The 243,793-nt window shown below is 43.5% G+C and overlaps 9 protein-coding genes, 1 non-coding gene and 1 pseudogene across 23 annotated transcripts; 8 read left to right on the top strand and 3 right to left on the bottom strand.

Moving 5' to 3' along the window:
* Positions 1-3,246: 3,246 nt before the first annotated feature.
* ABCC5 (ATP binding cassette subfamily C member 5) lies at positions 3,247-83,337 on the bottom strand. Of its 7 annotated transcripts, none has more exons than XM_043473574.1 (30): positions 83,186-83,337; positions 80,101-80,277; positions 62,658-62,815; positions 61,702-61,857; positions 60,922-61,069; positions 55,873-56,106; positions 55,549-55,722; positions 54,614-54,761; positions 51,317-51,465; positions 50,808-50,915; positions 46,288-46,644; positions 41,875-41,946; positions 39,640-39,764; positions 39,447-39,519; positions 37,636-37,839; positions 36,650-36,793; positions 35,767-35,869; positions 32,225-32,409; positions 31,682-31,828; positions 31,281-31,410; positions 29,645-29,798; positions 29,427-29,555; positions 27,517-27,703; positions 25,739-25,828; positions 23,383-23,572; positions 18,333-18,492; positions 8,725-8,803; positions 7,566-7,679; positions 5,778-5,942; positions 3,247-4,708 (listed from the first exon to the last, which is right to left on the bottom strand). In XM_043473574.1, the coding sequence occupies exons 2-30, from the start codon at positions 80,227-80,229 to the stop codon at positions 4,607-4,609; spliced, it is 4,314 nt and encodes a 1,437-aa protein (XP_043329509.1). In that variant the 5' UTR covers positions 80,230-80,277; positions 83,186-83,337; the 3' UTR covers positions 3,247-4,606. The 7 variants fall into 7 exon arrangements, with proteins under 7 accessions (XP_043329509.1, XP_043329511.1, XP_043329510.1 ...); XM_043473576.1 differs by lacking the exon at positions 83,186-83,337 and adding an exon at positions 82,668-82,687; XM_043473575.1 differs by lacking the exon at positions 83,186-83,337 and adding an exon at positions 81,161-81,306.
* Positions 83,338-95,577: 12,240 nt separating this feature from the next.
* Positions 95,578-100,894, top strand: LOC122444870 (5-hydroxytryptamine receptor 3C-like). The gene is made up of 9 exons (XM_043473571.1): positions 95,578-95,644; positions 97,016-97,182; positions 97,555-97,599; positions 98,066-98,175; positions 98,429-98,598; positions 98,782-98,939; positions 99,743-99,947; positions 100,130-100,333; positions 100,462-100,894. Exons 1-9 carry the CDS (start codon positions 95,578-95,580, stop codon positions 100,689-100,691), a joined length of 1,356 nt encoding a protein of 451 aa, XP_043329506.1. The 3' UTR covers positions 100,692-100,894.
* A 15,255-nt stretch (positions 100,895-116,149) lies between these two features.
* Positions 116,150-122,530, top strand: LOC122444746 (annotated as a pseudogene).
* Positions 122,531-127,586: 5,056 nt separating this feature from the next.
* LOC122445673 lies at positions 127,587-127,722 on the bottom strand. The gene has a single exon (XR_006270629.1). It is a non-coding gene; the product is annotated as a small nucleolar RNA SNORA22 (small nucleolar RNA).
* A 9,811-nt stretch (positions 127,723-137,533) lies between these two features.
* LOC122444867 (5-hydroxytryptamine receptor 3C-like) lies at positions 137,534-142,769 on the top strand. Its single transcript, XM_043473568.1, has 9 exons — positions 137,534-137,600; positions 138,919-139,085; positions 139,543-139,587; positions 140,309-140,418; positions 140,666-140,835; positions 141,159-141,319; positions 141,824-142,028; positions 142,235-142,450; positions 142,567-142,769. Exons 1-9 carry the CDS (start codon positions 137,534-137,536, stop codon positions 142,767-142,769), a joined length of 1,344 nt encoding a protein of 447 aa, XP_043329503.1.
* Positions 142,770-145,815: 3,046 nt separating this feature from the next.
* LOC122444871 (syntaxin-17) lies at positions 145,816-147,417 on the bottom strand. The gene has a single exon (XM_043473573.1). The coding sequence runs from the start codon at positions 147,334-147,336 to the stop codon at positions 146,428-146,430; it is 909 nt and encodes a 302-aa protein (XP_043329508.1). The 5' UTR covers positions 147,337-147,417; the 3' UTR covers positions 145,816-146,427.
* Positions 147,418-163,838: 16,421 nt separating this feature from the next.
* LOC122444869 (5-hydroxytryptamine receptor 3E-like) lies at positions 163,839-171,109 on the top strand. 2 transcript variants are annotated; one of them, XM_043473569.1, is made up of 9 exons: positions 163,839-163,902; positions 165,905-166,071; positions 166,615-166,659; positions 168,496-168,605; positions 168,760-168,929; positions 169,656-169,816; positions 170,166-170,370; positions 170,545-170,748; positions 170,880-171,109. In XM_043473569.1, the coding sequence occupies exons 1-9, from the start codon at positions 163,839-163,841 to the stop codon at positions 171,107-171,109; spliced, it is 1,356 nt and encodes a 451-aa protein (XP_043329504.1). The 2 variants fall into 2 exon arrangements, with proteins under 2 accessions (XP_043329504.1, XP_043329505.1); XM_043473570.1 differs by lacking the exon at positions 166,615-166,659.
* Positions 171,110-189,576: 18,467 nt separating this feature from the next.
* On the top strand, positions 189,577-198,783 carry EIF2B5 (eukaryotic translation initiation factor 2B subunit epsilon). The gene is made up of 16 exons (XM_043473567.1): positions 189,577-189,879; positions 191,355-191,479; positions 192,310-192,495; positions 192,585-192,762; positions 192,852-192,932; positions 193,212-193,289; positions 193,817-194,129; positions 195,039-195,184; positions 195,404-195,545; positions 195,666-195,767; positions 196,089-196,196; positions 196,333-196,423; positions 196,722-196,845; positions 197,523-197,648; positions 198,082-198,192; positions 198,359-198,783. Exons 1-16 carry the CDS (start codon positions 189,673-189,675, stop codon positions 198,416-198,418), a joined length of 2,178 nt encoding a protein of 725 aa, XP_043329502.1. The 5' UTR covers positions 189,577-189,672; the 3' UTR covers positions 198,419-198,783.
* Positions 198,784-204,476: 5,693 nt separating this feature from the next.
* On the top strand, positions 204,477-220,823 carry DVL3 (dishevelled segment polarity protein 3). Of its 4 annotated transcripts, none has more exons than XM_043473563.1 (16): positions 204,477-204,949; positions 210,331-210,400; positions 210,902-211,023; positions 211,142-211,251; positions 211,447-211,582; positions 211,729-211,852; positions 212,068-212,137; positions 212,755-212,894; positions 213,074-213,150; positions 213,259-213,326; positions 213,481-213,630; positions 214,227-214,358; positions 214,543-214,710; positions 217,536-217,751; positions 217,839-218,249; positions 219,096-220,823. In XM_043473563.1, the coding sequence occupies exons 1-16, from the start codon at positions 204,789-204,791 to the stop codon at positions 219,125-219,127; spliced, it is 2,187 nt and encodes a 728-aa protein (XP_043329498.1). In that variant the 5' UTR covers positions 204,477-204,788; the 3' UTR covers positions 219,128-220,823. The 4 variants fall into 4 exon arrangements, with proteins under 4 accessions (XP_043329498.1, XP_043329499.1, XP_043329500.1 ...); XM_043473565.1 differs by having other exon boundaries at positions 204,481-204,949; positions 211,759-211,852; XM_043473564.1 differs by having other exon boundaries at positions 204,478-204,949; positions 217,839-220,823.
* Positions 220,824-221,968: 1,145 nt separating this feature from the next.
* Positions 221,969-231,035, top strand: AP2M1 (adaptor related protein complex 2 subunit mu 1). 4 transcript variants are annotated; one of them, XM_043473558.1, is made up of 13 exons: positions 222,012-222,164; positions 224,146-224,262; positions 225,441-225,446; positions 226,068-226,333; positions 227,053-227,135; positions 227,549-227,554; positions 227,746-227,881; positions 227,972-228,113; positions 228,619-228,738; positions 228,843-228,978; positions 229,081-229,178; positions 229,661-229,772; positions 230,426-231,035. In XM_043473558.1, the coding sequence occupies exons 2-13, from the start codon at positions 224,189-224,191 to the stop codon at positions 230,558-230,560; spliced, it is 1,314 nt and encodes a 437-aa protein (XP_043329493.1). In that variant the 5' UTR covers positions 222,012-222,164; positions 224,146-224,188; the 3' UTR covers positions 230,561-231,035. The 4 variants fall into 4 exon arrangements, with proteins under 4 accessions (XP_043329495.1, XP_043329497.1, XP_043329493.1 ...); XM_043473560.1 differs by lacking the exon at positions 225,441-225,446 and having other exon boundaries at positions 221,969-222,164; XM_043473561.1 differs by lacking the exon at positions 227,549-227,554.
* Positions 231,036-232,986: 1,951 nt separating this feature from the next.
* Positions 232,987-240,990, top strand: ABCF3 (ATP binding cassette subfamily F member 3). Its single transcript, XM_043473557.1, has 21 exons — positions 232,987-233,164; positions 233,397-233,544; positions 233,679-233,758; positions 234,226-234,272; positions 234,439-234,536; positions 234,635-234,757; positions 234,927-235,193; positions 235,507-235,587; positions 235,676-235,735; positions 235,833-235,889; positions 236,002-236,024; positions 236,135-236,190; positions 236,304-236,504; positions 236,604-236,680; positions 238,758-238,802; positions 238,884-239,016; positions 239,619-239,707; positions 239,810-239,901; positions 240,078-240,210; positions 240,348-240,435; positions 240,524-240,990. Exons 1-21 carry the CDS (start codon positions 233,092-233,094, stop codon positions 240,680-240,682), a joined length of 2,130 nt encoding a protein of 709 aa, XP_043329492.1. The 5' UTR covers positions 232,987-233,091; the 3' UTR covers positions 240,683-240,990.
* Positions 240,991-243,793: the final 2,803 nt, after the last annotated feature.

The following is a 243,793-nucleotide window of genomic DNA, read 5'->3' as shown; positions in this document are numbered from 1 at the left end:
ATGCAGGAGACATGGGTTAGATCCCTGATCCCAGAAGATCCCACATGCCTTGAAGCAACCAAGCCTGTGAGCCACAACTACTTTTTTTTTTTTTTCGCCACAACTACTGAGCCTGCGCTGTTGAACCCAGGAGCTGCCCCCCACGTTCAGAAACTACTGAGGCTTGTGTGCCTAGAGCTGGTGCTCCAAAACAAGAGAAACCACCTCAGCGAGAAGCCTGTGCAGTGCAACTAGAGTAGCCCTCAATTGCTGCAACTAGAGAAAAGCCTTCACAGCAATGAAGACCCAACACAGCCAAAACTAAATAAAATTTAAAAAATAAAATATTGGCTTATTTTTAGGAATACTGAGTAGAAAAGGAGAGTTGGAGCCAGATAATGAATACCCTGACTGCCAAACTCAGGAATATAGGCCACTCTATAGGTAATTGTCTCCTGAAGACTTTTGGAAGGTAAAATATTTGATCAACTTGCATTTTGGTTTGTATTTTGGAAGTGGTATATACAGTGATTTGGAGAGGACAACTGAGGCAGGGAGACTAGCAATGAGGCTGTAACTACAAAATTAAAAAAAGAAAGGGAGGTGAGTCTAAATTATGGCAAAAGGAGAGAGAAGTGGGTGGTGATGGTGATGCATAGGACTGGAAGTGACTGGGTTTATTGGGAAGGAGGAGGAGAACTGATACAACTAAAGGCTTCTAGCCTGAAAGACTTAAGGAAGTCAGAGGAGCCACTAATTAAGACCAGGAACACTGATTTTCAAAAGGCTGTTTGAGGGGCTTGGGAGATGTTCAGTGGAGGCGCTCAGCAGGCAGCAGAGATTGGTCCTAAAGACAGGCCAAGCCCATAGTTGAAGGTCTGTCACTGGGCTGCTGGGAGTGAAAGAATCCAGGCAAGAAGAACAAAGGGAGAGGGGAGAAGGCAGGGCAATGCCTCCTCCTAAAGGAACAAAGCAGGTTACAGAGGTGGGAGGAGACCCAAGAGATAAAGAGAGAATAGAACTGAAGGAGGGGAAGTCAGTGTCACACGCAGCTGTGAGCTTTGCTAGGATGACCATGCAGGGCTCCTTCTGCCACCCTTGTTACCCTTCTTGGAGGGCAATTCCAGTGCATCCAAAAAAGTGGTTGCTTACCTCGATGCCATCCAAGAGAACTTTCCATAATGCTGAGAATGCTCTATTGAATATGTTTGTGTAGCCACAGGCCACAGATGGTGACAAAGCACTTGAAATGTGACAATTGAGGAACATTTTTAACTTAAGAGCTGAGCTCCTTAATCTTTAAGACACTGGTTTATAAAAAGGGCTGGGTTTAAGATACGATTTCTGATAGCTCAGCAGTTCAGTCACTCAGTCATGTCTGACTCTTTGCAACACGGAATTCATGATATCATGGAGGATATGTCTCTATGGTGTGGACACAAGCACAGAGATAACTAAAGAATGTGGTATGCTTGCAAAACATTTCTCAGTGGTTTTTTCTGGAAGATAAGATAGACATTATGCTCCCAATTTTTCTGAGGAAGAAGCTGAGATTCAGGCAGGAAGAGCAGCATGTCCAAGTTCCTATGGTCATCCATGGGAGGTGATGGATGGTCCTCCCAGTGCCTACAGTCAGTTATTCCTGTCACACCAAATGAAAGTCAGCGGACAAGAGCAATGGGAAAGGACATGCAGAAGGTGACTTAGATGGAGACAGTTGGATGGATGGAGACCCCAATAATGCCCATACAGTGGCTGTGAAGAGCCTGAAAGACCCAAATTGAACACAGATGAAGGAATTTGTATGCTTGAAACAGGGGAGCTGTGTGAAATTAGACTGAAAAGGTGAGCATGTGATTAACATCAGTGACAGACTGAGTCAGAGTACAAGTCAGGATGGATCAGGAAAATCCTGCAGGTAGTTAGATATTTGGGAGGTTCTTCCAATGTAATCCCAGCTTGAGGAGCTGAGGACCTGGGTTAGGGGCTGTTCAGTTCAGTTCAGTTGCTCAATCATGTCTGACTCTTTGTGACCCCATGGACCACAGCACACCAGACTTTCCTGTCCATCACCAATTCCCAGAGCTTGCTCAAACTCATGTCCATCAAGTCAGTGATGCCATCCAACCATCTCATCCTCTGTCATCCCCTTCTCCTCCTGCCTTCAATCTTTCCTAGCATCAGGGTCTTTTCCAATGAGTCAGTTCTTCACATCAGGTGGCCAAAGTATTGGAGCTTCAGCTTCAGCATCAGTCCTTCCAATGAGTATTCAGGACTGATTTCCTTTAGGACTGACTGGTTTGATCTCTTTGCAGTCCAAAGGACTCTCTCAAGAGTCTTCTCCAACACCACAGTTCAAAAGCATTAATTCTTCAGTGCTCAGCTTTCTTGTGGTCTAACTCTTACATCCATATGACTCCTGGAAAAACCATAGCTTTGACAAGATGGACCTTTGTTGGCAAAGTAATGTCTCTGCCTTTTATATGCTGTCTAGGTTTCTCAGATTTTTTTCCAAGGAGCAAGCATCTTTTAATTTCATGGCTGCACTCACCATCTGCAGTGATTTTGTAGCCCAAGAAAATAAAGTCTATCACTGTTTTCATCGTTTCCCCATCTATTTGCCATGAAGTGATGGGACCGAATGCCGTGATCTTCATTTTTTGAATGTTGAGTTTTAAGCCAGCTTTTTCACTCTCCTCTTTCACTTTCAAGAGGCTCTTTAATTCCTCTTTGCTTTTTGCCATAAGAGGTGGTGTTATCTGCATATCTGAGGTTATTGATGACTCAGCAGAACTGATACCAAAATAGTTTAAAAGCTTTCTGCATACAACATGACATATTGAGAAATGTTAGAATGAGTACCCTTCTGAATGGGCACTTAATTCTCAATAAATTAATCTGAATGAATTGGCTGAAAGAGCAATTACATTGTTTGGATTGCTGAGAACCCTCAAGAAACTGTTCATTTATAACATATTTCTCCACAACCATCGATCTCACTACAACCCTTCCCACTTCCAACTCTTATTAGCAGCACAGGAGCTTGATTTGGTGACCATGCCCAGGACACAGGCTGCAAGGACTTTGGCCCACCGTAGTGATTCAAGGCAAGGTGTACTCCATATCCCGTGCAACCAACCAGCTCCACTACTGGCCCCTCCCCTCTGTCACTTCACTGCTGGATATTCAGATCCAAGTTTCCGTGACTCCAAAGCCACTCAAAGACAGCTTATTCTCCTCCCAGAGAATTATTTTCCACACCAAGAGTTTTAGAAAATCCAAAATAATTTTATTCACTTTTTCAGATTTTTGCTTCCACAAGGTGTTCAGCAAACATGCTAAGGCGACAGAATGTCTAGTTGGTCACGACATGCAATGCTGACCATTCAACAGATGACAGCAGTGACCACGCCCACCTGAGCTACTGGCCCCACGGCACAATCAAGGTTGGCGGGAACACACCAAACCACACGGCAATCAGCAACCTGAGGTAGGTCTCTTTACAGTACAAAAACTTCTACACCAGTGTGAGACACTGATTAGCAAGAGCTGCTTAAAGTCGCGGACTTTGGAGAAAGGAAGAGACTCTGCGGCAACCGCAGGAAGAAAGGAAAACAGACCCACAAAATCCTGAACCCTGTCACTGAACTGTGGGGGTGTGGGGCCAGGCAAATAAAGAAGGACCATCGGGCCAAGCAGCAGTGGGCTCTGGGGCTTGGAACCAATGGTTTCAAGGAGCCAGAGAGCTCTGTGCATTGGCCAGCGTTGGGAACCTGAGGCAGTGGGACACTTGGAGCAGACTCAATGCTTGCTGAGAAGCAACAGCAGTAAAGAGGAAGGCAGGAGGGACACTCCCCCTTTGCCGAGGAAGGTTCTGTGATTCTCGTTCCCGGTGGAGGGAGAGGAGAGGGGTCTGGGACTTTGACCCACTGCTCTCCCAACAGAAACAGTGAGGTGACAACAGGACAGAAAGCAGGAGCCCTGAGAATTCACGGTGCTCTGCGCAGCTTCCGGTGGCCCCCGCTCTGCCCCACCCCAGGGTGGCTGCTGGGAAGGCAGCAGGGGGGCCGCTGGAGGGCCGGCTACTGCTACACTCCTTCCTTTCGGACACCCAGAAATCCTGGCACCGTGAAACAGCCAGCTGGGGAAGAACGCACGCTACCTTCCTATAGTCTAATAGCAAAACCAGACCTCTAGTGCAGCAGACTGTACAAAAATGATAGAAAGGAATCTGCACTGTTCTTAGCACAGTGCTTATTTTAATATAAAATAAACAGCTTACATTTTCACTGGAAATATAGGCTATGTACAGAATTATATATAGATATAGCTACACGTATAAAGCTTCATTATAGGCCTCTGATACATATATAATAACGGTTCCCTGAACCTTTTAGAGTGCAATTAAGAACAAAAACTAAATTTTGTTTACATGAATATGGAATAAATACAATAATCAAAATAGGACTCTCCCTAAAAGTGAAACACACAAGCCAATCCTGAACTGCTATGCGAAAGATAAAATCGGGAAAGGCAAGGTTTCGGCAGGAGGATGCGGTGAGGGGCCCGCCCCAGGCAGGGAATGGCAATGCTCCAAAGAAAAGAGACATGGGCAGTACTGGGGGAGTTAGCCCTTGACGGCGATCTTGTTCTCTGCAGCAGCAAACATGGCGTAGAACCGGGAGCTGTCGTTGGAAAGAAGGACTGATGGGGTGTCGAATTCCACCACCTACAGAGGAAGAAGACAGCATCGGAAGGTGACTCGGGGACACTCGGGGTGTCTTACAGGATCCACTGCTCAGGAAGAGGGGCAAAGTTCCAAACCCCCTGAGGATGGAATCAAGGTGGCAATCTGGCTAGCTCTGCCACGCCCACCTGGGTTCTCTCTCTTCAACTCAGTCAATTATCCATTCCCATGATGGACTACTAGGCAGTCACCAGAAATCACACTGCAGTAGAAAACTGAACAGTGTGCTGGCAGAACCTGTCTCCCAGACAGAGGCCACATACTCACTCCCCCAGGCTCCCTTGCTGCAGGGCAAAGGTATGTGATTGGACTCTGGCCAAGGAGCGATAAGAGGACATCTCCTGGGATGCTCCTAGGAAAGGCTATCCTGTCCAACAGAGACAGGCATAGGACAAAGTGTCTTCCTGGAGGCTGGCCATGTGATGGTATGAGGTTGGGTGCCAGAGCAGACACCCTGTACAGTAAGGAGGGAGGCAGACACTGGCTCTCTTATGGGATAGGCAGGGTTTAAGCAGGTCCACATGGAAGAGCAAGCAGAGGAAAGGGCATTTTAGGTAGATGGAACTGTATGAGTAAACACAAAGGTGGAAATGCTTAGGGGATCCAAGGTGGTTTATATCCAACAGCACTGCAAGGAAATAGCAGGAAATGAAAAAGCCTGGGGGCCAGTATGTGGGAAAGCTGAGAACAGCAAGAAGTTTGGCACCACTACATGACTGCAAAAAGCAGACGTGTGGTGGCTGGTCTCAACAGCTTTGGAAAACCCATGACTGAACTACAAGGTACACGTGCTCTCTGACCTAAGTCAAAGTGTTACTGTTCACAAGCAACAAAAGAACGGGTAGCGAAGCATAATGAGAACCCAACAGGCATGCTCCAGACTCAATCTCTTGATTGGGAGGACTGCATCCCATGCAAAAGGAACCAGGCTGGAGTCACTATGGCTGCTTATCTGAATGCTACCAGGGCCATTAGCCCAATCCTGCCAGGGGCCAGTTCTCCTCCCAGACAAGGCCACATGCCAAACCAAGGTCCCTTGGGGGCTCAGTACCTGCCCCTGGGCCAGCACCATAATCCTATCAGAGCCTAGGACTGTGTGTAGGCGATGGGCAATTGTCAGCATGGTGCAGTCAGCGAACGCTTCTCGGATGGTCTCTTGGATCAGTAAGTCTGTCTCGGTGTCCATGGCAGCTGTGGCTTCATCTAGAATCAGAATCTGCCGGGGAAGAGAGGAGAAAGAGGGATCCAACCAATTCCTTAAGCATTCTAGTTAATCTAGGTTTCACCAAAATGTGTTTTAGGATTTGAGTTTTTTTTGTTTTCTTTTTTTTAGGATTTGAGTTTTATATCATACATTGTTTTTTTCTAAATAGGTACACACAAATGTAAAAATACTGTTTTGTTTAGAACTGATATAACTTCAAATTTATATGTTTGCCTTGATTTCCACAAATACAAGAAATACTGATCTAATAAACTACTCGCCTCACTTGCTCTGTGACTCTGAACAGTGATTTTTCTGGACTTCCCTTTTCCAGTTTTATCATGAGGGGACTGTATCTGATGATCTGGACATGTCTTACAGTTTTAAAATCTTTTAAGTCTATGGCTTCCAATACTACAACTACTCACAGGACAGAAACAAGGTGCCCCTGGAAACTGAAGGCTCGAGGCCATTAAAAATAAAAACAAAAAAGCAAACGAAATATCCATATACCCAAATTGTGTCAGGGTTAAACATCTCTCGGCATTCTCTTAAAAAAAGTGCCACTGAGTGACTTCCCTGGTGGCTCAGTTGTAAAGAATCCACCTGCCAACACAGGAGACATGGGTTCAATCCCTGGTCCAGGAAGATGCCACACAGCAACTAAGCCCAAGTGCCACAACTACTGAGCCTGTACTCTAGAGCCCAGGAGCTGCAACTACTGAAGCCTGTGATCCCTAGAGTCCAAGCTCAACAGGGTTGTTGTTCAATCGCTCAGTTGTGTCCTTCTCTATGCAATTCCATGGACTGCAGCACGCCAGGCTTCCCTGTCCATCACCAACTCTCAGAGCTTGCTCAAACTCATGTCCATTGAGTCAGTGATGCCATCCAACCATCTCATCCTCTGTTGTCCCCTTCTCCTCCTGCCTTCAATCTTTCCCAGCATCAGGGTCTTTTTCAATGAGTCAGTTCTTCACATCAGGTGGCCAAAGTATTGGAGCTTCAGCTTCAGCATCCGTCCTCCCAATGAATATTCAGGACTGATTTCCTTTAGGATGGACTGGTTAGATCTCCTTGCGGCCCAAGGGACTCTCAAGAGTCTTCTCCAACACCACAGTTCAAAAGCATCAATTCTTCAGTGCCCAGCCTTCTTTATGGTCCAACTCTCACATCCATACATGACTACTAGAAAAACCATAGCTTTGACTAGATGGACCTTTGTCGGCAAAGTGATGTCTCTGCTTTTTAATATGCTGTCTAGGTTTGTCATAGCTTTTTTTCCAAGGAGCAGGCGTCTTTTAACTTCATGGCTGCAGTCACCATCTGCAGTGATTTTGTAGCCCAAGAAAATAAAAGTCTGTCACTCTTTCCATCATTTCCCCATCTATTTTCCATGAAGTGATGGGGCCAGATGCCACGATCTTAGTTTTTTGAATGTTGAGTTTTAAGCCACCACAGTGAGAAGCCCACACCCAAGCCCAGCAACAAAGATTCAGTGCAACCAAAAAAAAAAAAAGTGCCACTTGGCTCAGAGACAAGAATGCCTTTGGACCTTATGCCACATGCAATGGCTATTCCTCCATCTTCCTGTGCTTCTGCTGACCCCCTCCTCGGCCACCCACCAGACTGCCTTACCTTACAGTGACGGAGTAAGGCTCTAGCTATGCACATGAGCTGCCGTTCCCCCACTGAGAAGTTATCCCCATTCTCCATCACTTCAGATTCAAGTTTCAGAGGTAGCTGAGCAATCTAGGGAGAAAGCAAATAGAGATTAGAAGGGTTAAAGAAAAAAAAAAAAAACAACCCTAAATTTTGAAAGAAAGAAAACAAAGCTAAATTTTGTTAAAAACCCAGTGGCAAAAATAAATTATTCTTAAACAGATGAAAGAATTATTAGCCAAGAATCTGGCTGACCTAGAAAGAACATACAGGTGCGATGATCATGTAGCAGGACCACATTTTCTAGGCCATTCCATATTTCAACTAAACTATTTATTAGTTTCATGTCATCAAAATGTCCCAGAAATTCCAATATTTTTATGTCCTGAAATTCTGTCATTTTTGGTCCTGAAAATATGGTCATGCAATGAGAGATGGGGTAAATAAAACTACGCTCTTTCTGAAGGCCAAAGCTGTAGACCCACGGCTGTCAAACTTTTCTTCCTATAAACTATAGAACCTGTTCTTCAAATGAAATTGTTTGAAGAAGCCCAATAGAGAGGTCATGAAGGCAGAGCTGACTTAGTTGAATTTGGGCAGGAGATCCTGGGCTGGTATGCAGGAGCACAAGAGACCCCACTCCAGGCCAGGGCTAATCTTAGTTCGGGGCCCCTGGAGGAGGCCTGCTGAGTTACTCTGAGAGGTTCATATGCATATTGCATGCTTTCTGTGGACTCAAAAAGTGATAAATCTTTTGCACATATATACATGCTTCAAAAGGATGTTGTACTGTTATGATTAATAAAATAGAACTTGATTTAAAAGCATTACTGAACTCTGAGTGGTTGTCATTATTAATATCTTCTCAATCAGTGGATGATACAATACAAAGGGAAATATGACCATGGGAGGGAATAAGAGAGGGGAAGTGAGGATAGGGAAATACCGACTTTTATACCCATTGTGAAATGTCTGGGAAGCCCTGCTCTGAAGTGCTCCCCCACAGACATCCTGGAGGTGGTGGGAAAGGCCCGGCTGGACCGAGGCAGCCAGAGCTCGCTGGGAAATGACCATGGCATCACCAAGTTTCCACCCTTTAAATTCTAGCAAAGTTCTCCCTCAGTTCTTTACTTACACATTCTTTCATGTGTGTCCTTTCTAGGGCATCCCAGATCTGGTCTTCAGTGTACTGGTTGAAGGGATCCAAATTTGACCTAATGAGAAACATAATAGGAATTTCTCAGGGATCCAAAACATAAGCAACCACCCTGCACAGGCTGACTGTGGTAAAGGTTTAAACAGTGGGGCTCAGACCCTGACAGCCACAGGTGGAGGCTGAGATGGGAGTGCTGCCACCCGCCTGTCACAGGAATGAGCCTCCCTTTCTTCTTTACAAAACTGCATTATTATTATTATGTAAATGATACAAGTTATTTATAGAAAAATTAAGAAATAGACATAAAAAGTAAAAAAACAACAACCCATATATATATATGTATATGTATGTGTGTGTGTATATATATATAGGATCTTAGCATGTGGGATCTTAATCCCCTGACCAGGGATCAAACCCATGTCCCCTGCACCGAAAGTGCAGAGCATTAACCACTGGACCACCTGAGAATTCCCTAAAATCAATATATGTTCAATCACTTATCAGACCCTTTAAACAAACACTGTTAGCATTTTGGCATATATCTTTCTAGATTTCTTTCTATGCATACGCATATTAAAATACATCTTTTATATGTATAAACTCAGAGAAATGCCCTCTCTCTTCTTGCTGCACCAGGGTGAGAGCCCTGTCACTGGGCGGGGGTCTCAACAGCTAGCTGACCAGGAAAGGAGCCGATCCTGCAGGAGAACGAGGGACAAAGCTGAGCAGAAAGGGGCTCAAGAGGAAGGATTTCACTGGCACCAAAAACCAGTTTGGGAACTGTTCTTGCTTAATGTACCAACAGTATCCACTTCAAGGACATTAAGACTGACACCAAAACAACAGGACTAGATAGCTCTTAAAGTGTTAAAGACAGGAGAAGAAGCTCTTTGTCGTGGAGGATGAGGTGAACAGGTGGGAGGAAACAGATATTGGGTGGAAGGTGGGCTGTAGAATTAATTTTGGGTGTCTGGTCTCAATCTAAACATCACACTTGTGGGTCCAGTAATCTTAAAGATATTAAGTATAATTTGTTTTGCTCATAAATTACACTCGAGGTGTGGGAAATAGAAAAACCTTTGGGACAACTGTAGCTCTGATCCACACTCGTCTCCATGTCTGGGGTGACTAATCCCGGGCATGCAAACACAAGCAGGTCATTACTGAAGAATTCTACCCGAGAGGAGAGTGTGGGCTGGTACATGCCATCTCTGGACTCCTGGGAGACTCACTACACAGTCCCACTCTCTCGTGTCCCGTCACACATGTGCTTCCCATCACTTAGAACATGAGATCACTCCCCACCTTCTGATGTGAGAGGCACTGGTAAAAAGCAAGGGCTCTGGAGCCAAACTGCTTGATTCCTTCACAGCTTCTATCAATGACAACTGTGTGACACTGGCCAAGTTAGCCTAACTTCTCTATACCTCAGTTTCCTTAAGTGTAAGACAGGGATAAAAGAGCAGCTCTTTGGACTTCCCTGGTGGCACAGTAGATAAGAATCTGTCTGCCAATACAAGGGACATGGGTTCGATCCCTGGTCTGGGAAGATTCCACATTCCTCAGAGCAACTAACCCTATACGCAACAACCACCGAGTCCGAGTGCTGCAACTACTGTAACCCGTGCACCTACAGCCTGTGCTCTGCAACAAGAGAAGCCACTGCAATGAGAAGCCTGCACACCTAAACAAAGACTAGCCCCCACTCTCTGCAACTAGAGAAAGCCCATGTGCAGCAACGAAGACCTAGTGCAACCAAAAAAAGAAAAGAGCACCTCCTCAAAACGCAGTTGTGGGAACTACAATTCATGTATGTAAAGCACTTACAGAAGCACCTGCTGCAGCCTTGGCAGTGTGTATGTGAGAGCTACTATTACTGCATTATTATTACATTGTTCCTGTTCCTGGCCTATGATTCCTTCTCAACCTTCAGCTCTCAACTTAGCTGGTGTCTTCAGGACGTGTCTTCTGGCCCTTCAGGCCTGGATTGGGGGTTCCCCCTGCTCACCCTTATGATGGCACACGTCACTGTTTCATTTGTCTCGCTCCTCCATTGGATTAGAATCCCTGTCTGGATCTTATTCACTGTTGTAGCTCAGGTACACTGTCTAATATTTTTTGTAAGAGTAACAGCCAACTGGGCTTGATCTGTACTCTGCCTCTTACCATCTGCATGACCTTGGACAAGTCACTCCTCAGTCTCCTCACCTATCAAATGGGGAGAAAGTGACGTGACATGACCTGGTAGATTGCTGTGAATATTAGAGATGTGTAGATACAGCGCCTGGAACATGATAGACATTTGATAGCTGGTAGCTGTTAAACTGACCAGGGACGTGGTCACTTTAAATGCCTGGTTACACTGTTTGGTGGTTTTGACTCTTACATTCAGCACATTTTCCAAGTGGACACAATAATCCCATGATCCTAAACACCAGGATCTGAAATAGTTCCAATGAAGTCCTACCCATGGAAAGTCTAGATGGGGAAGGCTAATCTCTGCAGGCATGTCATCCAGGAAGAACCCCCTCAGTTAAAGAAGGTGGTCCGATTTGTTGATAACCTAAAACTGAAATGGCAGACCACAGGCTAAGTCAAAGTAGAATCTCACCCATTTCTAATAAAAAAGACAAAACTGAAAGATGCTGAAAGCACCTGATTGTCCCTGTCCCTCTAACACTCTGGAGTCTGCACATGCATTGGGGTTGATGAAATCTGTGTCTATGGCTCTCCTTTCCAGTCACCTTTTTAGGGGAACTTTGTACTGATATACCACAGATCAGGGAGAGACTCAAACACGTGTTCTCCATCCCAAGACTGGGGGGATAAAAGGTTAATCATTTTCCCCTGATTCAAAACAGACTGGTGGAAATTCCCATGGGGCAAGATTAGCAAGACAATGCTCTGAGAGACATTTATCCAGATAGCAATGCAAGTTTTCATAATAAAATATTCTCTCTCCCATTTGTGTGGTCTAATATGGACTTCCTCATACTTTTATAGCAGAATTCTTGACCCTGGGGATCATAGTAGGGTTCTTAGTTTTGAACCAAAATGCTCAGAGCTCTTTTTTAAAACAAGAGACACTTCCCTGGTGGTCCAGTGGTTAACATTTTGCCTTCCAATGCAGAGGGCATAGATCCCGCATGCCTCATAGCCAAACAAACAAACATAAAACAGAAGCAATATGGTAACAAATTCAATAAAGACTTAAAAAAAAAAACCCACAAAACAAAGTTCCAGGACTTTTGTGGTGGTCCAGAAGTCCTCATCATCCTAGAAGGGGTACCTACTCCCATGGGAACTCATGATTGGATTTAAACAGGGGTTATGTTTAAAGCACCTGATCAAACACCATGCTTTGCCTGGTCTCCTGCTCCTCACCCTGCACTGTGTTCTCTATACACCCGCCCCACAGGACTGCATGCTGAAGAGTGGCCTATGCCCATTACAGAAAGTCAACTCTTCCTCAGGCAATAGGGTCTGTGGTTTAGCACCCGGCTGCTTTGGATCTGGCTCCTGCTCTGACTGTAGTTCCCATTTAGAGCCAGCAGAACCTCTTCTTGAGTTAGAATCTACCTGTTAGCCAGCTCTGCTAGGTCAATTCCTATTGTGTCTCCATGTACCCAGGTCTAGCCTGACAGCCTGCTCAGGCTCCTAAGGTTTGAGGCCCCACCTTGCCCTGGTTTTATCTCCAAGCTCCCTGATTATGAATATCTGCCTTTTGGGTCTCAGAACACTGCCCAGTCTCTACCACTGTGATCTGTTTGCCTGTAGAAAATTTGTATTTTCCTAAGGCTGGAATTACCAGCACCAATAACTTGATAAACTGCCACCTATGGTTTCACACCTCACTTTTTGGATTTCTGGTTTGGCCCGTCACCTACTGCTCAAATCTTCCCTTTCTCTATATCTTCCTGGAAGGACTGCATAATTTTAGGCTTTAGATTTTACCACTTGTTTAGATTCTTCCCAATTCTGCTGAGTCGAGTCCTTTGAGTTAAGACCTCAATAAATATATGTTCAAGATTGAAGGTCCATAATATTGGTTTGCAGGAAAGGAATGTGCAGATAGTTTCTCTAGAATTAGTCTAGGAAGTATTCTCTCTCTCTTTTGGCTGTGAGGCTTGTGGGGTTTCCCAAGCCAGGGATCGAACTGGGGCCCTCGGCACAGACAGTGAGGAGTCCTAACCACAGGACTGCCAGGGAAGTCCCAAAGAAATGTTAATACTGTACATTGATGCCTAGCATCATGGGTTGAAGAGTATCCCCCAAAAAGATATGCTGAAATTTAATCCTCAGTACCTAAGAATGTGACTTTATCTGGAAATAAATCAGTGTAGATGGTATTAGGTGAGATGAGGTTAGCCTGGAGTAGTAAAGTAGGGGAGACTCTCAATCTAGGACTGGCGTCCTTAGAAGAGAGAGGGCTACATAAAGACAGAGACAGGGAGAGGACCCATGTGACAAGAAAGGCAAAGACTGGAATGATGAATCTACAAGCCAAGCACACCAGAGATTGTTGGCAAACCACTGAAATGTAGTGGAGGCAAGGAAGGACCCTACAGGCTTCAGAGTACGGCCCTGATGACACTTGATGTCATCCTTCTAGCCCCAGAACTGTGAGAGTCAAGTTCTGTGGTTTTAAACTACCCAGTTTGTGGTACACTGTTGCAGCATCCCTAGCACACAAACACATCCAGTAAATTCATCAGATATGTCTACCAGACAAGCAGGAAGCAAACCAGAGTGCGGACCCTGCTCACTGAGCAGCTGCCCCATCAGACTCAGCAGACACCTGGACGGGCTTGACCTTCAACCTCGCCCAGGCCCATCACACCAGCTGAAGGAGCCCCCAAGACTAAGCCACGGGTTCCAGATATATAGGGAATATTTATGTGCACCAGCAGGTGTTGTTGTTTAGTCTCTCAGTCATTTCTGACTCTCTGCCACCCCATGGACTATGGCCCGCCAGGCTCCTCTGTCCATGGAATTCTCCAGGTAAGAATACTGGAATGGGTTGCCATTTCCTTCTCCAGGGGATCTTTCCTACCCAGGGATTGAACCTTTGTCTCCTGCATTGCAGGCAGATTCTTTACTGCTTGAGCCGTTGGGGAAGCCCCAGCAGGTGGTATACCTACACATTAAGGCAGACCAGACTGATCTCAACAGGGAACTCAACCAAGAATGAAAAAAACAAAAACACATCCTCATTACAGTGGCCAGATGGTCCCGGTCTGACCCACAAAAATGAAAGCAAGCAAAGTTATGTATCCACTGCATCAAGTACTTAGCTGGGTGAATGGACAGAAAGAAAATCTGATAATGAAGGTTATTTTTAACAGTCAGAAGTCCTGGAGTCCTATGTTGCCCAAAGTGTATTTTCATCTTTGTTTTTTTATATTTTATTTTTAGCAATATTCTAAGCTCACCTATTGACAACTACCGAATAAGGTCAAGAGTATCTCCCTAGGGGAATGAGGATACAGCAATTCCTTCCAGACACACAGACTGAGGACTGTCCTCTGTCCATGCGGGCGCCTCCCTGAAGCCTTGGGATTTCAGGGTAGGACTATGGGACCCTCAGACCTTCTGACAGGAAGCTAAAGGAAAGCTCAAAATAGTCATTCAGAAATATGGACTGATTTTGGCTTTTAGTTAAGAGTAGAGCGTGTGAAAAAGACTAAAGAGAAGAGCAAAGTTTGTGTGACAATTTTTCTCAAGAAAAGGGACAGAGACCTACTGCAAATCTGAAAGCAGGTAAGGGGATTTTAAAGATACTAGAAAAAGAAAGGTAACTAACAGTCAGGACGCCTGAGGAAGCAGGCCCAACCTTGGTGCTTGGAGAGACAGAGTACCTCTCAAGGTTATGACTGAGGAGTGTGTGGTGGGAACTTTAGGAGACAACACACCAAGTAGGGTGAGGAAGAGTCCAGGCTCTGAGCCAAATAGCCCAGATTCAAATTCTTATCTTTGGGCAAGTTATTTAACCACTTTGGGCTTTAGCTTTTTCACCTATAAATAGGCATAATAATAGTACCTACCTCATCGAATTTTGAGTACTTTAATTTTGATAAATTAATACAATTTAAATGCTCAGGACAGTAGGCCACGTTAGTCCTTAATAAGCTTAGCTAATACTATTGTTGTTCTTTAGAGTAGCAGTGTCTGGCACAGCGTGACTTTTTTTTTTTTTTTTTTTGGCCATGCCACAGCTTGCAGAATCTCAGTTCCCCGACCAGGGACTGAACCTGGGCCCAGGAGTGAAAGCCTAGAATCCTAACCACTAGGCAACCAGAGAACTCCCCAGAATGACCTTTTCCTTTTTTTAGGACAATTTTAAAAGACCAGTTTCAGGTTCACAGCAAAATTGAGACAAAGATACAGAGATTTCACACATACTCCCAGCCAGAAAGACTTCAACAAAACTTAGATAACATCTAGTGTTCTTCATAGTTATCCTAGATTTACCAATACTTGCTGACATTAAGACTAGAAGCTTTTGGGGATTCCTTTGTTCCACAGAGACTCAGATGTCAAAAAAAAAGTAAAATGGAGTCCCTTAAACAACAGAATAATTCAAAGACAAATGAAAAACTTTGAGATTCTAAGAACTGCTTCAAATTTGGAGCAACTTCCATTTCTTTTAGAGTGCTAAGTGCTTCTGTCTGAAGGTGTTTTGGCCAGGAATGAACCAAAGCAGAAGTGGATCAGTTGTGGGCTCAGGTGTCTTTCTTGTGATTTTGAGTTGAAAGCTTAAGATATTCCTCAAAAGTGGAAAAAAAATAAATTGGGCAAGTAGAAAAGGAGAGAAAGCATCTGAACAGGAAGAAGTGAGAACACTGCTTCCTGATAACGGATGGACACTAGGTAGAGATGCTGCCGGTGATGAGACGTGCTCATCCCCAGTGAGGAGACTGAGACGCAGAGACACACCAAAGTGACAGCTGAGGACAACTAGGCCCAATGAGGGGCAGACTAACCACCAGCCAAGCCAGACTGCAGACAGTCCACAAGGATGGAAAGCGAGGGTGGAGGCAAAGAGATAGGCTTCCTGAGACCAGAAAGCATAGGTCCTCTGGGAAAAGAAAAGTATTGCCAGGACCATGAAGAGGGAAGGTCAGCCAAAGTGTTTAGGTCTGGGTGAAAACGGACCTCTCTCCTTGGAGATAATCATCTCAGCAAAAGGCAGAGGAAAGCACTGGCTGGCCACAGACACACAGGAGCCCTATAGCTCAAATCCAGACAGCTGGATGAGGCAGGCCTGGATGAGCTATTGGAATGGACTGGATTAGGACGAGCTATTGGACTGGGCTAATCCAGGGAGGGGTATGCCCCTAAATGATCTGGTCTATAATTTATCTGTATTTATACACAGAACAATTCAGACATTTTTATCTTTCGAGATTCTGAGGTTTGTTTGATTTTGGTTTTACCTTGAATTCCCTTCTGATACACTTTAACTGCAAACTGGAATCTCCAGGAGATGTACCCACCCCCAATGCTGGTTAATGGCGGTGGAGATACAGTTCCCAAATTTGGAGTCTCTAGGAGGTAGCTGAGGGAGCAGATGATCTAGTCTGCTCTTGCCTTGGGAAACTCATTACAGGTCTTCTAATTTTCTAAGAACAGCAAAAGAATACCAAACGCTGGATATTCTTTGGGATCTATGAGAAACTTGAGAGGATAAAGGAAAGGTAGAAGGTCTGGGATTGAATTTGTCCTCAGTGTCTACCACTGACTTAAAGTCAAAATTCCAGCGAGCAGAAAATGAAACTTATATGATTTCCTAGGTTTGCACAGCTGACTGACTAAACAGTGCTCCAAGCTCAATGACTAAAAACGTAGGCAGCTGCACCCCAGCCACTGAGCCTGTCCATCAGGCGGCAACACATCTCTGGAGCTGATAACAAACGCCCCCGACTCCAACAAAGGCTGTGCTTCCACAATGTTCCACAAATAGCAGCCAGCAGGTCAGTTCTTAACCGTTAACTCCAGAAGCTGAGTCACAGACCTAAATGAAGTGCTGTAAAAATGTGAAACGAGCACTGATACTTCTTGGTAGCAGCATATTCATGGGAAGTCTATAACATGTCTTACTTTCTAGTTCTCTTCTAAATGGTGATTTTAAAAAAATAAGAAAAATACGTTTTTTTTGTCCTGAGCCAAAAATCATTAGGCCAATTTTATTCTCAAAGGCATTCCCGTGGCACCTAAAAATAGAGAGATTTACAGGAAGGAAGAGCAGATTTGGTAATATCTCTCAATTTCTTTAGACTTAAGTCTTCAATAAATTCTAATTCTCTTTGATGCTGTTTGTTTGACCTTGTTATTTACTTACCCAAAGGAAATGACTTATCATCATCAAAACTACCTGCAATTTGGGAGACCAGGGTTCAATCCCTGGGTGGGAAAGATCCCCTGGAGAAGGGAATGGCAACCCAATTCAGTATCCTTGCCTGAAGAAGTCCATGGGGTTGCAAAGAGTCAGACATGACTGAGTGACTAACATTTTCACTTATCATCATCAACAGAGCCAGTCCGTACTATACAAATTCACTAGTGTTTTAGAGAAATGTCCAAATAAACACATCCAAGAATACTGACCCCACATAAATGTAGGTAAGAATTCAGTTTATCTACCAAACCTCCTCAAATCAGTGAGTTCAAATGCCATTTCTAAAAGTGGTAGGGGATGGGGGGGACAAGTCTGTTTCAAAGACAATTCTGAACACTGTGGTTATTTGAAATTGAAATTAAATTGGTACCCTTTCTTGGAAGCTGCTAAAAAGTAAAGAGGAAATGGCAATATCACTTTTACAGTGATTTTAAAAAAAGAAATGCTATCTAGGTCAACTATATGGTTGAAGCTATTTTTATTTAGAGAGTCACCTTAAATAGAAATGGACACTGTTTTTAGGAGGCAAAAGCTTCAGGCTAGCCTGATAAAGTGCAGGAAAAGACACTGGGGTTAAACGTATTTCCTTCTTAGTTACTGTTATAACAGGTCAAGAGAAGAAATGTTTTCTTTGGCAATCTGGCAGATTTCAGAGAGGGGCATCATTCCAGAGCAAGAACCAAAAGTCTGCGGAAGATACTAGAAAATGAGAAACCATGAGTAGTAATAATGCCTGAAAACCATCGAGAGAACTGCAGCTCTTGAGTGTCCCTAGGAGAGAGGACAGCGAGGCATGATGGTAGCTGCTTCCATGCACAGAATGCTCACCCTCTGCCAGCCTCCACACTTCTATAAAATCTGTACAAATTCATTCAATCATCACAACAACAGATCTTAGTAACATCCCCATTTCATGGAGGAGGAAACAAGCTTAGGAGTGGCTAAGTAACTTGTCTGAAGACAGAGAGTCCAGATCTCTCTGACTTCTTACCATCCCGCTGCAGGGCCCTGGGGTCCTGCTCAACTAATGAGGTGACTCGTACTGTGGAACTGCTCTTCCTGCAACAGGGAGTGCATGGTGTTGGGAAAGTGCCGCACCAGAGGCCACTAGATCTCAGTCCCCGGTGGGGCTCTATCCCGCTCACCTGGCCTGCAACACGGCACGAAGCACACGGTGCTGAGGTCTCACCTGACAGTACCGCTGAACAGCACCGGCTCCTGGGGAATGATGGAGAGCTTGCTCCGGAGGTCAGCAAGGCCAATGTCACTGATTCTCACTCCATCAATCTTGATGCAGCCTCCACACAACTCCACCAGGCGGAAAAGGGCCATGCCCAGAGAGGACTTCCCTGATGAGTCAGAAGACAGGCAAGAGTCATTCAATTGGCAAATTCTGGGAAGACAAAACTGGCTTCTTCTCAGGGCAACATCATCTATTTTTCTATCTGTTCAATCATTATTTCGATGGATAATGTAGATAACTCAGATAATGTAGAAAGTGATAGCCAGAAAAACAAAAACAAAAAACCAGGAACTCTCTGGAGCTACCAAGCATATACACTTATACAACATACTGCAGCCTGAGAAGGAGTGGGAGGGACACTATCCTGAGAGTAAAATGGAAAAACTTCTCCTTTTCACCTTAGGCACAGGTACACAGGGTTTAATGCTTCTTAGGCAAAAACCAAGAGCTAGGAGCTTGAGGCAAGTCAGAGGACAAGCTGTTGTCCCTCTTCTGTCCCCTTACCTCAGCAGAGAAAAACAGGACAAGGCCTTTCACTGCCACGAAGCTAGGGAAGGGAGAAGTTCTAGGCTAAACACACAAGGAAAGGAGTTTTGGATTTGAGAAAATGAGTGACTGTAGATTCTCTACCATGATAGGAAAATGTAGAAAAGCAGGTTTGGGAGATAAAATAGCAAGTTCAGGATCACAGTGATAGGCATAATAGCCTTTCATAATTGACTCGTCATTTAAAAAACGATATAAATAATTCAAGCAGATAATATCAATTTCCCATAATCTCACTAGTGCTTTAAAAAAAATTATGTATGTACATATCTATTTATTTATTTGGCTACAGTGGGTCTTAGTTGTGCGATCTTTTTTTTTAAGTTGCTGCATGTGGAGTCTAGTTCCTTGACTAGGGATTAGACCCAGGACCCCTGCCTGCACTAGGAGCACAGAGTAGCAGCCACTGCACCACCAGGAAAGTCCTGCTTTTTTGGGGGGGGCACATTTCCTTTTAGCTTGTTTCCTTAAGAGTTGAGATGATACCAGAGAAATATTGTAATTATCTTTTCCACTTAACATTACATAGCAAGCACTCAATTATATTACTACCTTTTTGAGATAAAATTTTGGTGGCTGCAATAATTTCCACTATGTGGCTGTATTCTTATTTAACCAGTCCTCTAATGTTGCACATGTGGTTTAATTAAAACTTACTAGAATAATGCTATAGGGCTTCCTAGGTGGCTCAGTGGTAAAGAATCTGCCTGCCAAGTTTGATCCCTGGGTCAGGAAAATCCCCTGGAGAATGAAATGACAACCCACTCCAGTATTCTTGCTGGGAAAATCCTATGGACAGAGGAACCTGGCAGGCTACAGACCATGGGGTTGCAGAGAGTCGGACATGACTTAGTGACCAAACAGCAGCAGCAGAATAATGCTATGGTAAACTTGTCATCACTCAGACTGCTCCTACCTCAGAAAATTTCCTTGAAACAGATTCTGAGAACTGAAACTACTTTGTTAAATATTTACACATATATTTAAAAAGCTCAGTGCTCTTCCCCCATCAAAAAAAAAAAAAGTTCGACATACTCCTGTCTATCTTTCTGCAAGTCAGACCCACAATTTAGATGCAGAACTATGGGTTTTTAGCTGTTTGAGCAGTTTTCCTGGTTGTCTTTACTAAAAAAAAAAAAAAAAAAACACAAAAAAAACCTTTTTTAAACTAGTTTATTTATCTATTTATTTACTTAAAAAAATTTTTTTTTTAATTTTTTGGCCATACCCTGAGGCATACAGGATCTTAGCTCCCCGATCAGGGATCAAACCTATACCCCCTGCATCGGAAGCCAGAGTCTTAACCACTGGACTGCCAGTGAAGTCCTAGTTTTCTGGTTCTAGACCCTCCTTCCCTGCTCTGCCTCCATGTTCTGAAAGACTTCTCATGGCAGCCTCCTGACTGTCTACTGAGAGGTCAGTGAGGATACAAATATCTGTTTTGCCCCAGTGTCTGTAGCCCCAGACCTGATGTCTAGATTAGACCCCTGTCAAACAATCTCTGGGAACCCTGACTGTCCATCTCCCTATGGCAGGGGTCTTCATGTCCATCTGCAAGTTGGGAAACCTGAGTCCATGTAGCAGAACAGTTCTCAAGGAGCCTTTCCTTCTGGGAGTAGCTTTTTCAGGACTGGGGGATCTGGCTAGTGGTCTTTTACCCAGGTAGAATGGAGGAGATGAAGGGCCCCCTTCAGTGCCAAGGCAGTGGTTCAAGATTTAAGATGCTCAAATAAATGGTGCTCAAAGGAAGGAACGGTGCTCAAATAAATAGGTTAAGTTGTTCTGTTTTAACAAAAGATCTGAGTCTAGACTACCTTTGCGCAGATGGAATGTGCTGGTAAAAAAAGCAATGATGTCCTCACAGTGGTTATAACCACGGCAGAGATTCAGGACCTATGTCACAGTCTTGAAAGAACCTCATTAGGATTACAGTTTAGACTTTGTAAGTCAGGCTATTTAGAATTATTTTATTTTTGTTTATTTCTCATCTGCTTATACTTTATTAAAGTCTTGGTGAAAATGCTGATCTGTCTTACTGTATTAAAAGGACATCACAAGAAGGGAGGCCAGAGGTTTCAGGGGAGCAGTGCACCCCTAGGGGGCCAATGCAGCAGAGGGAATCTATGGGAGAGGGCGAAGTAAGAGCCATGGGTACAGTCATCCTCATGGCTGGACATTCTCTCTCCAGTGTAAAAACCTAGAGGCCGTATCTTGTTTTGACATGAAATAATGCCTTCAATGAGGCAGCAGGAAATAGCTTTTTCTTTTCTGCTTACCACATTCTTTAAAGTAAATTGGCTAGAAAAGACTTTTTTTTAACTTTTTAGAAAAAAAAAGCTAAAGGAGTTTTGATGCCAAGGGAGCAGAGCCCAGAAAGCTCAAGAGAAGTGACTCAGAGAAAACTCTTACACAAGGGTGAACAGGTTAGTGAAAGAAGACAAGACTCAATCTTGAAATGTTATTCAGGAAAGAAAGAGGGAAAGAAACACACTTCTAAGAATAGTAGGGGAAAAAAAAAAAAAAAAGAATAGTAGGGAACTAAAATGCCTAAAATGATGGCCTATTCTCTATTTATTTACAACTGATGTCAGATCAAGAAAATAATTTGTCTTTTTTTTTTTAATTTCTGTCTTCAAAGGAACATAGATTCCTTATTTAGAGCTATGTTGCCTTCTAATAAATATGAGACTATACTTGTAACACATCACAAAGACCTTAAGCTTTTTGTATATTTTGACTTCATAGAAATAAGGATGTTACTGTGGTGCTATTCTTAAAAGCAAAAAATTGACAACAACTCACTGCCCTTCAATTGGATCTGGGTTAATATAAATTATGGTACATCCATAAAACAGAATTTTATATCATATTACATAGAAAGCATGTCATAGAATATTAATTGACATGGAAAATATGTAGTAATTTTATAAATAGGCCATGAAACAGTGTGTGTAAAAGTACCACATTTTTGTAAAATACATTTGTTGATAGCCTAATAAGATATCCACCAAAATACTAGTAGTTAATTATCTCTGGGTAGTGGAGTAATGGGTACCTTTCACCTTTTGTACTTTGCTATACGTTTCCAGAAATATATCTACTTCTGCTTTATTGACTATGCCAAAGCCTTTAACTGTGTGGATCACAACAAAATGTGGAAAATTCTTCAAGAGATGGAAATACCAGACCACCTGACCTGCCTCCTGAGAAATCTGTATGCAGGTCAAGAAGCAACAGTTAGAATTGGACATGGAACAACCGACTGGTTCCAAATTAGGAAAGAGTACGTCAAGGCTGTATACTGTCACTCTGCTTATTTAACTTACATGCAGAGTACATAATGCAAAATGCTGGGTTGGATGAAGCACAAACTGGAATCAAGATTGCCAGGAGAAATATCAGTAACCTCAGATATGCAGATGACACCACCCTTATGGCAGAAAGTGAAGAGGAACTGAAGAGCCTCTTGATGAAAGTGAGAGAGGAGAGTGAAAAAGCTGGTTTAAAACTCAACATTCAAAAAATTATGATCATGGCATCTGGGCCCATAGCTTCATGGCACATAGACGGGGAAAGAATGGAAGCAGTAACAGACTTTATTTTCTTGGGCTCCAAAATCTCTGCAGATGGTGACTGCAGACATGAAATTAAGACGCTTGCTCCTTGGAAGAAAATCTATGAGAAACCTCGACAGCATATTGAAAAGCAAAGACATTACTTTGCCAACAAAGGTCCGTCTTGTCAAAGCTATGGTTTTTCTAGTAGTCATGGATGGATATGAGATATGAGATATGAGAGTTGGACCACAAGAAAGCTGAGCACCAAAGAATTGATGCTTTTGAACTGTGGTATTGGAGAAGACTCTTGAGAGTCCCTTGGACTGCAAAGAGATCAAACAGTCAATCCTAAAGGAAATCAGTCCTGAATATTCATTGGAAGGACTGATGTTGAAGCTGAAGCTCCAATACTTTGACCACCTGAGGTGAAGAACTGACTCACTGGAGAAGACCCTGATGCTAGGAAAGATTGAAGGCAGGAGGAGAAGGGGATGACAGAGAATGAGATCGTTGGATGGCATCACTGACTCGATGGACATGAGTTTGAATAAGCTCCGGGACCTGGCGATGGACAAGGAGGCCTGGCGTGATGCAGTCCATGGGGTTGCAAAATGTCGAACATGACTGAGCAACTGAACTGAACTGAACTGACACGTTTCAAGTGCTCTGCATTGAGAATGTATACTTTGATGATTAGAAAAAAATATTAAATGTTTTGAAGCAGTGTTGAAAATAAACCTCAAAAAGTGGTTTCAGAGACCCGAGACACTAATTACACATCTAACAGGAATCTGGTTTGAAGAGATGAGAGTGATACTCAATAAACAGCAAATCATGGGCCTTAACCTTGACTCTGGTTGATTTAAACGTTTCCTCAGAGAGGTGATCCTTACCTGATCCTGTTCGACCCACGATGCCAATCTTCTCCTTGGGTTTGATGGTGAAGGACACTTTCTTCAAGACCAGAGGGAGATTTTCTTGGTACCTCATCTCTGCATTCTCAAAGGTGATCTCTCCTTCCTGGGGCCAGTCAGGGGAGGGAGCCTTATTCTTAATTCTGGCAGGTGCTTCCAAAGATAGAGTCTGGGGAGACAGAAAAGGCCAGTTCAGACTGACCACAGATTCTAGGGTAGCTGCAAGGCTGTCACAGAAGTAAGACCAGGATACCCACAGCAACAACAGAGACAGCTGCTGCCCTGTTCCCTTGCTGTGAAAGAGTCCCTGGCAGTAAACACTCATCACCAACAAACTAGAGAGAGACAGAGAACGACTGCCTCTACCCTTGGCAGTTTACAATGGCCTTCTATCCCTCTTCAGCCACAGCAGATTTTAGTGGAATTCTTTGAAAACATTTCCCTTGAAACAGGGTTCCATCATTTGAAAACCAATGGCCTAAACCCAAAGGAGCAAAACTAGCATTCATGGAACATTTAATGAGAGCCCAGCATCCTGAGCCATCTCAGTTAAACCAGGAGACTCAGACACTAATCCCAACTCTACCACTAACAGCTGTGTGAACTGGATATACCAATTCTTCAATCTTTGTCTTAGTTTCTCATCTGTAAACTCTAGGGACTGGATTAGATGATTTTAGAAATCCATTCCAGCTTAAAAATACTGTGTTTAATAATAATTATTGGGTAATTTTGGTCATCTATAGTCACACCTCCCCATGTTTTTAAAACTCTCTGGTGTTAGTCATGGAGCCTATAGCCTCACAGGGAAGTAAAGGTCAAAGACTGCAGTGCTCTGGTGGGTTGGGGTAGGGACTCAAGTCTAAAATTTTGTGTTGGGACAGGGTTCCACGTTGTGGATGGGCAGCAGGGAACCAGTTCTCAGGAATGTATTGATTTGTGCAAAGTACACTCTGTACCATGGCTGACCATCACCCTGACCTTTCTAGCAAGAGACCCACACCAATAGTGATACTAAATCAAACACAACATGTAACACACACAAACTGCCCACAGACCAGAGCACCCAGTCAAGAGGCTCATGTATAAACATAAACGGCTATTAGCAGGTTTATCAGATAGCTGAAACTCCAATACTTTGGCCACCTCATGAGAAGTGTTGACTCATTGGAAAAGACCCTGATGCTGGGAGGGATTGGGGGCAGGAGGAGAAGGGGACGACAGAGGATGAGATAGCTGGATGGCATCACCGACTCGATGGACATGAGTTTGAGTAAACTCTAGGAGTTGGTGATGGACAGGGAGGCCTGGCGCGCTGTGATTCACGGGGTCACAGAGTCAGACACGACTGAGCGACTGAACTGAACTGAACTGATCAGTTAGCTATCTGCCTTTCTTTCTGATAATAATCATTTATAAGTTTAAGAAATATCCTACAACTGATCAGTTTCATTGCCAAAACAAATCAGTGGGACATGTCTCTGCTAGAAAAGGCAGTTACATAACATACTAGTTCTCAGTGAAAAGGCAGTTCTTCAAAACAGTGTTTCTAAGTCAACATTATAGTTGGAAGTTGAAATGTATTCTGCCCATGTAAATAATGATATAAATGAAGATAAAGTCTCTGGGCAGTTTGCAAAATAGGTAACTCCTGAGAAATGAGTTCAACGTGAGAATGTTAACTACTCAGGACTCTGCTTCTCTCTACAGAAAATTGCTTTCAGAGTTTGAACTAGGAGGAAAACACTCTCCCACTGCAGGATTGCAGGGGTTCCTGGGGGAAGGTGGGAAGAGCTGGATCATCTCAGTACCAATACAGTTAACTGGTTTCTGAACTGTGAACACAGTATGGAATTAGGCATGGAGCCTTTGAAACTCCAGAAGTCTGGGTCCTATCCCAAACCTATTGTATCAGAATCTTTAGAGATGAGGCCCATGTTAGTCTTTGCCTCAAGTTCCGTATGAGATTCTGATGGCCATCCCTGGTTAAGAACCAAATGAACTAGACTAAGACTTGAAATAACAGCTGGTTTTAAATAGTATAAGGAAAATATTACATTAGTCTGCTTAACTGAATTAATGAGGTTAGGAACACTTTGGAAATTAGCTGATGAATGTGAGCTCTCAATCAGACACAATTCACAAATATACTTAGAAAATCTTATGATATTCTCTTTTGCATTCCATGCATACTGGAGAGATTGCTGCCTCTCCTGTGGGACAAGATGAGGCAGAGAAAACAAGCATCTTCCTGGGACATTCATTCCAGGCAGTAAAAGGGTAAAACTGCTGCATGAAAAATCAGATTGCAGCAGAAGGCCTGTAGGAGCCTGACCTTGATATAGTGGTTGATCCTCTCCACTGAGGTGAAGCGAGCTTCTGTCTCCGATGCCAGTCTGACAGTAAACTGGAACAGCCCTGTCAACTGATCATGGAAAACAACAATCCAAGAGAGAATTTATTATTAATATACACCAAGGGAACGCCAGCAAACCTCCTTCATCTAAGGGACCACAACTCAATTGTGAGAACTAACTGTGGATAGACAGCAGCTGGCTTTAGGGACCAGATCATTCTTTAAGTGTTTAAGACAATGCCTAATAGTCCCCAGTCAACTGCAACTCTCAGTGAATCCAGGTGGCACTGTAGTACTGGCACTAACTTTTCTATACCTAAAGGCTTTCTGTCTGTTTTTACATTTCCAGAAATTCCGCTGTAGCTGAATAACTTCTGGGCTTCATAATTGTACCTATACCTGGATATAGCAGCCACAATAAATGGAGACTGTATCAACCTGTGAGCAGCAGTGAAAATGCTTCCAGGAAGGTCAACAGAAACGAGGCTGGGCCAAAACTGAATGCAGAGCCCCAGTCTGTGTACCCCAGACTCAGTACTCTGAAACAGAGTATATATAACACAGATTTCTCCCACCCCTCACCCCCAGCCCTTCAAGAATCAAGTTAAGTCTGCAAGATATGGACAAATACCTTTGAGTATCTGTAAAGATATAGATCTCTTCTTAGGTTTCCTCTGGCCACTTATTTTTATCTTTCCAATATAGAAAAATGTCAAACATATACAAGAATAGACAGCACAGTATAACGGGCTCCTACGTATCAGACATTCACCTTAAAAAAATTACCAACTTACAACCAGCATTGTTTCATCTGTACCACCCCATCCTTTCATATATCTGGAATCCAATCTCATATAGCCTAAGTCTTATCCACAAATACTTCAGCTTCTATCTCTCTAAAATATAAAGTCTCCTTGAAAACCATTGCCACATCTGGAAAAAGTTAGTAACAATTCTTTATCATCTTTAACTATCTAGTCAGTGCTAAGTTCCCAGTTGTTCTTTGAGCTATTTGAAGATCTTCAACCATCCCTAAGAACTAAAAATGTTTATGTATGTAACAGTATTGGGAAAATTTGGGGCCTGAAAATAAAACACACAGAAGTAGTATATTGAGGATATGTATTTCTTAGAAGACTAGGAAGAGGCCAGAGAAGAAAGAGTAGTGAAGACACAAATCTACAATTAAAAAACAATTTTCAAAATCTGTTTATTTAAGAAAAAACAGCACCTACTTCATAAGCACATGCAACAGAGTTAAATCCCTTTATTCCCATAAAGTCAACCTTTAGCATTCGTGGGGAATTGGTTTCAGGATTCTGTCAAAAATCCAAGGATGCTCAAGTTCCTTATATAAAATAGCCTAGTAATTGCCTACAACCTACAGACATCCTCCTGTATCCTTTAAGTCATCTCTAGATTACTTATAATACCTAATGCAATGTAAAGACTTGGTAAATAGCTATAAATACAAAGTGCTACATAAATAGTTGTACATCTATAGTAAATTCAGTTTTCGGAATTGTCTGGAATTTCCCCTCCCAAATATCTTTGATCTGCAGTTGGTTGACTCTATGGATGCAGAACTCAGGGATGCGGAGGGCTGACTGTGTTCCAGTCCACAGTGCTACTGCCAAAGCAGATGGGGAGAAGCTCTAGGAGCCAAAGGTAAAACAATAGCTTAGGGTAGAGCCACCTGCCAGGCCTCTCCTAGGCCAACGTATGAGAAAGACAATGTCCTCATCCCAAAGACTAACCTGCACAGCATAGGAGATGGCAAGCCCTGCGTAGGCTGGGGGAATCTGCCCGTGCATGAGAACAATCATCAGCCCAGTGGTGCTGATCAGGGCAATGCTGATGAGGTCCAGCCGCACCGCCAGCCACCGCATCGCACAAGTGAACAGGAAGAAAGGACTCTGGTTGTTATCCAGTAGCTCCTGGTACCTGTGAGGAAGACAGAACACCTAATAAAGTAAATAAAGTGCCACACAACCCTGGTCATGGAGGATGCGAAAGCACTGGTGAGTTCTGGGTAGAGGGCTAATACTAAAGTATAACACCACTACTGCTTGTAACCAGGAGAGTGATACGGAAACTTAAGGAGTGCAGAGTATTCCAGGCTCCACACACAGGAAGACATGGGGGGTTTCTAGTTTTACCCTTTGAAAGAAACATATTCAAGATACTAGGAAAAACATATCTACTTCAACAGCACAGGGAAAGCAGAAGGGAAGAAGACCAAATAAAGAGGCTGTTTAAGCTTTAGAGAATTGTTTTAGGTCAGTGGTCATTTTCTTGAGGAAAGAGAAGTTACAAATGCAAACTGGAGAATTGGCACAAGAGCAGGAAAAAGACTCTTGGACTGAATACAAGAACGTGGAAATGGTCTGCTGACAAACTGGTTTCCTAAGGCCATGGAGCAAAGCACCAGAGGCAGTGAGTGAGTTACACCAGAACAGAAAGACCGAGACAGCCTTTGTCACTGCAGGAGGGAGACCCTCTGTCATCAGGGGTCCTAGAGAGCAGCTCTCACCCCACCTGAGGGTCTGGGGTCACACAAAACTCGAACTCCAGAGTGGGAGGCCTGGGTAGGCAAAGATACTTTGTCTTAAAGAAAATCTCTTTCCTCCTTATAAGAAGATATGTGCACTTTAGAGAAAATTTAGGAAACACAATAAAAAAAGGGAAATGTAAAATTCCAGTACTCTCACCACTCAGCTAAAACCAGAATCCATATTCTGCTGCATTTCCTCCCAGTATTTTTTCCAATGCCCTCCTGTTTATGTGGGTACATACCTACACATGTACACAGTCAACATATTCTCCTTTTTTCTTGCTTGAAGTTAGGATACATTTTTCAGAATTATTTAACCAAACCTTCCTATGCTAGAGTTACTTTATAATGTTAATTACTTAATTTTTGGAATGAACTACATACTCTGTAAGACAGAACATTCACAAGGTACAAAAGGTTTTACCATGAAAAGTCAGTCTTTCTCCTGCCCTCCTCCAGCTACGCACTTCTACTGTCCAGTGACAGCTATTAGTTTCCTGTGTGTTCTTTCAGATATTTTAAATGTTACAGACACATATTTAAAGGGAGCAAACTATACATGCACATCTGTATCTTGCTCTTTCACCTAATTTAACTTGGAAATCATTCCACATCAGTATGTAGGAAGCAGTCTCATTCTTTTTAGGGGTCACATAATATTCCATTATACGGGGACACCACAGCCTATTTAACCAGTCCTCTACTGAAGAAAATTTAGTCTAGTTCAACCTCTAGTTAACATAAATCTCCACAATGACTATATAAGTACAGAAATTTCTCACACAAACATTATTAACAGCTAAATAAAATGTCAATCTATTGTCTATGAATATCTTACTTTTCCAAGAAAAAAAAAGGAGCAAACTCTATCAAATATAGCCATTCAGAACCGAAAGCTAATAAAGACTCCAAATCTGTTTTTGTCTTCCCATTTGCTCAGAAGGGAGTTCCACCAAGCAAGTGAATCTTAATCAGCAGAGATCATTAAATCACTAATACTCTTAGTAATGAGCTTTATAATCCCCAATTCTGACTTTGAAAGGCTTCTTAAACTCTCATTAAATGCTGAGATGTTGGCTCCCTAATGAGCCCTCTGGCCCCCACGGAACTAACCTGTGTAGAAATTCCTGCCCTTTGTTGTAGGCGTGGATGGTGGCAAGGCCCTGTATGCTGGATGTGATGTGGGAAAGGAAAGGTGACTGCGTGATATTATCCAGACGCTTTAGTTCTCGGATCAGGACCCTGGAGATAGAGAGTTCTGTGTCAGAGGGGTGGACTGGCAACTCTGGCTTCACCCTTTGCACTGAAAGACACAAAGACTTCCTGTTTACCTGGAGACAATGTGCAGAATTGAAAAGAGGATGACAAGGGGCCCCACTGCCACGAGGAACCACGGGAAAACTCCCGCAATCATTCCAACACAGAAGAACACCAAGATGACGTTCTGAATGAACATCTCGGCCTGGAACGGCAGGCGCACGTCGACTGGGGAAACGGTAAAGGAACATGTGTCAGATGCTGGGATCCACAAACAGCCAGAATTTTTAAAAAACAAAAAGAGGCTCCCAAAAAGCCATATCTGAAATTTGTGATTTTTTTGTCTTTTAAACAGTCTGATCAAAGAAAAATCTGGTAATGTAGTTGCTCTAATTTTTCTTGTCCCAAGAGCATTTAAGCGATCTTTCTCACCTGTGCCCTCTTTTTGGATCACTGTGCTGCCCAACCCCCTTAAACATTTCTTCCATTTTGCAAAGTAATATATGTTTGCTATAAAATATTTGGAAAATAAATATGCAAAAAATTAAATAAACATAGTCTTATCCTTACCAATATAAATGAACTGCTGCTAACATTTAAGAAACTTTTCATGGAAAATTTTAAACATACACAAAAATTTTAAACATACACAAAAACTGGAAGAGTATAGAACCTCTAAGAGTTAACATTTTCTTCGCCCATTTAGGACATCTCCCCCCACCTATTTTCATACAAATCTGAGACAAGGTGATACCACTGATTTTCTTCAGTCTCTTTTCTATTCATCTGTGCATATGTGAGTTTAATACAAATGTGATCATGTCACACACATATGTATCATTGTTTTGTGTATCAGTGATGGTTTTGATCTCTTGTTACCTCTGGCCATAGCTATACATTGGCCTATCGACACCGGAAACAAACTCCTTCTATGGAGGCAGCATAGTAAGTAGTTAAAAACATTCATTCTGGGGTCAAAAAGATCTGAGCTCAATTCCCAGCTTGCTATTTAATAGTTGTGCAATCTTGAGCAAGTCAACCTTTCTAGACATCAGCTTTCCCATGCTCAGTGGGTAAAATGATACCCACACCTCACAGGGCTGCTATAATGGCTAGGATAGTGCATGTAAAACTGCTTGTAACACAGTAAGCCCTCAAAAAATGTCAGGTAGCATCACTATTATTATTGGCTATGGGAGTACAGCTGACCTTTGAATAACATAGGGGTTAGAGACACAGACCCCCATGCAGTCAAAAATCTGCATGTAATCTACAGTCAGCTCTCCATAGATGTGGTTCCTCATCCACAGTTTCATATCCTCAGACTCAACCAACCTGTTGTTCAAGGGTCAAGTGTATTTAAGTTCTGGTGCTGGCACAGCCTAAGAAGCAATCAGTATCTGACAAACTTGTCAAGAGATTATAGGTGTCCAGGAACCTACGCACCACCCACAGGTAAATATGTCTTTTGGACTCTCAGATACCCTGTCCAAAGCCTTTATGCTCAGCCCTCTGAACTGGTTTTAAGGTTAAATAAGATCAAATAAGAGCTCACATGAAAGATGAAAAATTAGATAGGTCCTTAGCCTAAAGAGAAACTGCAACATGGAGAAAATGCCCAAGCTAACATGTTCCTGATGCAAATCCTGCAGCCACTGTGCTGGGTGGTTCATGCTCTGGAGTACCACAGAGAGAAGCAGTGAGAAATACCTTCATCCATGTCTTTGGAAAACCTGTTGAGAATTCTTCCCGTGGGGGTAGTGTCAAAAAACTTCATAGGGCTTCGAAGGATTCTTCGGAAAAGCTCATCATGGAGCCGGGAGGAGGCTCGCAATGTGCCCTGAGGAGCAAAGTACAGAGCGATCAGAGACCCAGGACTCAGCAGGCTCAGTAACTATTCCACAGGTCCAAAGCCAGAGAAGGGCAAGTGGCTGTGCAGGAAGGAGGTGGCTAACTGGAAAGGGCTGAGGCTGACAGGATGCAGGTCACTTTGGCAAGAGGCATCCTGCTTCAGAGGAGCTCCCCAACTCAGAATAAATCCAAGAGGTGCCAGGCAGAAGCCTGACCACACAGCCACCGGTGAGAAGAGGAGCAGAGGCCCCAGTGCATACCTTGACAAAGACCACTCCTCGAATGGCTTTCAGGATCAGCATGACTGCCATGGAGAGGGCGTAGATACTGGCATAGTAGTGCATGAGAGGATTGTCCTTCATGCTGTTGCTCACAGACGTCCTGTTTTCTTGAGTCACTGTGGTGTTCTGTTTGGAAGCAAGGTTCTGTGAGGCAAGACCCTCAGGGACATCCAAGAAGCCCTTGTCAGGGCCACTCTTGGCTCAGGCAGGGTACAGGATACAAACTCTGGGAGCTGGTGGAGACAAATGCAAGGCAGGCTTTGCCTGTTCCCCCTCTCTTCTCTAATGACAACAGACAGCCTATAGGTGTGCACCTGGTAAGCGCTACTGCTCCGTGAGTTGGTCAGGGAGCAACTACCTGGTGAGGTTACATTAGGGACTCATCTCTTTAATCCTGGGTAATCTTTGTTAATTACCTCCTTTAACAGAAATCTAGAGCACTTTCCCTAAGAAGAGCCAGGAAATATGGAGAGATGGCCATATTATTAGACGTATAATTTTCCCATCAATGAGGAATCTTACCCCACTTCCTTGCTTGATCCAGTAACTCAACCACCAGTTGCTGAAAGCGGTGCTGCCCACATTCAGCATGAAAAGGGACAAAATGACCAGGAATGCCAAAGGGCCCCCAGCAGCCTGGATGTAGACACCGTACACTGACCAGGGCACAGAACCCTGCCCCTTCTCTTCCATTTGCACGAGCTGCCCTAGGTGAGGAAAAGAGAAACACGAATTCAGAAAGGAAAAGCTGCTTTTATAAAATGAAGTCACCTGTAGAAGAGTAGAGCCAAAGAGAGCCTACAGTTTCACAGAGCTCTAGGTTGGGATTATTTCCCCCTTTCAAGGAGCATTCATTTATCCATTTAATATCTATCTATTAGGCACCTACTATGAACCAGGCCCAGGAATAAGCCCTGGAGAGGCAAAGAGGATTAAGACCAGGTCCCTGCCAGGAGATCTGGCTCAGATCATCCACAAACAGGTAAATAAGTACAAAATTATAATAAAATGTGCTAACTCCAATGCTGGAATACTTGCAGGGCAGCATGGGAACATTCAGGAAGTGCACCTAACCTACTTGGGGGAGCTGTGAGGGGCTTAGCAGGGAGGTTCCAGGTGAGACTTTCTATGTAGTCCATATTATGTCTTTTTCTTTTTTTTTCTAGCTGCAAAGCATGACTCGGATTTTAGTTCCCTGATCAGGGACTGAACCTGCACCCTCTGCAATGAAAGCGTGGAGTCCTACCCACTGGACTGCCAGGGAAAATCCCCATATTGAAAGGTAAGCCAGAATCAGCCAGGTGGGGAAATGATGGGTGTAGGTATGAGGAAACAAGAAATCAGTATACACAGATATCCAATGTTCAGCATGGTTAGAACATTCTGTGTGCCTAAGGAGTGGCAAGAGATAAGGCTGATTAAGCAGGCTGTGGTCAGAGGATAAAGGCATTTCAACATTATCCTTCAGACAAGAACTTCTCAAGGGAATGGCTACTGGGGTGTAGAGATTTGACTCCCAGCCCTACTGTAGGAGATGGGCCTGGGATGGCCAGACCAGCCACCTCATGCAGTCTCTTTCATGTGTCCCAGCATCTCAGACAAAGAATGGATTTTCTATGTGTGCCACATCAGGAAAAAGATTTTTAAAATGCTGCTTTGAAACTGGGAAGCCACTGAAAGGACTTAGGCCCCAGGCAGTTGGCTGGTCTCCTGTTTTTAACTAGATCTCCTAGCTGTTCATGTGAAGGGCAGATTTAAAAGGAGGCAACTGTAACAGTCTCGGTGGGAGATGATAAAGGCCAGAACCAGGGCTGTTTTCTTGGGCTCCAAAATCACTGCAGACGGTGACTGCAGCCATGAAATTAAGATGCTTGCTCCTTGAAAGCAAAGCTCTGATCAACAGAGACAGCATATGAAAAAGCAGAGACATTACTCTGCTGACAAAGGTCTGTCTAGTCAAAGCTACAGTTTTTCTAGTAGTCATGTATGAACGTGACAGTTGGACCATAAAGAAAGCTGAGCGTCGAAGAATTGATGCTTTTGAACTGTGGTATTGGAGAAGACTCTTGAGAGTCCCCTGGACAGTAAGGAGATCAAACCACTCAATCCTAAAGGAAATCAGTCCTGAATACTCATTGGAAGGACTGATGCTAAAGCTGAAGCTCCAATACTTTGGCACCTGATGTGAAGAACGGACTCATTTGAAAAGACTCTGATGCTGGGAAAGACTGAAGGCAGGAGGAGAAGGAGATGACAGAGGATGAGATAGTTGGGTGGCATCACTGACTCGATGGACATGAGTTTGAGCAAGCTCCAGGAGTTGGTGATGGACAGGGAAGCCTGGCGTGCTGCAGTCCATGGGATCACAAAAAGTCGGACATGACTGAGCGACTGAAATGACTGACTGAAAACCAGAGTTGTGGCCATGCGGATGGAGTATTCAGGAAGTAAATTCAGATGGATGGGGTGATTGGCTGTGGGAGGAGAAAAAACATTTAAGGATATTTCCTAGGGACTCCCAGGAGATTGATGTTGACAAGAGAATACAGAGAAAGCCCCACGGGAAGCCTGTGCCTCTTTATCACACATGCTATGTAATTATCTTGGAACAAGCCACACAGGCCTCAGCACTTTACCTCAAGAGTCTCTAGGTCACATGTCCCCTAAAGACATTCTGTTTTTTCCTACTGCCTGTGGCAGGAATTGACAGATGTCTCAGCCTTCTGTGCTGTGTTTGCTTTGTGAGAGTAAGGTATCTCCAATCACACCTGAATTCAAGAGCTCATACAGGGCTTATTAAAAGAAAGAAAAGAATCAGTAAGGTCAACTCCTAACACCCAATGTTTGCTGCAGTTTTAAGACCAAGGAAATGAAAACAACACGGCAAACCAAAAAAAAAGTCCTGAATTCAACATGTCAGGTGAGAAGGTAAAAGAAATAACTTTAAAACAGGAATGCATTTCTATTTATTATTTACAAAAGTGAAAACGCCTAAGGTATTGCAAACAGCTTCTCTAACTCTCAAGATTTGTTTTGGTTGATAAGATGAAGAGTTTAAAAAACAGGACCAAGGAGTCTGGGTAGGAAAATCAAGTAGGAGAAATCTTGGCTGTAACTCTTCTCCATAGCTCTGCTGCTGCCTGCTTGGAACCAGCCAAGGAGTGATCGTTTTACCAGGGGAGGGGGCAGAGGGGGGTTAACTGAGGATGTGGGCATTCTTAGGGCTGGCATGCCTCTGCTTTGGTTGGCATGACTTTTAAAGAGCAGAGATGAATCACAGGAAAGAAAGGTATACCTCTACCCATGATTCAATTTTTCCTTAGTCAAGATGACTCAGCAATGACTACCTACACCTCACTCCACTCTGCATAGCAAAAAAAGGCATAGGAGTAAAGGTCATTTTTATTGCCTTGGTCTGTTTGAGCAAACAGAAGTTGCCTCATGGTCTCCCAATAATCATATAAGATTCTTGTTATTCTAGAAATATAAGGCCAGGTGTTCCACAACAGACAATGATTATCAGGCAGGATGAATTGCTACATAGCATAATTTCTGATAAACTTTAATGACACACTTTACATCATCTTTCTGCACTGCCATGCTGGCCCTCACGAACGCCCTGGCTGGCTGATGACCTCAAGAGCATCATCAAAGCCAAAAAGAGAGGCAAGCACCAGGTTCTTACTAGTCCATGTGCCACAGTCATCATCAGGGTTTTGACTTGATGGTGAAGTGTGATTATAATGGCAAATTTAACTGATGATCACAGGGCTGGGAAAATTGCTGTGAACCTCATGGGCAGGTTAAACAAGTGAGAAGGGATCAGCCCCAGATATGATGGGCAACTCAAATATGTGGAAAAACGGGAGCTCCATTCCATCATTTTCATTGTACTGACAATCTCATCTGGCATTACGGACCACGAAAAAGCAAGTGTGTGAAAACACACTAGAGGGAAAACCATGAGATCCTTTTTCTAGGGATGTAATACATATATGCAAATAAAATGCCAAAACAAAACAAAAGCAAAAACTTTAATGTCAATTCTCAAAAAGGTTCATTACCTTCCTCTGGCTTCACTGCTTTCTCCTTCTTTACTGATCCTGTTTTAGGACCCTTCTCTTGTGTTTTCTTCTGTGAACCACTGGTTTCCTTTTTTGAATTAATCTAATGAAAAAAAAAAAAGTGTCTCCAGTTATCATGATATGGCCATTCAGATAAATGTCCAAAGGACATGTTAGCAAATCATCCATGGAGTTGCTGCTCTTATTGAAAAGAGACACGTCCAACTTCTTAAAAGTTAACTTATGTACTTCCCCAAGTCCTGATATCTTTGAGGTCTGGGTTCTGACCATTCCATAGACCCTGCTCTCCCCAAAGTCACTAAAAACCTAAATTCCAAACACAGTAGACTTTATGCTATTCTTATCCACTCTAACTTGTGCAAAGTATCAGCTGGATGACATCTATAAAGTGCGTAAACCAGTAATTGGGACACAGTCAGTGCTAGTTAATGAGTGCCAAGTTGGCAGCCAAGACACCATGGATAATTTTCAAATGTATGCAGGATTTAATGTCTCTTCCCTGCCACGTTATTCATCTGATTATTAAGAAAGGGGCTTTTACAATACTCTGGTTAGGATTTAATGGAGTTTAAGAAATTAAGGTATGACTGAGCAATAGCACACAATGAGCCCACACCCTTCTTGTCATTGCCTTACTGGTGAATTCTCAGTGACAGAAGACCTTGGTTCTCTAGTTCCACAGTCCTGCCCTCCTAGAACAGAACCAGTGTGTGGACTAAAGCATAGTAGTCTGGTCATTGGAAAACAGAGCCCCTGCCAGCAAGACACAGACAATGAGTTCAGCAGAGATTTCTCCATCATTCACTATGGTAACAAGTGTCTCTCACTAGAAAGATACACACACACACCACGCGAATCTTACCTCAACTGGGGGTGTCTCTCCCAGCAACAGGTTATTAAAAATAGTAGCATAATCACCATTCAGATTCATTAATTCCTCATGAGTGCCTCTTTCTGTAATACAGCCCTCTTTCATGAAGATCACTTCATCACAGTCAGCCAGGTACTGGAGACAACGACAGGGACAATGCAGTGTGGCTGATTATTTGTGCAAATACATCCAAACGCCTACACCTTACTTCAGCAGGTCTCACCTGGAGATGTCCCCCTAGGGGACACTTGGCAATATCTGGAGACATTTTTGATTGTTACAATTTGAGGGGTGGGGGGAGAGGGGTACTACTGCCATCTGTTGGATAGATGCCAGGGATGCACAGGACAGGCCCCCACAACAGAGAGCTAAGACTGAGAACTCCTGCTTTAGTTTATCCTGTCTCATGATGTAGTTCAAAAAGCAGGTTCTCCAGTTTTTGATATAAATCTGCTGATGAAGCCATACAGTCTTATATTAAACTTTACATCCCTTTACTAAACGCAGAAGTACACATAATTCTGTGGCAGAATGGGGGGTTAGCCCCCTAAACTTGAAAACATATGCAAAGCAGATGGCAACCTCCTTGAGCTGCTCTCTGAAGTGGCTGCTTGTTATGGAATGGCAGAGGAAGAAGAGCTTGTTTTCCCTAAACAGTACCCACTCACATAAAGATGTTAACACAATGCTTTCCAAACTATCTCTTACCCAGACTCCATTTTTAGCCTATTCCTCTTAGCCCTTTTACTTACTGATTTATATGCAGAAGCTAACCTGCTCCAAGGATCTCTGATTCAGATGGCCATCTGGTACAACAAGCTTTATGGTACAATGAGCCAGGAGGCTATTTGCTGAGGAAGGGAACACCATGATTCCAGGGACTTCAAGGAGCCCCATGAAGGTACCTGGACCAAGCCCACCTCCCTGTTTCTGACTGCCCAAGTCAAGGTGGGTAGCCTGGGGAAGGAAGCACATACCTGTAACTGGTGGGTAATGAACAGAACCGTCTTGGACTTGAGATGCTTCTGGATAGCACTATTGAAGATGTGATTGCCCACATGGGCGTCTAAGGCACTGAGGGGGTCGTCCAGGATATAGATATCTCGGTCACTATACAAGGCCCGGGCAAGGCTGATCCTCTGGCGTTGCCCGCCACTCAGGTTGGCTCCTCGCTCACCAATCTACAGGAGCCCAGAAAGCACAAGGAAGTCTCCAGTTCAAGTCCAGAACAACACTCAGTGGTTGCCTCAGTCACTTCTCCCCTCTTCCACCCAAACCAGCTCCTTCTCTTCATTTCCCCACCTGGATGGAATGCCACTGTATCCTCTAGGGCCCACACCAGAACTGGGGGTATCAGCCCAAATTGCCTCCTCCTCTCCCACAACTATCTGGTTACTAACCAACCCTGTGTCTGAGCCTTACCACATCCTCTGGATGCCCCATTACAATCCATTCTCCATGGGCAGAATGACTTTTCCAAAACACAAAGCTGACCATCTTGCTTAGTCCTAAAGGACAGAATCTAAGCCCCCAGATATGGCAGACAAAGCAGGCCCTTTACCAACTGGCTTTCCAGCAACTCTTAGCCTCCACTGTCAATGCCCCTTCTGTACCCTGGGATCTGAGCAGGTGTGTCAGCTCAGTTAAACTGTGTGTCTATTATGAACACGCCTGACTACTGTCATGCCTTCTCCTGTACTTGTCTGCTCAGTTCTGGCATCCTCTCCTCTGTGAAGCCTACCCTCCCCTTCTCCACTAACACCCAAAAGAAAGGCAATTCTTTCATCACCTTATTTTGTGCCTATTTGTCAGTATGTCTTTCCCAATTGTAAGCTTGCTGAGGATACAGATTATTGTCCTTTTCTTTTATATTCCCAGTGCCCCCAGAAGTTTCTGCACAGGCAGCTGGCATATAACAAGCACTTAATAAATGTTACTAAGTGAAAAAAAATCGATTGTCAAACAGTAACTGGCTGTTTTTTCTTTTTTTTTTAAAATCTTGTCCTTAAAAAAATTTCAATTAATTCAGAGGTTTTCAAATAAGAGCATATATAAGAATTATCTGCAGGGCTTGTTAAAATGGACTGAGGGAGCCCCATCTCTCGAGTCATGATTCAGTAGGTCTCTGGTGGGGCTGAGAGGCTGCAGTGATGTTGCTGATGTGCTGCTAATCAGGGGACCGGGATCTGAGAGCCAATAAATTAATCAAACCACTCCAATCTGGTTTGAGGGCTTAAACAGAAGTCAACTGAATAAAAGTCAGCCCCAGAGACCTCAAGGGCAGGTCATGGAAGATGAGCATTAACACGGAGAGCCAGTTCTAAAGACAAGCCTCACGGGACTACTCAAGGGCAGAGAAGCAAAGAAAGGCAGCTTTATGTTAAGGCCTCTTTCTTTCTAGAGGGAGTCAGCTCTCTAGAGAGTTACATGAGTAAAAAGAGGTTGGCAGAAGAAAGTTCAAAGAATTTCAACAGGCATATGATTGAGTAATGGTTTTAAATATGAATAGTGCAGAAAATATGAACTGTGAACCAACAATGGGATTTTGTTTAAAATCCACAACACATGAAATTTATGTGCTTAAAACAGGCAATGTTGCTATCCCTGCCCTAAGGAACAAATGTGTCCCTAACATAAAGTCCCAATGAAAGCAAAACTCCTGTGAAAGTTCTTCTCCCACAATTTAAGTTGCATGCCTAGGAGGCAGTTCTGGTAGAGCTCTGCCCCCCCAAATACCAGAATCCTCTCCGCTAAACACCCTGGCCCACCAGGGGCAGAAGGCCTATACCTCTGTCAGGTCACTGTGGGGAAGGATGGCCAGGTCAGGCCTCAGGCAGCAGCAGTTCAGCACAGAGTTGTATCTGAGGGACACAAGAAGACCCAGAGTCAGGGGCATGGTTGGGGTAGAGCCTGCTGACGTGGGCTGCCTTGCGTCTCACATGGCCAAGAGGAAAGCATGACAGAAACCAAACATTCCTTGCCTTTCTTCATCAAATTCCTTCCCAAAGAGGATGTTGTCTCTCAGAGTGGCATTGAGGATCCAGGCCTGCTGGGCCACGTAAGCGAAGGTTCCATTGACTGCAATGCTGCCCTCTAGAAGTGTCATCTAGGGAAACAGACACCATCCAATGGCATCACAACACAAAGCCATCACCCTGAGTCAACAGAACCCCCCACGTTCCACAAGGGAGTTGAAAGTCTAGTCAGTTTCCTTGGATGCTTTTGGAACCCAAATCCAGCTCTCACCTTTGTTCCACAGCAGTCAAGAAAATCAAAGTTCTCCTTGCTTATGTGTGATGGGAGCCCAGCATAACCCATGACTTGAATGAATGAATATTTCATGCAGCAACTCATAAGCTACTTTATCATCATTTCTTCCTAACTGCAAACTGTTCTAATTAAAGGAACTCAAGCAGAAGGCCCTTACAGAATTCCCCTGGGGAGGATGCTGCAAAGATTTAGAGCTAGTCCCTGCCTCAAGATGAAACAGGCCAACTCATCTACAGAATTAATCCAGCCTGTTGGCTAGTTCAGCTGCTTTTGTAAAATGAGGACCAGAGGGGGAAAAAAATTCCAGTTAGACATCAATTAGCATTATAGAGTATTCACATAATGGTGACAGACCCTCCACTCCAATGTGAAGAGATTACACGATAAGCTGTGTGCTTTGAATTATGTTTTCAGTTGCAGAGATTGACATGAATCAATTTACTCATTTTACTCTTTCAGGTTTCCTTTCGAAGGGACTAACAGTAGATGCTTGTCTTGGATTACGAATGCTATAGCTTGAAACGGTTTCATTAACCAATCTGCACATACAAGCTTGTCCTCTCAAACACAGTAACGCACAGCGGACACACATAAGACTGCAACATACTGCCAACTGCCCACAAACAGGTAAGCACTCTCACAGATAATGCATTCAGAGTGTTCAGAAACCTGGAGGGTCTACTGTGGAAATCCAGCTCTTCCAGCTGCTACAGTACAAACACCCCACAATGCAGACCACCAATAAGGAGTTAAACTCTAAAGAAGCAGCGTTGACAAGTAGCCCCTGCCTCTCTGTCAGGATTTGATCCAGAAGCAAAGACCCACTCAGTTTTCAATTTAACTGCTGCCCACCAGCCCTCCCTTTCAGTCCACCTGTGTCTCTCATCACTGGCTCTGAAATCTGGCTGATGATCAGAAATTATGTAGGAGGTTTTTGGCTCTTAGCAAACACCAGTGGCTGAGCCCAACCACTGCACAGTCTCACAAGGCAGAAGGGGTAGGGGTGGGGAGCTGTCCCTCCCGATGATTTGGATGCAGCTTTCCTCAGACCACCCTGAACACCTTTGCTCCACCAACTGTGACAATGATGCCAAACAAGACAAAATAATCCATAGACTGGATGCTACATGAAAATCTTCCCCAATCCCTTCTCCTATTAATTTCCTCAACATGGATAAATGACTCAGAGGACCTTATCCATCAGCAGGAATAATCTTACATTTATCCTCATCTCAACCACCTAAGCCAAGCTCATTTAATCCAAGTTTAGAAGCATATGGGGTTTTGCTTTATTCTTCTGATTATTTGGTTTCTAAAACATAGTAGAAGATAATCTGTCTTAGCTGGATGATCCCCACTCGAAATGCTGACAGCCCTCTTCTGGGCCCTCTGAGCACTATTCACTCACTGCCTTGGGCTCTGCTAGTATGTCTAGAAGGCCTAGCACCCCAACCAAACCATGAACTTGAGGGCATAATTCTTTCAATGGTTAGCTTGAAAATGGACTAGGTCTTTGTTTCTAGATCAAATCCTGAAGGCCCTCTTTCTGACAGGGAGGTTGGTGAGGCTGGTCCATTTGTTGGCAGTCTGCAGTTTGTCAGTCTCTGACCTCTGACATTCCCCAACACACTGTCTGGCACACCTGTGGCACTCAATAAATACGTGCTGAATAAAAGAAGGCACAAGGAACAAGTGACTCCAGCTGGGTATCAATGGGTCCAGGCGCCCACTGAACCATATCCCAGATATAATGCTGTTGTTAAGGGGTAGGAGTGGGTGGGGGGTGGAGGCCGGGAGTGGCAGGAGCATGATAACAGACCAAGGGTCCTTTTGTTTCCACCTTTCCTGACTCTCTTCAGGAAATAAGCCTATTTTTCCTGAGACTCTTGTTAAGCAGAATCCAGAGAAAGAAGCAGAAAATGCCCAGGACAACAACAAAATCTTACCTGGCCTAAAATGGATGAAATGAGAGAAGTTTTTCCACTTCCCACACTGCCACAGATTCCAACCAGTTTACCCTGGACAAAGCACATGAGAGAGGAAGGTTATTAAAGGATACTGTCCATTCATGTCAAGGACTCTGGATTTCTTTGAGAACAAAAACATTAGTGACAGTCCATCACGATGGGGACTGTCATCCTGAGGATCTAGCAAGTCACTTACCTCTTTTCTCCCTCATCAGCCACCCACGTCATAGGGTTTCTGTGGGGATGCACTGAGGTAATAGATGTGTAAGTCTTTTAGAAAATTTAAATATGCCACAGGCATTAAGGTGTCCCACATAACTTTTAGAAAGGGCTAAACCTTTTCCACTTTGTTGGCAACCCATGCTTTTTGATAACTTGTTTGTTTTTATTGATGGTTTTGAAAGAGAGGACAGGACTCTTAAAAATCATTTTATTTTCATTTTATATGATTTTTTTCCTCAGGGTCTAAAATCATTTTGAATAAAAACTATGCGCAATGTGCACTGTTGTTTCCATTTTTCTTTTTTTAATAATTATTTTTATTTGGCCGCACTGGGTCTTAGTTGCAGTATGTGGGATCTAGTTCCCTGGCCAGGGATCGAACCTGGGCCCCCTGCATTGGGAGCACAGAGACTTAGCCACCAGACCACCAGAGAAGTCCCTGTTCCCATTTTTCTACAAACATTTCCAAGAATCTGAGGGCATATTTTTATCATCAATCCCACATGAAAGTAGAAAACCAAGCCTGTGATTAACTGAATATCCCCAGGCAAAATGATGAGTTCTCCATGGGCAGTATTAACTGTTTTCAAGAACAGACAGATGATTTTAACAGGGCCACTTGTTCAGCAACACTCTATCGCCTTAAGCCTGGCATGGAGGAAGGGGATGGAGAGTGGTGTTGTGGAAAGAACATGGATTCTGGAGGCAGACAGGTCTTATAAAAGTATTCTTGACAAAGTTTTTGACATGGTCCAGGGGGCTGAGAGATTACTAACCAGTGGTTATAAAGAGACCAAGTCACAGGCTTAGACTCTGCTCTGGTCAGTCAGGTTAACACAAAGAAAACTCTGTTCTGATGACTAAATGGTGGCTAAAGAAGATGTCAAAGTGAAGCAAGTGCCTGGGACACAGAAAACATCAGACAAATGTTAATTTCCCTCCTCTTCCCTAAAGAGAGGGGCTGGGGGAATAATAGCTAAAGGTCTGTCATGTGAACATGGACTGTGAAGGGCAGAAGGAGGGTCAACAGATAGAAAGGAAAAGAGTAAACTTTATCTGATTACAAGAAATAATCCTCTAATAGAGTTGATTAGCAATGTAATAGAGTTGCCTCAAGGTAACTGTTATTAAATAAGAAGCCTGCTGTTAAAAGTTAACTGAAGTCAAAAAAACTGACTTGCACGCCCTCCAATGATGAGCCATGCTAGTTGTTTCATGTGGTCTCATCCATCTCCCTCTTGTCTGTAACTTCCAACAGCTAGGAGCTTTTTGTTTCCCTTTAGTACAGCTCTGGATCTGTGTAACATGCCTCACTATACAGTCCAGCTCTCACAACCGTATGTGACCACTGGGACGACCATAGCCTTGACTATACCTTTATCGACAGCGTGATGTCTCAGCTTTTCAACACACTGTCTAGGTTTGTCATTGCTTTCCCGCCAAGAAGCAATTGTCTTCTGATTTGATGGCTGCAGTCACCTTCTACAATGATTCTGGAGCCCAAGAAGAGGAGATTGGTCACTACTTCCACCTTTTCCGCGTCTATTTGCCATGCGGTAATGGGGGTGGATGCCATGATCTTAGTTTTTTTAATATTTAGTCTTAAGCAGGCTCTTTAACTCTCCTCCTTTACCCTTATCAAGAGGTTCATTAGTTCCTCTTCGCTTTCTGCCATTAGAGTGGTATCATCTGCATATCTGAGGTTGTTGATGTTTCTCCTGCCTGTTTCGATTCCAGCTTGTAACTGTAAAGAAGGCAGAATGCCAAAGAACTGATGCCTTCGAACTGTGGTGCTGCAGAAGACTCCTGAAAGTCCCTTGGATAGCAAGGAGATCAAACCAGATCAGTCTTAAGGGAGATCAACCCTGAATATTCACTGGAAGGACTGAAGCTGAAACTCCAGTATTTTGGTCATCTGAAGCAAACAGATGACTCACTGGAAAAGTCCCTGATGCTGGGAAAGATTGCAGGCAGAAGAAGAGGGTGTCAGAGAATGAGATGGCTGGATGGCATCACCAATGCAATGAACATGAACTTGGGCAAACCCCGGGAGATGGTGAGAGACAGGAAGGCCTGGCGTGTTGCAGTCCACAGGGTCGCAAAGAGTCAGACACAACTGGGAGACTGGACAACAACAACATGCCTCACACCACATCAGAATCCCTGAAGACCACGCCCAGTGAGGCAGATGAACATTCTTTACCACCTCTGTCACCACCACCTTGGTCCAGAAAACTCTAATGCTTTTCCTTGGTTCTCCTGGCTTCACTCCCTGTTCTCCTACACTCTTCTGAATCCAGAAGCTAGAATGATTCTCTGCATCTGTAAGTCAGATCACATCACTCTTCTCCTCCAGTCCCTCTAGTGGCTTTTCTATCCATTCAGAGTAAAGCAGAAGTCATTACGAAGGCTCTGGCACACCAATCCTCTCTGCTTTCAGCACCCTCCCCTCTCTCCCACGCTCACTCTGCTCCTGTGAAAAGCACAATTAACACACTCGGGGATTTTGTGCTCTGTTCCCGCTGCCTGAATGCTCTTCTTCCCCCATGTATTCTCACGGCTCATTCCTTCAAGTCTTTGCTCAAACACAGGCATACCTTGCACATACTGCAGGTCTGGTTCCAGACTACTGCAGTAAAGCAAATACCGCAATAAAGTGATTCACACAAGTGTTTTGGTTTCCCAGTGTTTGTATTAGTTATGTTTACTTTATACTTTAGCCTATATAGTGTGCAATTACATTATGTCTAAGAAACAACATGGTATCTATTTTAATTTAAAAACACTTTATTGCTAAAAAATGCTAACCATCATCTGAGTCTTCAATGAGTCGTAATCTTCTCTGATGGAGGGTTTGAAATATTTCTAGAATTACCAAAACATAACAGAAATATGAAGTAAGCAAATGCTGTTGGAAAAAAACATCTACAGGCTTGCTTGATACAGGGTTGCCAGAAGCCTTCAATTTGTTTAAAAAAAAAAAAAAAAGCATCATGCCTGTTATTACTTTTTTTTTGGCTGTACCCTGAGGCATGCAGAATCTTAGTTTGAGGCCTTCCCTTAAGTTGTCTATTTAAACTGCAGTGACACCTGCTCTCTGTCCATCAAGCCCTTCATCCCCTTTTCTTCGTAGCCCCTTTACCTGTTTACCATCTGCCTTTGCTCAGAAGTAGGCAAAATCCAAGAGGGCAGGGATTTTGGTTTCTGCTGCTCTAAAACAGTGCCTGACAGACAGATGGCACTCAAAATGGCTACAGAGACTTAGAGAATGAATTTATGATCACCCCGGGGGAAGGGTGGGGGGAAAGGATAGTTAGGGAGTTTGGGATGGACATGTACACACTGCTGTACTTAAAATGGATAACCAACAAGGACCTACTGTATAGCACAAGGAACTCTGCTCAATGTTATGTGGCAGCCTGGATAGGAGGGGAGTTTGGGGGAGAATGGACACATGTGTTTGTATGGCTGAGTCCCTTTGCTGTTCACCTGAAACTATTACAACATTGTTAATTGGCTGTACCCCAATACAAAATAAAAAGTTTAAGGACAAATGGCTGTGGAGTGAGCAGATATATATACCCCTGGGATTTTCTGGATGCTGCAGCCCTCAACACGCTGCTGGCCCCCAGTCATATTCTGTAGGTTAAGCCTTGAAGCTGGAGTGTCTCGTAGTCACTCCCTATAGGGAGACTTCTGAGACACTCTAATCCTGGGCTGTAACATCATATACCATAATGGCCTTTACTTTCATTAAAAAATAAAGTTACAATAGAATTGCTGATGACAGCATCACTGGGAGTACCTATTATACGCCAGGTTCTGTGCTATGCATAGCCAGTACTAATGAGCAGCTCACACAGAGTTATAATCAGAAATCATTATTATAGCTCACATATAACTATAACAATCAAATCTCCTCAGGGCAAGACTGTGGAAAACCCGCCTGAATGCTTCATTTCCTTGTTTACAAAATGAGTATCTCATGAGAGCATTTCTATAATTTATTTCTATTGTTAAATTCCTAAGAATCCCTTCTAGAGTGGACCTGGCCAGGTTGGCTCTTTGGTGCAAAGAGCCACTCCCAGCCATCACTCCCAGACACGAAGCACTTTGCTGAGAGGACCGGCAGCAGCCCCCCTCCCCAGAGGACACCCGGGAGGTGGTTACCTCTTCGATCTCCAGGTCGATGTTGTAGAGCGTCCTCTGCAGGCGGAGGCTCCCCAGGTGGATGTGCTTGCCCTCGTCCTCCTCAGGGCTGGGCCGCTCGTCACTGTCCAGGAGGAGGTGGCCCTTCTGCTCTGCCAGCACCGCCTGGTGCTCAGTGCGCTGCAGCTGCCTCACCTTCTCTTTCTTGCCCCTGGCAGCCCTCTTGTCTTTTTTCGTTTTGGGGGTCAGCTTGGGTGAGTTCTGGATACTGGAGTGGGAGGAGTCCCATGCCAAGGTGGCATTTTTCATCTCTATCGTGAGGTGAGGGCTGGCTGGTTTTTTCTTTATCATGTGAACCTCTTCCATTAGAAACAAACTCTGATAGGAGTTGTGAGAGAGGTGCAAAGATGAGACACTGGATCAAGACCAGGGAGACAAGCCTAGGGCGTACACTCACGTAGCAAAACACATCAGGCTATACAGTGGAAGGAAGCTGAAGGGCAAAAGGTAGCTCATTAGTGTAGCCCAGCCTCAGGCCCATGGAGAGGTCACGGGAATGTGGGGACACCCTCGGGAGGGACAGGGGCCTCCTCAGTCGGCCCACACTCTATGCTACCAGTTACATGCTAAACTCTTCTTTCCTTTCCCACCACTCTCAAGAGGACCAGGGGATATTTAACTGACTGGTCTGCAGCCCTCTGTTCTCATTCAGGAGCTGCTGAGTAGTAGGTAGTAAAATGTAAGCAGGAAAACCAAAGGGCACACTGTTCTCCTGCCCTGACCCTCATCACTCTGCCATCCAGACCACTCCTGCAGGGCCCCCAAGCCTGGGCACTTTCCTCACGTACCACATGGCACATGGCATAGGGACAGGCTGAACTGAGCTGATGGCCAGGCCTAGCTCTCTCCAGTTAGAAAGGAGCACCTAAGGTTTGATCGACAGCAGAGTACATCTTCTCACCAACAAGTCCTACCTTGGAACTTGTGAGAATTCAAACAAAGGGCTTACGTGAAAGGGAAGGGTATCTCCCTCAGACACACCATCGAGAAGAAAGCAAGACTCTTCCCTCCCACCCATTCCCCAACCCCACTGAAGCATGTCAGGGGAAGAAAAGAGGAATGCTTGAAAAGCTAAATGTCTTGGAAATTACACTGGAAACACTGACCATAATAAACCTCTGCTCAGAACCAACATGTGCCCATGACTTTGAACCCACTTCTGACACCTCCCTTAACTAAGTGATCCTCTCTATAGGATGCTATACCAGTTGGACTCCCAATATGATTAAACAATTTTTTTTAAACATTAGAAAGTCTTTAGAAAAAAGATAACTTTTAGTGGCAGGACTCTTTCCTTAGTCACTTCGTTACCAAGAATCCCTAACTACTTTAAAAGCCCTTTAAAGTTTGCAGGTGCTATTAAGTGTACAACATAATCCCCTTGCCTGAGAGCAAGCCCCTTTTCCTAAATCCTAAACTCCTAAACTTGGTCTTTTCACTCCTAAACTGCCACATCCCCTACCCACTCCTAATCCTCCACCTTCCCAGAGTAACTATGCCACCTTCCCAGAAGTGTCATGTTTCTAAATCTGGATAATCTTCGCTCCTGGTCAACCTTTAAAAAAAAGTAGTTTAAAGTTTAGTTTTCTGAAAAGAGCCATTGGTTTCATTTGTTCAGAGCCTTCCTGAGAAGACTGCACTGAGAATAACATGCCAAATATTCTGTCCACCTTCACAGACTGAACCACATGCTGACAGAATTCCCGTCATTTCTCTCACCTCAAGAGTTACTAAAAGGATCTCTTAGGGCTCATGTACTATAAAAACTAGGCTAGTGCCTCTGACTTGCACAGATTGTGTGTGCAAGTTTTCCACATTTTCCCTTCCCACAGGCTCCCCACAGCCGCGTACTCCTCCCAGGAGGATTTCAGCCTCAGTCACTCTGCCCCGACACACTGAGGCACACAAGAGCCTCACGCACCTGAATTCATATCTACGTGGATTTGCACCTGCCAGCCAAGAATCTTAGAGGTACATAAACTATAAACCTTAGCTTCACCAGAGGACGACAACCATCCAAACACTATTCTCAGTCACTGAAACAATCAAATTGGAATGTATCTGTTGAGCAGAAGAGGGGACTACTCATAGAGTTCCCAGATAAAATACAGGACACCTAGCTAAATTCTGATTCAGGATAAACAATGACTAATCTTTTAGTCTAAGTACATCTCATGCAGTTATTAACTGGGTGTCTAGTGTTTTTATTGGCTAAACCTGGCAACACTGTAGTGGTGACTGTCTTACCAGAAAAGTTATAAGCTGGCTTCTCACTGCCTTTCTGTAAGTTATCATACTCCTAGAAGTAGAGGCGGGGGAGGAGGAGAAGATTGACAAAAGAAACTAGCCAGAATGCGACTCATTCTCACGGGGTATATAGCAGAGCTGTGGGTGGTTTTGCTTCTATTATTAACTCTGAAACTTCCTGTGTAAAGGAAGGATCCATAGCGTGAAAAGCCATCTGCTAATACAAGTTCTCACTAGTAAGTGAATAGAGAGCTCTCGAGAAACAATTGAAAGTGAAGTCGCTCAGTCGTGTCCGACTCTTTGCGACCCCGTGGACTATAGCCTACCAGGCTCCTCTGTCCATGGGATTCTCCAGGCAAGAATAAGGAGTGGGTTGCCATTTCCTTCTCCAATAGGAGTGAACAAATCTACACTATAAATTCCCATCCCTTCATCCAAAATGTCACCAAATCCATTCACTAATGAAGACTGAGAAACAAACAGGGGACTAATTAATAGTCAAAAACATCTGCCTTAGAGGTTAACACTCTGATTATTACAGATCATTTCAACTGATTTATCTTTAAGTTAAGGCCATTCAATATATTTTCAAATCTTGGTTAATATATTTTCTTAGTGTAAAAGTTTTTATTTGGTTAGTTTCTAGCTCTTCTATTTCCCTGCTGAGACTATCTTTTCATTTCTAAGGTCTTTTTCTGATAATTGCAACATTTGGGTCATCTCGGTGTTTTCAACTTTCTTGGTTCTTTGTATATAGAGAAATTTTGGATTGTATCCTGGGTATTTTGAGTATTACATTATGAGACTCTAGGTCCTGGTTTTGAATCCTATAAAAAATGCTGTGTTTTTGTTTTAGGAAGAAATTGATCCATTTAGGATCAATTCTGGTCTGCTTCCTATGGGCTGTTAAAAACAACAGGCCTCAAATAGAGTCACTTATGTTAAGCCCCAAACTAGGACTTAACTACAGTTTCAGCTCTTCCAGGAATGGAATATTAAACCAGTCAATCAGGAATCACCTGATCAGCACTAGCTAGGAAACCTGCCTGAGAGACCCCTATTATCCCCTAAAGAAAAGTAACCTTGCAATAACCAATGCAGTTTTCTGCCTAGGATAACATCCTTGTTCCTGGTCCCTTCTGCCTGTAAACCTTTTCATTCTGTATAGCTCCTCAGAGCTCTTTCTCTTTACTAGATTGCATGCTGCCCAATTCATGAATCACTGAATAAATCCAATTAAGATTTTTTCAATTAAAAAAAAAACTGCCTTCGTCAAAGCTAGATATTGTGGGTTCTGCAAAATAAAGCTCTGATTACGATTAAGTCATTTCTTTTCATGTGGCTCTGGAATTTGGCCTTCTAGCAACCACATTGGGGTGATGGACGGTTGGGCCTGGGGGGCACATTCTTGAGGACTACCTTTCTTGACCAACAAGGCTGAGAACCTTACTTCTGTATTGCTCTCAGCAACCAAGAAGAATTAGCAAAGCTACTCTCAGCAGTGGCTTTGTCAACAGCCACTTTGCCAACAGCCGGGAGTCCAGCCACACAGGTGCTGTTTCTTTTTGTTTTCGTTCTTTTAATTATTAACCACTTCCAAATATCTACCTCCCTCCACCCTCCCAAATATATCTACTTCTTGTATCATGTATTTGTGTTATTCTGAAAGCACAAAGAACACAGCCAAAGCATGATCAACTAATCCCTTGCAAGGAAAAAAAAATCCTTACTTCACTTCTCAGTATGGTCTAGCTTTATGCTATACCCATGTCATTGCGTTTCCTGTACCATGAATGACCAACATACAGGACAGAAAAAAGAATTAAAAAGAGTTTATGACCAGCAGCATTTTGGTAAAGGTAGATGGAGATCAAGGTGAGAAAAAGCTGACAGTCTCCTGATCATTCTAATTGCCTAGGTTTGAATCACTTAAAGGCCCAGTAAATTATAACAAATATCCATGTTAAGTCCAGGCAAAAGGGACTAGCTCTGAAGGGGAACACTGAAATTTTGGGAGCCGATTACTACATAGGCTGTCTATAAAAGGTAAAAAGTTGTATTTCTATGGACTGGCCCTCTGAGTTTTTCACTGACTTCTTTCTTACCAACTTGCCAAAAGGCTAAAGGTGAAAAACATTAAGTGTGGCCAGCCCATGTGGCCCACTGGAATAAAGGCAGCAGTTAGTTTTGTAATGGACAGCTCCTGACATGGAGGGGCGAAGGGAGCCACTTACCTTAAATCTGTCAACAGCCACAGATGCTTCTGAGAGGGACTTTACTGAAAACGGTGTAACTTTCAAAGCAAAAGTCATGGAATTGAAGACAGTTACTACTGTGAAAGCCTGAAAATAGGAAAAGAGGAGAAATTGAGCCTGATGAGGCTCTGTGGCTAAAGTAACACAACATCATCAATTTCCCCTCAGGTTTAAAGAGGGCTACAGCTTGACTGACAAATGTTGGTATGAGTCAGATATATTTCCAATATATTTTTTTAAAGATAGAAATTTTATGAGACCTCCAGTTAAAATTCTCAGTGAATCTAAATCAATTGATGATCTGTATTTCAGAATTAAACCCAAAGCTGAGTTGACTAAAAACAAGTCGTGCACTATCTGTGCACTGGGGCTAAATCTCCATTCTTCCACTTGGATTAACTGCATGAGTGAAAAATCCAAATCTAGCAATAAGAGGACCAGAGCATCTCTACATGTGGTGTTTCTAAAATGTCTCCAAGCTTACAGACCTGTGCTGCTGTTAGATCAAAGCCAAGGGTCATGTGAACAGAAAAGGTCACCACGCTGGCGATCACCATCACAATAGGAGCCACGCCGACAGTGATGCTCTGAAAGTACCCAGCTTTTTCCAACATCCGACGTTCATCCTCTCGGATTTCTAAGGAAAAAAAGCAAGCCAGTTTCTAAAAAGCAAGTCGAAAGAAACTATGGGATACTGCTTATCTGTCACCAAACATTACTTGGTAGGTCTTTGGCCACCATGGGTTTTAAAACGACCCTGTAACATTTATGATGCAAAAAACTAGGTCAATATGACCATCAATTATAATTTGATCATGAAAGCTGGTATGCAAGCCTGAGGTTTGAAATGGATCAAGTCATAGGAAAGAATCTAACAGAAAAATCATTACTTCTCAGTACAATAATCATTTTCTGCCTTAGTCTGATTCTTTTTGCAAATTTCTTATGTTTAAAAGGAATGAACACATTAATCATGTCTGTTATTGGCAGTTTTGTTTGCTTACCTAGTTGTTGATTATTTCTAGCTTAAGTACTTATAGGAAAGACTATACAACAATAATGGAGAATTAAAAAGGAACTAAGATTTACTAGGGTGCCTACTGTATATTGGGGTTAGGAAAGAGGCTTTCACACAAAAAAAGCAGTAAGGATGACTGAAAGAAGATGAATGAGATAAAATACAATTTTTGTAAGCAGAATGATTTTTCTTAAATATCTACAAAACTAACAACCTTATTAACAGAGTAACTATGCCAAAGCCTTTGACTGTGTGGATCACAATAAACTGTGGAAAATTCTGAAAGAGATGGGAATACCAGACCACCTGACCTGCCTCTTGAGAAACCTGTATGCAGGTCAGGAAACAACAGTTAGAACTGGACATGGAACAACCGACTGGTTCCAAATAGGAAAAGGAGTATGTCAAGGCTGTATATTGTCACCCTGCTTATTTAACATATGCAGAGTACATCATGAGACACGCTGGGCTGGAGGAAGCACAAGCTGGAATCAAGATTGCCGGGAGAAATATCAATAAACTCAGATATGCAGATGGCACCACCCTTATGGCAGAAAGTGAAGAAGAACTAAAGAGCCTCTTGATGAAAGTGAAAGAGGAGAGTGAAAAAGTTGGCTTAAAGCTCAACATTCAGAAAACTAAGATCACGGCATCTGGTCCCGTCACTTCATGGCAGATAGATGGGGAAACAGTGGAAACAGTGGCTGACTTTATTTTTCTGGGCTCCAAAATCACTGCAGATGGTGATTGCAGCCATGAAATTAAAAGACGCTTACTCTTTGGAAGGAAAGTTATGACCAACCTAGACAGCATATTAAAAAGCAGAGACATTACTTTGCCAACAAAGGTCCATCTGGTTAAGGCTATGGTTTTTCCAGTGGTCATGTATGGATGTGAGAGTTGGACTATAAAGAGGGCTGAGTGCCGAAGAATTGATGCTTTTGAACTACGGTGTTGGAGAAGACTCTTGAGAGTCCCTTGGACTGCAAGGAGATCCAACCAGTCCATCCTAAAGGAGATCAGTCCTGAGTGTTCATTGGAAGGACTGATGTTGAAGCGGAAACTCCAATACTTTGGCCACCTGATGCGAAGAGCTGATTCACTGGAAAAGACCCTGATACTGGGAAAGATTGAGCACAGGAGGAGAAGGGGACGACAGAGGATGAGATGGTTGGATGGCATCATAAACTCGATGGACATGGGTTTGGGTTGACTCTGGGAGCTGGTGATGGACAGGGAGGCCTGGCGTGCTGCGGTTCATGGGGTCACAAAGAGTTGGACACGACTGAGCGACTGAACTGAACTGAACCATGGAGTACAAAAGACCACATAGTAGGAAGTATGACAATAAAGCAGTGAAGTATTTTCAAAACATTTTCAAACACAAAAGCAATTCTTCTGAGAGGCTACACACTGACCTTAAAAGTACTACCACTGTCCCAAACACTGAGAAATGCATTAAGAGCCAGCTCTCAAGCCATACTTTTAAAGATTTCATTTCATTGCTTTAACATTGATCACATAACTTACCCAAGTCTGTAATGAGCAAGAATGCTCTTTTCAAGCTAATACACACAGGTAAAGATACCAAAGTCAGGAGCTGAAGGATGAGTGGAATCTCAGAAAGAAGATTAGAAAACTGAGAAAATCAGAATTTGAGAGCCAGAAGGGACCATCAGTGGTGACCCTGCCAACAACAGGCTTGGCAGACATCCTGTTAGCATCCAATTGTTACATTCTATTGCCAACAAACTCACTAAAGAAGGGGCCCGATCCATTGCTGGAACTTCTGAGTGGTCACTTCCTTCTGATGACCACTCATAATTAAAGTTTATGGAGTGTCCCTGAAGGTTCACTCAACAAATCAAGCACTTTAAACAGTTTCCTTAATCTGAATGCTGTATTTCTTCTATTCAACCCAAAATTGCACCAGCTTTTTAATTGGAACATATTCAGGTTAGCTCACCATGAGATTATGGTTGACAAACAGGCATTTCTATTATATTTAAATTAAGTTTAACTGTAACTATGTCTTCTCATTTGAACTCTAAAGTGCCTTTAAATATATTTTTTCTTAAATTTCACTTTTTAAGGCCCAAGATTTCAACTTTTGTTAAGATCTTTAGGAATGCCCAGCTAAGGTGTTACTTATTGCTCCACACTTTGTGGCATTTACATACAACATGCTTATGTCTGCACTGAATTTATGGATCAGGGTAGGGTCAGGCACTGAAAACCTTGTGACTCAACACAAATCAATTATTTGAAAAGAAACCAAACTTAAAAACTACTGTGAGTGAGTGGAAGAGTGAGGCCCAGAGTCCAGCTCTCCTGAAGCCCGGCCCAGCTCCTCTCCCAGCGCCACCCCCAGGTTCTTACACCTGCCTACTCGTATTGCACACATTCCCAGGGTAGGGGGGCGGTGGGTAGAAGTGGAGCTCTCAGCAGACACTTGCTATTGTTTTCTGTGACGGCCTCATGTCCAGACCAGAAAATCACAGGCCGAGTGACAGTATAGATAGGGGGCTTTGAAACTGAATCAAAAATTCATAACCAGATGAGTTGTCTTGGGACAAGTCAGGTCTCAGTTTCCTCATTTATGAGGCGAGATCATGAGTGCCAGTCTCTAAGATCCCTATCAACATAACGCTCATAGGATATTTTAAGAACATACGATACTTTGATCCTATGACATTAGAATTCCCAGTAGCTAATGTGCTCAGAAAGCAAAGAAGCCAATATACATATATCAAGTCTTTAAACTCACTTTGTACACTCTGAGAGAATGCTTTGACCCAGGCATACATTTTAATAAATTTAATGTAGGTGAGGACTTCATTCATCTTCTGGACACGGTCATCCGTGATGGTCACACATTTTCTCCTGAAATACGCAGTGATCCGTGATACAAACATCTGAAAGGAAAAGCAATGGTATGCCAAATCAGAGCTTATTCAGAATTAAGAACTGTCTACTCTTTCTGGGAAGTAAACCCACTTAAGATTATTATAAAAGTGAGCATCCTGTAGTTACACTGCCTTTTTAAAAAAACTTAATATTTTTACTGTTTATTTACTTATTTGGCTGCACTGAGTCTTACTTGTGGCATGTGGAATCCTTAGTTGTGGTATGTGGGATCAAGTTCCCGAGCCAGGAATTGAACCTAGGCCCCCTGCACTGGGAGCACAGAGTCTTAGCCACTGGGTCACCAGGGGAGTCCCTGTACTGCGTTTTAATAAAAATGGTCTCTTAAATGTTAATAGTACTTGACTCATCCCTTTGGAAGAAAGTTAAGGCAAATATTTGCTCTCAGAGCAATCACGGCTATCAATGAAACCAAAAGAAAGCAGGAGAGCTATATCAGTTAGCATCAGCTTGAAATGGAGTGACTCAACTATTCCTGTGTTACCTGGGGGCAGAGTTCACCTGCTGACCTTCTCCTCACTCACACTCTCTTTTTAAATCTCAGGTAGGAGCTACTGCCTTTATTCTAATAATGTCTGACTTCCTCTGAAGTAAAAATTCTGCCTGTATGGAGTGTACACTGTTTAACTCTTTCCAGACATTTCCAAACCAGGTACCTGCTTAAAGGAACTTTCCAATCAAAGATGTGATACCTCAGTGGTGTCAACTATATAAAGCCCAAAAGAAGTAATTCATCTGAGGAGAAGCTGCCAAAATACAGTAAAAAGGCTTACTCACCATTGCAGGATAAAAGAGGATAAAAACAGCTGATCCCAGGAAGCCTGTTGGTCCCAGAATAATTACATTATAAACCATGCCCAAGATGGCAATAACAGGTCCTCCAGCCAGCAAGCTGCCAACAGCAGCTGCCTCGAACATCCTCTGTCCGTCGTTTGAGCACAGGTTGATGAGCTACGAGATACAAACAGCAGTGAGTGGACACTGCAAGGACACAGATGCTGGCTCAGCAGGAAGGTAAAGGACAGAGCAGGGACTCAAGGGAAGGTAAAAGCCCAGGCTGCGAGCTCTCTCTCTGCCCTGAAGCCACCACCCCTCACTCACCTCACCCACAGACTTCTCCTTAATGTTCTTCAGCTTAAGGATCTTCTTAAACGCCATGGTTAGGATGGCTCCCCGCAAGCGTACCCCAGTTCGGTAATTCAATGCCCATGTCAGTGCAAGTGACCAAGAACGCACGGTTTCTGTCAGGAGGAGGCCCAGGACTAGCAGCAAGCTGTACTGGAGGTTAGACTCTGTGTCCTGGGTGTACTCCAGGAGGTGTTTCACCACGAAGGCCTACAGGGAGAAACACACACCGCCGTCAGCATCTCCACCGCACCCACACACCACAGCACAGTTTTATGTTAAGTTAGAAAGAGAAGGCATCTTCACTGTACAGTGACAAGTGCCTAAGCAGAGAAAGACCTTCTTGAAGGACCAATTACTACTGACAGCCCACCCTCGGCAATTTATGCAGGGCATTTTGCAGGAGGCAGGTCTAATTTGAAACTTTTCTTCCTTTAGGATACCATCAAAACTGATACTCTTTCTAATGTAACATAAACCTGTCCATGAGCTGAAATTCATTCTCAACACACTGGTCATTAAAAAGTATATAGTTGACCTTATTCCAGTATCTTCACACAATGATACATTTCTTTACATGAAATTAAGACCTTTCTTTTTTTTGGATCGTTTCAAACGTGCTTATTTGATAAAAAGGAACAGTGTACCTACAGTTGGACTGGGGAAGAGTGAGAAGTGCATTTGCAAAACATTCCTGAAAATAAACATCAGCAGTTTAATAGTACAGAAGAGAGCAAATAAAGCAGACTAGCCACAATCCAGAGCCCCTCCCACAGGCCCTCCCCCATGCCCCACTCCCTCCCAAAAACAAAAACATGTTACCTCAGGTAGCACATGTCTAACACCACCTGCAGGGAGGGAAGGCAGCAGCCCCCAGAACCACCGAGTGCCACCTCCAGCTCTGAGGTCCTGCAACGCCGGAGCACACACTCACACAAGGCACATTCAGCAACAGGATTAAATACCAGGAAGTGGGAGGTCATGTACTTTTATTGAAAATGAAAAAAAAAAGTACCATCTTCAAAGAGCATCTCACAGACACTGTACAACAGGAGGAGCATTGCGGTAACATACATGGGAACATACAGAGTTGAGTTATACAGGGCTAGCCAGCCAACAGGTCGTCTGGCCGCGACTGTTGTTTTTTAACTACACACAGTGGAAATACAGCATTGAACCGAGATCTGTTTCCAGAGTCCGGAGGAGCGCATCAAGCTGACAGCACTTAATCGGTTAGGGCTCCTGAAGTTGCAGTGAGTCTGCAATAGAGGAGATTCTCCAGGAATAAAGACCTCGATGCTAAGGAAAGAGAGTTAAAAAACAAAACAAAACTGAAAACTCCCCAAAGGGGACTCTTGCTTAAAATCACTGACGTATTGGGTCACTAGGCTGTGAGGAGTGACCTCTGCTCAGGACGGAATACAAAAATCTAGGCCTCAAGGAAAAACGGGTGGCATCCTTCAGAGTCTTTTCGAGTCCTTACAGCTAAAGTCGATCTTGCCAAAAATGAAACAAAACAAACCACAGCAAAAAGAAAGCCAAACCAATCCCCCTCCCTAAAGGAAGAAAACAAAATTAAGGAGAAACCCATCCACCATCTACCCCAATCCTTATAGCCTTTAAAGGGTACTGACGCTGGAAACCAGCGCTTGACTGACAGACCAAAATGGAGGCCAGACGCAATCGTCCTGAAGCAGCTAATGCTGAATTCCAGAACCCAGACTCTCTCTGGGTGAATCGGTATTTCTTGTTTTTTTTTCTAAGAGGAAACCAGATGTTGACTAGATCCTAAGAGATCCCCACCAATCAGATTTCCATCAAGTCTCAGTAAACAACCTGATCAAGTAAATAGGAGATTTCAGATGCCAAGAACTGTGTATCCCATCTCTCCCCTCCCTTGAATTTTTAGGTTTTATATCCACTGCTTGGGTCACCACTGCACACAGCTGGGTTGCTGGTTTACTAGCAAGAAGGTTGGCTTCTTTTTCCAGTATGCAATCCAAAATGTGGAACTGAGTCACTGAGTGGCAGGGTCAGAACCCCATTTTCCTCACGTGAAGCAACTCAGTAAGATGGCGGTGCGGTAAAGCATTTTCTCACACACCTCGGCACTGACGGAGCCGTCTCCAAAGGAAGGCGTGAAAGGACAGCAGGTTGTAGTTTGGGGTTCCTTCCTTCCCAAACCTTTATTGTGCCGCTTTTCAGCACCAGGCAATAGCATTAGGACCTCCCAGAGGGGAGGAGAAGGGGGAAGGTAAAAGACAAAATGAATGCTTACACTATATAAAACTTTCAAAGGGGAGGGAAAAGAGGAAACAGCAGATTAAAGAACTTTCAACACACACAGCGTTTTTAAAAAACAATTACATTTCAAACCATTTTGTATGGAACAAAGGAAATAAAAAGGTTCTCATGAAAAAACCAACCAAAATTTCATCTTAAAAGCTTACAAATTTATCATTTAAATTTAAACAAACTGGGAGAAAACTCGAGATTGTCAGCATAGCTATCTGGCTGTCCATTCCCAGTGAATAAACATTACCTTACCTGAACTCTTGGCGAGAGATTCTGCCCAGCTTGACTCTCTCATTCTGACCGCAGAATACAGCCATCCTGAAAATTCTAAAGAACAGCTTCTGTCACTGGTTCCACTACAGAGACACTCCCCCCAAATCCAGATCCTGACAGCACCAAGCAAGCTGCAGCTGGAGAGAGGCTGGAAGGGCGGGAAACTTACCTCTCTAGAGGCTTTTCACTGTCCTTTCCCGCAAAGGCCCGTGAGCAGAGTTAGCATTCACCAAGAGATTGCACTGCAGGAGGAAGCCGTCTCTTGCAGATCTACAGGGCGGATGCTAATTCTTTACATACAAATCATAAGTCAGGCCTGGTCTTTTAAAACTGTTTTAATCCAAGAAGGCCACAAATCATCTCTGCAAGTTTAGCAATTTGGCCGCTCATCGGAGGTCAGGATCATACCCTTATAGATTTTGGTTCTCCATTAACACTATGGTGACCCTTAGACGCCATGTGCAGAGTGCTGGTCCACTGGTGTGACTGAAACCCCTCTTGATCATTATTGTCCAGCCCTGGCCAGTCAGCAGTTAAAAAAATGAAACAACACACAGTCACTTGATTGTGTTTCATTAGCTCTGCATATGGCTACCAAGGTTTAGTGAGGCTGGAGGGGAGATTAAAAAAAAAAATATATATATATATATAGGGTATCTGGGGACTCAGTTCTTACATAGATTTCTGTAAGAACAGATGAAGACAGTTTGAAAGTCCTGCCATATTAGAAAATGTGCAAAAAATCTAAAATGGATATTCTTCCAGAGGATTTAAATCCACAGATGGAAGGTATGCTCACTGCTAATAGTAATCTCAAACCCAATTCTTCAATTTCCAATTAAAAAGAAATTTGTTAGAACTGGAGCTCTGAAAAACAGAAGTTTCCACTGCTTACAATCTGAAATCTTTTTTGTCAATGAGAGACTGTGGATGGAACCACTGCTTTCTTGATCATTCCAGGGGAAAAGTCTCCTGAAATAACACAGGCCTTAAGGGGCTCTTCTTAAAGAGAGTGAAGAAAAGGAAAAGCGTGCTGCTGTTTTCCTATTAAAGGAAGGCTCTCAGCTCTCCCTGGCATTGAGGACGCTTTACTAGAGATTAGTAATCCAGTGCACGGTGCCTTAAAAGAAGGTGAAAGAATACGCAGGTGCTCAAGGGAGTGACTGTAAGGCCACCAAGCTGAACAAGCGTAAGTAACTTTTTATCCCAAGTGAAAAATTAAAATCCCAACAATATGGAATTTTGGGGGGGAGGTGGGAGAGCCAATGAAATTCTAGCATTGACCAAACAGAATCAAGGAAGCCTGTATACCGTGCTACCCAGCTGAAAGAATTCTTCGAAAGATCAGAGCAGCCACCAGCCCTGTAGTGAAACAATGACAGAAGCTCTTCTTGGGGGAAGCTGGTCCTATGAAAACGTTTGCCATTTTGGTCAGTGACATGATATTCAGTTACATGGTCCCTCTTACTTAAAAACTTATACCAAAGTGTGTTAGTTTAAGGTCAATTAATAAGAAACCCAATACCAGAAAAGGAGTGTTCTCTGCTTCAGAAAAGAGATCAAAAACTTTTTAAAGGCATCAAACATTAAAAACAAAAACAAATGAACAAACAACAACAAAAAAAGAACATAACAGAAAAACTGCAAATTAGTTTTACCTAATTACCATGCATCTTAGGCCCATACTTACCAAAACCATGAACCTCCAGCTTACCCACACACGGAAAATGCACAGAATAAGGAGTACTACTGCTCCGATGCCTCAAGGCAAATATGTAGAAAATAGATTTAATCAAAGTCTCAAGTGTAAGGGCAGTACAGTGGGTGTAAGAAACAGGTGTCCAGAAAACAGTGTGATGGTCACTCTTCTCCCCTACTCTGCTTCAGCAACACTAGGAAAACCAGGGCTGCCACCCCGACACCTGCCACACAGTTTACACTATAAACCAAAACTGAAAATGGACTTCAGGTTAGACTCTAAAAATCTCAACAGTCCTCCAGCTTCTTGAGGGCTCCTTTGCCAAAGAACTGGCAAACATGTGACAACTCTGCCCCCAGATCTTCGCTGTGTCACCAGCACCAACTCAACAGCCTACACCACACAACGCCACTCACAGCACAGCAAGACACACTGCCCAAACCAGGACTGTTGTTTCATGTCAACACGCAGCACGGCAGCATGGTCCTGTGCAGAAATGGAATCACTCAGCTTCACCCCCACCCCAGGGAAGCAAGCCAGTTCCACTTCTTCTGTGGTAACACGGCCCCCTCATCCTTCCAGTTGTCACAAACCACTATTCACCCAATATCAGTCATTCCCTGGCAACAGACCTGGAGGCATCTCTAAGGTTGCTAACTAGCCCAAAGGTGAGCACAATCCCTGAAACAGAATAAGAATGTTAGAGCTGGCCATGGCCGGGCCCCTGGAGACTGTCAGAAAGGATGGTTAGGACTTACTGGTCCACTGAAGCCCGCCAGCTGCGTGATCATCAGGCACACGATGGAGAGGATGAGCCTGGTGCGGCAGAAGGTCCACACAACCCTCCGGAGGGAAGCAGCGTCGGGCCCAACTTCATTCAGCTCTTCTTGCCACAGTCTCTCTAGTCTTAACAAGGGCACATGTCCTCCGTTACACATCTTCCCAGGGAATACGCACAACCCAGCCTCCCTGCTGCCATCACTCACACTAGTCTCTCCTTTAAAGTTATGTACAGAGTCTTCACCTTCTGGGCAAAAAAGACCCTTCCTGATAACCACATATTTACCCTGTATAGGCAGCCTCTCAGGATTCAGAAAATGATGAGAACCAAAGTCTTTCCTTCCACCCACAAAAATTATCCCTGAATAGAATCTGTCTTTCTCAAGGGTCCCCAACCCTTGCTGAAGGATCCTCTGGTAAAGTGTAAAGTTGTAAACTAGATTTTAATCATGACAATCGGCTACCACAAAAATGTACTCTGTCACAAGGCAGCAACATAATCTCCCTGCAGACTCAGGAAGAGAAGCGGGGCTGAGAGAGAGAGAGAAAGCCCGTAGTTAAAACAGGATTCAAGGTAAAATAGGAGATAAAGCAGAAGAGCAAAGAGAAAGTCACCCCCAGGCTACCCCCCCTCTATAGCACGGCTCAAATCCTAAAAGGACTCAGAGTTCTGAACTTGGAACTGCCAGACCCACACTCCTAGCTCAGGCCCTACATATCCAGTCTGTGGGAGGCGAGGGTGGACCAGAGACGCCTACCTTCTGCAGTTCACCTCGGAAGACTCATACTTGGACAAAGACCACACATCCTCCATCAAGAGCTCCCCCTTCTTGTGGGCTTTGCGAGCCAGAGGAGAAAGCCAAGAAAAAGTCATACAGGAGAAGAGCCCAGCATTGTCCACTGGGTGCTGGTGTCTGAGGAGAGAAAACCCAAAGCACAAAATTGTTAACACACATGGAGAGGCTAGCCAACACTTAAAATATGCTGTTTAGTTAGTATACAGCACTCTTGACAATGGAAACAGTGAGAGATTTTATTTTTGGGGTTCCAAAATCACTGCAGTTGGTGACTGCAGCCATGAAATTAAAGGATGCTTGCTCCTTGGAAGAAAAGCTATGACCAATCTAGATAGCATATTAAAAAGCAGAGACATTACTTTGCCAACAAAGGTCCGTCTAGTCAAAGCTTTGGTTTTTCCAGTAGTCATGTATGGATGAGAGTTGGAATATAAAGAAAGCTGAGCACCGAAGAACTGATGCTTTTGAACTGTGGTGTTGGAGAAGACTCTTGAGAGTCCCTTGGACTGCAAGGAGATCCAACCACTCAATCCTAAAGGAAATTAATCCTCAATATTCATTAGAAGGACTGATGCTGAAGCTGAAGCTCCAATACTGTGGCCACCTGATGCGAAGAACTGACTCACTGGAAAAGATCCTGAGGCTGGGAAAGACTGAAGGTAGGAGGAGAAGGGGCAACAGATGATGAGACGGTTAGATAGCATCACTGACTCGATGGACATGAGTTTAAGTAAGCTCTGGGAGTTGGTGATGGACAGGGAAGCCTGGCGTGCTGCAGTCCATGGGGTCACAAAAGGTTGGACAGGACTGAGCGACTGAACTGATACTGATGACTAAACTCAAGTTTCCCCAAATAATCTTAGCCCAAATTTTTCCGGTGCTTCACAGACAAGCCATTAACTAGCAGAACCTCTTACTTGGAAGTGGTCCGGATGGGCTTCAGAACACTTAAGCTATGATGGTACTTTCCCTTGGGATATTCCTCATCCAGGATTCTGAGCTGAGAATGCATGGAGGGGTCCAGGGAAAGGCCCTCCGCTCGGGCTGCTGTTTCCAAGGCATCCTGGCAATCCAACTGTTTCAACAGAGAGGGAGAAAAAGCAAAGCACAGTTAATGAACATGAGAGAATCAGAGAGGACCAAATCTACTTGACACAACAGCTCAAACTGCAAACCTGATTCATCTCACCCAGGAAATCCCAAGGGTCAGGAGGTTAAACACTCACTTGTGTGATACAAACTCACTAAGGAACATTCAACTGGATACTTAAAACTTCTACACTAATAGACTTCATTTATTATTATTATTTTTTTTAGCACTTTCAGAAAAACAGAGCAGAAAGTATAGAGCTCCCGTAGACCTCCTCACCTACCTCCTTCTCCTCCATAATTAATATCTTGCATGAGTGCACTACATTTGTCACAAGTGATGGCCCAATACCAATACGTTATCACTAACTGAAATCCACAGTTTATATTAGGATTCACTCATTGTGTTGTATGTCTTAAAAGTTATATTTTTATCACCAAGATGTTTTATCTTTCATTTGCCAATATAGACTGAGAGTCAATTACTTCACTACTAACTGCAAATTCTATTGCCTATTTTCTATGACAGAAACTTAAAATCAACACCTCCTGCCATTAAACAGCTCTGTCAGGCAGAAAAAGCCAGAACGCACACATGCCTCCCCCTTCTCTCTCTTGTTAGCAACAAGGAGTGCAGAACTGGGGCTCTCACCCTGGCTGCCCAGCTAAAGAGCTCCTATCCAGACTTCCACAAGCAGAGGGTCTCATGGGTAGAAATACAAAGTTACACATATTTACTACAAAGTTTACAAATACCAATTAATCATATTAATAAAAATGCATGTAATTCAAAGTCTGACTATGGCAGAAGAGGGTGGGCCAAAAATCTTAATACTCCTATGCCCGTTTATTCTAAAAGTAACCCAAAATTACTTTTTAAAAAATTTTATTTTATTGAAGTGTAGTTGGTTTATAATATTGCATTAGTTTTTACACTAGAGCAAAATGATTCAGTTATGCATACACATTCTTTTTTAAAAACTTTAGTATTGGGGTATATAGCTGACTAACAAACAATGTTGTGATCATTTCAGGTGAGTAGAGAAGGGACTCAGACATATATATACATGTCTCCATTCTCCCCCAAGCACCTCTCCCACCCAGGCTGCTACATTAAACATTGAGCAGAGTTCCATGTGCTATACAGAAGGTCCCTGTTCATTATTCATTTAGCAGTGTGTACATGTCTATCTCAAACTCCCTAACTACTTCTTCCCCCACCAGCAACCATAAGCACATTCTGGAGGTCTGTGAGTCTGTTTCTGTTTCATAAGTTCATTTGTATCATTTCTTTTTAGATTCCACATATAAGGGACGTCATATGATATTTCTCCTTCTCAGTCTGACTTAATTCATTCAGTATGATAATCTCTAGGTCCATCCATGTTGCTGCAAATGGCACTATTTCATTCTTTTCAATGGCTAAGTAATATTTTATTGTATATATGTACCACATTTTCTTTATCCATTCCTCTGTCAATGGACATTTAGGTTGCTTTCACATCTTAGCTTTTGTAAACAGTGCTACAGTGAACACTGGGGTACATGTATCTTTTGCGATCATGTTGTTCCCCAGATATATGCCACAGATCATAGAGTCACAGATCCCCATACAGAGTGGGATCACAGGGTCACACACACATATTCTTCATCATATTCTTTTCCATTATGGTTTATCACAGGATATTGAATATAGTTCCCTGTCCTATACCATAGGACCTTGTTGTTTATCAACTCAAAGTGACTTCCGCAGTTACTGTTACAGAAACAGAACCATTCTTTTCCTCATGAAAGGATTATAAGAACCTTATCCTTTTCTGACATTCTCACAAATATTTCTAGCAATTATTGTGAACTAGCAAGAAAGAATAGACTCCCAGATCAAGAAAAAGTTAAGTGGTGTAGCACCTGACACACTGGGGCTTACACAAAGTGGAGTCTCTATTTTCACACACTACCTCTTTCACACACAGAAGAGAAGCAACTCAAATATTAAGAGGCAGCTATTTAGTAAGTCTTAAAATAGCACAGTGTGCAATCTCCAACTTTATTATTCTTCCTTTACAAAACTGGTTGAGCTGTTCTAGATCTTTTGTCTTTCTAGGAGAACCAAGTTCAAGAGTTAGGAGAGTTTTATAAACATTTTTGGATAGTATGGCATCAGAAAAGGAAAACTTGGGAGGAATTTCCTGGCTGTCCAGTGGTTAGGACGCTGAGCTTCCACTGCAGGGGGCACAGGTTTGGTCCCTGGTGGGGGAACTAAGATCCTGCATGCCACATGGCATGACCAAAAAATAAAGAAAGAAAGAAGTATCAAAGCTTATGTTTTCTTAAAAAAGGAAAACTTGGTATGCCATCCATTAGCATTCTTATGTAAGAGTGGCATAGTAGCATTAAGAGAAAACTAAAATCTTCACATCTTATTTCATTCATTCTTTCAACAAATAACTTACAGAGCACCTATATACAAAGCTGTCCCAGATACTGGGAATACAAGTATTCCAATTTCTATCTTTAGTGTATACTGATTTCATTTTATTCATTTCTAAAATGCCTAGTTTCATCAAAACCTACGAATAGAAAAGTGAATGGACTTAATGACAACAAGAAACAAAATCAATCTTAATGCATGAGTTTTGCTCCTTTGACTATATGCATGATGTAATGTTCTACCACCTTCTGGGTAGTTACTTCCCATAGTGGAGAATGTGAAATTCAAAGGTTCTCTAAAAGGACTCAGATGAGAGCAGGCAGGCAAGATTTCACTCCCCCAGGCATATCATGAGTACTACACCAGCATGAGAAAATGCCTGTGACATATCAGAGACTGAGGGCTCTCATACTGTTTTTGATTTTCGAACAAGGCATTCAGTATAATTTCATCCTGACAAAGAAAAACCCCCATAAAAGTAGTTGAAAAAGTGGCTGGATTAATTCTCATATTTTCATACAATAATAACCCATGGAGTAGGAAAGACCACCATAAGGGTATGGAAGTCTACATTGTTGATCTAAGACAATTAAAAGTTACCATTCTAAGCAACCCACGTAATAAGTAATAAGTCACATCATATTTTTGCTATTCTTTCCTAAACTGCTTCTCAAACTGTCAATCTTGTTGCCATATCCTACTCACTGCCTAAATGACAACAGTGAAATATTTGTTGGAGATAATAGGATCCATGCAGAATCCTGTTTTAAGTCCTGCTCCATACTTGCCCCCAGCTCCTTCAAAGACAGGACTCTCTAAAGCAGCAGGTGTTTAGCTCCTGGCAAGAACTCTTGAATGATAAAATAACACTATCAAGAAAATCAAGAGAAAACCCCCTTACTCCAATAAAGCTATACTCTCTATGATCTTAAAGTATTTATACTCCTTAGGCCACTGTGGAATTTTCCCATAGTTGGAGGCCTCTGTGAAGTATAGTGGTTTTGCATATGGATTTTATTATTTTTATACTTTAGTTTATACATTTATTTTTGGCTATGCTGGGTCTTCACTGCTGCATGCGGGGGCTATTCTAGTTGCTGTGAGCAAGGGCTACTCTCCATTGCAGTACGAGGGCTTCTCATTGCGGTGGCTTCTCCTGTTGCGGAGTAGAGGCTCTAGGGTGTGCAAGCTTCAGTAGTTGCAGCACACAGGCTCAGGAGTTGTGGCTTGAGGGGCCTAGAGCGCATGGGCTTAGTTGTTCCATGGCATGGGAATCTTCTTGAACCAGGGACTGAACCCATGTCCCCTGCATTGGCAGGTGGATTCTTATCCACTGTGCCACCAGGGTAGTCCCTGCACATGGATTTTAGAAGATAGGATATGGGCTCACAGGCAGATTCTGCCACCAACTTTCTGCATATTACCTAGTCACTTTAAGCTACAACTTACTCATTTTTACAATGGTACATGCACCTACCACAAAGTGTTGAGGAGAATGAATTAAAGTGAAAGACACTTAGTGTCTGACTCTTTGCAATCCCATGGACTATACAGTCCATGGAATTCTCCAGGCCAGAAAACTGGAGTGGGTAGACTTTCCCTTCTCCAGGGGATCTTCCCAACCCAATGACTGAACCCAGGTCTCCCACATTGCAACCAGCTGAGGCACCAGGGAAGACTACAAGATGATGAGAAGAATGAATGGGATAATGAAAAGTGTTTAGCAAAATACTGGGTGTAAGTATTAAACAAACATTTAATATATATTAATTACACACCAACCGATCCACCTGATAAATCTTACAGACTATCTCAACCATTGCTCTTTCCTTTAGCTTTCCCTAATTGTTTCAAGATTAGGGAATTCATTTCCTCCTTCTTATGTCTTCCCTGTACTGCACCACTGCAGTGGGATGCGTCTGGCAGGAGAAGAGCTCCTGGAGGGCAAGCTGACTAACTCTTGTTTGCATCCCTGGCCCCTGACTCGGTATAGGGTCTGGCATCTATTATTCAAATGTCAACTAGAATATCTCAATGTTGCTCCGCAGTCTACATTATCATCATTTAAAGCTATATGATATACCACGAAGAAATCTTCTTAACCAATCCACTTCTGTTTAGTTTCTCTACTGTTTTGCATATTATTAAGAGTGTAATAAACAATTATAGTTTATTTTTCTCTTTCTGGATTATTTAAGATAAATTCCACCAGTGGGATTACAGGATTAAAAAGTATAGCTCCAACCCTATATGCAAAACAGAAAAAGAGACACAGAAGTACAGAACAGACTTTTGAACTCTGTGGGAGAAGGTGAGGGTGGGATGTTTTGAAAGAACAGCATGTATATTATCTATGGTGAAACAGGTCACCAGCCCAGGTGGGATGCATGAGACAAGTGCTCGAGCCTGGTGCACTGGGAAGACCCAGAGGAATCGGGTGGACAGGGAGGTGGGAGGGCGGATCGGGATGGGGAATACGTGTAAATCTATTGCTGATTCATGTCAATGTATGACAAAACCCACTGAAAAAATAAATAAATTAAAAAAAAAAAAAGTATAGCTCCTAGCAACTAGACATATATCCAGTTTGCTTAATTACTCATTATAAAATGTGTACTCCAGTGTTACTGCAAAAGAGAACTTCTATTAGCTTTAGTACTTTCAGTTCTATTTTGTTGATCCAAGGCTGCCTCTGTCCCACCTACTCTGGGACATTAGCAAGAAATAAAGGAAGTTAGGACAATCTTCTTTGCAGTCAGAGCTCATGATTAGCATATATCTGTAAAAGAAAACCGCTTACTTGAAGGTGATGGGAAAATGTGGACAAAAGAATTTATAACAAATCAATATAGCATTTACTGTGTGCCAGGCATTGCTTTAAATGTTTTACAGATGCTAACTTCTTATAATTCTCACAATTACCCTATGGGATAGACACTCTTATTCCCCTGTCTTACAGCTGAGGAAACTGTGAAGTAACAGTAGAGACTTGAAGAGATCTTTATTTATTTATTTATTATTATTTTTTTTTTTTGAAGATATCTTTAAAAAGCAGAGATTGAATCCAGGCTCCAGAGTTAAGGCTCTTAATTACTAAGCTATGTGCCTTTCAAAGAAAAAACAAGCAAATAAATCATTACTGTACAAGATGACCTCAGATGTGTCTTTATAGACAGCCAGCTCTCCTTTTTTTTTTTCGCCAGCTCTCCTCTCTTCCCCAGGGTGAGTATCAGATTAAAATAAACTCTGACCCTCCAAACTAACCTCATTATAAGCAAATGGTAGTTTCCAAAGTCAAAGTCACAAATACATGATTAGAACACTAGACTATAAACAAATGAGTTTACTTAATTGCAGAAGTGCACTTCCTGGTTGTTTTTCAACCAAAGATGAGTAGATGTTAACAGATGAATACATTACAGACTGATATTTTAAAATAAAGTAAAAGCATATTTATATCACCCTGCTAGTAACTGCAAAGATGTCACCAATGTCTAATTGTGTCTGGCTGGATGCCTAACTTCTCTTTCTTTCTAGGCTTCCCAAGAAATTTACCTGGCCAAGCAAATCGAGGGGAAAATAATGTCTATTTAAAGTAAAAACAAATATATTCTACTATATTAACATTCTGTAAAGCAAGTTATCAACATTCTAAGACTGACTGGATTAAAAATGGAAATGAACCAAGAAAACTGACTCAATATATTCAAGCTATATAGGCTTGCTATATGAAGACATAAATAATATGACAGGGTAGGGAAATATGATTCAGTGGATATCACCGGGGCAAATAAAAAACAGACTGGAGATGAACTGAGATTCATGTTTCATATCATACATTAATCCATCTGGGATTAACCCTCAAAGTTACATTAAAATGGTGAGATAAACAGAAGAGAATTAAATACCATTTTAACACAATGATGGAAGGAAAATAGTCTCCATCTTCCCCCAAAGTCAGAAACTTACTGAAGGCAAAATGGATGGTTTGAATATAAAAAGGAAAACTTTCTGTGTAATGAAATTAGCATCAAGAAAAAGTAGAATACAGCTAAAAAAGTGACCAGGTAACTACCATATTTTGAACAGCCAGTTTTTACTGAAAAACATGTTCTACCCATTCATTCAGTATTTATTGAGGGACCTACAACACACCAGGCACAGCTCTGGGTGCTGGGGAAACAGGAGTGAAAAAACAGACTCACACCTCAAAATCACTGCTTTCATGCAGGTTATAGTCTAGTATTCATAAAAGTTCAAAATCCAGAATAATCTACTAAATTGATTCAAAAGTGTCCATCTCTCAGCCTCTAAATTCAATGTCACCAAGTAAGAAATTAAAATTAAAATTTAAGATACAATTATATATACCTTAATATCCGTAGAAATAGAGATAAAATCCAAGTGAACAAAGAAGGAAACATAAGAAAAACACACATTTGAACCTTGACTGGATTTTTAGTGCATGGCTGGCAGGTAGTCAGGGAAACTAACTGGTCATATGTAACACCTTATACATGCTTTGTCTCCATAATATTACTGTAGAAAGGAAATTCTCCCCAAGAAAAGACATAATTTAAACCCAATGGTATACGGGGAACTATATGCCTAAAGATTAATGGTTAAACCACGGTAGATTGACACTCCAGCGCAATGTTGTTCAACAGAAAAAAATATAAGACACAAATGTAATTTAAATGTTTTTAGTAGCCACACTAAAAAGGGAAAAGAAACAGGTGAAATTAACCATAAGAATATACTTTAACCGAAAATATACGAAATATTATCTTTTAAACATGTAATCGATAAAAAATTATGAGATATTTTATATTCTTTTTTGGTTCTAAGTCTTTGACACCTGGTGCGTGTGTTCTATATGGCAGATCTCAATTCGGACTTTCCACATTTCCAAGGCCCAACAGCTACCTGTGGCTGGTGGCTACAGTGTTGGATAGCGTAGCCTAGTAGTCTTCAACTGCAGATGATTTTTGCTTGCCTGGGAGACATCTGATAATGTTTGCGGACATTTTGGTCACAACTGTGCATTCAGTGAGTAGAGGCCAGGGATGCTGCCAAACAGCCAACCATGCACAGGACAGGCTCCCACAACAAAGAAGGATTTAGCCCCCAAATGTCAGTAGTGCTAAGATAGTCCAGGAGAGCTAAATTTAGCTCACATGCTAGTATTTGGTGTATGCTGAACTAGGGAAATGTGTTTTATGACCTATTTGTTTTTTACATTACAATGCTTTAAGTCAATTTTGGAAGTAACTTCTTAAGGCTTCTCCCGAGATGCACTCATTTTTCTGTATTTCTCCTAAGGAGCTCTGCAGACTGAAGGGCTCTCCACGGACAGAGGATGCGGCTACAGAAGGTGTCCACAGCAGCTGATTCATTCCAAAGGGAAAAATACAGCTTGATCCAGGAGTTGAGAAAACATTCAACAAAGAAATTACTGCTGCTGTTTTTATCTTCCTGAGGACTCTGGCTAGGAGACTCTGAGGTGGAGCAGGGTGAGGACGCTGGGGAACCGAAAGGGGACAGTGAAATTTAGATTCAGCCACCGTTCGAATAAAGGTCAGGGAAACAGAGCCATTTATATGTCCATCTGGTGAGGAAAGCAAGGAACTTTTGATTGATCCATAAGCAAACAGAGATACTTGCACAGGGGCCCTCCTCCTCTGTGCTCCAAGACCATCCCCAGGGCTGTGATAACAGGCTCACTGTCACACCACAGGGCTTCTGCTTATCTAGTTTGTCCATCTCATTTTAACAGGCTGCCAGAGTGGAATGTCTGCTGACAGGGCAACCTGGGGCTTCCCCCTGCCGGGAGGCCCCTGGAACAAGACACCATGGGCCTGATGATCATTCCTCAGGCTGAACAATCCCTTCCTGACAGCAGACCACAGCAGGGTATCCTTCCAAAGCCCAGGGACTGAAGAACCAACTAGGTGCACCTCTCAGCTTCCAAGGAGATTAAAGGTTACAATACTCCTGTCTGACCTGCCCCACAAAAAAAGCCACCCTCGGGGCACAATCAGAATGGACTTGCCTCAACAGCCTAGAGCATATTCTTCTTCTCCTCAATTCACAAGATATTAACAAAAATACAGAATGGATAGCCTCTTCTTACAAACTCTTCTGGCTCAAGTAAAAGCTTTATTGTAGGTGTCCCACTCCTGCAGCTGCCTTTACCATAAACATTTAGAAAGACAAACTTTTAAGGAAAGCTGTTACAAAGATACAGTTTTCAAAGAGACTCAAAATGTTAAAAATTAAAGAGAAAGTTACATTTTATTTTAAATTTAAAAAGAAATGAAAAAAGTTGATGCCCTTCCAAGAACACCTGACTTCAGGCTTCCCCATCCTCCCTCTCCTCAATAAGTTAACACTGCAAAGGACAATTCCCCCAATTCTCAGCACTTTCTTATTCCAATGCGTTATTAACAAGATCCTGATCATCTCAAGCATTTCCCTTAAGACATTCCAGACAGTGGCCACTTCAGTCTAGAGAGACAGCAAAATTTCAGAATGTACCCTTCACAGGAAGCAAAATATAGTAGAAATGGCTCACTAGTCAGAGTTGGGGAACCTGCTAATCTCAGCCTTATTGCTCAGTGGCTATGGATTAATTTGTACCCAGCTCACTCATCTGTAACTAGGCTGCGTTACCCTAATATCCAAGATCTGCTATTAATATTTGTTTTCTCGCTGTGCTCAGGCTAAAGCCATGGGTGACTGTTTTTCCGCAAGTGTAAATACGTAAAACCAGTGGATATACCTTATTACCATCACGGTAAAACAGGTATTTTTCCACACCTCATAATCTAGCATTACCCCAGAATCAGGAGAAAAACTGGAGGACTTTCAATTGTTTCATAAGCTAAATTCCAAGAAACTTTTCCCAAGTTCCTATTACATCAGGGGATGAGATTAACTTTGGTATTACAATGATAAGGTTTCAAAGGATAAACTGAAAATAAATCTTGGAAGGAGAAGAAAAGGGAAACACTTGGAGCCCCACTGGTTGATGGGGATAGAAGAGACGATCGCATGAGATCTAGGGAAGAGGTTCTCAGCGTTGGTGACACATTAGGATCACCAGGGCAGCTTTAAAAAGCACTGATTGCCTGAGCATGACCCCAGAGACTGGTTTAATTTGTCTGGAGTGTTAGTATCTTTTTTTTTAACATTCTTCAAGTGATTTTAACATGCAGCCTAAACTGAGAACCGCCAATGTAGATAATAAAATGTTGGTATTTTACATTTGACAAAATCCCTTGAAGACTTTCAGGCTTTAGCTTAAAAAAAAAAAGCCAAAATATAATTTGTAAATGAAACTCCCTTCAGCGCCCAGTACTGTGTGTGACTGTGTTAAATGCCTAAAATAAGACATTAGTGGGTCCATTATGTGACCTGTACTGCAGAGCAGGCTGGAAGCATTGACAAAAGTAAAGGTGAATATTTGGGCAGTTTGCCCATTTTTCCACTGAGAGACTACAACATTTAAGGAAACTAAGTAACTGCTTAACACCATACCTGCTTTAGTCAACAGAAGTTGTCATTTGATATCTAATAACAGTTGATTCTTTGAACAGCTAATTCAGAAAATAATCTTAAATAATTAAAAAAATATGGCATCTAATTATCTAAATAGGTTAACTCACAAAAAGGGGGGTAAGGAGGGAAGGGGTAGACTTAATAAGATTAATTCTACTAATTAGTGGGCTTCTGTGCACCAAATTAACTTCACATTAGTCTGTAACTTTGATACTGAGAAGTTCAACTATTGCAAAGACTTACAGAGGCCCTATTCCCTGTTCCTGGCATTGGCCTTTTTTATTTTTGATTAAGAGAAAGTGAGGGACAGAATGGTGAGACATTTTAGAAAGCATTAGCACAAGGCTGCATATGCATGCTCAGTCGCATTTGACTCTTTGTGACCCCATGGACTGTAGCCTGTTAGGCTCTTCTGTCCATGGAATTTTCCAGGCAATAACACTGGAGCAGGTTGCCATTTCTTTCTCCAGGGTATCTTCCCAAACCAGGGATCGAACGCATGTCTCTTGCATCTCCTTCACTGGCAGGTGAATTTCTTTACCAACATATCACCTGGGGAAGCCCCAGTACAAGGCTACCTCAAAGCAAAACCCAGGTTTCATTGAAAAATTTTTCATTAACCATTTGTCACTTACAAGTTATAGATTTTAACAAAATATTTTTTTTAATTATTTAAAATTGCTTGAAAAATACGTTGGTAGTTCCAATACTTTTCTTCTCTTTTGACAGAAAGCTCCTTTAACTCGTGCCAACAAGCTATATTTATTTCCCTTAAGCAGCATTTCCTAGCTAAGAAGCAGCAGCCGTGCTGCAGATGGCGTAAAAGAGCTCATGATCAAGGCAGCAGGCCAACCTCAGGAGACCTGTGGGCTCTAGACTCAGTCACCATGCAGGAAAGCCACCTGGGCTCTGCACCAATGGCAGCGCTGTTGTCATCTCCACCAGAGAGCTCCAGGCTGCTATTGGAGACCAACATCTGGCACCAGGCCAGAGACCATATCACACCGTACTAAGCTCTATAAAGCTTTATAGATGCCTTCAGGGAAAAGGGGGCAGGGAGGCAGGTGTTCTTACTCATCCTATTACTGACTGTCCAGAAAATGTGCTGAGTCACTGAGTACCAATCAAGAGAAAAATAACGCAGAGACTGCAAATACTAATCTCCTTCACCCTGCTCTCCTTCCTAACAGCAAGGAGACTCAGGTAATATTTTTGACGCTGAAAACACAAGGGCATAGAAAAATTCACATACCCTTCATCCATAAAGAAGAGCTTTCAGAGTCAAATTCTGTTAAAGTACTAAACAAAACTATTTTATGGCAACAATAGTTGTCCCTAGGGAGAGGTGTTAAGGGTGATTTTATTTTTTCCTGTAATCTTCCATAATTTGCACATTTTAAGAGACCATAATTCTTTCATAATAACATATCCTAAAATCCTATTTCTTGGTAAGAGATTATTATTCACATCCTTGTCTCTAGCATATAACTCGAGCTCACCCAAATATTTCTTCCACTCACTAATCACAAATACTCCAACCAAGGCTAAAGTGTCAGCCGGACACAGAACTAAAGGAGACACTTGGTGAAGGTCACTGGACTCTGTGAATACTTGCTCTGTTACTTTGCCTAGAGGCAGAATATTCCAACATGGGTAGAAAGCAAATTCCACCAGTGGTACACTTGAGAGAAGGGACAAAAAGAGTAAGGGGTAGTAAAGGCACATGAACTTTAGTTGACTTCTCCTTATTTTGCATGTTTCCTCTTTTCTTATTTAGATTAGACATGCTAGGGAAAAAACAGTCACCCATGGCTTTAGCCTGAGCACAGCGAGAAAACAAAGAACCACCACACACACACACAAAAAAAGCTTATAAAAGCATCACAGAGCTTTGTCTTGTTTTTGCTTCAATTTTAATTTAAAGCAACTAAAATACCAACCCCTTGGCCTGTTATTCAAGAACACACATCATCATCTTGCTGTCCACCTGAAACTATCATAACATTATTAATCAGCTATGCTCCAATATAAAATTAAAAGTTTGAAAAACAAACAAAAAACCCCACTTGCCTTTTTTAAAATGAGAAAAAAAAAAAAAACCTACCAAAATAAACTGCAGATTTAGCAAACACACACACACACACACACACACACACACATCATCTGAAACTCATGATCTAGCCCTCTATATCTATGACTTCACACTTCATGCTCAAAGCCAACAGTTCTTTGGTTGGCCTACCCACAGCTCTTTCTTCCACCAGGCATGTTCTTCATTTCTCCAAATTCTACCTATTCTTCAAGTCTCCAACCAAATGCTACCTCTTCCTGAAGTCTTCCCTGATCTCAGAGACTGAAGAATTGTTTTCTTCTTGTTAATTTCCACAGCATCTAAATTTTAGTAATCTACATACATGACTATGAGTTGAAGCTTCTAGGGAGGGCAAGCAGGGCCAGCCTCAAATTATCATCATGTGCACCAGAACACTTCATTCAGGGCTGTGTGTACATTTTGGAGAATGCTCAAATGTTTGCTGAATTAAAAAAAAAAAAAAGAATATACATCACATCTTAAAACAAACCAACCAGAGTTGGTAGAGTTATGTGATCAACATATGTTGATCATATGTACACATCTGAATGCAATTATAAGAAAAGGAGCTATGCTCAGAGAGTCACGCCTCAGACACGGGAACAGTGTTAATTAAGGAGTGGTCTGGACATAAATCTTCACGTTAGTTGAAATAACGCCAGCTTAACACCAGCCAAGATTAGTACTTAGGCTCAAAGAACTAACAGCACCAGAAGGCACCCCTATTAGCACTTCAGGATTAAAGGATGTCTGCAAATCATCAAGTTGTGTGTGGCCACAAGCTTTACCTCAATAGTCTTGAACAAAAGGAAGGTGTGAAAATGCATTATTTTAACTAGCTCTAAGCAGATGTGATACAAATATCTGAAGGTATGAATGATTAGAGCAATTTTCCCAAAGAGTATTCCAAAAGATTTGGTCACAATATTAGGAAAGGGGCAAACTACATACCCTGCAACTTTGCTGACAGAAAAAAAAAAAAAAATCACCAACTTGTTTAAAATGCATTTAATACTTGGTGCTTTACTTCTGACTTCTGACAGTTTCATGTGTCCATGTTAAACTAAACCTATCAAAGGCTAATGATGGTGGATAAAACCTTGTTTTCCAATTAAGAGCCACAAATGTATCCTTATCTTTTGTTACTTTGGGAGGTACCGTTTTTCATTTCTGAAGGATAACAGGCAGAGCTGGCATCTAGGAGGTCTTGTCCCAGATTTCATCTCTACCAACTAATACAGAAACAATGACTATGATCATAAGACACAAAACTTTAATCTCTACCCAATTATCTACTTACATTCTTTAAAAAAGGTAAATGGTATGCTTTTACAGCCATTCCACTTCCCAGATACTTAAATTGTCCATTTTTATACCATCGCTGAGCCAGAAATTTATCATTTTGCTTTTTTCCTATTAGCAAACTGCTAACATACGAGACAAGTTCAAGATGTATTTGTATCTATGAAATCTGGAGTTTTGATAGATAATATGTAAGAACATTCTAGGTGATATGTGAATTTTTAAAAACACTTGATCATTATATATGCTTTTTAACATGTGTAAAAAATACGTTATATAAACCTATAATTCTATTCCTTAGGTCAAGGCTGAGCAAAAAGAAAAAAGTTGATTAAAAGAAATAGTTGAAGTTAAAAAAAAAAGTTCAGAGGCTACAGGATATGGTAAAAAAAAAACAAAACAGGAAAACAGTACTCATATTTAAAAGTTTAGGAAGCGTCAAAGGATAATGAAAATTAAATTCATGTGGACTCCTGAGATCTCACAAAAGTGGTTGGTATCAGCCTCCTGTTTCTTCAAAATGAGGCTCAGTCACATGAAGGAAACTTTGTCTGGTGCCTGACTTAATAATTTAGAGGACAAAAGGCACAACAGTGACTCTCCCTCCAACTTTTCTCTACCCGCAGAGGAAAAGTTTGCTGCTGCCACTGCACACCCTAATGTCAGTTCTGCTCTAACCAAATGGACAGGGCCTCTGTCCTCAGAAATTTCACAGGACCACGCTCTATCTTTCCAGGTTCCATCTCTTCCTGTTTTAGGCATGGGCAAGCTAGGCACGGGCAAGCTTGCTCACTAAGGCTTCATCTACATGGATGCACTAATGATTCCAAAACCTGTCCCACCTCCATTCCTTATCTCTACTCTATCTACTGATCACCTCATCTGGATGCACCTCAAATTCCACATGTTCAAAAGTAAACTCATGCTCACCTCCTTCTCCTTCTTTCTCTCCCCATATGCCCATCAATAGTTTTAAAGCCTTACCACAGGAACCCCAATGTCTCCCTCCCTCCTTCCAGAAATACCCTTAAGTCTCTCCCCTCTCCTCCATCTTCACTATTAGACTTGGATCCAGACCCATGGCCTCTTTCACCTGGGCTGGCACAGGAGCCTCCAGACTGCTCCCTGTATTTTGTCTCTCTCTCTCATACACATTTTTCATATACTGCCTCAAAATTAATCTTCCTAAGATAAAAACAAAGTCTTAAAAATTTCAGCTCAACTGCATTAGCTATTAGGTCATGCAAAGTAAAATTACAATGAGATATCAGACATACCTATCAGAATGGCTAAAATTAAATTAATAACATCAAATACTGGCAAGAATGCAGAGAAACTGGATGACTCACACATTGCTGGTGGGAATGTAAAATTAAACAGTCACTCTGGAAAAAGAGTATTGACATTTCTGATAAAACTAAACACGCACTTACCATATGACCCAGCAATTACATTCCTGGAATTTACCCAGAGAAATGGAAGGTTTATTCACAAAAAATCCTATACACAAATGTTCAGAGCAGCTTTGTTTATAATAGCTAAGAACTAGAAATAACCCACATTTCCTTCAACAGATGAATGGTTAAACAAACTGTAGTCTATCTATAACATGGAAAATACAATTGATACGCAACAAATTAGATGGATCTCAAGGGAATAATGCTGAGTGAGAAAATTCAATGTCAAAAGGTTACATACTATATAATCCCATTGGTACAGCTTTCTTAAAATGACAAAATTACAGAGATGGAAAACAGATAAGTGGTTGCCAAAGACTGGGGGAGAGGGCAAGGGAGGAGGTTACAGCTCTAAAAGGGGAGCACAAGACATCCTTTTGGTGGAGCTGATTTGTATCTTGACTGTGATGGTGGTCATACGAATCTACTTGTGAGAAAACTGCATAGAACACACACAAATAAGTGCACATGAAACTGGTAAAGTCTTAATAAAGTGGTTGCATGTTATCCATGTCAATCAATATCCTGTTGTGATTTTATACTATAGGATGCAAGAAGTTACCACTGGGAGAAGCCAGATAAAGTATGTATGGGATCTCTCTGTATTATTTTTACAACTGCATGTGGATCTACAGTCATCTCCAAATAAAAAAGTTAAGAGAAAAAAACCCTTTCAATAATTTCCAGTAGTTCCCCTATGCCCACAGTAAAAGATTCCTTAGCATGGCATGTAGAACTTTCTCACATACCTCTTATGTCCTAGACTACTAGCTCTAAGAGCTAACATTCTTTGAGCACAGACTACATGGCAGGCACCATTCTAAGCATTTTATATGTATTACCTCATTTAATACTCAAGGCATCTCATGAGTTAGGTTCTACCATTGATACTATTTTAATTCCTAAGCCACTAAGGCACAGATGACTTAACAGCTTGACAGCATCCCCACTTCATCATCCTTCAAAGCCCTGCTCCAATGTACCCCTGTGACTTTTTCCAGTATAAGAGCTGTACTAAATGTCAAGCATTCAAAAGATATTCAATAACTGTTTTAACATAAATTCTGAACAAAAGGACACAGAAACAGTACAGAACTGGGACCTTAAGGATTTGACACTAATTACACTGAATCTAAAGGTCCGTCTAGTCAAGGCTATGGTTTTTCCAGTGGCCCAGTATGGATGTGAGAGTTGGACTCTGAAGAAAGCTGAGCACCGAAGAATTGATGTTTTTGAACTGTGGTGTTGGAGAAGACTCTTGAGAGTCCCTTGGACTGCAAGGAGATCCAACCAGTCTATCCTAAAGGAGATCAGTCCTGGGTGTTCATTGGAAGGACTGATGCTGAAGCTGAAACTCCAATGCTTTGGTCACCTCATGTGAAGAGTTGACTCATTGGAAAAGACCCTGATGTTGGGAGGGATTGGGGGCAGGAGGAGAAGAGGACGACAGAGGATGAGATGGCTGGATGGCATCATCAACTCGATGGACATGAGTTTGAGTAAACTCTGGGAGTTTGAGTAAACTCTGGGAGTTTGTGATGCACAGGGAGGCCTGGCATGCTGCAATTCATGGGGTCGCAAAGAGTCGGACACGACTGGGCAACTAGACTGAACTGAACTGAACAGTGAATCTATGTTTCTCCAAAGTTAAGCTTGGAAAGGAAAGCGTTGTATCACAGACCGTCGAAACAGAAAATACCCACCAGTGAGAAAATGTTGATTAATAAGGCAACAGCTCTCACGTAGCAAAGAGGGACAAGTAAGGTCAGGCTAACGAAACTCCAGTGTCATCTGTAGAGCCATATCTTGCTCCAATTTTCACAGAACAAACACATGAACACAAACCTCAACTTCCTACCCATTCTTTCTTATTACTTCTGCAATTCAAGAATTTTTCCCCAGATGAAGATGTTTCTTCCAGATTAAAATGCATATTCATTATTCCCCTTGGAGGAAATTATTCACTAAAGACTCCTTTACACTCATAGGTTTTCTTGAAAATTTCAACTGACTATCCTCCATCAATCTAAAATTGTTCCAAGTACGCTCTGAAATCTGAATGAGAATCTCCAGTCACCTTTTAAAAGCAGACAACAGAGGCAGAGGGAGGAAACAATTATAAGTACAAGAATGAAGTGTAATGGTTCCTATTCCCACTGCTCCCTGCCCAGCCCTTCCCCTCCCCAACCCTGCATAAACTGTCTTCTCTCAAGCAACACCTTTTCAGGGGAGAACTCAACGGGGAAAAACAGATGACAGGTTGAGAGCCAACCTCTTCTCTTTCACAAATAACCATAAATTTTTAACAGTGACCTAAAGTCGGTAAAGAAAAAGAAACCTCTTTTCAGTTATGCATTGTGTGAAGAAAGAAGGTACGGTCTAGCACAGCAAGCAGAGAAGGAGAGGGAATCGGGCAGGGCAACACTGACCGGTTGAGTTCTCTTGTACTTGGAGTCCTCACGGTCTCGGTGCTGCCCTGAATTGCTGGTTCTTTCCCGCACATTTCTATAACCAGGGCTGGGGATGATGTATTCTTTTCCTATGTCAATGTCCTTCATCTTCTCTGAATGGAGGGCTCACAGACTCTTGGTTCCACTTGAGAATTCCTGGAATTAAAAATGCATCAAGGACAGGTATTTCCTAAATTGCACTTAATAAGTAAAAGTACTTTAAAATAGGGAGAAAGAGACAAAAGCATTAAAGTTTTCTGTCATTATATCTATAAAAATGAATTCTCAAACATCTTTCAAGTACCATTTTCTTTCTCTCAACTAAGTTCAATTGCAATGCATACAGCATTTAGATAAGTCTTTAAAAAAAGGCTTTCCAGAAACAATTTAAGTTTGTTCCAAAAAAATTTTACACCTGAATTTTAAAAACAAATTCCCCTTGGATTACGGACAGTGTCCTAAAATTCGCTAGTGGTGATGATTGCACAATTCTGTTAATATACTAACCAAACACCAAGCTCTACACTCAGGTGAATTTCATAGTATACAAATATCTCAACAAAGCTGTTATTAAAAAGAAAACAATAGCAAAAACAAATTTCCCATCCTGTTCTACTAAGTCTTATCTAGTATCTACCTGAAACACTGTTCTAAACCCCAGTTAGCCTGATTAACTCTAATCAATACCCGGTATCAATTCTGGTTACTTTTGAAAAAGTAAAACACAAACATACCCTCTCTAAAACATTTCCTCCACCCTAAGATGGTCAAAGGTTCCCAGATACAAGCTGGGAAAACACTTTTTATAACAGCCTCACTAGAAATTAAAGAATTGTAGCTGTGTTGCCTTTTGAATTCCATAAATTCCTATCTATCACTGAGAATGAAAAGTACAACATTGCGGACATAATTCTGACAGCTACAATTCATTTTTTAAGGTATCAGAAAACAAGAACACTTACAAATCCTCTAAATAAAAAGGACTAAATCTCCACCATAGAGACTTGTTTCCAGCACAAAAGAAAGCTTGACTTCTTACCTTTCAGAGGTCTGGCTCCAGTACCCTGAGTTGATATTGCTAAACTACTTATCTTTCAAAGAAAAAAGTCACCTTGTCCAATGACAAACTGCACCATAAAGAACACCGGCTTACAACCAAGAGCACAGCAATCACGTCACTGAGACCTCATTAAGCCCAAACTATAAACAGACCTGGCATCTGCCAGTGTCCCCAGTGTCAGGATGCAGCTGCAGATCAGAATAATCCTGCTTGTTACAGGGATCACTGAAGTCCCACCCTCCCCACCAAAGTTTCCTCAACCTAGCCAATTATCTGGAAAGCAGAAAAGATCAGTCCTGCTTTGAAAAAAGGCAAGAGGAGGGGAGCAAGTTTGAAAGGAAGGAGGCCATAGAAACTCACTAAGAATGCCAAATGCCACGTCAGGAAGACCACAAGGATCACTTCAATTGCCTAAGAATTCATGTAACCTCAGCTTCTTTCGATCACTTTGTTCCAGGTTATTCTAGGTTGGAAAGGTGTGGGGAGCAATTTTCCATTCCCTCTAACACTCCTGCTTCTTTAATTTCCTGGGCCAAGAGGTAGAGTAATGAAAGTAGGCAGGCCTTGTGCAGGGTCAAAGCTACTATCTCCTGGCCTTGAACATAAGGAGGATTCCATCTTCCGTGTATTAGGAAGGCCAGCCAAGAGCTAGGAAGTCCAATAGATCTGAGAAACAAACAAGGCCCAAATCTGAAGAAAACAATTAAGGAAAAGATCACTAGGCCAGAGTTTGGGGGTGGAGGGGAGGGTACTATTTGTATTTCCCTCTTTTCTTCTATCTGTTCTCCCTAAAAGTTATTTAAAAGTCTTTTCTAAGAGAGAAGAAAGGGAAGGGATTTTCATTTATTTCTGAGTCAGGGCTGTACAATGACACTTAGCAGAATAATCAAAGCAAGAGAACCCATCGAGTTGCTCCACACAGAGGTCTCTTGGTCAGCAACTTTTTTTTTTAACCAAGACTCCCCTTCAGTGCTAAGTGTAGACCTTCTGCACAATGATGCAGTCAAAACTGCCTGGGGGGAGGAGCTTGCATAGGATTACAAGGACTGGAAGTAGCCAGACTGGTGTTCCCAAACTGCCTCCTTTGCAATATTCCTTAGGTTTCCAGCACCTCAGGAATGTGGTTCCAGGCCCTGCAGCCACACAAAAAGACCTGAAGCTACACGGGTATGTACTTACCACCTCCCTGAAATCTACTTCTTGTCTCCAGCCTACCGCACCTTTCACTGACTCACCCTGGAGACTCCAGAATGACCTATCCATCTTCTCCTTCAAAACCTTCTGAAACTTTGCCAGTCCTTTCTGTGTCCACTGCCTCCTGCCTCCCCCCTGTCTGTGCAGAAACCGAATGACCCCTATGTGATAAACACAAAGCCCCACGCAGCTCTGCTCGGTGGAAACGGAAAGGGCACTAATGACTGTCAAGAGATCTGGATTCCATTCCGGACTCTGCCAAGGGTTTCCTGTGCGTGCTTCTGTCACGAACCTCCATCTACCCAGTAGCCAAAACGAGACGATGACTTCTGAGGTCGCTGGCTGCTCAGTCCTTTTTGTGAGGCTTGAGCGGGGGTGCCCCAAACCGCTTCTCTACAACCTTGAAGAGAGGGGCTTCTCTCAGGCCAGCATCCCCTAGGATGCCCTGGCCTTAGGGCGTTCCCACGGCCAATTCTGGCCTGGAAAGGCGATAGCGACCCACACCCACGGGCCGCGGGCGTAGCACCACCTGGTGGCGTTAGCCGGGAATGTAGCCGGCACCCCGATCACTCATCCCACCCTACCTGCCTTCCGAAGACCTCACCGCCAACCCTCCGGGTCTCGTCCCGAAAATGAGGAGGCGGGAGATTAGAGGAAGGCCAGGCCGCTTTTCTCAGTTCTCCGACTTCCCGCGGACAGCTCGCATCCTCGATCGCAGCCCCCCACCCTGGGCCGAAACACACTGGGTGGGGATGGCCCCCACGACAACCCGAGGGAGAAGGAAGGGGTGCGGCAGTCACCGACACCTACCTGTGCCCCAGCTCCAGGACGGCCGCGCCGGCCACTCGACCACGCTCCGGAGCATTAGCCCCCGGAGCAAAACAAGCCTTTATAGCGGCATTGGCCGCCAGAATGCGCAGGCGTGCTGCACAAAGAATTTCCAAGACTGAAGGGAATTGTAGTCCCGCTTCCTGGAGCCCCAGGCTCCTTTCGCAGCTAAGAACTATATTTCCCAGAAGCACTGTAGAAGCCCTGGAGGAGGTGCAGGCCGCTCCTCCCTTCCATTGCGCTCCAGGCTCTGCACCATCCTCCCCAGAGCTTCTGTGATCCTGTCTGGAATCTTCTCCAAGGCCCTGTGTTCCAGTGAGTGGTCGGGAGGGTTGACAGGAGCCCTCTATGGGCTGGCTGCCCAGTGTTTGTAGGCAGGGCGGTCACGGCGATGCTTGGCCGTTTATGCACCGGAAAACACTCTGAAGGTCATCGTAGCCTATAGGAGACCAGCCGGCCCCTAATCTTATCTGTGTGGCCCTTAACGTTTTACCACTGCGTGCTCACGACTCTGCGCTATCACCTTTCTCACTTTAATCCCACTATCCATCACATGTTGTTGTGCTGCCCACGTTCTGGAAAATAAACGCCAGGATCACAGTTTTTGGAGTAGCAAGAGCTGTATAAAGGACATGCCAATTCATCCCTTTCTTTTTATAAATCAAACTGAGGTTTCCAAATAAATCGATCACTTCATTTCTCTTTGTGTTTCATTTGTACCTTCAAGATGATCATAACATAAATAACTAGTGTTTAGTGCCTACCTAGTCAGTATCTTGTGCTTTACATACTTGTTTTTTAAATCTCCGTGTCAACCCAATGTATAGGTATTATGATTATCCATTTCAAAGATTTTCTTTTAAATGGAAGGTAAAATGACTCCTCTATCTTTATACCTTTAGCTAGTATGAAACACCAATGTAGGGAATTCCCCGGCTGTCCAGCTGTTAGGATGCCCCACTTTGACTGACAAGGTCACAACGCAGCTTCAATCCCTGGTGGGGAAACTAAGAACTGAGATCCCAAGTGACTTGAACCACAGCAAAAAACGAACAAACAAGTGACTTGAACCACAGCAAAAAAACAAACAAAATGCACACCAATGTACAATAAAGCTGAAGTAATTAATACAGTGTTTTGCCCAAGAATGGTTTAATAAACCAATGCAATAAAGAGCCTAGAAATAGACTCATGCATACATGTAAACCTGATCTGTAACAAAGAAAACATTACAAATCAGTAGAGAAAGAAAGAAAAGACTATGGATAATGCTGTAACAATTGGTTATCCATATTTCTTAGAACTCAGGGGTTATAGCTTCATACCACATAGATCAAAGGCCCAACTGAAAGGGAAAACCTTCAAACATTTAGAAGAAAATGTGAAATATCCTTGTGAATTTCTTAAATAAGATACAAAAACAAATTAATAAAATAAACTTTCATTAATTTTTTATCGTATTAAAATTTCAGCTTCTATATCAGATGCCATAAAGCAAAAAGATAAACTACAAGTTATAACTGACAAAGTTTTTAATACAAATAATTCCTACAACTCAATAAGAAATGCTAAATAACTGAATAGAAAAATTGGCAAATGATGTGAATAGACAGTTCACGGAAAAGGAAACTCAAGCAGTCACTCAAATATGAAAAGAGACCCAGGGAGATAAGCTCAAGATGGTGGAGTAGGAGGACTTGAGCTCACCTATCTTATGTAAACACCAAAATTACAACCAACTGCTGAACGACCATTAGCAATAAAACACTGGCACCTACCAAAAAAGGTATCCTACATCCAAAGGCAAAGAAGAAACCACAAAGAGATGGTAGGAGGGAAAAATCACAATAAAATAAAATCCCATACCTCCTGGGTGGGCAACCCACAAACTGGAAAACAATTATACCACAGAAGTTTTGCCACAGGAGTGAGAGTTCTGAGCCCCACCGTAGTCTTCCCAGCCAGAGGGTCTGACAACAGGAGGAGGAGCCCCCAGAGAATCTGGCTTTGAAGAACATCAGGGTTTGATTGCAGGAATTCCACAGGACTGGGGAATACAGAAACTTCACACTTGGAGGGCACTTACAAGGTCTCGAGCACACCAGGGCCCAGGGGAAAAGACACCCAATCTTACTAATAATCAGGGAAATGGAAATTAACTTAGCAACAAGATACCATTTTATGCCCACCTGATAGGGAAACATAAAAATCTGACAATAATGTGTTTTCAGGATCTAGAGAGACAGGATGCTTCACACATTGCTGGTAGAGTATTGACTGATAGAACCACATTACAGTTGGCCAAATTAATAGGTTGGAAATGAACTGTACTGTTAGACCCCAAGTCAGTTCAGTTCAGTCGCTAATTGTGTCCGGCTCTTTGCGACCCCAGGACTGCAGTACGCCAGGTTTCCCTGTCCATCACCAACTCCCAGAGCTTGCTCTAACCCATGTACATCAAGTTGGTGATGCCATCCAGCCATCTTATCCTCTGTTGTCCCCTTCTCCTCCTGCTTTCAGTCTTTTCCCAGCATCAGGGGCTTTTCCAATGAGTCGGTTCTTCACCTCAGGTGGCCAAATTATTGCAGCTTCAGTTTCAGCATCAGTCCTTCCAATGAATATTCAGGACTGATTTCCTTTTGGATGGACTGGTTGGATCTCCTTGCAGTCCAAGGGACTCTCAAGCGTCTTCTCCAACACCACAGTTCAAAAGCATCAGTTCTTTGGTGCTCAGCTTTCTTGTGGTCCAACTCTCACATCCATACATGACTACTAAAAAAATCATAGCTTTGACTAGATGGACCTTTATGTAATGGTAAAGTAATGTCAGCTTTTTAATATGCTGTCTAGATTGGTCATAGCTTTTCTTCCAAGGAGCAAGCATCTTTTAATTTCATGGCTGCAGTCACCATCTGCAGTGATTTTGGAGCCCCCCCAAAATAAAGTCTCTCACTGTTTCCATTGTTTCCTCATCTATTTGCCATGAAGTGATGGGACCGGATGCCATGATCTTATTTTTTCGAATACTAAGTTTTAAGTCAGTTTTTTCACTCTTCTCTTTCCCTTTCATCAAAAGGCTCTTTAGTTCTTTGCTTTCTGCCATAAGTGTGGTGTCATCTGCATATCTGAGGCTATTGATATTTCTCCCGGCCATCTTGATTCCAGCTTGTGCTTCATTCAGCCCGGCATTTTGTGTGATGTACTCTGCATATAAGTTAAATAAGCGGGGTGACAATGTACAGCCTTTATATACTCCTTCCCCAATTTGGAACCAGTCTGTTGTTCCATGTCCAGTTCTAGTTATTGCTTCTTGACCTGCATATGGATTTCTCAGGAAGGAGGTAAGGTTGTCTGGTATTCCCAATTCTTCAAGAATTTTCCACAATTCGTTGTGATCCACTCAGTCAAAGGCTTTGGCATAGTCAATAAAGCAGAGGCAGCTGTTTTTCTGGAACTCTCTTGCTTTTTCTATGATCCAACCAATGTTGGAAATTTGATCTCTGGCTCCTCTGCCTTTTCTAAATCCAGCTTGACCATCTGGAAATTCACAGTTTGTGTACTGCTGAAGCCTGGCTTGGGGAATTTTGAGCATTATTTTGCTAGCATCTGAAATGAGAAGGGAATGGCAAACCACTTCAGTGTTGTTGCCTTGAGAACCCCATGAACAGTATGAAAAAGATCCCAAGTAAACCCTACAATTCAGTATCTTGTAGTCAAGAAGTTTATTTTGCTCCTGCATAAAAGTCCCAGGTGAGTGAGTATACCAGATCAGTAGTGTAGTTGTGGTCTTGGCACTCAGGTGGAGACCCAGGGCAAACTCTGTCAAGTTCAACATGTGGCTTCCAAAGTTGCTCTAATTGCCACCACCAGTCACCCAAGTGGAGGGAAGGAAAAATGGAGTGTGGAGGAGGTGTGACTTGGTCTTAAGGCATCAGCCAAGAAGCAACATTTCCACTCACATTCTATTGGTAACAATTTAGTCATATGGTTGCATCTAACTGAGAAGGAAGCTAAAAAAATGCAGTTCTCAATGAGACAGCTAGGAGCCACCTACAATTCTGTCACAATGGAAGAAAGAAAGAACAGATGTTTGTGGAAGCTAATGTTCTATCACATACGCCTGTCCTGAACCTAGCTATTCTACTTCTACATGTACGCTCTACAGTAGCCATTCTCAATCAGAGCTGCTGCAAATGAATCAAACCTTACACAAAATTATTTGAGTGACTATTTTCTCAATTCTCCCAAGGATAAACATAGCTAAACTCACACTGGGCTTCCCTGGTGGCTCAGATGGTAAAGAATCCTCTTGCAATGTAGGAGACCTGGGTTGGATCCCTAGGTTGGGAAGATTTCCCTGGAGGAGGGCATGGCAACCCACTCCAATATTCTTACCTGGAGAATCTCCATGGACAGAGGAGCCTGGTGGGCTACAGTTCATGGGGTCACAAAGAGTTGGACACAACTGAGCAACTATGCACAGCACAGCACACTCATTCTAGACGCCTAGAAGTTAATTCCTTATACACAGTGAATACCTTAGGGCATTATGTCTTAATACTATCATCTGAGAAAAGCTGCCCTAAAGGGTCTCTCACACATGTGCACAAGGAGGTATGTTCCTTGTGCATTTTCTGTAATAGAGAAAAGAATCTAAATTTCATTAACAAGAATGTTGTTACATATCATAACAACATTGTACAAATTATGATATTTGTACAATAGGGTATTATACAACAGTTAAAGAACAACAGTTAAGATGTTATCAATATGTATAGACCTCAAAAACAATGTTAAGCAAAAATAAGTTACAAAGGGTTTCCCTGATGGCTCAGTGGTAAACAATCTGCCTGCCAATGCATAAGACATGGGTTCAGTTACTGGTCTGGGAAGATCCCACATGCGGTGGAGCAACAAAGCCAGTGTACCACAACTATTGAGCCTGTGCTCTAGAGCTCCGGAGCAACAAGTACTGACCCACCTGCCACGACTACTGAAGTTCACACACCCTAGAGCCCGCGCGCCACAGCAGGAAAAGCTACCTCAAGGAGAAGCCCATGCACCACAGCTGGAGAGTAGCCCTCGCTCACCACAACTAGAGAAAAGCCCGAGCAGCAACAAAGACCCAGCACAGCCAGAAATAAATAAACAAAATTAAGTTACAAAAAGACTCAAATTGTATGACCTCATTTGTATTCATTGCTGTTGTGTTGTTCAGTTGCTAAGTTGTGTCCAACTCTTTGTGACCCCATGGGCTGCAGCACACCAGGCTCCTCTTTTTTTTTTTTTTTTTTTTAGTTCTACCACTGTATTGCTACCAACCCATCTCCCTCCACCCTGTTGCACACATGCTGTCATGTAAACCCCATGGACTGCAGCCCGCCAGGCTCCTCTGTCCATGGACTTTTCCAGGCAAGAATACTGGAGTGGGTTGCCATTTCCTTCTCCACCAGGCTCCTCTGTCCTCCATTATCTCCTGGAGTTTGCTTGAAATCATGTCCATTGAGTCAGTGATGCTATCTAACCATCTCACCCTTAATTCATTTAATTACTCTCTATTAATTTTGTAAACATGTAAAAATATATGTTGTTTATAGATGAAGATGTGTATTTAAAAATGTAAAGCTAGGCTTCGGCAGGAAAAACAACAGATTCGAGGTACAGTTATGTCTGGTGTTGGCAGGAGGGGGATGAGAACAGAGAGGGTAGATACACAAGGGCTTCATCTGTCCTGTAATATTTTATTTCTTCAAGAAATGACTTGGATGGACCTAGAGACTATCATACTAAGTGAAGTAAGTAAGAAAAAGACCAATGCCATATGATATCACTGATATGTGGAATCTTAAAAAATGATACAAATGAACTTATTTACAAAACAGAATCAGCCTCACAGACATGGAAAACAAATTTATGATTACCAAAGGGGAAAGGCTGGGGGAAGGATTAACTCCTAAACAATTAGGAGTTTGAGATTAACAGATACAAATTAATATATATAAAACAGGTAAGCAACAAGGACCTATCGTATAGCACAGGCAACAATGAGTACTGCTTGCTCAATCACTTCAGTCATGTCTGACTCTTTGTGACTCTATGGACTGTAGCCCGCCAGGTTCCTCAGTCCATGGATTCTCCAGACAAGAATACTGGAGTAGGTAGCCATTCCCTTCTTCAGGGGATCCTCCCAATGCAGGGATTGAATGGGTCTCCTGCATTGCAGGCAGATTCCTTACCAACTGAGCCACCAGGGAAGCCCAGGCAACTATATTCAATATTTTATAATAACCTATAATAGAAAGGAATCTGAAAAAGAACACATATATATTTATATGTATGTATTATATATATAAATATATATATATAAAATATGGTTGAATCACTTTGCTGTAACCAGAAACTAACACAACATTGTAAATCAACTATATATCAACTTTAAAAAATGATTTTAAATGTTAAAATTTAACAAAGCTTCACAGTGGGTACACAGGTACAGCAAAAATCATTTGCTGTACTTTTTGGTAATCTGTAAAGTATGTCATAATAGAAAAGTTTTAATATCATAAGAACAAATCATTTCTCCTCTCGATAAGGATACATGCAGTTTATCAGAAAAATATTGAGGGTTTGTATACGTATAGATATATAAATATAGATAAAGTTATAGATGTATAAACATATATCTATTGAGAATTCTTTAAGCACCTCTGGCCATCCAGTGAGAGAAGAAAACTTTTTTCTCAACACACCTCAAGCCACCTCTCCAAGGCATACTAGTACTTCTGACCCTGCTTAAAACATTGTAGTACCCAAAAGGTGCATAGCTGATACCTTCGTATAAAATAAAAAACTTCAAAAAATCTCCCTGAAATACTTTAAATATGTTGGTTTGTTTACGTAGGTTTAAAAAAAAAACCACATAGATGAATACTATTCAACCCTGGATCAAAGCCTCAATACACTAAGGTACCAACTACCTCGGCTTGTCCAAGGATAGCCTGGGCCAAAGACATAACTTATTTACATGGTATTAATTGCAAAGCATCCCCTCCTCAAAGTGTATTTGTGTTTTGAAGTGTTTCAGGGAATGATACTCTCCAACCTTCAAGCAAGGGGCTAGAGAATCTATGTTGCAATGCAGAGTTGTATGCATCTTTAAATATATTTATATTATGTAATGTACCCAGTCTACTTATTTATTCAATATTTGATGGAAATACAATGGAAGCAAAATAGACAAGCTTCCTGACCTCATTGGTTTAGAGTCCGGGATAAATATCAATCCAAATTTAAACTGTAACTGTGCCGTGTACTGGAAAAGAAAGGTTCATGTTACATCTGAAGAATAGTAGGAGCTCTTAGTGAAGTAGTAGGAGCTAGCAGTGAAGATGATGGAAGGGGGCAGAGAAGACAGCACTCCAAGCAGAGGGAATTTTAACAAAGGCCAGGTGGTGGGAGAAGGAAGGGAAGGTCTCCAGAGGTAGACCATGCTAAAGGTCTTTAGAGTAACAGCAGAAGCCAACCATTGCAAGGTTTTAAAAAGTGAATAGGTTAAGGGTTGAGAAATCAAATTTACATTTTGAAAATGTCTCTGAGGCCAGCAGACTGGAGGAAGAATTAGAGATAGCTTAGAATGGAAGATAAATTTCTAACTAGGAGTGGCTGTTGTCATCCAGGACAGTGGTTTAGACTAGAATTGTGGTGGAAAAGATGGAGAGAAGTGGACAGACTCTTGAGAAAAATTTAAGAGGTAAAATTGACAAACCTTTTTGATGGATTAGATACAGTAGGATGAAAAAAAGAGGTGTCATGGGTAACACCTTGGTTTCTGGTTGCAGAACTTGATGGATGGTAGTGCCATTCAGTGACATAGAATGCTCTATGGCAGCAATCTCGCGACACTCTCCTCTAGCTAGCTTGTCAGGAGCTAATGTCAAGAGTGATCACCCCACAGCTGCTGTGGCACTCGTGTTGAATTCTTCTGCCAATTATAAAACAAAATTTCTCATTTGCAGATCAATTTTGCAATTTTCATGGAGTAAGACTTTAAAAAAAAATTAGTTAGGACTTCCCTGGTGGTCCAGTGGCTAAGACTCTGAGCTCCCAATGCAGGGAGCCCAGGTTCAATCCTTGGTCAGGGAACTAGATCCTACATGTCACAACTAAAGATCCCACATGCCACAACAAAGATCAAGGATGCTGCATCCTGCAACTAACATAAGACCTGGTGCAGCCAAATATAAATATATTTAAAGATTAGTTAATAAACAGAATCTTTTATTTAACATCATGATCATGGAGACAATACAGTACAACAGACTAATGTGCCTTTAATGGCCTCAGGCAAATTAGGAAAGAAGAGAAGAGGATTTAAAATGTAAACAATACTGAATGAAAGCCAAATGACATCATAACATGTTTTACAGACAAAGGTTTCACAGAATTTTTAATAGAGAACTGCGTGGGAGAAGCTGAGTGTTCACACAGTATACAGCAGTATAGGCATGTTATGATAACTCACATATTCACTTTATGTAGGAAAGAATTACACACTCCCCACCTTTGCAGTAATAACTTCCCAACTAGGGGGAGTAGTTAGAATGAAATGAATGATTACTTTAAAAAAAAAAGGTTTAAGAACTACTATACTGAGATGAATTATCAAATTGGCTCAACAAAATAACAGACAGGTATTCTAAAAACTAGCTCTTTATTATTAAGAGGGAAAAAATGACAGCAATTATCTAATATTAATAAAACAATATTATCTACCTCATTAAATTAGTGTTGTGTTGATTCTGTAGTCTTGTATGTAGTAATTTATAAATTTACTTTAATTTTATAGTGGTGTAAGAACTATGAGCATAAGGACATTATACATGGTTTTATGAATATTCACATTAAGTAATATTATAATATAAATAATTGAAGTCAATATCAGGGGTTTAAGAGAATTATTTCCCTTAAAAGAGATTTGAACCTTATTCAAGTCTGGGAAATCCTGGGCTATGGAATTTTACCCAACTTTAGCTTGGTATACGAGACCTTCTGTGATCTGGCGCCACATAACACCACAGCTTCATTTCCCGTCACTCTTCTAGTCAAATCTGAGGTCCTGTCAACACTGTAGCTTCCATGTCTTTACTCTAGCTGCTGCCACCACCCAGAACATCCACATAAATCTACTCAGTTAAAATAACCAACATCACAGTTTAGGATTTTACAGGCCTTAGAATTTTACTCCTCCCAGAATGACAAGTAAGGATTATTTACTCAAGCCAATAAAAGGATTCAGTATATCTAACATCTCTAACAATAATATATGCATGAGGGATTCTCCCACATCATGAAGTATTGGACTGGAAACCCGTTAGGTCACAAATGAGAGGCAACAGGGTCCCACTAAGCCAGAGAAGCCAGAACCAACAGTCCAGCTACAATGGAGCCTTCTTACTAGGACAGGCCTAGGCAGATTGGAAGAACGGTCACTCCTAGTCATTCCAAAAAGCTTCTCAGGTGTGATGTTTTATAAATATGGGCTTTTGATCAGACGAAGTGATAAATAACTTTGGTCTACCTTGGTAATAACCTTTCTGGCATGAATGTCAGGAAAATTTTAAACTGATGCAGGCTGTGTTTATTTTTCATTCAAAATAATTCACTTATTGAATTCCACAAGGGAAAAATATGTACTCTTAAAGCATAAATTATACACATTATTGATTGCAAGACAACCAATGAGAAAAACCAACACAGCCCTTCAGCTCCTAAAATGTTTTTTTATGAGTATATTTGAGAGGTAACAATACCAAAGCATGTTTTTAAATTCTCATCCTAAAATTAGATCTAGGTGGATGACACAAGGCTTCTGGCTGGTAGGCCACTGATCTAAAGAAAAAGAAAGAAAATGAAATTCCTCCTTGAGGCAGTCTAAGTTTATATTGCTCAGGGATTCAGAAACAGCTTGAAATTGATACTTCTTTTATCTTCTATTTGTTTATGGGTTCTTATGGTTCTAATTAAACGTCAGGTTTAAAATACTTATCCAAAAAAAAAGAAAACACTTACCTCATTTATTTTTTAAATTTCTTGATTTTTACCTATGCTGCAGCATTCTACATTCTATTTTCAGGAAGCCTAAGACAAATTTTTTTCAAGTTTTCTTTCTTCTAGATTTACTCTATTTACCTAAAGCAGTGTTTCCAAAAAATATTCATGCAGTACTAGTCCTGAAGATAGTCTGAGAAAAAGAAATTTCCAAAAGTTAACTACATGTGGGAAATCATATACATGATATTTTCAAGTCACATTAACATTTTAGTTAAATACTCTGAGAAATCCTACAGTAATAAGACCTGATTCTCCTTGCTTAATTCAGAGTTATTTGAACTTGAACAATGAAAAATAATTTTTCAGAAAAGCATTGAACACCCCATAGAACTAGAGTTCTGCAGAAAATGCTTTGAGAAATGATGGTCCAAAGTCATATTTTTAAAAAAGAAAAAACAAGTAAATAAACTTCCTAAAGGGGAAAGAAGTCTCAAAAGATGAAGCATGATGCTGAGGAGAATGGAGGGATTGTCCTTGTCAGCATGCAGCTGAGTGAAGCTGAGAGGAAACACTCTTCTGCTCATGGGAACTGGGGTTGATTCAGTCAACTCAGACATTTTAAGTGCAGAAAATTCCGTGCAGGCTGAAGCAACCTGAATAATCTTAAGACATTGAGGATAATAATAACAATTGCTCTTACTGCCACTTTCACTGTTTATTGCTGCTTCAATTCATTAGCTGGTTAGGATGGGACAGGCAGTGTACACATATTATCTCCAGCCACATAAAATTCCTGCATGACAGGTTTTATCCTCTCAACCGTAGACAGGAGGGTGACATGATTCTAATAGGATTTGGTCTTAGACCTTTCTTACTATCTCATACTAACTAGCCTGGAAAGTTTCTTCCCGCGCAATGTCTCCCTTGGTTCTCCTAGCCACTGAAGACACTCCCTAGAGCCTTCCCTAGCAGAAATCACTCTAGAATAAAACAGGTGAAACCACTGATGACTTTGGTCCATGTACCCATATGTCTGGCTTCCACCAGGAACCAAATATTTGCGCATTCTTAATCTGACAAGCGGAGAAGGCAATGGCATCCCACTCCAGTACTCTTGCCTGGAAAATCCCATGGACGGAGGAGCCTGGTAGACTGCAGTCCATGGGATCGCGAAGAGTCAGACATGACTGAGCGACTTCACTTTCACTTTTCACTTTTATGCATTGAAGAAGGAAATGGCAACCCACTCCAATGTTCTTGCCTGGAGAATCCCAGGGATGCGGTCGCACAGAGTCGGACACGACTGAAGTGACTTAGCAATCTGACAAGACCGTGATCACCTTGGCATGGCATGGTATTTTGAAATTACTTCCTAAGGCTCTTTAAGAATCAAACCAGAAAATTAATCCTAACACTCAAAGGCAAACTTGAACACCTATTGAGGCCAAGCAGGTAACATAAGTGAGGGGAGCTGGTCAGGAATAAGACACTAGCTGGTGACAGACACAGTGATGATCTAGAGAGAATATTCTTCATCCAAAGGGTTAACCATTTTGCAACTCTGGCAGAAAGCATTGTATAAAGTAAAAATGGGAGCCCAGTATTGCTTGATCTTATTTTTCAAATGAAGCCAGAATCACAGTTTTTACATGAAATCTCCCAATTTTTAAAATGTTGACAACTAACAAATTTCCTAAAAACACCAGCGGGGCCAAAAGCAACAGGAATTTGCAGGCAGATTGGTCATGACCTTACAAATCAACTTCTGCTGAAAACCCTGCCATCTCCCCTCCACCCACTCCTCCTCCAGTACAAACTGCTTTTGACACACTCAAAAAGTCAAAAGTTAAGACTTGCCAGTACAGAAGTCATATATAAAACCTCTGAGTCTGAAGTTGATTATATAAAAGAAGATGCCCCCCGCCATTTTTTTTTGGAAAGATGACAGCAGGGTTAAAACAAGTGTGTGTGCTACTTGAAGGAAATAGCAGGCATTCTGTGCCTTTCCTATGGTGCGCTATATGCCAGAGTGATTCTAAAGTATGAGGAGGCCATTAGCACTGCTCCATGACCAAATATTTTTTCTTCCTCCTCTCCAAACTGGTTTGTCAGATGACTTTTGGAGACCAGGTTCAGGTCTAGTTAGGGTACTGGGTAGGGTAATCCTCTATGAGATTCTGTTGTCACTGGGGGGTGTTTGTTAGAGAGATGGCTATTGACACCTGACACCTGAATTATTCAAAGCTAGGGCGTGAGGTGTGGCCTATGGTCTTTTAAGATCAACATCATCACTAAGTCCCCAGAGAAGATCCAAGGAGAGGAAGATGGAACAAGGTTGGCTCCATGGGGAAGGATTCCTCCTCTGCCTCATCCTCTACCTGCTGCTTCAAGGTAAGATGGGACAAGAACAAGAGCAGAGCGTCCATATAAAGTCTGGGGAACAGAGAAACCAGGCTAATTCTTTTTATTTCTAGATAACAAATGGGTGTTCATTTTGGAAAAAATGGAAATTCATGACACTGACAGTTTGGTATAGCACTTTCTAGGGTCTTAACAGTTATCTGACTCTTCCCTTAGGTTATTTCTCCACTCCCCTCCTCTTTCCTTTCTCCATGTCATTCTCTTTCCAGGCATATAATCTACCCCTACAGTTTCTGGGTATCAACTGTTGTTGAAAGAAGAAAATTCTCCCTTATTTCTCTTTGTTGTTGTTGTTTAGTCCCTCAGTTGTGTCCAGCTCTTTTGTGACCCCACGGGCTGTAGCCCACCAGGCTTCTCTGTCTGTGGGATTCTCTAGGCAGGAATACTGGAGTGGGTTGCCATTCACTTCTCCAGGGGATCTTCCCAACCCAGGGATCGGACCTGAGTGCCCAGATCTCCTGCATTGGCAGGTAGATTCTTTACTGCTGAGCCACTGGGGAAGCCTTATTTCTCTTAAGCAAATGAAAAGGAAAGATGCCAAGGGAATTGAGGTAGATAAAAAGTTCTGTTGTGACTTTTCAGTACAACTTTTCAGTATAATTTCCCAGTCTAGAGTAATTTCTTGTTCATTATTGAGATTAAGCAATGAGGTATAGCACAAAATTAGAGAGAGACAAAAACAGACTCCACCAGGAGATGCTACCACATACATTCTCTGTTCCTGCCCCACAAAGTATGATTAGAAAAGGGTTCGGTATAAGAGGTGTATCAAGGAACTGTTTATAAGATAGTCTCAGTGGTGATGAGTCCTGAGTTTTAGAAGAGAACAATCATAGCACAACACAAAGACATATAACCATTAAATTGAAAACTGAGTTCCTTCCTTAAGGTCCCACGGATGGATTTCTCATTACCCACCTGATTATTTTCCTCACTATTAATTCATGACCATCTATGCCCTGTTCATATAGTGAGGAGGAGAACTGTGATTGCAAAATTTGTCAGTGACATTCACCCAAATGGCTCAAGGACAGAGGTTTGTGGTGAGATTGTTAAGAACACAGCAGGACAGTAAAAAGTGGTGCTCAGGGCTGAGTTTGCATACACATGTAGACAAGTTTTGCATGGAGAGAGAGAGAGAATGGAATTGAGAATGGGGCTCTGACTCAGCTCACCTTATCAACTTCCACCATTTGCCTACCAGTCCAGCCTAGCCCACACTTCCTGGTCCAAGCAGTAGGAGTCTACCTGCTTCTTCCATAACCCCTGTTGTCTCTTTGTGCAGTAACATTCCCCAAACCCCAGCCCTAGCACTCTTCTCACAGTCTCTGCTCTCTCCAGGGAGAGGAGATACATTGACCATCAATTGCTCAGGCTTTGACCAGCATGGGGTGGATCCTGCTGCCTTCCAAGCAGCGTTTGCCAGAAAGGCCTTCCGTCCAGCCACCAATGTCAGCATCCCCATTCGTGTTAACATCTCCTTCACTCTGTCTGCCATCCTGGAAGTAGTAAGTCCTGACACAACTCTGTAATGGTCTAGTGATGAGCAGTGGGTGCACTGACTGGATTTTGTAAGTTAAGAGCTCTATGGGATAGGGAGGCATGACAGGGAATGCTACAATGATATAATGCAGATAAAAGCTTTCCCTTTAGGGGGATACACCAGAAGAAACATAATCCCAATGGACTATTCTCATACTGGCGTTTTCACTTGCATTTCTCATGTACCCTGGATTATATGACCTACATTTTTTAGTGGTTTATGATTAAAAGTCATAATTGCCACACAGAACAGCCTTGGAAATGATTAAGAGGTGGGTGGTGTCATTGGATTTCACTTCATAAAGTTAATGATCTCGGATGAAAACTGTTTTTTCCAGGATGCACAGCTTCAATTGATGACATCATTCCTGTGGCTAAATATGGTATGAGAGACTCAGTTTCCCCTTTGCTATGGTACCTCCCTTTTTCTACTGCGAGGTCCAACTTTGAGGATTAAAATGGATAAAGCTGAGAATATCCACAAATTAAACAAGTTGAAACAGAGCCGGACCAATAATGAAAATATAAAACTTTCTGATTTATTCTGCCAGTTTAAGGAGGGCAGAGACAGGGCTCAGGAAGCAAGTGGTATAAACCAAGATCACAGAAGCCAATATTTTAGTGGCTCCATCCCAGGGAATCCAAAGCCAAGCTCAAGGTCTCCCCAGAGAGCACTAAGGGAGAAGTGAAAGCAGTACAAGTTTGTCAGTGACAGTGTGACAGTTGTCATCAGAGGGGCAGTGGGAGAGCAAAGAAATGAGTAAAGAAAGGAATGTAAAGTGCAAGAGACAGAGGAAAACTAAAACCAGTTCCCATGCCCTGTTTGTCCCGTACCATGGTGTTCTCCAGATCTGGTACAATCCATTCATCACCTGGAACCCAGAGGAATGTGGGGGCATCAGGAAGCTGGGCATGGCAACTGAGAACCTGTGGCTTCCAGATATCTTCATTGAGGAGCTGTGAGTGTCAGGGCTGAAAAAAGCAAGGAAGAGACCATATTTCCAGGGAAGAACATGATGTAACCAATGGGGGCCAAGCACAGATTCAACCAGAAAGGAGTAGCATCTGAAACCCCCAGAACACAGAGATAGGTAGAAGGGGGAGGTCAGGTGAGTGGGGCTGGAGCACAGAAATGGGCAACCTTGGAGAGGATGAGGGCCAGGTCTGATGGGGAGCCCACAGCTTTTACCTCTCTGTCCTTTTCACACTCAGCATGGATACAGATCAGACCCCGCCAGGTCTCATGGCTTACGTCAACAGTAATGGTCACATCAAATACAGTAAGCCAATGCGGGTAACCAGCATCTGCAACCTGGACATCTTCTATTTCCCCTTCGATGAACAGAACTGCACCCTCACCTTCAGGTCCTTCGTCTACACAGGTGAGTGAGAATCACATGCTGAAAGAGAAAGAAAGGGTTTGAGAAGAAGAGGACAGAAAGCTTGGAACAGTGAGTGAATCTCACTGGAAGGGGTGTGGAACCTAAGTGGTAACGAATCCAACAGTCTGGGCAAAGGGGTTAGGAGGCTTAGGGGGTGCTGAACTGCCTGGGTCTCCTTTGCAGTGGAAAAGATGGTCCTGGGCATGGAGCAGGATGTGCAGGATATTTTGGAAACATCACAGAACATCGTTTGGAACAAGGGGGAGTGGGTACTTCAGGGTATCCATCAAATGACGAAGATGACTGTGGTCACCAATGACTATGACCAAATCGTCTTCTTTGTGAGTTCAGGGGCCCTGGGTGGGATCTTCTTCTAGATGCATAGCTTATGTCCTCCACCAGAATGTAAGCTCTTCCACAAGAAAACATGCTCCATGGAGGCAGAGGTTGCTATCACTCTTTTCACTGAAAAATCTTCCATACCTAAAACAGTACCTGGCACTCAGGAAATGTTGTTTGAATGGATCCTCCCTGAGGAAGGAACAAAGCTCTCACAGAAGTGATTTACAGTGAGCATGAACCTCCACTCCATGTCCCCTACTCCCTCACCAGCTGCCAGGGCTATCAGAACTTTTGGGAGGACAGGAATTTTTATATCTATTTTTAAAAAGAGGTGGTGGAAAAGTTATGAAACACTGTCTTAGGGATATTATGATTCCAAATCCTGGTGATCCCAAAATGACTGCTCTGTCTTGCTTTCTCTCCCACTGGTTTTAAATGTCCACCAGCAAAGGCACTAGAGATTATACCTTGATGAGGAAAGCAAGCAGAAATACAATGCACACAATACCTAAGAATTTGGTCCCTCAATTCTGCTGAGAGCACATTGGTAGGAATTTAAAAATTAGGTAGAGAAAATTGACACATGGGCCAAGAAGGTAAACAGCATGGTAGAATTAAACCACGGAAAGACACTGTGGTGATTAAGATGACTTTGCTGGAGAGGGAGGACAGAGAAAGGGACTTGAGGTAACGTTTCCTTACTAGAAAGTTTGCTCTGGGACAAATCTAAATTCTTGCTCTTACCTGGATTGGCAGCCTCCCAGCCTTCCCCTCAATTGCCTCCCTCTCCCCTCCCCACCAGGTGGCCATCAGGCGCAGGCCCACCCTCTACGTCATAAACCTCCTGGTGCCCAGCAGCTTTCTGGTCACCATCGACGCCCTCAGCTTCTACCTGCCGGCGGAAAGCAAAAACCGTGCCTCATTCAAGATGACACTCTTGTTGGGATACAACGTCTTCCTGCTCATGATGAATGACTTACTCCCCTCCAGTAGCACCTCCCTCATCAGTATGGCCCCTCCCACCTTTAGGAGAAGAAAAGTAGGGTGGGGCATGGCATGGGGGAACAGACCAATGAAACAGGTCAGAGTGAAAAGAGATCCTGGCAAAGGGCCTCTTTTCTGGGGAAAGAGAAAATAAGAAGTCCTGGCTGGTGCCTCTGGCCCTCAAGCAGGCCCAACTTCCCTCCAGGTGTCTACTTTGCCCTGTGTCTGTCCCTGATGGTGCTCAGCCTGCTGGAGACCATCTTCATCTCCTACCTGCTGCACCTGGCCATCACCCAGGGCCCACCCATGCCTCATTGGCTCCACTCCCTGCTTCTACACTGCACCAGCCCAAGGACATGCTGCCCCGCTGTGCCTTGGAAGGGAAACGTGGACCTTGCCCACCTGCCTGGTGAGGGAAGTCAGCACTGCCCAGGCTTCCTCTTCTATCACCTCCGCTTCCCTGCTCCCACCTCCTTCCCTCCCCACATAACTCCCCAGCTGACCTTGGTGGCCCACAGCTGAGTCTGTCTCTCGTAGGTGTGAAGGAGTCCATGGAGTTGGTGGGGAAGGTGCCAGGTCCCAGAGAGACAGAGCTAAATGGGTGCCCTGCGTCAGCAAGGAACCAGCAGGAAGACAAGGCTCAGAAGCAGCACTTGGTCCACCTGTGGGTGTGGTTAAGCCACATGATGGACACCCTGCTTTTCCGTCTCTACCTGCTCTTCATGGCCACCTCCGTTGTCACAGTCATTATCCTCTGGAACACCTAGGCAGATATCTACCTGCAAGTTCCAGGCCAGAGCTTCTCTTGCCCCCTGAAACCAGCCAGGCTCTCATCCCTGCCCAAATCCTACCTTACAGCTCTGGCAACCACCTTGTTTTCATCCCAGTTCCTCTGCAGTTTCAGACCAGATCTGGATGGTTTCCTAAGCTCTCCCAAGTCAAGTCCTTGCTCTGGCATGCCATCAGCTACCCTCAGCCCTCCGGTGAGTCCTGCCTTTCTGGCTCCTTAGGATTCAGGTTCTTAGAATACTTCCTTGATTGAATTTCCTCCAATAAACCCCATTTGCAGAAAGTGTTGGCTCTTCTCTGCATTATATTATAGTTTGAAAACCTTGAGGTTGAGAGACTTCTTGTAGAAACTTCTCACTACTAAAGAAGGATTTTTTTTCCCAACTCTATTAGATAACATATGAAAGCAGGGAAATGGTAGAGAAGGGGCCAAAATCTATTACAAAGAATTAAAATATGGACTAACCTCCTAAATCCAGTTATCCTGGATTTAAGCTTCTGAAATTAATAATGTGCCAGAACCAGGCAGCCCTTGTTTAAAGAGTGAAGCCTTTTGTCACAGCCTGACATATGACTCATTCATCATTAAGGACTAGGAGTGTTAACATAATCCCAAATTCTGCTAACTGCCGGTGTTGCAATTAGAGTTGATCTGTCCTTAATCATGCTAAGAAAAGAACACTGGGCCAAGGAGAGCACATTTGAAAATGGCATCTGCTTTATTTGGGAGTAACACAAATGACCTCAAATGAACTGGAAAATTTCCCTTCCAAGCACTTGCCTTATCATTTTGAAAGTCTTTGTGTCTTGGCCCATTATTTCCAATAGCCTTTTTTTTTTTTTTTTTGGAAACATTATTATTTGCCTGCGGCAGGTCTTTTAGTTACAGCATGCAAACTCTTAGTTGTGGTATGTAGGATCCAGTTCCCTGACCAGGGAGTGCAGAGTCTCAGCCACTGGATCACCTGGGAAGTCCCCTCCAATAGCTTCTTAGGGGAAGTGGAGACCCCACTGTGTCGCTGTACACCAGAGCTGTGGTATGATTTGCTGGACAGCAGGTTCAGAAAAGCACAGATTCGGGAGCAACTTAATTACAACTTGAACACAATCTTTCATTTTTAGCAGGCTTTTCTTTTCTTTAGTTTATTCTATTGCCTTCTATCTGAACCCTAAATTTCCCAGGTCATAGGCTAGGAGTAAAAAGAGAGACACAATATTGTTCACTAAACTATATTTCCCTGATTCTTCCTCTCCACTGCTCTTCCTCAAACAGGAAGCCTCTTGTGGCTTCCTTTGGTCACTGTAGATGCCTAAAGGGTGGCAAAAGCTGCCAGTGTCCACCAGAAACCGGGTGGTTTGGGCCTGAGGTCCTACCCCAGTGTACGCTGCAGGAGCTTCTGCCCCCTGGAGCCTAGGCCACTGGAAGGCTGAATCCACAGCTCAGATGTTCCCAACTGGATACTGAGTCACCAGGAGCAGCTGTAAAATGCCCTTTCCCTGCAGTCCTCTTCTGCTGGTACTCAGGTTGAAATTCATGGGAATCAGGGCATATGGAGACAGAAACACCCTGCTATACCCTGAATGGCTCCTTTCATTCAGACTCCTGGTCTTTCAGTTAAATTTGTGTCTCTTAACTCTGCTTTTAATTTTCTCTGCCTTTTTTGTTTGTTTGTTTCTTTGTTTAATTTCAGGAAGGTCTTTGACTCTTCAGTTTCTAGAACCTTGTCAAACACTCCCTTCACCATTACCAGCCCTCCAGGCATGTGGAAGATCTAGCTAAGCTTAAATCAGGAGCCCTGACATTCATCTAAATAAATTAGCTTGGCTGTTATTATTTTGGCAGTTTCTCAACTCACAGCTTTCAACAAAGTGGGCCTTTAAAAAGTACACAGTATAGTAATAATAACAGCCAACAGTTACGGAGTTTAATATGTGACAGGCACTTTTTCTAGGTGCTTTATATGAAGAAGTACATTTAATCTTTACAGTAAACCTGTGAAGTAGGAACTATAGATCCACAAATATCTTGGAGCCAAATGTGAAATTTTTCAGACTTTTAAAAGGTAACAATTACGCATGTACTATATAAATTACTAACACCCCAAGTCAGGTATGGAGTAGCTCTAGTCAAACACAATATTTCTGCAGTGAAATTTATGAATATTCACACTTGGTAGCAAAAATGAAATTAAGAACAGCCCCACATCAGTTCAGGTCAGCTTTTGCCACCAAATGATTTATAAAAAATAATTTGGTTTTCAAAACTCTTTAGGTTTTAAAACTAAAACCTAGTTTTATATTACTATCCCCATTTTATATATTTAAATAAATGAGATAAGATAAATGAGAAGACAAAGTACAGAGAAGTGCAGTAATGGCCACTATCTCCCAAGTTCCCATGAATAGGCAGGTGACAGAGCTGCAGTGTCAACAGAGGCAGCTAGCTAGAGACCTGGGACTGAGCCTCTGTCACACAGCCCTCCAGACTGATGAAACTAGACAGGTTCTCTAAGAGTCTCGTGTTGAGACTTCAACCAACTGAAAGTCTTCATCAGCTAACACTGTAGGAGAATTAAAATAGGAAAAGCGGGGCTTCCCTGTGGTCCAGTGACTAAGAACTCACATGATGCAACTGAAAGATCCCACGTGCCTCAATAAAGACCCAGTGCAGCCAAATAAATAATGAATAAAATAAATATTTTTAAAAACCAGGAAGAGGAAGTCCCTGATAAGGGTCCCTAAGACAAACTTGCTTTTCAATTTCCTTTTACTCCCTCCCTCAGTCTTTTCGACTCCTTACCCCTCCCTCCCCCACTCACATAACACCTCCGTTCACTATCTGTACTTCCTCCGCTGCTTTCTGGAGCACATATTTCCCCAAATCTGATCTGGGCAATCCCTCTTCCCTTTGTATTCTCTACAGATTTAGCTTTTTGCTGCTGATGTCTATTACCAGATACTTTGGGATGTTCCACTCTTGTGCCCTATCCTGAGACAGTCACCTCACCTGGAGACTCATACTTGACTTTGTAGAGTAGCTCACTTACCCAGATTTCAAGAGATTCAGAAATTACGTCAGATCCACTTGTATCATTTTGTTTTTTCCACCTATCTTCATGGTACATATTCCTCTACTTATTTTCTTCACATTTTTTTCCTTATATAACTTTATGTTCCATTTGAATAGAAAATATGCCTTTTATCTTTTTTGACATATGGATTAAGATGTTATATCTCCTTTCAGTAAGAGAAGGTATGATGTAATTATAGTGATTTTATTTTTTTCAAAATCAAAATCTGAACACATGATTTTAACACACAATGGATAATCAGACAGAACCTTTGAGATCACAGAGCTCCCAGAACATTAACAAATGTGGTAGCTGTTTCTCTGTACCATCAATAACAGAATCATATGATAAGCACACTTTGGCTTAATGACTTTCCTCTTGTTATGGGCAACTCTGAAAGGCTTTGAAAGATAGTTTATGACCTCTATAGGAAAACCTGCTGACAGGCAACTGGTCCTGCCTGGGCCACCTTGCATCTGAAGGCCTATTTCTGCCAACAACTCCTCACCTGTCCACACATCTGCTACCTTGTGGGTCATGCACATATTTTTTTTTTCACTTTCTTTTTCTCTAAACCATTATAAGCAGTATTTCAACATGTTTTCCAAATTTTTTTGGTTCCATATTAACCCAACATTCAAGTGTATTATCTCATTACTGTCTTTGCCTCTCTCTCTCTTCTTCCTAAAGACCCATTCTAGGATATGAGGTCACATACTTCATTTCAAGCCTATCCTTCCCCTCCTCTCCAATTTGTGATTCTCCCTTTGATAAACTCTCTTATTTGATCATTCATTGGCACTGGCTCTTCTATATAGTAGGGGAAAAGATAATATAGCATAGAGACTTTGGAATCCGGCAGCCCAGGGTTCTAATCTGATTTCATTACGTGCACAAGTGGCTTAGTCTTCCAAGTTTAAATGTCTTCATTTGTGAAACGGAGCCAATAACAGATTAAATTATTTTTTAAATATGGATTTAAAAAAAGCATGTATAGGCTTATAGAAGCTAGAAAGTCTAATGTGATACTAGAGTGCATCCTTTCATCATGCAGACTGACACCTAGAGTGCAAAATCAACGTCAAGGTAGGAGACATTAGACAAAAAGAATTGTAGACTTTCAAGCACAACTTCCCTCATTTTTCAGATGAGAAAAATGAAGTGGAGAAATATGAAGTGATAAATATGGGTTATCACATTTCAAGAGAGTTCAGGCCTGTAAAGTGGCAGCCACAGGTGAGTAGTCTTCCTGGGCTCTTTTCCCAGTTGCCTCTGAGGAGTCCCAGAACCCTCCCTTTTTCTGTTCCAGGCATCATAGCCAACCTGACTTCAGCTAGTGACTCACCCTGCAGTTTGGATGTTTTGCCTCCATACTCCTGGATCCTTAGCCCTGGCCAATGGCCTCTGTATGTGATTACCATCCATTAGGGCTGCAAAACTATGGCCCACACTCCCCCTCCCACCTGATAATTCTGCTCTTTCCAGGTTATAGTTATAATCTCAACTCTGGTCTCTCAGGGTCCCAGATGAATGGGGCCATCAGAGGGCCATGCAGCATGATCCCCCTTAGAATATGCTAAGGTTAAAGATGCTGGTAGGGCTTCCCTGGTGTCACAGACAGTAAAGAATCTGCCTGTAATGTAGGAGACCCACGTTCATTCCCTGGGTTGGGAAGATACCCTGGAGAAGGAAATGGCTAGTCACTCCAGTATTTTTGCCTGGAGAATTCCATGGACAGAGGAGCCTGGTGAGCTACAGTCCATGGTGTCACAAAGAGTTGGACATGATTGAATGACTAACAAAGGTGTTGGTATATGACTTGCAAAATGACAGCTCCTGTCCCTACTGTTTGCCTTTGGAGCCAAACATTGTCTAGGCCAAGTGATTTCATATGTGAAAACCAAGGGGCCTAATAATCTAGTCTACGAGACTTCCCAGCTATGGAGTAACGAAAAGAATAAGGAAAGAACAATGGAACAAGACTGATCTGGGTTTGAATCTGGATTCCACTGATTTTCACTTAGATGGGCACTGAGCAAGATTTAGATTTTTTTACCTCTCTGTATTTCAGTTTTTTAATCTGTAAAATTGGGAGCAATAGTGCTAAACTCTCAAAGCAGTTGTGAGGATATGAACACTAAGTAAAGTACATAACACATTATAAGGCACGTAGCACAAACTCAATAAATGGTAGCTCCAGCTAGGCCATTCTGAGTGTGGCTATCATTAGAAACTTAAAGGGGGCAGTCAGAAATAAAAGGCCAGGCCCTGGCTCCAGCCCGCTGGAGCCTACCTGCTGCAGACTGCTGCGATTCCCTTCTCCAGGGTGTTATGCCAACCCCCAGCTCCACCAAACTGCACCCAAGGTGGAGGCTCCCTCCTCAGCCACTGTTGGTCCTTTAATGGACTGGAACCTGGTGGTCCGGAGTTGACAATAAGAAAGTAAGAGAGAGCGCTTGTTGGTCCTTTAATGGACCGGAACCTGGTGGTTCCGAGAGTAAGAGAGAGAAAGAGGCTGATATCCCCTGGTTTACACGGAAAGCCAATAGAGCCCTGTTCTTAGGGCTCGCGCTGCTGCACGTGGGCACCAGGCGCCCTCTCGAGTGGGTGAAGGCACAGTGCGCCGTCTCGAGAGGGTCTTAGAAGCCCGGGCAAGAAAGTGAGCTCAGTGGGCCTCCGCGCTTCAAGGAATTAGCCAGAAATAGAGAGAGCGAAAGAGAGAAGGAATAGAAAGAAAGAAGGAAAGAAAGAAAGACACGGGGACCAAAGCTCTGATAGAGCAAAGGTGTTTTAATCAACATGGCATGGGCAATATACTGTAGTAATTCTCAGCAAAGATAAAGATTAAAATTCCAGACTTACAAAACATAAGATGATCCCTATCAAAGAGAGAGAGGTGCAAACAATCATCTTTTACCATTTGGCTCATAATAAGGAAGAGGGTACTTATCACTGTAATGAGAAATGCCTGGATTCCTCAGCCCCAGGCAAGGCGTGCCTCTCCTCTTAATTCCTGAATGTTCAGGAATCAATAAGGGCCAGAGGGTTCCTGACAGATCCAAAACAGCACACAGAAAGCCTTTTGTTAAATGCTTCCTGACAAGCCACATCATGGGAACAGTAGGTAACTTCTCTGATATGGCCTCAGGACTCTCATGAGGATCCCAAACACCTTTCTTACATCTGCCAAAGGTGCCTGTGTCTCCGTCCTCATTCACTGGGCACTGACAGGCCAGATAGTTAACTCACATTTATTGAATATCTTTTCATGCCTATTAGCCATCTGTACATCTTCCTTGGAAAAATGTCTATTCAGGTCTTCTGTCCATTTTTAAATCAGGTTGTTTGTTTTTTTTGATATTGAGTTGTATGAGTTGATAAACCCATTTGAATTCTGAGTTCCAAAGAATAGCAAGGAGAGATAAGAAAGCCTTCCTCAGTGATCAGTGCAAAGAAATAGAGGAAAACAATAGAATGGGAAAGACTAGAGATATTGTCAAGAAAATTAGAGATACCAAGGGAACATTTCATGCAAAGATGGGCTCAATAAAGGACGGAAATGGTATGGACCCAACAGAAGCAGAAGATACTAAGAAGAGGTGGCAAGAATACACAGAAGAACTGTACAAAAAAGATCCTCATGACCCAGATAATCATGATGGTGTGATCATTCACCTAGAGCCAGACATCCTGGAATGTGAAGTCAAGCGGGTGTTAGGAAGCATCACTACGAAAAAGCTAGTGGAGGTGATAGAATTCCAGTTGAGCTATTTCAAATCCTAAAAGATGATGCTGTGAAAGTGCTGCATTCATTATGCCAGCAAATTTGGAAAACTCAGCAGTGGCCACAGGACTGGAAAAGGTCAGTTTTCATTCCAATCCCTAAGAAAGGCAATGCCAAAGAATGCTCAAACTACCACACAATTGCATTCATCTCACAGGCTAGCAAAGTAATGCTCAAAATTTTCCAAGCCAGGCTTCAACAATGTGTGAACCATAAACTTCCAGATGTTCAAGTTGGTTTTAGAAAAGTTACCAGAGACCAAATTGCCAACATCCACTGGATCATCAAAAAAGCAGGAGAGTTCCAGAAAAACATCTACTTCTGCTTTATTGACTATGCCAAAGCCTTTGACTGTGAGGATCACAACAAACTGTGTAAAATTCTTCACAAGATGGGAATACCAGACCACCTGACCTGCCTCTTGAGAAATCTGTATGCAGGTCAAGAAGCAACAGTTAGAAATGGACATGGAACAACAGACTGGTTCCAAATTGGGAAAGGAGTACGTCAATGCTGTATATCGTCGTCACCCTGCTTATTTAACTTATATGCAGAGTACATCATGAGAAATGCTGGGCTGGATGAAGCACAAGCTGGAATCAAGACTGCCGGGTGAAATATCAATAACCTAAGATATGCAGATGACACCACCCTTATGGCAGAAAGTGAAGAAGAACGAAAGAGCCTGTTGATGAAAGTGAAAGAGGAGAGTGAAAAAGTTGCCTTAAAGCTCAGCATTCAGAAAACTAAGACCATAGCATCCGGTCCCATCACTTCATGGCAAATAGATGGGGAAACAGTGAAAACTGTGGCAGATTTTATTTTGGAGGGCTCCAAAAACCACTGCAGATGGTGACTACAGCCATGAAATTAAAAGATGCTTGCTCCTTGGAAGGAAATTATGACCAATCTAGACAGCATATTAAAATACAGAGACATTACTTTGTCAACAAAGGTCCATCTAGTCAAGGCTATGGTTTTTCCAGCAGTCACGTATGGGTGTGAGAGTTGGACTATAAAGAAAGCTAAGTGCTGAAGAATTGATGCTTTTGAACTATGGTGTTGGAGAAGACTCTTGAGAGTCCCTTGGACTCCAAGGAGATCCAACCAGTCCATCCTAAAGGAAATCAGGCCTGAATATTCATTGGAAGGACTGATGCTGAAGCTGAAACTCCAGTACTTTGGCCACCTGATGCGAAGAGCTGACTCATTGGAAAAGACCCTGATGCTGGGAAAGATTGAAGGCAGGCGGAGAAGGGGACGACAGAGGATGAGACGGTTGGATGGCATCACCAACTCAATGGACAGGAGTTTGAGTAAACTCCGGGAGTTGGTGATGGACAGGGAGGCCTGATGTGCTGCAGTCCAGGGGGTTGCAAAGACACAACTGAGTGACTGAACTGAACTGTATGAGTTGTTTAAATATTTTGGATATTAAACCTTTATCATTAATCATCAGAGAAATGCAAATCAAAACCACAATGAAATATCACCTCACACTATCAGAATGCCTATCACCAAAAAGTCTACAAATAATGAATGTTAGTGAGGATGTGGAGAAAAGGGAACCCTCCTACATTGTTTGTGGGAATGTAAATTGGTGCAGACACTATGGAAGACAGTATGGAGATTCATCAAAAAATTAAGAATAGTACCACCATATGATCCAGAAATTCCACTCCCAAGTATATATCTGAAGAAAATGAAAACATTAATTTGAAATTATTCATGAACCCCAATGTTCACTGCAATGTTACTTGCAATAGCTAAGACATAAAGTAATGTAAATGTGCAGCAACAGAGGAACGAATAAAGAAGATGTGAGATAGGTATAGATATATGATGTAATACTACTATAATACTATATAATATACCATATAATAATATATGTAATGGAATACTACTCAGCTAAAAAAAAGAATGAAATTATGCCATATGCAACAACATGAATGGACCTAGAGGGCATTATATTTAGTGAAATACATCAGATAGACAAAGACAAATACTGCATGTTATTGTTTACATGTGAAATCTAAAAAATAAAAAAATGAATGTAACAAAACAGAAACAGACTCACAGATATGGAAAACACACTAGTAGTTGCCAGTGGGGAGAGGAAAGTGGGGAGGGGCCAGATAGGAGTACGGGATTAAGAAGTACAAACTATCATGTATAAAATAAACAAGCAACAAGGATATACTGCACAGCACAGGGAATATAGCCAATATTTTATAATGTTTAAATGGAGTATACTCTGTCAAAATATTGAATTACTATGCTGTACAACTGAAACTAGTATAATATTGTAAATCAGCTAAATTTCAATTTAAAAAGCATTTATTGACTACTTACTGCTACATGTTACATACTGGGGGACCAAAACAATGTTTCCTTCTCTCCATGAGGTTACAGAGCAGGAGGAGAGACATACATGTAAGGAAATGTTTCCAGTTTAAGAGTCACAACAGTATTCAGGAGCACATGTACACATGTGTGTGTGTGCATCTGTATGTGTGTGTTTAACTGACAAGAAGAGAGAAAGGAAGAGACATTGAGACAGGCTTCACAGAAGACAGGATGCTTGAATTGAGCTGAATCTTTAAGAGTTTATTAGTAGAACCAGAGATCAATAGTAGAAGGTGTACTTTAGGTCAAGGGAATGTGGAAGAGTAAAATCACATACTGAGTTGTGGGGTGCTATTTAGGATGCAGTGTTTTTCCCTATGTAGTCCAAAATCCACCTGCATCAGAATCAGTTGTGGATCTAGTTTAAAATGTCAATTCCTGAGCACTACCACCTGCAACTCTGATTTGGGGCTATGATTCTGATTTAGGGCCAGAGTGGTAAGGGTAAAGCACATTAAGTAATTCTGATACATATTGAAGATAAGAACAAGTCTTTTGTAACATAAAATCTAAGGCAACATGATGGAAAGATAGGTGGGATCTAAGTCAGGGAGTTCTTTACATCATGCTAAGGAGGGAGATTTCATCCTATAGGTCAGTTTTCTAAGTGTGTTCCCAGGAGGAGTAGCTGCAGCAGCACCTGGGAAACTTGTTGAAAATACAAATTTTCAGACTCAGCAATCTTAACATAACTGCTACAGAAAATGGGAGCCACTGAAAGATTTCAAGTATAAGAAAGATATGGTCAGTTCTGCATTTCAAATTACACAGCCTACACAGTGAAGGATAATTTAGAAAAAGCCAAACTAGGAGTGACGCCACTAGGTGTGAAGCCTGGGGGCTTTGATGGTACCATACAGTTTCCAGAGAGATTCTTCACCTTGGCATTCTATCCTCCTGAAGGTTGGCTTGTGCTGCACGAGGCCATCCTCCAAAACAAGAGGCAGGTAGAGGATGACAAAAATGCTTTTCCAGGTGAGGATGCCCATTGCTAAGCTGCAACTCAAGTTTAGGAAACCCCACGTAAATGCAAGGATTTCTAGAAACACCCACACCTTAAGTTGATGGTATCCTCCAACAGATCCATGACTACACCCTAAACAGGAATCCTAACTGGCCCCAGACTTGTCCAAGGAAGCAGCTAACACCCAAATTCAGGGCCTCTTTTTTAGGGGCCATGGCTGAGTGCCCAAGAATTCTAAAGATACTGAACCCAAAATGGAGACTCCAAAGATGCCCAGAGAAAGCTGAGAGTGGAGGAAGTCCTCACCCTCCCACAATGACCCCTGACTCAGCTAAGAGTTTCTAAACCATCTCCTAGTCATGAGTGACCATCAAAGCCCACAGCTTGGCTTAGGAGAGACACGTATCAGAGCTAAAATGGGAGTCTTAGAGACTTCCCAGGGTATTTCAGAGAATGTTGGAGACAGCTATTTCTAATGGCCTCAGAAAATGACAATCTAGCTACTGAAGTTCTGTTTAAATATGGCTACCTTCCCGCATCTGAGAGTCCACTGGAGAAGGGAAGGAGGAGGCAGGCATGTGCAGAAGGGGTATCTGAACCACCTTGGTAAAAAGGAACTCCGTGCTACCATGAACTCTGAGAGCTAACCTAAGCTAGTATGCCTCCTAGACAGGAATTCCAGGTGCTTAAATAATTTGTCTGAGATGGAGGACTGGCCAATGGGAAAAGCACATTTTACACATAAAAAATTCTGAAGGTAGGAAGAGACCCAGTGTTCATGATGAAAAACTATGTGATTCTTATATGGCTTGTTATAAACCATAAGCACTAGAAAACCTGAAACCCTGGTTATTTTAAGTACTATCATTTTTATTGCTTTATTTGAAAATGTTCTCTAGTTCATAATTTTAGGTATCTTTATAAAAGATGATCAATAGATTGTAGGTGTTCAATTCTTGTGGTTAATAACAAAATTTATATTTTCCTCAAGTGTGTTTATTATGTTCTAAAATATGATCAGAAAATACAAGATCCCATTGCCATCTCTCTATTTACTTGGCTCCATTTCTTTTTTTCCACATACGCCTATCTAGTATCTGCACTGTAGGAATGTTGGGGGATGACATAAAATTAGACATATTGGCGCAAAAGTAATTGCAGTTTTGCATTGCTGAACTTTGCTGTTTGATACTGGAATACATTCTTAAATATATGTGGCTATGTTATACATCATTTTAATGTGCATTTCTCACTTTATGTTTCTTTGCTAATGACTTATTACTTACTGTTTATTTAATATTTATTTTAGACTAGGGAAATGACATTAGACTAAAAGCAAATTTGAGTGATTTTCTTATTTGAGTTCAAAACAGGTTGTGAAGCAACAGAGACAACTTACAACATCAGCAATGCATTTGGCCCAGGAACTGCTAACGAACATATAGTGCAGTTGTGGTTCAAGAAGTTTTGCAAGGAAGACCAGAGCCTTGAAGACGAGGAGCACAGTGACTGGCCACTGGAAGCTGACATCGAAGCTGATCCTCTTACACATAAAGAAATGAAACACAAAAGTTGCCGAAGAACTCCACATCGACCATTCTATGGTCATTCGGCGTTTGAAGCAAATTGGAAAGGTAAAAAACTCGATAAGTAGGTGTCTCATGAGCTGACTGAAAATCAAAACAATTGTCATTTTGAAGTGTTGTCTTCTCTTATTGTAAGTAACAACAATGAACCATTTCTCGATCTGATTGTGATATGCGATGAAAAGTGCATTTTACATGACAACTGGCAATGATGAACTCAGTGACTGGACTGAGAAGAAGCTCCAAAACAATTCCCAAAGCCAAACTTGCACCAACAAAAGGGTCATGGTCACTGTTTCGTGGTCTGCTGCTGGTCTGATCCACTACAACTTTCTGAATCCTGGCGAAACCATTACATCTGAGAAGTATGCTCAGCAAATCAATGAAATGCACCGAAAACTGTAACACCTGCAGCCAGCATTGGTCAATAGAAAGGGCCCAGTTCTCCACAATAATGCCCAACTGCACGTTGCACAACCAACATTTGAAAAGTTGAGTGAATTGGGCTACAAAGTTTTGCCTCATCTGCCATATTCACCTGACCTCTTGCCAACCAACTACCACATCTTCAAGCATCTGACAACTTTTTGCAGGGAAAACACTTCCGTAGCCAGTAGGAGGCAGAAAATGCTTTCCAAGAGTTCGTCAAATCCAGAAACATGGATTTTTATTCTACAGGAATAAACAAACATTTCTCATTGGCAAAAATGTGTTGATTGTAATGGTTCCTAACTTGATTAATAAAGATGTGTTTGAGCCTAGTTATAATGATTTAAAATTAACGGTCCAAAACCACCATTATATTTGCATCAACCTAATACAATGCAATCTGGTCCGTATGGTCAAGGCTATGGTTTTTCCAGTGGTCATGTATGGATGTGAGAGTTGGACTGTGAAGAAAGCTGAGTGCCAAAAAATTGATGCTTTTGAACTGTGGTGTTGGAGAAGACTCTTGAGAGTCCCTTGGACTGCAAGGAGATCCAACCAGTCCATCCTGAAGGAGATAAGTCTTGGGTGTTCATTGGAAGGACTGATGCTGAAGGTGAAACTCCAATACTTTGGCCACCTCATGCGAAGAGCTGACTCATTGGAAAAGACCCTGATGCTGGGAGGGATTGGGGGCAGGAGGAGAAGGGGACGACAGAGGATGAGATGGCTGGATGGCATCACCGACTAGATGGGCATGAGTTTGAGTAAATTCCGGGAGTTTTTGATGCACAGGGAGGCCTGGCGTGCTGCGATTCATGGGCTCGCAGAGTCAGACACGACTGAGCAGCTGAACTGAACTGAACTGAATACAATACAATCGGAGAAGGCAATAGCAACCCACTCCAGTACTCTTGCCTGGAAAATCCCATGGACGGAGGAGCCTGGTGGGCTGCAGTCCATGGGGTCGCTAAGAGTCAGATACGACTGAGCAACTTCACTTTCACTTTTCACTTTCATACATTGGAGAAGGAAATGGCAACCCACTCCAGTGTTCTTGCCTGGAGAATCCCAGGGATGGCGGAGCCTGGTGGGCTGCCATCCATGGGGTCGCACAGAGTTGGACACGACTGAAGCGACTTAGCAGCAGCAGCAGCAGCAGCAATACAATGCAATAGATAACATATTAAAAAGCAGAAACATTACTTTGCCAACAAAGGTCCGTCTAGTCAAGGCTATGGTTTTTCCGGTGGTCATGTATGGATGTGAGAGTTGGACTGTGAAGAAAGCTGAGGGCTGAAAAATTGATGCTTTTGAACTGTGGTGTTGGAGAAGATTCTTGAGAGTCCCTTGGACTGCAATGAGATCCAACCAGTCCATCCTGAAGGAGATCAGTCCTGGGTGTTCTTTGGAAGGACTGATGCTGAAGCTGAAACTCCAATACTTTGGCCACCTCATGCGAAGAGTTGATTCATTGGAAAAGACCCTAATGCTGGGAGGGATTGGGGGCAGGAGGAGAAGGGGACGACAGTGGATGAGATGGCTGGATGGCATCACTGACTCGATGGACATGAGTTGAGTAAATTCCGGGAGTTGGTGATGGACAGGGAGGTCTGCTGTGCTGCGATTCATGGGGTCGCAAAGAGTCGGACACGACTGAACTGAACTGAACTGAATACAATGCCTGGCATACAATAAAGTACTCAATATGTTAATGATCACCTGCAGCAGCAGCAGCTGCAGGAGCAATAACAGCCCCTGAGATTTCCAGATCAGAGTTGAAACTGATTCTCTAGGTCGGAAGCAAGCCTGTGCCTCAGTGCTTTATTTCTCCTGCCTCTATCACCTCTATCTCCTGACAGCTATGTCTACTTCTGAGTCCAATCAGAACTTAGGTCCCATTTTTCAGCCAACTTTATTAAAAACAAGGTATATATCAACTATCTTCAGCCATTTGCAGCAAGGCTTGAAGTTAACCCTCCTTTCCTAGATCCAGGGCCTGGGAGTGTAGCCTACCTGTGGAACTCAAGTGTCCCTTGACAGCCCTTCACTCTTGGCCAGTCCAGGAGTCCAGCCCCCCACAGGTGTGTCCATGTAAATACAGACACAGTAGTACCTTGGTCCTACATGACATGATGGCCCAACCCCTTGGCCAAGCTTCCAAAGAAGGGAAGCAATGACTTATAGAGCTGGTAGAACTGAAAGACTACAGACATTTCAAACTTTAAACAAAAGACATTGCAGCCTTCAGTTCCATACTTTCCCACTTTGGGCCCCCAAGTCATTCAGGCCTTCCTTAGCGGTTTCTATTTTGGGCTGTCATGATCTTACATTCTGAACAAAGTTTCTTTTGTATTCTAGATCTGACTCTTCATCCCTTCTGCAACAAAACATTTTCAAGTCTTTCTGGAAATGTGACTTAAGATACTTAATATAACAATGTTCCAATTCACTCATTTGGTTAGATTTTGTTTTTTATAGAGATGTGACATAAGACATAACATTGACACAGGCCATTAATATTGATGGTAGCTGAGATTACTAGCTTATGGTAATGTATATCACTATTGACAACACAAAAATGTTAAAAACAGATCTGTTAACTTAGTCTTGTGACATCTATTATCATGGAATCAATACGTAGAGTAAAACTTGTATAGAAAACATTAGTGTGGGGGAGAACGCATCAGGGAGGCAGAAAGACTGGAAAGAGGAAATCTAGCTAGGGGATGTTGGAAAAATATAAACAATAGATAATGAAGCTATGAATAAAAATTTATAATTTGGTATTTGCAATTATTCTTAATTAATATGTAACCAAATCACTAAATATTGTCACCTTTCCAAATCTGCAGATTCCCTGGCTTTAGAAAAGTAATAATTCTTATTTCGCCAGTCCACACTTTCTCATTAAAGTGAGTTATTTTGTTATTGATCTCAGCACAGAGCTGCCAAACAGGATACTTTTCCCTTAGTCTTGGCCCAGCTTTCTCCCTGTCTGGAGCCCGGAAGGCATTCATGGACAGGGGCAAAGCAGGACACTCTGCTGTGACCTCTCTGGCCATAGCCTTTCACCAGGATGTGGTCAGCTGTCATGAGCAGTATTAAAATCAGGAACCAAGGTATGGTCAGAGCTCCTTTAAGCTCCAGGGTTTGGGGGCTACTGGTAAGTCCCCAGAGAAGAGTCCAAAAGAAGAGGATGGAAGGAGGGTGGCCCACTGTGGGGGGATTCCTCCTCTGTCTCACTGTCAGCCTTCTGCTTCAAGGTAAGATGGGGCAAGAACAGAGAAGACCAGAGTGTGGTTCTGAAGGATATCTAGGAACTTTCTTCCAGCATGTGAAGGACATTAGAATGAACAAGTTAAGTGTTTCTTCCATAATGTCAATGTCTTGATTTCCTTTTGGTGACAGATAGAAAGACATTCCACTGTTCAGGACACAGAGCTCTCCTCACTTCCTGCCTGCATAGGGATCTCATTTCACCAGCTTTCCAAATCTGCCTTTTCTTGTCCTCCAGTGCCCTTTCTACCACACTTTCATCCTAACCTCCCTACCTCCTTTGATATGATGTCTATGAAAAGAGTAGCCCCGAAAGAGAAAGTAAAATACCAAGGGAGGGTAGGAATCAATCTGAGGTAGAAGAAAGCAGATACTTTGCCTCCACGGCGATATATTTATTCCCAGTCTGGGTACGTACCTTAAATATTATGGAAAGAGATGGAGAGAGAGAGGAGAAGGCAGGAAAAAAAGACCAAAAAAAAAAAAAAAAGGAAATGGAGCAAAGATTCTGCTCAGGTAGTACCCAAATAGGTCCCTGGCTATGGCGAAGAGCAAAGATCCACATAGGGCTTACTATGTGATGTGGTGAGCTGAGTGATATGGCCTAATGATCCTAGTGTTGGAAATAAGTTCTAAGTTATCCGAGATCACTAAATCTGAGAAGGGCAAAATAAGCTAAAGCACCAAAATAACCACACATTCAGAATACCTACTTCATGTTTCCCATATCTACCTAGTAAGTAGGGCAGTTGTTTATCTTTCTTATCTTCTTGATAAATCAACTCTGTCTTAGGTAAACAGAAGTCCCTGAAAATGAGGATGAGAAATCATTAGAGCACATTTATAAGTGACCTTGACTACAAGTCCAAGGGCAGTGCTGGGTGGTGCTAGTAAGTAGATCCAAAAGACTTATGATGGGTGCACCACAGGCCTTCTTGAAGTGGCTGCCATTACATCAAGGATGAGTTTGCATACAGATTTGGGCAGATTTTGCATGAGGATGTACGATGAGAATGAGAATAGGTACTGACTCAGCTCACCACATCCATCTCCACCATTTGCCTATCAGACCAGCCCATCCTCTCGGCCCTGGCAGGAAGGATTTTGGCCTTAAGAAGTCTTGGCCCAACAAGGAGGAGGGCTCACCCATTCCTCCCCATGAGTCCTCTTTTTTCTCTCACTGCAGAGAGGTTCCCATCCTAGTAATAGAGGCTCTCTCTCACAGGGTTTCTGCTCGCTACCGGAAGAGGCAACATTTTCACCATCAATTGCTCAGGATTTGACCAGCATGGGGTAGATCCTGCTGCCTTCCAAGCATTGTTTGACTTAAAGGTCTTCTGTCCAGCTACCAATATCAGCATTTCCACTCACATCAGCATCTCTTTCATCTGTCTGCCATCCTGGAAATGGTGAGACCTGGTCCCCACTTTCTGTTGCTTCTAACAGGGGATAAGAATCCTCTGCCCTCTCAGCCCAGCATTGTATTGGTCTAGTGGTGAACAACAGGTACTCTGAATAGATTCTGGGCCAATTAGAGGGTTTTCCTATGGGATGGGGCAACACAAAGAAGAAGGCTGCAGTGACATTTTTTTAGGAAGGATTTATTCTTGAGTCCTGACCTTTCTGGAAGGTTCCAGAAAGAAGTGATCTCTATGTCAATTAAAACCTGAATTGATGTTCATTGCAGCTCTATTTACAATAGCTAGGAGATGGAAGCAACATAGACGTCCATCAACAGATGAATGCATAAAGAAGTTGTTGTACATATATACAATGGAATATTATTCAGCCATAAAAAGGAATGCATTTGAGTCCATTCTAATGAGGCAGACAAACCAAGAGCTTATTATACAGAGTGAAATAAGTCAGAAAGAGAAAAACAAATATAATATATTAACACATATATATGGAATCTAGAAAGATGGTACTGATGAAACTATTTGCAGAGCAGCAAAGGAGATGCAGACATAGAGAACAGACTTTTGGACACAGTGGAGAAAGGAGAGGAAGGGATGAATTGAGAGAGTAATACTGAAACATATACATTACCATGTGTAAAACAGATAGCCAGTGGGAATATGCTATATGATACAGGGACTCAAACCCAAAGCTCTGTGACAACCTAGAGGGGCAATATGTGGTGGGAGGTGGGAAGGAGTTTCAAGAGGGAGGGGACATATGTATACCTGTGGAAGAGTCATGTTGATGTGTGGCAGAAATGAACACAATATTGTAAAGCAATTATCCTCCAACTGAAAGAATAAAAAAAAAAAAAATTAAGAACTTTCTTTAAAAAAAAAAAAAACAACACACCTGAATTGTTCCTAGATACAAGGGGAGACAATAAGGAAAAGACAGATCAGCATCTAAAATGATGCCTGCTCCAATAAATTAGTAAATATTTATAAGAATATGTAGTGGGCAGAGGCCAAATCTTTTTGCACTAATAAGCCTGGATGGGAATTTCTTTACCAGGATGCACAGCTCCAGCTTCTGACATCAATCCTGTGGATTACTATGGTAAAGCAGATCAACTCTCCCCCCTTTCCCACTGCCAATTATAAGTTTAAATTTGAGGAGTGACTTAAAGGTTTTCCAGACCTCTACCCAATGTACAAATTTTTCTTGGACCAAATAAGTCCATCCAGAACTGGTCCAGGGGACACAAATCTCACTGGGCAGCTTGGAAAGGTAGAACTGGTCACCCAAGAAAATGGCCAAGTGGTTGCAGACCAAAGCACTGGTGCAACCCTGGGTCCAAGTGGTTTTAGGCTGTATTTAATGTCTGCCTAGAGAAAAGGCCATTAAGGGGTACTTTGCCAATGATACTTGGCTAATAAAGTAGGGGAGATAGGGTGTGGTCATTAGGGACCCCAGTGGGAATAAGAGGATCAGAGTTTAAATACCACTTCCCTGGTGGTCCAGTGGTTAAGACTGTGCTTCCACTGCAGGGGACATGGGTTTGATCCCTGGTATGGGAAAGCTGCACCTGCCATTTAGTATGGACAAAAAGAAAGAGAAGAAGAAAGGAAGGGGCTGGAGTGGCTCCACCATCACTCACCTCTGCTTCTACTGCCCTGGCTGTAGATGTGGGACAAGTTTTTCATTAGCTAGAACCCAGTAGAGTGCATCAGCAATAGACTCACTGTATCAGCTGAGAACCTGTGGCTTCCAGATATCACCATCATGGAATTGTGCATATCTGGGTCAGGGAAAGCCAGCATGAAGCCCATCTGAAAAGAGCAACTAAGGGTCAGTGCAGGGCACAGCGACACCAGCAGATTCAGATCAGGGCACAGTCTCAATGAGTTGACTCTCACAAAACACTATGAGCAGAAGCAACAAGAGAGAGTGACCTTAGAGAAATAGCCCCAACAGTGAGCATGGTAGGAGAAGACCTGGGAAGGGAGGGAGACAAAAGCTGATGAAGGCACCCACAGCACCTCTCTCTCTGCCTCTCACAAGCAGTGTGGATGTGGATCAGGTACCTCCAGGTCTCACTACATATGTCAGCAGCCAAGGTCAAATTATAGTACCACAGGCCAATGAAGGTGATCAGCACCTATAACCCAGACATCCCTACTTTCCTTTTGACCAACAGAACTTCATGCTCACCTTCAGTTCCCTCTACACAGGTGAGTGAGACACGTTGTGGTAGCCATTTAAGGTTCAGAGGAAGATATTTCAGTGATGCAGATATTATTTAGGAAGGTTTTAGATCAGTGTTTCTCAACTCTGGCTGCCCACTGAAGCTTTTTAAAAATACCAATAAATATGCATTACCCCAGAAATTCTAAATTAGTTGTTCCAAATGGGGTTCTACTACTACTGTGATTTCTTTCTATCTCCCCAGGTGATGCTAATGTGCAGACAGGGTTAAGAACTACTGCTATAATTCCTCAATAAAGTTTAAAAAAATAAACAAAAACTACTGCTTTATCTTAGATAGCCCTTTCACCAAATGAGTCTAACCTGACCCTGACATGCTGCCGTGTATAATTTTTAGCTCAAGCCTGTTAACGTTAACAGCCAATACACTTTAACCAGTAATTAATGTAACTGAAGCTACCAGGTGTCCTATGGCAGAATCAGATAAATAAATCATTATAACTGGCATGCATGTAATTATAAAAATACTGACCTATTCAAGATTTATTCCACTGAAACAACATATAGAATTGGGGAATTGAGAAGAAAAATAGGAAAGACTCCAAAAATTCTTTTTATTTATTTATTCTATTAATTTATTTTTGGCTGCACTGGGTCTTCATTGCTGCACGTAGGCTCTCTCTCTAGTGGCAGAGTGGTGGCTACTCTAGTTGCAGAGCATGGACTCCAGGGTACATGGGCTTCAGTAGTTGTGGTACAGGCTTAGTTGCCCCAAGGCATGTGGGATCTTAGTTCCGCTTAGCCAATGCAGGGGACACCAGGGATCGAACTTGTGTACCCTGCACTGGCAGGCAGATTCTTAACCACTGGACCACTAGGGAAGTCCCCCCAAAAATTGTTGACTCATGTTTGAGTCATAACTAATCTTCCCATAACTCTGACTCTAACAACCAAAAAAAAAAAAAAAAAAACCTCTTAATGCTGCAGCCCACATGTATATGAATTGCTGGTCCTATGACCCACTTCTGAGAAAACCTAGATGCCTACTTTAAAAGGACAGAGAGGAGAATCTGTGGAAGAAGATCAGTAGGGGAGGAATTGAATCTTGTGGGCAGGAGACTTGAGGACACTGGACTGAACTACCCTGGCCTACTTGCAGTGGACAGCATGCTCCTAGACAAGGAGTTGTGGGTGATAGCAGATATACCTTGAAATGTCACTTAGACCCAGGGGGAGTGGGGGTTTCTGAACACCAGCAAGGCCACCCCAAAGATGTTGATGGATAGCAACCTATATGACCAAAGCATTTCCTATGTAAGTCCAGGGGCCCCTGTTTAACTTCTGAGTTGCTCTTGATTTTCCTCTTAAGCTAAGGCCCTTTAGGATGTAAAAATAGTTCTAGGGAGTTGAGCACCTGCTCCTCTTCCACTCTCTATCCTAACTGCCCTCAAGAAGGATCCCCAAGGCATCTGCTCTGCAGACAGGAGGAGCAGCGAGACTTTTATAAAAATGGATGGTCCTGTCCTATGGTCCAAAGGGCCCCACTTGCCCACAAAAGTCTATAGTTGTGTTCCAAGCAAGTGGGACATAAGGAGAAATTAGACAATGAAATTGGTGGCACTTCTGAAGAGGGCACAACTCAATGCATCTATTACCCAGAGAGGTCGACCCATGACCAGCCTAACTGGACATCAGCAAAGAATGAATAATCAAATATAGAGTTGAGCCCTCTGGCATCAGTTATTTGTCATATTCTCCACACTCCTTTCCACCAGGTGGCCAACAGGTGCAGGCCCAGCCTCTTCATCTTAAACCTCCTGGTGTCCAGTAGCTTTCTGGTCACCATTGACACCCTCAGCTTTTACCTGACAGCAGGAAATAAGAACCTTGCCTCATTCAAGATAACTCTTCTGCTGGGTTACAATGTCCTCCTGCTTATGATTAAAGACTTACTCCCCGCCAGTGTCACCCCCCTCATCAGTATGGCCCCTTCAGCTCTTGAGAAGAGAGGGGTGGGAGGGACTGGCTGAACTGGCTCAGGGAAGGGAAATATATTGGGCAAAAGAGGCTGTGCTTCCCAGGGTGGGATTGAAAGAGAGGAATGAAGTCCTGGCTGGTGCCTCTGGCCCTCAGGCAGGCCCAGCTTCCCTCCTGGTGTCTACTTTGCCCTGTGTCTGTCCCTGATGGTGCTCAGCCTGCTGGAGACCATCTTCATCTCCTACCGCTGCACCTGGCCCCACCTGGCCATGCCTCGCTGGCTCCACTTCCTGCTTCTACACTGCACCAGCCAAAGGACATGCTGCCCCGCTGTGCCCCAGAAGGGAAACACAGGCCTTGACCACCTGCCTGGTGAGGGAAGTCAGCACTGCCCACGCTTCCTCCTCTATCACCTCTGCTTTTCTGCTCCTGCCTCCTTCCCCATAATCCCCCAGGTGACCTTGGTGGCCCACAGCTGAGTCTCTGTCTCGCCGTAGGTGTGAAAGAGCCCATGGAGTTTGTGGGGAAGATGCCAGGTCCCAGAGAGAAAGCTAAATGGGTACCCTCAGTCAGCAAGGACCTAGCAGGAAAACAAGACTCAGAAGCAGCACTTGGTCAGCCTGTGGGTGCAGTTAAGCCACATGATGGACACCCTGTTCTACTGTCTCTACCTGCTCTTCATGGCCACCCCATCACTACGGTGATCGTCCTCTGAAACACCAAGGCATGACATCCATATCCACTTCTCCCTACGAACCATAGCGTGAAGTTTCTCACGGTCTTAGGGCCAGCCAGACACAGGCCCCTCCTAGTCTTAACCACTTACCTGCAATGACTACCATGCATATGCATATGTTCAGTCGCTTCAGTCGTATCCAACTCTTTGCAACACCATGGACTGTAGCCCACGAGGCTCCTCCGTCCATGGGATTCTCCAGGCAAGAATACTGGAGTGGGTTGCCATTTCCTCCTCCAGGCGATCTTCCTGACCCCAGGATCGAACCCAAGTCTCCAGCATCTCCTGCATTGCGAGCAGGTTCTTTATGGTTGGAGCCATCAGGGAAGCCCAGTGACTACCATATCCCCTCTAAATTCCTAAAACAACACAGCCCTACCAAGCAGGTTTAAAAAAAAAAGAAAAAGTTACTCTGCAGACAAAATGAATATCCATGATATGTTAGGGAAAAGAGAAACCTGAGCCAGACATTGGCCAACAAACAGGCTGTTGTTAAGTTTATAACTGTCAAGTTGCATATATTCATTTGTATCTGTGATGTGATGCCTCTGGGTCTCATATACCTTTATTTGTTGTATTTAGTTTTTGCTTTTAAGAATATCATGGCTTAAATTTACAAAAATATTATAGCTAATAAAATATGATTACTCTTGAAAAAAATAAAGTTACAAAGGATTATGAATCAGAACATCAAAATAAGAAATGTGTTAAAAATATTGTTCAATTAAAGCATTAAATTAAAATTAAATAACAAATGCTAAAAAAAACAACAACAAAACACAGCCCTACCAAGCAGGTTTAGAACAGCTCTAGACAATCTCCTGACGTCTCACATGCCTCGTTCCTCATTCCCACACACTTCAGTGTTCCTTAGCCACACCTAACTTCTGACTCCATTATCATTGAAGACTGGGGTCAGTGGAGTCTCTCCTCGATTGATTGTACCAGTAAATGACTTTCCAGGAAGCACTGGCTCCTTAATGCATTTATGATAACCTCCACGAACACTGAGGTAAAGAGCCCTCTTGTAGATAAAAAGCCCAGAGATAAACCCACATACCTATGGGTACCTTACTTTTGACAAAGGAGGCAAGAATATACAATGGGGCAAAGACAGACTCTTCAATAAGTGATGCTGGGAAAACTGGACAGCTACATGCAAAAGAATGAAATTAACACCATACACAAAGATAAACTCAAAATGGATTTAAGATCTAAATGTAAGACTAGAAACTATAAAACTCTTAGAGGAAAAAAAAAACCTCTTAGAGGAAAACATAGGCAGAACATTCTATGACATAAATAATAGCAAGATCCTCTATGACCCACCTCCTAGAGTAATGGAAATAAAAACAAAAATAAACAAGTGGGACCTGATTAAACCTAATAGCTTTTGCACAGCAAAGAAAACTATAAACAAGGTGAAAAAACAACCCTAGAACAGGAGAAAATAACAGCAAATGAAACAACTGACAAAGAATTAATTTCCAAAATATACAAGTAGCTCATGCAAGTCAATACCACAAAAACAAACAACCCAATCAAAAAGTGGGGAAAAGACCTAAACAGATATTTCTCCAAAGAAGACATACACATGGCTAACAAACACATGAAAAGACGCTCAACATCGCTTAGTATTAGAGAAATGCAAATGGAGACTACAATGAGATATCACCTCACACTGATCAGAATGGCCATCATCAAAAAGTCTACAAACAATAAATGCTGGAAAGGGTGTGAATAAAAGGAACCCTCTTGCACTATTGGCGGGAATGTAAATTGATACAGCTACTATGGAAGACAGTATGGAGTTTTCTTATTCCTTAATTAACTAGGAATAAAACCACCATATGACCCAGCAATCCCACTACTAGGCATATACTCTAAGGAAAACAAAATTGAAAAAGACACATGGACCCCCAACGTTCATTGCAGCACTATTTACGATAGCTAGGACAAGGAAGCAACCTAGATGTTCATTGACAGATGAATAGATAAAGAAGTTGTGGTACATATACACAATGGAATATTAGTCATAAAAAGGAATGCATTTAGGTCAGTTCTAATGAGGTGGATAAACCTAGAGCCTATTATACAGAGTGAAGTAAATCAGAAATAGAAAAACAAATATCGTATACTAACATATATATGGAATATAGAAATATGGTACTGATGAAATTATTTTCAGGGCAGCAGTGGAGACACAGACATAGAGAACAGACTTTTGGACACAGCTGGGTGGGTAGAAAGGAGAAGCAGGGGATGTATGGAAAGAGTAACATGGAAACTTACGTTACGTATGTAAACTAGATAGCCAATAGGAATTTACTGTATAATTCAGGGAACTCAAACTGAGGCTCTGTAACAACCTAGAGGTGGGGGATGCGGTGGGAGGTGGGAGGGAGGTTCAAGAGGGAAGGGACATATGTATACCTAGGGCTGATTCATATTGATGTTTGGCAGAAACCAACCCAATTCTGTAAAGCAATTACCCTTCAATTAAAAAATAAATAATTTTTTTAAAAGCCCCATTGTAGAAGCTTTGATACTTCATTCTAAACAGGTGTAATGGGATTTGACTTGAAGTCTCTCAGACACTTTCAGAGATTCAAAAGAATGAAAAGGTCGTCTCATTTGCAATAAATTATTATAAAATATTTAAATTACAAAATGTCCCTTTCATCAACCATTTTTCATTTCACTTTCCTTTGTGTCAAGTTTTATTCTGACAGGCTCTTCTAATCTCACAAAATCAAATAGAGAGGGCCTTCTGAATATATATACATGCTTGAAGAAGGGTCAGGAAGACTAGTTAAGGGCCTCAATCAAAGAGTTCGAGTTAAACAGTCATATAACCACACAAAGGAATGCTCTGTAGCCATTTAAAGTGAGAATGTAGATCTATGTCAAAACCAGGGAAACAGGTCCATGATATATAGTGTGGAAAAAACAAGTTATAAAACACTATGTATATAAAATTTCTGTTTAAAAAAAAGAGTGCTAGATAGAAATGCAGAGGGAAACATAATGGATAGCTAAGACTGAAAGTGTTAGTTTCTTATTCATGTCCCTTTGTGACCCCATGGACTATAGTCCACCAGGCTCCTCTGTCCATGGAATTCTCCAAGCAAGAATACTGGAGTGGGTTGCCATTTCCTTCTCCAATGGACGGCTAGACATGAAAAACAAAAATAACAAGAGCTAACTTTGTTCAGGATAATGGGATTATGAGGGTTGCTATCTTCTTTTATATTCTTGTCTGTGTTTTCAATGCATGCGTGCTCAGTTACTCAGTTGTGTCCAACTCTTTGCGACCCCATCAGCTGTAGCCCACCAGGCTCCCCTGTTTATGGAACATTCCAGGCAAGAATACTGGAGGGGGCTGCCATTTCCCACTCCAGGGGATCTTCCCCACCCAGGGATCATATCTGCGTCTCCTGCTTTGGCAGGTCAGTTCTTTACCACTGTACCCACCTGGGAAGTCTGTGTTTTCAGTGAGTGTGTATTATATTTACTCCCTGCAAAAAGCCGTTCCTTCTTGCTGGGGTAGGGGAGGTGTCCCAAGAGGCTTGCAGGATCTTAGCTCCTCAACCAAGGATTAAACCCAGGCCCTCGACAGTGAAAGCACAGAGTCCTAACCAATGAACTGCCAGGGAATTCCCCAAAACCTATTTTTTGAAAAAGAGTTCTGTATTAACAGTACTTCATATCCCCACCAGCACATATCCTGGGGAGGATTCCAACAGGTAACTGGGAGCGAGGACCTGAGGAGAGAAAGAAATTGAAAGAGGAAGTGAAAGAATACCAAGGACGAATATCTGGATTATGTTTTAATTATATTCAACTAGATGAATAGATTTCAGAGATTTATTTATATTTCTGACTTCCCTTAGAGAGTGTGCTTTCCTAAAAGACAATGTCTCACCTATTTTTACAAATCAGTATACGGTACCATGATGCCTGACACATCATATGTGCTTGATAGACTTGTTGCAATGTATGAATGAACAGCCAAGAATCAGTGTTTATTAGCTCTAGATGCAATCCCTTTATCCCATCTTGGTATATTTTATTTTATTTTCCCAAAACTTCTGTAGAAAATTAGCAGTCATTTTTATATGTCAACTCTCTGTTCTTAGAGACAGTCCTTTTACACCAACAATGGCATTTCTGCTTGTAGATTCTCTTATGTTTCCTTCTTTCCATTACTCGGAACATGTTTTTCAATCAGAAACTTGCCCTTGACTTTTGCTAATAACTTAAAATGAAAAATGTTTACCACAACTTTGAGGAATTTCAAATTCCTTAAGGCCACCTTTGCATGATTTCTTTTTCCTTTCCCATCCCAACATTTGTGTTTCTCTAGACGCCAACTTTGCAGTTCTACCTCACACATAGGTGACTTTAGGTTTTCTGTGCCAAGACCAATTAATTGACAATATCCTTTGCAAAGCAACAACCTGTTCATGTGTTAAGGCTGAGGAGACTCCTGCAGTTTAAAACATGACCTGACAATAAGGCAAAATAGTTTTAGCTATAGTTTAAGTTCTAGCCTAGATGTGTCAGCAGGACTGTTAGGGGTATTTCACAATTTCAGAGGATGTACATATGATTTACAATATCCCTTTCCCTTTCAAAAGAAGAGATACTTACAACTTTATTTCCTTTTCCTCCATTTGCTAGTATAAACCTCTGTTAAGAGCACACATTGGAAATTTATGAACTCTTTGGCCCTGGATATACTACTCTCGTCAAATGCTTAAATACGTTTCTAACTTCTTAGGTTGCCATTTCTAAGCTCCCACTCTCTCCTTTTATTAGCAGTATCTGGTATAGCCTCACAACCTTCTCACATCTCAGTGTTTCTTGTCTTTTTTTTTTTTTTTGGTCACACCATGAGGCATACAGTATCTTAATTCACCAACCAGGGATCAAACCCACGCCCCTCGCATGCAGTGGAAGGGTGGAGTCTTAACCTCTGGACCGCCAGGGAAGTCCCTCGGTATTTCTTTCTCTTTTTTTTTTTCAATTCATATAATGTGCTGACTTTCTGAATACATTTAAAAGGATAAATAGTCCTTTCAATGCAGAGGAAAAGAACAGACATTACTCTAGCACAGGGTCAAAGCCAAGGGAACTACACCTCGGTATTTCTTTTATTCACTAAACAGTTCTAAGAAAAATCCCTTCCTACTTATTGTTTTGGTGCCCCATATACCTGCCCATTCTTACTGTGAATTTTATCTCAACATTGCCTTTGATTCCTTCCGTCTTCTAGAAATCCAGAATATCTACCGACAGTACCATGTTTTATACTTATCCCCTCTCTTCTTTTATCTCTCTGCTTCTCTCTCTGAAAACCAAGCCTGTCTGCTCTTTCAACACCGTTTTCTCTCACCTTCCTCTGTTACTACTCTTGTATTTTCTCTTACACCTTCTTTATACCAACATCTTTCGTTATTGTTTCTCCTTTACTGTGTGTGCTGTGCTTAGTCACTCAGTCGTGTCCAACTCTTTGCAACCCCATGGACTGTAGCCTGCCAGGCTCCTCTGTCTATGGGGATTCTCGAGGCAAAAATACTGGAGGGGGGGTTGCCGTGCCCTCCTCCAGGGGACCTTCCTAACCCAGGAATCAAACCGGGGTCTCCTGCATTACAGGCGGATTCTTTACAATTTTATTATCCTTAATAATTCAGAGGTGATACTCCTAATACTAATTTTCCACCTATATAGAATAGTGGTAGGAATCTGTACAAAATAAGTAGCACTTTATAATTATACCACGAGGGTTTTCTATAACTCGTGTGGCCATCTGTCTCAATGAACCACCAGAAAGCTTACGGAGCAAACAAAAGGATTTCTAAAGGTGCAATTTAGCAGACAGAAGATCAAATGCAATTAGGAAATAAAATCATTCTTCAAGTTTCTTCCCTTCAAGGTGAATTGAGTAATTCTGCCAAGTTACCCCAAGACAACATGTCCGATGCCCAGGTCTCTCTTACTCTCTTACTACCTGCTCCACACTATGCTAACATGGTCTTCACCAGCCCCCAAAGTTCTGTGTGCTTGCCTAGTTCCCACGTCTGACCAAAGGCCACAACTCTTGCCTATTTCCTCATACTTCTTGAGAAAAGATCTGCTGGGAATCCTAGTCTCAGAGATCTTGTGTTCACAGGCTACTCTCTTTTCACTCTACTCAGCCTTACACTTGGAATCCATCTTCCATGTATTACTTTAACCAATTTGAGACATTTAGTCCTCCAAAGTAGTTTCTTATTTCAGTATTCAATAACTTTTAAGCAGTATTTTGAATCATTAATGCAACCTTTTAACATATTAAGTGCAACACACTTAAGAACTGAAAGCTGGCATGCCAAAACCTTACACAATAAAGGTTTTTCTTCCTTAACTTTTCAAACTTTTTATTGTAATCTAGCATACATACAGAGAAGTGTACAAATCTTATGTGTACCACTGAATGAATTTTTAAAATTAATCACACCTGTATAACCATCACCCAAGTGAAGAAATAGAACAACTCTTGGAAAAACACTCATTGGGGCCCCTAGCAGTTGTTGCTCCATTCATTCTCTCCTTAGGTAATCATTACCCTGACTTTTAGACTAGTTTAGTCTGTTTTAGATTTTAGATAAGTGGAATTACAGTATGTATTCTATTATGTCTGACTTCTGTTATATTTGTGAGATTTAGCCATGTATGAATAGCAATATTTTGTTCATATTCATTGTTGTATAGGTTTTCTTTTAATTATTTTTAGATCAGTAATTGCAGTCATATTTATGGAGTTAACAGACTTGAACTTACATTAGATTAAAATCACTGCTCACTTTCTGATATTAAAAGAACATTGGCAGATTGTTTTCAACCATGCATTTAACTAGGTAATTTAACTGTACTTGCTTATCTCCCTTTATATCCTCAGTTAAAGGGTATAATATTTTAAATCATTTTTGTAACAAGGAAGGAGATTAACAGATTAAGAGACACTAGATGTGTGGTTCAAAGCTTTAACTCTTCAGGTCAGGGTTCATTCCAGAGTTGACGGTTCTCTCCTGATTATATGGTATTGTGCTGGGTGAAAGAACTGATATACATTGAGTGTATGTCTCCATCTTTTCCTACCCGTTTCCATGTGGATATTTCCTCATTTGCCCAACATATAGAAGTCACTCAGCTAGGTTCTGGATTTCTCTCAGAGGGAATTGCTCTGTGTGTGTGTCTGTGGGAGGAGGGATGTTTAGGAGACTCCTATGTCACCATCTTGGTCTCCCCTAAATTTGTATATTTTTTTAAGCATTGTTTAATTCACAAAAAAAGCAGGGTTTTTTGTTTGTTTCTATAGAGGTGACAAGCTGATTCTAAAATATATATAGAATTGCAAATGCCAAAAGAGGAGAGTGAAAAAGTTGGCTTAAAGCTCAACATTCAGAAAACTAAGATCATGGCATATGGTCCCATCACTTCATGGGAAATAGATGGGGAGACAGTGGAAGCAGTGACAGACTTTATTTTTTTGGGCTCCAAAATCACTGCAGATGGTGATTGCAGCCAGAAATTAAAAGATGCTTACTCCTTGGAAGGAAAGTTATGACCAACCTAGATAGCATATTAAAAAGCAGAGACATTACTTTGCCAACAAAGATCCGTCTAGTCAAGGCTATGGTTTTTCCAGTGGTCATGTATGGATGTGAGAGTTGGACTGTGAAGAAAGCTGAGCGCCAAAAAATTAATGCTTTTGAACTGTGGTGTTGGAGAAGACTCTTGAGAGTCCCTTGGACTGCAAGGAGATCCAACCTGTCCATCCAGAAGGAGATCAGTCCTGGGTGTTCATTGGAAGGACTGATGCTGAAGCTGAAACTCCAGTATGCTGGCCACCTCATGCAAAGAGTTGACTCATTGGAAAAGACCCTGATGTTGGGTGGGATTGGGGGCAGGAAGAGAAGGGGACGACAGAGGATGAGATGACTGGATAGCATCACCAACTTGATGGACATGAGTTTGAATAAACTCTGGGAGTTGGTGATGGACAGGGAGGCCTGGCGTGCTGTGAATCATGCGGTCACAAAGAGTTGGACACAACTGAGCGACTGAACTGAAGTGAATATTTTTTAAAAGAAGAACAAAGATGAAGAAATTACACTATTTGATTTTAAGTTTTACTTTATATATACAGTATGTGAGGCAATGTAAGGATAGACATAGATCAATGGAACACAGTAGAGTATCCAGAAATAGACCCATGCATGTTAGTCAACTGACTTTTGATAAGGAGTCAAGATAATTCAGTGGAGAAAGAACAGTCTTATTAAATGAATAGTGCTAGAACAAATAGATATGTTGACTATAGATATCGACACTTACATCATATACAAAAATATACTCAAAATTTATCATAGGCATAAATATAAAAGTTAAAACTAGAAAATTCTGGAAAAAAAATAGAGCAAAACACAGCAATCAGAGAAGAAAAGGAAATAAAGGGAATCCAGATTGGAAAAGAAGTAAAGCTCTCACTGTTTGCAGATGGCATGATACTACACATAGAAAACCCTGAAGATAGTATCAGAAAATTACTAGAGCTAATCAGTGAATTTAGCAAAGTTGCACAATACAAAATTGATACACAGAAATCACTTGCATTTCTATATAAGAACAATGAAAAATCAGAATGAGAAATTAAGGAATCAATCCCATTCACCATTGCAGCAAAAAGAATTAAATATCTAGGAATAAACTTACCTAAGGAGACAAAAGAACTGTACACAGAAAATTATAAGACACTAATGAAAGAAATCAAAGATGACTTAAATAGATGGAGAGATATCCCATGTTCCTGGGAAGGAAGAATCAATATTGTGAAAATGACTATACTACCAAATGCAATCTACAAATTCAATGCAATCTCTATCAAATTACCAATGGCATTTCTCACAGAACTAGAACAAAAAATTTCACAATTCATATGGAAAAACAAAAGACCCTGAATAGCCAAAGCAGGCTTGAGAAAGAAGAATGGGGCTGGAAGAATCAACCTTCCTAACTTCAGATTATACCACAAAGCTACAGTCATCAAGACAGTATGGTCCTGACACAAAAACAGAAATATAGGCCAATGGAACAAGATAGAAAGCCCAGAAATAAACCCATGCACCTATGGGTACCTTATTTTAGACAAAGGAGGCAAGAATATACAATGGGGCAAAGACAGCCTATTCAATAAATGGTGCTGGGAAAACTGGATAGCTACATGTAAAAGAATGAAATTAGAACACTTCCTAACACCATACACAAAGATAAACTCAAAATGGATTAAAGACCTAAATGTAAGACTAGAAACTATAAAACTCTTAGAGGAAAACATAGGCAGAACACTTGATGACATAAATCATCTTTGACCCACCTCCTAGAGTAATGGAAATAAAAACAAAAGTAAACAAGTGGGACTTGATTAAACTGAAAAGCTTTTGCACAGGAAAGGAAACTATAAGCAAGGTGAAAAGACAGTTCTCAGAGTGGGAGAAAATAACAGGAAATGAAACAACTGACAAAGGACTGCTGCTGCAGCTGCTAAGTCACTTCAGTCGTGTCTGACTGTGAGAACCCATAGACGGCAGCCCACCAGGCTCCGCCATCCCTGGGATTCTCCAGGCAAGAACACTGGAGTGGGTTGCCATTTCCTTCTCCAATACATGAAAATGAAAAGTGAAAATGAAGTCACTCAGTCATGTCAGACTCTTCGAGACTCCATGGACTGCAGCCTACCAGGCTCCTCCGTCCATGGGATTTTCCAGGCAAGAGTACTGGAGTGGGTTGCCATTGCCTTCTCCAGACAAAGGACTAATTTCCAAAATATAGATACAGCTCATACAACTCAATACCAGAAAAACAAACAACCCAATCAAAAAGTGGGAAAAAGACCTAAACAGACATTTCTTCAAAGAAGATATACAGATGGCTAAAAAACACATGAAAAGATGCTCAAAACTGCTCGTTATTAGAGAAATGCAAATCAAAACTATAGTGAGACATCACCTCACACTGGTCAGAATGGCCATCATCAAAAAGTCTATGAACAATAAATGCTGAAGAGGGTGTGGAGAAAAGGGAATGCTCTCGCACTGTTGGTGGGAGTGTAAATTGATACAGCTACTGTGGAAGACGGTATGGAGATTCCCTAAAAACCTAGGAATAAAATCACCATATGATCCAGCAATCCCACTCCTAGGAATATACCCTGGGGAAACCAAAAGTGAAAAAGACACATGTATCCCATTGTTTACTGCAGCACTATTTACAATAGCTAGAACATGGAAGCAACCTAGATGTCCATCGACAGATGAATGGATAAAGAAGTTGTGGTACATATACACAATGGATTATTACTCAGCCATAAAAAGGAATGTATTTGCATCAGTTCTGATGAGGTGGATGAATCCAGAACCTATTATACAGAGTGAAATGAGTCAGAAAGAGAAAGATAAGTATCGTATTCTAATACATATATACGGAATCTAGAAGAATGGTACTGAAGAACTTATTTACAGGGCAGCAAAGGAGAAACAGATGTAGAGAATAGACTTATGGGCATGGGGAGAGGGGAGGAGAGGGTGAGATGTATGGAAAGAGTAACATGGAAACTTACATTACCATATGTAAAATAGATAGCCAACGGGAATTTTCTGTATGTCTCAGGAAACTCAAACAGGGGCTCTGTATCAGCCTAGAGGGGTGGGATGGGGAGCGAGATGGGAGGGAAGTTCAAAAGGGAGGGGATATATGTATACCTATGGCTGATTCACGTTGAAGTTTGACAGAAAACAAAATTTTGTGAAGCAATTATCCTTTAATAAAAAAATAAAAATAAAAAATAGAGCAAAACATACTGTAACATTGTGGTAGGCAAAGATTCTGTACACTGAACAAGGGACTATAAAAATAACCAGATGTATTAGAAGAAGCAAATATAATTTTGAAAAATTAAAAATACAATTATTGAAAATTAACAACCACAGTGGATAAATTATAGCAAATTGTTATTGTTCAGTCACTCAGTTGTGTCTGACTCTTTGTGACCCCATGGACTGCAGCACGCCAGGTTTCCTTGTCCTTCACCATCTCCCGGAGCTTGCTCAAACTCATGTCCATTGAGTCGTTGATGCCATCCAATTAGACACAGATAAAAAAGAACTGATGAGTTGGAAGACAGGCTGAAAGTGGTAGAGAAAGACAAAGGATTGGAGAAGGAAAAATGAAATGAGGAAAGAAAATCCTAAATGAAACCAAAAGAAGTCAAGAAAGGAGGAAAAAAGAAGCAGAGTATGGAATAAGATGGCAGAAGTACATCCAAATATGTTAATAATAAAACAAATGTAAATGTATTAAACTCAACAATTTAGTTAGTGTTTATTTAGTTGGATTTTAAAAAGACACACCTAAAACCAAAGGACACAGAAAAGCTAAAGGTAAAAGACAGGAAAAGACATGTAAGGTAAATACTAATTATAAGCAAGCTAGAATGGTTCTAGCAACATCAGACAAAATTGTCATTAAGACAAAACAATTATTCAGAATAAAGAGAATTATTCAGAATAGATAATTATTCAGAATATAATTATTCTGAATAAACAATTATTCAGAATATAATTATTCTGAATAAACAATTATTCAGAATATAATTATTCTGAATAAACAATTATTCAGAATATAATTATTCTGAATAAACAATTATTCAGAATAAAGAGAATCTCAACATAAAGATAAAATGTTTATCCTATCACTTGGAGGATATAAACATTATAAATTTGAATGCATCTAATAAAATAGCTTCAAATATATATAAAGCAAAACTGGAAAGAATTACAAAGATAAAGTGACAGTTCTAGTATTATAATGGGAGATTTCAATATATTTCACAGTAACAACACATTACTGAAAAAATAATATACTTTAACTACACAGTTAAATTAGATGTAATAAGAATATATAGAACTCTACACTTAACAACTAGAGAATACATTCTTTGCAAGCACATTTGGAATATTCACAAAAATCAACTATAGGTAGACTATAAGCATGTCTCAAAATTTAGTAGCAGTGAGACTGTGTTCTCTGAAATTATTATTAACAAACATTTATATCATGCTATTATGTACCAGCACTGTTCTAAGCATTTTGGAATTATGACCTTATTTAATCCTTATAACAATGCGGTAAGAGCTATTGCTATTATCCATTTTTATAGATGAAGAAACTGAGGAAAAGAGGTAAAGTAACTTAACTTACACCCATGGGACTTCCCTAGTGGTCCAGTGGCTAAGACTCCACGCCCCACTCACAGGGGGCTGGAGTTCGATCCCTGGTCAGGGAACTAGAACCCACATGTCTCAACTAAGAGTTCACATGCCATAACGAAGACCCAGCACAGCCAAATAAATAAACTGTATATTCAGGGAGTTCCCTGCTAGCCTAGTGATTAGAATTTCAGGCTTTCACTACTGTAGACCATGAGGAGTGGCAAAAACAACCAAACAATCCAGCAATTGCACTTCTGGGTATTTATTCCAGAAAACTTATGTTCACAAAAAACCAGAACACAAATATTTCTAGCAGCTTTACGCATAATAGACAAAAACTGTAAACAACTCTGTGAAGAAAAATATATTTGATCTCTGCTCCCAACTCCTGAGAGAGATCCTAAAACTGTAACTTCCTGAGCGATAGTTGTGTTAGGAACATCTTTCGTTCAATATTTGGTCTTTGATCTGGGTTCCTGACACAGACTCCTAAATCCCTCAGAATTTCCCAGATGATATTCTCATGAGGTGACTTTTGGTAGATTCCTAGATAGCTTCAGAATAGGGACAGGTCATTAAAAAGACCAAGCAATAGAAGCTTGGAACTTCCTGCTCCAATCCCCATGCTTTGCCAAGAGGAGAGGAGCTGCAGAATGAGTTAATAATCAGTCACGCCTATGTAACGAAGCTTCTGTAAGAAATCCCTTAACTATGGAGTTCGAAGAGTTTCTGGATTGACAAACCCATGTGCCAGGAGGGTGGCACACCCCAGTTCCTTAGAGACAGAAGCTCCTGCACTCAGCGCCCTTCCAAACCTTGCCCTGTATATCTTTTCATCTGGCCGTTTATCTGTATCCTTTATTACATTAAAGTTAAAAAGTTAGTCACTCAGTCATGTCCGATTCTTTGCCACCCCATGGACTGTAGCTCACCAGGCTCCTCTGTCCATGGAATTCTCCAAGAAATAATACTGGAGTGGGTGGGTTGTCATTCCCTTCTCCAGGGGATCTTCCCAACCCAAGGATCAAATCTGGGTCTCCTGCATTGCAGGCAAATTCTTCACTGTCCGAGCCACCAGGGAAGCCCTTTGTAATATACTTCATAATAAATCAGTAAACACAAGTGTTTCCATGAGTTCCGTGAGCCATTACTGCAAACCGTCAAACCTGAGGATGGAGTTATGGGAACCCTCAACTTACAGTCAGTTGTTCAGAAGTGTGGGAGACCCAGGCTTGTAATGGGCATCTGAAGTAGGGGGCAGTCTTGTGGGAATGAGACTTTTACTTGTGGGGTCTGCACTAACTGTGGATAATGAATGTCAGAATGGCTCAGTATGAGGGGGAAAGAAAAAAAAACCACATATTTGGTGTCCAAAGTAAGTGTTTTCCCTTAAAACTCAGAAGTCCTTCACCAGATACAAAAAACAAACTGTGTGACAGCCATACTGTGGACAACTACTCAGCAGTGAAAAGGGGGTGGTACTGATACAGGCAACTATCTGGATCAATCTCCAAAGAATTTTGTTGAGTGAGAAAAGCCAGTCCCAAAAGGTTACATCTGCATGATTTGGTCTATATAAAATTCTTGAAATGACAGAATTATAGAAATGGAGAACAAATGAGTGGTTCTCATAGGCTGTAGAGTAATGGGGAGGGAGGTGTTTATAGCTATGAAAGGGTGACATGAAAGATCCTGGAGTTAATGTTCTGTATCTTGAGTGTATCAATAGTAAGAGCAATATCTTGATTGTGGTATCTCAATACAGCCCACCTCAAAGTTTTCAATAAAGTGAGTATGAATCAGAACCACTTGGGGTGCTTTCAGACACACACACAAACCTCCAAATGATTTTTCAACTCACAAACATTACCTGATGATAACAGGGCTGTAGGCCTTTAGAGACATTAAAAAAGGAAAGGTAAGTGGGAGAGTTCTATTTTAGGAGAATGGCAAAATAAAGGATTAGGTTAGGGAAAACTAGATAGAGGAAACCTTATGAAGAAGCTATTCCAATAGCACAAACAAGGAATGATGCAAACCTGTATTATGGTGCTAGCTGCAGGGACAGAGTTCTGATAGGTTTATGTCACAAAAAAAGGAGCTTAACCTCTCAAGCAAGCTTCTTAACTCAGTATTGACAGTAATCCCTAAGGTCCTTAGCTGGATAAAGGATATATTTCTAGGTCGGCAACAAAATAATTACATGTTCCTGCCTTGTGAAATCAGCAAGTGGCCCCACCACAAGAGAGCACACTCATTCCTTCCTGATGGTCCATACACTTTCTCTGAGGCACAGTTCGTTCCAGAAGGACTTGATGATACCTTTATTAATGACCTCATCTGCCCCATCTCCCAAGTCCCCCAGTTTTCCTGAAAGATTCTTGTAACTCAAATTTGAGACCACTTATCTAGACAAAGCAGCTAAACAGGTACTTCTCCCCTAGTCTTGGCCCAATTTTCTTCCTGCCTGGAGCTCAAAAGGCATTCTTGGACAGGGGCAAAGCAGGACACTCTGCTGTGACCTCTCTGGCCACAGCCTCTCACTAGGGAGTGGTCAGCTGTCAGGAGCAGCATTCAAAACCAGGAGTCAAGGTGTGGTCTGGGCTCTTTTAAATTCCAGGGTTTGGGGTTCCTAGTGAGTCCCGAGAGAAGAATCCAGAAGAGGAGGATGGAAGGGTGGTGGTCCACTACAGGGGGATTCCTCCTCTGCCTCAGTGCCAGCCTTCTGCTTCAAGGTAAGATGAGACAAGAGCAGGGAAAGAGGGGAATACTGTTCTGGGACAATTCCAGAAACCCTCTCATTCCCCAGAACTAGAAAGCACCCAAAGGAGTTGGGTTAAACATTTCTTTTCTCTGTAGTGTCTATGTTTTGGTTTCCTTTGGGAAACAGACAAAAAACCCATTTCACTAATCAGAACACACAGCTCCCATTTCATTTGCCTGCATAGGCATCTACTAAATTGTCTGTTTTTCCATTTTACCGCCTCTCTGATTCCACTGCTTTATATTAATAATGTTCAACTTGTCCTTTCTACCAGATTAGTAACTATCAACAGGGTAGTTTGGGTCCTTCTGACAATAACATAACTCCTTTCCCACCTCACTTTGGCAGATGTGGTAGAGAGATGATGTGGAGGGAAAGGACAGTGTTTGCTTCCCCCCAGATATGTTTCTCCTTTGTCTGGAGATGTCCCTCATAAGATAATTGGAATGGGGAGATATAAAAAAGACATGGGAAAGAAAAGGCTGGGCTCAGCTACAGGAATAACCACAGTCACCCGGGGCTGGGGTGTGGGGGAGGTGGGCAGAAGGACTCTAACATTTCATCGTATAGCTCTACCGGCCACATGGTGGATGATCAATGAGATCTTATCAAGATGGTGATGATGAAAATGCCTCCCATAGATCTTAGAGGAAATCACTGAGTTTGAGAAGGTCACAGAGCACAGAACATTGTAGGTAGTCAATAAATTCACATTGAATGCCACGTTCCTTAAGTTCCCACATGTTTGACATCACACAAACATTTAGGATGTTTGTCTCTAAATTTTTCCTTTCAGGAAATGAGAAAACATGAAAGTGGGAAGGGAACATTGAGAAACAAACTTTTAGAGGAATTTTGTTCAGTATCTACAAGGAAGAATCATAATAGAGCTGGAGAGAAGAAAAGTATGGTCAGACAAAGGCCAAAACTTTAGGGTCACCACTATGGAAGGACTAGGCCTCCCCAGAGAGGCAGTTTTGCATACAGATTTGGGTAGGCTTTATATGGGACCAAAAGCACAGGAAGAAAGGGCTGTGCCCTGACTCAGCTCACCACATCAACTTCCACCATTTGCCTACCACACCAGCCCATCCTCCTCAACCCTGGCAAGAAGAACTTGGCCTTTGGGAATCTTGCCCCAAAAAGGGGGGGCATGGTTTACATGACCACCCCATGTCCACATTTTCTTTCTCTGCAGAGAGGCTCTCAGGTCCCAGCCCTGGCACTCCTCTCACTTAGGAAAACACAAACGCCCTGTTCCCATCTCACAGGGTCTCTATTCTCTACAGGAAGGGCAAACACTTTCACCATCAATTGCTCAGGCTTTGACCAGCATGGGGTAGACCCCACTGTCTTCCAGTCTGTATTTAACAAGAAGGACTACCGTCCAGTCATCAATTTTAGCATCCCTACTCGTATCAACATTTCTTTCACCCTGTCTGCCATCCTGGAAGTGGTGAGTTTTGACCGCTGCATTTTTCTATAGGTTGCTAATAGAAAACAAGAACTCTTTACCTTATCAGTCCAACATTATAGCTGTCCAGTGGTGAGCAATGAGCCTCCTGAATGGATTTTGTACAAATTAGATGTTCATCCTATGGGGTGGAGAGACATGACAGGGAATGCTGCAGTGACATTTTTGCAGGGAACATTTGTCCTTGAATCTTGCCCTTATAGGAATATTCCACTTAAAAAAAAAAAAAAAAAAAACACACACATATTCCCAACGGGCTCCCATGCTGTTTTTTCTCCTTACAGTTTCTGTGCAACCTGAATGTTTCTGAACTATCAAGACTTGTAATTGAAAAACTGAACTATCACATGAGACCACTTAGGAAACAAAGGGAAGAGGTAGACTAGGACCTGATTTCATGGCACTAATGATCTTGAACGGGGATTTTTTTTTTAATCAGGATGCACAACTTCAGCTGCTGACATCATTTCTGTGGTTAAAGTTGGTATGTAAGCCCAGCTTTTTTCTCTCCTTCTCCTTGCCTGATTTTTCTGGCTTTGTTTGCAAAAATCACATTTGTTGAAATTGACAGTGTCCAAGGAAATACAACCAGAATGGGGCCAGTGCTGGTGACAAATAGCTTTCTGGGCTGCCAATCAACTTTGAGATTCACATGGAAAAAACAGGAAGAAAAAGGGCAGTATAGTTGGAAACCCCTAAGTAAGCGTCAAGGCTCAAATGTATTCAGCACCCCAGCTTAAGATTTCCCTTGAGCAGGAAGCAAAAAGCCAATAAAACTTTGTAAACTAGAGAAGAGGGACATTATCACCAGAGAGAGAGAGAAGGGGAATCAGAGTTTAAAGGGAAATGTGGCTAAAAAAAATAAAAAAGCAACATGTATAACAATGTGCACAGTATGATTCCAGGTAAATAAAAATGAATGCTGGAATATGTATTTTTTCTAGAATGATGTATAAAAAACTGTTAATAATGGGACTGAGTTGGGGAGATGAACTGAGTCGGAGAGAATTAAGGAGGGAAAAAGTTTTTTTTTATATTATATCTTTCTAGAGTTGTTGAAGTTTTATCATACGCCCATAGGACATATATTTAGGAAAAATACAGACATATGTATGTATATTTTAAGGGACTCAGGGACAGGAAATGCTGATATAAACTAGCTTCAGGTCTGAGCCATAACCATCTCTCTGTGCCCTGTGTCCTAGGTATGGAATCACCCATTTATCAGCTGGGACCCAGAAGAATGTAGTGATATCAAAAAACTCGCCATAACAGCTGAGAACCTGTGGCTTCCAGATATCTTCATTGTAGAATCGTGAGTATCAGGGCTGGGAAAAGCTGGGGGAAGACTCTTCTGCAAGGAGCAGGCCAGGGTAGTGCAGGGCAAACCCACGCAGTGGGGCCACTGAAAACTTATTTCAGAGAGGAGCACAGTCACAGCTCAACTTCTGCCCAGAAGTGAGAAAACAGTGGGCAGAAAAGATGGCGGAGCGGCAGCATTGGGAAACCTTACCTTAAGAGCCAAACTTAAACAGATGCCTGCCCCCACTTCTGCCACTTAGCATGGATGTGGATCACACCCCGGATGGCCTCTCTGCATATGTGTCTAATGATGGTCGTGTTGTGTATAACAAACCGATGAGAGTGACCAGCATCTGTAACCTGGACATCTTCTACTTCCCATTTGACCAGCAGAACTGCACCCTCACCTTTAGCTCTTTTCTCTATACAGGTGAGTTGAAGTGAGTAACTGGGGTAAACTGAGATCAACCAGTGGGGCAACAAAAAAACACTAAGGGGCCAAATCATTTTTTTATGTATAAAAGGGGATAGTGGAGTATTTGCTAGTTGCAGGTGTGTGGATGGTAGGGAGAAGTTCAACCCTAGAAACTTCCTGAAAAAGCCCAAAATTGAAAGAAGGCAACTGGGCAGCAAGGAAGTCACATTACAGGACTAGCTGAAAAGGTAACTAAAATAGTTATTGAATCATTTCTGCAATCCCAGCATAAAGTGGGTGCTGAGCAGATGTGAACTGAGTGTTTGTCTCCCCTGCAGAGGAAAGCATGTTGCTGGGCATGGACAAGGAAGTGTGGGAGATAATGGATGACTCATGTGACCATGGCCGCACACAAGGAGAGTGGGAGCTCCTGGGCATCAACAAGGCCAACCCGAAGATGTCTGTGGGCACCAGTCTTTTCGACCAGATCATGTTTTATGTAAGGCCAGAGATTATTCCAACCTAATTCTCCATCCCCCATATCTTCCTCATCAGACCCTTCTAAGTCGCAGAGCCTTTCACCACTTGCCCTAAGACCAAAAAGTCCCTGGGCACCATAACCCTCATAGCCTTCTTCTCTCCCAAGTTCCCCAAAGCAACCCCCATCTCTGAACCTATCAGCCTTGGCCTAGGTTTTCTTCAGTGGGTATGGGGGAGTCCTATTTGTCACATGAAAGCTGCTCCTCCCAAAGAGCTACTGTTGGAGTGAGGACATCAAGAAAGGAAGGGGCGGGACTTCCCTGGTGATCCAGTGGTTGGAATCCTGCACTTCCAATGCAGGGGGTGTGGGTTCAATCCCTGGTCATGGAACTAAGATCCAATAGGCTGCATGGTGCAGACCAAAAAAAAAAAAAGAAAGAAAGAAAGGAAGGGACTGGACTCATCCCTTGGTTTCACTTCAGTTCTAACTTCGCCTGGTTCTCTGCTCTCCCCACCCCACCAGGTGGCCATCAGGCGCAGGCCCACCCTCTACATCATAAACCTCCTGGTGCCCAGTAGCTTTCTAGTCGCCATCGATGCCCTCAGCTTCTACCTGCCAGCAGAAAGCGACAACCGTGCCCCATTCAAGATGACACTCCTGTTGGGCTACAATGTCTTCCTGCTCAATATCAGTAACTTACTTCCTGCCACTGGCACCTCCCTCATTAGTATGTCCCCTACCTCACAGTTGGGAAATGAAAAATGAAAAAAAAAAAAAACATAGGCAGGGTAGGCAAGTGAACTGGCTAGATCTGCTGAGGCAGCTAAGGTGCAGTCATTTTAGAAAAGGCTTGAGGTGTGAGACATAAGAAAGGGGGGCTTGGTGGTCCCTCTGGACCTGACTCACCCGAGTGTGCTCCTTCCTGCCACCTAGGTGTCTACTTTGCCCTGTGTCTGTCCCTGATGGTGCTCAGCCTGCTGGAGACCATCTTTGTCACCTACCTGCTGCACCTGGCCACCATCCAGCCCCCATCCATGCCTCGCTGGCTCCACTCCCTGCTTCTACATCACACCAGTCCAACGACACATTGCCCTACTGTGCCCCAGAAGGAAAACACAGGCCTGGGCCTCATATCCACCCACCTATCTGGTAAGAGATGTCTGCACTGCTCGCCCTGTCTACACTGGACCCAACTTCCCAGTCTCCTATTTCTCTAATCCTTTCTCCTTCCCACTTCATGGCTGTATCTCTGTCCTCCCCCATAGGACTGAAGGAGCCTGGAAGACTGGGAGTGAAGGAGTTGGGACCCAAGGAGGCAGAACTGAATGGAGGCTCAGGATTGACAAGGGCCCAGCTCGTTGACCTGTGGGTGCAATTCGGCCACATGATGGACAACCTGCTCTTCCGCATCTACCTGCTCTTCTTGGCCACCTCTGTCACCACGGTCCTTGTCCTCTGGAGCACCTAGGATTAGAGTTCTAATGGTGCAAGAACACCCAGTGTTCAGGTTTCCTTGGCTTCCACTAACCATCCCTGTTCCTCTGCTCCAGTCCACATACAACAGTCCCCAAAATTGCCCATGATCCTTGCTCCAACCCTCCCTGGGTTTAAACAGAACCACTGTCGATGCTCGCAGAAATGGCATTATATTTCCAAAACACAATTCAGAATATACATGTTTATACTAGAAATATAATTTTTATTGGAAAAGAAAGGCTTTAAAGACTACAAATATTTACCAAAAAGTAATTCATGTTGCTGGAGTAGAGGACAGGGATTAAACCTCTTTTTAAAAATAGGCTAAAATACTTACTTATTAGTTTAACAAATATTTGCTGAGCATCTACTACCTGCTAGGCACTACTCTGAATTCTGAAGATACAGCAGTGAACCAGGCTGGCAAAAATCTCTATCCACAGGGAGCTTACACTGCGGGCGGGTGGAGACCAACAGCAAAGAAGAGAAGTGAAACACAGAGTATGTGCTGAGTGCCAAGGGGAAAAAGCAAATCAGGGGAAGCAGAATGGGCAATGCAGGGAGGGAGCTGCAAGTTTAGGAGGGTGGTCAAGGAAGACCTCAGATAACTTCCTGCCAGCCTGGCTTCTGTGCGTTGTTCCATGATAATGCTAGTGGGAGACCAGTCTTTTCCAAGACTGGCTGTAACCCAGTCTTTTCCGAGAGGTTCAGAGGTTATATAACTTGCTCAAGGTCATACAGCTCTTGCTATTTTTAGTTCTTTTTTCAGGGATAGGTCTGCGCTTAATGAATGTTTACTGAGTCCAGGTGAGGGGATAAACAAATGTCTTTGGGTAACCCTGTTGGAAGAACTGACTCATTGGAAAACACCCTGATGCTGGGAAAGATTGAAGGCGGGAGGAGAAAGGGATGACAGAGGATGAGATGGTTGGATGGCATCACTGACTCGATGGACATGAGTTTGAGTGAGCTCTAGGAGTTGGTGATGGACAGGGAAGTCTGGAGTGCTGCAACCATGGGGTCACAAAGAGTCGGACACGACTGAGTGACTGAACTGAACTGAACCCTGTTGGAGATTTGAAGAATGAAGCACAAAAAGCTTGTGGCACAGCTGGAGAAATAAAATACATGTGTAAATAACTTCAGTGAAATGAAGAACATGTTTTTAAAGTTTTGTTGAGCATCATTAAAGAAAAACTGCAGGAATTCCCTGGTGGTCCAGTGGTTAGGATTCAGTGCTCTCACTGCTGTGGCCCTGGTTGGGGAATAAGACCCACCGCATGTGCAAAGCAGCCAACGGGAGATACAGAGAGAGGAAAAAACTGCTATAGAGTTCAGAGGAGAAATGACTCTTCTAGCTGGAGCAATGGTTCTCAATCCTGGCTACATATCAGAATCATCTGAGGAAGTTTTCAAATAATCCTACAACCCAGCCTTCACCCTAGACCAATTAAATCAGAAGCTTTGGCATGAGCTCTGGTATGTTTGAAAACTTCCCAGGAGATTCTAATGTGCAGCTAGAGCTGAAACTACTGGGTTAGACATTAGGAAAGATTTGTGTGGAGAAAGCAATGAATAGAATACAAGAACAGATGGAGGGACAAGAGGCCTGACAGGACTGCCTGGTCACAATACACCTCTGGGGTTACATTTAGGTAAAATCGTAACAAATGATAAGGGGAATTCCTTGGCAGTCCAGTGGTTAGAGTGCTGTGCTTCCACTGCAGGGGGCACAGGTTTGATCCCTGGTCAGGGAACTAAAATCCTACATGCTGTGTGTCATGGCAAAAAAAAGAAAAGTCAATGAGAAGATGGGTTCTTAACTTGGGAAAACGATTGTGTCCCAAAATTTCGGCTTCCTAGGTAGCTCTAGTGGTAAAGAATCCACCTGCCAATGCAGGAGACATAAGAGACATGGGTTCACTCCCTAGGTTGGGAAGACCCCTGGAATAGGAAATCCCACTCCAGTATTCTTGCCTAGAGAATCCCATGGACAGAGAAGCCTGGTGGGCTATGTTCTACAGGGTCGAAAAGAGTCAAACACAACTGAAGTGACTTAGCAGCATAACAAGTGGGCCTCATGGGATCCAGAGGTTTGTGCAGCAGAAGTTAAATAGTGAGATCCAGGCAAAATCCCAACATACTCATTTTGGTGGTACTCAGGTGGCTCTGGTGTCCAGAATAAACTTATAAAACCACCAGTCAGAAAAAGTCCCAGTAGAATGCAAATAGTGCAGACTTTGGCAAACAGTTTGGCGGCTCGTCAATGTGTTTAACACAGAATTACTACATTATCTAGAAATTCCATTCTTAGATATATACCCAGGAGAAATGAAAACATATGTCCACACAAAACTTGTACGCAAATGTTCACAGTGACATTATTCATAATAGCCAAAAAGTGGAAACAACCCATGTCTATCAACTAAAGAATGGATAAATAAGAAGTTATATATCCATACAATGGAATATTACTTGGCCGTAAAAAGAAATGAAGCATATGATACAGGCTACAACATAGACGAACCTTGAAAACATGCTAAGTAAAAGGAAAACCAGTCACAAAAGACCAATTATCATATAATCCTATTTATATGAAACATCCAGAATATGCTAATCCATAGAGGCAGAAAGTAGATTAGTGATTGCCTAGGACTTAGTGGGGAAAGGGGTAGATGAAAGAGGAGTGGCTGCTAATGAGTACAGGATTCCTTTGGGGGATGATAAAAAAAAATGTTCTAAAATTAGATAGTGGTGATGATTGCATGACTCTGCAAATAAACTAAAAACCATTGAATTGTGTGCTTCAAGTTGGTGAATTTAATGGTATGTAAATTATATCTCAACAGAGGCATTAAACAACACCAAAAAATAAATAACCTTTTAAATTCTCTTTGCTCACCACTTCCAGCTTATTCTCTCATTCCACTGCTCCCCACTGTCGTCTCCCAGACTCTCTGATTCCGAGATACATATATTCAACTTTCATCAATGTCTGCCTCTGGCCCTCCTTGACTTTTATTTATTTATTTTTTTTTCCATTTTCTTACAATATTTATTTCCTTTACTGGAAACCAGTGTTAGACAAACGGCAACAGGGCTCACCAAATGGACTCCATTATGTACTTCACTTGGGCCCCTTGCTAGATCCTGATTTCCCTATTTGATGTGAAAAGCTCCTGAACTTCCAGTCTTTTCTCTGCTAAACTGTCTAAATAATGTATACTTAGAAGTTAAAGAAGCATATTTACAATACGCTTAGCCTTGGAGTCTCCAAGTCAGGGTCATGGAAGAAACTATTCTGAAAATGGTCCTTCCATAACCCAACATGTCCACAGATCACAAGTCCTCATCAAAGTTATAGGTTTGGTTTTCACATTTCCAAGTAGAAAATCTGCTCCCTGGCAGTTCTTAAACTTTATCTGACAAATATTGTACACCTTCAGTCCAGGCTCCTCAATTTTTCACATCTCCATTAACACCGCAGCAAACAACAAAATGCATCCTCTTATCACAGTTCAATCCCACTTGAGCATCTACAGCGACTATTTGGACATAATCATGTTCTGAAAGCTGACTGGGTGTCCAACAGCAGCGAAGGTCGTCATTAGGATAGACGTGTTGGCACCAACAATACTGAAGTTTGGTTTTTAACTGCATTTTTTGTCAGTTTGGCTGGGGAGATCTGGACAGCTGGAAGTGAGCTTCTCCATCATTTTCTGTTTCCTTCTTTGTATCAGTTTTCCACCTGTGAAGCCCAACACCCCACCCCCAAGCGCAGCTGCAATTCCTGCCACTTTGAAGCCTGCAAGGAGGCCAATCGGGCCCCCCACCACTCCTCCGATGAGCGCACCTGCCACAGGCAGGGCTGCCAGCTTGTATTTTGCAGCCTTCCCCAAGTTTTTGGTTCCCTCTTCAACATTCGCAGCAGCACTGTTGACATGGTCCTCAATGCTGTCAATCTTCTCCTGCTGAGAATTCACTAGGAGAGAGAAATCAGTGACCAGTTGGCTAAGTTCAATTAAGTCCGCTTCTAAGGTCTCCCATGATTCTGCAGCATTTTGATCTCGAGGAATTTCAGGCAATGCATAAATCTGAGTCATACTCTGAGGATCAGCTTCATCTTCAGTACTGTGAAATGTTCCACCAACAGTCATGGATCTGGTCAAAGAAGGCTGTAAAAAAGTTTCTTCATCATTAAATTGTTTCTTAAGTTCTTCTACAGATTCCAGATGGAGCTGGAGAAATTCTGCTGTTGCCGCTGATGCTTCTTCTTTAACAGGATCTATCAATCTCTTCAGAAGTCCTAGGTCATCCTTTCGCACTTTCAAGCAAAGCTTCTCCATTTCTCGGATATTGGAGCGGAGTTGCTGAACTGTACGTCCTGCATTGATATGCTCTTCATGCAACTTGTCCCATATTCTGCACCTCTGATACTTCTCAATATTTATCTGATGCTTTCTTAACCTCTCCAGATCTGTTGGAATTACTATCTTAGTAAATTTCTGGATAGCTGGTTCAAGACGCCGTAATTTCACTTTTTCTTCATCTTCAGACATCCTAAAAAAATGCTGTGTCTCTCCTACTTGCAACAATTATCTTCTCCACTCATGTAGAAAAACCTCCCGCCGGGGCGCTGGAGGCTGATCCTCCTTGACTTTTAGATGACTCACCAGGGGCTCACAGACCTCAGCTCCCTACCCATCTATCAGCTCTACATGCTTCTCACATGTTGACATCAGTCACAGCTTCAGCTCACACACAGATTTCACCATTTCTAATTATATGAAATCCTCACAGCCAGACCAGTTAGGGCTCTTTGATAGGAGAAGGGGATTCAAACATTACACCTAAGACAAGTTTCGAGCCTTGGACTCTTTCCCATTGAGATGGAGGAGGTTGGGGGATGCAATGAAGAAGAGCAACCCTGCTTCAATTGCTGCAGCTGAAGAAGAAAATACTGGGCTGGGGTAACTGATAATCCCCACTGGTTGGCTGGCAGGTAGACCTCCAACACATGCAACATGCCATCAGGATTAAATGAGAGCTTCTGCCTCTTTGGACCTTCCAGTCATCTGCTCCCCAGAATAGCAATGTGAAATGAATGAATGAGTAAAGAACTCATTCATTATTCACCAATCTTTAGTTTACTTAGTGCTTCCTTATATTTTAGATATTTTTCAGGTGCTGGGGATATAGCAATGAATAAGACAGACAGGAGAAGACTCAAGAGACAGGACGACATTGATTATATGATATACTGATAACTATTCTAAAGAAAATAAGGTAACAGGACAGAGGAATGACACACCAATAAACAGAATGTTCAAGGAAAGCCTCTCTGAGAAAATGACATTTGTGCCAGCCAAGAAATGAATGATGAGATAATGATGAGATGTGTCCTGGGAAATCATCCCGATAGATTCATCAGGAGAGGTTAGGATGTAGCATAATAAACAGGCTCTACATTTATGGAAGTAGATGAAGGTAGCCAGGACCTTTGGATGAGCAAGGTGAGAAATTGGAGGGAGAGTCCCATGTTGGTTACTTTGCTACTATTGTGCAATGTTTAAGGATTGTGAGGGTAAGCATTAATAATCTCCTCAAAGAATTTAGAACAGTATTGATCATGGAATCTATTTTACTCATCCATACATAATGCCTCACTCAAAAAAGAACTGTGATAATAATAGAATGGAAAAGGAACAAATCAAACTTACTGCTATAATTACATATGGATTTGTTTATACTATATAAAAGAATATGAGTTTACATGAGTCTTTTTAATTAAACAACGCCCTATACACTTTAAAACAGGCAATAAACAGCAGCAGCAGAAAGGCCTTGTTAATACAGGATTGCTAAAACTATTTTTGATGCAAATATACATTGAAGCACCTTGAAGGAGAAAATCAAACAATTCACATGACACCGAATAGATGATGATGAAAGAAAGCTACCAGATCATTATCAGAAAGCAATAATAGCAGCTCACCCACCTCAGGTCAATGCTGCTAATGCATTGATAACAAAATCCCCTATAAACAGAGAATTCTGACATGAGGGTTTCTGCTTGCAGGCAGGAGCTTTTTAACTTTCCCAGGGATCTTAGTAGAGTGCCTAACTTGAATCGTGAGGACACCTGAGTAATGTGCAAATTTTAGTTTACAAATGCCTCATTTTAGCAATCTTGTATTAGCAAGTCCTTGCAGCTGCTGTTTAGTTGCTAAGTCATGTCCGACACTTAGTGACTCAGTGGACTGTAGCCCACCAGGCTCCTCTGTCCTTGGGATTTCCCAGGCAAGAATACTGGAGTTGGTTGATATGCAAAGCTGAAAGGAAAACCTGAAGGATTTGTCCGCCCTTCAGGAGTCTCTTACCGGTAGCCCTCCAATGGGAACATTACTGACCCCTCTGATATTATTAGTGACTCTAAGATATGTCAGAAGATCATACCTACATTACCCATATTTTCCTGACAAGAATTCGGACACGTTGGATTTTTTCTGATCTGTAAAATCACTTATATGAACAGTCTTATAAATCGTAAATTATTTCTTACATGAAAAGAAATATAAAAGTTGCAAAGAAAACAAAGAACAGGTATCAATTAACATGCATCTGTGATTTTCACCATTGATCTACTGTTGAAATTAATGAGTTGATGAACTATTATTCCATTTGTTCTTGTTGAGCAAGAACTCTGTTTGAGTATTAATGGGTCTAGAGTAAAAAAAGACATAGTGGTTTTTGCAGTTTTCATGAAAGGTTGTTAGTTTAGGCCTTTCCTTGGTTTGGACATAGAAAAGTTGTTTTAATAATAATAGCCATCATTTACTGAGTACACTTGACCCTTGAACAGCATGGGTTTGAACTGAGGAGGTCTACTTTTACATAGATTCTTTTCTTTCTTTCTTTTATTTGTTTTGCTGTGCTGGATCTTAGTTGTGGCATGAGGGATTTTTAGTTGCAGCACGTGGGTTCTAGTTCCCTGACTAGGGATTGAACTCAGGACCCCTGCATTGGGAGTGTGGAGTCTTAGCCACTGGACCACCACGGAAGTCCTCAGAATCTTTTCAATAGTAAACTCTGCAGTACTACACAGTACAACGTTGGTTGAACCTGGAGTTGGTTGAATCCACAGATGCAGAACCACAGATAAGGAAGAAGCATGGACATGGAAGTCCCATTATGTCATAAACAGATTTTTCAACTATGCAGGGTGGGTGCCCCAATTCCTATGTTGTTCAAAGGTCAACTGTACTTTCTATATGTCAAGCCCATTACAGTCATTATCTCATGTGATCCTCACAACAATACTATGAGGCAGATATTAGCATTAGATATCTTCCCAAGTGGCACTACTAGTAAAGAAACTGACAGCAATGCAGGTTGATATAAGAGACTCGGGTTCGATCCCTGCCTGGGTCAGGAAGATCCCCTGGAGGAGGGCATGGCAACCCACTCCAGGATTCTTACCTGCAGAATCCCTTGGACAGAGGAGCCTGGTGGGCTAAGGTCCACAGGGTCTCAAAGAGTCAGACACCAGTTAGTACACAGCATACACATCTAGGTAGAAAGAGAGTAAGATCCTTCCCCAGGATCATATAGCAAGTAAGCAGTAGAACCATTTTTAATCCAATTTTGTCTAAATCTTAATCCTGTGTTTTAACACATCCAGGTAATAGCCAAGGAAAGCAAATATAATTCTTGAATATGAAAAACTAAGCATTAGACTCTGAATCCAGAATGATCCCCAGCAAAAGATTTATCCCATTTTGCTCTGATAACTCTTAACTCAGGGTGTCAGTCTTCACTGTGGCCAACATCAGACTTTGGACTTTTCAAAGCTCTCATGATTTCCTTGATTCTTACTGGAACCCTCAGAAACTAGCTTGTTCACACACACAAATGAATATGTAAATAAGTGGTGAAATCTGAAAAAACTCTAGGGATTATACTGTGCAAAGACAATTTTCAGAAAAAAAGGCAAAATTATGACTCTTGTACAAATATAAAAAGGGATACATATTAAAGAATTACTGGGTGATGTCGGCAACATGGTGAAGTCAAAAGCTTCCTTTGTGGGACTTCCCTGGTGGTACAGTGGATAAGAATCCACCGCCAATGCAGGGACACAAGTTCGGTCCCTGGTCCAGGAAGATCACAGTGCCATGAAGCAACTAAGCCCCTGTACCACAACTAATGAAGACCTCTTACTCTACTTTCAAAGAGCCACAGCCACTGAGACCAACTGCCGCAACTACTGAAGCCCACATGCCTAAAGCCTGTGCTTCACAAGAGAAGCCACTGCAATGAGAAGCCTGTGCACTACAGTGAAGAGAAGCCCCCACTTGCTACAATTAGAGACCGCTCGCGTGCAGCAATGAAGACCCAGCACAACCCAAAATAAATAAATCTCTCTTTGTCTCTCCCCTTCAGTCTACTGAAATCTTTGCCCTCTAGCCATGGCAGTTGAATCCACAGCCCTAGAGGACATGGCAGCAGCAGGGGAGGCAACACACAACTCTAGCAGCCACAGATAACTGGACAGCAGCAGCAATGAGGCCTGGGACCGTGTCCTTTCTGACACGGAGGCATCCATATTCTAGGCTCCTCCTCCAAGACTTGCAGTGGTAGAGCCCATGAACCTTAAAACACCAGACAGAACAGAAATGCCTGAGTGATCTGGGCTCCCGCTTATCCTAGCCCTCCCACCATGGGGTGGATCCTGTGACTCAGGGGAAATTAATAGCAAAGGAAGGGCCCACCATCCCAGTGCAACAGGAGGCAACGACAGCAACACTGGCAGAAGCAAGGCAGCAACGACCCCAGAGGCATAAGAAGCTACAATGAAGGTATAGAGCCACATCTGTTAGAGAGATGGTAGGAAGTATTGGCTCTCAAATAAAACCAAAGGCAGCCCAGGTTAAGAAAAACCAAAAACTTGTACTATAGCACCACCTACCAGAAAAAAAGAAGAGCCTCTAATTTCTAATCTGTCACTACTTCAAATGAGCAGGCAGAGGAATAGTTCATCAGGTGCTACGAATAATCAGTTAACATTATACCACAAAAAGAAAATGACAATTCTCTAGAAATCAAACTTAAAGCACAGAATAATAATCTAACTGATAGAGAATTCAAAATAATTGTTATGAAGAAAATCAATGAGCTACAATAAAATTCAGAAAGGTAGTTTAATGAGCTCAGGAATAAAACTAATAAACAGAAGGAATACTTTATTAACAGATGAAAACTCTAAGAAAAAAAAGAACAAAGCAGAAATTCTGGAGCTAAAGAACTCAATAAACAAGATGAAGGATGTATAAGAAATCAATGGAAATGGACAAGATAATTATTGAGTTCAAAGATAGAATTCTAGAAACAATTGGAAGAGGAAAGATAAATAGATATTTTTTAAATGAAGGAAATGATAAATGATAATTATAAAGGGTAAAATTCATCAAGAAGACATAACAGTGATTACTATGTATGCACCTAACATGGGAACATCAAAGTATATAAAACAATTAGCAGACCTAAAGGAAGGAATTGACAGCAACACAATAACTGTAGAGGACTTGGATAGGTCATCCACATAGAAAATAAACAAGGAAATACTGGCCTTAAGTGAAACCTTAGACCAAACTGTTTTAATAAAGATTTGTATAGCGTATTCTATCCAATATAACATAATATACATTCTTCTCAAGTATATATGGAACTTTCTCAAGGACAGATCATATGTTGAGACACAAGTCTCAATAAATTTAAGACTGAAATCATATCAAGCATATTTCCCAATCACAACAGTATGAAACTAGAAACCAACTATAAGAAGAAAACTGGAAAAAAATTCCAAATATGTGGAGATTGAACAACTTGATACTGAACAACCATGAGTTAATGAAGAAATCAAAGGAGAAATAAAAAATTACCAAAAGACACATGAAAATTCAATATATCAAAACCTACGGGATACAGCAAAAGCAGTACTAAGAGGGAAGTTTATAGCAATACACATCTACCTCAAGAAACAAGAACACTCTAAAACAAAAAATTTAACTTTATATCTAAAAGAACAAGAAAAAGAAGAACAAAAGAAGCCCAAAGTCAGTGAAATGAAGAATGTAATAAAGATCAGAGAAGAAATAAATGAAACAGAGATTTTAAAGACAATAGATAAGATAAATGAAACTAAGACCTGGTTCTTCAAGAAGATAAATAAAACTGACAAAATTTTTGCTAGATTCACTAAGGGAAAAAAGAGAGAAGGTCCTCATAAATAAAATCAGAAATGAAACAGGAGAAATAACAACAGATACCACAGAAATACAAAAGATTATAAGAGAATACTATGAACAGCTATATGCCAACATATTGGACAACCTATAAGAAATGGACAAATTCTTAGAACTGTACAACCTTCCAAGACTGAATCATGAAGAAATGGAAAATTTGAAGAGAGTGATCGCAAGTACAGAGGTTGAAACAGTAACCAAAACACTCTCAAAAAACAAAACTCTTAGAGGAAAACAAAGGCAGAACACTAGATGACATAAATCAAAGCAAGATCCTCTATGACCCACCTCCTAGAGTAATGGAAATAAAAACAAAAGTAAACAAGCGGGACCTGATTAAACTTAATAGCTTTTGCACAGCAAAGGAAACTATAAGCAAGATGAAAAGACAGTCCTCAGAATGGGAGAAAATAATAGCAAATGAAAAAACTGACAAAGGATTAATTTCCAAAATAAACAAGCAGCTCATACAACTCAATGCCAGAAAAACAAACAACCCAACCAAAAAGTGGGAAAAAGACCTAAACAGACATTTCTCCAAAGAAGACATACAGATGGCTAACAAACACATGAAAAGATGCTCAACATTGCTCAGTATTAGAGAAATGCAAATAAAAATTACAATGAGATATCACCTCACACCAGTCAGAATGGCCATCATCAAAAAGTCTGCAAACAATAAATGCTGGAGAGGGTGTGGAGAAAAGGGAATGCTCTCACAGTGTTGGTGGGAATGTAAATTGACACAGCCACTATGGAAGCCGGTATGGAGATTCCTTAAAAAAACTAGGAATAACCATCATATGACCCAGTAATCCCACTCCTAGGCATATACCCTGGGGAAACCAAAATTGAAAAAGACACATGTATCCCGTTGTTCACTGCAGCACTATTTACAATAGCTAAAACATGGAAGCAACCTAGATGTCCATCAGCAGATAAATGGATAAAGAAGTTGTGGTACATATACACAATGGAATATTATTCAGCCATAACAAGGAATGCATTTGAGTCAGTTTTAATGAGGTGGATGAACCTAGAGCCTGTTATACAGAGTGAAGGAAGTCAGAAAGAGAAAGATAAATATCATATACTAATGCATATATGGGCTTCACTTGTGTCTCAGCTGGTAAAGAATCCACCTGCAATGTGGGAGACCTGGGTTCAATCCCTGGGTTGGGAAGGTGCCCTGGAGAAGGGAAAGTCTACTCACTCCAGTAACCCGGCCTGGAGAATTTCATGGACTGTATAGTCCATGGGGTCACAAAGAGTCGGACACAACTATGAGACTTTCGCAACGCACATATACAGAATCTAGAAAAATGGTACTGAAGAATTTATTTGCAGGACAGCAATGGAGAAACAGACAGAGAACAGACTTGTGCACATGGGGAGAGGGGACGAGAGGGTGAGATGTATGGGAAGAGTAACATGGAAACTTATATTACCATGTGTAAAATAGACAGTCAATAGGAATTTGCTGTATGTCTCAGGAAACTCAAACAGGGGCTCTGTATCAACCTGGAGGGGTAGGATGGGGAGGAAGATGGGAGGGAAGTTCAAAAGGGAGGGGATATATGTATACCTGTGGCTGATTCATGTTGAGGTTTGACAGAAAACAACATAATTCTGTAAAGCAATAATCCTTCGATTAAAAATAAATTAATGTTAAAAAACCGATCTATCAGGGAATTGTGAACACTACTTATATATTTTAGGATATTACAGGAATATTGTTAGTATTGTGATTATGTTAAAAGGAGGTCTGTCTTTGTGAGATGCATAATAAATATTCATGCAAAAATTAAAAATAAAAGCTCTCAAAAAACAAAAGACCAGGACCGATAGCTTCACAAGTGAATTCTGCCAAACATTAAAAGATTTACTACCCATTCTTCTCAAACTTCCAAGAAAATTTAGAGGAGAGAATGCTTCCTAATTCCTTTTAAAGGGCCAACATCACCCTGACACCAAAACCAAAGACAACACAAAAAGATAAAAATTATAGGCCAATGTATCTTATGAACATAGATACAAAATACCTCAACAAAATATTATCAAACCAAATACAACAATATATTAAAAGGATTACACACCATGATCAGGGATGTAAAGAATGATTCAACATCTGCAAAGTGATCAACATGATATATCACATTAACAAAAGGAAGGATAAAAACCATACAATCATCTCAATAAATGCAGGAGAAGCACTTAACAAGATTGCACACCCATTTATGATTTAAAAAAAAAAAACTCTCACTAAAATTCACATAGAAGGAATGTACCTCAACATAATAAAGCTCATACATGACAAACTCACAGCTGCTATTACACTCAATGGTGAAAAATTAAAAGCTATCCCTGTAACATCAGGAGCAAGACAAGGTTGCCCACTCTTGCCACTCATTCAACATAGTATTGCAAGTCTTAGCCAGAGCAATTAGGCAAGAAAAGGCAATAAAAGGCATCAGAACTGGAAAGGGAGAAGTAAAACTATCATTATTTTCTGATGACACAATTTTATAAATAGAAAACCCTAAAGACTCCATCAAAAAAAAACTATTTAGAAAAAATAAACAAATACAGTAAAGTTGCAGGATACAAAACCAATATACAATAATCTACTGCATTTCTGGAACTTCCCTGGTGGTCCAGCGGTTAAGACAATGCTTGCAGTGCTGGGAGCATGGGTTCGACCCCTGGCTGAGGAACTAAGAATCCACATGCTGTATAGCATGGCCAAAAAAACCCCAAATCTATTGCACTTCTATACACTAACAATCAGCTTGTAGAAAGAGAAATTAAGGAAACAATCTCATTTACAATTGCAACAAAAAGAATAAAACACCTAGGAATAACTTTAACCCAAGATGTAAAAGACCTATACACTGAACTATAAGACATTGTGTTGAAAGAAATTAAGGAAGATACAAAGAAATTGAAAGATATTCCATGCTCATGGACTGGAAAAAACTAACATTGTCAAAATGTTCCTATTACCTAAACCAATCTACAGACTCGGTGCAATCTTTATCAAAACACCAAGGACATTTTTCACAGAAATTAAAAAAAATGTTTTTCTAAAATTTATATGGAACCACAAAAGGCCCCAAATAGCCAAAGTAATCCCAAGAAAAAAAGAACAATGCTGGAGGTATCACACCCTCTAATTTCAAACTATATTACAAACTATAGTAATGGTATTGGCAACATGGTATTGGCAAAACAGCATGGTATTGGGGGCGGCGGCAGGTGGGGGGGAGCAGAATACAAATATCAACAGAACAGAATTGAGAGCCCAGAAATAAACCCATGCATATGTGAACAATTTGCAACAAAGGAGCAAAGAACATACAATGGAGAAAGGATAGTCTCTTCAATAACTGGTGCTGGGAAAATCAGTCACATGCTAAAAAAAAAAGTGAAACCAGACCACTGTTTCACACTATACACAAAAACTACCTCACAATAGATTAAAGTCATGTGTGAAAGATCTGAAATCATAAAACTCTCTAGAAGAAAATCTAGGCAGTAAGCTCTTTGACATCATTGTTAGCAATATCTTTCTAGAAGTGTCCCCTCAGGCAAGGGAAACAAATGCAAAAAATAAACAAATGGAATTGCATCAAATTAGAAAGCTTTTGCATAGTAAAGGAAACCACCAATAAAACGAAAAACAACTTATGGTATGAGAGAAGATATTTGCAAATGGTATATCCAATAAGGACTCGGACAACTCAACACAGAAAACCAAAACAGCCCAATTTAAAAATGAGCAGAGGGAAAAAAAAAATGAGCAGAGGAGCTGAAAAGACATTTTTTCAAAGAAAATATACAGATAGTCAACAGGCACATGAAAAGATGTACATCACTAATATTAGGGAAATACACATTGAAAACACAATGAGATATCACCTCATGCCTGCTAGATTGGCTATTATCCAACAGACAAGAAATAAGTGTTGGTGAGGATGTGGAGAAGAGGGAAGCCTTATACCCTGTTGGTGGGAATGTAAATTGTTGCAGCCACTATGGAATACAGCATGGAGGATTTCTCAAAAAATTAAGACTAGAACTACACTATGATCCAGTTATCCCTCTTCTGGGTATTTATCCAAGGACTACAAAAATACCGATTTGAAAAGATATATGCTCCTCTATGTTTATTATGGTATTTACAATAGCCAAGATATGAAAGCAACCTAAGTGTCCACCAATAGATGAATGGATAAGGAAATGTGGTATATGCATATAATATATATATATAATAGGAATATTATTCAGCCATAAAAAGATTAAATCTTGCCATTGTGACAATATGAAGAAAACTTGAGGGTATTATGCTAAGTGAAATAAGTCAGATAGAGAAAGAAAAAATACTGGATGATTTCACTCATATTTGGAATATTAAAAATAAACAGAAAATCAAAATAAATGAAGAAACCAAATTAAATAAAAACAAACATGTAGATATAGAGAACAGAGTAGAGGTTACCAGAAGGGAAGGGATTGTGGGGAAGGGAGGGCAAAATGGGTAAAGGGATCAACTTTATGGTGACAGATGGAAATTAAACTTTTGGTGGTGAGCACTTTTGGTGGTAGAGTATAGAGAAGTAGAAATATAATGTTGTACACATGAAACATGTTATAAATCAATGTTACCTCAATAAAAATAAATTTAAAAAAAAGAATTGATAGGACTCATATGATATGAAAGAACCAGGCAGATGTTATAACTGATTCAAAAGTCAAGAAGCACAAATCTATATGGAGAAAAGATACTAAATTGCAAATAAAGGCAATTTTTCCACAAGAGAGACAGAAAATTCCACTGGAACTCTATAGGATGAGATAGTTTGCATTTTGACAACGTTGAACTTTACCTGAGCCTGTGTTTTGAGAAAACAACAATGGTTAAGAAGCCTACCTACCAATCTTTTGCTTTCTGAAGTCCCCCCACCCTTTGTGTTCCAGGAAATGGCTGACTACAAAGAATCACCATTCCCCCTGCCCACTCTTTCTCCTGACTCCATTGTTTACCTATGAGCCCAGACCCTAATAAGGCCAGGAACAGAGCCTCCAACTACTAGCTCTTTGTCACATAAATGATTAACTGAGATTAGCACTGTTTATCCCCTGAAACTAGCTAGACACAGAGGTAAACATTTCTTGTTCAACTGACTGAGACTTTCCTGATTATAAAACAACCTCAACTATAAACTTTCACCTGTAATGTGTCTACTTCTCTCTATAAAAAAGTCTAAGTTAAACCACCTTGCCAAGGTATTCTGATCCATGGATCTAGGTGATCTCCCTATTACAATAGCCTGAATAAAATCAGTCTTCTTAATTATTTGATCTTGTCTTTGACAATATTCTTCAGTTGTTGTTCAGTCACTAAGTTGTGTCTAACTCTTTGTGACCCCATGGAGTGCAGCATGCCAGGCTTCCCTGTCCTTTACTATTTCCCAGAGTTTGCTCAGATTCATGTCCACTGAGTAGATGATGCCATCCAACCATCTTATCCTCTGTCACCCCCTTCTCCTCCTGCCCTCAATCTTTCCCAGAATCAGGGTCTTTTCCAATGAGTTGGCCCTTTGTATCACGTGGCCAAAGTATTGGAACTGCAGCTTCAGCATCAGTCCTTCCAAAGAATATTCAGGGTAGATTTCCTTTAGGATTGACTGGTTTGATCTCCTTGTTGTCCAAGGAATTCTCAAGAGTCTTCTCCAGCACCACAATTTGAAAGCATCAATTGTTCAGTACTCAGTCTTCTTTATGGTCCAACTCTCATATCTTTACATGGCTACTGGAAAAACCACAGCTTTGACTAGATGGGCCTTTGTTGGCAAAGTGATGTCTCTGCTTCTTGCTACACTGTCTAGGTTGGTCATAGTTTCTCTTTCAAGGAACAAGCATCTTTTAATTTCATAGCTGTAGTCCACAGTGATTTTGAAGCCCAAGAAAATAAAATCTGTCACTGTTTCCACTTTTTTCCCATATATTTGCCATAAAGTAATGGGACCGGATACTATGATCTTCATTTTTCAAATGTTGAATTTTAAGCCAGCTTTTTCAGTCTCCTCTTTCACCCTCATCAAGAAACTCTTTAGTTCCTCTTCACTTTCTGCCAATAGGGTGATATCATCTGCATATCTGAGGTTGTTGATATTTCTCCCAGCAATATATTGATGTTGATATTTCTTGATTCCAGCTTGTAACCCATCCAGCCCAACATTTCACATGATGTACTCTGCATATAAGTTAAATCAACAGGGTAACAACATATAGCCTTGTTGTACTCCTTTCCCAATTTTAAACCAGTCTGTTGTTCCCTGTCTGGTTCTAACTGTTGCTTCTTGATCTGCATACAGTTTTCTCAGGAGACAGGTAAGGTGGTCTGGTATTACCATTTTTTAAAAGAATTTTCCACAGTTTGTTGTGATCCACAGTCAAAGGCTTTAGCATAGTCAATGAAGCAGAAGTAGATGTTTTTCTGGATCCAATGAAAGTTGGCAATTTGATCTCTGGTTCCTCTGCCTTTTCTAAATCCAGCTTGTACATCTGGAAGTTCTTGGTTCACATACTGCTGAAGCCTAGCTTGAAGGATTTTGAGCAAGACAGATGGGTCATAGTGGAGAGTTCTGACAAAACGTGGTCCACTGGAGGAGGGAATGGCAACCACTGCAGTATTTTTGCAACAAGAACCTATGAACAGTATGATAAGGAAAAAAGATATGACACTGGAAGATGAACCTGCCAGGTCAGAAGGTGTCCAAGGTGCTACTGGGGAAGAGTGGAAGGCAATTACTAATAGCTCCAGAAAGAATGAAGTGACTGGGCCAAAGTGGAAATGATGCTCAGCTGCGGGTGTATCTGGTGGTGAAACTAAAATCCAATGCTGTAAAGAACAATTACTCAGTTATAAGTTAAAATGAGCTATCAAATAATCCAAAGGCAATGGACAGGGCTATAATCAGAAAACTGGAAACAGTTACCCAAAACCATAGCTTTTCATTGAAGTACAATTTTTTTCTATAATCTCCTCCCTTTTAATCAAAAACAACCTCAAAGAAAGATTATTCTTGATCACAAGATAAGGCTGGTCTCATAACATATGGCTTCACTGTTTACAGTGGCAAAAAAAAGAGCTGTAATTTGCCCTTTAGGTGTTCTTAAGTTTGCTTTGCTGTAGGTTTTCCCAAAAACCTCAAATTTGACTTCTAAAAGCATCTTGAGGCTAAGCAGCTGTAGTACCCATTGGGTGAATTCCTCTACTCTTGAAGACCCCAGGCTATGTTTAGATTCTTGGGTCTGGTAGAAGGTGGCCTTACCTACCTAAAAGCTGGTAACCCTGTAAGTTAGGTAACAGCCAGTATTCCTGGAAGGGTTTGTAAGCATTGGCTCCATAAAGTCAATTCTTGTTCCTTAGAAGTGTCTGACCACATTTGATTGAATAAGTATCATTCTCAAATATAACATTACAGGCAGGGCACTGGTTATTTAATCAAAAATTTCAACGTGTTAGTAAAGAGGAGATGATTCTTACTAAATCAATGCCAGTAACCATATTGTCATGAAAATATAATCATAATATGTCATGAAATTAAGAACATTCAATAAAAGTTTCCAAATTCTGAAGAGATCATGCAAGGAGAAAGATATCATTTACAAATATTTCACTTCAGGGACTTCTCTGGTGGTCCAGTGGTAAAGAATTCACCTTGCAGTGCAGGGGACGTGGGTTCAATCCCTGGTCAGGGAACTAAGATCCCACATGCCACAGAGCAACTAAGCCCTCACATCACAACCACTGAACTCTCATGCTGCAACAAAAGATCATGCATGGCATAACTAAGACCCAATGGAACTAAATAAATAAATAAAAATCACATAAGGAAACAAACCACAAAGAGACAAAGCTAACAAAACTGTTAGCATACTAAAAACTCAATGTAATAAAACAATCTGAAATTGTAAAATAAGTATATTCTGTCATAAGAAAATTCAGAGAACTTTATTTGATGTGAATGTATCATTGAGCAAGAAACAAACTGAGAATAGAGAGACTTCCAACCAGAAGTGGTTAGGAAGGTTGACCCTCAGTGGTTACAACTCAGTTTATAAAGCATGAACAAGTAAGTACACTGTTTTCTATTGTGATTGGTTACTAGAAACTTACATTCTTTGTCACAGCATAAGCTTGCAGTGTTTATACACTAAGTCCCCTACATACAAATGAATTCCGTTCCAAGAGTGCCCAATTTGTTAAGTCCAATAAAGTTAAGTTAGGTACCCAACTAACACAATTGGCTATACAGTACTATACTATAATAGGCCTATAATACTTTCACACAAATAATACATAATAATAATACACAGACAATACATTAAAATACAGACACAAAGAAGACATTTTAAATCTTACAGTACAGTATCTTGAAAAGTACAGTAGTACAGTATAAGAGCTGGCATCCAGTGGTATGCTCATATCTTTGAAAGTTCACAACTTGAAGGTTTGTATGCAGGGGACTTACTGCAGCTGATTTAGCTAGGAAGCTGTAAGGTCACATTCACATGAAGAAAGCTTAAAGTCAGTGTCAAAGTTGGCATCTCAAAGAAATCAGAACAGTTTTAAATTTTGATTACATGACTATGAGTGTTTGGTCTAGGACTATTTGGTCAGAGGGTATACATTAACACAACTGAGAAGAGAATTTGTTACCCAGAAGCTAACACTGAGGAAATCACTAGGGACACAGATAAACAGGTGAAAAATATGAAAGAGACACATGGTAGGCAGAATAACGGTCCCCTAGAATATCAGACCACCTTACCCACCTTCTGAGAAAACTGTATGCAGGTCAAGAAGCAACAGTTAGAACTGGACATGGAACAACAAACTGTTTCAATATTGGGAAAGGAGTACACCCTGTTTATTTAACTTATATGCAGAGTACATCATGTGAAATGCCAGGCTAGATGAATCACAAGCTGTAATCAAGATTGCCGGAAGAAATATCAATAACCTCAGATATGCAGATGATACCACCCTTATGGCAGAAAGCAAAAAGGAGCTAAAGAGCCCCTTGATGAAGGTGAAAGAGGAAGTGAGAAAGCTGGCTTAAAACTCAACATTCAAAAAATTAAGATCATGACATCTGGTCCCATCGTTTCATGGCAAATACATGGGGAAAAAGTGGAAACTGACAGATTTCATTTTATTGGGCTCCAAAATCACTACAAATGGTGGCTGCAGCCAAGAAATTAAAAGACACTTGCTCCTTGGATGGAAAGATATGACAAACCTAGACAACGTATTAAGAAGCAGAGACATCACTTTGCCAACAAAGGTCCATCTAGTCAAAACTATGGTTTTTCCAGTAGTCATATACAGATGTGAGAGTTGGACCATAAAGAAGGCTGAGTGCTGAAGAATTGATGCTTTCCAATTGTGGTGCTGGAGAATACTCATAAGAGTCCCTTGAACTGCAAGGAGATCAAACCTAAAGAAAATCAATATCCTAAAGAAAATCAATCCTGAATACTCACTGGAAGGATTGATGCTAAATGCTAAAGGACTGATGGAAGAACTGAAGTTCCAATACTTTGGCCATGTGATGCAAAGAGCTGACTCATTGGAAAAGACCCTGATGCTGGGAAAGACTGAGGGCAGGAGAAGAAGAGGGTGACAGAGTATGAGATGGTTGTATGGCATTATCGACTCAATGGATGTGAATCTGAGCAAACTCCAGGAGATAGTGAGGGACAGGGAAGCCTGGCATGCTTCAGTCCATTGGGTCGCAAAGAGTCAGACATGACTGAGCAACTGAACAACAAGAGATGTCCACATCTCAATCTCTAAAATTTAGCAATATGTTTAGGTCACATGGAAAAGGGGGAATTAAGGATGCAGATGGAATTATGGTTGCTAATCAACTGACCATGACATGAGAAGATTAGCTTGGATTATCCAGGTAGACACAATGTATTCACAAAGTTTCATATAAGTGGAAAAGCATTAGAATGAGAGAAGTGACTCAGTGTTGCTGGTTCTAAAGACAGAGAAATAGGACCCTGAACCAAGAATGCAGGTAGCCTCTAAAACCTGGAAAAGACAAGAAAATGGATTTGCTCCTGTAGCCTCCAGAAGGAATGCTGTCACACCAAAACATTGATTTTAGCCCAGTGAGACAAATTTCAGACTTCTGGTTTACAGAACTGTAAAATAACAAATAGAGGTTTTTTTAAGCCAGTAAGTTTGTGATTTGTCATAAAAACTATAGGAAACTAATAAAAGAGGTTAAGGGGCATGTTGAGATAGAAGGAATTATCTGTAAAGTAATTAGCCTCCAACTAATAAAAATAAAAGAAAGAAGAAAAAAGAAGGAATTATCCAACATATGTCTACTAAGAGAGAATAGAAAAAATACAATGTTTTTTAATAACTGAGAACTTTCCAGAATTAAAGAGATGAATCTACAGACTGAGAGATCACACCACGATCTAAAGATAGTAAATATCAGATAATCCACAACCACACATGTTGTAGTGAAACATCTGAGAGAGAAGCCTTAAACCTCAAGCAAGGGCAATGACAAGACAACTGGAACTCTGTTTCCAAGGTTACAAATGTCAGTGGTCAGTTAATCCTATAAGTATTCAAAGTTAGACTCTAGGTGTGGCCTGTGCTCTCTTAATCTGGGAATTCTTGGGTCCTGGTACAGGCTCATAGGAGAATTTAGACAAAGAAGATGGACAGAAGTTGGTTCCACAGGGAGAGACTCTCCTACCTTGTTCTCAGTCTTCTGCTTCCAGGTAAGAAATGGGCAACACAGGAAAAGAAGCAAGGACCCTCTCTAGGAGAACACCTAAGATGTGCTTTCAAATTTCCAACTTGTAGAAATTATCTAAGGTGGGCATAGTTATTTCATAACTATGTTACCATAATATCCAAATAGGCTCTCCTTCTCTGAAAGATATAAGATCCCCTTCTGTTGACATGCTACATAAGGACTCTTCTACTTTTTTTTCATGAACCATCCCCAGTTGTTTTCTCTACCATTTAGCCTCCTTGACCATCCATCTTTCTATGCGCAGGTGTTAAGTCTTTCTCTCTATAGCTCTGAAACCTACCCCATTGCAGCAAAGGGCCCAATTTCAGCCATAACTTCCCCACTAGTTACTGCATCCAAGTGCTCTAGGTTAGGTAAGATGTCAGAGAGCAGCAGGTGGAGAGTAAAGCTACAGTGTGCTTTACTGGTATACTGAAGTTAACATGGTATACTGGAAAGAACATGGGATTGAGCGCTAGAAAGTCTGGGTTTGAATTTTGGTCCCTCACTTGGCTACCTGTGTAACCTTGGGCAAATTGCTTGACTTCTCAGAGCTCCCATTTTCTCATCTGTAAAATAGGGCAACCTTGAAGTGTTGTGAGGATTCAATGAGAGAGACCACACAGTGCCTGGCATTTGATAGGTGCCAATAAATGGCATTTTACCCCCTTAGGTTGTCATGTGACTTTTGAATAAGGGTGAGGTGTAGGAAGACAAAAGTATAGTTTCTAACTGATAGGGGCTTAAGAAGATTCAATGAGGAGAGGACTGAACAAGAGGTGCTTTAGAGGCCAGTGCAGAGAAGAAACACAAATTGTACACCTAGTCTAGGCAGTAAAAAACATGATAAATGTTTCTCTGGCCACTCACAGTGATTAACAAATGAATATTCATTGCTCACAGAATGATCCAAGGATTTGCCTGGAAAGCAGTCACTCTGGGAAAAGATAAGGCTTGATGTTCTCATCACAGAGGTCACTAACCATCTTTCTCATTCCAGGTTGTTACTGCTCTAATAAATTTGCATTGGTAGAAAATTAGAATCTTTAATAGTCAGAAGAAAGGGGAAGACAACACCTCAAAAGCTCAAACTAGAAGGCTGATACACATTTGAGTGGCAAAATAGGGAGAAGGAAGGTTGGGGTGGTTAAGGTGAAACAAATGTGTTCTCTTTGGGGCCCCAGGAATGTAATTCTCTATGATGGCTATTGCTGCCCCAGGGCTCAGTTTGCATAAAGATTTGGGCATGCTTTGCATGGAGAAAGAAACATTAGCAAGGAGCCTAGAGCCCTAATTCAGCTCACCACGTTAGTTTCTATCATTTGCCTTCCAGCCCAACCCTTCCTTCCTCACCTTGTGGGAAGTGCCTGGCACCTGGATCATGGTGATCCTTTTCCCCTATTCTCCATTTCATTCCTGGGGGTATATGGTAGAGCAGTATTAGACAAACCTGGGCTTGGATCAAGTCCAGTTTCTGCCTCTTATGATCTGTTTGACTGCAGAAATTTACTTCCTCTTATGGCAACTCAGTTAACTCATATATTACATGAGGATAAAAATAGTTTCTACCTGACAGGGGCTTGGGAGGATTAAAAAATAAGGTAATCCATTTAAGGGGCTTGAACTATATCTGACACACTGTCAATGCTCAATAAATATTAGGTATCATTAATATTGACTTCCCTGGTGGCTCAAATGGTGAAGCATCTGCCTACAATGTGGGAAACCCAGGTTCAATCCCTGGGTTGGGAAGATTTCCTGGAGAAGGAAATGGCAACCCACTTCAGTATTCTTGCCTGGAAAAGCCCATGGACAGAGGAACCTGGTAGGCTACAGTCCATGGGGCTGTAAAGAGTCAGACATGACTGAGCAACTTCACTATCATTAATATCACAGGCTACCCCCAAGCTCCTGACCTGGGACCCTCTCATATAGGGAACATAAGTGTTCTCCCCTAATTCTCACATGTTCTATGTTGACTACAGGAAGAGGCAGTACTTTCACCATCAACTGCACAGGGTTTGGCCAGAATGGGTTGTATACCACTGCTCTGGATTCAGTGTTTGAGAGAAAGGCCTTCCGTCCAGTTATCAACTACAGCATCCCCACCATAGTCAACATCTCCTTCACTGTGTCTGCCATCCTAGATGTGGTGAGTACTGACTCTCTAGCTCTCCTTAGTATGCTTAACCTTTTCCCAGCTCCCAGCAAGGCAACCCCCAAACCCCTAACCACACACTGAAGCTTCCTCCATCATTGCTATAAGCATGTGCCCTGTGGGGATCCCAAAGAAGTTCTATCCAGTTCAGCAGGATGAGGTATAACCATACAGGGAAGATAGTTTCTATTCTTGTCACCCACATGACTCTCTTCCCTGGCTGTATACCAATGTCCAGGTCCACTTCAGAAGTTCTGACTGGATGAAACATGGGCATCAGAATTTTTTTAACTTATCAAGTAATTCAAAGATAGAGCCAGGGTTATGAAGCACTACTCTAATCCAGTCCTGCCATGATCTCTTCTGCCCATGGCCTAACATATGTTTTGATCAAGATTCTGTCCTTGACCTGTAATGTCGGACTTGACCACAGCACAGCTTTCACACCTTGGGGCTTGATAAACAAAAATGAGCAATGGGTGGGATGCACAGACTTTGTACCACCAACATACTGGAAACAGGAAATTCTTTTGACAGGATGAACAATTACAGCTCTTGTCATCATTTCTGTGGCTGGAAATGGTAAGACCAACACTGTTTATTCTCTCCCTTTATTTACAGTCAGAATGGACTTTAAACAAAGATTATGACCCTTTAGGTATCCCAAAACATAACTTTGAAACACATGAGAGAGAAATTTAAAAATCTACAAGCATGGTGAAAGGCATCAATAAACTGCTTTCAAAAATCAAGTCAAAAAAGAATAAACATATAGTAACTTTTAATAAACTTGATTTAATAAACATATCAAACTTTGTACAGTGATCATGCATAATCTTTTTGACACAGATGGAATATTCCCCTAAACTGACCACATTTTTGGCCACCGAGAAGGAAAGGAAGGAAAGCAAAAATTATCTAGACCACAATCTCTGACTATAATACAAAATACAAAGAGTAGCCCCCTTCCCCAAAATCTTATTTCTTAGAAATTTAAAATTAAATTTCTAAAATATGTTGGCATAAAGAGAAAATAAACAACTAAGTAGAAATTAAAAAGAAGAAGATTACATATGAAAGTCTAGTAGATGTAGCTAAAGTATTGGGTTGGCCAAAAAGTTCATTCACATTTTTCTGTAAGACGTTAGAGAACAAAACTTTGGGCCAACCCAATATAACTTTGGAAAATTTCTACCTTAAGTTCTTTAATTAGAAAATGAGAGGGAAAATCAAAGTAAATGACTTCAGTTTCCAACTTGAAAAGACCAGCTGAAGGGAAGGAGAGAGGAGTGGAAGAACAGTCATGATCACCTAATCTTGCTCTCAAAGTGTGGCTCCCAGATGGGGAGCACTGGCTGATTGCACCACCTGGAAGCTTAGAAATGCACTTGATCTAGGACCCCTCCTAGTGAGACTAACAATCCCAGCATGTCCAAGACTGAGGAATTCTCAGAAAACGTAATTTTGCTAAATCCAAGTCTCCAGCAAACCAGGATGAATTAGTCACCCTACTTACTGAAGCAGAATCTGCATTTCAACACAGTCCCCAGGTATTTCATATGCACAGTTAGGTATGAGAAGTGCTGGTCTAGTATAAATTTTTATTTAATGTGCATGTATCCCTTTGTTCTGGCTGTGGTTCCACAAACTGCAGCTGCTGACATTGTAAATGCCCTGAGAATAGACAAGTCCCCCAGGCCTCAGAATTGGATAGTCCTTGAAAACAGTTTCCAGAGAAGGTCACCAGCTTTGGAAAGGAGAATTTGGAAAGGTCATCCCAGAGACAAGAAAGGAAGGTGCCTTGCACCTGCCAAGGAGAGGAAGACCATCAAGTCTCTTGGCTTCATAGAACCCAAGGACTTGTTCAAGGTATCCTTGCAGTAGAAACTGATCAAAGGTGCCTAGAAGACAGTTAAAACTACCCTTGAGACTAATATATAATACCTAAAAATAGCATTACAGTACACAAAATCCTTTCACATGCCTAATTTCATTCAATCCCACTACCCCCCTCCCCTTATTTCACACGAAGGCAATTCTATCTCAGAGAGGCTGAGCCACTGACCTTTCAACTCTGAATCTCAACCCTTCTGCAGAAAGGACAGGATTTCTCTGATCACCAGTAATTTCCCACAGAAGTGAGAAAGCAGAGGGATCAAAGTTTATGAAGAAATGGACATAAGGAGCTTCAATTCTATCTGCAATTCTTATTTCTTGAAAAAAAGCCAAAATATATTTATCAGAATACTGACTCCACAAGTTGGGTGTTAGATACACTGATATTTGTTACATTATTTTATATACTTTTCTATGTGTTTGAAATACTTTATAGCTTCTATTTTAAAGAAAAATTTAAAAGGCAGAGAAAATAACCCTGATTCCTATCAGGCTCTCACCTCTCCTCCATCTGGGCTCTAGGTCTGGGACAACCCATTTATCAGTTGGAACCCAGAGGAGTGTGAGGGCATCTCGAAGATCAGTGTGGCAACCAAGAACCTATGGCTCCCAGACATTTTCATCACTGAATTGTGCGTATTAAGGGCTGGGGAAGTCCCGCCTTCTGGCAACAATGGTGCACAGTCTACCAAAGGCCACTGTAAGTGGTCTTACATGGCTGAGAAAGGAGTAGATGGGTAAGAAGAAAAAACATTTCTCCTGCCTCCCACCTCATTCCTCTTACAGCATGGATGTGGATAAGACCCCAAAAGGCCTCAAGGCATTCATAAGTAATGAAGGTCGCATCAGGTATAAGAAACCCATGAAGGTGGTGAGCATCTGTAACCTGAACATCTTCTACTTCCCCTTTGACCAGCAGAACTGCACCCTCACCTTCAGCTCATTTCTCTACACAGGTGAGCTGAAGTAGAGTTTTAGGGACAGGAGTCAATAAGAGCAACCAATAAAGCAACAGAAAATAATGTATAAAAAAATTATGAATAAATGGTGACAAATGGGCTTCCCTGGTGTCTCAGCAGTAAAGAATCTGCCTGTAATGCAGGAGACACAGGTTCAATCCATGGGTCAGGGAGATCCCCTGGAGAAGGGCATGGCAACCCACTCCAGTATTCTTGCCTGGAGAATCTCATGGGCAGAGGAGCCTAGCAGGCTACAGTCCATAGGGTCGCAAAGAGTAGGACATGACTGAAGTGACTTAGCATGCACAGTGACCAAGGGCAGCAAAGATTAAGTCTGTTTGGATGCTTAAATTTTTTCCATAAGCTATTACCTAGAGAGTTGGGAAAATATTGTGCATTTCCATCCCCAGATCCTAGCAAATTTCCTGACATATGGTAGGCACTCAAAACTATTTGCTGAGAGACTTCCCTGGTGGTTCAGTGATTAAATCTGTCTGCCAATGTAGGGGACATAGGTTCAATTCCTGGTTGGGGAACTAAGATCCTACATGCCCTGGAGCAACTAAGCCCACATGCCACAACTAGGACCCAATGCAGCCAAATTAATAAATAAATATTTTTTATAAAGAACTTTAAAAAATTGTTGAATGAAAGGATGGGAAAAGAGTACAGTTGAGTCAATAGGAGACTATCTTTGGAAAATTATTTGGCTCTTCCTTTCAGTGGAGTACATATCGCTGGGCATGGAGAAAGAAGTGTGGGAAATAACAGACACATCCCAGGACATCATTCAGACCCATGGAGAATGGGAGCTCCTGGGCATCAACAAGGCCACCCCAAAGAAGTCTGTGGGCACCAACCTGTATGATCAGATCATCTTCTATGTGAGAGCTCAGAGGCCTTTGCTTTTTCCTTCCTTCTTGCTTGTAGAGCTGCCTACAATCTCCACCAAATGGATATCTCCCAAGTTTCAGGGTTTCTCAATCTTACCACTTCTGCCAGTGACCAGAACCCTCTCTTCTTGCTGCCCAGCCACACACTCCTTCCTAAAGCTTATGGCTCTAATCTAACTCTCCCTCAGCAAGTTCTACACCAAATTATGAAGCTGTCTGCACAGCTCCAGATACCAGAGTGATAAGAGACCAATGAGAATGGCAGAGACAGAAACGGTCACTACTATCCCAAGCAGCCTCTGAATCCCATATTCACTTACCTTCCTCTCCCTCTCACCAGGTGGCCATCAGGCGCAGACCCAAACTCTACATTATGAATCTCCTGGTACCCAGTAGCTTTCTGGTCACCATTGATGCCCTCAGCTTCTATCTGCCAGCAGGAAGCGAGAACCGTGCCCCATTCAAGATAACTCTTCTGCTGGGCTACAATGTCTTCCTGCTCATGATGAATGACTTACTCCCTGCCAGTGGCACCCCCCTCATCAGTATGGCCCCTTCAGCTCTTGAGAAGAGAAGGGTGGGAGGGACTGGCTGAACTGGCTCAGGGAAGGGAAATATATTGGGCAAAAGAGGCTGTGCTTCCCAGGGTGGGATTGGAAGAGAAGAACGAAGTCCTGGCTGGTGCCTCTGGCCCTCAGGCAGGCCCAACTTCCCTCCAGGTGTCTACTTTGCCCTGTGTCTGTCCCTGATGGTGCTCAGCCTGCTGGAGACCATCTTCATCTCCTACCTGCTGCACCTGGCCACCACCCAGCCTCCACCTGTGCCTCGCTGGCTCCATTTCCTGCTTCTACACTGCACCAACCCAAGGACATGCTGCCCCGCTGTGCCTTGGAAGGGAAACGTGGACCTTGCCCACCTGCCTGGTGAGGGAAGTCAGCACTGCCCAGGCTTCCTCTTCCATCACCTCCGCTTTTCTGCTCCTACCGTCTTCCCTGCCCCCACAATTCCCCAGTTGACCCTGGTGGCCCATGGCTGAGTCTCTGTCTCTCCATAGGTGTGAAGGAGCCCATGGAGTTGGTGGGAAAGTTGCCAGGTCCCAGAGAGACAGAGCTAAATGGATGCCCTGGGTCCACAAGGGCCCAGCAGGAAGACAAGGCTCAAAAGCAGCACTTGGTCAGCCTGTGGGTGCAGTTCAGCCACATGATGGACACCTGGCTCTTCTGCCTCTACCTGCTCTTCTTGGCCACTTCCATTGTCACAGTCATCATCCTCTGGAACACCTAGGCATGACATCTGTCCGCTCCCGCACATCCAGCTGAGTTGCTCTGGCCTCCAGGGGTCGCCAGGTCTTTGTGCTTGAGTCTTGTGCTTTGTGCTTTGTGTCTTGAGTACTGACTGTTTTGACCCCAAAGATGATAAAGTTTCCTGCTACATTCCATGCATCTTAATCCAGCCCTGCCGGTCAGTCTCAACCCAATTACAACTAAAACAAGAACAATTCCTCTGTTCCTGCATTCTGTTGGCTTCCCTCAGCCCTCCCATGAGATTCTGGGCTCCCCTTTATATCTTCTGCTTAGCAGTTCTACCTCCTCTGCCTGCTTAACTGGCCCCAATAAATCATTTTGCAGACAACTCTGGCTTTTTGTCATGTTTTGGGATAAAAAGTTAACTATCCAGGACTGATAGTTTCAAAATATCATCTGTGTATCCCTCTGCCTGCAATAAAGCTTTGATGACAATTCAAAGTGACAAATGTCCTGTATTAGAAGTTTTAATTTTCTTAGGCATTTTTAAAGATGTATTTCTTACTCGTGTGTGTGCTAAATCACTTCAGTCGTGTCCAACTCTTTGCAACCCCATGGACTGTAGCCCACCAGGTTCCTCTGCCTATTGGATTCTCCAGGCAAGAATACTGGAGTGGGTTACCATGCCCTCCTCCAAGGGATCTTCCCAACCCAGGGATCAAACCCAGGCCTCCCTCATTGCAGGCAGATTCTTTACAGACTGAGCCACCAGGGAACCCCAAGAATACTGGAATGGTTAGCCTATCTCTTCTCCAGGGGGATCTTCCTGACCTAGGAACTGAACCGGGGTCTCCTACATTGCACATTCTTTGCCAGCTGAGCTACCAGGGAAGCCCTTCTTACTCACAGATTTTCATTTTTTCATTTACTTACTCATTTTTCATTTCACTTACTCATCTTTTTCATTTTCTTACACTAACTTCAATTTAATACTCTCCTAATTTATTGTTTAATTTTATTCTTTAATTTTCTAAGTTGAATTCTCAGTTAAAATATTCTCAGTCTTCCTATAAATTTTACTCTGACACAGTTTGAGCTGTATCCTATAGGTTTTAGAATGAAATGTTCTCCTCTTTATTAGTTCCTGGACAGTTCATAACTTGAGTTTTTATTTCCTCCTTGATCTAAAACCTATTTAGGAAAGTGTTTCTTATATCCCTGGATAAGTGGGTTTTGCTAGTGTTATCTCTTCATTGTTAATTTCTAGTTTCCTGGATTATCATCAGAGATCAAGGACTTTAGAAACTTTCTGAATTTATAAAATTTCTTTCTGGCTGGATTCATGATTGATTTTCTGTTTCAGGACATTAAAAAGTATATATTCCTTATTTACATGTACTTCTGTAAATAGAACTTATTGATTGAATCATTTAAATCCTCTCCGTGTGTGCTATTTTATTCAAATTCTCTGAGTAGTTGTAGTTTTTCTTTTATATGCTTGACTGCTACCTCATAAGATACATAAAAGTGTATGGTTATTATATCTTGAATTGTCCCTGATTTTATCCTTAAATAATGGCACTATCTATTCCATTCAATGTGTTCTGAACTTCATTTCCATTTGTATGATAATAACGTTGCCACTCTAGCTTTGTGTGTGTGTGTGTGTGTGTGTGCGTGCTGTCGTATCCAACTCTTTGTTACTCCATGGACTGTAGCCCTCTGTCCATGGAATTTTCTAGGCAAGAATACTGGAGTGGGTGGCTATTCCCTACTCCAGGGGATTGTCCCGACCCAAGGACCAAATCCTAGTCCCTTGAATCTCCTGCATTGGCAGGCAGAATATTTTTGCATATTTATTTTATTAATTCTTGGTTAATTTTGAAAAACTATTATGCATACAAGGTACAAATATTAAAAGGCACAAAAGAGTAAAACATGTCTCCCTTCCATCTTTGTTTCCAGCCACCAAGCTCCCCATTTTCTTGTGCATCTTTCAGGTATTCATTTTCCACCTTTCCTTGTCACTTTACTTTTGATGAAGTTATATAAATAACATAAAGCTGGATTTTATTTAATTCAACATTTCTTTTGATAAATGGATTCAGCTTTGTTTACATTTAGAAAAAATACAGTTGGTTTTATTCCTTCCATACATTTTGTGTTTATGATTTATATTCCTTGGTGTTGTTTTCTCTATTTGCCATTTCCTCGCTTTTGCTGGCTCGGTCTAATTTTTATTAATTTTTTTCCTCCTATAAATTTTAAGTCCTATAATACTTTTTAAGTACTTTCATGATTATGTTCCTAACAACTATAATTAGACCAATATATTTTCATTAATTTCCAAAACTAAATTAAAGACAATTCATTTTAAGCAACACTGCCCTCCATCTAATCTTTTTCTGTGCTGGAATTTCTGCTAATCACAGGTTAGCAGATCTGTCCTCCAAGCTCTTTTTCATCATGCCCTCCTTTCTTTGTAGGTTGGTTTTGTGTTATAATCAATCTTCCAGACAACCAATTCGGTCCTCAGTAGTGACCATTTCTACTCGTAGTTCACCTATCGAATGTTTTAATTAAAAACACTTTGGGAAGGGCTTCCTTGGTGGCTCAGTAGTAAAGAATCCGCCTGCCAAGGCAGGAGACGTGAATTTGATCCCCGATCCGGGAAGATCCCACATGCCGCAGAGCAACTAAGCCCGTGTGCCACAACTATTGAGCCTACGCTCCAGAGCCTGGGAGCTGCAACTACTGAGCCTACATGCCGCAACTAATGAAGTCCGTGTACCCTAGAGCCCATGCTCTGCAACAAGAAAAACCACCGCGATGAAAAACCTGCACACTGCAGCGAGAGAGTAGCCCCTGTTAGTCAACACGCGAAAAGCCCGCGCAGCTACAAAGACTCAGCACAGAAATAAATAAATAAATAACATTATAAGAAAAAAATAAAAAACACATTTTTTACTCTCATAAAGTCTTTAAATTTTTTGATCAAATACCTTAAACATTATCTTCTCTTTCTCCTTTTTTTTTTTTTTAACCTTTCTACTTCAGTAGGAGCCTCTGTCCTAAATATCCATCTTGGTAATTGAGATGGTTAATTTTACGTGTCAATTTGGCTAGGCTATAGTACCCAGTTGTCTGGTCAAAAAATAGTCTGAACGTTGCTGTGATTAACATTTATAATTAACAGACTTTAAAGCAAATTACCCTCCAAAATGTGGGTTAGCCTCATCCAATCAGTTGAAGATCTTAAGAGCAAAGACTGATGTTTCTGATGAAGGAATTCTTACTCAAGAATGCAACGTATTTGTCTATTATACCTTAATAAAGTAGAGTTACAACACAGAAACCCTGACTGAGTTTCCAGCCTCCTGGTCTGGTCTGTAGATCTCAAATTCAGCACTTCAAATCAACTCTTACCTAAATTTCCAATCTTTCAGGTTATGTTACAGATTTAGCCTCTACAATCACAAGAGTCAATTTCTCTCCTTTTTTTTTTTTTTTTAATGTTTTGACTGTGCAACATATAGAATCTTAGATCGCCAACCGGGGATTAAACCCATGCCCCCTACATTGGAAGTGCAGTCTTCCCATGCACTGAGCCACCGGGAAAGTCCCTTAGAGTCTATTTCTCAACATCTAAAGATTTCTCTCTATTTTTTTCTTCAGAAAATATATATTTTGTTTCTCTGTAGAAACAGAGAGGCCTGGTCCTTTATATGCTAAAGAGGGATATAAAAATACATAGATATTACTTTCACTCTCAAAGTGCCTATTATCTTGCTATATAGTCACTTTTGAAAGTGAGCCATTAAATGTTGCATCATTCAAAACTTTTTTGCCCCACAAATTGCAAATATAAAGAGAGAGCAAAAGAAGGGATCTATAAAGAGATTTAAGGTATATAACTTCAATTTAATCATGATAAAATATCAAACAAACCTAAAATGACTATAAAAACTTGAAAAAAACCTTCCCACACACCCAGAGAGCCTCATTGGTGAGTTCCGTCAAATATGTAAAGAATAATTAATATCAATTCTACACAATCTCTTTCAAAAATTAGAAGCAGAGGGAATATTTCACAAATAATTCTGAGACCAGTGTTATTACCCAGATGCTAAAATCAGGCAAAGATATTACAAAAAGAAAACTAAAGATCAATATCCCTTATGAACATAAATAGAAAGATTCTCATCAAAGTACTTACACACTGAAATCCAGCAACACATCAAGAGGATTATACACCATAAGCAAGTAGAATTTATCCCAACAATACAAGGTTGATTTAACATCAAAACAACTATTAATGTAGTACTATATTAAAAGAACAAAGGGCAAAACCTACATGGTCAATTCAATAGATGCAGAGAATGCATTTAACAAAAATCCAACACCTTTCAGTATAAAAACAATCGACAAACTGAAAATAGAATGGTAATTCCTCTACCTGATAAAGTGCATCTGTGAAAAACCTGCTGTCATCACAGTAAATAGCAAAACACTGAAACTTTTTCCCATAAAATTGGGAATAAAATAAGGATGCCCATTTTTCCCACTTCTATTCAACATTGTACTGAGTGTTAGCCAGGGCAATTGGCAATAAAAATAAATAAAAGGCAGAAATTGGAAAAGAAGAAATAAAACTACATTGGCAGATGATAGGATCTTTTTTTTTTTTTGATAGGATCTTATAAATAGAAAATCTGAAGGAATTCACTACAACATCTATTAGAACTAATGAATGAGTTCAACAAGATAATAAGATACAAGATCAATATACAAAAAAAGTATTTATATACATTAGCAATAAACAACTTGAAAATAAAATTAAGAATTATTTTTTAAAAAAGGACTTCCCTGGCAGACCAGTGGTTAAGAATCTGCCTGCCAATATAGGGGACATGCATTCAATCTCTGGTCTAGGAAGATTCCACAGACTGTGGCACAACTAAGCTCATGCACCACAACTACTGAAGCCTGTACACCCTAGAGCCCATGTTCTGCAACAAGAGAAGCCACCACGGTGAGACGCCCACACACCGCAACTAGAGAGTAGCCCCTGCTCACCACAACTAGAGTAAGCTCTGCATAGCAACGAACACCCAGCACAGCTATAAATAAATAAATAAATCTTTTTAAAAATCTTACTACAGAGCACAATAATCAAGATATTGTGGTACTAACACAAAGAAAGACATATAGAGCAATGAAACAGAACTGGGAGTTCAGAAATAAACCCTAACATTTATGATCAATTAATTTTTACAAATGAAAAAAAAAATTTTTTACAAATGGACCAAGACAATTCAGTAGGTAAAATAAATATTTTTCAGCAAATGGTGATGGGACAGCTAGATATCAACATGCAAAAGAATGAGTTTGGATCCCTATCTCACACCATACACAAAAATTAACTCAGAGCGGATCTCTAAACCTAGATGCAAGAGCTAAAACAAACCATCAAGAAAGGGAGAGGAAGAAAATATTTGAAGACTCTGCACTTTTGTGTGCAGAGTTTGATCCCTGGTCAGAGAACTGAGATCCTGCATGCCACATGGCGAAGCCAAAAAAACCCAAACATTTCTTATAAACTCAGCAATAGACAAATAACCGATTTTAAAAGGAGCAAAGATTTTGCATTCCCACCAATAGTGTAAGAGGCTTCCCTTTTCTCCACACCCTCTCCAGCATTTATTGCCTGTAGACTTTTGGATAGCAGCCATTCTGACTGGCGTGTAATGGTACCTCACTGAGGTTTTAATTTGCATTTCTCTGATAATGACTGATGCTGAGCATCTTTTCATGTGTTTGTTAGTCATCTGTATGTCTTCTTTGGAGAAATGTCTGTTTAGATCTTTGGCCCATTTTTTGATTGGGTCATTTATTTTTCTGGAATTGAGGTGCTATGGAGAACAGTGTGGAGATTCCTTAGAAAACTGGAAATAGAACTGCCATATGACCCAGCAATCCCACTCCTGGGCATACACACTGAGGAAACCAGAACTGAAAGAGACACGTGTACCTCAATGTTCATCGCAGCACTGTTTATAACAGCCAGGACATGGAAGCAACCTAGATTCCCATCAGCAGACAAATGGATAAGAAAGCTGTGGTACATATACACAATGGAATATTACTCAGCCATTAAAAAGAATACATTTGAATCAGTTCTAATGAGATGGATAAAACTGGAGCCCATAACACAGAGTGAAGTAAGCCAGAAAAATAAACACCAATACAGTATACTAACACATATATATGGAATTTAGAAAGATGGTAATGATAACCCTATATGCAAGACAGAAAAAGAGACACAGATGTACAGAACAGACTTTTGGACTCTATGGGAGAAGGCAAGGGTGGGCTGATCTGAGAGAACAGCATCGAAACATGTATATTATCAAGAGTGAAACAGATCGCTAGTCCAGGTTGGATGCATGAGACAAGTGCTCGGGGCTGGTGCACTGGGATGACCCAGAGGGATGGGATGGGGAGGGAGGGGGGAGGGGGGTTCAGGATGGGGAACACATGTAAATCGATGGCTGATTCATGTCAATGTATGGCAAAAGCCACTACAATATTGTAAATTAATTAGCCTCCAACTAATAAAAATAAATGAAAAAAATAAATAAAAGGAGCAAAGAATCTGAATAGACATTTCATCAAAGAAGACATGCAAGTGACCAATAAGCATGAAAAGATGCTCAACATCTTAGTTGTTGTTGTTCAGTCGTTAAGTCACTGCTTTTTAGTATGTTGTCTAGGTTTGTCATAGCTTTTCTTCCAAGGAGCAAGCGTCTTTTAATTTCATGGCTGCAGTCACCATCCACAGTGATTTTGAAGCCCAAGAAAATAAAGTCTGTCACGGTTTCCATTGTTTCCCCATCTGTTTGCCATGAAGAGATGGGGCCAGATACCATGATCTTAGTTTTCTGAATGTTGAGTTTTAAACCAACTTTTTCACTCTCCTCTTTCAATTTCATTAAGAGGCTCTTCAGTTCTTGTTCGCTTTCCACCATAAAGGTGGTGTCATCTGCATATCTGAGGTTATTGATATTTCTCCCAGCAATCTCGATTCCAGCTTGTGCTTCAACCAGCCCGGCATTTCATATTTATTTAGCCTTTGCCATTCAGGCTCAGCAGTCTAACAATTGGTGAGTTGGTTGGTGGACAACAATGACCTCTAGGGGGTGGTGTTGCCTAATTCCATAAACCACTCTGCAGTATTTCAGGGCCTAGCCAAAGAACACTTTTATTTTCTGTTTTCTCTGCCCTTCTCCTCCCTTAACTTTTTAAGTGAATTTTCTATTGAATGATCTCAACCTGTTTCAACTGAGCTTTTGAGAAAGTTTAAAAAATATTTTTCTTCAACGCTCAGCCTGGACAAAGAGAACTGTCATACCTCTGGAGACTAGTTACATCTCTGGAGGTGATAATAAAAAAGAGAAGAGTCCAGCAAGCTAGGACATGAACAGTAAAAATCTCAGCTATCTGATAACATATTAAGAATCCTCAAAAAAAAAAAAAAAAAATAAGAATCCTCAACTTTCAGAACAATGACTCCAGAGCTAAAAGAAACTAGAAAAATAAACACTCACGGAGATGAATAATTGGCTCTGATCAGTTCAATTCAGTTCCGTTCCATTGCTCAGTTGTGTCCGACTCTTTATGACCCTATGGACTGCAGCACTCCAGGCTTCTCTGTCCATCACCAACTCCCAGAGCTTACTCAAACTCATGTCCATTGAGTTGGTGATGCTATCCCTCCATCTTATCCTCTGTCGTCCCCTTCTTTTCCCGCCTTCAATCTTTCCCAGCATCAGGTTCTTTTCCAATGAGTCAGTTTTTCGCATCAGGTGGCCAAAGTAGTGGAGTTTCAGCTTCAGCATCAGTCCTTTCAATGAATATTTAAAACTGATTTCCTTTAGGATGGACGGGTTGGATCTCCTTGCAGTCCAAGGGACTCTCAAGAGTCTTCTCCAACACCACAGTTCAAAAGCATCAATTCTTCAACGCTCAGCTTTCTTTATAATCCGACTCTCATATCCATACATGACTACTGGAAATACCATAGCTTTGACTAGATGGACCTTTGCTTGCAAAGTAATGTCTCTGCTTCTTAATATGCTGCCTAGTTTGGTCATAACTTTTCTTCCAAGGAGCAAGCATCTTTTAATTTCGTGTCTGCAGTCACCATCTGCACTGATTTTGGAGCCCAATAAAATGAAATCTGTCACTGTTTCCACTTTTTCCCCATGTATTTGCCATGAAGTGATGGGACCAGATGCCATAACCTTAGTTTTCTGAATGTTGAGTTTTAAGCCAACTTTTTCACTCTCCTCTCTCACTTTCATCAAGAGGCTCTTTAGTTCTTCACTTTCTGCCATAAGTGTGGTGTCATCTGCATATCTGAAGTTATTGATATTTCATCCAGCAGTCTTGATTTCAGCTTGTACTTTATCCAGTCCAGCAATTCTCATGATGTATTCTTCATATAAGTTAAATAAGCTGGGTGACAATATACAGCCTTGACATACTCCTTTCCTGATTTGGAACCAGTCTGTTGTTCCATGTCCAGTTCTAACTGTTGCTTCTTGATCTACATACAGATTTCTCAAGAGGCAGGTCAGGGGGTCTAGTATTCTCATCTCTTTAAGAATTTTCCACAGGTTGTTGTGATCCACATAGTCAAAGGCTTTGACATAGTCAATAAAGCAGAAGTAGATGTTTTTCTGGAATTCTCTCACTTTTTTGATGATCCAATGGATGTTAGCAATTTGATCTCTGGTTCCTCTGCCTTTTCTAAATCCAGCTTGTACATCTGGAAGTTCACAGTTCACGTACTGTTGAAGGCTGGCTTGGAGAATTTTGAGCATTACTTTGTTAGCATGTGAGATGAGTGCAATTATGTGTTAGTTTGAACGTCCTTTGGCATTGCCCTTTTTTGGGATTGGAATGAAAACTGACCTTTTCCAGTCCTGTGGCCACTGCTGAGTCTTCCAAATTTGCTGACATATTGAGTGCAGCACTTTTGCAGCATCATCTTTTAGGATTTGAAATAGCTCAACTGGAATTCCAACACCTCCACTAGCTTTGTTCATAGTGATGCTTCCTAAGGCCCACTTGACTTCACATTCCAGGATGTCTGGCTCTAGTCCAGTGATCACACCATCATGATTATCTGGGTCATGAAGATCTTTTTTACATAGTTCTTCTGTGTATTCTTGCCACCTCTTCTTAATATCTTTTGTTTCTTTTAGGTCCATGCCATTTCTGTCCTTTATTTGTGCCCATCTTTGCATGAAATGTTTCCTTGGTAGCTCTAATTTTCTTGGAAAGATCTCTAGTCTTTCCCATTCTATTGTTTTCCTCTCTTTCTTTGCACTGATCACTGAGGAAGGCATTCTTATCTCTCCTTGCTATTCTTTGGAACTCTGCATTCAAATGGGTATATCTTTCCTTTTCTCCTTTGCCTTTTGCTTCTCTTCTTTTCACAGAAATTTGTAAGGCCTCCTCAGACAACAATTTTGCTTTTTTCATTTCTTTTTCTTGGGGATGGGCTTGATCACTGCCTCCTGTACAATGTCACAAACCTCTGTCGATAGTCCATTAGATCTGTCTAACAGATTTAATCCCTTGAATCTATTTGTTACTTCCACTGTATAATCATAAAGGATTTGATTTAGGTCATACCTGAGTGGTCTCTCCCATCAGGAAACTTCCATAAGCCTCTTTTCCTTCTCCATCAGAGGGCAGACAGAATGAAAACCACAGTCACAGAAAACAAATCAATCTGATCACATGGACCACAGCCTTGTCTAAATCAATGAAACTATGAGCCATGCTGTGCAGGGTCACCCAAGGCGGACGGGTCATGGTGGAGAGTTCTGACAAAATGTGGTCCACTGGAGAAAGGAATGGCAGACCACTTCAGTATTCTTGCCTTGAGAACCCCATGAATAGTATGGAAAGAAAAAAAGATAAGACAATGAAAAATGAACTCCCCAGGTCGGTAGATGCCCTATATGCTCCCAGAGATCAGTGGAGAAATAACTCCAGAAAGAATGAAGAGACAGAGCCAAAGTAAAAACAATACCCAGTTGTGGATGTGACTGGTGATGGAAGTAAATTCCGATGTTGTAAAGAGCAATATTGCATAGGAACCTGGACTGTTAGGTCCATGAATCAAGGCAAATTGGAAGTGGTCAAACAGGAGATGGCAAGAGTGAACATCGACATTTTAGGAATCAGTGAACTAAAATGGACTGGAATGGGTGAATTTAACTCAGATGACCATTATATCTACTACTGTAGGCAAGAATCCCTTAGAAGAAATGGAGTAGCCATCATAGTCAACAAAAGAGTCTGAAATGCAGTACTTGGATGCAATCTCAAAAATGACAGAATGATCTCTGTTCATTTCCAAGGCAAACCATTCAATATCACAGTAATCCAAGTCTATGCCCCAACCAGTAATGCTGAAGAATCTGAAGTTGAACGGTTCTGTGAAGACCTCAAGACCTTCTAGAACTAACACCCAAAAAAGATGTCCTTTTCATTCTAGGGGACTGGAATGCAAAAGTAGGAAGTCAAGAAATACCTGGAGTAACAGGCAAATTTCGCACTGGAGTACAGAATGAAGCAGGGCAAAGGCTAATAGAGTTTTGCTAAGAGAACGCACTGGTCATAGCAAACACCCCTTCCAACAACACAGGAGAAGACTCTACACATAGACATCACCAGATGGTCAATACCAAAATCAGACTGATTATATTCTTTGCAGCCAAAGATGGAGAAGCTCTATATAGTCAGCAAAAACAAGACCAGGAGCTGACTGTGGCTCAGATCATGAACTCTAATCACTAAGCAACAAGTAAGCCCAGCTGAGAAGCACAAAAAGCCCTAAGATTTACTCTGAAAGTGCCCTAATCTACCAGCTCAATACATACAAAAACCAGAGCCCTGACTGTTTAGCAGTGTCTAGAAAAGTGCAGCTCTTGTACATGTATCAAGGGTACTCTGAAGGGGACATATCAAACCATTATTTTGACATCTTTACAGGTAGAACCTGGAGAGGAAAAAAGTGTCAATTAGAAGAAAACACAGGGTTGGCAGTGACTTCTTGAATATGACACCAAAAGGACAGGCAACAAAAGAAAAAAACAGGTAAGTTGGACTTCATCAAAATTTAAAACATTTGTGCATCAAGGGACACTACCAACAGAGTAAAAAAGCAACCTGAAGAACTGGAGAAAATATTTGAAAATCATATATCTGACAAGGGATTGATACCCAGAATATACAAAGAACTCCTACAACTCAACAACAACAAAATTTATTTTAAAAAGGGCAAAGGACTTGAATAGACATTTCTCAAAAGAACATAAACAAATGGTCAATAAGCACATGAAAAGATGCTCAACATCACTAGTCATTAGAGAAATGCAAATCAAAACCACAGTGAGATACCGCTTGACACCTATAAGGATGGACATTATAAAAGAAAAACTTTTTCAAAGAAAATAACAAGCTTTGGTGAGGATATGGAGGAACTGGAACCCTTATGCATGTAGGTGGGAATGTAAAATGGTATAGCTGCTGGAAAACAGTATGGTGGTTTAAGATTAAATCATGCAATCCAGCACTTCTACTTCTGGATATATAACCAAAAAAAGTGAAAGCAGGGACTCAGATACTTATACACTCATGCTCAAAGCAGCATTGTTCATGATTAGCTAAAATATGGAAACAACCCAAGTGTTGTTTCATTTGGGTTCACAGTGAATGGATAAGTAAAATGTAGTGTATACATAGAGTGGAATATTATTTAGCCTTATAAAGGGAGGAAATTCTGACATATGCTATAACATGAATGAAACTTGAGCACATTATGCTAAGTGAAATAAACTAGTCACAAAAGAACAAATATTGTATGAGTCTACTTAATCTACTTAAATGAAGTACTTAGAATAGTCAAAATCATGTAGACAGTAGAATAGGGGAGAAGAGAATGGGAAATTACTAATATTGTTTGATGGATACAGAGCTTCAGTTTCACAACATGAAGAGTTCTGTGGATGGATGGTGGTGATGGAAGCACAGCAATGTGAATGTACTAATACCACTGAATTGTACACTTAAAATGGTTAAGATGGTAATTTTTTTAAAGATGATGCATTTTATTTTATTTATTTTTGGCCATGTGTCACGGCAAATGGGATCTTAGTTCCCCAACCAGGGATAGAACCCATGCCCCCTGCAGTAAAAGAGTTGAGTCTTAACCACTGGACCACTAGGGAAGTCCCAAGATGGTAAATTTTGTTACATGTATTTTACTACAATTAAAAAACAAAACAAAAAGCATAAGCTTCAGCTTGGAGGAGCCTGAAATTACTTCTACTTATCAGTCTAAAGTCAATAAGACTCTCCCTCACTGACTGGCAACAGCCAGTCATTCATTCAGCAAATATTTACTGAGCATGTACCATGTGCCAGGTACTCTTCTAGACACCTGGCATACAGTAGTGAATAAAACAGACAGAAGGCCCCAATTTTCACAGAGCTTACATTTTAGACTGGTTGATATTCAAGACTCATTTTGAAACCTTAATGTCAATATATTAATTTACAAAAAGAACTAGAACTGGTGGTTGACCAATACAAATGGCCTTTTAACATATGAAAGTATGTTCAACTTCACTCAAACTAAGAGAAATACAAATTAAAACTATACTTTGTTCCCCTACATACTGATAGAAAGTCCAAACTTTGACAACACATTCTGTTTATGAGGCTGCAGAGGTACAGGTACTCTCATACATCACCTGTGTCAGGACAAAATGGCACATTTTCCATAGATAGGCATTAAGTATTCACAACACCAATAGCAATGAAGTTTCGGCAGGCTTCCCAGTGAATTCAACAGCGTGTCCCCTGCCATGGAAATCAAATTCAATTTGAACTAGTCACTCTCCTTTAAGAACAAATTCTAGGACTTCTCTGGTGGTACAGTGGGTAAGAATCTACCTGCCAATGCAAGGGACAAGGGTTCGATTCCCGGTCCAGGAAGATTCCACATGCCGAGGAGCAACTAAGCCCGTGTGCTATAACTACTGAGCCCAAGCTCTAGAACCCACAGGTCACAACAGCTAAGCCCACGTGCCACAACTACTGAAGCCCAAGCACCTAGAGCCTGTGCTCTGCAACAAGAGAAGCCACCACAATGAGAAGCCTGCACACCACAACAAAAAGTACCTCCCGCTCACTGAAACTAGAGAAATCCCACACACAGCAACAAAGACCCAGTACAGCCAAAAATTAATAAAAACTTTAAAAGACAATTCTAAGAAATAAATGCAAATATACAAAGATATCAATGTGCTAATTCACTTCAGTCATGTCCAATGCTTTGCAACCCTATGGACTATAACCCGGCAGATTGCTCCATCCATGGGATTCTTCAGGCAAGAGTACTGGAGTGGGTTGCCATGCCCTCCTCCAGGAGATCTTCATGATCCAGGAATCAAACTCCTGATTCCTGCAGCTCCTGCATTGCAGATGGATTCTTTACCACTGAATCACTGGGGAAACCCAAAGATATCAATAGAAAGATGCTATTAATAGTTGCAGCATTATTCGTAATAGAAAAAACTGCAAAAATAACCTGAATGTTTATCAGACGAGAAACAAATAATGACATATCCAAACTACAGAATGTTACAGAATTATTATAGTTTATCTACATTCCACCATAAATTAAATAAAAATTAAATTGCAGACAAAAACATATCATCATAATAATAGATAATACTTGGACTTCCCTGGCAGTCCAGTGGTTAAAACTCCACACTGCAAATGCAGGGTGCATGGATTCAATTTTTTCTTGGGGAACTAAGATCCCACATGCCATACAGTACAGCCAAAATAATAATAATAATGATAGCTAATATTTATATTGCATTGATAATATGTCAACAGTGTTCTAAGAGCTTTTCATATATTATCTCATATAATCCTCACAACAAACTAATGAGGTAAATACTGTTATTGTTGTTTAGTTGCTAAGCCGTGTCTGACTCTTTGTGACCCCTTGGACTGCAGCATGCCAGGCTTCCCTGTTCTTCACTATCTCCCAGATTTTGCTCAAATTCATGTCCATTGAGTCGGTGATGCTATCTAACCATCTCATCCTCCGTTGCCTCCTTCTCCTTTTGCCTTCAATCTTTCCCAGCATCAGGGTCGTTCCCAGTGAGTCAGTTCTTTGTATCAGGTAGCCAAAGTATTGGAGCTTCAGCTTCAGCCTCGGTTCTTCCAATGAATATTCTGGGCTGATTTCCTTTAGGATTGACTGGTTTGATCTGCTTGCAGTCTAAGGGACTTTATAGAGCCTTCTCCAGCACCAAAATTTGAAAGAAAACACGAATTCTTCAGCACTCAACCTTCTTTAGCGTCCAACTCTCACATCCTTAAATGATTACTGGAAAGACCATACAGACCTTTGTCGACAGAGATGTCTCTGCTTTTTAATACACTGTCTAGGTTGATCATAGCTTTCCTCCCAAGGAGCAAGTGTCTTAATTTCATGGCTGCAGTCACTGTCCACAGTGACTTTGGAGCCCAAGAACATAAAATCTGTCACTGTTTCCACTTTTTCCCCTTCTATTTGCCATGAAGTGATGGGACCAGATGCCACGATCTTAGTTTTTGGAATGTTGAATTTTAAGCCAACTTTTTCACTCTCCTCTTTAACCCTCATCAAGAGGCTTTTTAGTCCCTCTTCACTTTCTAAGATTAGAGAGAAATCTGCATCTGCATATCTGAGGATATTTCTCCAGCAATCTTGATTGAAGTTTGTAATTCATCCAGCCCAATATTTCACATGATGTCCTCTGCATATAAGTTAAATAAACAGGGTGACAATATACAACTTTGTCATACTCCTTTCCCAATTTTGAACCAGTCCATTTTTCTGTGTCTGGTTCCAACTGTTGTTCCTTGATGCACATACAGGTTTCTTAGGAGACAGGTAAGGTGATCTAGTATTCCCATCTCTTTAAGAACTATCCACAGTTTATTGTGATCCACACAGTCAAAGGTTTTAGCATAGTCAATGAAGCAGAAGTAGATGTTTTTCTGTAATTCCCCTGCTTTCTCTATGATCCAATGAATGTTGGTTTGATCTCTGGTTCCTCTCCCTTTTCTTAATCCAGCTTGTACATCTGGAACTCTTATATATATATATATATTTGAATACATGAAAATGGTGTGTGTGTGTATGTGTGCTTAGGCATATAACTCTATGCCTAGATAGATAAACTTAGCAGGGAAATAGAAAGAATACCCATGAAATGTAATGGTTATAACTCTGGGAGTTGTATAGAGTGAGAAAAGTAGAGGAAGAAATTTTTACTTTGTTATGTAGTTTTTGTATGTGTTATGTGTGTGTGTGTATGTATGTGTGTGGTTTGTTAATTTGTGGTTTCCAGAAAGCTTTTTTTCCCCCAATTTTTTTATTTTAGTAAAGTATACATAATACAAAATTTACTATTTTAACCATTTTTTAGTGTACAGTTCAGTAGCCTTAAGTACATTCACTTTGTTGTGCTACTATCACCACCATCCTTGCACATAACTCTTTTTATGTTGTGAAATTGAAATGCTATACCCATAAATAACTCCCCATTTTCTCCTCCTTCTCTTAGCCCCAACCATTCTGCTATCTGTTTATATGATTTTGACTACTCTAAGTATCTCATATAAATGGAATTCTATAGTATTTGTCTTTTTTCTGACTTATTTCACAAAGCATAATGTCCACAATGGAGTTTCATCTACCTTGTAGCATATGTCAGAATTTCCTTCCTTTTTAAGGCTGAATCATATTCTACTGTATATATACAGTACCTTTTGTTTATCTATTCATTCACTTGGGTTGCTTCCACGTTTTAACTATCATGAATAAATAATGCTGCTATGAACATGAATATATATATATATATATATCTGAGTCCCTTTTTTCACTTTTTTGGGGTATATATCGGAGATGTAGAATTGCTGGAAACATAGTAATTGTATGTTTCATTTTTTGAAGAACCACCATACTGTTTTCCATAGAACCTGCACCACTTTACATTTCCACCAATAGTATATAAAGATTCCAATTTCTCCACCACCTCACTAATGCCTCTTATTTTCTGGGTTTGTTTGTTTGTTTGTTTTGATAACAATAATCCTAATGAGTATGAGGTGATATTTCATTGTAGTCTTGATTTGCACTTACTAAATGATTAATCGAGGAGGGCATGGCAACCCACTTCAGTATTCTTGCTTGGAGAATCCCCATGAAGAGAGGAGCCTGGCAGGCTACAGTGCATGGGCTTGCAAAGAGTCCAACACGACTGAGTGACTAAGCACAGCACAGCACACAATGATTAATCATGCTAAACACCTTTCATGTGCTTGCTGGCCATTTGTATAACTTTTTTCGAGAAATGCCCATTCAAGTCTTTTGCCCATTTTTGTTCTATTGTTGTTAAGTTTTGGAAGCAAAAAAAAAAGAAGAAAAAATCAACAGGTCAAGAAAGAGTCTCTGTAAGAGACATCTGTTAAAACCTTATCTATCCAGCTACCGGTCTATAGAATTACAAGGCCTGGATTTACCACTCACACTTTCTGAGGTGAAAGTGTTCCTCCATCAGTCTTATCTGACTCTCTGTGACCTCATGGACTGTATCTTGCCAGGCTTCTCTGTCCATGGGACTCTCCAGGCAAGAATACTGAAGTCGGTTGCCATTTCCTTCGCCAGGGGATCTTCCCCACCCAGGGATCGAACCCGCGTCTCCTGCATTGCAGGCGGATTCTTTACCTTCTGAGCCAGCACTTTCTGAAGTGTCTGAAGTCATTTAAAATTTTCTACAATTGGACTTTCCATACCCTCATCACACCCCCACACAACCCCCTTCTGTGTGCATCCTGTTTATTTACTCACCCCTCTTTTCTCTTTCTTCCTGTGGGTTTGTAGGATAGTCAAACATCTTCTGCAATGTATACTCACTTAATTGAAAACATTTACTGAGTTGCCGTCTGCCTTTTCTTCTCCAAGCTAAATTTTCCAAAATTCTGAAGAAATAGTTTTCATTCAGCACCGTCACTAACTGGTAGAGGGAAGAAATGACAAGGCCCACTAGACCCACGAGGAGTGTTCCTGAAGAACGCGGGCCAAGCCACAGCCGCTGCGAGGAAACAAATCTCAGCCGTTGGAACTCCGAATCCCGACATGCAACGCGGCCACGGGTGGTAAAGACCCTTGCAGAAACTTTGTCACATGGTGAAACACCAATAGTTCTCCTGTTGAAGGAGCGCGCTGCCTTGCTGGAAAGCTCCTTCCAACCAAAAGACACTCAAGCTGCCTCACCCCACTTCCACTGTGTCCCCAAGGTCCCGCACTTCGGCAGGCCTGGCTGATGCACCGCAGTCACGGCCTCGTTCCCTCAGGGTGCCGCACCTCTCAAGACTCCAATCTTGCGGTTTACGTCCAACTCAACTTTATACAGTTCTTGGTTCCAAATTTATTTCCAATCTGATTAAGACACAGAGTAGGGTTTCAACAAATGCCGACAGACTGAATAAATGAAGACGTCATAAAAGAATAAAATTTTAGCCACACATAATTTGGCAGAAAGATTATGGAGCTATAATCTCACACTGATCGAGTTCCAACACCAGTTTTTCCACTTAATCCAGTGGGGTCCACCGAGACTTCAAAAAATGTTTGTTGAACGAATGAATAAAACGTTCTCACAGAGACGTATGACGAACTAAGTGCGATAATGCTTTTTATTATTCCCAGCCACAATCAGCGCTTAATATTAATAGAATCACCACTCTCCCTACTATTCCACGTTCTGTATTTATGTAGACTTGTGAGTGCCCTGAGGGTAAGGAATGTCTTACTCGGTCTGGGCTCCCCAAGGTACCGGCTCACATTAGGTGAGGAGAAAGAAAATGGAGGACCACAATGTTTAATGTGCTGGGAGCTTGTGATAAAGAACCCGCCTGCAGAAGCAGGAGACAAGTGACGCAGGTTCGATCCCTGGGTGCGGAAAATCCCCTGAAGGAGGGCATGGCAACCAATCCAGTACTCTTGCTTGGAGAATCCCCATGGACAGAGAAGCCTGGAAGGTTACAGTCTATAGGGTCGCAAAGAATTGGACACGACTGAAGTGTCTTAGCACGCAGGCACGGAGTGGAGATTACACATCGAGAGCCGCTTCGCAGAGAGTACGAGTCTCATTATCCCCTAAGAACGTCAGTTTGCTAGGGAACAAATGATGGCGGCAACACTTGCACCCCATAAAACCCCTCCTCGCCGCCCGGGTGGCTCAACTAGCCGCCACCCGCACCGCTGGGCCCTACTCCTCTCTGCCTCTCAGCTCAGCCCTTAGGCAGACCTAGGGGAGACGCATGCGCATTCTTCTGCCCTCGGCCCCTCCCTCCCTCCTTTCGCTGCTCCTTCACATTTCGAGTGCTGGATCTTTTTGTCCCTTACTGCGTGCCGTGTCAGTTTCCGTGCGGAAGTGGTGGCCGTGAGAGAAGATGGCGGCCACTGTGGTGGCGCCGCCTGATGCCTTGGCCAGTCGGGTCAACAAGCGCGGCGGCGGCGGACCGGGAGTCGGTGGCGGCAGCGGCAGCGGTGGGGCAGCCAGAGGGGCGGAGGAGGAACCGCCGCCTACCCTACAAGCAGTTCTGGTGGCCGACAGCTTCAACCGCCGCTTCTTCCCCATCTCCAAGGACCAGCCTCGGGTGAGCGACGCGCTCGAGAGCTGCCGGAGGGCCTTGAGGTGGCAGGGCTAGGGCAAGTTATACTTTCAGCTGTGTGGTGAGGCGGCCTCTGGAAGGACTTGTTCCTACTCTCTTTCCCAGAAATCGGGTTTACCTGGTTAGGAGGAAGGCGGAGAGACCGTCAAAAGCCTTGATGACTGCCTGACCAAGTGAGTGGCTGGCAGATTTGGGCACGCGTAGTGCTGTTCGCCTCCAGGTTTGGGAGGCCCGCAGGACTAACCTCGGACCAATGCTTGTGAGAAGCCTTCACACGAGGATTCAGTGCCTCAAGAGGAGGCTGCGCCGCTTTTATGCAGAGGAAAAAAGAGATTCTTAGGTGAAAGAGAATGTCACCTCCTTTTGCCTCCAAAAGGGAGGTCCTGTGCCTTAAAAAGGAGCAGACTGGTCTGATCCCATAGTAACAGCTGTTTTGGATCTTGTACAGTGTGCTTTTTTTCTTTCCGGGTTTTGATGACAGTCAGTGCCATCTCTCACTAGGAGAACAGAACGGGTTCAGTGGCTGGTTGCCAGAATCCCCTGTATTGTCTAGACACTGGGGAATTGGACTGAGCTACTCCTAGTGATTGCTGGGTTCCTCAGCAGTTCCCATTTCAAAGAAAAGGACTTACATTCGGTTCAGTGAAAACCGTCTTTGACTCCCCACCCCACCTCCAAATAGTCTAACTGGCTATTTGTTTTGGGCAGCTGATTGGGATGGCTAGCCCCTGGCTGTTAGAAAGAGATCAAGGAAGGAAATCTTACAGGGAAAAAGGCCTTATTGGTGTTTTAAGTTTCTGGAGGTATGACTGATTTCTAGTATTAGAAATCAGGGTTGTCTGTTCTGTATCAGCTCTGTCTGATGCTAAGCAAGTAGATCCCATGCTTTTTGTATCCAGATTGCAACACATTAGACTCATGTTTGGGCTTCCCAAATAGCTCAGCTGGTAAAGAATCTGCCTGCAATGCAGGAGATCTCGGTTTGATTCCTAGGTGGGGAAATTCTCCTGGATAAGGGATATGCTACCCACTCCCTTGGGTATGTATTCTTGGACTTCCCTGGTGGCTCAGATGGTAAAGAATCTGCCTGCAATGCGGGAGACCTGCGTTCGATCCCTGGGTTGTAAAGATTCCCTAGAGAAGGGCATGGTAACCCATTCCCAATTTTCTTGCCTGGAGAATCCCCTTGGCCAGAGGAGCCTGGTGGGCTGCAGTCCATGGGGTTGCAGAGTTGGACATTGGACATGACTGAACAACTAAGCACTGCAGACTCATGTTTAGAGCATGCCATGAACATCAAAGGCAGGAGCCTGATTACTTTTAAATAGGAAAGATGAAACTAGTGTTTGAAAATTCTGACAGAGGAGTGAAATTGTGGTTGAAGTGGGAGAAAGAATGGTTCTCAGAGGATCCTCACAGAAAACAAGTCTTCACACTTTTTTTTGTCTCTTACCCTCCAGGTCCTCTTGCCCCTGGCCAATGTGGCACTAATTGACTACACTCTGGAATTTCTGACTGCCACAGGCGTACAGGAAACCTTTGTCTTTTGTTGCTGGAAAGCTGCTCAAATCAAGGAACATTTACTGTAAGGCTCTGCAACTTTTCTTTCCATGTTTCACCATTTTTCCCTGGTTTCCTTAGAATGAATGTAACTAAGGGGAAATCATGAGGGAGAAAAATGTGTCTATTTGTATCCCATCATAAGGTCTAAGGGCATTCTCTTCACTTAGGAGGTGAGCAGCTGAAACTGTGACAAAGATTAAAGAACAGCATTTGAATTTTTTCTGAATCTCATAAAGTTTAGTCCCAGTGAGTTTTGCTTTTTATTTGGTGGCTCCAATATGCCAGTTACAAGAGTAACATCTTTGTTTTTCCACTGAGCTTCTAAATGTTGAACTCTTCCTCATCTTTGTATTCCTGGTACCTAGCTTAGTACCAAGCACATAGTAAACACTTAACAAATATTGAGTGAAATCTTCTTGAAAAAGAGTGACTCTCAGGATTTAGGGAAGCTTAGGAAATAAAGACTAGGATTAGCATGATCTCCATCAGACAGCTCCTGAATTTGATAGGAGCTTTAAGAGAAAAGTTTGTCCCTAGAATACTTCGAATAACCTAAGTCTCAGCTGCATTTTTAGTTCAAATCCATGTTTGGGGATGAGTCAGGGAATGGAGAGGAAATAGCCATGCTTCTCTAACCCATAAAACAAGATTGGTGACACTATACTGAAACCATTAATTATAGTTCATTAATCTCTTTGAAGTTGAGGACGCTGGCAGAAACTCCAAAAAATCACAGCAAAGGAGTGTGAATGTTGAATGGCGGGGGGCGGGCAGGGGGGGGGGTGGATAGGGAAGCTCTGCATGATCTTTGTGTTTGGTTTATTCATTCCCCTCACCCCTCCCTTCCCTTAGGAAATCCAAGTGGTGCCGCCCAACATCTCTCAATGTGGTTCGAATAATTACATCAGAGCTGTATAGATCACTGGGGGATGTTCTCCGTGATGTTGATGCTAAGGCCTTGGTGCGCTCTGACTTCCTTCTGGTGTATGGGGATGTCATCTCAAACATCAACATTACCAGAGCCCTGGAAGAACACAGGTCAGGATGGGAAAACAGTAGAGGTGGGGTTTGGGACCAACAGAGCCCTAGGACTGCTGTTTTACAGCTCTCCTTTCTGTCCTTTATAGGTTAAGGCGGAAGCTAGAAAAAAATGTATCTGTGATGACGATGATCTTCAAGGAGTCATCCCCCAGCCACCCAACTCGTTGTCATGAGGACAACGTGGTAGTGGCTGTGGATAGTGCCACAAATCAGGTGCTCCATTTCCAGAAGACCCAAGGCCTCCGACGTTTTTCTTTCCCTCTGGTATGTGGTTATCTGGGGTCCTTGAAGTGGGAAGGTGACAAGCTTCAGCAGGAGAGATGAGTTAAAGTCCTTGTAACTTCTCCCCACAGAGCTTGTTCCAGGGCAGTGGAGATGGAGTGGAGATTCGCTATGATTTACTTGATTGTCATATCAGCATCTGCTCTCCTCAGGTGAGCTCCTCAGAGCAAAGGCTGCATATCCACAGAGTAAAACTCCGAGGGTATATTACCACCCCCTTAAGTGGCGAAGGTATATTTCTTCTCCCTCTCTCTCTTATCTGCTCTATAGCAAAGAGGTGTTGTCATCTTGACCCCAATAGCTCATTGGCAGACTTTTTTGGGATTCTGGCCCATGTCCTGCTGTCATAGTATCTGCTATGTCTCCAGGGGGCTATGTTTGCTTCCAGAGAGTAGTACTTAACCTTAGCCCCCTCTGACTTCTCCACACAGGTTGCTCAACTATTTACAGACAACTTCGACTACCAAACACGAGATGACTTTGTGCGAGGCCTGTTAGTAAATGAGGAGGTAATAAAAGGCTCCCAGTGCCTCTTTAGAAGAGGGCTGTAATATTACCTTGCGCTGATAACTTTTGGTTTCCCCACCCCCCCTCTTTTTTCCTCTCTTTCTTCATTTGCTTTTTTATTTTAACCAACTTCAGGGACAGTAGACCCCACTGACACACAAAAGCAGAAGATTCATTTTTTGTTTTTGGCAGATCCCTAATACCATCTGACCACCAGTGACGTGTTAAAAAAATCTCAAAATCAACAAATTGATTGCTAAAAACATGACTATCCACCGTTACACATAATGTGAAAGTTTGTTTTCCCTTGGGTAGGTGGGGAGACTTTTGGTCTCGTCTTATATTTTATTGAGCTGGAAGGAAAATAGCTGGAGGTGAGAGGGAAGCAGTACAGAGAAAAGTCTCAGGCCACTTGGCTGTGACACTAAGAAGCAGTGGGGAGTTTAAGGAAGTTAGAAGAGAATTATACTGGGGGATGTTCTTTCTGTCTTGCTTGCTTGAGTGACCTCTCTTTTTTCTCCGCACTTAGATCTTAGGAAACCAGATCCACATGCATGTGACAACTAAGGAATATGGTGCCCGGGTCTCCAACCTACACATGTATGCTGCTGTCTGTGCGGATGTCATCCGCCGATGGGTCTACCCTCTCACCCCAGAGGCTAACTTCACTGACAGCACAGCCCAGAGCTGCACTCACTCCCGACATAACATCTACCGAGGGCCTGAGGTCAGCCTGGGCCATGGCAGCATCCTGGAGGAAAATGTGCTCTTAGGCTCTGGCACTGTTATTGGCAGCAATTGCTCCATCACTAATAGTGTCATTGGCCCTGGCTGTCACATTGGTGAGTATTGGTAGGGAGGTCAAGCTGGTCATCCTAGGAACAGGAACTTGGGGGAACCCCATGAGTCCAGAAAAGGATACAGAGGGTTAGTCCCTGAGAATAAGGAACTAGAATGGCTGCCTTAATAAAGGAAGGAACAGGGGTGTAAAAATAGTGATACTTTTAATCTGTGGTCTGTGAGCCTATTATTGGGTGACTCTTCACATTCCAGGGTACCCTGTATTCACATTCAGGACCAACTGGGATAATTAACATGCAATAACACCTGTTTAGTACATTGCAGTTTACAAAGGGCTTCTGCGTACTTTATTTCATTTAATCCTCACCAAAACCTTATGAGGTAGGTATTATTTATAGATAAGTTTTAGAGATAATCAAAAAGGCTAAAAGGGGTTGTCCTCCCCCAAGGTCATGGCTCATAAGACGCAATGCAGAGACTTGATTCCAAGTCTAGTGTTCTTTATACTCTTAATAACTCACTTTAGTTATAAGAAAGTGATCCTTCTAATGGAACTACCCCATTAAGAGCACAATAAGATTCTGACTTTAAAATGTACCAGAAGAGGTAGAATAATTTGGTTCTACTTTTAGACATGAGTGTGATTCTAATAAGGTTCTTGAGTTCAAGGGATCTCCAGAAATCTTAAAGGTTCTCGGGTTCTTAAGTCCAGTATATAGTCAAATTGTTGTAAACCTGGTGGAGGATAGTCAGGCTGAGCAATGTTCCGGGTCTCTGGCCTGAGCTTAGAGAGGGAGAGGGAATTTATGGTGATTTGGGGATGGAGTAGTAGAGCTGGATGGGAGCTCTGCTGGTGTCAGTCATCCCCATTCTCCACAAATGGTCTGAGAAGTGGTCTGGTCTGGAATTGGAGCCGTGGGTGACCAGGAGTCTTTCCTATCCTGAGCCAGGTGATAATGTGGTGCTGGACCAGGCCTTCCTGTGGCAGGGTGTCCGAGTGGCTGCTAGAGCACAGATTCATCAGTCTCTGCTCTGTGACAATGCTGAGGTCAAGGAAAATGTTACACTGAAGCCTCGCTGTGTCCTCACTTCCCAGGTAAGACCTGCTCCACATGGCACATAGGCCATGAGCTGAGTGGTGGTTATGCTGAGCCAGAAAGTGCCTATGTCCACCAAATCCAGCCTGAATTGAAATTCCCAATCCAGTGGTTTCATTTGCTTTCTACTTGGCTAAGTAAAGTCACTCTCCTTTGCTGGGAGTACTTTTCCCACACATTAATGGATCTGTGCCACCCATTCCTTTTTTCTCCTCCAGGTGGTAGTAGGCCCAGATATCACGCTGCCTGAGGGCTCGGTGATCTCTTTGCACCCTCCAGATGCAGAGGATGATGAGGATGATGGTCAGTTCAGTGATGATTCTGGGGCTGACCAAGAAAAGGAGAAAATGAAGCTGAAAGGTGTGAGACTCAGCAGGTGTGGGGCATCTGTGTGTCTCTGCCCCATAGAAATACCAGTGTTTCCTCCTAAGGGGTTGGTGCTTCTCTTGGGCCCTTGCTAAAGATCAGTGTCTTTTCCAGGTTACAATCCAGCAGAAGTTGGAGTTGCAGGCCAGGGCTACCTCTGGAAAGCTGCAGACATGAACATGGAGGAAGAGGAGGAACTACGGCAGAATCTATGGGGTGAGCTAGGCCTCATTCCTGCCACCCACCATCTAAATCAGATTATTTTGAGGGAGTTTGAACACTTCAGAATCAGACTGGCAGTGGTTTAGTCCCTAAGTCATGTCTGACTCTTATGGCCCCATGGACTGTAGCCTGCCAGGCTTCTCTGTCCATAGGATTCTCCAGGCAAAAATACTGGAGGGAGTTGCCATTTTCTTCACCAGGGGATCAGAATCAGACTGCTTGTTCATTAATGTATTCATGCAGACAGAGCAGATATATTGCTCTCTGTCAGTGGCTCTCTCGTTTTCTTTTTTCTCACCCCCGCTGGACTCCCAGGACTCAAAATCAACATGGAAGAAGAGAGTGAAACTGAAAGTGAGCGAAGTATGGATTCTGAAGAACTAGACAGCCGGGCAGGCTCCCCACAGATGGATGACATCAAAGGTACGTGGCCAAGGGAGCAGTGTCTGGGACAAAAGAGGAAAACCTCCAGTTTGGTTGGGCATAAAGTGAGGACTGGATGACTTAAAGCATCCTGGAGCAATATCGGCCCATGAACTTACTCTTGCTTTGATTTCAGTGTTTCAGAATGAAGTCCTGGGAACACTACAGCGGGGCAAGGAGGAGAACATTTCTTGTGACAATCTAGTCCTAGAGATAAACTCTCTCAAGTAAGAGCAGCCCCTCCCTGTTCTCATCACCTCGGGGTAATCCCAGGTGGTGGAGGTTCTCTCCTGATTCTTCCCCAAATAGGAACGTGTTCCCTTGACATCCCAACTGGACAAGGCTGGTCGCATTTGAAACAGGGAGAACATTATTCTAGCCTCAGCATAGACTTCTTCCTTCCAAAATCCTCCCTTTCCATGTTGCATCTGACTTCCTCTTCCTCAATGTCCTGCCAAAGTCATAGTCCTACAGTATGCTGAAAGGGCCAGTGAAGGCCCTGGTGTCACCCCAGTCTCCCCACAGGTATGCCTACAACATAAGCCTGAAGGAAGTGATGCAAGTACTGAGCCATGTGGTCCTGGAGTTCCCACTGCAACAAATGGATTCCCCACTAGACCCAAACCGCTATTGCGCCCTGTTGATTCCCGTAAGCAAAGATTGAGGCTGGGTACAAGGGGTTGAGTGGAGACAGGAATACATTTTGGGGGCTTGACTTTAATGGAAATCAGGAATAGAAGGTCTTATGGGATATATGTTATTTATGGTTCCTTTCTCCTTGCCTCTGGACACAGATTGGGTTCTAGAGCAGGTTTGGCTGTCCAGAGGAATCAAGTTAGTTTCAGTAATGAGTGGCCTTTGAGATTCCAGTATTTAGGTGGTGCTAGACCCCAAAGGCACACCCAGAATGGACTGGATTGTCCTGCTGTCTGACTGAAAATGATCTGACCCAGAATAAGGTGAACGTTTAGACTGGGAACAGATATTTTGAGGCAGCCTGCAGTATCTGACCCCCTTCACCTTCCCTTGGAAATTTCTTTTTCCCTAGTCCTGCCAGCAGCTCCCAGATGCCTCTGACATAATTCCACAGAGCCTGTATAATCTCTCTCGTCTTTTTTAATTTTTAATTTTGTGACTTGCGGGATCTCAGTTCCATGATCAGGGATTGAACCCAGGTCATGCCAGCGAAAGTGCCAAATCCTAACCACTAGACCAGGCAACCACCTCTTGTCTTGAAAGACCCATGTTATCATTATTGATTCTCTTTATTGTCCAGGTCTAGGTGCATGCTCAGGAGTTTATTGCAGCTTCTCCTCTTTCCCACAGTTGGTCAAGGCCTGGAGCCCTGTCTTTAGGAACTACATAAAGCGCGCCGCTGATCATTTGGAATCTTTGGCAGCCATTGAGGACTTCTTTTTGGAGCATGAAGCTCTTAGCACTTCCATGGCCAAGGTGAATACCACCCCAAGCCACATAGTCCTGCATTTACTTTGAAACAGGCTTTGGTGACCTCCATGGAGACACAGGAGAGACTGACATGAATCCATATGGAGTTTGGTTAATAGCTTCATCCACCTGTAGTGTTGTGCTCATGCTGGGATAGTACAGCTTGGAGCCAAGCTAGTAAGGCAGTCATTTGGAGGTTGTCCTGGGAATGTGTGGAGCACTATCCAACAATGGTTACAGAAGTCAGACCTGTCCCAGTATCAGAGTGAACAGCTCACTCTTGTCTATTTTGGAGGAGACTACACAGTGTGTAGGAGGCAGCTGAGGGCCTGGTAGGAAGGCACCTCTGGTAGGATTATCTTGTTGCCTCTTCCTCTGTTATCCATTGTATCTTCAACCCTGCAAGGCCCCTGAGACCTTCTCTGCTGGCCTTCTGTAGGTACTGATGGCTTTCTACCAACTGGAGATCCTGGCTGAGGAAACAATTCTGAGCTGGTTCAGCCAAAGGGAGGTAACTGACAAAGGCCAGCAGTTGCGCAAGAACCAGCAGGTGAGTCAGGCTGCCCTCCTGTCACCACAGTGGTTGTCTGGTTCCCTGGCTCCTGGCCTCAGACTCCAGGTGGTTGGTCCCTGGGCCTCTGGTTGTTTATCCACCAAGGAGAGCAGGAGGGTTATGTGCGTCTCCCTCAGTAGCTCTCCACTCTGCTTCCTTACAGCTGCAGAGGTTCATCCAGTGGCTAAAAGAGGCAGAAGAGGAGTCATCTGAAGATGACTGAAGTCACACTGCCTGCTGCTGTGGGTGTTGTTGATTACCTTCAAGGTTTCTGGGCCAGGACAAGTGAGAGACTAGTTCAAAAGGATGAGTGACCACCATCTGAACTGAGGCTGGAGCAGAGGCTGGAACTACAGTGTTCTTCCCACCATCAGCAACCATGTGCCTCCCATCTGACTGGGGAGTCGGGGTGAGGGAAGTTGGGCTGGATAACAGCTCTGCCTAAGGAGGAGCTAAGCAGGCCCTGCAGTTAGAGGAAGGCCAGAGGAACAGCTTTGTGCTCTGGTTTCCCCTCAGGGAATAGCAGAGAACAGTTGGCCCTCTCTGCTGCTTGTATTTGTTAATATTAAAAAAACAGAGAGAGGGGTATATTTGGTTTCTCTCCAACTCTGACTGATCAGCCATTGATGTAGGTGACCAAAGAGTTCTCAACCTCTGATGTGGTAGCCTTTCCTTAACCACCTGGTGGAGAGGGAGAAGAGGGGTGTTGTGGCCACTAGATGGTACTGTGGTGCCTCGCTAGTTGACTATTGCCATGGTCATGATAGTGGAGGGGCTAGATTCTTTTCCAGCCTTTGTGGACCAATTTGTGGTCCTGGAGTGGTGTGCCTGAACCAGGTTCCATAGAGAGTCCTAGTCCAAACACTTTCTTCAGAGGGTGATGATACCAACCATATGTAAAGTCCATTAACCACCTGCCAGTCCATCACATGCTCTGTCCAGTTGATCCAGTACCACTGTCAGGGAAACAGGGCTACCCTTCATCTTCAAAATAAGGGAATTTTCTCAAGATCTCATGACTCTTGGGGGATAAAACTAAGGACTTGCGCCTCGTCCAGAATTCTTTCTCGTTCACCATTTTCAGTGTCTCAGTGAAGGGAAATTCCCCCCAGATGCAAATACAACCTCAGGCCACCAATGGATATTCTTAAGAATAGAGGAGGAATCTGAAATGGGCAGTCCCCTAATACATGTTATTTTAGTTAATCTTCACATCAGCCCTATGAAGTAGGTCTTATCCCCATTTTCTGATGAGTCTAAAGTTCATAGAGGTCCCATAAGTAGTAATTGATAGAGCAAGGATTTGTTATTAGACTCTAGAGCTGGAGTTTCTCAGGTTCCAATATTGTCTGCTTTAACTTGGACCGTGAGACATGCCCTTCTGTTTTATCTTGTTCAGTTCTTTGTTGCTTTCCTATAATCCTCACTCTGTTAACACTTAACTCTGGCAGATGTCACTGGTAACAAGTGGCCCTCTTGGATATCAGATAAAATGGTTGCCTTTCTTCATTTCAATTGGGTAGAAAGGAGTAAGCTGAGGAAGGGGATACTGAACTGTGTTCAGGAGTGTGAAGGGGCATTACTCAGTGTTTCTGAAGAGGGGAAAACAGGGTGGTTAGGATTTGGCTTAATTTATTTTCTTATTCAGTAAATCTCAGTTTCTTCTTTGTCAAATACAGGACCTAGTGACTAGAGAGCATGTGAAGGTTACAAATGGACCTCATAGGGGCAGTTAAGTACAAATAACTGTAGAATACCTCTAATTTATACCTAGTGGGTGGCAGAGATCAGAAGTGGCCTGTAGAACTTTTTAGAAGGAAGATATTCCTTCTAGTTTGGGTGCTTAGGGAGAAGGCTTATAGGATTGTGACACCTGAGTGGCCTTTAAAAAAAAAAAAGAGTAGAAGGGAACATTATAAGCAAAGCAAAGGGTTTCCACTTGAGTATGGCAGATTGAACACATGGGCTTTTTACTCCCTCCAAAACCCCTTTCAAACGTCAACAGAGGAATTCTTCGAAAAAAGCACGTGACTCCATGACAAGGAAAACAAGGTGGCAGCAATGAAGGAGAGACATCAACATTTGGGGAAAAAAGTAAATGGAAAGGTGGAAGTTGAGCTAACAGAGCAGAATGAGATGGACTCTACCTGCTGAGGTGGTCGTTAACAAGAGGCAAATCAGTGTGCCCTTCTGAACCCAGAAGAGGCTCAGGAGAAGGGGTACAGATTGGGGCTGAGAACTGGGGTTGGGGGGAGGGGAATCTGAGATGTGTATGAGAAAAAGCCCCCCAGGTCCTTACTTTATCTGATCCAACCAAGTGATTACCCCTACTTCTCTGTGAGAAATGGGAACTTTAGTCTCTGGAGAAGTGGTGGGGAGGCAATTCAAAGAACTACTTATAAAGGTTTCCTAAATCCAAAGGTCATGAGTTTCTAGACTGATGAGAGTCAGTGAGTGCCCAGCATAGTCAACAAAAATAGCACCGTGAAATCGCAGAACCTCAGGGAAAGTATAAACCTTTAGAACCTCTGGATTTAATAGGAGACGTGGTGGGGATGAGAGTGAGGGGCTAGATTGAAAAAGATAAAGTGAAAGTATATGAGTAGCAGGGCTCTGAAGGTGAGCAGAATTGACATAGCTCCTAGGCTAAAACAATTACAGACAAAAGGCCCACAAATACACATTTTTGTTTCAAGAAAAAAAGAAATCCATCTTTCCCCCACTCATCACCCTACAGTGAAGCTGGTTATTTAATAAACCCTATACATCATGCGAAGAGTTGACTCATTGGAAAAGACCCAGATGCTGGGAGGGATTGGGGCAGGAGGAGAAGGGGACAACAGGATGAGATGGCTGGATGGCATCACCAACTTGATGGGCATGAGTTTGAGCAAACTCGGAATTGGTGATGGACAGGGAGGCCTGGCATGATGCGATTCATGGGGTCGCAAAGAGTCGGACACGACTCAGCGACTGAACTGAACTGAACTGATACATGGACAGAACTTAGAATTAGTTTTTTAGTATTTCACTCTTAAATGTGAATAGACCATTAAGGGCCACCAGACATTTGAGGAACCTTGCAACATGAAAGATAGAGATCAAAACAAACAGAAAATTGAAACCAAGGAATTCACAAAGTAACTTTCTGAAAACTTAAGAGATGAAAATGTTATAATTCTCAAAGCTCAGGAAGATATTGTGTCTTTGAATAAATGGTATGAAAAGGAAAAGTTGGAGAACAAAAGAACTCTTGGAAATGAAAAAAATAGGTAAATGATTTTTTTCCTACTGGAAAACTGGAGGAGTACAAAACCAAATAGGAGGGAGATTATACTATGTCCATGCTTATATACTTACTGAACTTTTAATTGTGAATATTTTACCTGTATGATGAGATAGGGGAAAGGTTGGAAATAATGTTAAGAAATATTGCAAAAAGGTGAAATCATTTAAAAATAAAGTGGATGATAAAGGAGAAAAAAGGATCAATCCAGAAGGTCCAACATCTAGCAGGAGTTGCAGAAACAACAGGAAAAAAATGGTAGTGATGTTACTAAATAATTCAAGAAAGTATTGTTGAACTTCTAGTTGGGAAGTACTCACCCAATGCCTAGCACAGTGAGTAGCACCAAGGCATATCACCAAGAAATTTGAGAGCCCCCAGGGATAAAGAGAACTTCCTAAAGACTTGCAAAGAGAGTTAAAAACAAGTCCTGTACAAATTAAGAGATCAAACTGATCACTTAATAGCAACACTGGAAGCTAGAAGACAATGGAATGACTCAGAATTCTGAAGGAAAATTATTAATACTTGCAATGCAGAATTATACTCTCATCTTTTCAAATTTCTCCCCAATTAAAAAATTTTTTTTCAAAACTTTTTATTGAAGTATAGATGGTTTACAATGTTGTGTTAGTTTCAGGTGTACAGCAAAGTCATTCAGTTTTATACATATTAATATATATATTTTTTTCAGATTCTTTTCCATAATAGTTCACCCCAAATTTTTATCTCTCATGCTTGCAAGGGAAACTACCAAAGGATGTGTTTACTACTATCAAGGAGTAAATTGAGGAAACTGGGATCCAACACAGAGGAGAGGTAAAGAGAGTTCAGAGAATGATGCAAAAAAGGATGAGAGCTGTTCACAAGCTGAGACAGCCAGCAGTGCGGACCAGAGCAATGGAATGGAAGGGTCCAGAAAAGAAAGCCGATGGGCTATCTAATACATTTAATTGAATTAGTAAAATATGAATTGAGAAGCTATTAGATTATGTGGAAAGACTTAATGATAAGTACACTATATAGAAAAGCAAATGAAAGAGCAAGGCAATGATTAATGCCAGGAAGAAGAGTTGGAAACATTTAAATGTCAATACTACGTACTATATATATTTTCTTAACCAAAATCCTAAGAGGTTAGGGGAGGTGGAGAAAAGGTAAATCCATCAATCAAAATTGGAAATCAACAAACAATGTCTGGAATGCATAAATAAGGGCTTCCCTGGTGGTCCAGGGGTTAAGAATCCACCTGCCAATGCAGGGGACATGGATTCAATCTCTGGTCCAGGAAGATCCCACATGCCTTGGAGCAACTAAGCCCATGCGCCACAACTACTGAGCCCATGCCCCTCAGCTAGAGAAAGCCTGCTCACAGCAATGAAGACCCAGCATAGTCATAAATAAATACATTAAAATTTTTGAAAGACCTATAGAATGTATAAATCAAGAAGTAATATGAGCTTAAAAAAAATGTACACTGGGATGGGGGTGGGGAGGGAAATGAAACAGGACTGCTGTTAAAGGTTTTCTTAATATTTGTCTATGCATGCCTATTACTTTGATAAAAATGTAAAGGGAAGGTGTGAGATGAAAATATATTCAGTGTGTGAGCAGGGGCTGACAAGTAGGTCGAACAGATTGTGAAGTCAGAACTTTATAGTCAGGATACAATCAAAAAAAGGCTATAGAGGTTAGATTATGGAGAGCTTTGAATATCATGCTAAGGATATTTGGGAAGTACTGCGAAATGTGGAGAGGTTTCTAAGATGAAGAGGTATCTGAAAGGTCCTTAATCTTGAAATGCTAATTTGGCAACAGTATGCAAAATGGCATGGGAGGAGCCCAAACTTGTTTCTGTGGCCTAAAAGGACCTATGTGGTCTGGACCCAGCCTACCTAATTGACACTCATCTACCACCATCATTGTAGTCACAATGACTTTTTGTTCTTCAAATTTGGCAAGTTTATTCTTGCCTTAGCCCTTATGCTTGGCTGTCCGTCTGCCTAGAATGCTCTTCCTCCAGACCAGACCTTCTTATAGCTGCTTCCTCACTAGTTCTAGGTCTTCAGGCAAATGGAAAAGGCCTTCTCTGACTGCCTATATTGCTGTTTCCCATTACTATCACATCACTCCGTTTTACCCTTTTTCATAGCATTTGTCATTCTGAAGTTATTTATTTACAGCCTGTATGCTGCTACAATCCATGGGGTCGCAAAAAGTTAGACACCACTGAGCGACTGAACACTGTGCCTCCTTCCAAATGAGTGAAAAGTCTGAGAACAGCCTTATCTGCCTTGTTTTCCTCTCCCTTTCATGCAGTATGCCTTGCACATAGTAGGCACTCAGTATTTATTAAACAAGTTAAAAGCTTAGGCATGAGATCTGTTAGAAACGATTATACTTAGCCCTGGCTTGAGACTTCATGTCCCAGTCAGGCAGACATCTTCATACTTAAGCTCATTCTGCATTCAGTCCATTTATTAAATCACTACTTCACACTTAAGGTACTGAGGTTACAAGAAGGAATCAGAACTTGATCTTGTTCTGTCCGTAAGGAGTTGTCGGGTAGACTCAATGACAGCAGCTATGCTTCTCAGCAAACCCTATAAGGCCAGGTCGATGAGGTCTCTATCCTCCAGAAATACTTGGTCAGAACCTCTTCTCTGGGAAGCAAAGCAACCCCTGCATTAATGCCTCCCCAGCTGCAGAGGAGCAGCCGATCCCCTTGGGTCCAGAGCCAGGGTCTTGAAGAGTCCGGGAACCCGGCCATCCTGGAGCGATCTATCCATCCAGCCCCTGGGGGCGTAGGCGACCGCTGCCACGCTCCCCGCCCCCCCCACCCCCCCCCCACCCCCCCGGGCCTGGGACTAGAGCGCAGGAGCCGAGCACCGCCTGGTGGGTGGGCGGGGTGTCCGCGGGTCCGGTGGAGACCCAGGCCATCTGCCGTGAGGCCTGAGCGGCTCGGCGGCGGCCAGGGGCGGGGCCGCACCGGGGCGGGGCGCACCGGGGTCGGGGGCGGAGAGTGGACCCGGCCGCTGCCCAGAGCCGGGAGGGCCGCGGCCACCGGAAGAGTCGCCGTAGTCAGCCGAGCCGCGAGAGTGGGGAGCGGAAGCGGTGGCCGCGACCGCGGCAGGCGGCGCTGGGACCCGGGAGAGGCCGGAGAACAAGGGAGCTGGCGCCACGGCCGGCCGCGGAGCTGGGCTGAGCCGCTGGGCCGCGCCGAGCGCCGCCGCCGCCGCCGCCCGAGAGGCCCGGCCCGGCCTCCCGAGCAGGCAGCGCGCGGGCCGCCGGGCCCGAGGCCGGAGCCATGGGCGAGACCAAGATCATCTACCACCTGGACGGGCAGGAGACGCCGTACCTGGTGAAGCTGCCCCTGCCCGCCGAGCGCGTCACCTTGGCGGACTTTAAGGGCGTTCTGCAACGACCCAGCTATAAGTTCTTCTTCAAGTCTATGGACGACGATTTCGGGTGAGGATGGCTCCGCCTCGCCTCCGAGGGACCCCGGCTACTCCGCTTCTAGGGGCCCACTCGACCAGTTTGGACCTCCCCGCCCCCCCCCCAGCTTGTACGCTGGCTTCTAGCCCTACTCTGGATTCTAGGGGCCACGCGGCCATTCGGCCCCCGTTGGCTTTTTCAGAGGCTGGACTTTCAGCCCCTCTAGGGGTTCCCCTTTCCCCTCTTGTTTGGGACCCTGGCCCCCTAGTTTAAAGGGGACGTTCAGCTCCCTAGAAGCAGTCAGTTCCAGCCCAGTCAAGCTCCCTCACCTCCTCAGAAACCAGTGGCCCACACAGACAGACACACACACACACACACCCCCCCCCGCCCATTCCGGAGCGCATTCCCCAACCCTCCTGCCAATGCAGCCACCTTTCTAGCAGAGACTCAGGGTGTTTGGCACTCGGCCTTCGCCTTCTCCATCTTTTCAGCTTCACAACTCCGAGCCATATTTGGAATATGGAGCATCTAGGGGCTATGCTGTGGGACCTTGAATTGGCTGGGGGGTGCTCAGGCTGTAAACTAAGGTCTGCAGCTCTGATGTTTACTTAGCTGTCTCCCCTGTCCCCTGTGGGCCGTTTGGGATGTTGTCAGGGAGCAGGGCGCCTCACCCCGGAGGAGGAGTCCCCACTAGCCCAGGTGCAGATTCCCTCGCAGAAGTGGGGCCTCTTTCCTCCAGATGGTGGCCAAGGAGGAGACCTTGGAAAAGGCCTCAGATCCTGAATGGGAGGGCTAGGAAGGGTCTCTCGTGTTCATCCTCCCCTCCCTGGCGGAGTCTTCTTCCCCCAGCTGCAGGGCTTTGGACAGGCGGAGTTTGGAAGTAGTGACTTCCCCTTTAAGAGGGGATGGAATGTTGGAGCCGGAAGGTTCTGTAGCAGCTGGCCTGGGAGGGGGAGCCTGGCTGATCCCCTCACCCCCCACCACCACCCCCCTCCAACTCCCAGGGGACTGGGGAGGGGGAGGCCCCCACACTAGCCTGCCCCGCAGTAACTGGGCACTGGGCCTGAAGGCCTGCGGGGAAGGCCTTCCTGGGCCCTCCAGGCCTAAAGGCCGCCTCTCCAGCCGTAGCCTGAGGCCTACAGTGCTCTTTAGAGCCGAGGCCCGGAGCTGAGTGAGGGGAGACATTCTTCTCCCTGGTGTTCACCACCCTGGCTTCTCTGCAAGGCCCCTAGCCCTCCTGGCTCTGGGATGCTATCACCTTCTCTGTCTTCTGCCTGGCATGTTTTCGCGTCACCTTTCCCCCTGGAACTCAGGGTTTGATGAGCCCTTGAGCTCATATGTGTGAAAGTGCTTTATAAGGTGGGAAGTACTATGCAGCTTCTAACTATTCTTGTTTCTGTTGCTGTTCCTGCCTTGGGGTGGAGTACTCCTGGTGTAGTAATGATTGTCTGGCTTCAGTCCAGAGACAGACACCCCCAATTGGAAGATGGTGAAGGAGGATCCATCTGCAAGGGGTGGGAGTGGTGAGGGGACTAGGGGAGATGCCTTGCTCTGGTAAGGGAAGAGGGAGTTAGAAGAGACCAAGATACTGCCTCAGGGTATGGGATAGTGGAAAATCAGCTGGAGTCCAATGGGGCCAGCCTGGGGCCAAGTGCCTTAAGGGACTAGGTTAGGCCTGTGTCTCTACCCCCATTCATCCGAGAATCCACTAGGCCGAGTGCCCCCACCTCATAAACCTAGACCTCCGTGGGCCACCTCCCACTCTCCTCAGGCTGCTGTCAAGCCAGGCCTAACTGAAGTCAGAGGGTCCCCATTACATCTACTCATTGTTGACTTAATGTCTTTAAGTCCACTGTCAGTCCACTCACTCCTAGTTTGACCCAATCAATAATACGGAACCACAGGTCTGAGTTTTCTATTTATATTTCTTTCTAAACTATGTTTAAAAATATTTAACTCTTGAGTTAAACATTCATTCAGATACTCCTGAAATCTTGCATTCATCAGTGGTACTTGAACTTGAACCATCTTTTGCAAAATATTAGAATAGGCCATTTTAGCAGTGTTGAGAACAATGGTAAAAATGAAGTAGAGGAGATTGATCTTGTTTATCCTCAGAAGGATTATTGATAAGGAGACCTGGTAGGGCTATCTTGTCACAGATAACTAGTAGCTGAGGAATGTATATATCTATATTTCATTTGTTAAACTCTTTTTATGGTGCTTATAGTGTGAAGACACTGATCTAAATGACTTTCAAATCTTTACTCATTCAGATCCTCTTAACAGTCCTGTGGAATAGGTAGTAATATCTTCAGTTTATAGATGAGGAAACTAGAGCACAGAAAACTTAAGTAACTTCCTTACCCAAGGTCACACAGCTAATAAGTGGCAGAGCTTATTAGGAACCTGGCTCCAAAGTCTAAAGCATTAATCACACAACTGTAGGTGTTATTATCACCATCACTTAACAAATACATCCTCTCTGAGGGAGATGCTGAGCCTTGGCAAACTGTGGAGGTGACAGGGCTGCCACCTATCCTAGCCCCATGATAAGGGGTCAGGCAGGGCCCTGTGACCCCTGCTGACAGATGGGGAAGTGGGTCAGGGAAGGAAGGCTGCTGTCTCCTCCAGCTCTCCAGGCTCACTTACCAAGTGAGTAAGGTCTGAGGACTCCCCAACCCCCATCTGGTCTCCAGAAGTATTTGTCAAGCTCAGGGTAGGCCTGGTCCTCTTAAATTATTTGAGATATAGAAATAAACATTAAACATTTTCAGCACTGAGGAGATGGTGGATGGGAGAACAAGGTACCACCACTAGAGGGGCCGTGAGCTATGGGAGGAATAGCATGGGCCACTAAGTGTGTTGCTCCTGGCTCCACATCACACACTGGCCTGTCTCTGGGCCTTCTACGTGAAGTACTTCTCTTCCCTGATCTTCTCCAGGTTCAAATTCTTTCCTCTGAGTTGTACTTTTTAAAGTTATGGCACTTATTCCTATTTATCCTTACACCTACCCTGGTCGTAGCCAGGACCCTACACTAATACTCAGCAGGTGTCTGTCCAGTAAACACATCTGCTGCCCTTTCAGCTCTGATCTCTTCCACTTGCAGTATACTCACATGAACTGTGCATTGGTCAGTAACCTGCAAGAACAGGGCAGGTTCCAGGTCTGATGCTTCTTGAGCGCCATGCAACGGCAAGCGCAAAACTTAAAGCCCACTGGGCTCTCGGCAAAGGCTTTTTAGTCGATTGAACAATGAGTGGTAAGCAGATTTGTTTGGTCCCTGCCCTTAGAAACTTACACCTAGTTAGAAAGAGAGTATGGATCCCGCAAAAAATTGACAAAGTTAATAACTAGTTTTTAGTGTATGTCTGGCCTGTGTCAGGCATTTACAAATCTCACTTACCAGGATGAGAAAAGGCTTGGAAAAGTTAAAAAAATTCTCTGAGAGGAGGGCTAATAAGTGGCAGAATTGGAATTTGAACCCAGATTTGTCTGATTCCTCTTGGTATATGTGTGTATGTGAGTGTATAAGCGCTGTGGAACCCTGAGCCATTCAGCTCCACAGTGGGAGGGGGAGGCCTGTCTGAAGTCCCCCAAGGCTGCTGAAGATCAGCTGATCATTGTGAGTCAGCAGAGCCTTGGTGACCTGTCGGTGACCCCCAGAAAGAGAGGAAACATCTGTAGTGTGGAGCAGTGTGGTGGGGCCTCCAGGGGGAGGGGGTGGTGGGAACCCAGCAGCAGTTTCCCACCACAGGGGTGCTGAGACCCTCTCCAGAGAAGGTCGCAGTCCTTGCTCCATGGCCCACATACCTCCTTTCAATTTGAGCCCCAATTCCCGTGGGGGTTACAAGCTTGGGGTCCCCTGCGATCAGACTGGCTAGTGGGTCTGAGCTATGTCTATGTCTCTGTTTTCTAGTCTGTTCTGTCTCCAGGCTTTCTGTGGTGAGCCTATGCAGGATGATTTGAGCTGCTTTCTTGGGGTCGCTGTGGAGTTGGAAACGTCGGAGGAGTCAGAGCTGAATGGGAGGGAGGAGGGCATGCTCAGCCTTTGAACTTGGCTGTGAGTCCAGGAATGTGAGCATCACTAGGAGCCAAGCACGTCCCTAGCTCTGGGAAGGAACTGCTTTAAGAACAAGGGAGGACTGGGCTTCCCAGCCTCCTTCCTGTCTTCCCTCTCTGCTTGGAGCTCCAGGCACATGTCTTCCTCTTGCCCTGGATCACAGCTTTATAGCTCTGTGCTCCTGAGATGTCTGATGCAGTCTGGCAGGGGGTGGAGGTGGGGGGCGGTCAAGCTTTTCTGTTCCCTTTCCTGGCCCCAAACTATAGTTATGATCTGACTTCTTGCCTCACTGATGCACCAGGCCAAACTGCACGCCTGAGACTATATGCTACCTGCCTCGCCTATGTCCCGCATCACTGTCTCCCACACCCCCACCCTCCACACAGACCCACATCACCTCCATCACTGTACGGGAAATAATGTGAAATATCCTGGGAAGAATATAGGCTTTGGAGTCAGACAAGCTTGGAGTGGAATTCCAGCCCTGACATCTAGCTCCGTCACCTTGAACAAGTTTCTGATTCTATTTTCTTATTCATAAAATCAAGACCATATTGTCTATACAGTGAGGCTGATGTGAAGATTATACATTCTAACTGTAGGGGGATAAGATGGTATAGGTAAGAATAAAGGCTTTGGAATCAGGCTGACCAGGATTCAAATTCCAGCTCTTCACTTATCAATTGTGTAACTGTAGGTGAATTTCTGAACCTGCCAAGCCTTGGTTTCCCCATCTGTATCTATTTTACAGCATTGCTGAGAATATTAAATAAAGTGTTACTAGTAAACTGCTTCGCTTAGTGCTTAACCCATAGTGCATGCTCAGTAAATGAAGGCAGTTGTTACCAGTGTCATAGTGGCAGTGGGAGATGTTTGGTAAATGCCTTCTCCCCTTCTCTTTCCTAATTTCCTTCAATTCCTCATCCACACCTCCCAGAAGAATGTCAGGATTCCCAACTGAGAAGAGGACAGTGATAAGGGTGTATTTTTTTCCTAGTTTAGGTTCAGAGGGAAAGAGAAAATCTAGCACAGGAGAGCCATGTTGGGGGATGAGTACAGCTCTTGAGATTCTAGGGGTGACTGCACTCATTGGGGACAGTGATTTATCAGGTGTAATTTGCAATCACTTGATGGCCAAGAGGATGCCCCAGGAAGGCAGTGGCCTGGGCATGGCTGGTGTCTTTCTGGTGGTGATAAAGAACTGTTCCTCGGTCACCCCACCTCTGCTCCCATTTGAACAGGCTTATACTGGTGGTTTGATTCCCAGTTCAGGGTACAGGAGCCCTGAGAGTTGGGGTTGTATTTCCCACCCCAGAAAGCTCACTCTGACACTCTCCTTTCCCTGCAGAGTGGTGAAGGAGGAGATCTCGGACGACAATGCCAAGCTGCCCTGCTTCAATGGCCGGGTGGTGTCCTGGGTAAGGAGCTCGCCTCAACCCTCTCTCCACCTGCATTCCTGCAGTGAGCTGGATGGAGGAAAGGCATTGCTGAGACCGTAGTTTGATGCTTCAGTATCTGAATCTTCCTTGAGTTTTCTAACTGAACTCTCTCACTCCAGATTCTATAGCCTTGGTGAAAAGTGGGAAGGTGGTGGGAAGTGGGGAAAGAAAGAGACAGAAGTACACACTGGAGACAAAAAATGTCTCCTATGTCCTTTGTGGCACTTGTCAGGTTTCCTTCTGTCACTTGCCGACCTCTACTTTGGACCTCTGACCGTTGTTCTCTGCCCTGATTCCATTTTGCCAGCCCATGCGTTTCAGCCTCCTCCTCGTCTCAGCTGACCTTGCACAGTCCCGTCTCTTCTTTCCCCATGTCCCCTGCTTCATTCTTCCCAAGTCTTCATGCCCTGCCATAAGCCAGCTAGCCCCTTTTCCCTGGGGCCTCTGTGCCCCAGTACCCATGCATCTCCTCCCCATCAGCTGGTGTCGGCTGAAGGCTCACACCCAGAACCAGCGCCCTTCTGTGCTGACAGCCCAGCAGAACTACCACCGCCCATGGAGCGCACGGGAGGCATCGGTGATTCCCGGCCCCCGTCGTTCCAGTGAGTGTGACCGGAGGGTGGGGAGAGCCCCTGGGGAGGCTGCCTCAGCTCAGCTCAGGGCTGGGGGAGGGGGCCCCCAGCCTGCACCCTCCCCCACCAAGTCCCCTCTTCCCTACAGCCCTCACGCTGGTGGGGGCAGCCAGGAGAACCTGGACAATGACACAGAGACTGACTCCTTGGTGTCTGCCCAGCGAGAGCGGCCACGCCGGAGGGACGGCCCAGAGCACAGTGCGTCTTCCCTGAACCCACACCTTCCCCACCCCCAGCATCTCTCCCTGCCCCTTCCACCCAGCTACCCACCTCTCTGCCTTCCTTCCTGAGCTCTGGATAGACCTGGCCCCAGTACAGCCCCTGGCTCGTCCCTCTCGCCTCCTTCTCTCCTTCATCAAGCACTGTGAGCCCAGCTGCCTCCATCCCCTACAGCAACCCGGCTGAATGGAACTGCCAAGGGGGAGCGGCGACGAGAGCCAGGGGGTTATGACAGCTCCTCTACCCTGATGAGCAGCGAGTTGGAGACCACCAGCTTCTTTGATTCAGATGAGGATGACTCCACCAGCAGGTGGGGCTTTGGTTTCCTGGGTACTGTGGGATAGGTGACCCGTATGAGCCCTGAACCCTGAGGATGCTGGGCCCCTGGGCGGGATGTGGGCTTTGTGGTGGGGACGTGGGCCCTGCGATGCCTCTTATGGGATAGGGCTGGGCCAGCCTGGTGGGGAACGACTGTGGGCCCCACAGGTTCAGCAGCTCCACAGAGCAGAGCAGCGCCTCACGCCTGATGAGGAGACACAAGCGGCGGCGACGGAAGCAGAAGGTTTCCCGGATTGAGCGGGTATGGGGCTAAGATGCTGGGGTGGGTGGAGCAGACTGAGCCTCCCTGCCCCCAGCAAGATGAGAGTTTGTGCTTCCTTCGATCCCTCCCCTTGGGTCAGGGTATAGCATCCCAGAGGGGAGGTGGTGCTGAGGGCTAGCCTTGAGGAGGAGCTCAGTGGGAGCAGTGAGTTCCTGCCACCCCTGCCTGCTGCTCAGGGCCTCTGTCTATTCCAGTCTTCGTCCTTCAGCAGCATCACGGACTCCACCATGTCACTCAACATCATCACCGTCACTCTCAACATGGGTGAGTCTCATGAAATGACACTGTCCAGCACCTGCTACGTGCCAGACACTGGGAGTGCAGAGAGACACACGATATGTTCCCTTCCCTCAAGGAGCTCTCTTTCAAAAGCACAAACAGCTACATGCACTGATTCATTCAGTATCTCATGATCAGAGCTATGACAGAGATAAGCACTATGGAAGCAGAGAATGGCATCCAGGACGGCTTCCTAAAGGAAGTGATTCTGATGCTTCCCCGCTTCCCGCTTTCCATCCCTTGCATTCTTGGTCTCTGATTTCTGCCCTAGGTGCTCTTCTTTAGGAAGTAGCAGGATATAGTGAAAAGAGCCCCAACTTTGAAATTTAAATCTGAGTTTGAATCCTAACTCTGCCACTTCATGGCTTAGAAAAGTCACTCAAATTCTCTGCACCTCAGTTTCTGCTCTGTAAAATAGGATTGAGTCCCTACGTCATGGCCAACAAGGATTAAGTGAAAGTATGTTTGAGTATGCAGAATACAGTGCCTGATTCAAGTTCAATAAATATTAGTTCTTGTCCCTTTCTACCCTTTTCTAATGAGGGGCTTAGAATTTGGGTAGGAACGTTCTTCCCGTCTTAAGTTCTTATTACTCCCTGTAGAAAAGTATAACTTCTTGGGCATCTCCATTGTGGGCCAAAGCAACGAGCGTGGTGATGGAGGCATCTACATCGGCTCCATCATGAAGGGTGGGGCCGTGGCTGCTGATGGACGCATTGAGCCAGGAGACATGCTATTACAGGTACCATTGCCCACCCTTGGTGGTGGTATGGATAGAAACAGGGAAATGTCCGCACCCTCTGTATCCTGCTTCTTGGTATGGGGAGGACTCCCTAGCCCACCAAACTTAGCTTCCCTGCCCAGCTTGCCTATCATCTCCCCAACACAGCTGCATATTCCTCTCCTGCTCCTTTTTCCCAGGTAAACGAGATCAACTTTGAGAACATGAGTAACGATGATGCGGTCCGAGTACTTCGGGAAATTGTACACAAACCAGGGTATGGATGGCATTGGGGAGGAGAGGGCAGGTATTTCTGGCTAACAGGGAAGGGGCTTGGTTTGGCCTCCACACATCCTGCCCTCACTAGGGACACCCTTGCTTTCAGGCCCATCACCTTGACTGTAGCCAAGTGCTGGGACCCAAGTCCACGTGGGTGCTTCACACTGCCCAGGAGTAAGTGGATGGGGGGCTGGGCCCTAAAGCTGGTGCTTAGCATACGTGAGCCCTGTCTCTCCTTCCTTCTGTGTTACCCCAAATCTCACACCTATTCTATTGGGCCAGGCAGTGGGCAGGGCGGGTAGTCCCTGACTCCTCATCCTCCCTGCAGGTGAGCCCATCCGGCCCATTGACCCCGCGGCCTGGGTCTCCCACACTGCAGCCATGACCGGCACCTTCCCTGCCTACGGCATGAGCCCCTCCCTGAGCACCATCACCTCCACCAGCTCCTCCATCACCAGCTCCATCCCTGACACAGAGCGTGAGTGTCCAACCCCGACCCCTGGGCCCAGCACATAGGACCAGCTGGAAGGGACTGCTGAAGGCCCACCTGGAGACTCTTGCTTGAGCATCCAAGGGAGCTGGAGAGGAGAGTCAATTTGTTCCAGCCACCTCACTCTGCAGTTTCCCTCAGTGGACACTGACCCTCACCAAACAGTTTGCTTCTGAACCTGTACTGAGCACCCAGTAAGCCTCAGTTTCCTCTTGTAAAATGGGACTGATGATATGCACTTTACCAGGCTTCTGGAGTTTAATGAGAGGATACAAATAAAACATAAAGCACAGTATGTGGCATAAAGTAAGCGCTCAGTAAATGAATTCCTTTCTATTATCACAGCACACATTATACACTGGGCTAAGCACTTTCATTTACATTATTTAATTCTTTCTTCAAATATCCTTGTAAAATAGATACTAAAGTCCCTATTTTTACAGAAGGGGAAACTGAGTGTCCAAAATGTTGGTAATTTTCCTGACATTGGTCCATGTTATTAGGCAGTAGAGCTGGAATGCAAACTCCTGTGTACTTGACTCCATAGCCCCTTTCTGCCTCACCATTCTACCTCCCACCCCCAGGCCTAGACGACTTCCACCTGTCCATCCACAGTGACATGGCCGCCATAGTAAAAGCCATGGCCTCCCCTGAATCCGGGCTAGAGGTCCGTGACCGAATGTGGCTCAAGATCACCATCCCCAACGCTTTCATCGGTGAGAGGGCCCCATGGTGGGATGAAGGAGGGGTGGAAAGTGGTGGGGCGGGGCAGGCCAAGAACCAAGAACTCCCTTGGGCCACCCCTTGGAGTTGGAATCAGCACCAGCCTCATGGCTCCTGTGAGGTCAGAAGAGCCCAGGTCTGGTGGGCCTCCCAATCAAGTGGCAGCCTTGCCCTCAGGCTCGGATGTGGTGGACTGGCTGTACCACAACGTAGAAGGCTTCACTGACCGGCGAGAGGCCCGAAAGTATGCCAGCAACCTGCTGAAAGCCGGCTTCATCCGCCACACTGTCAACAAGATCACCTTCTCCGAGCAGTGCTACTACATCTTTGGCGACCTCTGTGGCAGTACGTGCCTCCCCAACCTCCTTGCCCCATCTCCTGGTTGAAAGTGGGAGTGGCCTGGTTGGATGTGGCAGCAGACTCTAGGGAACCCAGATTAGGGGGCAGCAGAGGTGGGGGAGCCTCAAGACCTGACAGTTCTGTGTGGTAGAGGCAGAGCCCAGACCAGTTCTTAGGCAGAGCCCAGACCAGTTCTTCTTCATTGCCCTGCCCAGCCCCCTTGGGGCTGGCATTTTCTGAGTGCCTGCTCTGTGCCTGGCACCATGCTGGTTGTTTCTAAAGCATCACTCAGTCCTCAAAACCTCCCTAAAGCCTTTGGGGAGATGATCCTGTTTTCAGATGAGGAAACTGAGACTTATATAAGTTAAGTAGTCCACTCCAGGTTTCACAGCTGGAAGCAGAGAAGCAAGACCTTGAGTCTAGGTCTTTCTGGCTCCAGCCTTTGTTCTTCCCACCACATCAGGGCTGTCCTGGGTGTACAGTGCTGCAGAAACATTGCCCCAACAAGGCCAATCAGAGTTTCTAGCCTTGGTTCCTGCTCACCCTCACAGCACCAAGCAGATTCCACTAAGACAGGAACTGGAGCTGGCCTGAGGCCTCAAGTCCCCAGCCTCCTCAGACCCCTGAAGGTGGCAGCTGTGCCTCCCACTGAAGCTGGAAAAGCTGACAGGGCCATCCTGTAGAGGACTCTGCAAGCTGTACCAAGGGATCTGGACTTGATCGTGAGAAAGTACAAAGCCAGTGAGGGTTCTTAAGCAGGAGAAGTCTGCAGGGAAGCCCCATTCTCCAGAGTCTGTGGACAGCCCTTGGAGAAGGGAGTCCTCAAAACAATACAGCAGGCTCAGGATTAGGAGCTGAAGCCCAGCCTCAGAAGCCAGTTCTGTCTCTGCTTCAGATTAGGTTCAAGGGACTAGAAAGGCTGTTCTTGTGGAGCACAGGTCCCTGCATGGGGGGGAATGTCCCTCGCCCTCAGCAGCTCCAGCGTGGCCCCATGGAGGAGGAGTAATAGTGCATAAGGCTTTGGAGTTAGTTCCGAGTTCAAATTTTAGCTCCACCCTTACTGTGTGAATATGAGTAAGTGACACAGCCTCTCAGTGCCTCAATTTCTTGATCTGTAAGATGGAGTTAACAGTAAAACCTATCTCATAGGTTTGTTTTGAGAATATAAGCTAATGTATATAATGCTTTGGGGCTTCCTTGGTGGCTCAGATGGTAAAGTGTCTGCCTGCAATGCGGGAGACCTGGATTCGATGCCTGAGTTGGGAAGATCCCCTGGAGAAGGAAATGGCAACCCACTCCAGTACTCTTGCCTGGAAAATTCCATGGACAGAGGAGCCTTGTAGGCTACAGTCCATGGGGTCACAAAGAGTTGGACACGACTAAGTGACTTCACTTTACTTTATATAATGCTTTTAGCGCCATGTTTGGCCCACAGTAATTGCTCTAAAAAAAAAAAAAAAGCTTACCCATTTATCATATATTTAATTGATTCTAAGAAGAACATTTTTTCACATTTCAATATCTGAAATTGGAGTGCATCTTATAATCAGTGACTCCTTAGACTCAATCAAATATAATTATCATCATTTAGGAGAAGGCAGCCCTGGCCCCAAACCTTCAGAGGTACATAAAGCTTCTCAGGATAGCTGTGGCTTTTGCTCAGAGATACTGTTCCATCACAGGGGCATTCTGGTCTTCTATCCATGGACCAAGTCACCAGAAGCCGAGCTCAGGGAGATGCTGACAGAACAGGCCTTTTCCTTTGTACTGGCCAAGGTCTCCTCAGCTGCGAACATGGCAAGCTCAAAGGGAAGAGCTGGGGACTTGGGTAGCCCAAAAACACACAGTCACTGCCCACCGGACAACAGCCTGGTGGCTGAAGTAGTCACCAAGTCAGCTGCCTGCTTCCTACCACCACCACCACTCATGCTAGCTACTGGCCTTGACCAGTGGATGGTTTGGCTGGTAGACTTCATAGGCTGCCTCAGCTCCCTCTCCTGACTCCTCCCATATAAGTTTGGGTCAGCTCCCTTAAGGGCTGGGATCAAAGGACTCAGTCTGGATCCAACAACTGGCCCCTAGGGCAACTGCAGCTCTCTCAGAGCTCTGGGACCTGGTACAGATGGGGTGTGATTTTAGTCCTGAGTGAGTGAGGAGGGCAAAATTTCACCTAAATTTCCCCACACTACTCCTTTTTCTTACTAATGCCCTCATCTGGAAAGGTAAAGTTAGCCACTCTGAGCTTCTATAGTTTGGGTTGACCTCTTCTGGCTGATCATTTAACCTCTCTGGACTTCACTGTCCTCATCTGGAAAAGGAAAATGTGACTAAACATACCTTCCTCATAGGGTTGTGGTAACATTTTCATGAGATGAAGTGCTTTGTATTGTGCCTGATAAGGGGCAGGTGTGCAACATCTAGTGGCTATCTGGTATTTCAGCCTCCCATACTCCCCTCCCTACCTTTTACCCTCTAAGCGAACTGAGGAGAAAATTGCCAAATAAGAATTTTGCCCCTTCTTCCAGCCCACTGAGGAAGCAGGAGAAACTGGGCACCTGACCATCTGAAGTGGTGACTCGCACCTTCCAAGGGACGGTTTTCTCTGGGCCTGTCTCTGCAGGGTCTCCCTTCCTACCACCTCTGGAGGGTGGCAGAGGGGGTCTGAAGGAGTGAGAGATCTCTGGCCTATCCCTCCTCCCATTCTGGCAGCCACTGCTGTTACTGTCTTCCCAAGCACATCCACCGGACCTAGGCTGGGGATCTCTCTGCTGACTAAGGGTGCGGAGGCATGGGACAGACCCCGCTCATGCATCCTCCGCTTCCCTCCACAGACATGGCCAACCTCTCCCTCCACGATCACGACGGCTCCAGCGGCGCCTCTGACCAGGACACGCTGGCCCCTCTGCCGCACCCAGGGGCCGCCCCTTGGCCCATGGCTTTCCCTTACCAGTACCCGCCGCCCCCACACCCCTACAATCCGCACCCAGGCTTCCCAGAGCTGGGGTACAGCTATGGCGGGGGCAGCGCCAGCAGTCAGCACAGTGAAGGTAATGAGGAGAGGGCCATGGGCGAGCCCCAGGCTTCCTCCACAAGCTCTGAGTGTCTCCCACCCCATCCCTGCCTGTCCCCTGCAGGCAGCCGGAGCAGTGGCTCCAATCGTAGCGGCAGCGACCGGCGGAAGGAGAAGGACCCTAAGGCCGGGGACTCGAAGTCGGGCGGCAGCGGCAGCGAATCGGACCACACGACCCGCAGCAGCCTGCGGGGGCCGCGGGAGCGGGCGCCCAGCGAGCGCTCGGGTCCTGCCGCCAGCGAGCACAGCCACCGCAGCCACCACTCGCTGGCCAGCAGCCTGCGCAGCCATCACACGCACCCAAGCTACGGCCCCCCTGGGGTGCCCCCTCTCTACGGGCCCCCCATGTTGATGATGCCCCCACCGCCCACGGCCATGGGGCCCCCGGGAGCCCCTCCTGGCCGCGACCTGGCCTCTGTGCCCCCTGAACTGACCGCCAGCAGACAGTCCTTCCGCATGGCCATGGGAAACCCCAGTGAGTTCTTTGTGGATGTGATGTGAGCAGGCCCCTCCCCCACTACCATCCTACCCCCGCCCAGGCTGGCTGCGTTCCTCTCTCCGTCCGTCTTTTTTATTTTGTCTGGTACCTGAAAGGGAAATAAATGGAACTAAATCCAGGCACGCTAACTGCTCGCTGGGTGCAGCGAGGGTGGGGTGCACCCACTGATCGGTAATGCAGCCCTTAACCTGCCACCGGCCCCAGCTTGTCCCTCTGCCCACTAACTGCTGTGCAGGACTTCCCAGGATCGTTCATGTCCCTGGGACCCAAATGGCTAGTGCTGCTCCTTACCCTCCCCCAACCCCCCCACACACATATTTCAAGAATTGACCCCAGAGGTGCCCTTGAAGACCTGCATACCCCTCATCCCCGCCTCCCCTCTCCCAGTTCCTTTTCACCGTTCATTTAGCGGCATCATCCCTCTATTAACCTTACATGCATGCCAATTTCTTGATTTTTTTCCCCTTAATACTGACACCAAAAAAGACTTGCTTCATCTGCCCCTCCTCCTAACTGTCCCCACCTACTGCTTCAGCCGTACACCCTAGAGCAGCAGTCCCCTCCAGTAACCATGCATACTAACCCTGCCTGCGCTCAACCTTAGCAGAAGCCCAGAGGGCCCCCTCAGTTGCTTGAACTGTTAGCAGATCCCAGGGAGCATCTCTGCTCTGCACCCAAACCTACCCCCACCCCATGCCTGCCCCGTGTGCTGGTTCCTTCAGACCCCTAACCCTACTAATCAGCAGGCTCATCTCACCTCTGGGCTGAAACATTTCTTTTCTTTCTTTTTTCCTCCCCCAATTTTTCCTGGGCCTGGAGCAGCCAAGAATTTCGGGCTGTTTGACTTTCTGTGAGTCCCCAGCAAGAGGAGGCCCAGCCTCTGAGGAGACCAGGAACCTTGCTTCAGCAGCCCCTCAGGGCTTCCCAAGGATATTCAACCCCCATACCCACACTTCAACAAACATGTCAAGTCACTAGACTTCTGAGAATCACCCCAGCCTCTCACCCACCTACGAAAGCCTCTGTTCCCCTTTCCCCAGAGAGTTCTCTGCTCTCTCATTCCCTCTCTCCCTTTTTCTCCCTCTCTCCCTTTTTCTCCCTCTCTCTGTGTCTGTCTGTCTCTCTCTCTCACACACACATGTGCCTATGCAAATTCACTTAAGCCTCAGGGCTGGTCCCTGACCAGAGGGCTGGACCCTCTCTCCCAGTCCTCTCCCAGGTTGTGGGGCTGGTCCCCCGACTTTTCTCTCTTCATAGCCCTCACACCTCCCACACATGTCCCCATCATCTTCCTATCTGAATAAAGCCCATAAGCTGGGCTTAGGCTGGACTCAGCACAAGACACCCCAGGCAACTAACAGATTGTTCTCATTCTGCCCCCCGCCCCCCACACCCTTCTGTGTTTTCACAGTCATCATGATAACTCAGAGCAAGGTTGGGCAGGAGGACTTCTGGGACTTCCAGATAGAGTGCCAAGTTTTGTGGGGTGTTTTTTTTTTTTTTTTTCTTAACCTTATTCTCCCATTTAAACAAATCACGACTTTCTCTATGAGCCTCTTCTATAAATTCTGGCTCACCTAGGCTTCCATATTTTTAGACCTGGGGTGTCAAGAGTAAGACGAAGTCCTAAGCTCCAAGTTTTGGTGTAAACCAGGATAGGGGTATTTTGGCATTCATTCATTTAACAAATATTCCCGGGGGGGTATGGTGCATGAGGGCTGTGTTAGAAGTGTAACTCAGTTTTGTCTTCCTTCTGGGAGCTCTAGGTTTGCTCCCAGCCCAGACCATGGTTGCCTCTAGCCACTACTATGGGGCTGCCTCCTGTACTTCTCTTCCTCCTCTGGTTCTGCCATCTCTGACTCTCTTGAGGATTCTTCCACTATTGCTCATGCCTTCAGGGTCCCTGTATTCCATCATTGGTCCACTTCTCTTTTCTCTCTATTTACTCCCAAAATAGAATCATCCATCCTGATGTCAACTGCCATTGATATGCTGGTGATTCCCAAATATATATCTCTAGCCCTAACTGCCCTTTACCTTTAGATCTGTATTTTTATCATCCACTGGATATCTCCTTGGATATGTCCAGATGGACTCAACTCTTTCCCTCCCTACCGCCAAGTATGTTCCTCCTGAATTCCAATTCTGGTTACGTTCATCCTCTTCATAGGCTCACCAGCTAGAAACATTTATGGGCTTAAATTTCTTCCCGTATTTTACTAGTCAGTGTATCATATCCATTCCACTCCAAGTTTCCTTGGATTTGGCCCTTCCTCTCCCTTCTGCCTCTACTCTAGTTCACAGGAGCTTGGGATTTGGAGTCAGGTTGTTCTGGGTTTGAATCCCAACTCTGCTACTTTTTGGTTGCGTGATAAGAGAGTTATTTAATCTCTCTGAGCCTCAGTTTCCTCGTATGTAAAATGATAATAATACCTACCTCACAGGGTTGTTGTGAGGACTTAAATTAGATATTGTACGAAAAGTGCCTAGCACAGTGCCTGGCACACAGTAGAATAGGTGCTCAATAAATGGTAGCTATTATTATTACTACTACTACTACTATTATCATTATTATTTACTCTAAATTGGTAGGGGGGTAGGGTATGTATTGAGGACAAAGCTCCTAGAAAGGTAGGAGTAAGCCTTGAGTGCTGGTTCAAGAATTAGACTTGCCTGTATTCCGTCACTTAATGGCTTAAGACTGTGACCCTGATCTTTAGGAGGTCAGATTTTCATCCTGCCCACATTCTGGTTTCTAGCAGGACAATGCTAGCAATAGTAGAGTTTGCAACTAGGTTTGCCGTTTCTTGCCTTTGCTTCCTCTCATGATGGGTTCGGCCCTGCCTAGGGAAGGCAGCATGGTATCTCTCCCTACAGAAAGAGAAGAGCCAACAGATGTTCTTCAGGTCCTGCAAGAACCAGCCAGGCCTTTCATGTACAAGGATTGGCTCTGTCTCCTCTCAGCTTGGATGTGAAGGTTATTCCTCAAAGAAGGGATTTCAAATCCCATGTCCAGTTAAACTCAAATTGCCAACAGTTTTCTAAGCCACATATATGCCTGTCAGTAGAAGACACACAGGTCCTGACCTTGAGGACCTCACAGTCCCATAGGTATATAGTTTTCAAACATATTTTGAAAAATTTTAGCTTTTCTTCTAAATATTTGATTCCTTACTCCCTGCCCCCTACCTTAAGTCTTGATTTCTGGGAAAAGGCTCATGTCTAGAACAAATATACAAAGTAAAAAAGCTTGGGAAAATCAGAGGTGATGTTATAAAGCAGTTAACTCAGCACAAACACTTTTACTGCCAAGTCCTCTGTGTGTGTGTGTGTGTGTGTGTGTGTGTATAAAATGACAATAAAAAAAAAAAATGACAATCAGTCCTCAGACTCTGGAGACTGAAAGGCCTACAGCAATCCAAGACTTAACAGATGGGCTTCAACAAATGGCAGTAATCCTCTGAGGCTCTCACAAACTCTGAAAGAGGAACAAGAGGGATTGCAGAGACTACAATTCCCAGAATGCTCATTGAGGAAAAGGAAGTGAGTATAGCAGCGTATTCTGGATTGTGTATTTCGGGTGGGGCCGAATAAAGCCACTCCTACTCCTCCCCCAAGGCACGCCTAGCCCCTCCTTCGGGTCTCGAAGGCTGTCGGTAGTTGTAGTTCTACCAAACTTACGGCGCTTAAAATTGTAAGAGATAAGGCCGAGAGGCCTGTCGGGATTTGTAGTCTGCGCCGCCGGCGGATGCGCACGCGCAGCTGAGGCCGGGGCGGGGCAGCAACACTGCAGTGAAAGCCGAGGCAGCGGGCAGGCGAGCAGGGGGCGGGCGGACATCTTGGGATCCGGAGAGTGGCCGGGCCGACCGAGCAGAGGGCCGCGGACACCAGGTGAGCTCGGGATCTGGCTATACGGGGGTGAGGGAGGACGCCTCCCTGGGTGCCCAGCTTTGCCGTTCACTGCACTGAGCTACGCGGAAAGCAGCCCACACCCAGGAGTGGCCTCAGCCTTCAGATCGGAGAAGGAGCTGACGGCGGGGCGGGGGCGCCCGGGGCGCGGTTGCAGGACGGGCGCGGAGCGGTGCCCTCCACCTGACCTGCCCGGAGCTTCGCTTGAGAGGGGACCCTCCTGGAATCCTCCCAGACAGGGCCGCCGCGCGGCGGCCCCCTGAGATCGTGACAGCCTCCTAGCCCTCGGCGCCTACTCCTCCCGGGGCAAGGACAATTCCCCCATTCCCTAGGACAGTGACACCTCCTTGTGCCGCCTCCTTGGACTGTGACAAGCTCCCTACCCTGCGGCACCCTCTCCTTGCAGTTCAGTGACAGGCCCCGCACGCCGTGGAACCATCTTTACCCGTGATGTCCTCCTCCCCAGAGCGAAAAGCCCACCACTCGCGCATGCTTTTACACCTGTATCCCACAGCAAGCTACGTCTCTCCAGCTTTCCCTTATTCACCACTGTTGGTCTCACCCTGCCGTTTTCTTCTCTTCAAAGCCTTGACCTTTGCCATACTGGAAACTTTTCTCCAGGTGCCCCCACCAGCTATGTTGCTGCTGTAGGCTCACCTGAGTACACTGCCTGGCTGTTGCTGCCAGTCTATCCCCTAACTAAATATTCCTTTCCTGACCTGGGCCCCCATCTCTGCTTCTCTGATGCCCTGAGCTCCCTACCACCTGATCCCTGTGAACTTGCTTCTTTGCCCAGGGCTCTACCTCCATTTTGCCCTTTCTCTCCTGGTCTCTGGGACCCAAGAATGGGAAGTGTCCACCACTTTGAAAGACTTCTCATTCTCTCAGCCTGGTAAACCTTGACTGCTATAGTAATACACTTTATTTTCCAGTTTAGAAATTGAAAGTCTCCTAAACTGCCCCCCTTGTGAAATTAACACCAAGGCTAATCCAGGAAATCTAGAACTAAATTAACCCTTTTTCTCTTTGCAAACAATCTAAATTAGTTGGACCCAAATAATTTAGATAATTCCGGGATTCTGCCCCTTGTTTTTAGGCATTCAGGCTAGAAATGAATTATGTTGCAGGTCTGGAATCAGAATTTCCACTGGAAGGATCTGTTGATCTTATGAACCTGCTCACCCCTTCCTCCCCACACCCCTGTATTCTTATTTACTTGGGAGCTGAGGGGGAGCTTCTCTATTTAAAAGAGAGGTGGTCAGAAATAACTAACAAGCTGCTTGGGTCACTGAAGTATAGTCTGTCAGGGCTGGGGCCTTTCTACTCTGCTCTTTTGCTTGTTTATTTGACTGCCTGGGAGAGGTTGGAGCCGCACTCCTGGGTTGATGTCAGGGCCTTAGGGCTGTCTTCTCTCCTCGCCAATCCCTGCACACCCTTTCCTAGAACGTTTAGACTTTTGTGAATTAGAGAGCCAGAGGTTCAGGCCCTGCTGCCTTCTCTGAAGGGTAGTTGAGCCTGAGAGACTAGCGATCCTAAAGCTTTGCCTGGGGGCCCCAGGCCTGAACCAGCTGGAGTAATTCCTACCGCCATTCCTGCAGCCGCAGGCAGGCCTTTGCAGTGACTCACCAGCTCGAGCCTGATTGAGAGTCTGCACAGGAAGGGGCCTTGCTGAGCTCAGCCCTGTGAAAGGGGGAGGGGGCACTCTGGGCTCAGTCCCAGGAAAGGGAGGGTCAGAATGGCCTTAGAATCCTGGGCCTAAGTCCCTCTCCTTTTCTCCCTTCCAGTGTGGGATAAACAGGAACTAGGGCCTGGCGAAAGGGAGGGGCTTGGCTAAAAGGACTGTAGGGTCACTTGCTGGAGGGTTGAGTCAGGAAAAAGGCCCAACCAGTGACCTGGACAGCCCCTTAGGGGACAGTGGCTTGGATTCTGCCGCCTTCCCTTACCCTGCCCCCACCTATCCTAGGTCTCTTCTCAGAGCGATGGGCTGCGAAGACTGAACTGCCGCCATGATTGGAGGCTTATTCATCTATAATCACAAGGGGGAGGTGCTCATCTCCCGGGTCTACCGAGATGACATCGGGTGAGTGCCCTGGCTGAGCCAGCTGTGCCCCTACTCCCATCCCTCCTCTCCAGCATGCAGGGCCAGGTCTCTTTCTCCCAGAGGCTTGATCTGGACTATTCCCCACCCCTTGCTGCATCCTGGATGCTCAGCTATTACAGCCTGGTTCCCATTAGGTCTGGTGGTATTGGCCAGGCAGCCAGTTGTTGGTCACTCAGTGGGACCTGTGAAATGGCAGGACCCCCACAGTCCTAGGAACTCTTACCCTTGCTGCCTCCTGTTTCCCGTAGTGACAGACCTAGTTTCTGGAGATGAGTGCTTTTGCTTGAATGGTTGATCCCTCCTTTGAGAAGGAAGATCTGTCTCTAGTGGGTGGAATTAGTGGTCAGGCTGGCAGTACTAATCTAAGTCTTGCTCTCAGAAGCCCTTCTTGTGGTGAGAGCCTTCACTGGACTCGAAAGCCTCTCCAGGCTGCCAAATCCTCTCCCACTGCCTTTCTCAGGAGTCAGGCTGCTGACTCAGCTGTTTTCAGTTCCTCTGGGCCACTCCAGGAAGAGGTGGTGAGCAAGCCTGAGGCATTCTCTGGGTCACCAAGAGATGGGCAGGCAGCCTGGGCTGCCTTTCTGGTCTATCAGAGTAGACTGGGAACATCTCCTTGTCCTGTGTCCCTCAGACCTCCACAAGGAGACACAGCCTTACTTATTCTGCCCCACCCTGCATGCCACTGATCTTCCCTGACAGAGGGGACTTGTCCTAGCCTCAGGAGCTCTGATGAGATGAGGTTCCTCTGGTTCATGCTGCCCTGTTTTTCTTCCTGGAATTGCTTAGACTAGGCAGTCAGAGATGGGCCTGCTACAGTGGCTCCCAGCTTCGTGGCTAATGGGGATAGCCTGGCCTTTGTGCCTGTTTGTTGGCGTGGTGGGGGGGCATGAGCTCGAGACATGGCAACGCCTGGCTTGCCTGTAGCCATCCACACCCCTCCTCCGGCCCTAGAGGGCCTGGCTGAGCTGACCAGGGCACACACCGTCTTGCATGCCTTGCTGTGCGCTCCACCCCTTGCCTGTTGCCCATCTGCTTCCGCCGCATGGTGTGTGCTGCCCACCCCACTGTGTTGTGTGTCTAACCCTCTCTCTCGTTACTGTCACTCTCCTCTTCTCGGTGGCGTCATTTCTCTCATCCCATCTCATTGGCTGCCGTAGCAATAGGTAAGCGGCCTGTCAAGCTGCTGCCCAGGCACAGGTGGGTGGGGGGCCCTGCCCCCCCATCACTGTTCTCTTCATTCTTTTTTTCATCCCTGAACTTGCCTTGGAATTAGATCCTGGACAAGCATAGGTGACCCAGTTCTGTGACCCCTTGGCTTTTCCCTCAGTATATTAGAGCCTTCTCTGAAGGCATGCTGGCTTTGCTACCTTCTGGAGGACTCAATCTTCCCCGCTGGTGGGAAGACTGGAGAAGACGCAGGGTCTCTCTCTTTTCTGGGCCTGGAGCTTACTGAGAAGCTATAGAGGTGGCAGCAGGGAAACTGCAGCCAGGCTTGGGAGTCAGGAACGTATTTCTCTAAATCCAATAGACCTCACTTTACTATCTGCCCTACTGTCACTGGCTCTTGATTTCCCTCTCTCTCATGGCCAGATGTCAGCCTGGCTCTGGCCCTTCTCTCGGGCCCCTGCTGGGAGGAGTCTTAGGAAACTGGCCCGACAGTTAAGGCATTGGCTTTCGAGTCAGGCTTCAGCAGAGAGGAGGGTGGCTATTTGTTAGCAGCTGTGGTTGATCTCCACGGAGTGAGGTTTGCATGTCCTGAGCAGCCTCTGTGCACTCTTTCTCAGGAGGAATGCAGTGGACGCCTTTCGGGTCAATGTTATCCACGCCCGGCAGCAGGTGCGCAGCCCCGTCACCAACATCGCTCGCACCAGTTTCTTCCATGTTAAACGGTCCAACATCTGGCTGGCAGCTGTCACCAAGCAGAATGTCAATGCTGCCATGGTCTTCGAATTCCTCTATAAGATGTGTGATGTAATGGCTGCCTACTTTGGCAAGATCAGTGAAGAGAACATCAAGAACAATTTTGTGCTCATATATGAGCTGCTGGATGGTGAGGCTGGTGGGGCAGTGGGTCCAGGGTGGGGATAAGCCTGGTGGGGCCTGGCCTGGAGGTGGGAGTAGGTCTGAGGCTCACTCCAGTACCCTCTAAACTTTCTTTCTTATATGGGCTTTTGAACCGGGAGGAGGACAGTCCAAATCCAGACCTAAAGACTGATCTGAAGTGAATACAGAAATAGGTTAGCGAGTAGAGGTGGGGGAAGACCGAAAGGTCTTTTGGTGGCTGGTCATCCTGCTGTTCAGTTAAGCACATTTCATCCTCTTAACCTTGTGGTTTGGGCCTTGCTACACTGACTGTCCTACCAGCTTTCCATCTCAAGAGCTGCCTCAGAGCCTGGATGAGGATGTGATATTACGGGTTCCTCTGGATGCATTGTTACCTCTGTAGGGTATGATTTAAGTGAACTGAGTCCTTCCACCTTCCCACATCAGCTCTCTGTATTTTAAGGGCTTGGGGCTTCTGGACTTCTTACCCACTGAGCATGTGACTTCTGGTTCTTTTTCTATTTTAAAAAAATGTGATGTTTTAACTGTTTTCTTATAAAGCATAAATTCTAGAGTAAATGCTACAAAGCTAGAAAAATCTTGCTGTAGATGATGCTACAATGTTTTTTAGAGCTATGCTGGCCAGATGTATCCAGGCCAGGGGAGGGATGGGAAGTAGGAGCCTTCAGCTTTTTCTAGGAGTTGATGAATCCCTTCCTTTTGCAGAGATCCTAGATTTTGGCTACCCACAGAACTCGGAGACAGGTGCACTGAAAACCTTCATCACCCAACAGGGCATCAAGAGCCAGGTACTCAAATTGTCCAGGCTATAGTCAGGGTGAAGCCCAGCCTCCTTTCATCCCAGCTGGCCCCCAAGCCTTTTCTGAGCTGACTCATGAGCCCATCCCTGATAGGAAGGGCTGGCCTGAGCCTTCTGCCATGACTGCAGGCCTGTTCTGCTCTGTGTGGCCTTCTCCCACCCCTGGAGCTTGCCAGCTCAGCATCTCTGTTACTGGGAATACAGCTCAAGCAGTTTCCTTCTGTGTAGAGGGGAGGGGGGTGTAGGCTGCTCTGGAGGCTTGATATTGCTCAGAAGGAGAGAGCCTGGGCCCCCTTCTAGGATCCAGGCCTCATAGCCTTCTCCTCCTTTTCTGCCTGCCTCTTCCCATCTGCGCTCATCTGCTGCTTCCTGTGGGCACCGTGTTGGCTCTCTGTTCTCCAGCATCAGGTAAGCTGTTCCCTCAGCTTCCACCCTTGCAGCTTTGCTCAGTTTTCTCCAGGCCCTGCCCCGTGGGGGAAGATGGGTCACACAGTGTGGACTAGAAGGGTGAGGGGATGAGGGTGGAGTAGGGATGGAGATAAGAAAATTGAAGGGGGCGAGGAGTGAGGCCTTGTTGTTTGTCTCTGCGCCCCATGTAGACAAAAGAAGAGCAGTCTCAGATCACCAGCCAGGTGACCGGGCAGATTGGCTGGCGGCGGGAGGGCATCAAGTATCGCCGGAATGAGCTCTTCCTGGATGTGCTGGAGAGTGTGAACCTCCTCATGTCCCCGCAAGGTGAGGGCCCTCGTGTGATGAAACTGGAGGGGATCTAGGGCAGGATATTGGTCCTGACTCAGCTGCTTCTGGTTATCTGTCCATCACCAGGGCAGGTCCTAAGCGCCCATGTGTCAGGCCGGGTGGTGATGAAGAGCTATCTGAGTGGCATGCCTGAGTGCAAGTTTGGAATGAATGACAAGATCGTCATTGAGAAGCAAGGCAAAGGCACAGCTGATGAAACAAGCAAGAGGTACCTGAAGCAGGGTAGCTGGTGGGAGAGGGTGGACCTTGGATGGCTGAGCAGAGCCTGGTGAATCGCAGGTTCCTTCTAGATTTCATGTCTGCAGTAACGCAAACTCTCACTTCCCAAGGGTGTGCTTGGCTGGTTGCTCTTGGTATCTGTGTTGAAGAGATGAGAGGGTTATCCTCACCCTCCTCAAGAGTAAGCCCCTTTTTTTGGTCCCAAGGACCAAGATTCTTCTCTACGTACTGATGGCCTCTGTCCAGTGTGCCTGAATCTTTTGTGTTCCACACAGCAGAACTCTCAAAAGATAATGAGTTTGCAAAGCTTCCACTCATCCATAACTCTAGGAAAGGGACCCCCAAGTGAGAAAGCTGCATTCTGGCAGCTTTCCATAGATTACAGTGCAAGCCTTGTCCAGGCTGTTGGAGCCTTTGTGGGTGGGGTAGTCTCCCAGCCCGACTCACTGCTGCCATCCTCGTGTACCAACAAGACCTTCTATCCCTGCTTGCAGCGGGAAGCAATCAATTGCCATTGATGACTGCACCTTCCACCAGTGTGTGCGACTCAGCAAGTTTGATTCTGAACGCAGCATCAGCTTTATCCCACCAGATGGAGAATTTGAACTCATGAGGTGCCATTGGGGTGTGAGGAGCAGGGGTTGCTATTGGCAGAGAGCGGGGAGAGGGGGGAGGACAGGCTCTGCTGTGCCAACCTAAAGCTGTCACACCCCTGAAGGTATCGCACCACCAAGGACATCATCCTTCCTTTTCGCGTGATCCCACTAGTTCGGGAAGTGGGACGCACCAAGCTGGAGGTCAAGGTGGTCATTAAGTCTAACTTCAAACCCTCACTACTGGCTCAGAAGATTGAGGTAAGGATAAGGGGCTTAGGGAGGAGGAAGCACTTGTCTCTAAGAATAAAGGCAGGTGATTCAGGATTTGACAGAGCTCCCTGACACGTGTGTCACTTCTAGGTGCGGATCCCAACCCCACTGAACACTAGCGGGGTGCAGGTAATCTGCATGAAGGGGAAGGCCAAGTATAAGGCCAGCGAGAACGCCATCGTGTGGAAGTGAGTTTTTCCTTCATGAGGGCACAGCAGGGCTCAAGAAGCCTTCGTGTACCCTCTTGTTAAGTGTCACCTTTGTGTGTGTGTGTGTGTGTCTCCTGGAGCCCCTGGTTGTGTTCTCCTTCCTTATACCTCTGTGCAGTTGTGCACATGCCTGCACTGGGGTACATGCATGCACGCTTTTATCATGATTCTTTACTGTTTCCCCATTTGCCCTTGTACCTCTGTGAAGTAGAGAGCCAGGGATAGCTTGGCCATGTATCTAAGCAGAAACTGCATGCAGCCCGCAGTGTTAAAGGAATAACAGACCCAAGGTTTCATAGCAAGAGGTTATCAGAGTCCTCACCACCTTGCCTTGCCCTGGCACCTCCTCTGAGTTTCTGGGTTCTTTCCCCCCCACAACCTCCTCAAAGGGGCCGCAACCCCCCTTAAAGCTTTTCTAAGCTACCAGGGGCCCATGCTGCCTGTTGACCCTGTGTTTCTAGGATCAAGCGCATGGCAGGCATGAAGGAATCCCAAATCAGCGCTGAGATTGAGCTGCTGCCCACCAACGACAAGAAGAAATGGGCTCGACCCCCCATTTCAATGAACTTTGAGGTACGGCAGAGAAGGGGCCTAGAGCAGTGTGTGCTAGGAAAGACCTTAGAAATCCTTCCAGTCAATCTCTGCGCCTACCACCTTGCTGATGACGAAACTGAGACCCCTGAGAGAAGTGATTTCAATTCACAGACCCATTCCTTCCCCTGCAGGCCTCGTAGAAATTGATATTCACACTGACAAAAATCTTTGACTTCCTTTGGCTTGTCATAAAACAGTTCTTAGGAAAAACTGAGATTGCTTGCATGCTTGGTAAGACACAAGACAGGAAAGTGGGCTGACTTTGCTTTGTACATATTAGATATGTAATTTTTTCCACCTTACTGTTTAAGTCCATAAAACTGAGCAGGATAAGTATATTCTAAGGCAGGTCTTTGGTTTGCTGTCACCTGCTGATTAAAGGAATTGATTCAAGTTGTCACAGGCAGGGTCTGACTTCAAACCCAAACGATAGATTGCTCGTTATGCTTTCTTCTTTAGTAACCTCTTAGAGGACCCCTCACCATCCCAGCTTCCCACAGCTTCTTTCAGGGTCCCAATCATTCAAACCCCTCTAGTAGAGAGATGAGGTAGGGCAGAGCTGTGAAACTTCCCCAAGGAGACCGGCTATGAAAGGAAGGCCACATTCCTAACTGGAGCTATCCCTTGCCCAGGTGCCATTCGCACCTTCTGGCCTCAAGGTGCGCTACTTGAAGGTGTTTGAACCGAAGCTGAACTACAGCGACCACGATGTCATCAAATGGGTGCGCTACATTGGCCGCAGCGGCATTTATGAGACCCGCTGCTAGCTGCCTGGTGGCCGCTAGCCCACCTCTCCACCCACCCTCTTCCACAGGTCTGGGTGCTCTCGGCCACCACACATCAGTGTCTCCTCCCTCCTGCTTTGCTGCCTTCCCTTTGCACCAGCCCCTGAGTCTAGGTCTGGACCAACCACATTGCAAGTGGGACTGGTGGAGCAGTCCCTGGGCTCCCTGAACGGGGTGGTTTCAGAGGCTCCTGCTCCACCATCCATCTGCCTGCCCTAGCCCACTGCCAGGCTCTTGAGTTCTGTGACCAAAGCCAAGTGGGCTCCTTCTCCTCCCCTCTCCTATGGCCACATCTCTGGAGTGGGAGGGTTGGCTGCCCCTCACCTCGGAGCTCCCCCAAAGGCCAGTAACGGATCCCCAGCCCTCAATTCCTACTCTGCTTTGGGATAGTGTGAGCTTCATTTTGTACACGTGTGACTTCGTCCAGTTATAAACCTAATAAACTGTGTAGAACGGAGCTGCTGGCTAAGTGTTGAAGTGGGAGCTATACGGGGAGAGGGTTTGGTGGGACTGCCCCTCCCCTGTCTTAACTCAGCCTTGAGTGGAATTCTCTTCTGAACTCTTTTGTCATATCTTAATTGTTAGGTCCTTCAGGGCCAACCAAGCCCTTACCTGACAGGTATTTCCCCCAGAACTCCCTCCTGATAGCCTCAAGGGCAAGCAGCCCCACCTGGCCCCAGTTCCCTGATGGTAGAGATTCTTACCTAACATCATCCTCAATTTTAGGCAGGTATTTTTCTAATTAGCAGAGATTAAGCAAGGTTTACATTGGTCTTGTGAGCCATCCTTAGAAACTGACTGATCTCTTTTAATTTTATCCTCTTCCCAGTTCAAGCTTCCCAGACCTTGGTGGGTATGTTGTAAAAAGGAAAAATTTCACTCTTCCCGGGCCTCTTACAGGCTCCCCCTGCCCCCTGTGGCTGAGGGGTAAAGAATTCACCTGCAGTGCAGGAGACCAGGCTTCGATCCTGTGTCAGCAAGATTCCCTGATGGAGGAAATGGCAATCTGCTCCAGTGTTCTTGCTTGGAAAATCCCATGGACAGAGGAGCCTGGCAGGCTACAATCCATGGGGTCACAGAGTCAAAGGCGACTAAACATGCAGGCAGGCCTCTTAGATAATTCCTCCCTCTATGCCTCCCCCTCGCCAAAGAATTGTGTGAACAGGACCCTGAGGGGAGTGCTCCATATTCTGCTAAATGTGTTGGAGCAAAGATCTGCCATCACCAGTTTTCCCTTGCTTGGTCTCTGCCTTTTTAAACCTAAGAAATCTATTAAGAGAAAATTTCAAACAAGTAGAAAATATATAATGAACTCCCATCATAGTGGTTCAACTTGTGATCAGCTCTTTAATGTCACATCCAATCTGTTCATGCTTAATTCAAGTGTCCTACAAAAATGTCACAACTTACATCTGGATCCAAACAAGGTCCACCAATCGGTGGATGCTTCTTAAATCTTAAAAGCCATAAGTTCTTTCTCAGGTTTTACAATGTTGTTGAAGAAACCAGATAGTTCTGTAGTTTCCCTGTTAGGATTCCTCTTTCCCTGTGTTTCAAATAAAATGGACATCTTGTAATATTCCTCAATGACAAAACGATGAATGGGTGTGACTTTAAGTGACAATTTTGGAGCCAGTTTGGAAGAAAAGTCACATTAAATGTGAAGCGGTAGCATTTTCAGGAAATGCCCAACTTCTACCTGAGGGAAACAGTGAAAGGCAATAGCCTTTTCCTTTCACTGAGACTCAGGTTGCGGAGAAGTCTGCTTTGGGTGTAGGTTGGGAATAATAAATACTAATAAAATTACACAGACCTTGTCGATCTGGTTTTCTTGCCCAGTGGCGGTCAGTGAGGTAGTGCCTGGGGGTGATGGAAGGCCCAAAGGGCGTTACTCGCTTAAGTCTGCTGAGCCGTCAAGTGTCAGAGGTCGCGGGCGGGCTGGCTATCTGATCAAGACAAGCAGCCCATAGGGCCTGAAAACCGAACAAAATCCACGACTGCACAAAAAGGGGCCAGGGGCTTCTGAGCGCTCAGGCACCAGCGTGAGTCAGCAATGCTCTCAGCGGGCTCCACAATGGACAGGCACGCAGTGGCTGACGCGCCTCTGGGGAGCATGTAGAATCTAGCAAGGCCAATGTGCTTTATCGACCGCCCTTCTCGGGAGGTTCCCTTCATGGCCTGATAAGCCGCGAGCTTCCCCGCACCCCGCCCTCGCCGCCTGCAAGATCTCCACCTCCCAGAAGTCTCTGAGAACCGCACATGTGGCTAATTCTTCGGTGGAAAAGAGTCGCGCAAGCGCAGAGAGCGGCTCGGCGTAGACACTGAGCGGCGCTTGCGTACGGTACCGCCAGCTCCGTTCGCCCCGCCCGCCGGGTTCTGCGCGCTCCGCGCCTTTCTTACGTCACCGTTTCGCATGCGCTTTGGTAGGCAGGGCGAGCTTTCGGGGGACCGGTAGGGGGCGGGCCTTGACCGGGGTCTCACGGCGACTGCGCGGACGGGAGCCCGACTGGAACATGGCGACTTGCGCTGAAATCCTGCGGAGCGAGTTCCCCGAAATTGACGGACAGGTCTTCGACTACGTGACGGGTGAGCCGAACCGAATCAACGCGCTGGGGATGCCGAAGTGGAAGTCAGGACGGGGGGAAGTACTAAGGCAGAGCAGTGGCGGGGACCGCCGCTAGGCCTCTCCTCTGTGTGACCTCTTGTCCCGAGGGCCAGTTGGGTCTGGAGCCCGGACTGGGGCCGCAGTACGGGGACCAAGACTGCTTGTATGTCCACCTTATCTGGTATCTTCCTCGTCTTGACACGCCCTCCCTAGGCGTCTTGCACAGCGGCAGTGCGGACTTCGAGTCTGTGGATGACCTGGTGGAAGCTGTGGGGGAACTGTTGCAGGAGGTGTCCGGGGACAGCAAGGATGACGCGGGCATCAGGGCCGTGTGCCAGCGCATGTACAACACTCTGCGCCTGTACGTGCCAGGGCAGGGGGATTCGGGGAGATGGGAGAGCGGACGGTCAGGTGACAAGATGTGAGAGAAGGTCTGATGGCCATAGAGCTTTTTCCTCCACTTCTAACCCATTGCTTTCTATCCCTACCATCAAGGGCGGAACCACAGACCCAGGGAAACAGCCAGGTGCTACTAGACGCCCCCATCCAGTTGTCAAAGATAACAGAGAACTACGGTGAGAGAGAGGGAAGATTGAACTAGCTGCCCTATGTCCTCCACTCCCTACCCATCTGCCCTCTGGGGCTCAGGACTCTTGGTACCTCTTTTCCACAGGACAAGGTTGTAGGAGTTAGTTGATGTCTTTACTGAGGGCAAATGAGCCATTAATAAAGGGATTAAGATTGGCGAGGTCTCCAAGCCCTTGGGTGTGGTAGGACGCATGGGTCTTGGAGCTGGACAGATTTAGGTTCACTCCCCAATTTTGCAGTTTACTAACCTACGGCATGATCTTGTAAGAGGTGCTTAACTGCTCCAAGCCTCTGTATCCTTAATCTGTGAGTTGAGTTTTTAAGTGTTGAGAGAATTGATATCTATCTCTAGGTATCTCTAGATATGTGTCTGTGTCTGATTCATGTTAGTCACGCAAAATGTTAGTGTCCGTTCCCTTAGGGAGAAGGTGACTGCTTTTCTTATCGCTTACAGACTGTGGCACCAAACTTCCAGGCCTGCTAAAGAGGGAACAGTCCTCGGTGAGGAGGGAGAGAAAGAAGAAAGGGAGGGGTCTGTGTCTGTGGTGGGGGTGAGAGTTCGCTGTTTCTAAGTATTGGAGTATGTTCCTGGGGCATTTCTAATTGTCTTTCCCTGAGTCCTTGAGCCTGCACCATAGGATGAAATGGGTTATGTTTGGACCCTTAGACGGTGAATGCAAAGAAGCTAGAGAAAGCTGAGGCTCGATTGAAGGCAAAGCAGGAGAAGCGCTCAGAGAAGGACATACTCAAGACCAGCAACCCTCTGTGAGTTAGTGAAAAGGGCTGAGAAGAGAGCAGAGCAGTCCCAGTTGAGATGGAAGGCTGCTTGGGAGTGCTAAAAGCCATCCATTTCTCCCTTTAAGAGTCTTGGAAGAGGCATCAGCCAGCCAGGCAGGCAGCAGAAAGGAAAGTCGGTTGGAATCATCTGGAAAGAACAAATCCTACGATGTGCGAATTGAGAACTTTGATGTGTCTTTTGGCGATAGGTGAGGGAGTGGCAGTGGGGGAGTGGGGGTGATGGGTTTTTTTTTTTTTACAGTTAAAGGAGAATTTGGAGAGGTGAAATGGGGCAAAGAATAGTTAGATTTCTGTTGTTAAACTTGCTGTGCAGCTATCTCTAGAGCCCCCTTTGTTGTCTTCCTGCTACCCGTGCAGGGTACTGCTGGCTGGAGCAGATGTGAACCTCGCGTGGGGCCGCCGCTATGGGCTGGTGGGTCGGAATGGGCTGGGGAAGACGACGCTGCTGAAGATGCTGGCCACCAGGAGCCTGCGGGTTCCAGCCCACATTTCCCTGCTGCATGTGGAGCAAGAGGTTGCTGGAGACGACACCCCTGCCCTGCAGAGCGTGCTGGAGAGTGACACGGTGCGAGAAGACCTCCTGCGTCAAGAGCGGGAGCTCAGTGCCCAGATTGCCGCTGGCAGGTGAGGGCTCCCTGGGACAGACTGACCAGCAGCAGCCATGCTTCGCAGAGGGCCTGCCACGCTGGCACAATCCACCATTCGAATACCCATCCTAGTAAGCAGCAGAGCTTAGGGTTTGGCACGGTGGGGCTGTGCATTCCTTGTTCCTGGCATGGTGCCCATTGCCCTCACTGCAGTGAGCAGGTCCTTCCTGTCCTCTGTTCCTGCCCCAGCAACAATGCAGCCAGTAGCCTGCTTTGCAGCCGTCCTGAGGTGCAGGATAAAATAGTGAACTTCTCCCGCTCAGCCTGATTGCTCTTCCCCCCATTCTTAGGGCCGAGGGCTCACAAGCTGCGCAGCTGGCAGAAATCTATGCCAAGTTGGAGGAGATTGAGGCTGACAAAGCACCTGCCAGGTATTTAAAATTCCCTTCCTTCCTTCAGATTTTATCTTTCCCATCTGTTACCTGTTCCAACCAGGTTCTTTGATTTCTTCACTCCCAGAGCGTCAGTCATTCTTGCTGGGCTTGGCTTTACCCCCAAAATGCAGCAGCAGCCCACCCGGTGAGTGACCCCTACCATTCTTGGCTCTGAACACTATTGGCGGTGCCTCTGCCTCTTCTCGTGAACACTTGCCCCTGATGCAGCTCTGTCTCTTTAGGGAGTTCTCAGGTGGCTGGAGGATGAGATTGGCCCTGGCCCGGGCTCTGTTTGCTAGGTGAGTCCCCTGGACCTGTGTGTGGATACTGTGGAGGATGAGTTTGGCTCTTGGGAGGTGGCAACAAGTCGCTGACCCGAAACCTCAAACCATGCATTCTTCTTTTCCATAGGCCAGATCTGCTGCTGTTAGATGGTGAGTGTGAAACGCAGCCCCCTGACTTTGGGGTGTAGAAGGGTGGTATTGTCCAAGTTTCTAGTTCTCCAGCCCTTCAATCCCAAACATGTCCTCCCCCGCTTTTCTAGAACCCACTAATATGCTGGATGTAAGGGCCATCCTGTGGCTGGAGAATTATCTGCAGGTGAGTGCCTCCAGGTGTGGAGCAGGTCTGGGGAGTGTCTGCCTCCACGGCCACTGGGGTTTGGGAGCTGATTGCCCTCCCAAACCGGGCCTGCCATCCTGTGACCCCCTCAGACGTGGCCCTCCACAATCCTGGTCGTCTCCCATGACCGCAACTTCCTGAATGCCATAGCCACAGACATCATCCACCTGCACAGCCAGCGGCTGGATGGTTACCGGGGAGACTTTGAGACCTTCATCAAGAGCAAGCAGGAGCGACTGCTCAATCAGCAGCGTGAATATGAGGCCCAGCAACAGTATCGCCAGCATATCCAGGTGGGAGAGCAGGCAGGAGTGGGGACCCACCCTGTCCTATGGATACTAGAGTCGTGGGGGGCGAGGGAGCTGAACATGCCTGAACTTGTCCACCTGCAGGTCTTTATTGACCGGTTTCGCTACAATGCCAACAGAGCCTCCCAAGTGCAGAGCAAACTCAAGATGCTGGAGAAACTGTGAGTACAATGTCCCTAACCGGGCCCTGACTCCTCTAGTTTTATAGGGAATGCCTATAATTCTCATCTTGCCCTCCCTTTTAGATCTCTCCTTTCCTACAAATCAGCTTTAACTTCCTTCCCTGCAGGAAGGCCTGATACTCTGTTACTGCTCTTGGAGAGTTCATCTTGCCCCCAGACCTCGGCAACCATCAGTCTGCTTTCAGTCTATATATTTGCTAATTCTGGGCATTTCATATAGACGGATTTGTACCTGTGACCTTTTTTTATGTCTGGCTTCTTTTGCTTAACGTCATGTTTTTGAAGTTCATCATGTAGCCTGGATTAGTACTTCACTCCTTTTTCTGGCCAGATAATACTTCATTGTACGGTTACTCCACATTTTGTTTAATGATTCATCAGGTGGTGGACGTTCAAATTGTTTCACGTTTTTGGCTGTTAAGAATAATAGTACTGATATGAACAAGTTTTTGTGTGGACATATGTTTTCTATTCTCTTGGGTACATAGCTAGGAATGGAATTGCTGGGTTATGTAATAATTCTATGTTTAAGATTTTGAGGGATTGCCAAACTGTTTTTAACAGCAGCTGCACCATTTTACATTTCTACCAGCAGTATATGAGGATTACAGTTTCTCCACCTCTTTGCCAACATTTATTATCTGTCTTTTGAAGTTTAGTCCTCCTAGTGGATGTGAAGTGATATCTTTTTGGAATCTTAATTTTGTATTTCCCTTGTGACTAATGATGTTGAGCTTTGGAGGCATTTTTTTATTGAAGTATAGTTGATGTGCAATATTATATGTTTCAAGTGTACAACATAGTGATTCACAATTTTTAAAGATCATGTTCCATTTATGCTTGTGATAAAATATTGACTATATTCTCTGTGTTGTGTAGTATATCCTTGTAGCTTATTTTATATCTAGGAGTTTGTATCTTTTAATCCTTTACCCTAGTCTTGCCCCTCTCTCCCTCCCCTCTCCCCACTGGGAACCACTAGTTTATTGTCTATATCTGTGAGTCTGCTTCTTTTTTGTTATATTGACTAATTTTATTTTTTAGTTTCCACATATAAGTGAGGTGTACCATACAGTATTTCTTTTTCTCTGACTTACTTCACTTAGCATAGTCTTCAAGTCCATTTACCGTGGTACAAATGGCAAAATTTCCTTCTGTTTTTTTTTTTTTTTTTTTCCCTTCTGTTTTTATGGCTGAGTTGTTGTTCCGTCACTAAGTCATGTCCGACTCTTTGCGACCCCAGGGACTGCAGCACCCCAGGCTTCTCTGTCCTTCACTGTCTCCCGGAGTTTGCTCAAATTGATGTTCATGAGTTGTTGATGCTATCTAACCATCTCATCCTCTACTGCCCCCTTCTCCTGTTGCCTTCAGTCTTTCCCAGCATTAGGGTCTTTTCTAATGAATTGGCTTTTTGCATCAGGTGGCCAAATATTGGAGCTTCAGCCTCAGCATCAGTCCTTCCAGTGAATATTCAGGCTTGATTTCCTTTAGGATTGACTGGTTTGATCTTATAGTCCAACGGACTCTCAAAAGTCTTCTGTAGCACCACAATTCAAAAGTATCAATTCTTTGATGCTCAGCCTTCTTTTTGATCCAGCTCTCACATTCGTACATGACTACTGGAAAAACCATAGCTTTGACTATACAGACCTTTGTCAACACATTGTATATGTGTCTGAATATGTATATCCATTCATCTGTGGATGGATGGACACTTAGGTTGTTTCTGTGTCTTTGCTATTGTAAACAATATAGCTGTAAACACAAGGGTGCATGTATCTTTTCCAATCAGTATTTCTTTTTTTTTTCGGATATATACCCAAGAGAGTATTGGAAGTTTAATCTTGAAGCAACATTTCTAGACATACAGGTGGTAGGGGAGCTTAAAATTCTAAGGCTTAGGATCTTGTGATGTTGAAACATATAGTATATTAACTGGGAGAACAAAAAGCTACCCCCCAAAAAAACTTCTGTTTTCAGCATATGTATTACTTGTATGAAAAGAACAAATCCATTTTTTAAAGTCACAAATCTAGTCTGTCTCCTATCTCCTCAGACCAGAGCTGAAACCTGTGGACAAGGAGCTGGAGGTAGTGATGAAGTGAGTGCTGGGTCAGAGGGGCAGGTGGGGAAATTCTTGTTTCTGGGGCTGCCGTTACGCTCATCATCCCACCTCCTGCAGGTTCCCCGATGGATTTGAGAAGTTCTCACCACCAATCTTGCAACTGGATGAGGTGGACTTCTACTACGACCCAAAGCACATCATCTTCAGCCGTCTCTCCGTCTCTGCCGATCTTGAATCCCGCATCTGTGTGGTATGGCTACCTTCTCTGTTCCGTGAGCTGGGACTGGACTCTCCCAGTGTGGAGATTGTGTTGTGGGTTGGTCGTGTGGGAGAGAAGGTCCACAGGAGTAGGAGTCAGAGCCTGGGCCGAGGACTTGGCTGTACTTGTCCTGCTCCCTTTTCCAGCCTCACTGGGCCACTCTGCAGCATAGATAGAGCCTGGCCTGTGGTGTTTTATAAGTACTTAGAGCAGTACTTTGTCTTATTGGTCTCAGCTCTGAGTGTCCTCCCTAACTGTGGAAAATAGAGGAGAGAGCATAGCTCAGGGTCAGACTTGGGATGCTAACTCTGCCATTTCTTAGCTTGGTTACTAAGCAGACTCCTCATTCTTAAAAGGGAGATAATATCCAGCTTGCTCTGCTATTGGGAGAATTAATTCCCTTGCACTTAGTGGGTACTTGGGTATTGGTCCCCTTCACAGCTTTACTGTTTCCTTCATTTTTCTCTACAGTTCCTTAAAAATATGTTTTTTTAGTTGTTGGAGTCACTGGGACTACCTGGGATCTATTCTCATCTCCTCTGCTTCTGTATCCCACTCAGGGATGCTCTTTATATACTCGTGTCTTCTTACAGGTTGGGGAGAATGGGGCTGGGAAGTCTACCATGCTGAAGTTGCTTATGGGGGACCTGACACCTGTTCAGGGCATCAGACATGCTCACAGGTAGGGCCCACACCTCCGCTTTCCAACCCCTCCTGTGCTGTAGCTACACTCCTTTATGGTCATTGCCTTCCATCCCCTCTCCACCTTCCCATCTGTCTGCAGGAATCTGAAGATTGGCTATTTCAGCCAGCACCACGTGGAGCAGCTGGACCTGAATGTCAGTGCTGTGGAATTGCTAGCACGCAAGTTCCCTGGTGCGTTAAGGAATTTGAGCTAAGGAAAGAGGGCTGGGCCTGACGCCTCCCCCTAGGCTTACCTTGCATTGCTGAGTCTGGGTGTAAGGATGTGGGCATTGGAGGTGGGGCTGGGTGGATGGTGAAGGGAGAGAGTTGGGCCTGGAACCCACACGGTGGGGTGGGGCCTATTGCAGGACGGCCTGAGGAAGAGTACCGTCACCAGCTGGGCCGGTATGGCATCTCTGGAGAACTGGCCGTGCGCCCTGTTGCCAGCTTGTCTGGGGGCCAGAAGAGCAGGGTGGCCTTTGCTCAGATGACCATGCCCTGGTGAGCCGCCTTGACTAGAGCTTTGCCCTCCATTTTCCCACTCTTGCCCAATGGAAAATGATTGTCTTGCCTTGGTATCAGAGCTCATTTTCTCCCAGCCCCCCTAACTGCCCACCTTTCTGGGTTCTGCCTTCCAGTCCCAACTTCTACATTCTGGATGAACCCACAAACCACCTGGATATGGAGACCATTGAGGCTCTGGGCCGTGCTCTCAACAACTTCAGGGTGAGTATACCTTCACACTGCCCACTCCTTCCTGGGCCTCAGCACACCTTTGGGCCCCTCTGAGAGCCCTCCGGTCTCTGTCTTGCAGGGTGGTGTGATTCTGGTGTCCCATGACGAGCGCTTCATCCGGTTGGTGTGCCGGGAGCTGTGGGTGTGCGAAGGAGGCGGCGTTACCCGGGTTGAGGGGGGATTTGATCAGTACCGAGCTCTTCTCCAGGAACAGTTCCGCCGTGAGGGCTTCCTCTAGGGCCACGAGGCTGAGGACTGTGCCCAGGACATGGACTGTCTCTCAGACCCCTGGGCCACCATGTAGGCAGTCATCTCCTGCCACGGACTTCCCCCAACTTTGGGGACAGCCTTATTCCTAAATCTCTCTTTTTGACTGGAGCATCCTCTGCACAACCCGGGAGCCCCACCTAAGGGTCTTTGAGGACTGGTCCTCCAAGGGGAAGGGAGTGGGGGGGCTGGCCTCTGGGACTTTAGACCCCTCCCACTGCCCCAGCTGCGACTGGGCTCTGAGTGGCCACTGTGTAAATTAAATCTCCTTGCATCTCCCTTGCTTACTCTGCTGCTGCTGGTGCAGGGCTGCAGTGTTCACCCATGGTTAAGAAGTGCAGTCTCTCTGATTTGGCATTTTCCTGTGACATTTGCGTCTGTCATGTGGAGGAGGCCATGGAAGCATCAGTGTTGCCCCTGAGGGGAGATGTCATTAAAGCTGCTGGGGGTTGGCCTTGCAGTGGACCAGCTTATAATGAAGGGCAGTGTATTCCATCACTGCAGTGCTGCACTCTCCAGGCCAGGCTTAGCTGAAGGGGTCTGGGTTCTGCTGTCTCAGCCCCACTGCTTGAGAGAGTAAGCTGATTCTGTAACCCAGCCTCAGACATGATTTGCCAGCTGCTTTCTCCAGTGATCTCTGGCCCAGGCTCACCCTGCTTCTCTGAATTGGACCCTTTGGGGCCAAAGAGAAAAGTGAGAAACTGTCCCCATTGTGCTTGAGTGGTTTTGTGTTCTTTATTTTTTCTCTTAACTATGTAGAAGAGGCCTGGGAAGTAGGGAATTGAGAATGGGGTCTAAGATAAAAAGAACATTTTGGTTTCAAATTAACCAGTGTTTAAATGGGAGGTGGGGGTTGTTTAACAGTAGTATGATTTATAAATATTATTTCCTGGATACTCAGCCACTGTATGTAATTGTTGTGCAGAAGACACTAAAATTGCTTCCCTCTTAATGACTGGAGAAACCAGCATCAACAGAAAGAACTTGGCTTCGTGGAGAATTGTCATCACAAAGTTCAACCAAGGAATCTTAACCCAGCCACTGCGGGTCTTGTGATATAGGTCGCTGGGGAGGAGACACCTGTCTGGGGGTAAAGGAGGATAAAGCGGAAGGCTCTGCACCAGTGGACTGCACAGCCAGCAGGAGGGGTCACTAAATCTTCCCACTTCCTCAGCCCCTGTCTTGGGAGTCCTCAAGAGGTGGTGTTCTCGGTGTGTCTGTGGCCACATGCATCCTCACACTCCCGAGGACCGCAGGCCCCATCACTGTCTTCCAACCTCAGACCTGCATGTGGGCCAGTTGGGGCCATCCGGGGTAGGGTCTGTGCCTCCCTATTCGTCAGCCCCTTCACCCCTCACCAGCTTGTGGTCCTTGTCTGAGTTTTCCCAATTCTTTAGAGTCCCTGGAAATGCCACTGAAGCTTCAATGGCAGAGTGCTTCTTTGGAGGTGGCTTTGTGTGTTGAGAGCAGTGGAATTGGATCTGTGATCAGATCCCAGCACTATTACTGATAATAGAAGGGCTCACCTATATTAATTAGCCGGGTAGCCATGACAAGTCGACCTTTGAACACCTCCTTGGGGTCTACATAAGCACTCAAAGTGATTCCTCTGTGACCAGTCTATGATTTGGAGGGCCATCATATGAAAAAGCAGTACATTTTTTCTGAGTGACTCCAGAGTAGACAGGTTTGGGTTCAAAGGAAGGAAAAACTTTAACAACTCAAACTGCCTTCTACAGTTCCCAGTCTCTGGAACTGTTCAGCACTATGGCTGTCTAAAGAAGGGCTCTTTCAAATGGGAGACAGCATTAGATGGCCTCTAGGCTGGCTCCCAGTTTTATGACTCCATTAAGTAAGATCCTGTATGTGTGACAATACAGACCTACACTGCAGGCCTTTAGAAAGTTAAGATGAGTGAATTGCAGCAGTTGAGAAAAGACCCTACAATAAGTATGTAAGGTGACTTTGGGGGGATTTGCGGTAGGGAGTTGGGTAGAAAATTCAGGCAGTGTCAGCCTGCTCTTCCAGGAAACACAGAGCAGAGAGAAGGGAGGAATCTGACACAGGGAAGCGCCCCCTTCCACTCTAGAGAGCCTGTCTAACCTCTGCCCCTGGGAGGCTGGTTTTTCCACCAGAGCCTTAACAGTCAGGAGCTGGCCAGGTTGAAAGGCCTCTGCAGTCCTGGCCTCCCTGCTTCTGCTGGCCTTACCACATTCACCAGTGCCTCACGCAGCCTCACTGGGTCCTCTGTGGGAGGGGGAGTGCAGAGGGATCATAGATCCTTCCATACAAGTCTACACAGCAATTGAAGGTACCAGTCGCTTATTTCAACATTGGAATTGCTGTTAAGATTTGTGGGATGTAGACAACTTTAGGTAAGTTCTCACTGGTTTCCAGGCAAATGTAAGCCAAGGAGAAGGGACCATTTACCCTCACTGGCTGTTCTCCAGCCTAGTTTGTCATTTATAACCTAACATCCTACCAAGGGCTTCCCTGGCAGCTCAGCTGGTAAAGAATCTGCCTGTAATGCAGGAGACCCTATTTCAATTCCTGGGTCGGAACGATCCCCTGGAGAAGGGATAGGCTACCCACTCCAGTATTCTTGGGCTTCCCTGTTAGTTCAGATGTGAAGAATTTGCCTGCAGTGTGGGAGACCTGGGTTCAATCTCTGGGTTGGGAAGATCCCCTGGAGGAGGGCATGGCAACTCACTCCAGTATTCTTGCTTGGAGAGTCCCCATGGACAGAGGAGCCTGGCGGGCCGCAGTCCATGGGGTCGCAAAGAGTCGGACACAACTGAGCGACTAAGCACAGCACAGCATCCTACCAAGAGCCACCTTCCAGGCCTAAGTCAGGCTCACCCTCAGAGGGCCAACCAGGCAATGCCAGCATCAGAGCACTGTGGCTTGTCACCAGCCTGAGTGTGTGGGCTGGGTGTCGGAGTCTGGGAAATCCCACAGGCTAGCAGGGTGGGCCCAAAACCTGGCTGAACCTGGAATGATGGACTCCCCTCAACCCTGCCCCCCTCTAGGTAGGCTTCCATGCACTTTATGTGTTCCTCACTGTAAGCTGCCTGCCGTTAGC

Source organism: Cervus canadensis, chromosome 7, assembly GCF_019320065.1.
Source record: "Cervus canadensis isolate Bull #8, Minnesota chromosome 7, ASM1932006v1, whole genome shotgun sequence".
Taxonomy (NCBI): domain Eukaryota; kingdom Metazoa; phylum Chordata; class Mammalia; order Artiodactyla; family Cervidae; genus Cervus; species Cervus canadensis.
Note: the sequence above shows the minus strand (reverse complement) of the source record. Positions and strands in the feature narration are given on the sequence as shown.

What these genes read in the sequence shown, in the direction of transcription:
- ABCC5 (XM_043473574.1), bottom strand. Translation starts at nt 80,229, where the DNA reads ATGAAGGACATTGACATAGGAAAAGAATACATCATCCCCAGCCCTGGT. An exon ending in TCCTCTTTTATCCTGCAATG is followed by an intron (nt 54,762 to 55,548) that starts GTGAGTAAGCCT and finishes TTTTCCTTTCAG; the next exon opens with ATGTTTGTATCACGGATCAC. An exon ending in GGGCAGGAATTTCTACACAG is followed by an intron (nt 27,704 to 29,426) that starts GTTAGTTCCGTG and finishes TCTTCCTCACAG; the next exon opens with GTACCAGGAGCTACTGGATA.
- LOC122444870 (XM_043473571.1), top strand. Translation starts at nt 95,578, where the DNA reads ATGGAACAAGGTTGGCTCCATGGGGAAGGATTCCTCCTCTGCCTCATC. An exon ending in TGTCTGCCATCCTGGAAGTA is followed by an intron (nt 97,183 to 97,554) that starts GTAAGTCCTGAC and finishes TGTTTTTTCCAG; the next exon opens with GATGCACAGCTTCAATTGAT. An exon ending in GATATCTTCATTGAGGAGCT is followed by an intron (nt 98,176 to 98,428) that starts GTGAGTGTCAGG and finishes TTTCACACTCAG; the next exon opens with CATGGATACAGATCAGACCC.
- LOC122444867 (XM_043473568.1), top strand. Translation starts at nt 137,534, where the DNA reads ATGGAAGGGTGGTGGTCCACTACAGGGGGATTCCTCCTCTGCCTCAGT. An exon ending in GATATCTTCATTGTAGAATC is followed by an intron (nt 140,419 to 140,665) that starts GTGAGTATCAGG and finishes TCTGCCACTTAG; the next exon opens with CATGGATGTGGATCACACCC. An exon ending in CACTGGCACCTCCCTCATTA is followed by an intron (nt 142,029 to 142,234) that starts GTATGTCCCCTA and finishes CCTGCCACCTAG; the next exon opens with GTGTCTACTTTGCCCTGTGT.
- LOC122444871 (XM_043473573.1), bottom strand. Translation starts at nt 147,336, where the DNA reads ATGTCTGAAGATGAAGAAAAAGTGAAATTACGGCGTCTTGAACCAGCT.
- LOC122444869 (XM_043473569.1), top strand. Translation starts at nt 163,839, where the DNA reads ATGGACAGAAGTTGGTTCCACAGGGAGAGACTCTCCTACCTTGTTCTC. An exon ending in CAGCTCATTTCTCTACACAG is followed by an intron (nt 168,930 to 169,655) that starts GTGAGCTGAAGT and finishes TCTTCCTTTCAG; the next exon opens with TGGAGTACATATCGCTGGGC. An exon ending in CAGTGGCACCCCCCTCATCA is followed by an intron (nt 170,371 to 170,544) that starts GTATGGCCCCTT and finishes ACTTCCCTCCAG; the next exon opens with GTGTCTACTTTGCCCTGTGT.
- EIF2B5 (XM_043473567.1), top strand. Translation starts at nt 189,673, where the DNA reads ATGGCGGCCACTGTGGTGGCGCCGCCTGATGCCTTGGCCAGTCGGGTC. An exon ending in GACGTTTTTCTTTCCCTCTG is followed by an intron (nt 192,763 to 192,851) that starts GTATGTGGTTAT and finishes TTCTCCCCACAG; the next exon opens with AGCTTGTTCCAGGGCAGTGG. An exon ending in GCTGTGTCCTCACTTCCCAG is followed by an intron (nt 195,185 to 195,403) that starts GTAAGACCTGCT and finishes TTTCTCCTCCAG; the next exon opens with GTGGTAGTAGGCCCAGATAT.
- DVL3 (XM_043473563.1), top strand. Translation starts at nt 204,789, where the DNA reads ATGGGCGAGACCAAGATCATCTACCACCTGGACGGGCAGGAGACGCCG. An exon ending in GAGGGACGGCCCAGAGCACA is followed by an intron (nt 211,252 to 211,446) that starts GTGCGTCTTCCC and finishes CATCCCCTACAG; the next exon opens with CAACCCGGCTGAATGGAACT. An exon ending in CTTTGGCGACCTCTGTGGCA is followed by an intron (nt 214,711 to 217,535) that starts GTACGTGCCTCC and finishes TTCCCTCCACAG; the next exon opens with ACATGGCCAACCTCTCCCTC.
- AP2M1 (XM_043473558.1), top strand. Translation starts at nt 224,189, where the DNA reads ATGATTGGAGGCTTATTCATCTATAATCACAAGGGGGAGGTGCTCATC. An exon ending in GGAGAATTTGAACTCATGAG is followed by an intron (nt 228,739 to 228,842) that starts GTGCCATTGGGG and finishes ACACCCCTGAAG; the next exon opens with GTATCGCACCACCAAGGACA. An exon ending in CCATTTCAATGAACTTTGAG is followed by an intron (nt 229,773 to 230,425) that starts GTACGGCAGAGA and finishes TCCCTTGCCCAG; the next exon opens with GTGCCATTCGCACCTTCTGG.
- ABCF3 (XM_043473557.1), top strand. Translation starts at nt 233,092, where the DNA reads ATGGCGACTTGCGCTGAAATCCTGCGGAGCGAGTTCCCCGAAATTGAC. An exon ending in GCCCGGGCTCTGTTTGCTAG is followed by an intron (nt 235,890 to 236,001) that starts GTGAGTCCCCTG and finishes TCTTTTCCATAG; the next exon opens with GCCAGATCTGCTGCTGTTAG. An exon ending in GCTCAGATGACCATGCCCTG is followed by an intron (nt 240,211 to 240,347) that starts GTGAGCCGCCTT and finishes TCTGCCTTCCAG; the next exon opens with TCCCAACTTCTACATTCTGG.